This window comes from Equus caballus, chromosome 22 (assembly GCF_041296265.1).
Source record: "Equus caballus isolate H_3958 breed thoroughbred chromosome 22, TB-T2T, whole genome shotgun sequence".
In the NCBI taxonomy this organism is placed as follows: domain Eukaryota; kingdom Metazoa; phylum Chordata; class Mammalia; order Perissodactyla; family Equidae; genus Equus; species Equus caballus.
The window spans coordinates 40,202,864-40,467,064 of record NC_091705.1 but is presented as its reverse complement, the minus strand read 5'-3'; the positions used below and the strand labels follow the sequence as shown (position 1 = coordinate 40,467,064).

General features: G+C 52.2%; 1 protein-coding gene and 1 long non-coding RNA gene across 8 annotated transcripts; one reads left to right on the top strand and one right to left on the bottom strand.

Moving 5' to 3' along the window:
• Window positions 1-24,524: 24,524 nt before the first annotated feature.
• On the top strand, window positions 24,525-181,424 carry NFATC2 (nuclear factor of activated T cells 2). 7 transcript variants are annotated; one of them, XM_070247049.1, is made up of 11 exons: window positions 24,535-24,844; window positions 59,364-59,861; window positions 64,142-64,313; window positions 104,935-105,137; window positions 106,108-106,280; window positions 120,687-120,827; window positions 136,806-136,861; window positions 137,242-137,368; window positions 138,436-139,125; window positions 171,162-171,249; window positions 178,434-181,424. In XM_070247049.1, exons 2-10 carry the CDS (start codon window positions 59,377-59,379, stop codon window positions 171,203-171,205), a joined length of 2,091 nt encoding a protein of 696 aa, XP_070103150.1. In that variant the 5' UTR covers window positions 24,535-24,844; window positions 59,364-59,376; the 3' UTR covers window positions 171,206-171,249; window positions 178,434-181,424. The 7 variants fall into 7 exon arrangements, with proteins under 7 accessions (XP_005604843.1, XP_070103150.1, XP_005604840.1 ...); XM_023626754.2 differs by lacking the exon at window positions 24,535-24,844 and adding an exon at window positions 40,436-40,790 and having other exon boundaries at window positions 58,850-59,861; XM_005604786.4 differs by lacking the exon at window positions 171,162-171,249 and having other exon boundaries at window positions 24,525-24,844.
• On the bottom strand, window positions 156,818-158,237 carry LOC138920056 (uncharacterized). Its single transcript, XR_011430694.1, has 2 exons — window positions 158,005-158,237; window positions 156,818-157,716 (listed from the first exon to the last, which is right to left on the bottom strand). It is a non-coding gene; the product is annotated as an uncharacterized lncRNA (long non-coding RNA).
• Window positions 181,425-264,201: the final 82,777 nt, after the last annotated feature.

The following is a 264,201-nucleotide window of genomic DNA, read 5'->3' as shown; positions in this document are numbered from 1 at the left end:
AAGCCAGCCCGTGGAGGAAGTTTCTCCTTGCTTTTCCAGCAAATGCTACCAAGGGTCTCTGTTCTACTGGGGGCGCAGCTGGCGGAGGGGACAGTTCCTTCTCGAGTCCTGGAAAGCAGGCCACCTAAGAATTGGGAGGTGAGTGTCGAGGGAGAGCAGGTGGAGAAAAAGTAACTGGGTTGCTTCTTCAAAGCTGCCGCATTTCCAGAACAGGCCCACGCGGGTCAGGTTTGAAGACGGAGCCTTCTGCAGTCCTGAACTGCAGGAGCCCAGGCTGCGTTCAGATTCCTCCCAGAGAGAGAAGTAGTAACAAGAACAGGCTGTGCGAAAGAATGTGGTTAGTGTCTTAAAGATGGGCAAATACTCATTCTCATTTGTCCTCTTATGCGAAACAGATTTTTTAAAAGGCAATTGGAGCAGCTAATGACATCCAGGGCCCTGTTGATTCCAGCGGGGCTGGGGGGCGGGGTTCAATTGGCTCAAACGATTAATCAGCCTAAAGAGAGAGGTGAGTTGATTACCCTGGAAATTGCACAGGAATTCTTCAAAGACGAGGCCAATAATTAGAGTATAAGATGCCGCTCTCTATGCACATAACTTAGCATAATTTTATTAGGCAGCTCATCACCACCAGAATTAGAGAAAATCAGGCCTGAGAAAACCCGCTCGCCAGGCAGACTTATGCCGACGTGGGCACTTTTGCTCTAAAATGGCCTCATGCTCGAGGAAGACACCAAGAAAAAGCACGACCATCCTAGGCCCCAATGGGGGGTGGGAGTAGAAATGTATGCAATATCATTTTAAGGAACGTTCTGGAATTTGGGGAGGGGGCTGGCATGGGGCAACATGCCATGGACTCAGCTGGAGTCGAAACAGACTTGCTTTGACCGAGCCCATATTTACTGATATGGGGCTGATTCCTTAAGTTCTCTGAGATTCGGTTCCTTGCGTGTCATCAGGCTGAGAACGCCACTTGTGAGGATCGGCACTGGTGACGGTGCAGAGGCAAAGATGGCAGCTGTTGTCATCACTCGAGACCTCTGAGCAGAGGGCAGGGTGCAGAAGGAGGGGGCATCATCTCCCCCTAGCTCAAAAAGATCTTTGTAGGGGCTGGCCTGGTGGTGCAGCGGTTAAGTTTGCAGGTTCTGCTTCACCGCCTGAGGTTCTCGGGTTCAGATCCCGCGTGTGGACGTATACACTGCTTGTTAAGCCATGCTGTGGCAGCATCCCACATACAAAGTAGAGGAAGATGGGCACAGATGTTAGCTCAGGGCCAGTCTTCCTCAGCAAAAAAGAGGAGGATTGGAAGCAGATGTTAGCTAAGCGCTAATCTTCCTAAAAAAAAAAAAAGTCCTTCGTAAAAATGGGTTCATGTGCGTGTTTTCTCCAAACACTGATGTCACCCATCTGGATAGAGTTCTTAGAAGATTTCAAAGTTTGGGGGCAGAGGTGGTACCCCACCTTGAATCTTTCTACACGCCTACAAGTTCTATTTGTTCTCTTGCAAAAAATTAATAGAATAGAAGGCCAAATTTGCTTGAGTTTAGAGAAATAAGCCATGAGGTGTGAGAGAAGTGGTGGGGCAGAGGTGGCGGGCGCCAGCGTGGGCAGTGCTCTTATAGGATCTGGAGGCAGCTTGGGAGGAACTGACCTCTGGCTTTGTCCTTAGCCAGTCCAAGGCCTGGCCCGTGGTTGGGGCTCAGTAAACCTTTGTGACTTCAAGGGGCTTTTTTCATTGTGGTAAAATATACATAACATAAAATTTACCATTTTAACCATTTTTAAGTGTCCCGTTCAAAGGCATTAAGTCACTGAGGTTTAAGAGTGGATTCTGGAAGATTCAGGAACCTCATGGAAAAAAGTGGGCCCTGCCTTGTTGTGGCATTTTACAGCTGCAAAGTGCTTTTCCACGTGCTCCTCCTAATGCTGTGAGGAGGTGTTATTAGCCCCATTCTGCAGATGAGAAAAGCATCGCTGAGAGAGGCCGAGGTTGACCAGGCCCACACAGCAACACAAGTGTTCACAGCAGCACCATTCATAGTAGCCAAAAAAGTGGAAACAACTCAAGTGTCCATCAACTGAGGAGTGGGTAAACAAAATGTGGTATATCCATACAGGGAGTAGTATTCACCCACGAAAAGGAATAGAGTCCTGATACATGTTATGACATGGATGGACCTTGAAAACGTTATGCTAAGTGAAAGAAGCCAGGTGCTATAGACCACATATAGAATGACTCCATTTATAGGAAATGTCCCGAACAGACGAATCTATAGAAGCACAAAGCAGATTCATGGTTGCCCAGGGCTGGGGAAGAGAGGGGTAATAAGGGATGATTGCTAATGGGTCCAGGGTTTTTTGGGGGGGAGTGATGAAAATGTTCTAAAATTACATCATGAAATGGTTACTAAACCTGTAGATACACTAAACTGTAGATACACTAAAAACCATTTAATTTTTATACTTTAAATGGGCGAATGTTACAGTATGTAACTTATGTCTCACTAACACTTAAAAAAAACCTGTAGCTGTACCAGTTTTTCATTCCACAGCAGCAACGCATGAGAGTTCCAGTTGTTCCACATCCTCGTCAGCATTTGGCATTGTCAGTACTTTTCTTCTAGGCTTTCCTAACGGATGTGTGGTATTAACTCTTTATGATTTTAATTGTAAGTTCCTAGTGGCTGATGACATCGAACGTCTTGTTGTTGCTCATTTGCCGCCCACATATGTTCTTTGGGGAGGTGTTCATGTCTTTTTCCCATTATCTTTTTTATTAGATTGTTTTCCTATTGTTGAATTCTGAGAGTTCTTTATATATGCTGGATATAAGTATATTGTTGAATTTGCAACAATTCTGTGATTTGCAGAATTTTTTCCCCCACCTGTAGCTTGTTGTTTCATTACCTTTATTGTCAATATTTCTAATTCTAGCCACTCTGGTGGGTGCGTTGTGGTATCTCATTGTGGTTTTAATTTGCATCAAATCATTTCTTAGTCTGGTTTGTGGGGTCTCGGTTCAGCAGCAGCTCTGGCTCTATGCAAAGTGCTTTCCATACAGGCTCGTTTTGAAGGGAGGGAGACTTGTTATTTTTCCTACAGGCAGGGCTTTAGGAGCTGCAGGGACTGGCTCAAGGTCACCCAGCTCCTAGGTGAGAGGTGGGGCCGGGGTTGGAACTCAGATCTGATGTCTTAGAAGCAGCTGCCTCTGCTGAGTTCTAATCCGCTTCCACCTTCCCCTTCAAGGCTCTGGTAAAAGCAGCAGCCTGACTTCTCTCCAGCGATCTGCATTCCTTTATGGCCTGTCACGAGGGGTTGAGAAACGCCAAGGAAGATGACAAATGAATGCTCCATTTGTCCGGCTCCCAGGGACCCTCCTCACCTCCCTCCCTGACACAGCACTTCCCAGGGAACAGCCACATTCTCTAGCTGCTGTCATTGTGGCTGTCCCCACCTTCTAATTATGAGCAGAGTCAGCCTGGGATGGGGTAGAGGCCTCGAGCCATGAGTCATCGTGGGGCTGTCGTCACCCGAGGGGAAGAGAGCCCTTCGGCTGTCTGGAGGCACCATTCAACATCCACGAGCACCCACGGGGTGCCAGGCTGCTTCTAGGCCCCGTGGATGTGACATTCCTGGCCGCTGCTCCCTGACGGAGGAGAAACAAACGAGCATCATGTAGGTCTCCGTCCGATGTCCCTCCTCGGGCCTTCCCTGACTGCCCCGTCGAACGGGACAGCCTGTCACTCCCTAGCCCCTTACCCTGCTGTGTGGGTCCTCAGCCACTTAGCACTATGAGAGCATTATTTTCAGTATCGTCCACTAAACTGTGTGCTCTTTGACTTATTGGCTATTCTGGGTACCTAGAAAAAGGTGGCACGTAGTGGGTGTTCAATAAATGTGGAACCAATAAATGAAGTGAACAGATAAGGCAACAGCATTTCACGGTGATAAATACCATGATGAAACTACATCAGGATGCCATTAGGGACACTGACCGGAGTAGGGTGGGGGTGAGGGGGGGTGTGGCTATTTTAGACTTGGTGGTCAGGGAGGATGTCCTTGAATAGGTGGATTTTGAGCTTAAATCTGAAAGTTGAAAGGAGCCAGCATTTATACATGTGAGAAAAGAGTGTTCCAGGCAGTGGAAATAGCACGTGCAAATGCCCTGTGGCAGGAAGCATTCAGTGTATTGAGGAACAGAAAGGAGAGCAATGGTGGCCAGCCCTGATGAGTGGCAGGAAGTGAGTACTATCGTCTAGCAGGAAGGCATCTCTTTACCCTCCCTGAGCCTGCCTTCATGCCAGAGCTTCCTGCTCTCTGACCTTTTGAGGTCAGCTTAGAGAGTGGACCCATTGTGTGTCACGTTGAGAGACTCCAGATCCCAGGATCATGGATTCCCACAGCCAAGGATGTGGCTCATACCCCAGGCCACATTCCCTTTCCCGAGTATGCCTGATTTCTTTCTCCACGTCCAGGGCTGTGGCTTTTGGTAGCTGCACCGACCCATGAGAAAGCTCTCTTAATTCTTGAGAGAATTTCCCTTGGGCCCAGGAAATGCCTCTCAAAAAGGAGACTGCAGAGAGGCTTCCAAATGGGAGTGTGTGTGCTGGGTCTTAGGCACTTCCACTCGTGTTATCTCGTTGAGTCCTCGCTGTAACCGTGTGGGTTCAGTGGAAATAAACTCATCTAACAGATGAGGAGAGCAAGAGACAAATTTCAGACCTGGCAGCTGATTAACTGTGAAATGCTGGGCACATCCTGTACTCTGGGCCTGAGATTTTTCATCTGTGAAGTGGGTGTGTGAGCGTAGATGTGCCCAGCCCCTAATTGATAATGCTTGTTGGGAGAAATAAATGTGGCGATGTTTGGGAAGGGCCTGGCGTGGGGCATGAACAGGTAAAGTCATTCTGTATCAGTTACAGCGCCGTGTTTCCACACAACCGAAATCAGCCCTGGCCAAGTTAAGCCAAGAAACGGGGAGGGGAATTTATTGCCGGGATGCAGAGCGGCTCAGAGACGGGAACATCAGCTTGGAGTGGACGACAACCGGGATACCCTGGGGATGCAGGGCGCAGGAGCGACTCCGCCTCCGGTCAGGTCCCTGCAGCTTTTCTAATCACGTCCAGCTGGTTTGTCCCCCACGCGCCCACCCCCACCTGGCGCCCTGAGAGTCGAAGTCCTAGTGGGAGACTCTCATGAGTCCAGCCTGGGTCACAGGGCAGGGTATTTTGATTGACACTTCCTCCAGACTGCCTGCCTCGCGGAAGAGGTGATTCTCCAAAGGGACTGTTTCCGGTTTCCCAAGAAGAAAGGGCAAGTGCATGCTTGGGGGCCAGAGAATAACCCGCGTCCACTACAGTAATTGATGTTAGCTTTGCCGCTGAACTCCCTGCTCAAGACGACACGTCTCCAGGCTTCAGTTCCTACTGTCAAGTGAAGGCACTGAGTGCCACACCAGGGTGACTCAGGGTCTCTGGTGGCGCTTTAGAGAAGCAAGGACGTGCTCTTCTAGACTGTCGCTTCTGATGAGCTTTGAAAACTTCTGAAAGTCCCTCTTACGTCTCATTGGCTAGTGTTGGGATACACACCCACCCCTAAGCCAATCACTGGCGAGATGGCAATGGATACGACCCATCAGATTTGACCCCTGTTCTTCCTGAAGCCGGGGAGAGGGGGTGGCAGTCCGCTGACCCCAGAGCGGTCTGCCAGGATTTCTCTCTCCCAAGGATCGTGGGTTCTGTCGGACAGACTTCTCTGAGCCAGTAAAGCTTGAAAACGGGGGTCAGGGTGTCCTTTTCGGTCCAGAAGGTGTCTATGAAATTGGTTCATATGAAGATGCTCCATGCAGCATCTCAGAGGGAGGCCGCCTGTCTCTTGCCGGGTAGCTCGGCCACCCCAGGTATCAAACCTGCCTAAAACGTGCCAGAGCCAGCGCCGAACCTGGGGAGGAGAGAAACACCAGGGGTAGCGTCCAATAAATAAGGATTGTGGCTGAATTGAAGAAAAAAAAAATCGTCTTGCCAGGCACGTTGACTTAAAGTGGGTTTTAATTACAGTGCCAGGTAAACCCAGCTCTGCGTGTTGGGGGCTGTCCCCAGCTCAGCTGTCAACACCGCTCACCTTCCAGAGAGCTGACAATTACGTGGGGGCACTTTTCCACTCTCGTGTGACCTAAGACAGCCACTCTTCTCAAAAGTTGGTAACTAAATTTGAGGTGCTGAAAGAAATATTGCGATTGAAATAATGCTTTAGGGGACGTTTATACGCCTTGGAGTGAATTAATGTCTCGAAAAAAAAAGCTCCTTCTCTAAGCACAAATATATACTTTTCACATTCCTTTTTAGGCACCAACAATTTTAACGGCAGTGTAAATCAGATTTTACAGGCCACATTATTTCAAGTATGGAGTTCGTTAAATGTGTGAAATTTGACATTTGTTTCAGGGCGTGGCAAGGGTCTGCAGTAAAGACTCGCAAGTTGGGTTGGGTTTCTGATCAAGTTCAAGGCTAATACCCCTGAGGAGTTGCACAAGGAGACAATTTCTCTTCAAGCCTTCCCAAACGTGGTTCTGCCCGGAACCCTCCCGTAACGGACCAGGTGCTAATAGGAGCTGTGGCCCACCACCTTAATTCAGGCTGAGAAACATGGCAGGCGTATTCTCTTCATTGATTTCTGAGTGACGTCAGTGCATTTATTAACTCAGGGGCCGTCTACTGACCCCAGCTGTGTGCCAGCCTCCCTGTTGGCCCTGGGAATGCAGTGGTCAAGGAGACGATGTCTCACCTGGTGGAGTTTGCTGTTCTGGGGGGAGACGGACACAGAATCATATCTTTCACCAGCAATTAGGAATCGCCAGCTAAAAGAAGTGCTATGAAGGAAAAGCCTGCGGTGTTATGAGGCCCAGGGGAGACTCCCGTCTTCTTCTAATGGGGAGACCTAATTTTTTCTGGGAGTGTTAGGAAAGGTCTTTCTGGGAGTCATAGTTAAGCTGAGACTTGAAGGATGGGGAGATCTTAGCTAGATTAAGAGCTGGGGTTGTGGGGTGGAGGGAGAGGGGATAGTGACAAGGCAGAGAGCATGCCCTGCTCTCAGTTAATCAATGACTAAATATTTATGGACCACTTGTGCTCTGGGTTAGGCATTACGATGGAGAGAAGGACTTGCAACTTGTATCAGCTGAGACTCACGGTTGCAAGTGACAGAAGCCTGATTAATTGGGAATTTATCAGCTCATGTACCTAAAAAGTACAGAGAAGGGTCAGCTTCAGGCATGGCTGGATCTAGGATGAATGATGATATCAGGCATCTGCCTCTGTCTCTTGGCTCTGTGTTGCTTTACGTTTGCTTCTTTCTCAGGCAGAACCTTTCCACCTGGTGGCCCCAGCAGCCCAGGCTCACGTCCCAATAGTTTTCCAGTCCCAGCCAACAGAGCATCTCCTCATCAGCTCCAGAGGAAGTTCTGGGTTTGGATCTCAGTGGTTGGTCATGTGTCCAACCCTGAGACAATCACTGAGGCTGGGAGTGTGAGATGCCCTGGTGGCCAGCTCCGGGTCACATGCCATTATTGGGGCCAGAGAGAGGTGAGGTGAGCTCTGCCTCAGCCGTGAGAATGAGAATGGAGACAGAACGGCTCCCCAAAGGAAAACTGTGGAACTGGTATGAAAAGATAGGGTAACGGATGTGGGGCAGGCAGAGCATCTGTCGCAAAATCAAGGCTTCAGGTGAGCGCGTCTTGCGATGCTTTGCCAGGTGGCCACGAGCACAGCGATGCTCTGCTGAGTTCTGTTCTGGGTTGTGCATGGAGCTCAGGCTGCTGAGCGAGGACGTCGCCTGTCGCCTGAGGCCCCGTGTCTGAGAAGGGACAGGGGGTGCACGAATGAGCAGACTTCGAGGAGGAGAGGTGAGTTCTCTGAGAACTCTAGAGGGACGGAGAGCGCAGGAAAGACAGCTCTGGTTCTCACGGAGGGGAGGCTTGCTTGAGAAGCACCTCAAAGGGCAGTTAGCGTTTCGGCAGGCAGAGGTGTGGGGGGCGTTCGGGTCGAAGGAACAGCAGGACTGTACACAGGGGGCAGCTATCTCTTTGAGTCAGTGTGTTCCTGTTCTTTGGATAAATGCCCACAAGTGGGCTAGCTGGACCACATGGTATTTTTAATTCTATTTATTTCTATTTTTAGTTTTTTGAGGAACCTCTATACTGTTTTCCATAGTGGCTGCACCAGTTTGCATTCCCACCGGCAGTGTATGAGGCTTCCCCTTTCTCCACAGCCTCTCCAACACTTGTTATGTCTTGTCTTTCTGATAATAGCCATTCCGATGGGTGTGAGGTGGCGTCTCACTATGGTTTTGACTTGCGTTTCCTATTAGTGATGTCGCACATCTTTTCATGTTTAAAGATATTTTAAAGACCGCTTCCTTCCTGATCTCACAGCTCTGTTTTCCCCTGAGTTGGCTCTCCCCTTGGGTTGGCAAGATGACCCTCAGCAGCTCCTGGTTTGCGTCTTTTCAGCCTGGCAACCCCAACACAGAGAGAGAGAGAGAGTCCTTCTTTCTTACTGGCTCCAGCCGGACACCTGGGGTTGACTGTAGTTGGCCTGACCTGGCTCACGTGGCCAACCCGGAACCAACTCCTGTGTTCAGGGAAATGTAGGCTATTCCAGCCTGGGTCACACAACCCCCTCCTGGATCTGGGACTGAGGGCAGCCTCTGAACCTCAGGGACTCCAAGTGGGGGATGTGTGGCTCCTCCCTCTTCCCCAGAGAAAACCGAGAGTGGAGCTACCAAAAGAAGAGAAAAGAAGTGCTGGAAAACCAAACAGCAGATGTCTATCACAGGAGGGTTTAACACCATAACAAGGAAGCTGGTATTTATTTCAAGAGGCAATGGGGAGCCATAGAAGGTTCTTGAGCAGGGGAGTGATATTATCATCCAAGCTGCTCTTTGGGAAGGTATCTTTGGCATTGGTGGTGGGAGAGGGGTCAGTTGGAGTGGAAGGAGAAGAGGCTTGGCGATGGGAGAAGAGGCTTTTGTGATGGGTCAGGAGAAACAAGATGTAAGTCTGAGATAAGGAAGGCAGTGGCTGCCCGAGTGGAAAAGAGAGCCCCGAGTGGGAGGGAAGTTGATGGGCTGGGATTGCCGATGTCCTGGGTGTCGGGCAGGGAGTTCCAGGAGCCTGCTGGAAACCGTCAGGGCTGGGAGTCGGGAGCCACGCCCCTGGAGGTGGTGGCGATTTTGGAAGGACGTGACCCCAGGCGGGCGAAGACAGGCCTTTGGTAGGAGAACAGAGGGGCCTGTGTCTGTCCTCTGAGAGCATTTGGGGGCCAGTTGCAAATCCCATGGGCATTTGCGTTCCGACTCCAGGGAGGGTGGGTCCTCAGAGCGAGATGCCATTTTCCACAAAGCTTTCCAGATGTTTGCTTTGTCGGCTGGCGTTATTTATTTATTTTTTGAAGTGGCAACAACAGAGGGAGAAAAGGAAGCAAAATTGAGGTTGAGTAAGGAGCCCTCGAGGAGAGAGGCCTGGGGAGGGCTGGAATTCGCAGGCCGGGCCCTCGCCCCCGTGGCTTCCTTGGCTCCCAGGGCCGTCTGGGGACGCCTCGTTCCACGTCCCTCCCCTTTCCCTGTGCCCAGGCCCTTGCAGTCCCTCGGGGAAGGAGCCCGCTGGGTTTTCTGCTGGTCCCGGCCAGCCGCAGTGACTCAAGCGTCCTGCGGCCACCCAGAGGGCGGCCACACGGCTTCCTCCGCGGGGTCCTCGGGGGCAGCTGCCTCCCTGGTCCCTCCGCTCGGAAGTGTAATTCCTAGAGCCCGGGCTTAGGAAACCCGGCTCCGCCCTCATCAGCTGTGGGACGCCGTGTGAGTCCCAAACCTCTGAGCCTCAGTTGCCGCCTTTACAAACGAGGCCTGTAGGTGCCTCTCTCCTGGAATGGCACCCCGGGGAGCAAGCAAGAGGATGCCCGGCAAGCCCCGGCTGCACGGCAGGCATTTCCAGACGGGAGCGTGGGCAGCGGCTCTGCTTCCACAGGTGGCGTCCTCGCGAACAGGAGAAACCACAGTCCGCAGGAGGGCGCCGGGCTGACCGTGCACGTTGCTGATGTGGGGCCCCGGGGCTGGTCTGTGGAGGCAGGCAGGGCCTGCGGGTACCCGCGCCCTTGTCGAAGGGTATGGGGCAGGCCATCAGTTAAGACGCTCTTGGGTTCAAGTAATCCCAAACCTGGCCCCGACGGGTAAGGTTGTCAGATAAAACACAGGATGCCCAGTTAAATTTGAATTTCAGATAGAGAACAAGTAATTTTCTTAGCATAAGTACGTCCCAAATATTGCATAGGACATATATTCTAAAAAATTATTTGTTGTTTATCTGAAATTCAAATTTAACCCATGGCCTGTGCAACCTTACAAACTGATCTAAGTAGAAAGAAGGAGTTTATTATTGAAAAGTCCAGGGGTGGACTGCAGGCTCCGTTGGATTCAGGGGTTCAAACAGTGTGACTACGACTGGGTTTCCTCACTTAGTGGCACTGCTTTCACCACGCTGACTCGACTGTAGCTTGCCCTTCCTGTTGCCACGAGGGCCACATCCTCCTGGCTTCATCTCCAGCAGGAAAGAGGGAACATTCAGACCCCAGCTGGAGGCGCCTTGTATGACACTGGCCCTGACTCTGTCACGTGCTCATCCCTGAACCAATCACTGCAGCCGGGGATCTCCCTGTGCTGATTGGCTTAGGCCTCAGTCACGTGACACCTCTTCCCTCCTTCCTCCCTCCTTCCTTCCTCCCTCTTTCCTCCCTCCCTTCCTCTTTCCCTTCCTCCCTCCCTCCCCTCCCTCCTTCCTTCCTCCCTCCTTTCTCCCTCCCTCCTCCCCTTCCTCCTTCCTTCCTTCCTCTCTCTCCCTCTCTCATTTGTATCATTATTTCACTATATAACAGGGTCATGACTACAGCAGATGGAATTTTTTCAAATGGCTCATGAAAACCAGGACAACATTCCTCTTGGATTCCCAAGAACCTCAATATCATCTGTGTTCTGGAGAATCCAGTTTCTGACGCCGTCTGTGATCCTGTCCCAAGACCGCAGGGTGCTTAGTAGGAAAGAGTGCTCGGCTGAGTTCCTCCATCCCGGGGCCCTGCTAGCAGTGCTCACTTGTTTTCTGATCGGGATTTCCCAGCGCTCCTGGGCTTCCTCATCGTTGTGACAGGACCTGGCGAGCGAGGCCCTGGTGGGGGATAGGTTTTGAGTGTTGCATGGACCGTCCAAGAAGGGTGGGTAGCGTCCTAGCGTCCTGCCAGCAGATGCCAGACAAAGCAAGCTCTACTTTGCGATCACGTGGTCTGGAAGAGAAGAATATGCAGATTTATGACAAACACAATATAAGGCTCCATTTGGGATTGGAAATAAATGTTTCAAGATCGTTCTCTTCGGGGCCGGCCCCGTGGCCAAGTGGTTAAGTTTACGCGCTCCGCTGCGGCGGCCCAGGGTTTTGCTGGTTCAGATCCTCAGTGCAGACATGGCACCGCTCGTCAGGCCACGATGAGGCGGCGTCCCACATCCCACAACTAGAAGGACCCACAACTAGAACATACAACTATGTATGGGGGGCTTTGGGAGAAAAAGGAAAAAATAAAATCTTTAAAAAAAAAAAGATCATTCTCTTGGATTTCACCCATTTTACTGCTGCTCCGCCATGGTGAATCAAGATGCGCATCAGGTGGTTTGAAGAAAAAGGTTTTGAAGAGCAGTGCTTTTAGGCACATGCCAGTTTTCATGCCTTGACAGCAACTCCCTGCGAGCCGCCATCTTGTCTCCACATGACCCACTTTATACTGGGGATGGAGCCCTCCCGGGTGTGTAGACTGAGGGTGGGGAGGGGCGGGTGCCGGAGAGAGATCTGCAGGGCTGTTTTGTCAGGAGGAGGGTGACCGTGGGTCTGGGGAGCTCCCAGCTCTGCTTGCGTCCTGGCCACCCCTAGAGAGTCACTGTTGATTCCATCTGAGGGACCAGTGACCACTGCACGTGGAGGGTCCCATGCTACCTGGCAGCGCTCAGTGATGACATGGCCCCCCTGCCCTGCACGGGGTTTGCTGTGAGGACGGGGGAGGAAGCAAGTCAGAGAAGCGAAGGGAACCATCTGCCTGGAGCCTTCGCCCAGCTGGTCTCTATTCCTCACAGCCCGTCTGAGGTAGTGTGATCATCTCTGTGTTACATAAGAAAACTGAATGTGTCACTTGGGACACTTTTGGCCACAAGTATTGCAAAATCTGACTCAAACTGCCTTAAACCTTAAGGAAGTGTATCACCTCATTATCAGGAGCCTCAGTGGTAAGGTGGGTTTCAGGAACTGCGAGATCAAAGCTCCAGCTCCATTTTTCTGCATTTCCCTTGGTTTGCCCTTGTCTTTCTTCATGGTAGTGAGGTGGCTTCTGTCAGCAACTGGGGTGGCATTTCCAGATTTCAAATTCCTGTGGATGAAATAGGAGATGTTGCCAGGGGTAGAAAATCCAATTCAAACTGGCTTAACTGAAAAAGAAATGTTTTCATATATGTGAGAAGCTATGTGGAGTTTCTGCTGGCTTCAGGTATGGCTGGATTCAGGAGCTCAGGTGCTGTCAGTAGTGCTTAATCTCTTTCAATCTCTCGGCCTTCCTCTGTGTTGCTTACATTCTCTGACAACTTGCTCTATAGAGTACAATGCACCAAGGTGGCTGACAGCAATTGTGGGCTTACATCCTTATGCCACAGGAGAGAGAGAAAATGTATGTGGGAGTAAGATTCTCTTCTCTAACTGTTCAAACTAACATCCTAGGGCTGATTCTCATCGGCCTGAGTCATTCCCTCTGGATGCTGATTAGCTGGACCCGGGTCACATGCCTGTCCCCAAACTGGGATATCTCAGCCCCTTCTGACCCACATGAACTGAGAGTCAGAAAGGTCTGATCCCAAAAGAAGGACTGGGGCACTGTTTCCAGAAGATAGGGAAGGGATGTTAGGGGCCGGGGCGAAGCCAATGGATAAGTACGGAGCCCTCCCTCGGGGCATCCCTCCCAGCAGGCCATGGTGGAAGGTCCCTCCAGCCCCCAGGTCCCTCCTCCCCAGTTGGGGTTTGCATTCTGTCAGGGTTGGGACCTTGAGACTGTCTGTCACCTGCGTCCCAGGCTCTGACTTTTCAGGTTTGGGGAGAGAGGCCAGTGGCAGGCTGTGCCCTCCCGGCAGCCTTTCATTCATAACTCGCATTCTGGTTTTTAATGAGTAAGGCTCTTCAAGCTAATTACAGTGCAGCCCGCCCGACTGCAGGCTGAGTCAGCGCCAGGAAGGAGCATCTCTCCGAGAGAATCTGCCACACAGCCTGTCCAGTGGGCTGGCCGGTCTCTGCAGAGGGAAGGGAGGAAGGGAGGGAGGGAGGGGGGAAGGAGGGAAGGAAAGGAGGAGGAGGAAGAGACAGAGGGAGGGAGGAAGAATGTAGATCAACACAATTCATGGAACGTAAACTCTCCCTGGGAAGGGCTGGCCCTGCCCCCTGCTCCCTGGGCCGGGTTCTGTTCGAGGACCTCTTCTTGGTTCCCCAGCGCAGGCACGGTGACACGGAAGGGTGGGCTGCAGAAGGGACTTCTAAAGAAACATCGCATGGTTCCCAAGTGGGGCAAATGGCAGGACCTTCTGGAGGACCCGGACCCTCCATGTCTGCCCGCCTCTGGGAGAAGTTGCCAGGCACACACGCGAGCTGGGGCTGTGCAGTTTTTGGGTTAAAAGATTGAGAAGTTGGATCCGCTTGGCCCTGGAAACAGGTGCCTCTAAGGCAGTCTGAGGCTCCTCGTTTTCCCCTAGAGCTGGAGTCGGCAACCTTTGTAAAAGGCCGGAGGGTAAACATTTTCAGCTTTGCAGGCCGCGTGGTCTCTGTGGCAACTGAGTTGTCCCACTCGGCCATGTTTTCATGAAGACAGCCACAGGCAATCCACAAACCAGTGTGCGTGGCTGCGTTCCAATAAAACTTTATTTATAAAACAGACAATGGGCCAGGTTTGATAGCAGTTTGTCAATCCCCGACCTACACCAAGAGATCATAGCAATGGTTAGTACCCTGAGTCAGGAAGCTGGCATTTTTAAGTCAGCTTTACTAAACTATAGTTTGTATACAATCAAATGCTCATTTTGTGTGTACGGTTCAGTCAGTTTGACCCCCACCCCAGTCAAAGCACAGGACATCCCCGCTGCCTGTTGAGCCCCGTCTCTGCCCAGCCGTCTGTTGGTCTGTCTGCACCCCTGCAGGCTCATCTGCACTGTTCCAGCATTTCACACACGCGGGCTCCTGAGCGTGGGCTCCTTCCGTCTGGGGACGCTGGCGCTGGAGGCCCTTCTGGGCTGTTCAGGGAGTCTGTTTGCTCAGGGTTGTGATTTCATTCCAGATCTCTGACATGCTGCCCTTCAAAAGGCGCAGGTGGGGCCTAGTTCCTTTGCCCTTGAATGTGGGCTGGCCTTAGTGACTGGCGTCAAAGAACAGGATGTGGTGGGAGTGACAGAAGTGACAGAAGTGTCTTCCGAGGTGGGTCCCAGCCTCTTGCCTGGTTGTCCTGCTCCTTACTCGGTCTGAGGGGAGCCAGCCGCCATGCCACGAGGATGCTCAAGCAGCCTGAGGAGGGGCCCACGAGGGGAGGGAGCGAGGCCTCCCACCAGCAGCAGCTGCACCCATGGGCCGGCCAGGGGAGGCAGCTGCCTTGGAGGCGCCCCCTCCAGCCCTAGTCAAGCCTTCAGATGACGCAGCCCCAGCCGAAGTCTTGACTTCAGCCCAGTGAAAGACCCTGACCCCAACCAAGCTGTTCTCAAATTTCTGACTCACTGAAACTCCGCGAGATGAGAAATGTGAATTTTTGTTTTAAGGCACTAAGTTTTGGGGTGTTTCATGGTGCAGCATAGATTACAAATACGGTCACTGACACACTCACTCCATCTATCCATCCACTTATTCATTCATTCTGCGAATACTGGTTTCCTTAACAATTATCTAACAGCTAAAACTTCCGCACTGTGTGGTGTTCTCTTCTAAGCACGTTCCTTGTATTAACTTCCATCAGTGTCCCTATTTTGCAGGTGAGAAAGCTGATTCCTTGAGAGGTTGAGTCATTTGCCCAGGTCCCACGGTCAGTAAGTGGTGGAGCCGAATTGGAACCCAGGGCCCACATCTTCACCACTGCGCTGTACCCGCCCCTCTCCCCTCTGCCCTTGCATGGCCCCAGGGAGACATCAAGCACGGCACCGGGGGTCCACCTGCTTCCGCATTCGTTGCCCTGTAAGGACTGTGCTCCTCCAGGCTAGAGGCTGTGTCTTTTCTGTCCCAGAGTAGGACCTCAACCAATGTGTGTTGACTGACTGACTGACTGACTGACTGGAGAGATGGATGGATGCAGCATGCCTCACCCTAGGAGAGCCCTGGGGGTCCTGAACGGCAGGGGCACTGCCTTCTGCTCCAGTGTGAGGCTGCCCTCCCCGGGCTCAGGACGCAGAGAGCCCCAGGACAAGAACCCCCGCTGCCCTGCGTGCGGCCCAGAGCGCTGCCTGGGGTCCGGGCCGAGCCGTGTTTACCTTGGAAGGCCCGGCCTCTTTTGTAACACTCACTCATTGTTGCCAGGAGCCCAAAAATACTTTTATTAATGGAAAAACAGGGATGGCTCCACAAAGAAATATTTTGACGAGCCCGGAGGAGCCAGCGGGAAGGCTCGGCGCACATCAGGAAGCTTGGGCGTCTTATCTCCCAGGGAGCCGAGCCCGCGCAGCCCACCTCTCCGGGCAGGGCGCCCGCTGGCTTCCGCAGGGCTCCTGGGGGGGCCGGCTTCCGAGGCTGGCTCTCTGCAGGTGGCCAGGCTGTCCCGCCCCGCTATCAGCTCGGGGGACCCGGTGGCCTTCTTCCAGGTACTGCCCATCCAGGCTTTCTCCCTCATGGCCCGTTTCCTCCCACTGCAAATGAAGGCTGGGAGCTGCCCCAGACACCTTCTGGGCTCCCAGGCACCTGCTGGCACCCACCGGGAGAGGGAGGGCCCCCAGCTGTCCTTCAGGACCAGAGGGCCCAGGCAACGGGCATCCTCCTGCAGCTGCCCTCGCAGAGCCGAGGGCTCCCTAATGTGTGTCAAGGGCTATTGTAAGCCCCCTGGCGTGTGCCAGCTCCTCACACCAGCTCCCCGACTGGGTCATATTACCCCATTTTGCAGATGAAGAAACTGAGGTACAGAGAGGTTAAGAAACTTGCCTAAGGTCACAAAGTTAGGGAAAGGTACAGCTGGGGTTTGCACCCAGGCCACCTGGCTCTGCATGCTGACTCTTAACCCCGCCTCTGGCCATCATTCTGAAGTGCATATCTGCTGGTGTCACTCGATGTCTCTGTACTTGATGTCTTTGTACTCTTAAAATCCATATTGGTTAGGGCACATGGTTAGCTGTTGTACTGAAGACCCCCAAATAGCAATGGCTTAAACAAGTTAGATTGTTCTTTTTCTCTCGCAAAAGAACCTTGGTGGGAGATCCAAGGTTGATATGGAGGCTCCATGATCCTTAGAGATGTAAGCTCCTTCTGTCTGGCAGCTTTGTCTTCATTAATAGAGTTTCTACTTCATGGCCCAAAATAGCTGCTTGAGTTCCTACCATCAAGTCCCCATTTTAGCAAGAAGGGGAAAAGGAGAAGTGGGAGAGTATGTCCTGTCTCTTTAAGAGTTTGATTCCAGGCTCTTCCACCATGTGACCTAGGCCAAGTCATTTAACCTCTTCTATCACCTTTGAAAAGGGAAAGTCTTCTAACTTCTTTCAAAGGTTATGAGGATTAGATGAGTTAACACATGTCAAACACTTGGAATAGGCCAAAGTGCAGAGTAGACACTCAATAAATTTTAGTGACTATTATTATTGATGCTGGGTAGATGGCACTGTTCCTAAAGGCCTCCCCACCCCCCCTTGATTGGGTTATGTGCCCTCTGGTGTGTTTTGTGCTCCTCCAGCCTCCCCCATTGCAGCACTAGAACCCTGCCTTGTAATGTCTGTTGACCTCTCTTGCCTTCATTGGGTGGAGAGCTCCCTGAAGACATGCACTGTCTGTCTGGTTTTCCCACTGTATCCCCCACAGCAAGTTCAGGGCCACATAGCAGGTGCCCAGGAAACTCCCAAGTGCATGCAGGAATGAATATTTCCAGTGACAACAGGCTCACTACCATAGAGGATTCTTCCTCGGGGCCTTTGCACATGCTGTTCTGTTTCAATGCTTTTCCCTAGCTACCTGCATAGCCAGTTCTCCTACTTCATTCAGTTCTGCTCAGTGTCACCTCTTCCGTGAAGCCTTCCCTGACTATGCTGGCTACAACTGACTCCTTTCCCCATGCCTATCTATCTTCTTGCTCCCCTTTGTGTTTATTTCTTGGCACATATCGCCACTCATCGGTGTCGCCTGTGTTCGCATGTTCACTCTCGCTCTTCCCACTGGACGGTAAGCACGATAAGGGCAGCATCTCCCTCTGTCTGCTCACAGTTGCATCCCCAGTGCCCAGAATATTGCAGGGACGTGACAAGGTTTGTGGAATGAATAAACAAAGCGATGAGACAGCCCGTTTGATTTTTGAAATATGAGGAGAAAAATTCTAGTCCTCTGCACATCAGTCCTCCTTTTAACACAAGAAAGGCCTGGACGTGTCCGGTGCAGCTCTCAGAAGAACGCACATGCGATAAACCTCTCCTGGTCCTTTCTTCTCCTTCTGCCCGCAGGAGAAAGGCAAGCCAAGCCCATCGCAGCCTCGAGAGCCAAAGGCAGTTCCCTCTCGCTCCACGTCAGCTCTCCAGCTTCTAGGAAAATCTTCCCCGGCTCCGAGGGCCCGGGGCATTCCGAGGGCTGCCGCTGGCCCCGGTCACCTCCCGGTCCAGCAGTCCCGGGGCCTCGGAGGGAGCCCCGCGGAGGGGCAGGCTTTCCCTGGAAACTGGCTGTCAGCGGCCCGATGAGCTGGCGGGCTCGCTCCCAGGGCCTCGGAAACCTCCCTGTTGGGTCCCATTCGGGCCGGGGGGACCCTGCGATCCCCAGCCAGCGGCTTATTGGGAGGTAGCAGGATTCAGCACTTCTGAGTTGGAAAAAGCGGTGCCGAGTCTTATTTTGGGAACAGTCAGTCATGAGGAGCTCCGAGCGCGATCGGGGAGGCTATTAAAAGAAAGACAATGTGTTTTGAGCTGAGCCAGGTCGGGGAGACACCTCGCTCCCCGCAGCCGCGGAACGGGGCGTTCTTTCCGCATGAGGCGAACCTTTCCGTCGCCTGGAAACGGGGAAAGCCTCTGCCGCTGCCCAGCCACCGCCCGGTTCCTGCTCCGCTGCCAGCCCCAGCTGAGCATCCCGGCCACCTCCTCGGCCACGTGGTGGGGTGAGGGTCCTCGTCAGCAGCCGAGGAGGTGGCCGCACAGTCCCGCCTGCCTGCCATTCGTTCCACCGACGTTGAGAGGACCTCGGAGCCTGGCTCTGGGGCCAGGCTGCCACTATTCGAGTTCACGCTCTGCCTGTCACTTCCTGGTTGGTCACTTTGGGTCTCTGTGCCTCAGTTTCCCACCTGCAAATGGGGGTAATTGTAGGCTTCCTCCTGTAGAGCGGTGAGGACCAAATGAGTTAGGACCCAGGGAGGGCTCGAGAGAGAGGCTGTCACAGTCATCACTGGGCAGACATTCGTTAGGACTCTTTACTGACCCAGCAGTTGCAGACATCATTCCAAGCGCCAAGGAAGACAGGCAGGCCCCTATTTTCCTAGCCTAGCGGGGAGATGAGTCACCACCAAGTAAACAAACAGATGAGACAATTTCATATTCTGTTATTCAGTCAACAAACCTTTTTGAGGTCCAACCATACACCAGGCATCCTTCTGGGTGCTAAGGAGACAGCACTGAATAGAACCAAGTTCCTGCCCTCGTAGAGTCTGTGTTTTAGTTGGCAGGTGGAGGAGACACATATACACACGTGAATATATGATTTAGTTGTGGTAAGCGGGAAACGCTATACAGAAATACAACAGGGTTTGTGACTGAGATTGGCGGGGCGGGCTCGAGCGCTAGGGCAGAGGGACCTGTTTCAGAGACGAGGGCCGTGGAAGAACGGTTTCACAGGATGACATCTGAACTGAGCCCAAGAGGATGAAAGAAGCCGCAATGAGAGATGGTGGGACCAAGGGGTCGGGGCACAGGGGTGAGGAAGCACAGAGGTGGGACCCGGACAGGGAAGGGCAGTGAGGCTAGAGCAGGAGAGCCCCTGGGAGAGGGAGGGAGGGAGGGAGGTGAGACGGAAGGGTGGGTATGGCCGGGTCTTGGAGGCCGCTGTATTACTTGTCTGTCATCCCCCCGGCTCGGCGGCTGCCGGGAACAGTGTGTATTCTCTCACTGTTTCTGTGGGTCGGGAGCAGCTTAGCTGGCAAAGCGGCTGCAGGCATCTGAGGACTCGGCTGCTGGCGGGAGGCCTGAGCTCCTCCCCTCGTGGACCTCTCCCCAGGCTGCTTGAGTGTCCTGGCAACATGGCGGCCGGCTGCCCCCAGGGTGAGCGATCGAAGGAGGAAGGCAGAAATCACATCTTCCATGGCCGAGCCACAGAAGCTGCACACTGCCCTTCCAGCAATATCCTGGTGCTGCCCAGGGTGGGAGGGGCGACACAAGACCAGAGGCCCGGGCGGGCCCCACGGGGCTTCTGGGAGCTGGCTATGATGGCCAGGGTGAGCATCGGGATTTTGTCCTGAGAGGGACGGGAACCTTCTGAAATGGTGTCTTTGGTTGATCCGGGTACTTGCCTAACTGCTGTACGTAGCAGCAAGATGATCGGAATCTTAGCACCATTATTGAGTGCTTACTGTATACCAGGCATGGACTTAGTGCTTCATTAGACTCGGTGTCATCAGATCCTCGTTTCTCCCTAAGAGGTGGGTATAGCTCCATTTTACAGACGAGGAAGCCGAGACTTCCCGGAAGAAGTGTTACCCAAGCGAGATGAAGAGGCCAGTGGGATTACAAGCAACAAGAGAAGAGTGGGGCTGGGAAGAGAGTGAAAGCAGAGAGGGAGGACACGGAGAATTGGACTCTGGGCATTCCTGGAGGGCAGGGACCCGGGGTTGAAGGGTGGAAGAGGGGAGTGATGAGGCTGGAAGGGGTGGGCTGGATTTTATCTTTGTAGGCCACATTTGGGATTCTGGACCTTATCCAGAAGGGAATTATAATCCAGTGGAGGGTTTTAAGCAGGATCAGATGGGCCTTTAGATTCTAAAGTTCCAGAAAGACCATGCAGCACAGAGTGGACAGAGCAGCCAGGAAACCATGGGAGGCCCCAGGAGGGAGACGTGGGGGGCCTCGGCAAGACTGGTAATGTGACGAGGAGGAGAGGGGGCTGGATTCAAGAGGTTTTTAGGAGGGAAGTGTGGCAGTGGGAGGAGAGGCCAGGGTGGGGATGTGCCCGCCGGGTCCCTGGCTGAGGCAGCTGGGGGATGGAGGCCCTGGCCACAGCCCACCAGGCCACACTGGTTACGGTCTCCTCGGACAGACCCGGCTGCTGCTGTCATTCACTGCCACTCCCTCAGCCTTGTGGTGGCCTTGTCAACCAAGGAGAAGGCCAGGCCCGTGTCTTCCAGCTGTGTCCCCCTCCACTCCCACCGCCCAGCCAGAGACAGGTCCATGGCATAAGCCGGTAAGTGAACAGATATTTGATGGGGGAGCTTCTCAGCGCAGTTGAGATGGCCCAGGAGAGCCTGGTGGGTGAGAACCTGGACTCTAGAGCCCAGTGGTTGGAGTTCAAATCCCACCTCTACCACTTACTGGCTGTGCCACCTGAGGCAAGCCACATAACCTCTCTGTACGGCAGTTCCCTCCTCTGGAAAATGATAACCACAGGGTTGTGAGGATTCAGTGAGTTCATGCCTGCCAGGCAGCAAGTGCTCAATACATGTTCACTGTGATGGGGAGATCGGTCAACCTCCCAATCTGGTGCTCCGACACCTGTGTCCATCCCACTTCCCGTGTTTGAGGCCGTGGAAGTCCAGACCGAGCTCAACCGCCAGCTACCTTTCAGCCAGGAAAGGGTCATCGGTCAAGGTGACCGACAGGTGGAGATGACACTTGGGCTGTAAATGCAGCGAGAGGACCAGCGTGGCGCCCTCCTCGAAGCTGCCCAGGTCCTTTTAAATATTTCTGGGGTTGAATCAGTTGCTTGGGCAGCTCCCGTAAGTGGTGCCTCAGCAGAAGTACCTGCGTGTCTTATTTATGAGGCTGTCAGAGGGATGGGAGGCTAATAAAAGGCTTCCCCGTGCGTCCAGGCCTCCACCAGCCCCGACGTCTTGCAGCCTCCCCGGGCCCTTCTCCCCACGGCCACCTGGATGCCTCCTCTTCGCTTGATTCAGCTTCTCTTTCTCTTTTTCCTCATGCGCTGGCGCGTTCCCACCCCAGCTGAGTCTCTATTTTTGGGAGTTTTCATGGAGAATTCAGTGGGCGGAAGCTCCCCACCCACCCCGCTCGGAGCATCCCTTAAAAAAAGGGAGAGTGCTCGAGAGAAGTGAAAAACAGTGGGTGGTTCAGTTCAAAAGGACAAAATATTTCTTGCCCTGGCACCGGGAGAGGAAAGAAATTGTCTGAGGAACCGAAGAACAGCTAAACTAAGAAGCCGAGAGCTGTGGCCCAGAAGGGCAAATTAGGTGACTCAGCTGCGACTCCCCGGGCTCCAGGCCTCGTAGTATTAATGTGCTTTAAAAGGGAAAAATGCTTAACTGTGACAAAGAGTGGGTTCTATAAAAATGTGCCTAATGCTGTTCCACGGACTTCCAAGAGGCGTCCCCCTCTCAGCAGCGCTGAGCACCTGCGGCAATGTGGACTCACCCCCGAGGCCCCAGCCTGGGTGGGACGGAGTCTAAAATTATCCCCGATAATGAGTCTGGCAGAGGAGGGCCCAGCGTGCTCGTTTCCTGCCTCGCTTCTGGCCTCAAAGACCTCGGCTCCCGGGGGGCCTCCGGGAGGCAGGGGCGGTGGTGCTGAGAGCATGGGCTTCGTTGCCAAACAGAGCTGGGTTCAAATCGGGGCTGGCTGTGTGAGCATCAGCCCACGGCCCTCAGTCTGCTCGTCTGTAAGCAGGGCTCGCGGCGTCAAGTTCAGTGGGGAGGTGACGCGGACTAGATTTTGCAGAGAGCCTGCTTCACGCCCTGGCCGTGGCTTTTGCTCAGTAAAGGCAGGCCTGGAGGTGAAGGGCATGGACTGGAGGGTGGAACAGCCTGGATTCTGCCTTATCACTACTCACTCTGGGAGTGTGGGAACGTGGTTTTTAAACAATAAATACATTTTAAGCATTTATTACATGCCTTACTGTTCTTAGCATCACGTCGTTGCATCAGCTCTAAGGAAGGCATTAATAGTGTCCCCATTTCACAGAGCGGGTGAGTGACTCCGTGGGAGAGCCGAGAATCTGATTCTAGAAGCTGCACTTTATCCTGCCTCTCAGGTTGTCTAACCCAGTGCTGCCCAAGAGAACTTTCTGCAATGATGGAAACGTTCTATTCTGCCCTGGTAGCCACCAGCCACGCGTAGCTTTTGAGCACTTGAAATGTGGCTCATGGAACCAAAGAGCTGACTTTCAGGTTTTATTGAATTGTTAATTAGTTTACATTTTAATAACCCCCTGTGGCTAGTGGCCAGCGTGTGGCGGCTCACCCCTCCCAGTGTCAGAGAGGCACTCTGCAGAGAGGGCAGAGCAGTTTGTAGATGACTCGAGTCCAGGGCCTGGCACAGGGCAGGGGCCGGGTTCGAGGTTGCTGTCACAGGTCACTAAGTAGACTGACGGTCTGCAGAAGCCAGTGGTTCGAGGCTTGCCTGCGGTGTGGACGGCAGCAACAGGAAGTTGACTGCCAACCTTCACTCATGCTGAGGATGACCAACTGGTCCCAGCTTGCCCAAGACCTTCCTAGTTCTAAAACTGAAAGTCCCACATCCCGGGAACCTCCTCCATCCCGGGCAAACCAGAATGGTTGCTCATCCCGTCCTTGCGTCAGAGGATGGGCTGCAGCGTCCTCAGGGAATGTGGCTGCCTCAGCACCTCACTGAAAAGAATGTCCTCCACGGCCTCGCAGGCTGCACGCCATCGTTTGCCGAGCAAAGCCACGGGCACGCCATCTGCCCTGGATGTGCCTCAGTTTCCCTTTTGGAAAGGGGGGGAGAAGGATCCCCTGATTGCAGGGTGGCTGCAAAGGATTCAAGGTAAGGTAGCGCAAGGGTCAGCGGCCCCCCTGGTTGGGGCAGGCTTCCGGGCAAGGTGGGCGGGCAAGGCCTGGGTGGGGCTGGGGGCTTTTCCCAGCTACTCTCTCTGGGACAGACAGCATCTCCAGCAGTAGTGGTCACGTCTGGGAGCCCAGTGAGGCCCAGGGAGGCCGAGGCGGAGACTCCAGAGTCCCACGGATGCAGCCAGCTCCTCTCAATGCCTCTTAAAGTTCAAGTCCGTCTGTAAGAAAGTGGGGAGGGCCTGATCAGTCACAATCTTGGCGCTGCCCAGGGTTTTATCAGAGCCTATAACAGTATCGGAAATGGCCATTTTCAAAGCTGGCTTCACCTGTGGGCCACCAATTTCCCACCCTGCATGCAGGCGAACAGGCAAATCCAGGCCAAGTTCGGAAAGAGCGTTTTGACAGCTGCCCCTCTCCCCTCCCCACCAGCCTTCCGGGGCCTGTGGCCTATTGACGGGAGCCACGCGTGGCATCCCACGGCCTTCTTCTGGAGACTGCAAAGTTCATGACATCCCTTCCCTTTATTTTCCTGTTTATTCAGAGCATGTGTAAACACATGGGTTGCCTGGTTTCGGCGTCTCTTTGGCCGTTTCATTATTGCTGGAGCCTCTGAGCATCACTGGAAACCTTGGGTTTTCTAAATGAATCTAAAAATAAACTCTTTGAAAAAAAAAAAATCTTGGAGTTGGAGAGTTGACACAAGGCACCGTTATTTATTTCTTTTCCCTCCTCCTCCCCCGCCCCTCCTCCCCCCGCCCCTCCTTCTCCTCTTCCTCCTCTTCACCATCCCTGGATGCAAAAAATCTGGGTAGCAGAGGCCCTGAGGGACTGGGGAGGGCCCCTGGGGCAGCGTCCAGGGGCCCCGACCCCCTGGGGTGTGGGTCTGAGTGCCGGGCAGCTTTCTCTGAGGGGCACCCGCTTGGAAAATGAGGGCCTTGGGGCTTTGGGGCATGATTTATGAAAGCTGCACGGGCCGGGGCAGCGCTTGCAAACAGCCGCCTGGAGCTCCTGCAAGGCCGACTTGGACGTCGCACGCCCCCACCCCCTTCTCCCCGCCGTCGCCCGCATGGCTCCCTCTCCCTGACTTTCCTCCCGAACAATCAGGGACTTGTGCTGGCGGCCGAGGGAGCCACGGAGCTGGCTGGCCGCGGAGGAGGCGACGTCATGGATTCCTGAGTGTGAAGTTTGCAGGAAAGCCCTTAGTTTTGGAGATGGACGGGATCCAGTGGTTTCCATGGCGCTGGATAAACAGGAGGAAACAGTGAGGGAATCCCGTTATTTTACTGCATTGAAAGCCTATAAACACGGAGCGCGGGGAAGGAAGTCGCGTTCCCTCTCGAGTAAGCCCGAGCGCCGAGCCGCGCCGACTCCGCCGCGCCGGGAGCCGGGAGCCGGGAGGCGGGAGGCGCGCAGCTCCCGGGCCGCTCGCGGGCTCCTCGGCCAGGGCAGCCCCGCGAGCATGCTTTAGAGAGGACGGCGCCCCCTTGGCTGCTGGTCTACAAAAACAGACCCTCTCCCAGCGCGCGCCAAGCCCCATCCCCTCCAGATGCAGAGAGAGGCTGCGTTCCGACTGGGGCACTGCCATCCCCTCCGCATCATGGGGTCTGTGGACCAAGGTAACGGACTCGCCCTCTATTCCGGCCGCTTCCTCCTCCCGCCTCCCAGCCTTTCCCTTCTGCTCTTTTCCCGGGCAGCGCTTTCAGCTCCTGGCCGCGGGCGCGGGGAGGCCCGGGGACTCCGGTTTCCCAGGGCGCACAGGTAGCGTGGCCAGGAGGAGAGGCGCCCTCGCCCTGGCCAAGGAGGGGAGATGGGGGCTCCGACTTTGGACGACTTTGCACGGGGGCCGTGAAGTGTCCCGAGGCGGGATTCCCTAGCCGAATCCGTCATGAGGATTTTCCCGTCCGTGGGACGCGGGAGGGCTTCTCGCTACTAACCGCTGGCTGCTTAACCATTTCCGCGCTCGGCTTTTGACAGCAGATGTCGTTCAGCTGTGTTATCATTATATCATTATATTATTATTATTATTATATAATTACTTACCTTTTTTTTTTGGTAGGAGAACAGGCTTGATTTTTTACCGTGTAGTAAATATGGTAATAAAGATTTTGCTTTTTAACAGTTACAGCAGCAGATGCTCTGGGACATTTAAACAATTTTTCCCCCCTTTTTTGATGTGCCTGATGGATGCAGTCCCCCGGCTGCCCCTTTAAAGTGCAATGTACCATCAGTTTGTTTGGCGATCTGATTACACTCTACTTTCTGTGTTTCTGCCTCTTTTTCCCTCTTCTTGGAGCTAGCCATGGAATCATACCACTTAGACCTTACGGGAGGGGCTTAACGTATACGAATATTCTATGAAAATATCCCATCTGGTTGGGATTGTGGAGGGGTTTAGGCTGTACTCAAATGAATCCATCTTTAAAAGTGGAAACCGGGCAATGGGATGTGTTTTTCGGAGCCCAGCCCGGCGGATAGCAGGGGGGCGCTGCCCAGAGGGCAGGGCTGCAAGAGTTAAGTGAAATAAATATGCGTAGGAGGAGTTAGCCTCGTGTCATAAAATCAGAGTTGAATGTAGGTTTTGTGCTCTGCGTGGCTGATTAAAGTTCTGGGGGGGAAGAAATGACAATTTCAGTAAATAAACCTGAGGGGCTTTTTTTTTTTTTTTTGAAAACCAGACTGAGGCCAAATGCCTTGGGTTAGGTAAATGGTGTGCTTTACCACGGCGGACCTCAGCGACACATATTTTTAGCTGAGTTGCACTTTTGAAAGCAAGACCCTGCCAACACTTTGAACGTCTTAACTGGGACCAGTTTATCCTGTCTTCTGCCAGTGGTCAAGCCTATGACATAGTGGCCAAAAACATTACTAATATCTCATCATCTGTAAAAGCCATGCTCTCGGACAGGCGACAGATACACTAAGGACGCGAATCGGTTTTTACTGTAATACAGACCGAAACAGAGTGTTTGATGTTGTGATGATGGGGGCGGGGGACAGGCTAATGCCAAGTTTAGCTCTATTTGGGAAGAGAGAAAGAGAGGCTGGGAGAGGAATCCGGCTTCTGCTTTGCTCCGTGGTCTGACACAAGCGTCCCCTTTTATTGGGGCTCCTCCAGGGTTTAGGAACTTGCTCCTCTCACAGTTTCGAAGTTGTGTATTCTGTGTGTGCACGTGCATCGCCAACCCTCCCCAGCCCGTGCTTGGGTGTACAGGGATTGTGAATACGTGCGTGCCAGTGTGCGTGTGCACATGTGGGAGACAGGGCACCACATTGTTCCTGGCAAACCACACTTGGCATGCCAAGGCGACTGGGCACACGGAATGCAATTGCAGGCACCAAAGACAGCTGGCACGGGAGATGCTTCCACTGTGCCCTGCATAGGGGTCTCCCGAGGGAAAACCAAATGCCCCTTTAAACTCAACACCACCGTGGTCCTAGGGACAGACCTGAAGTGTGCCTGCAGATGGGTGGGGCCATTAAATAGCGAATAGAAATATTGGCATGGTAAGAAAATCCTGAACTTGCTGTGCAGCATTGGGTCGAGGCCCTGGGAAAATCTGAAGATCTGAAAGAGGTGTGTTCAGTTTTATCTGAAGTGGGATGATGGAAAGTATTTCAGGAATAAACAAACCCAGGGTGAGCTCTGCTCACTCCCAGACCCAAACTCTCTGCTTTCTACTTGGATTAGAATTTCTGCTTGACCACATTGCAACTGTGTGGTCTTGGACAAGTGACTTAACCTCTCTGTGCGTAGGTTTCCACATCTGTAAAATGGGCCAATAATAAGGTCTCCCTTAAAGGCGGTTGTGAGATTCCGGGAGGTAACCCACATAAAGCATCTAAACAGTGTCATGGTCATAGTCGACCCTTGGTAAATATTAGCTGCAAATCCTGTTATATTAAAGACACAAAACGTAACTTATGTGGACATAGAAACTGCGTTTCACGGCCAGAATTCTTTGAAGAGATGCAGTACTTTAGGCCTCTCGAGGTACTTTTTAACATATTGGAGCTTCACAGGGACACAGGTTGGGCGAAGATCATGGCTTATGGAGCCTCGATTTACTCATCTGCAAAAGGGAGGAATGACGGTGCATATAGAAGCATTGTCTCCTTCAGGACAGAAAGGAGTGAGGCTCAGAGAGGTGCAGCGACTGGCGAACTGTTATCCAGCAGGAAGTGGTGGCACCCAGCCTCTCACCATATACCCTGCTGTCTCGGAGACTCCCTAACGTGGTCATAATTTTCTATACCATTTGACAGATAAGGAAACTGAGGTGGACCAGACCTTGGTGCTGGGCTCTATTCCCAACACCACGTGGTTCCTTGATGTGTCCTGGAGGGGGTAAGAGAGAAGTCGGGGGGGATGTGGGAGGTATGAGCATCCTTGTTAAAGATGGGGAAACTGAGGCAGCAGCTGGTTTGTCCCAAGTGTAGGCTGAATCAGGGAGGGCTCCTTGTCTTGTCTTGCCTCAGGGGAATGAAAGCACAGTGTTTCCCTTCCCACTAGAGGAGGAAAAGTGCCCAGACAGCGGGGGCTCTTAAGCCACACATTCTGTGCACACTGGCGGAGACCCTCCAGGGCCCCTCCTCCTGGCCACGCCCCTCCCGGGCAGCCAGAGGGCCCCTCCTCCAGCAGGCCCCCCCAGTCTCTTATTTTTCCTTCTCTTCCCAGAACTTCAGAGAGAATCGCTTGTTTTCACAGGTGTTCCTCCAACTACCTTTATTAAAAACTTTCCTTAGTTGGGTGGTAAGCCCCCTGAGGACAGGGGCCAGGGCTCCTATTTCTGTGAGTCTCCGATGGGTCCCAGGTGACATTTCTAGACCTAAGAAGTCAACAGCTTGAGATCTGAGTGAGAGGTTCCGGTCCTGGATCGGCCACTTGCTGGCTGCATGACCTTGTGCAAGTAACTTCACTTTCCTGTGCCTCAGTTTCCCCATGTGTAAAAGAATGATAATAATGTTATCTGGAGTAATAGTTAATATCTTTAACAACTGAGTATCAACCCATAACAGCAGGACCAGGGTCCCAAGAGAGGGCCCTGCTGGGCCAGGCTTTAACCCTTTATTTGCTGAATTCTGGGGAGGGTCCCAGGGCAGCAGAGGCCCTCGGAGGAGGGGACAACAGCAGTTATTTACGAATCTATGGAGAGTTTCAATCTTTTAATAAATAGTGTGACCCTCAAAGTACCCACTTAATAAGTAATTGTTGTCATTATTATTGGATAACTCATTAATTCAACATTTACCGCCACCCCCCAACAATTCCTGAGCGCTTTCTCGTGCATTTTCCCGTTGGATCGCTCACACTTACTACATAAATGAGCGAGGATTTCTCACCTTACCTGGAAGGAGCCAGGCAGCTTCCTCTTTCTGTTCCCTTGGCTGGAACAGAAATGGGAGACTCTCTGGCTGTGGCCTGGGGGCCTCCTCTGGGCTCACCGGCTGCCCCTCCCATGCTGCCGCATCCTGTGTGGACCACACGGGGGCAGCTGTCCTGCTTTGTCCGTGTCCTCCTCCAGATGTGGGCTCCGGGTAGCAGAAACCACAGCTGCCTTGTTCACCCCTGTGGCCCCAGGGCCTAGGACACTGCCTGGCACTTAGGTAGGTGCTCAGGACATTTTTTCTTAAATGGATGGCCCACTGAGTGTGTGAATGAATGAATGATGCTCAATAGGAGTGACTTGTTAAGGTCACAGCATTAAGACACAAACTCTGACGTATCGTGCCATCTTTTCGACAATGACAGTGGCCTTTGACTTCCATGTTTTCCCATCTGGGGCTAGTGACCTAAGCAGGATTCCTCCTGGGTCGTCCGACAGACACACACATCCATGCTGTTGTCTGGAATGAACCCGCCCCCAATAACAACAGTAAACAACAAACGAACCACAACAGTGATGATGATGACAGCAGCCACCACTCACTGAGCGCCACCTATGTGCCAGGCACCATCCTAAAGGAGTGCCAGGTGCCACCTGGGTAATCTTCACGCCACCCTGATAGTTATTACCGCCCTCTAGCACAGCGACGGCTAGTCATGCCCCCAGGGTCGCATGGCTAGCTCGCTGAGCTTGGACTCAAACCCACTCCACCGTGTTGCTCCCCGCTGGGCTGAATAGTCCCAACCATCAGGTGGTCTGTCTTCCCTAAGTGGACACATATGATTTGGCCATGCACTTTACAGATAGTATCTCAGGGGGTTCTCCAGTATAACCTGAGAGGTTGGTATTTATCATGACGCCCCTTTTAGAGAGGAGAAAACTAAGACCGAGCGTGGTCAAGGCCTTTCAAGGGCAGAACCAGACCCTGCCAGTGCCCAAAGCTCGGTGTTTAAGGGTCCCCGCTTCTGTCTCTCCTGCTTCCTGCAGCAGGACTCCCAGCCGGACAGGGAGCTGGAGAGGAGGGCTGCAGCCCCCAGAGGAGCCAGCCCACCATCACGGTTGTGGCGGCGGGGGGGGGGCGGGGAGCGTCTCCTCTCCTCCACCTTGCCTTTCTGGGCCACCCAGCAACTTCTGGCAGCCATTCCCTCCCTTCCTGGTTCTCTCCAGCACCGTGGACCTGCACAGGGCCCCGTTTCTTCAAAGCCTCTCTCGGTGGCCAGGGCCCAGCTGGGCGCTTCTCTGGCCTGACCCTCCAGGGCTTCCTTCCCAGCACAGTCGCTCCTTTCGGAGCTGGTCTACACTGGCTCCACTCCCTTGTTTGTCTTTCCCCATCTTCCCACCTGAGGTTCCTTCCCCTTTTTCACATCTTTCTTCAAGGCCCAGCTCATTCCCATCTCTTAGAAGCCCTCTGGACCACTTATTTTGTTTTCGTCAACATTTTTGCAGCATCTACTATGTGCTAGTTACCATCCCAGATGCTGGGGACAGGGTAACAAGACGGACAGTCTGTCTTCGCGAGGCAAACACGGGGCAGGTGGCCCAGGAAGGCACACCCGAGATGATTGCAAGTGCTGGTGAACGCTGGAGACCAAAAGAGGAGTGTAGAGCTGCGAATGACTCTGTACATGCGTGTGTAGTGTGTGGGCGTGTTAGTTTCCTGTGGCCGCCATCACAAATTACCACAAACCGGGTGCTTTCAAACAACAGAAATCTACTCTCTCACAGTTCTGAGACTGAAAGTCTGAAGTCAAGGTGTCAGCAGGCCAGGCTCTCTCCGAGGACTCTAGGCCTCCCTAGGGCCGTCCTGGTCTCTTCCAGCTTCTGGGGGCTCCTGCAATCCTTGGCTTGTAGGCGCTTCCCTCCTCTGCCTCTGTCTTCACTCGGCCTGCTTCCCTGTGTGTTTGTGTGTTCTCTCCTCTTCTTATAAGGACTCCAGTCATTGGATCAGAGCCCTTAGCTCCAACATGGCCTCGTCTTAACTTGACGACATCTGCAAAGACCCTATTTCTAAATAAGGTCACAGTCGCGGGTACCTGGGGTTAGGACTTGAATGTAATTTTGGAGGAGAGACACAATTCGATCCACAGCAGTAGGGATTGCTCGTTCAGGCCAGATGGTCTCCTTCCTGTCTAAGAGAGATCTTGTCCATGGACCTCTGAATGGCGCGGGGTCTGCCTGTGAACTGTCTGGGGGAGGAGCTCACAGGCCGAAGGAGCAGTGAGGGCAAAGGCCTGGAGGAGAGACGGGTGTCCCGGATGCTGGATGTGCAGACGGTTGCCGGGGACGCTGGATGCATAGACGGGTGCCCGGGAGGCTCAATGAGCAGCAAGAAGACCAGTGTGGCTGGAACAGAAAGTACAGGACAAGTGTGATAGGAGGCAAGATCACGGAGGCGAGCCAGGGAGGATCTCCTGAGCAGTTTGAAGTTCATTCTTAGGATAATAGGGAGGCACTGGGGAAGTTTTAAGCAGCAAAGGGTGTGGCCTCATTAATCTTTTCAGAGGATCATATTGACCATTAAGGGGAGAACAGCCTCTAGCCAGGTAACAGTGGATGCTCCAGTGCAGATGGGAGGCTGCGATGGTGGCCTGGGTGGGAGATGGTGGGGGTTGGGACCAGTGCAGGGCAGGGAGGTGGGGATAAGTGGCACCTCCCAGTCCACAGAGCCTTCTCCTTTGTGATTCTCAAACCGTGTTCCCTTGAGCCCTGGGGTTCTGCAGGGATGGTCCCTGTCTTTGGCACCTGAGGGGAGAGGCCATTAATTTTGTGAATAGTATGAGCCACTTCAGACGTGTCTTCCTCCCGGCGCAGCCTGGATTCCCCACGCCAGCTCCTCCTTCAGCCTCTGCTATCACTGGGAGTCATAAGACTTTTTTCAGTGTTTCATCTTGGTCCAAAAAACGTCCCTTAGCAAATCCACCCTTAGCTAATAGCCCAGGCACGGCGTGACTCAGTAATGAGCATCAGACCGTGTGGGACGGGACCATTGCCGTGGTGGCACGTGTGACTGTAAAAGTCACATCACAGCCTACTCCATGCCTTCGTTTCTTTAGCTGAAAAGTGGGGGTCATACTAATCCTCACCCATGGGGGCGGTGCTCGGGGTTCAAAGATCGTGGCTGTGATGCTCTCGGCATATGTAAAGTGGTCAGTGCATGTTAGCTGCCACTTTTGCTATTATTTTACTATTTTAAATTCAAGTTATTACTTTCCTTCAGCCTAATAGCCTTCAAGAGTCCTTCCTGAAGGGATAAATCCTTTTTTTTTTTTTAACCAAATCTGGGGACTTTTCAGTGGGTTCTGGAAGACCTGCTTCAGTCACTCAGTGACTCCAGAGGCGTGTGTGGCGGATCTAGACGCAAGGCACCGGCTGGGTGGCATGCAGAAAATCCAGGATGGATGAGACGCACTCGTTTGCATTTGAAAGTCAGCTAAAGGTTTTTTTTTTTTCTTTTGTAAAGTAGACACAATCCTCTGTGAAGCCATTTACGTGCTAAGGAAGGAAAAGTTTAGGTGAAGGCTGGTGATTGTGTTGACAGGAATGAAAGAGAGAGAGGGCAGGGGCAGGTGCATGTGCTTTTTAGGGGGATGTGCTCCGGGGTGTGCTTGTGCTGAAGGGGCCACTGATGGACGGTGGCTTTGAAGTCCCTGAAGTCAGCTTGCTTGTCTTCATCACCCCCTGACTTCAAAGATTATGAATCGACACAGGTGTTGGAGTCTTCAGACTACGGCACGGGAGAGAATGGAGGTGGGAAACACGACCTGAGGGGTGTGGATGTCAAGGAACACAGCCTGGGTGACAGAAGGGTGACAGTGGCGAGAGGGGAAGAGGTGGATGGTTGAGAAAGAGTTGGGGGGGGGGTGGGCAAAGACTAAGCCGCGCTCCCTCCTCTCACCATACAATCCTCTGCCGCCGCCCTCAAGGCTCTGATTCAGTAGACGATGACACTTCTCTGAAAAGAGGGGCGGTGGCATCTCCTGCTTAATTAAAGGCAAGGACAGTCATTTAAGGGGAGGCCGAGTTTGCTGACCATGCTCCCCTGTTAAATATCAGTTCCATCAGAGAGGAATGTGCTACAAAGCCAGGAGAGAAGTGGAGAAACAAAGCAGGCCAAAGTAGGTGAGCGGGGAGCAGGTGGAAGGTGTCGGGAGCCTGGAGACCAGGGTCCCAGCCCACGTGCTCACAGGGGACGACGCGGGCAGCTGGGTGGGGGCTGTGGGGACCTGAGAGCAACAGAGTCCTCCGAAGGGGCTGGCCTCCACGCAGCCCCAGCTGACTGGTCCCTCTGGGAATATGGAGCCACTGTGGCCAGATCCTCCCATTTTTTAGGAGATATTGGAAATCTGGATATTTAGATGACATTTTCCAATTAAAAAATGTTGGTTCAGATTTAAAAGAAATTACTAGGCAGGCCAAACATAATATGTTTAGAGCCACTGCAAACCTGGGACTTCTGCTGCTGTCACACGGGCGTCTTCTTACACTCCACATCTTGATTTGGAGTCAGCTGAAACCAGTTTGGTAGAACTGGTTCTCCTAGAAGGTTCACGGTCGATGCCTGCCCACGGGGCGGCTGATTTCAACGAACTGCCTTTTGCCACAATCTCGTCTTGGAGAATCATCTTCTCACAGCAGAGAAGTCCTGTTCAGGCTTTGAAAGATGATGTAGATGGTAGATTGGAGTGAAAGTTAGGTTTGAAACTGCCTTGTTGTTCCCCCAATTCATAGGAGCTCGTTCCTGAAAATGGCTTTGGGGGGAGGCAAAATGTAAGGGCGCCCAAAAATCAGTAATCAAGATGAATAATATGTTAATGTAGTATTTTAAAAATCAAAATGAACCCAAAAAGTCCATGATGAACCAAAGATAAAAATAAAAATTTTAACTAAAGACAGGATCAGTATTACTCATTTTTCCTTTGGCTTCGGGCTCTGATCTAGTCTTTATGAGGATTGTAAGAGTTTGCTCACCATGGATTTTTTTTTGCATTCATTTTGATTTTTAAAGACATTTCATGAAAATATAATTTATTTATTACTGAGTTTGTTGGTGCCCTCTTGAATTTTGCTCCCTGTGCCTCACTTGAGTTCCAGCCTTCGGGAGTCAAATGTGTCCACGTATAAATTATAATATTATAATAATCTATAAATTGTCACATCGAGGGTGAGAATCCCAGGATGTGCTTAAATTGAAGGGCGATTGTTTCTGGAATCTGGTAAAGGATGTTCCTGCTTTTCGGATTAGACTTAAAACCGTTTCAGTGCCTCTATTTTATAGTCAGTGTTGTATGACAATGGGGGTCGTCCAGCTGTGGGGCTGGTGATGAGAATTTCTGACCTTCGTTGTGTGCTGCCATCAGGACTGCCCACATCACGTGCAGGGCCGGGTGCAAAATGAAAATGTGCAGCCCCTTGTTCCAAGATTACTAAGAATTTTAAGACAGTGACAGCAGAGCATTCAAACAGATGCAGGGTCCTTCTGAGCGCAGGGCCCTGTGTGACTGCACAGGTCGTACCCCCAGAAAGATGGCCCTGGCTGCCACTCAGGGGAGCGTCTAAGAATCCTGAATATTAGAGCTGGAATGGGGACTCAGGTATTAGCCAATTCACTCTCCCCATTTTACAGATGGAGAAACTGAGGTACAGAGAGACCCGTTGATTTGCTTAAAGATCAGAGTGAGTTAGAAGAAGACCTCAGATTGCATCCAGGGCCTCCTGATTCTGTGGTGTTCTTTCTTGTACCACAAGGTCACCCCAACCTTGGGCAACATCTGTGTTTTCATGCCTATGGGTGCCACTGACCCTCAGGAGGTCAGCTTGGAAGGGGGTGTGATTGGGTTCACGTCCACCAGTCTTGTTAGAATGGTCCCAAGAACATATCTTCTGTACCAGGATATATTTTCTAGAACAGTCTTTTTTTTCTCTTCCTTAAAAAAAAACCATGTACAGGCAGAATTTCCCTGAAGCCACTGAGTCAGAAGAAATGTTGTTTATATAAAAATGATTACAGGTATTATAACCACGCTAGAGGTTGGGCTGCCAATTGTGCAAAACACTGACTTTCCGGATGTCCCTGACGAGTCCCATTAAACCGAGGAGACAGGGACTCAGGTCCTCTCCATGCGACCTGACGTGCTGATGGATGTCTGGGGCGGGCACTCTGTGGGTGCGGTCCTGTCGTTCCTCGCTCTCTTTTAGTGAGTGTCTACCATGTGCTAGGTTTATTCTAGGACGTGGGGATACAGCCAGCGATGCCAGATAAAAATACAGGATGCCCAGTTAACTTCAAATTTCAGACAAACAATGAATAATTCTTTAGTTTAAATATGTCCCATGCAATATTTAGGACATCTTTGTACTAAAAAAGCATTCACTGTTTTTTCCGAAGTTCAAGTTTAACTGGCTGTCCTGTATTTTTATTTGCTAACTCTGACAACCGTAGATACACCAGTGAACAAGGCAGACAAATGTCCTTGCCCCTGTGGGGCTCACATGCAAGTGAGGGGAACAGGCAAGAAACAGATGAACAAATATAGAGATGAATAGAATATACCACAGAGGTAAGGGCTATGAAGAACAGAAAGCAGGGTGCAAGGACAGAGAATGCCAGGGGATGCTGTTTTTATTGGGATGGTCATGGAAGGGCTCTCTGAGGAGGTGATGTGTGAGCTGAGGCATGAACAAAGCGAAGGAGTGGCCAGGCAAATATCAGTGGGAACAGTAGGTGCAAAGGCCCTGAGGTTGGGTTGTGCTTGGCATTTTCAAGGAACAGGTGGATGATTAGGGTGGCAGAAGGGAGTGAGAGAAGAGGAGAATGGCAAGAGATGATATCGAAAGAAAGCTGGAGTGGAAGCAACCTATCTAGGGCCTTGTAGGGCAAGGTGTTTGTATTTAATTCTAAACTTAATGGGAAGTCACAGGAGGCCTTAAGAGATGTATATTTTGAAAGGACCCCTCTGGCTGCTTTGTGTAAGGGCAAAAGTGGGCGTGGTGCCACGAGGAAGGAGGAACTATGGTCCTCCAGGTGAGAGATGATGCGGGCCGGGATCACTGGGGTGGGAGGAAGGGCGTGAAGTTGGTGAGAAATGATTGAATTGGGGTTGCATCTTGAAGATGGAGCTGCCTGGACTTGCTGAGGGTTTGCATGGGGCCAGGGGACGAGCAGAGGAATCAGGACTCCTCCTTGGCTTGCGGTCGGAGAACTGTGACTGTGATGGCTGCGTATCCGAGCTGGGAAGACTGGGAGACGAGCCATTGGGAGGATGACAGGGCGTGGTTTGGACTTGTTCACTCTGAGATGCCTGCTGGACACCCAGATGAGGGAGACGTTGGGTGGATGGGGGGTTATACGAACCCAGATTTCAGGGGAGAGGTCCAAGCTGCAGATGAAAACGAGCTTTATACCAGAAGGGGGAAAGGAGGGCAGAGCTGTGGGTGATGGGTCCCTCCAGGGCCAACTTGAAGGGGCCTCAGGGCTCAGAGCCACCCGGGGGGTTAAGGAGGCCCAGGGGTCAGTGTTTCTCAGATATTTGTACTCAAGTTGAGCCAAGTTATTCTGTGTTTTAAGAGGTAGCTAGAAGAGAAAAAGAGAGAGCTCAAGGATGGCCCGAAGGGTGAGAGTATGGATCTTTCATATGCTTCCATTTTTTTCCATCTCCACTACCATCACCGTAGCCCTGTTATCTCTTGCCTGGTTCACTGCCAGAACCTCCTGATTGGTCTTCTTGCTTCAACCCTTGCCCCCTGCAGTTTCTTCTCCACACAGAACCCACAGCAATTGTTTAAAAACTCAAATATGATCTTGTCACGCACTGCCTGATACTCTTCAGTTGTTTCCTGTTGCTCCTAGATCCAAAATTCTTCCCATGGTCTCCCAGGCCCCACTTACCCCCAGCCTTACCTCACACCATCTTCTTGTCCATTCCCGAGCACCTGCTACTCCAGTCTTCCTTCAGTTCCTCCAATACTTTACACTTCCTACTGCCACAGGGCCTTTGCACATACATTCCCATCTAGTTGTTAGCTCTTTTTCTCGCTATTTCCTGGCTAACTTCTACTCAACCTTCTGGTCTCAGCTTAGACATCACCTTCCCAGTGAGGGCTTCTCTGAATTCCCTATCTACGTCAGGTTCCCTTGACACGAGCTCTGTAGCCTCTTCCCCTTTGCTTTTACGGCCTGTATCTCAGTTGGTAATTATGCACTGGGGTAAATGCTTGTTGAAGCGAGCTGAATTTCTGGGCCAGGGTCAGATGGCACCGAGGTGTGCTAGAAGTCTCAAACTCTCAGTGGCTTCTCTAGCTTCCCATTGCACTTTGTTGGAGAGGCTGGAGAAAAACAGAAAGGCCCAGGCCTCCACGAGGAGGTCGGCTGCAGGACAGAGAGAAGGTTGACAGAGCTGCACCATGCAGGCCTGCATCCACCCCCCACCACCCCCCCCCCCCCCCCCGGGCGGCCTCTGAATGCGTAAAGGTCATGCATTCTGCTCCTAGCCCTTGCTCCTAGGAGCGCAAATTATTTATTTTGGAAATGAAAATATGCCTCCCCCACCCCCGCCAAGCACACCTCCACCCTTCATGGTGGCCCTTAGAGAAGAAAACCCTCTCACTTCCCACTGTTCCAGCCGAAACCCTGTTACGGGTCAGGGCCGAGTGAGAACCCCTTCCCTTTAAGAGCCTGATTGCTTTGGTGCAGATTCCAAATCCTAGAAGCTTTAAAAATACACCCACTGTTCAGAGGAACAACAACTTAGGTGGTTAGAATCTTATTTAGAATTTCCTCAACTATTCTTCCTAAGGCTGAAGTTTTTGTAGCACTTGCTCAGTTGTAAAGTGATCTTCCCTTGATTATCTTATCTTATTATTGGATATCTCAAGAGGATGTCAGTTGGGGCTAAGAATTATGTTCTTGCCCTAACAATTGGGCAGCTAGAGTAAGCCCGAGGGAGGAGGGCCCTTAAAGAAAAATGTAAGGATCTTATATACGTAAAGAGAGTCAAATTCTTTTATCCATCCATTCATCCACCATTCATCCATCCAAACATCTACTCTTCATCCATCCACCCAAATATCCCCTTTTGCATCCATCTATCCATCCATCCAACCATTTATCTATCTATCCATCTACCCAAACATCCACTCTTCATCCATCCATCCATCCATCCATCAAAACATCCACTCTCCCATCCATCCATCCAAATATCCCCTCTTGCATCCTTCTCTCCATCCATCCAACCATTTATCTGTCTATCCATCCATCTAAACATCCACTCATCCATCCATCCATCCATCCATCCATCCATCCATCCATTTATCCATCCATATATCCACATGTCCACTGTACATAAAGCTGTGGATGAGGCAATCATGACCCCTGCCTTAGGGGATCTCATAGGCTAGTGGAGATAAAATTCTCTGATTGGCCAAGCCTGGGTCATTTGTTCACTTCATTGCCAGGAGAGGGGGGAACAACTGGGTTGATAATTCTGCTAAGATTGTATCAAGGGCAGTTTTCCAAAGGAACACACTGGGGTGCTGTTATCAGAAGAACCAGGGAAAGATTCCGGGTAGGAAAAATCAACAGATGTCCACTAGATTAGAGGCATTTAATCATTATGGGTGGGGGGATGCGAAAGGACGTGTGAGGGTGACGCCAGCCTTTCTCCTTTTCTACAGCACCAGGGCAGGCTGGTTCCTTTGTTTATCCCTCACCAAATGTCAGGGTCTGGACTTTGGGTCCCATCATAAGAACCCAAGAGCGCCCATCTCCTTCTAGACACTTGGCTATATGTGTCCTAGCCTGGGTCATCTCCCCTCTTTCATCAAAATTTGCCAGCCATCCCCTAAGATGCTTATTGGATATACCCCTATAGCTGTGCTTAAGGTTAGGAAACAAAGAAGAGGATTCCTGTATGCTCCAACAACCAGAAAGTGCTTCCCAAGGCTCTGAAAGTTGGTGAGTCCTGAGCCAGGCCCAGGACCCTAGAATGGAGCTTGAGTAGAAATCAGTGGTTCTCAATCTTGGCTAGACATTGGAAGCATCGAGGGGGCTTCTGCAAAATACTGACGCCCAGGCCCCACCCTCAATCATTCTGATTATGACTGGTCTCCAGTGGGGCCCAGCCCCTTGAAGTTTTTACCAGCTCTAGGTGAGTCTAATGCATAGCCTGGGTTAAGAACCTCTGGTCGAAGTGCAATTTGGAAAACCCTTCTCATGCTGTGCCTCTTTGCTTTCAGGATATAAGCACGATGAGAGTAGAGACCATGTCCTGTTGATGGCTGCATCCCCAAGATCTGTAGCAGTGCCAGGTACCTGGCAGGCGCTCAGTAAATATTTGTGGAATGAATGATGATTGATAGCTTTGCACAAATCCCTGAATGGAGCTGAGATGGCTGCCCCTGAGGAGTGTACCTTCTCCGTACTTCCGGCACATGGGGAAGGATTCGGGCCAGTCCCCACTGAGTCAAGCTGTGCCGCTCCCACCTACTCTTCTGACCCGGTGCTTCTCAACACTGGCTGCATTTTAGATGATCTGAGGTCGTTAAAAAAAATAGCTTTGGATGTTCTGGTCCAGTGGTTTGGACTGAAGGTGAGATTGAAGCCTGGGCATAGGCATTTAAAAATGCGTCCCAGGTGGTTCTGAGGGGCTGGAAGGGTTGAAGATCACTGTTCTCATCTCCTTTCCTCCCTCTGTGAGTCTGCTTTCTGACTTCAGCTAACTTGGTCCAAGACATCTGGGAGTGTGGGCGGCAGTACTGGGTTCTTAGGTGGTGTTCTCCAAATGTACCTGTTCGTAACATGCACGTTGGCTGCTGGCTTAAGAGTACACTTTGCTGGGCCTCTACTCCAGATCTGTGGAATCAGAAGCGTCAGCGAGGGGCCTGGGAATCTGTGTTTTTAACAAGCATCCAGGTGTGCTTGTTGCCTGCCAGCCGCTCCACCTGACCTGCTCGCCTTGCTCTGCCTCCGGCACACTGAGCTCCCTCTGGCTTTTGCTGTCTTCTGGTTCCCACTGCCCGAACAGTCTTCCCTCACACCAATCAGATTCCTCCAAATGTCAGCTTCCCAGAGAGGCCCTACCTGACCGTGGAGGGGACTGGAGCTTCCCCAGCCCCCAGCCCTTACCCCCTGCCTGCGGAGAGTTCTCTCCTGACACCCTCCAGGGATGATCTTTGTTCCCTTATCTGCTTCATGCTTCCCCCGGCCCAGGGTCTGAGCTCCCAGGGCAGAAGTGTCTGGTTCACGCTGGGTCCCCAGCACCTGGCAGGTGACAGGATGGGTGGCCAAGGAGTTTAGATGTCAGGGTGGGACTTGTGCTTTCAGAGTATCTGTGATTCCTTCCCAGGTCCTGGGAAACTGAGTCCAGGCATAGGCAGGTGACTGAACTGTAGGTGACAAAAATGCCACAGCTGTGGGCACAGAGAGGCACCTGCAGACACAGGTCTGCAATAGAAGGGAGTGGGTGCGCCCCCTCTCCCCTTAGAGACAAAGCAGGAAAGGCTGGCATCAGCAGCCACGCAGGGCAAAACTCCCAGTGGCAGCAGCTGTCCTGTCTAGATCCTGGGTCCCGCGGGGCGACAGCGCTCACGGTGGGGAGGGTGGCAGGCAGCGCCTGGCGGTGGCCCCGGCCGGTTGCTAAGCGCGGTGGCCGGCCAGTGCGGCCAGGGCCGGCGGGCGGCCTCTTTCCTCCCGGGCGCCGGCCAGCCCCGGCCGCCCGCCCTCCCCCAGGTCCCCGGGTGGCGGCCCCGCCCCCGCCGGCCTGGCCGCCCTGTCCCCGCCTCCCCTCTCCGCGCTGCAACAGGTGCCTCCCGGAGCAGGAAGCTCGCGCCGCCGCAGCCGCCGCCGCTCAGCTCCCCGGGCGCGTCCAGGACCCGCTGCGCCAGGCGCGCCATCCCCGGACCCGGCGTGCGTCCCCACGAGGACGGTGACCCCGCCGCTCGACCCACCTCTCCGCCCCGCTCCCTGCCGCCGTGGCCGCCCCCGGCGAGGGGCCCGGAGAAAGCCGAGCCCGCCCTCGCCCCCGGCCCCGCAGCCCTCCCGCCGCTCTGCGCGCCATGGACGCCCCGGAGCCGCAGCCCGAGCCCGACGGCGGGGACGCCCCAGGCCACGAGCCCGGGGGCAGCCCCCAAGACGAGTTCGACTTCTCCATGCTCTTCGATTATGTCTATTTGAATCCCATTGAAGGTCGGTGGAGGGTCCCCCCGGGCCTGGCCCCCGAGCCTGGGCTGGGGCTTGGGCCTGGGGAGTGGGCGCGGGGCGCCTCTTTGCTGCAGAGGTCGCGCTTCCTGGGGGGCCTGGCGGGGGATGCCTCTCCCCAGGTGAGAGGGAGGCATAAGGCGTCAGGGACTGCTGCCACCCTTAGGGGGCGGTAGCTCACTCTTGCCCCATGGGGCGTCAGTTTCCAGTTACGTGTGACTTCTCCCTGAGGGTCGCCGGGAGCAAAGCCGAAGGTGCGGGGGCTCAGCTGGCCTCTTGACTGCTGCTGGGTCGTCAGAGGGCAACGGAAGTGATTGATGTGACTTTGGAGGGAGGAGATGAGGAGGCCAAAGAAGGGAGTTCAGTGGGGACGGGGCTGGTGCAAAAAGAGGTTGCTCTGAACCTCATTATCGTGGCAGGAAGCCGGTCCTCCTCCCCTGGGCACCACTGCGTGTGGCTGCGTTTGTTGGGGACTTGGTGTTGAAACTAAGGAAGAGGTTGTCTGCCTCTCACGCTGGAGCGTGGTTTGATTTCACCGTTAGGAGGCCGGCCCATTTCCTCCCTGGGTTCTGCTGCTGCGTGTGCAAAAGCACACCAAATGGATCCGTCTGAGCTTTCTTAGGTGATCTGGTACCCGGCAGTCCTAATGGATGTGAGGGGTTGGGGAGCAGCAACTGGGGGTGGACTCAGAAAGAAGCGGGCTGTTCCCGCGTAAATGACCTGTCAGCCTGTGCCTTCAAGCGCCCTCTGCCCCTGGGGGCTGGGGACCTGGGACTTCCCCAGACTGGGCTGTCCCTTCACGTGTGTAACGTCACAAGGAGGAGGAGGAGGAGGTCATACACTCAACCTCACTGTATTTTTCTGGTTAGCAGGCTGTCTTGGAAAAAAAACAAAAAACCCAACCAGGCTTCCTGATTTTGACAGCCCAGCCTAGCCAATGCTTGCTGAGGCCCCAGGGACAGGCCTGGTGGTAACTTCCAGATGCACTGGGGCTTGGCTGCGTCGCAGGGCAGGAAGGGGCTGTGCTCGCTGGTCTGCGTAGGAGGCCTTTTCACAGATGCTCAGATCCCCCGGGGGCTCGCCCATTGCCAGAGATGCTGTGTTAGGCAGGTGAATGAGACGTTCTAACTTTCCTTCGGTCTACGTCTTCTCTGGCCGCCCTCGGTGAGGGCCTTGTCTTGACTTTGGGGACCCGGTCCACTTGCATACAAAGGGAAGATGGTAATTAGTCATTATTCTGTACTTTGGCTGGAGATGGAAATAATTAGCCAGCCAAAGACACCAGGCTTCTCGAGTTGCAATCTGGAGGCCATCCTTTGCTTTGAAAAGATACAATTAAGAATCTGCAAACGGTCCATCTAGCATCAGTGGTCTTTCTGTTCGTTCAGATTAAAGTCATGTTTTGCGGAGAACGAATGCACCCCTCCCAGAGTCACAGTCAGCTCACTTTTTTTTTTTCCGCAGGGGGGAGATTTCCGGGGAAATAGTTTCCAAGCCAAATCTGATGGGAGGTGCTTTTTATAGTTTTTCTTGGCATGTGGTGCTTGGTGGCTACCAGATGAGTGTCTAAAGGACCACAGTGAAAGCCCGGGAATCTGTTTTTTTCTTCTTTTTTTTTAAATAAACTTTATTTTTTGCAACAGTTTTAGATTTACAGAAAAGTTGTAGAGACAATACAGATTTCCCATATACCCGCGCCCAGTTCCCCATATTATAACATCTTACAGTAGTGTGGTACGTTCGTTATAATGAATGAACCCGTATTGATACATTATTGTGAACTGAAGTCCATGCTTTCTTACGATTCAGGCTGTCTTCGTTTTTTATGACCCTGGTAGTTTTGAGGAGCGCTGGTAGGTACATTGTCGGATGTCCCTCAATTAGGGTCTTTCGATGTTTTTCTCGTGGATAGATGGGGCTGTGGGTTTTTGGCGAGGAAGAGCACAGAGGTCAAGTGGCCATTTCCGTCTCATCGTGTCAAGGGTACATCCCGTGAACAGGACTTTTCACTGTGGATGTTGACGTGAGCACCTGGCGGAGGTGGTGCTGGTCAGGGTTCTCACCGCGAGGTCACCTCTTTCTAAACTGTGCTCCTTGGAAAGACGTGACCATGTGCAGCCACCCTGAAGAGCTGTGCTCTGGAATCTGCCAAATAATGACTCTTTGCTGGGAAGTCGGCAGCACAGAAATGTCACGGCTCAGGAAGAGAGGGGACATCATGAGCCCTGAGCGGCTAAAGCGAGCTGTTCCAGATGTGGGCCTGGCTCTGGCTTACCCAGATGCTACTAGTGGTCCCTTCTCTCTGCGTCCGCGTGGTGGAACTCCCCAGCGGTCGACACCAGCCCTGATCTTGCTGTTGGGCTTTGTCCCAGGTGACAGGCTGTTGATGGTGCTTGTGAGGCATTCTCCTTGGCTCTGGGCATGAGCTTGGTAAAAAGCGAGGAAGGAAAAGGACTGCCGACGGGACAGCCTTTGTCAGAACTTGGGGACAGTAGTTAGGGGCTTTGGGGGAAGTCAGATGCTCGTTTTGTGGAGCTTCAGCATGTAGCAGACATTGCTTAGCTTGTGTGCTACCCCTCTAACCCTAGCAGTGGGCACTTGTTCTACAGAGGAGGCCGCTTAGGCACAGAGAGGTGAAGGATTTTTCCCAAGAAAGCAGAGCTGGTAAATGGCAGAGCTGAAATGTGAAGCTGACAGCCCTGCTTCAGAGCCTGCATTCTAACTGCTGTGTGAGGGTCCCTCGTCCCCTCATGTCATGAGAGACACATGTGATGTTTGTTAGGTGCCTGGCACCATGGTGAGGTCAGAATTTAAAACGTGTACCGACAGAGTGACCTTGGGCAGGTTATGTAACCTCTCTGGACCTCTGTTTGTTCCTCTGTCAAATGGCTCAAATAATAGAACTTAACCTCAGGGGCCGGCCCGGTGGCTCAGCGGTTAAGTGCACACATTCCACTTTGGCGGCCCTGGGTTCGCTGGTTCAGATCCTGGGTGCAGACGTGGCACCGCTTGGCAAGCCATGCTGTGGTAGGCGTCCCACATATAAAGTAGAGGAAGATGGGCACAGATGTTAGCTCAAGGCCAGTCTTCCTCAGCAAAAAGAGGAGGATTGGCAGCAGTTAGCTCAGGGCTAATCTTCCTCAAAAAAAAAAAAAAAAGAGCTTAACCCCAGAGGACTGCTTGCCTTGAATGGGATAATCCATTTAAATCAATTAACACAGGGTGTGATTCATTACCGGCGTTCTATTAACCTCTTGATTTTGTTAATAGAGGTGCTCCATGAGTGTGAGCCATTATTCATTTACTCATCCAGCTAACTATCGAGCGCCTGTTGTGTTAGATCCTGGATATAATAGGAAATAAGACTCAGCCCCTGCCCTCGCTAACTTGGGGCCTCTAACTGTGCCTCTGCTTTCTCTTGTCTGATGGCATTGACTGGTACCTCCAGTAGCATGTGACACAGTCGTGGGCATGGTGGGCATCCTTGCCTCGTTCCTGACCCCAGCAGGAGCACCTCTGGTATTACCTTTAGGATTGGCATGCACGTATCTAATTATGTTAAGGCGGTATCCATCCATTCCTGTTTTCTTGAGAGTTTTGATTAGAAATGGGAGTTGAGTTACATCATAGACTTTTTAGCATCTCTGGGAAAATAGGATTTTATTCCTCTTAGATCTATTAATATGTTGACTCATGTTAACGGGTTCCCTAATATTGAAGCATACACGGTATAGACCCCACTTGGTCACTGTGTATTGTTTTCTTATGGTGGCATCTGTTTGACAATTTTATTTAGGATTTCTTTTAGCAGTGTCATGAGTGCTATTTGTCTCTCGCATCCCTTTTGTGTGCTGTTAGGGTTAGGTTTCTTTCCTTTTCTATGTTCTGGAACAGTTTACGTGTTGTTGGGACTATCTGGTTTCTAAAGTTGTGATAAAGTTCCCCTGTGAAGCCATCTGGACCTGGTGCCTTTTTATGGGTTTGTTCTTGATGGCTTTCTCTATTGTGTCCATGGGAATCCGTCTGTGTACACTTTCTATTTCTCCTGGAGTCAGTTTTTGTAAACTATATCTTTCTAAGAAATTATCCATTTTATCTGTCTAGATATTCAAATTTATTTGCTTATAGCATGCAAAGTAGACTCTAATTTTCTTCTAGTGAGAGAGAAGCTAAGTCCACAGTAACAGAAGGAGTGAGGGCAGGCTGTGGGCATCCTGACCAGGGTTACCGACCCCACCTTGGAGGGTAGAGGGGTGCTGGCTGCCAGCAGGCGGTTCAGAAGTTTAATGCCTTTGTGCAGGCTTGTGACTTCAATGAATTTTTACTTCTCCCAACTTGTAATACATTGGGAGAGGTGGGTGGGAACTGGGAATCCCTGGTGACCTCTGGAGGTGCCCGATCTCCTGTGGGCTGTGTTGGGGACTGACGTGTTGGGATGTGCACTTCTGGTCTCTGCAGGAGGGTTGGCACATTCCTCCTTCAGCTCCTCGGAAGCTCACGCATGTGGCGCCAACTCTGAACTTTGAGAAAGGGAAACAGGCTCCTAGTCATTGCTTGTAGAGTCTGTTCTGGTGATCCTTAAACTTTTGGGGTCACAGCCCTTTGAAAAGCTGATGAAAGCCACAGATCCCATACGGACACACACTACAGGAGCACATGTGCACGCATGAGCACACTGCATGTGTGTATCCACCCACTCACTCCCCATCCCGTCATGCACCCCCCAGGGCCCCCACGTGCCTTTTATACCGTTTTTCAGGTGGAGTCTCAGACCCTGCTGTGGCCATTCCCTAATGCCACCTGCACTTCAGCTCAGGAACACCTGCTCTAACCCATTCATAGGGTCCATTAAAGCCTCATTCTTTCAGCAAACGCTCCCTGAATGCTGGTTTTGTGCCAGGCTCTGTGGGGGTATAGAGATGAATTCGATGTGGTCCTGCCCCTGCCTGATCCCCAGGCCAATATGGGACACAGCCTGGTTAACAAATAGGGGACAAACGAGGTGCTGGGGTATAGTATCATGGGGTTTTTTTTTTTTGGTGCTTACTAAAAATAGAGTTCTACCCTAAGCAAGCAGGTTCACTGAACACATGTGACATTCAGAGACACTGCCGTCTGTGTCGAGTTAAGGACAGGCCTTAATAAGCCGGCTTTGCACAAATAGTGTCTCCAGGTGCAGCTGGAAGGGTGAAATGAGGGCTGGAACTGAGCGGTGGCCTTGTCGGGGAGGCCAAGAAAATAAGGAGAAAGATGCCTTAATTATTCCTCGCTATTGAACATGTCATCCCAGCGTAAAGGCCCCCTGGTCTTTGGTGGCCTTAGGCTTTGATCGAGGGGAAGGCTCTTAAAACCCGAAAGTGGTGTTGTTTGGCTTGGCTCCCAAGGATCTGCAGCCCTCTGAGGTGATGGGGTTGAATGAATTTTGATTCAGCGTCTGTAGCCGGTAGTTTTCAGTCGTGGATGCACGTAAGAATCTTCCAGCTGCACCCCGGCCCCACGAAGTCAGGCTCTTCAGGGGTCAGTTAACTCTGCCGAGAGCCTTGCAGGGCGGGCTTTGAGCCCAGGCAGCTGGGGTCCCGAGGCCCCGCCTCCAGTGCCACAACTTACAGCCAGAATATCGCCAGCCAGAGCAGCAGGACCCCAGATGGAGCTGCTGAGCCCAGCGTTGATGGGTCCCGGGTGTGGTAGCGTGGGGGGCATTCATCCCTTATATTTGATATTTATGTGATTATCAATTGTGTGTTTACTACCATCCAAATGGGATGATACTCGTAATAAACATGCAGCAAGAATAAAAAATAGAAAAGGACAGGACATAAATGGGAGTTCTGCTCTTTTTATATTTCCTCCTACATCGCAGTGGATTGTCGTGCGTGCCTCCTGGGGCACACGTTCCTCCAGCTCTGGAGGCCATTGGCTCGGCAGTGAGAGAGCGCCAGGTCTGAAATCAGAGAGTCATGGCTTGAAATTCTGACCAGTGGCCTCCTACCTGTGTGACCAGAGCCAAACAAAGGTACCGGGCACCAGCAGGCACACAATAAATAATAGCCAAATAAATGGATGAAAAGTTGCATAATTCTTTACACGTGGGTTGCCTAAGGGCACGTGATTTTATTCTCTGGGCTTGTGTTTTCTCGTCGGTGCGTGGAGATGGGGATGCCAGTGCTCACCTGCTCAGGCTGATGTGAGGTTTCCAGGAGGCACTGTGTCTAGAGTGCAAGCAGCCGCTGTGTGTGAATGTTGGGTGGCAGTGGCGGTGGCTGTGGCGGTGGGCTCTCAGAAATCTGGCTCTCCTGACTTCTGGAGAGCATTAGCTCCTTAGAGGAGAGGGTCTTTGCTTTGGCCTTTGATGAATCCTGAGCCTTAAGAGAAGATGGGCCAGGACTGAAGAGTCTGGTCCTTGGAAAGGAGCCACCAGCTGTTGGGCTGCAGTCGGCGCTGTGGCAAGTTATCTAACTTACACACGTTCCGTTCTGACTTTAAAAACCCATCTGGCCGCTGCCTCAGCCCCAGAGCGTGGCTGGCTGCAGAAGCTTTCTCGGTTGTGCAATCTCCAGGGCTGGGAGGCTCCCCTGTGGCTGCCTCTCTTGGGAACGTGGGGCCTCCCCAAGTGTCCTGTCCCAGCCCCATGGGACCCCCTGAACCAGGGCCAGGAAGGAGTAGCCGTGGAAAGTGCAGTGTGATGGATGCCCTGTGGCTTCCCCCACAAAGGGACTTCCTCCTCCCTCCCTCCCCAGCACCGGAAATAGCTGCGGCCTCCACAGAGCTCTGGCCAAACTTGGCGTCCCTGGGCTGGTGTGAGGTTCGGTTTTTGCTGATTGCTCCCAAACTGAGCTCAGAGGGGAAGGCAAGGCGCTGGGGCTCCTCCTGGGACGGGGCTGCGGCTGTCTGCTTCCTCACCCGGAGCAGAGCCCAACAATCTTCCCCCAAAGCAAGAGGAACTGCCTTTGTCTTTCTCCTGAACTTTTATCGTGAACTTTTTCCAAAATATGGAAATGTAGACATAATGGTATAATTAACTCCCACGTTCCCATCACCCAGCTTCACCAGTTATCAACATAAGGCCAGTCTTGTGTCATCCTTCCCCCAGCATCGTCTCGACATCCCCACCCCTGATTACTTTGATTCGAGTTCCAGATGGCATAATATTTTATTAATAAATAGATTATATATAGCTCCCAAAGATAAGGACTCTTATTTTCTTGAGAAAAATCAAATACCATGATCAAACCTAAACAAACCCCCAATCATTACTTAATTTCAAATCTCCAGTGTCCAGATTCTCTGCTTGTCTCCCAAGTGTCCTTTTACAGTTATTTGTTTGAACCAAGATCCAGAGAAGATCCTCCCATTGTATTTGGTTGACACGGCCATTACCTCTCTTTATTCTGTGAAAGCCCTGGTCAGTCTGTGTGCTTGCCACTTATTTGTCGAAGAAACACGGTCATTTTTCCTGTGCGAGCCTTCACATTCTGGATTTTGCCAGCTGCATCCTTGTGGTGTCTTTTAACATGTTCCTCTGTCCACCGTATTTCCTGTAAACTTGCATTTACATCTAAAGCCCCGTGCCTCGGACTTTTAATGCTTTATTTCCCTGCAAAAGAAATACATCAAAGACAGATTGTAAGCTACAAGCAGAGACTGCTTTTCCTGAATTGTCGTGTGGGACCCTCCCTTCCTCCTAATCTGAGGTTTGGGGAAAGAGCATTTTCTCAGCTAGGCTTGTTTTGATTAATAACATGCATTTCTAAAAGCTAGCCCTCCCCATGGGAATTTTAATTGAGCCATGCCCAGGTGAGCTTTCTGAAGGGAAGAAAGTGGCTGCAGAGCTCAGGGTTTATAAAGGTTCTTATCAAAACAGACCTGCTTGAGCATGCCTGAGAAAGGAGGAATGTGAAACGAAGAGAAAAAAACCTTTTAGTCTGAAGCGCCTGCAAAGGTTATTGTAAAGACTACAGAAAGCGGCTGCTTACCTCTGTGATCCTAGGAAGGTGGGCTGCAGGTCTGAAATCCACAGCAGGTGACATCACCTCTGTTGCCATGGAGAAAGGAGGAATGTCATTAATGACCGGGGTTGGCAGGGGACGTTGATTAAGTGTGCCCGCCCCCGGGAACGTGGCACCGAAATGAAACTCCTGGGGAAAAGTGTAAATAAAGAACCCGTCAGTCAGTAAGGTATTCATTCTAAATCTCTGCCCCCAGCCGAGGGTTACACGGGCCCCACTGTCTTCAAGGCGAAGTTTCCACTTGGATTTCAACTTGGCTGAAAGGAAGGTGGGCATCAGCTTTTTTTTTTTTTTTTTTTCCTTTTTCTCCCCAAAGCCCCCCAGTACATAGTTGTATATTCTTCGTTGTGGGTCCTTCTAGTTGTGGTATGCGGGACGCTGCCTCAGTGTGGTCCGACGAGCAGTGCCATGTCCGCGCCCAGGATTCGAACTGACGAAACACTGGGCCGCTTGCAGCGGAGCGCGCGAACTTAACCACTCGGCCACGGGGCCAGCCCCAGGTGGGCATCAGCTTTAAAGGCTGCCCCGGCTTGTGGGCCTCGAGAAGGGCGCAGCCCTTTGAGGTGCTGGCGTGAGGGTGAGGGGTCTGCTAATTCGGTTAGAGGACGTGAAAAGGGAAGCTGACTGTGCCCCAACCCGTGTCCCCTTGTGGGGGCCTTTGACAGACAGATGGGTTTAGCCATGGGGAGCCCTGTTTCTGAGGGTGGGTTATCTGAAGTCTATTTCTGGTTAATTCTTCCGACCAGATCTTTCCTTCTCCTTTTGGTGAGGAAGCTGCCCAAATCCTGTTCTGTGGCAGGCATGGTAGGGCAAGCGTGGAGGAGCTCTCTTCCGGTAGAAATGGACCTCTGGGAATGACAAGTTTAATCTCAAATGACCATCTTTTTTAAAATGGAGGCAGTACAGCAAGGCGATTGTAATCATACAATGGAATACTACACAGGGATGAAAAAGAAACTGGCTGCGTACGACATGGATGAAGCTCAGGCTTAATGTTGAGCGAAAGACGTGACACGTGCATTCTGTATGCTTTTATTTATATGGTGTTCAAAAGCAGGCGAGCCCAGTCTGTGGTGAGAGAAGCCAGGCTAGTGGGTCCCCTGAGTGAGAGTTACTGGCTGGATGGGGCCCAAGGGGACCCTCTGGCGGGGTGGAAATGTTCTTTATCTGGAGTGGTGGACACATGGATGCAAACATATGTAAAAAGGCATGGGATATACGTTTAATGTTTGTGCATTTTACTGCATTTCAGTGATGCCTCAATTTGAGTCCCAGCCCTGCCCCTGACTGTTTTTCTGACATTGGGTGCATCCCTGCACCCCCGAGCCTCAGTTTCCCCATCTGTAACACAGAGGTGTTGATGGCACCTATCTCGCAGGTTGTTGTAAGCTGCAGAGAGGCAGACAGTAGGTGGGAAGGCTTGTACACGAACATGAGCTGCTCGAATGAATAAAAGTAGGGAGGTCTCTGGATTTCTCAGTGGCTAGGGGCCCGCTTGGAATGGCTTGAAGCCAGAAAGAGGTGGTTCCTTCCATCCCAATTTGAGGATGGAGAGGAGGCCTCACGTCTGCCAGATGCCTGGGCCCTGCCGCCCCATTTCGAAAAGCTGAACTCGATGCATGCCCGTTGTAGATTCCATCCATTTCTCTACCCCTCTCCAAAAGGAGGACGTGTCAGCGTGTGGGTGCATGTGTTTTTGCAAACAGCCATGCCAGCAGCCAGTCTGTGAGGCTTATTGCTTCCAAATTGTCCCCAGTCCTGTGTCCCGGGCACCTGGCCCCGTGGCAGGCTGCCTGGGAAGCAGGAGCGAGCCCTTCTTTCGGCCCGTCTGGTGAAGGCAGACAGCTGTCTTCGTGAGGGCGAGGTCAGCACAGAGCATAGCGTTCAAGGTGGCTTTTTCCAGTGGTTCCACATGGACGAGACGGGGTGGGAAACTGCCTCCCGTCCCCTTCTGGCATTTCTGGACCTGACTTATCTGGATGGAATTTCTCACCTTTCAGCCTTGTGTCTGCGTGTGTCATCTCTGGGTGACGGGTGCGACAACCTGATTCTCTGTCGTTATTAATACACACAATTGATTGATCGGGAGTCTGGTTACTGTTCTGCGTGCGTGCGTGGGGGTGCAGTAGGGACACGGGGGCGCTTTGGAAAGTTTTCTGAGTGTTTATTGCTTGAAGGCAACTGTAGCTTTTCAGAGGAGCTCTTTCCTAGACGGTGCAGGCCGCCAGATGAAAAATCCATCCGCCTTCTTGCTCCTCTTGGCGATTTCTTGCAGCCCCCAACGCGCAGGAAGTTACGAGAGAGGTCGTGCCGGGGGAGGCAGGCTTTGCTCCCTCCATGTTCTCCCCTCTCCTTCAGCTGCACATGTGCAGTGCCAGGCTGTGGCATCCTTAGCGTTGCCATGGCAACAGACTGTGATGTCTCAAACCTGGGGCCTGGGACTCGCAGCACCTCGGGGTGTGAGCTCATCCAGTGATGGGTCTGTCACCTCCGACGGGGATGGCCCGCAGCTCTGGGGCCCTGCTGCCAGCCTGAGGGGCTTCTGGCCTCGGGGCCACGCCCCAGCTCCTCTCCCCCAAGTTTTTTAAGCCTGAGAGCCCCGGTTCGTGTTGTCCCCGCCTTCTCCCCCAAAAGGACAGACGCCTCCTGTGGGTTCCCTAGCTGGGTTTCTATTTCGGTCATTCTATTCTGCTTCCTGAAAATTCCACCCGCCCGTAGTTCTAGGCGGAGAAGATGTTCTCTTGCTGTTCCTTTTTTCAAAAGCGATCTGTTGGCTGGCGGATTGGCACTGAACGGCTGCCTCAGACTTGGCTGTGTGTCCCTGAGGGTGAGCAACAGGCCCACAAGAGGCTCCAGGCGGAGAGGCGCTGGCAGAGACCACCGTGTGGCCTGACTGTGATTTTTAAAATAATCATTGACTCAATCCTGGGGCAAATGGAGGGACTGTGAATATTCCAGAAGAAAGGAATCAGTGTCTTTAGTTGTCAGGGGCAACCTGCCTCCTGGTGGGGACCCCAGAGAAGTTCCTATTCTGGGGACACTTCATTTCCCTGTGTTGCGGGTTAAGGTGCCACCATCCAGGATATAGCCCCTTTCATGAGAAGCAGGGTAGAGTAATGGTTACCGGGGTACAGGAGCTAGACTGCCTGAGGCCGAATCCCGGCCCTGCCACTTAGAAGCTGTGTGACCTTGGGCAAATGAGTCAGCCTCTCTGAGCCTCATTTTCCCCAATTGTAAAATGAGGAAACTGTGTCACTTGCTTCATGGGGTTCTTGTGAGACAAACATGAATATATGTTAGATGCACACACAGTGGCTCTCGGTATAAAGTAAACGGTATAGACATGTTAGCTATTGTCATTTTTGTTATGGCAAGTAGCTTGATGAGTCACTAACACTTTAGTAAGATTTAGTTGATCAGCTAAATCCCCAGGTAACCCAGGGGAGAGAGTCCAAAGCATGGAATGGAGGGGGCATTGGAGGCGTTCTTTACCTCCTCCCCATATTTTCTGAAGGCTGGCAGAAGAAGAGAAATCCCCAATCGCTGACCAGTCTATTTTATTTTTATAAAAGTTTCTTCCCTGTTTCCTTGTTTAATGCTGTCGAAGGCCCTGGGGACTAGAGTGCGTCACGCTTTCAGGTTGCTGTGAGATAAAGCGGTGAGAGCAGAGAAGGGAACAACTCTCACTTAAAGGGTCGTTCTTGCCGTAACGACAGAACACTGACAGGCCCGTTTGTTGAGCGATTATTCCATGTGTCTTGGGCTTCATGGGCATTGGGGGGACTGTCAGGCTGGTGCTGTCACCCACCTCCTCACGGTGTTATATGCGAGCCCTCGGAGGTCCCCTAGGGCACACGGCAGTGGAGCTGGGGTCCCCTAACACTGAGTGTTGACCGGGACCAGGATCCCAGGGCAGACGCCTTGCTGACGTGGGGCTGGAGCAGCCTCCGCGGGACTCTTGTCCCGTAGTTTCTGAGGTGGCCAGAGATGTCCCCAAACACTCACGGGCCGGGATGTCGGGTGAGCCCTGGGGACTTTGAAAGGGAGGCTCGTGATCATTAGGACTCTCAGGTGTCTCTGGCAGAAACGCTCCCCACGGGGCTGGCGGAGTGACGTCCCCTTCCAAATCGTTTGAGGGCTGGGCGTGACTTGCACCCGGATGCTTCCAGCGCTCTCGGGGCCTCGGCGCTGCAGGCCGGGTGCGGGGCGTGGAGCCCGACCCCCACAGCAGGGCATCTCGGCCGGGCGCAATGCTGCGGCGACGCCTGGAGGCACTTTTGGTTGTCACGGCCGGGAGAGGGGCTGAGGTGCTCCTGGCATCCAGTGGGTAGAGGCCAGGGATGCTGCTAAACACCCAGCAGCCCCCACAACGAAGGACCATCTCGGCCCAGTGTTAGTAGTCCTGAAGTTGAGAGTCCCTGGCCTCGGGTTGGTGGTGCTCTCAGGTCCGGTGGGTTCAAGCCACGGGACCTCGGGCAAGTTAATTCACCTCTTTGTGTCTCCGTTTCTCATCTGTTAAAGTGAAATAAACAGTGCCCACCTCGTCGGTTGTCGTGAAGATTAAATAATTTACTACATGTCACATGCTTGCAACAGCCTTGGCTTGCAAGTTCTCAGTAATCGTTAGCTGCTTTTGCTGTTTTTATCACTATGATTATTAGTGGCTTATGATCCCTCGCTGCCTTTCAGAAAGCTCACAGTCTAGTGGGGAGACGGACACGTGAATCTGTAAGTGACAGACTTTATGACATGGCTCTGTAAGTTCTGAGAACACAGAAGAAGAGCTGCCTGATCCAGCCTAGGGAATCAAGGAGGGCCTCCAGGAGGAGGTGGCCCAAGTGAAATCCTGATGGACAAATAGTGGCTTGCTAGAAGCGAGGACGGGGATACAGCAGGGAGTTCTGGGCAAGGGGAAGAGCATGTGCAGGGGCACAGAGGCCCTAGAGTATCAACCTCCGAATCCCCCATCCCTGCTTCCCCCTTCTTCCTCTCCTTGACCACGGACGCCTTGAGTGTGGGCCACACACCTCCCACGGCAGCTGAGATGGTTTTATGTGGCCCTCCGATGAGTACATTGTGGATAGTGAGCACCATCTCCTTCTCAGGGCGACTTCTCTTTGAACTAGTCCGAAGGGGTGAGTCTCCGTGAGGTGCTAACGTGTCTGTAACGCCTTTCCGTCTGCCACTTACCACCCCCAGCCCACCGCGGCCTCCAGCCTTAAAAAAGGTAGACTTTCTGGGGTTGTGGAAATGTTCAACACCTTGATGGTGGTGGTCGTTACAAGGATGTATAGCATTTGGCAAAACTCATCAAACTCGACACTGACAATCTGTGTATATAAGTTATACCTTAAGAAAAGAAATACCTTAATAAAAAAAAGGGCATTGAGAGAGATGCAAGAGGAGGCCTCGGGCTCAGAGCCGTGGGCCTGCCAGAGTGTCTGACTTGAATTCAGTAACTTTTATTTTTATTGTATTTTTACCCTACCTTCTATTTGTGGAGGTGACACCGATTTTCCATTTGCAGCCGTGGTATAAAGTTTCCTTTTAAAATAAAAAACTATTAAAGTAATATGTGACTGAAATATTAAGTAAATAATATTTACTGGTGGTACATGGATATAGCAAAGATCATGCAAGTGGTAAAAGAAGCAAGATTTTTGGAAACGCTTCTGAGAAGATTTGGCGGTTCTGAGATGGAACCAGCCTTGCCCGGTGCTGTGTGGGCCTGGCGATGACGGCAGAGGGGCTGTCTGTGCGGGTGGCCCGTTGTGTAAGGAGAACCAGCAAAGAACCTCGCGACGTAAGGAAACGTTCTCCTGACGAGCCGTTTGTCTGTGAGATTTGCTGTCAAACCACCAGAGGACTGAGAATTGGATAATTAGAAATCACCTTCATATTCCCTGCTTGCTATTAAACTTTCTGAATCTTGGGGAGGAAAAGAAGAAGAGAAACTCGGCTGCAAGGATTAATTAAAACCAGTGTAAATGCTTTAAATGCTTTTGCTGAGCATACTGGACTTTTTGCTTTTAAATGCTGCCAGGGAGTGTGAGCGATGTGTGTTTTCACAATTTCACATGGTTTCTGTGACTCTTCACGTCAGCCCTGAGGGGGTGTTTCTGATAAGATGTAACGCAGTTTTTCTGATAAGGCCGGAATTTTTGCTAAGAGACTTCTTGTGTCTTGTTTTGCTGGTTGGCCGGGCTGTGGGTTATCAGAACGTTGTCGGACATGGATTTGACATTGAGTTCTTCCTAGATTAAAAATCTATGCTCTCTTACCTGCCTTAGGAAGGAGTGTGTAATATGTGTGTGTGTGTGTTTGCACACACAAATATAAGCTTGTGTTGAACTGCAATTTTGCAAGAACTCGGATCCCACAGACTCTGGCTGGAAAAATCAAAGGCGTTCACAGCCAGAAGTGACTGAGCAGAGCGATCTGGTTTAACCCCGTCCCTTGTAAACGAGAAAGCCGAGACCTAGAGTGGGTGGGGACTTTTCTAAGGTCACACCTAGGTGGTGGCAGAGTGGGACTAGATCTCAATTTCCTGCTTCCGAAACCAGGGTGTCATTATTATATATGATGTTATGTCACCCCCCCCGCAACACCTTTAAAATAAAATTTAAAAATGTTTCTTTTGAGAATTAGGTTTCTTTTCTGAATGTAATACAGAAAGCAGGGTCTGCTTTCTGCTATGCCCCTGCCCCCTAATTACTTAGCTCCCCTCCCTGGAACGAGTCACCGTTACCTGTAACTTCCAGAGAAAGCCTCTGCGCCGTCAGCTGTGTGTGTGTGCATTCTCTCACCCTCCGTTTTCATACTGTGCATACTGTATGCATCTTGCTTTTTTCCTTAAACACTATGTCTTGTGGCTGTTCCACACCAACGCTGAAAGAACTTTTTCAACTCTGTTTATAGCTGCATTGTATCTCACGGTATGAATGAACTAGAATTTAACCCATCCCCAATTGATGGACATTCGATTGCTTTCAGTCTTTTGAGATTACGAACACAGCAGTACTAACTAATCTTATGCACACCTCATTTTGCACATATGAGAGTAAATCTGCAGGATAAATTTCTAAGAGCGACATTGCTTGGGTCCAAGGGTATGTGTGTCTGGAATTCTATAGGTGTTACCCAATGACCCTCTCTTGAGCTCACATCTTTGTACCTTTTGGTTTGGATGTTAGCATCTTTGAGTAGTAATTTAAATATTTCACATAGACTGTTCTGAACTCGCTTTATTTATCCATTCAGTCAGCCAACAGTTATTTCTCTCTGAGGGCCTGCTTTGTGGCAGGTCCTGTCCAGGTGCTAGGAACACAGTGGGGAGTGACAGTGTCCTCATGGAAATTTGCGATTGGTAGGGGTGGGCCTGGCAGCTGGGGGAGAGGCAGACAATGAACAGATAACTTCAAAGTACTTGATTGGAATAGTGAGAAGTGCACGGAGTAGAGCAGAGGAGTGTGAGTGGGGTCTGACCTAGTCAAGGAGGTCAGGAACCTTTCCTGAGCACAGGACACTTTTGCTGGATAGATTAAGTGGCTTTAGTTATGTAGAGAAGGGGCCCAGGTCTGGGTAGGGGGAGGAGCTGTTGAGGAAGAGGAAACAGTAAGTGCAAAGGTCCTGAGGCAGAAAGGAGCTAGGTGCTTTCTAAGAACAGAAAGACAGCCAGTTTGGCTGGAGTCCAGAGAGAGAGATGCGAGAGTGGAGAGGCGAAGCTGGAGGGGCAGGTGGGGCCCAGCCAGGCCGGCCTAGTTGTGGTTATCTTTATCCTAAGAGCTGTGGGAAGCTGTTTCTGGGCTCTCACCTGGTCTGGGGCACCACCTGGACCCTATGAGAACGGCTCAGTTAAACCGGACAGCACTTACTCCAGGATGGTGCAGAAAGGGCACCAAGGGGCTGGGGATTACCACACAGCCACCTGGGCTCCCCAGGCCAGGGGCCGGTCACACGACTTTAGGAAGAGTTTCCATTTCTGGCTGGCAGGCCCTTGGACATGATTGTTTCCCATTTACTTGTTTGCTTAGTCACTCAACAAATGTTTATGGACGGACTTCAAGTACCTGTGCTGGGTGCTTGGCAAATAATGCCGAGCCACAGTAGACGTGGTTCCAACCCTGGTGGGGTGGAGCCTGGTGCGGGGGTCGCAAACTCCTATAAAGGGCCAGAGAGGAAATATTCTAGGCCTTGTGGGCCCTACGGTCTCTGTTGGAACTACTGACTCTGCTGTTCTAATGCAAAAGCAATCCACCGCCCAGATGTAATCAAACAGGAGTGGCTGTGTTCCAATAAACCTTTATTTACAAACGCAATCCGTGGGCCGCATCTGGCCGTGGGCTGTAGTTTGCCTGCCCCTGATCCAGTGGGATATGAGATCCCCTAAGTAGATGATATCTGATGCGATGTGAGCTGGTAACAGGTGTCGATGGAGAGAAGATGGCAGGGACAAGGGCGGAGAGTGACACTGGGGTGAGGATGGGGACCATCTTTTTGATGGGCCAGGCTGAGGAGCTGTCTGCTCGTCAGCACCTCGAGGGACTCAGGGAAGCAGCCGTGAGCATCTCCGGGGTAGGGTTTCCAGGCAGAGAGAACAACACACTCAAGAACTCGGAGGGAGGAGCGGCTCGAAGAACAGCAGAGATGTCAGGGTGCTGCTGCCAAGTCAGGCTGGGGAGAAGCGGGCGCAGGTGGGAGTGGCGAGGTGGGCCAGGGCCGGGGGCAAGGGTTAAGGACTTGAGAGCACATCTGGGAAGCCTTTAAAGTGAGTTCCACAGACGGACATTTCAAAAGGCTGCTGCGAGGAGAGCAGACCGTGGGGGTGAGAGTAGAAAGGGGGAGACCAGGGAGGAGGCGACTGCACCAGTCCAGGTGGGAGAGGACGGCAGCTGGGACCAGGCTGGTCGTCGCGGGGAGGGAGCCACGTGTGAATGTGGTTTAGTTGTGACGGTAAAGCCGTCAGGACTGGCTGATGGATTGGGCGTCAGAGATGACAGAGAGGAGTCAAGATGGACCCAAGTAACGACAGAGCGGGTGGAGGGGCCTCTTGAGCTGGGGGGCTTGAAGGAGTGGGGGCGGGGGTCGGGAAAGACTAGCCGGGTCCTTTCAAGGCGGCCGCAGAAGCCCGAGTTAGAGGGCCACCATTAATGAGAAAATCAGGTCCTTCTGCGTCCACTGCTTTCATGGTTTGGCAGACTCTGTGTAGCCATGGCACTGCCTTTTGGGGGCCAAGTATCTCATCTGCGGGATTCCTAATCCTGCTCATTATGAGTCTTTGGGTGAGGCTCGTCCCCTCCATCGACCTCAGTTTCCTCATCTGTAAAATGGCACAAGATGAGACATGACTCAGAATTCCTGGTTCTAAATGAAGCCACTTCTTACACTTGGGGGTGAACATCTGGGGTTTGAACCTAGAGCTCCGCGGACGCCAGGGCAGCCGTCCCCCTCTGCATCGGGGCTGTATCACACGCGTACAGTGATGGGAGGGGCCTAGGTCAGTGTTTTTCAAACTCTGGGTCACGACCCACTGGTGGAACAGGAAATCTGTTTAATGAGTTGTGACCAGCTTTTAAACAAAACAACCCCAGAGGGGAGGGAATGTAAGAGTGGGGCATAGGTGGCAGGGGTGGGTATTGTTCTGTGAGGCTTTTGTTTCAGAGGCAAGTGAAAATGATGGTGTGAACTAGGTGGTGAGATGAATGCCTTTCTTCGAAGGGTTCCATTGAAACCAGAGTTTGGAAGCCGTTCGCCCAGCTCGGCGCCCGGGCCTGCGCCAGTGCCGCGCGGCTGGCCGAGCTGCGCTCAGGGCACCTGCACTAGGATCCGCTCGCTTTGATCTCTCTCTCCAAGGAATCTGGGCTGACACGGCCCCTTTCCTTCTAGTGAGGGAACGAGGTTTCAGTTTGGGGTTTGGCGAGGTGGGGATTTAAAAAAAAAAAATAAACGACAAGAGACAAGACCCAAGCTGGGATTGCTCTGCATGGAGACTTCTGTTTTAGAGGCTTAAAAAGACCCCCCCCTCCCCCCTTCTCTTTCCAGAAGAACCGAATGCACATAAAGTCGCCAGCCCACCCTCCGGACTCGCATACCCCGATGATGTCCTGGACTATGGCCTCAAGCCATACAGCCCCCTCGCCAGTCTCTCTGGCGAGCCCCCCGGCCGATTCGGAGAGCCGGATAGGGGAGGGCCCCAGAACTTTCTGAGCCCGGCCAAGCCAGCGGGGGCCTCGGGCCTGAGCCCTCGGATCGAGATCACTCCGTCCCATGAACTGATGCAGGCAGGGGGGCCCCTCCGCGGGAGAGACACTGGCCTGCTGGTGGAGCAGCCGCCCCTGCCGGGGGTGGCCGCCAGCCCGAGGGTCACCCTGCCCGTGCCTGGCTTCGAGGGCTACCGCGAGCCCCTCTGCTTGAGCCCCGCTAGCAGCGGCTCCTCTGCCAGCTTCATTTCCGACACCTTCTCCCCCTACACCTCGCCCTGCGTCTCGCCCAATAACGGCGGGCCCGACGACCTGTGTCCGCAGTTTCAAAACATCCCTGCTCATTATTCCCCCAGAACCTCGCCAATAATGTCACCTCGAACCAGCCTCGCTGAGGACAGCTGCCTGGGCCGCCACTCGCCCGTGCCCCGTCCAGCCTCCCGCTCCTCGTCGCCTGGTGCCAAGCGGAGGCATTCGTGCGCCGGGCCCTTGGTTGCCCCACTGCCCGGAGCCTCACCCCAGCGCTCCCGGAGCCCCTCGCCGCAGCCCCGGGACGACGGCGCCCCCGCTGGGTACCCCCCCACGGCTGGCTCTGCCGTCCTCATGGATGCCCTGAACAGCCTCGCCGCGGACTCGCCTTGTGGGATCCCCCCCAAGATGTGGAAGACCAGCCCCGACCCGTCGCCGGTGTCTGCCGCCCCCTCCAAGGCCGGCCTGGCCCGCCACATCTACCCGGCCGTGGAGTTCCTGGGGCCGTGCGAGCAGGAGGAGAGGAGGAACTCGGCGCCCGAGTCCATCTTGCTGGTGCCTCCGACTTGGCCCAAGCAGCTGGTGCCCGCTCTTCCCATCTGCAGGTGAGTCGGACTTTGAAAGCGGTTTATCCGGCGGTTTAGTTTAAGAGAAGCTTTGCTGCTGATGAGCATGGGGTTTAGAGTTGGCCAGACCGGAGTTAAATCCTGGCTCGCCGTTTACTGGCTGTGGGAGCTTGAGAGGGAAGTGACTTCTCTGAGCTGCAGTTTCCCCATCTGTAAAATGGGTTTACGTGTGCCCAGCTTCCTGGGCGGCTGTGATGAGGATGCAGTCAGAGAGGGCAGGCGATGGCTCATCTGGCACCTGCCTCATTCATCCATTCAACAAGTATTTACCAAACACCTACTATGTGCCAGGCCCTGTTATAGGTGCTGGGAGACAGTGGTGAACAAAATGGGCAAAAATATCTGCCTTCCTAGAGCTGATGCTCTAGTTAGCACAAAGCAAGCCTGAACACGTGGAATGTTCTCTCTTACTATAAGAGGAAGTGATGTGTGTTGGCCTCTGCCGTGTGCCTCAGTGCTGCAATCAGTGATACGGAGGCCCTAAAAAATAACTGTGTGAGCCGTGATCCTCAAGGAGATTAAAATCTTGGCAATCTGAAGAGCAGCCTGTGATAGCTGTGTGTAGGCTTTGGGGTTTCTTAGGACTGGATTCAGGTCCTGGCTCTGCCACTCACTGGCTGTGTGATCGTGGGCCTCTCTGGTGCTGCCATCAGGCTGTGCCCTTAACAGACATCACTAATCAACTGGGGCCTGCTTTCTCACTGATGCCTTGCCCAGGGCAGACATTGCTAATCAATCAGGACTCTCTTTCTCACTGAGCAGCTTACTGGGCCTTGGTTCATTTCTGTGAGATGAGGATAGTGATAGTATCTACCTCATGGTGTTTTTTTCCAGGATTAGGTGAGATGATATAGATCAAATTCTTGGCATAGAACCTGCACAGAATAAGAGCGCAAAAAAAGGGGCAGCTGTTATTATTATAGGGGAATCTTTTTGTTATTATAGAGGAAGCACTTTAGAAGGCGCTTCTTCATTGACAAGCCTTGTGCTAGGAGACTGAGCTCCCAACAGCTGTTAGAGTAATGATAGTGGCGGTAATTGTCACCAGCGTTTAAGGACGCTTGTTGTGTGCCAGGGACCATTCTAAGTACTCTGCATGTATTATTTCATTTAATTCTCACATAAACCTGGTTTGGTATTATTTTTATCTTCATTTTGATGGTAAGAAAGATGAGGCACACGGAGGTTAGGAGCGGATGGTATTCCGTCGTTCTTGATGAAGACTGAAGCCTCCTGCTAGTCCTATTATCCTATGGTGTTCAAAGCAGTGTTTGTTTTTAGCAAGTGGAAGCCTCTTTTTTTCAAATAAAATGTTGAATTGTATCCCAAAATAGGTAACAGCAAGGCTGACTGATTGATGTGGGGGAGAGGATGGCCAAGGATGCTGTCCACTGGGCCTCGCTTACCCCCACCTGGACCAAAAGGGACCGTAGAAAGCTTCCGGTCTTATTCATCCTCACAGCAGGTTCTGAGAGCACCCGCGCCGACGTAGGCCAGTCGGTGATCCTTAAAAAGGGAGTCTGGGTTTAACAGAGTTAAATCGATGCCTTTGTGCAGGGGCCGCTCCCAGCTGTGGACAGAATGTACAGTGATTTCAAAGGCCATTTGGCCACACAGTTCCGAGTTCTGTGCCTAAACACAGAGCCACCTTGGGAAACGCTGATCAAGACCAGCCCCTGGTGCAGGTTGAGAGCCCTGGGCTCAGAGAGGTGAGGTGACGTGCCTGTGAGCACCCAGCTATGAATGACTGAGCTGGCTGCCAGAATCCAGGATTCTTGACTCCTCATTCTTTCTGCTACAGCTAAATCTCCAAAATGTGATTTATTTAATGATTGAGGTTGGGGAGGAATATTAATATAAAATATGATCGTGATGCATTTATCTGAGACTTCAGTGTTTATAAAATCCTTCTGTCTCCATTCTGTGGCTTGGCGGGAAAGGTTCTGAATGTGTTAGAGCACTTTCGTCCCTAGCAAGTGCCAGTTCCCGCCAGCCAATGAGATATTTGCAAGAATGTTCTATAAGATTGAGAGGCTGGGGTATTCAGAGAAGTCTCATGATAGTATTTATCTCAGGGTGTGGAGTGGTGGGCTGGAATTCAAATGCAGAACTTCCGACTGGCTCTGGTGGTCGAATTCTTAAGACTGGATTTTAGTGGTCAAAGACTTATTCTGGAACCAAACAAAATTGGAAGTTGATACTTAGGGATATTGCATTGAATCATGTACTCACTAAAATTTTTGATACTTCCAAAGATATTGATACAGAGGAGAAGTGAGTTTTTTATGAGTCTTATTTTGCAAACTTAGAAATTTTAACTTGCATATATCAGGGGAATAAGGGTATTTAACACATGTGGCACCTTGGCTGCAGGCACAAGCTTGAAGGCATGTGGGTACTAAGTAACTAAGTAACTGGTGACTAAGGTAGAAATAAAGGCATCATGGACACCCTGAGACTTCAGGAGGCAGTCTGATCGGAAAGAGGAGATGCAGATTAGCTTGCATAGTCAGGATATAGTTTTAAGGTGGATTGTATGTTCCAGTTTGACTCTGGCATCGGTGGAGGCTGTGGGGGCGCTGCCCCCCTCCACTCTCCCCTTGGTACTGCTGTGATAGAGAAGGGATGGAACTGGCTTCATTGCCAATGCTTAACTAAATCCAGTTGATAATGTCAGCTTCTGGCAGCTCTGGGCTTAGTGGGAAAGAATATCCTGATTGGATGAATGATTTCTGCTGTGTGTGAAAAATCAGGGCATAGTGACACAAATCCATGCATTTGCAACTTCAAAGCTACTTTGAATATAAAGGGATTCTTTGGAATAAAGCTACTCATTCATTCATTCATTTATTCGTCCATCTACCCACCCATTGAACATTCACTGAGAACCTGTTAAATGTCAGACATTGCTCTAGAGTCGTTCCATCAGTGAGATATTTTCTTGGAGCTATTTTAAATAAATTAGTGAGATAAGAGACAGTGTGGAGAGGTGCGTGGAGCACTGAGTGGGGCTGTGAGTCGAGACGTAAGTTGGAGGCTTGGCTGTGTCTTGCTATGTGATCTTGGGAAAATGTCTTTATGTTCTCTGAGGCTCTGAAGGAATGGTCTAGATGGATGATCAAGACCTCAGTCAACTCATAAATAACTTAATTCTAACCATGTATCAAGTGCCTATTGTGTGTGCTGGGTAGGATTGAGACTGTAAATAAAATGAAACTGAGTGGCATGCCCTCAAAGATCTTACAACTTCAGACATAAAGGCATGTGTGTCCAATACCGCTAAGGTCAGATTGTCTATTTAGTACCTGTTTATTTGAAGTATATAGTATATTACAGGAAAAAAATAATTAGACCTAATATTTATTGAGCACTTATTGTGCTAAGCTCTTTCTATGATCTCAGTATCCTCATTTCACAGTTGAGGAAACTAAGGCTGAGGGAGATGGAGGCATCTGCTCAAAGACACCCAGGTAGTCAGAGATGCAGCTGGGACTTGAAGTTGGGTGTGTAACTCCAGTCACGCTCTTGACCTTTACTCTTCATTTAATTTTCGGGAGTCTGAGTGGTCTGGCTCATCCATACCAAAACCAGACACATTTCTGTGATTAGATGTTCTACACTTGACCCAAGAAGTTATGATTGTGACTGGAAATGGCCTCTCCCTCAAGTTGTCTTTTAATTGAGATCATCACACAGAGAAATAAGAGCTGAAACAACTCTCAGATGCCGTCTAGTCCACTTGCTATGTGTTTATAGGAGACTGAGGATCAGAAAGATGAGCTTGCTTGACTAAAGTCACATGGCAAGTTAGTAACCCATGTGGGACCCCTGATTTCCAGTTCACTGTTCCTTCTCCCACACTCACTCCTCTGGAAAAGGAAGACGTCCTGGCATAGGGATGTTTTTTAGAGATGGGAGGTGGTGGTCTTCAAAATTCCCAGAGGAAAAGAAGTCACAGCAGTTAGAAAGATGCTAGAACTAACATATAATGAAATTAGCTTCATAAATTGAGATGTCAGTCTTACTGTCTTCATCAAAGTGCAAGAGAAAGCAAAGCAGAAGAAAGAGAAAGAAAAAGATCTTTACTTTGTGAAGAGGCCCGTCTATCATGTCTGAGAAATAGGTGCCTTCCAACAGCCAGCCATTTATTTGTAGGCCCACTGGACATGATTTTCAGAAAAGGGGCCATTTACATTTATTGTACAGGTTGACTGGTTCTGATTTATTGTACACATGACTGATTCTGTTTCCTCCTTCAGCATCCCAGTGACCGCATCCCTTCCTCCACTTGAGTGGCCACTCTCCCACCAGTCAGGCTCCTATGAGCTTCGGATTGAAGTGCAGCCCAAGCCACACCACCGGGCCCACTACGAGACGGAAGGCAGCCGAGGGGCCGTCAAAGCTCCAACTGGCGGCCACCCTGTGGTTCAGGTATGCACTTGAATTCTCTTCCTCTGGTGTGCCTCATCTGTGGCTGGGTGATTCACTTCTGCTTAAGCCACTGCCTATTGCTTATTAGGTTGACGTATGTGTCTCAGCCTCCCACTCCTGTGAGGGATGGGAAATTTGGGATTGAGTGAGTATCAGAAGCTAAGCCAGCTACTCAGAACCCAGCCTGCCTGAGCTGGATAAGAACAGAGATGATATTCACGCTCAGGCTACTTCTTCCCTTCTCTTTCTGGTTGAGAAACTGCTAGAGTTTTGTCGAGGTTTGTGCATGATAGGTTTCTGAAGCCATTGTGTTGTGTTTAAATTTCAGATGAGAGTCCATTGAGGAAAATAAAAAAAATATGGAAAAGCAGGAAAAACTTAAAAGTATATATAGTCAAATTACCTAAAAGAACTATTCTTAGCATTTTGGTATATTTCCTATTGCCTTTTTTCTATTCACAAACACGGCAGTATCTGTTGCTGTACATTTATATACTTGATGTTATAGTAGTTTATACTTAGATTTTTATTCTTTTTACTTTACATTATGCCAAGAGTATTTTCTCCTGTTTTTTTCTTAATCGTTGTCTTTTATGTCTGTAGCTTTTGATTTAACCTTTAATAAGTAGGGAAGTGTTCTTTTTTCTCCAAAATAATTAGAGTTGAAATATTCTTTGTTTTTTTAAATGTGGTAACATTGGTTTATAACATTATATAAATTACAGGTGTACATCATATATTTCAATTCCTGTGTAGATTACATCATGTTCACCCCCTAAAGTCTAGTTACAATCCATCACCACACATGTGCCTAATCACCCCTTTGGCCTTCCGCCCTCCCCCCTTCCCCTCTGGTAACCACCAATCCAATCTCTGTCTCTACGTGTTTGTTTGTCCTTGTTTTTATCTTCTACTTATGAGTGAGATCATACAGTATTTGACTTTCTCCCTCTAACTTATTTCGCTTAGCATAATACCCTCAAGGTCCATTCATGTTGTCACAAATGGCTGGATTTCATGATTTCTTATGGATGAGTAGTACTCCATTGTGTATATATACCACATCTTCTTTATCCATTCGTCCCCTGATGGGCATCTAGGTTACTTCCAAGTCTGAATATTGTGAATGATGCTGCAATGAACATAGTGGGTGCATGTATCTTTACACATTCATGTTTTCATGTTCTTTGGATAAATACCCAGCAGTGGAATAGCTGGATCATAGGGTAAATCTATTCTTAATTTTCTGAGGAATCTCCATAGTGTTTTCCATAGGGGCTGCACCAGTTTGCACTCCCACCAGCAGTGTATGAGGGTTCCCTTCTCCCCACATCCTCTCCAACACGTGTTATTTCCTGTTGTTAATTATAGCCATTCTGACTGTAGTGAGGTGATATCTCATTGTAGTTTTGATCTGCATTTCCCTGATAGTTAATGATGTTGAGCATCTTTTCATGTGCCTGTAGGACATCTGTATATCTTCTTTGGAGAAATGCCTGTTCAGATCTTTTGCCCATTTTTTAATTGGTTGTTAGTTTTTTTGTTGTTGAAATGTGTGGGTTCTTTATATATTTTGGATATTAACCCCTTGCGAGGTATATGGTTTGCAAATATCTTCTCCCAATTGTTAGAGTCCCTTTTCGTTTTATTGATGGTTTCCTTTGCTGTGCAGAAGCTTTTTAGTTTGATATAGTCCCATTTGTTTATTTTTTCTATTGTTTCCCTTGCCCAGTCAGACATGGTACTTGAAAATATGCTGCTCAGACTGATGTCAAAGAGCCTACTGCCTATGTCTTCTTCTAGAAGTTTCATGGTTTCAGGTCTCACATTCAAGTCTTTAATCCATTTTGAGTTGATTTTTGTGTGTAGTGTAAGATAACATTCTAGTTTCATTCTTTTGCATGTGGCTGTCCAGTTTTCCCAACACCATTTATTGAAGAGACTCTCCTTTCTCCATCGTATGGTCTTGGCTCCCTTGTCAAAAATTAGCTGTCCATGGATGGGTGGGTTTATCTCTGGGCTGTCGATTCTGTTCCATTGATCTATGTGTCTGGTTTTTGGCCAGTACCATGCTGTTATGGTTACTATGGCTTTGTAGGATATTTTGAAATTGGGGAGTGTGATACCTCCAGCTTTGTTCTTTTTTTCTCAGGGATCCTTTGGCTATTCGGGGTCTTTCATTGTTCCATATAAATTTTAGGATTCTTTGTTCTATTTCTGTGAAAAATGTTGGAACTTTGAGAGGGATTGTGTTGAATTTGTAGATTGCTTTAGGAAATATGGACATTTTAACAATGTTAATTCTTCCAATCCAAGAGCACAGAATATCTTTCCATTTCTTTGTGTCTTCTTCGATTTCTTTCAATAATGTTTTATAGTTTTCAGTGTACAGATCTTTCACTTCTTTGGTTAAGTTTATTCCTTGGTATTTTATTCTTTTTGTTGCAATTGTAAATGGGATTATATTCTTAATTTCTCTTTCTGTTACTTTGTTGTTAGTATATAGAAACGCAACCGATTTTTGTATGTTGATTTTGTATTCTGTGACTTGACTGTATACATTTATTGTTTCTATAATTTTTTTGGTGGATTATTTAGGGTTTTCTATATATAAAATCATGTCATCTGCAAATACTGACAGTTTCACTTCTTCCTTTCCAATGTGGATCCCTTTTATTTCTTTTTCTTGCCTGATTGCTCTGGCTAGGACTTCCAATACTATGTTAAATAAGAGTGGTGACAGTGGGCGTCCTTGTCTGGTTCCTGTTCTTGGAGGGATAGCTTTCAGTTTTTCTCCATTGAGAATAATATTAGCTGTGGGTTTGTAATATATGACCTTTATTATGTTGAGGTTCTTTCCTTCTTTACCCATTTTATTCAGAGTTTTTATCATGAATAGATACTGTATCTTGTCAAATGCTTTCTCTGTATTTATTGAGATGATCATGCGATTTTTATTCCTCATTTTGTTAATGTGGTGTATCACGTCAGTTGATTTGTCCATGTTGAAGCATCCCTGCATCCCTGGAATGAAACCCACTTGATTGTGATGTATGATCTTTTTCATGTATTGTTGTATTTGATTTGCTAGTATTTTGTTGAGGATTTTTGCATCAATGTTCATCAGTGATACTGGCCTGTAATTTTCTTTTTTTTGTGTTGTCCTTGTCTGGCTTTGGTATCAGGATAATGTTGGCTTCGTAGAAGGAGTTAGGAAGCTTCCTCTCCTTTTCAATTTTTTGGAAGAGTTTGAGAAGGATAGGTATTAAGTCTTCTTTGAATGTTTGGTAGAATTCACCAGGGAAGCCAGCTGGTCCTGGACTTTGGTTTTGGGAGGTTATGGATTACTGTTTTGATCTCCTTACTGGTGATTGGTCTATTCAAATTCTCTACTTCTTCTTGAATCAGTTTTGGAATGTTGTACAAGTCTAAGAATTTATCTATTTCTTCTAGATTATCCAATTTGTTGGCGTATAGCTTTCATAGTATTGTCTTATAATCTTTTGTATTTCTGAAGTGTCCATTGTAATTTCTCCTCTTTCATTTCTGATTTTATTTATTTGAGCTTTCTCTCTTTTTTTCTCAGTGAGTCTAGCTAAAGTTTTGTCAGTTTTGTTTATCTTTTTAAAGAACCAGCTCTTGCTTTCATTGATTTTTTTCTATTGTCTTTTTAGTCTCTATTTCATTTACTTCTGTTCTAATTTTTATTATTTCCTTCCTTCTACTGATTTGGGGCTTTGTTTGTTCTTCTTTTTCCAGATCTTTTAGGTGCAGTGTTAGATTTTTTATTTAAGATTTTTCTTGTTTGTTGAGGTAGGCCTTTATTGCTATAAACTTCCCTCTTAGAACCGCTTTTGCTGTATCCTATAAACTTTGGCATGTCATATTTTCATTTTCATTTGTCTCCGGTTATTTTTTGATTTCTCCTTTGATTTCATTGACCCAGTCATTGTTCAGTAGCAACATATGTCCTTAAGTGTATAGTCTGGCTAACCAGGCACTGCTGACTGGTGCCCACCAACCAACTGAATTAACTAGACCTTCAGTACATTTGAATTAAATTTTTTTTCTTGTATTTGCCTTAGAGTGGAAGCATTCTATGATGAGAATTCTATGATAACAATCTGATGCAGCGGGCATCAGAACGCTCTATAGTAGTTGTTAAAATGCAGGTTCTTGAGCATCTCCTGAAAGTACTTGATTACAACCTATATGACATGAGTAGAGTTCAGAGAGAAAACAAACCAACCACAAACCCCCAAATCTCCACAGGTGCTTTGGGCATGTACATCTGGTTCAGGACTTTGATGCTAAAACTACAAACTTATAAATCCTGGCAGTTGCTTTTTCTAAATCTGACATCACAGCCATCTTGGGATCTGTTTCTATTCATTGCTTCTTTTCATCAACCACGAGACATTTTCCTCTTTCTTTGCCTGTCTAGGAATTGTTGACTGTCTTCTGACATTGTGATGATAAGATGTTCTGGACATTGTAGAGACTCTGGATTTTGTTATCTTCCTCTAAATGCCGTTCAGTTCCTGGCCGATCACTTTGAACTTGAGTAGGTTGGATTTTACACTTTGTTGGGTGGACCTGCGGTCCAAGGTGTGTTCCATGCCCTCCAGCTCCTTCCTGTGTAGATCTAGTTCAGGCTTGTCTGAGACCCTGTCAGGGCACACCCAGCGCAGCCCTCACTCAGGCATGCCCTTATTCCTGAGGCATAGCCTTGTTAAATGTTCGGTGGGGAGGTCGCTCCTCTTTGATGAGCTGGAGTTCCAATATGCCAGCCCTGCTCAACCTCTCATCTCTCTGTTCCCTTCTCGACCCCATAGCAGTGTTTCTCTCTGATAAATCCTGCACATTCTCTCTCTGTACTTACACAGCCCAGCCTTTGGCGCAGGACTTGAGGGCTCCCCCAGCACGCTCTTTCTCTCTGATGCCTTCCCACAGATTCCAGCTGCTTCTGCAGCCCAGGACAATGAACTCTGCCCTCTCAGCTCAGCAGGACCACTGCCCCTGCTGTGGTGGGAAGCTGTCCCCAGGCAGAGAGCTGGGGTGAATGGGGCTCACCTCCTCTGCTTCCTTTCCTTCAGGGACCACGGTCTTATGCTTCCTGCTGTCTGCTGCCCAAGAGCAATGGACTCACATACTTTCGTCCTGTTTTATAGTCGTTTGTGGCGGGAGGGCTGGTCTGGTACCATTTACTCTGTCATGCCATGAGTTGAGTTTTGGAGACGAAAGTCCTCATATCATCATTGATCTGGGCTTATCTATTGGACGCGAACCTCCTGGCTTGGAGGGTGGTGTTAGTGTGTGTTGGAATCAAAGTCGTTTGTAATAATAGAGAAATTCCTTCAAGGAGGATTAGGAAGAGGGGGTTGTATGAGGAGGCTACTGGGGTATTGCACAAACCCAGGCTAGAAGATTCCACCAAGAAGAACCGGGACTCAGGGAGTCGTGGCCCAAGGTTTATTCCTTTGCTCCGTCAATCCGTTCAACAAGTGGACTCGTTCTGCAACTATTTGTTGAGTACCTACTTTTTGCCCTAAAGTGTGCTTAATGCTGAAATATGATGACGAATAAAAGAGAAGTTATGGTCTCCTTCTTCATGGAGCTCATAGTCTAGGGTAGATAGTCATTGACTAAATAATCAGGCAAATGATAAAATTACTAATTGTGGCACGTGGCATGAAGGAACAGTGCATGGGGCTCTAGGCATGTCAAACAGAGGAGCCAGTGGAGATGGGGGAAGAACATGTGCTATTTCCCTGAGGAAGAGACTGGGGCTGAGGATGCATGGGGGGACCAGCATGTGCAAATGCCCGGAGGCAGAAGGAGGCAGACCGTGTCAGAGGAACTTAAGGAGCGTGAAGGGCCAGAGGGAGAGGAGAGAGAGGGAGGAAGGGGCCAGGGCATACAGGGCCTGGGTGGCTGTGGGAGAGGGTTTGGCTTTTGTCTTGAGATGGGAAAAGCAGGACAGAAACATGGTCTGATTCAGGCTTTGATAAGACCCCACTCTGATTGCTCATGGGGGATTGGAGTCGAGATAAGGAGGAGAGTCAGGAGGCTCTGACCTTGGTCTCTGTCCTTTTCAGGCTGTGGGCATCTTCATTCTCTGGTCATTCAACACCCGTCTGTTGAGCACTTAACACGTACCAGACACGGTTCTAGAGTCTGGGATGTGGTATGAACAAAACAGCCAGAAATCCTCGCCCCCGTGAGCTTCCGGTTTAGCAAGATGATGATAGTAACAGTTAACCCTGAGCGAGCAGTAACGCTAAGTGAGCGTGTCCGATCTGTTCCAAGTGCCGTATGTGCTAACTTACCTAATCCTCACGAGTCTCATGAAGCAGGTTGCAAGTAGGTCAAGGGGATGTCAAGGGACCTGTTCAAGGTCATAGCGATTGGGCGATGGGCCTCAGATTTGGATCCAGGTGTCTGGCTCTGCCTGCTGCACAGCTTTCCTGGTCCTCCACGGCCCTCTGCAGAGCAGCTCTCCCCGCCTCTTCCCTCTCACTGGGCACAGAAAACCCGGTGGGAAGATGCCCACAGCTCTATCTAGCCGTTTTATACGCCATCCCAATTCTGGGCCCCTCACCCGCTCATGGAGCCATATCCTGACTTGCTAGGCTGTGCTCACTCATTCCTCAGGGGCTGGGGCCACGGAAAGTTCCAGAGAAGGGCATGGGCTGGATGTGCGGAACGAAAGACACCCACTGTCCTGCACTTGACGTTCACGCTGCTCCTTCCCACAGCCCTCACAGAGCTGTCCCCGTTCCTGCTCGTCGCTTTGAAAACCCCATGTATGACTTAAAACGTGCGGCCGCATCCTTAAAAGACACAAAGTGAAGTATTTTTTTAAAAATCATTTGAATAAATTGCGTTCTCTTCAAAATGAAATGTGCTAACCCCTGATTTTTAGCATAGGAAGTCAGTTGTTTTTTTAACTTCTTTGAGAAATGAAGAAAAAAGGAGACTTTAAGAAAACTGGCGTTCTTAACCTTTCAGTAGGTGCGAAAACCCCTTTCGAAATCTGGAGGTTGCCCTTTCGTTCCCAGAAGAGCCACGGAGCCCTGTTTGGTACCTCGCCTGGTGCTTCTGCCGGTTTCTCTCTTGATCTCTGTCCCTCTCTTTATCTCCACATCTGTTTCTATTTCTGGGCTGTACCACGGCTTCTTTTTCCTGTCTCCATTCTTGGTCCCCACCCTTCTCTTTTTTATTCGCCACACTATAAAACTTCATTTTTTTTTGCATGCCTAGTGGTTTTATGCTTCTCTTTATATGAAAATAAAATGAGTACAAGACCATTTCATTCTTTCTTTAGAAATAAAATTAAAAACTTAGGCATATGCCATGTTCAGCTGTTTTATTTTTCCTCTTGAATGTCACTTGGTCTTGGGAGAAAGTTCGTTCCAAACCCTTAAATGCTTCTCGGATCTCATGACTCTTTCTTTCGGTGAGTATTTTCTTGAGGACTTGCTGTGGGCCTGGCAATGTGCTAGGCGCCGACAATATAAATGGGTGACGTGGACACAGTTCCTGCCCTGACGGAGTGCAGGGGGCACCAGAGGTGTAAACTAGACCAGGACGGTTTTGGAGTGACCGTTGTTGAGATGTGATGGGTTGGGGAAGCCAGACGAGGGTGATCTGGAATGACACCTGGACTCTGGGGCAGGAAGTGTCGGCTGATTCTGAGCTCATCTGTCAGATTCACAACTTGGGGGTAATTTTCAACAACACAAACCTGGCCAAGAGAAGGTACTCAGAAGACCTACTTTAGAGGGAGGGCCTCGCTGAGGAGGTGACTTACCAACTGGGACCTGGAGCAGGTGACAGAGCCAGCAAAGAGAGGAAAGGTGCACTTCTTCTGTGTCTCTGTGTCTCTTTTGGTGGTGGTGGGAGAATGTTCTGTGCCAAGACATAGCACATGCAAAGGTCCTGAGGCAGGGAAGAATTTGGTGTGTCTGAGGAGCTGATGGAGGGCCAGTGTCACTTGAGTTTAGCATGGAGGGTGACGGGTGGGCAGGGCCAGGCTGTGCAAGACTCATAAGCCAAGGTGAGGAGCTAGGATTTTATTCCAGGGCAAGGGGAAGGGGGTGATGAGTTTTGAGTAGGGGAGGAAGGTGATTCTGATTTAACCTTTTTAGGATCACTGGGGCTTCTCTCTAGGGAGTGGGTTAGAAGGGGTCAGAGAGGCAGCAGGAGATGAATTTGCTAGGCTGTGGCAGAGCTAGGTGAGCAATGGAGATGGTGAGGACTGGGAGGTGGCTGTGGGGGCGGGGGGTTCTGTGATACCATCTTCAGGACTTGGTGCTGGCTTCGATGTGGGAGGTGAAGGAGCACGTGGGTGGAGGACGGTGTCCTGTGCCATGTGGGAAGACTTGGGGCAGAAGTCACTTTCTTAGGGGAAGACTGTGGGTTCAGTTGGGGTGTAGGAAGGTTTCTGAGATGTCCGAGCAAAGATGGCAGGTAGGCAGTTGCATATATGAGCCTGGAGCTCCGCAGCAAAGTCCTGGACCTTCTACCCTTCAGGCCTGTGGAATGGCACAGGACTACACGCACCATTACCAGAGGGCCTAGTGCGTATCTGTGTGTAAGGATTTATTTCCACACCCTCAACAGTGCTCTGCATCTCTCCAGAAGTGATGGACTCAGGAGAGAACCAAAGAGGAGACTGGAGAAACAGGATCACAAACTGACAAGCTTGTGGGGGCCAGGCAATGAATTGGCCAAACGTCAGGGACAATAGGGAGTGGTGGGGAGTAGGGCATAGCAGAGTGTGTACCTCGTCTCAAGGAGGCCATCACTAGTGCTTCAGACCCCATTAGTTGTGCCACGTGGGAGTATGGATCCAATGTTGCCAGGTTTTACAGATTTTTTCAAGAGGAGCTAGGAATCTGAATTTTTAGGGGAAATTTCTGAGTTTTAAGTTTTGGCTACTATACCAAACCTTGGGTTAGATTTGGCTCAAGGCAAGTATCCTCAAGTTCATATCCTCTGGGGGTAAATAAGGACTGCGCTACTTCAAGGTTCATCAAATAAAAAGGGAGATAAAGAGAGAGGCTGTATTTATGTGATTTCTAAGAATTGTCGGTTATGGAAGGCACAGTTAGCAGCCAGGCCCAGACAGTTTCTCCTGTAAAGCTCTAAATCCCCTTGAAACAGAACGAGTTGATGGTTCTTTCTGAGGAACCAGGGCATCTTAATTCTTCGGCCTGACTTTGACTTGTAGGGATCAGATGAGAAAGGGAACCACCGGATTCACCTCGAAAGAGCCACACGCCTTTTGGCGGAAGCCTGCCGTCGTTTCCTCGTTCTGTTTCAGATCGGGGTGCGGTGGGCCTTTGATGGTTCCATCCACAGGCAGCTTCGCAAGGTTGAGCTTCAAGCGTTTCCGTAGTTCTTCAGCTCACAGGGTCTGGCAGTGCCCGGCTGAGAGCGGCCTGCATAATGCCATTGTCCTTTCATCCTGTACCGCTCTGACCCTTGACCATCTTTCCGCATAGAAATTCCCCGTAGAGGACGCTTCGTTATCTTCCTTATCCATCCTTGTGCTGCGGCTCTCCCAAAAAATGTTATTCTTCCCACTCTCTGGGGCGTGTTTTCAACTGAAAGAATGATTGGAAAGCCATCCTTTTAGTTAGAAAGTCATCAGAATCTGAGAATGTCTCACCATAGCACACACCTCCAAAGACAATACTCCTGATTCTTTCCACCAGATGTTCAGACATATGGGAAAAACATGGGTCGTTCCTTTAAGAGAAATTCCTTACAGATGCAGAAACCTGATCTCTGTTTCAGCCTGGGTAATGGTAATGAACTTCACAGGGCGGAGAGGGAGGGGCCAGCGGCGCACCTGTCCAGGTCACCCCCCCCCCGCCCCCCCCTCCCCATCCAGGGGAGGCCGGTTAAGTTGCCGAGCTTTCATCCCATAAAACGGATTACGGGATAGTGATTTTCATCCCATTGGATTTCAGCTTTTAAACTATCTGCAACTCACTTTGAATTATATCGTGGAAAGGGAAGAAAGAAGCCAGCCGGGGTTTTCTCCTTACCAGGTGGAGCTGCAGCCGTGACAGTGAGCCGCGTTCCTGGGGCAGTTGGCTGGGCATGTTGGCTTGTATTTGGCTAATAAAATTTTGTGCTCCGTGAGGCACCCCCCTGCCCCGCTCTTAAGACGTGAAACAGGAGGCAGGTCTTGCTGATGCTAATTTTTCTTGATGGGGGCTGCTGTATTTGCTTCTACAGAAAATTCAATCAGACCCTCCGGAGAGGGAAAGGAAAGGAGAGTGACATGGTGATCGGTGGCCCCAGCTCCAAGGAGGAGCGTGTGCTCTGAGATCATTGGGGGTCCCTCTGCTCGTTCATTCATTTGTGCGAAATATTTACCAAGCACCTTCCATGTGCCCGGTGCTGTTCCAGGTGCTAGGAGGACTGCCGTGAACAAAACAGACAAAAATTCCTGCCCCGTGGGGCTGACGTTCTGAGCAGGGGGAGATAAACGATAAATCTAATAAATAGGAAAATTAAATAGTCTGTTGGAAGGCGATAAGTACTGTGGGAGAACTCCCAGGGCGAGGGGTCACGAGTGGTCAGATGGGCCTTCCTGAGAGGGGACAGCTGAGCAGAGAAGCAGGTGAGGGGTGAAAGGGGCACGGACCTGGGACCAGAGCTCCCGGCCCAGGGGACAGCCAGGGCCAGGCCAGGCGTGGTCTAGGAACAGAGGAGGCCCTCCGGGGAAGAGCAGGTCAGAAGAGGAGGAGACGGGGCCGGAGGAAAGAGGATGGGCAGATTGGGGGTTGGGCCACCGAGGACTTTGACCGGCAGGGAGCGGGGAGCCAGGAGCCGCAGGCCCTGGTGTGGGTTCCGGAGGGTGCCTCTGGCTGCCTGCTGATGAGGACAGACCGCAGGGGCTGGGGAAGCTGCAGGAGCCTGTGAGGAGCTGTTGCCGTGGTCCAGGCCCGAGAGGATGGTGGCTGGCCCTGGATAGGGGTGGAGAAAGTGGCTGGATTCTGGGTAGATTGTGAAAGTCAGGCTAACCGGGATTTTGAGCGATTGGCTGTGGACAAGGGGTGCGGGTGTGGCTGCAGCCTTGGCAAAGGCTGGAGTCTCCCGGGTTGAGCACTTTGCCTGTCCCCACGACGACTCCTCCTGTTTTCAGAGGGAAGACCCCTCCTAGGGGTGGCCTTTTCATTTATAGACAGGGATGGGGTGGGAGGGAGTGATGGGGACCACTTTAGGAGGAGCCGTCCTTACCACTCTGTCCTGTCTATACCAGTCTCTTGATTATAACACTGGCCATTCCTTTAAAAGCTTTTAAGAGTACAATCGGAACACCAAGTGCATGGTGGCCGCGTGTGGCCCCCTGGGTGTGACTGTGGCTGAGGCTGGAGTGGTCAGGGGCCGTGTGAAAGAATCGAGACGGGGCCTGGCCTCCAAGGCTGAGCCAGGTGGAGGAGAGAGGAGAGGGCGTCCAGGGCGGGGGCCAGAGCAGGCCAAGGCGTGGAGCGATGAGCTGGGGTGGGGCTGGATGTTTCCACGTGCCGACACGTCTTCAAGCGGCGGGCACGCCCAGCTTTAGCAAGAGGTGCTTTCAGTTCACATGAGAAGATAAATTATCATGAACGAGCATCAGCAAAACATTGCACCCAAATGGAGGCAGAAAACAGAGGGCTCCCAGAATCTTGAAGAAACGATGGTTCCAAAAAGAGAGATTAAGTCTGAGGCTTGCAATATGTCTGCCAACGAGTGGAAACACAGAGGAAACTTCATCTGTTCCACAAGCAGTTTTGGGGGCCCCTGCTACCGGCTGGGCATTGTGGCGGAACGATGAGAGCCAGGCTTACAGAGCATTCGCTGTGTGCTTCCCTGAGAGTGACCTGCTTCCCCTGGGCAGCCATGTCCTGGAGCGCAGGTGGGAGGCCAGCTGCTCTGAGTGTACAGACAAGGAGCCTGGGACACAGGAGGTTGAGCAACTTGCCTGATGTCACCCAGGGGTGGCGCTGATTGGAATATAAGAGGTCTGCAGCCAGAGCCCACTCGGAGCCCTGGGTCTGTGCTGCCTCCTGCAAGCTTTCAGAAAGAGCAGGTGGTCTGCAGCGAGGCCGTCCTGGCGCTCATTAGCCCGGGGACTCTGGGTGACTGGCTGGGCTGCAGTTTCTTCAGTGACAAAGTAAGGAAGGCCCACAGCTGTCAGATGATTTGTTTCGTTGTGTCAGGAGTCATTAGGGTTCTAAACAGAGCGCCCAGCGTGGGCCGTGGCACAGGCAGGCCTTCAGTCCCGTGTTGCTCTTATGTAAAGAGCGTGATGGACGAGGGTCTGAGCTCTCTGGGGCGCTGCTGGGCTGCGACGAGGTCCTGGTGCCCGGTCAGGACTTCTCTGAGTTCCCCAAATCTGAGACTAATCTAGGACATCGCGGGCATTCAGGGTGTATATTTACACATTGTTTGTGTTACGTAGATGATCTTACTTGGTCCTTGTGACCCCACAGGCAGTTGGGGCCGTTCCCATCGTGCAGGTGGGTAGAGAGGCACGGGGCAAGCTAACGTCACCAGCTAAAGGCAGACGGCTAGTGGGCAGGGAGCCCTGACCTGGCTCTCAGCCGCATCTCTCTCTTACCCTTTCTTCTGTCCGTCCCTGCCCGGCTGGCTCTGCGGCAGCCCCGGCATGGAGCGCTCGGTGTGGCTGCCGGGAGGGTGCAAGGCCGCGGGGCTCAGGGAAGGCTCCTCCGTGGCAGCTTTGGGGACTGGAGCGCTGGACCCACGCTGGGCATTCGGGTCCCTTCCTCGCCTCCACTTTCTCCGCTGAGGGACCGTGGGTGAGGCACAGACTTCCTCTGGTCCTGTGAGACAGGAGCCAACTGCTGGAGGGGGATTTTCAAGCACCTGGTAGCTCCAGCTCCAGGAGCAAGGGGACCATGACCACACCTGAAACCCCTCTGGAGGCCCCGAGCCACCTCGTTCTGGCCTGTCTGCAGACCGAGGCTGGTGTCCATGAGGAGGAGCGTCCGTGTCCCCGGCCGCCCCCTCTGCCGGGTGCCCCGTGGGTTTGGCGGGTGGGTGCCAAGACACCTTTATGGAACCTTCAGCGTTCTCTAGTTCGGTTCCGTGAGTGAGGCTTGGACCCCCCCCTCCAGAGGCGGCAGCTCCACTGACAGCAGAATCAGTCCCCGGACCAGGACAGGGCCGGGAAGGGAGACGGAGGGTGATGGCTTCTCGGGGGCCCGCGCCCTCTGCCAGGGCTTAGAGCCACACCCTGGACCCTGGGAGACAGCACGGAGCCTCCTGGAGGGCTGCCGGCCGACTCTGCCCAGGAGCACCTCTGTTTATACAAGCACGTCCCATGGAGCAGCCCATGCTCTGCCTGCTCTGTGGATGGGGAAACTGAGGCTCAGAGGCGTTGAATGCCATGCCCAAGGAGCACAGGGTCACAGTCAAAAACAGGCTGACCCTGGCTGCGCTTTACCTGTGTGCCAGCTGCAGGAGATGGAGCTGTTATTAACCCCACTTACATATAAGGAATCTGAGGCTCAAGGTCGCCCAGCGCAATGGAGGCGATGATACGAATGCCACCTCCTAGGGTCCTTGCAGAGTCAGCGACTTAATGCGTCGAGAGTGTCGAATAGGGCCCAGCATGCAGCAAGCGCTCACTGTGTGCTCGTGGTTATCGTTTCTCCTTCTTGTCGATTTTCCTCTGCGCCCTCCTGTTAGGAGCAAAAAGGGACCATTTGTTCTCACGTGGGAGTTTTGATGTCGTGCCGTGACCCCGCAGCCGGGCTGGACGTGAGGTAGATGGATGACACGGATGACATGAGCGCCCATCAGGTCCTGAGCACGTGCGCTGTGCCGGGTCAGAGGACTTGCTCGGGTCATCCGGCCCGGACGGGCGGAGCTGCGTTTAGAAGCACATCTGCCACCCCCTCGGCCCGCCCTTTTCCGCCGCTCTGTGTGTCCTCAGGCCCCCGCGCAGGGGCGGCTGATTCCGGGCGTCCTGACACTGCTTTCAAAAGGTTCGTGTGTGTGTGCGTATAATGCACACAGACACACGTGTCTAAGTTATATCTCTGTTTGTATGTAATGATACACGCATGTGTGTATATAGAGATACTATATAATCTGCGCCCCCTGAATTTTTATTCAATTTTTAAAAATTTTTTCTTGTTTTAATATGTACTTATTGTTTAAAAAATATAGGATAATATTAAAAAAGAAACGGAGCAGCACCCTTTGTCCCCTGGAGAGAACTGGGGTTAGTGCTTTGGCGTCTTTCCTTCCAGTCTTTCTTCCCGTGCCTTGCAGACTCACTCCTCACCTAGTCAAGTCTGTATCAGGTGATTTTGATGACACCAGGGGTAAAATAGCATTTACCAAGATCTGAATAAGATTGGGAATTGTTTTAAGTGCTTTCCATGGGTAAATGGATATAATGCTGCTGTTATTTCTAGGCAGCACTTGGAGACACAGAGAGGTTAAGTAACTTGCCTGAGGTCACACAGGAAGTGGATGAGCCACGAACTGAACCCAGATATTCTAGCTCCAAAGCCTACCCTCTTAACTAGTTAGGCCACAAAGAAGAAAGAGAATTCTTTAATGATCCTGAGATAATCTTCCAGGTTCTTCTGAGGGCCTTTTATTGTTTCTTACGTTCCAGTTTGGTTGAGCATCCAGTCAGATTTTTCCCTTGTCCTGTCGCTCAGGCTCGTGCTGTCCATCTGTGGCCCCCGCCTCCCCGCCCCCGCCTTCCTGCTGGCCCAGGGTTTGGCCACAGCAGCCAGAATGCCCCTCCCAGGTGCAGAACAATAGCCGGCTGGCGGGCGGAGCAGCCTCGCTGGGGCGGCTGTGGCCTGTGGCTTCTGCGGACACTCCCAAGTGGGTCGAGTGTGTCCAGTGTGTCTGTGTGAGGCCCCGAGCCCCCAAGGAGAGCCCGGGAGGCGGGGAGCCTGCGCTTGGCCCTGAGACGGCGGCTCCGGGGGGTCAGCTCCCACGTGCGAACCGTAACAGGCAGAGTTGTTCTCACCAAACTAGTGGTGTGACCGTGAACCAGGGTCATCTGCCCTCCCGGGCCCTCAGTTTCCCCAGCGGCAAATCGGACAGAATGTTCCTTCTCTTCCAGGATCTCTGTAGGAGATGAGAACGTGTGTCAGGCGGTGCAGCTCTCAGTGGAGACCGCTCTGGTTTCTTGTCTGAATTAATTGTTGGGGAGGAAATGGGCTCACGTGGTGCGGAACTTGAAAGGTTCAAGAGATGGCAAGACCTCCCCCCCACCCCGTACCCCATACCCCGCCTCCCCCTCTCCCTGAGGCCCCACGGCACCCACTCCCAGAGGGGTCTGTGTGTGTCCTTGCGGTGACATTCACTGTTGTCATCGCCATCAGGAGCAGCGTTATAATTTATACAGGACTTGGCAGCATGCCCCGTACATTTAAAATTCCCCTCTAACGATCAAGGCAGTCTTTACTTTTGAAATTAAAAAGCCATCACATTTCGATTTTCCAGATAGGAAGTGCAGCTGAGATGCTCTCCTTGGCATCGTTGAGTTGACCAACTAGACTTTCCCTGAGAAGCTTAGGTCTCTGTTAAGGGAATGCCATCTTCCGAATTTGACATTTACTATAAAATTGTAAATGCCGCTCTGATAAATACAGTTTTTTGGAACCTGTGCAGGCACCTGTTTGCTAAGCCTTGCGTTTCCCCGAGCCCGGGTTGAGTGACACAGGGTAATCCGTCAGCAGACGCCGGCTGTGGGGCGAGCCTGTTCAGGAGGCTTGCTCTCTCCACCGGGAAATGATCCGTTGAAGATAAAAGCAATGGATTGTTCCAGCAAGGGCAGGACGCCATGGGTAAAAAGTAGCAAGAAAAGTGTTGAGTAGGATTCCGAGTGGTTTTTCTGGTCGTCTCCTATTTATTCATCAGATACCGAGGGCATCCACCAATGCCGGGCACTGGGCTGGGTGCTCCCCCCTCGGTTTGGTGCGTGGACCAGCAGCACAGACATCCCCTGGGAGCTTGTTAAAAATGGGAGGGTCTCAGGCCCCCTGCAGCCTGTGGGGTCAGAATCGGCCTCTTACAAGATCCCACGTGACTCGTGTGCACAGTAGAGTCTGAGGCACGTTATTCTAGGTCAGGGGTCTTCAAACTGTCAATCAAATCCAGCCTACCACCCGCTTTTCTAATAAAGTTTTATTGGAACACTGCCCTGCCGATTTATCTACATATCGTCTCTGGCTGCCTTGGTGTCACAGCAGCAGAGGTGGGTCCTTGCAGTAGACTGTGTGGCCTGCAGGACCTGAAACGTCTGCTACCTCGTCCTTTATGGAAAGAGTTTGCTGAGTGGAGGTGAGAAAGAGTAGCAATCCGAACAGACAAACCTGGCCGCTGTCAACAGAGCTGGTGTTCTGGTGGAGGGGGACATGCAACAAACAAATGTAGATACAGCTGGTTGGCTGGTGAAAAAGCAAGAAGAAGAAAAATAAGGCAGGAGGTGTGGGATGGAAGATGATTGGGAGGTGGTGAGGATGCTGTTTAGGGCAGAACTTTCTGAAGAGGTGACACTCTAACAGAATTTTGACTGCAGTGAGAGAATAAGCCGTGTCACGATCTTGGGGAAGATTCCTCTAGGACACGGAACAGCCAGTGCAAAGGCTCTGAGGCAGGAGGTTTCTTGGCGTCCATCTGGGGCATCAGTCCGGAGGTGGGAGCTAGCTGGGTCTGATTTAGGAATTAAGTATTGAGTGTGGTTTTTTGTGTCCACATGACCTTTGCTGTGGCATTTCAGTGCCTTTTATAAGACCATGGAATGTAGACAGAGGTCCCCAACTCGCAGCCCAGGGAAGTCTTCTGGGCATCATGGAGTAGAGTTGCACAGGCTGTGCACTGCACAAGGGCATTGCATATCATGAGATCACCATTCACATTTGCATATTTATCAAGACAGTGTTTTGACAGAGGCCTGCTAAGGGTGCAGAGGAAGAGGTATGTTTTGCTGCTCTGCACACAAATGTCAGACAATTTAGCAGTGGCCCTGATGGTATAATTCTTAAAAAGAGAAAAAAGTCTGAGTGTGACTGTCTTTAGGTTGGTCCTGGCCCCTGGGTGCTGGGCTCCTTTACGTGACCTGTGTGGCCCCTGAAGGCGTTTCACTTTATCTTGATAGTATGAAAGGCATTTCTGCTGGTCTCGAAGACACCCCACTCTACGACTTCCCTTTCTCACAGGTGAGGTTTTCCTCGCTTTCTCCTTCCCACCTTGGGCCAACCAGACTACCTGGAGCTGCGGGGCAGCCTCTCAGCTTCCACCTCCGCCTGTGTCTCGCTGTGCAACCTCAGCCCACACGCTTCTCTTCTCTGAGCTGTGGGAACCTCTGCTCCAAGATGAGGGGGTGGTGCTCCACGAGCTCCCTCCTGCCTCTGAGCAACATGATTCTATGACTCAGAGTGATAGGTGTCACCTGAGGAGAAGCGCCTGCGTTCAGTTCTGTTCACTTTGAGGTGGGAGTTCCAGCTCCTCGTCACCTTGGCTTGCCTTAACTTGCATGGTTTCCTAGCTCCAAGGTTGACTCATTCAGAGACTTGAAGCTGGTTTTTTTAGAGTTTGGGGATGATTGAGCTGGAAGGATACTTAGAAATCATCTAGTTTGTATGACTATTGTGTCTGATTCAGCTACCATTTTACTGAGGGCCTCAGCTACCATTTTACTGAGGGCTTCCTATGTGCCCTATTGGCTAAGCTGAAGTTGTCTCAGTCAATCTTACACTGAGCGTTTGAGGTAAATACCGTCATCATCATTTACGAATGACCAGATCGAGGCTCAGAGAGATGAGGTGAATTATAAAGATTACCCAGTGACTAAATTGGCAGAGCCCTGACTCACACTGTTGAGAGCAGAGGTTGGGAATATATTGTTTACTGAGCACGTACAATATGCTAGACTTTATCTAGGCACCAGCTTCATTACCCACAGTGACCCTGTGAAGTGGGTCCTGGAATCTTACAGCTGAGAGCACGGAGCTTCAAGGAGAGGGGGCACCTGCTCAGGGCACGGCACGTGCCGTGAGCAGCAGACCCACCTCAGCTTTCTGGTCTTTCTCCTGCTCGCGCCCTTCTCTTTGCTTTGTGAACTCTGACGTGCGTCCTGTTTACCTGTCGGCGTCCGTCACAGGTCTGTGTGTCTTTGCCAGGAGGGAGATGCTGGTACTTTGCTGGCCACCTGCTCAGCCATTTCTTACCACCTTCCTCTGCTTCCCGGGGCCAAGCCGGCATCATCCCTCATCTGGGTGGCAGCTACAGCCTCCTAACTGAGTTCCCTGTCTCCTCTGTGCCCCTCGTCCAGTCTGCTCCCCACACAGCAGCCGGGGGAATCTGTTTGAAGTGTAAAGTGGTCCATGTCACTCCCCTGTTCTGAATGCTCTTGTGTCTCCCCTCTCACTCAATACGCACAAATCCCTCACCATGGACTCTGAGGCCCTATGCCATCTGGTCCCTGTCTACCTCTCGACTCTTTCCACTCCCTCCACTCCTGCTCTGCTGGCCTCTTGCTATTCCTCAAACCCTCCAAGTGGGCTCCTGCCTCAGGGCCTTTGCACTTGCTCTTCACTTCTCCCAGATTTCCACCTGACTCTCTTCTCTGCTTCACTCAGGTCTCGCTTCAATTGTCACCTCCTCAAAGAAGACTTCCCTGATTACTCTGTCGAAACAGCTATGCCTTCCCCTGGCATCCTCTGCTCAGGTTGTTTCTTCACAGCCTCGTATGCCCTTCCATCCTCCCCCTCTCCGCTCCCTCTCTCCCACTTATCCACCCACCATCATGGCTCCATCCTCAGTCCCACGCACAACGCCTGTCACAGAGTCAGCACTTAATCTGTCGCATGACAATTGAGTAAGTGTGCCTGCTGTTCCTCTGGGCCCCGCTGAGCCCGTTTGCCTCGGCCCCTCGGCCTCGCGGCCCCGGAGTCCGGGCAACGGCTGTGCTGACACAGGCGGCTCCTCAGTGGCTTTCCTGTGCTAGAGGAAGCGGAGGAAGGAAGTCACAACAATCAAGAAGGACCAATTCAGTTCCCTGGGACGTGCCCAGGCTTCCTCTGCCCCTTGTCTCCTTGCCCAGTGTGATTTGGGCTCGCCGGAGGCAGAAGTCGTGACTTGATGGAAGGGGCACAAGTTAGTTTTATAATGATGAAGAAGAAGAAAAAAACCCCTTATTTTTCACTTTCCTTTTTAATCAAGAAGCATGCCGTGGGTGTTCCCTTGCGGTTAGTCAAAGGGAGGCTTGTTGTTCAGCACCGAGCTCCCCTGGGGGCTGCAGCTTCGCGTGTCTCTAACTTTAACTTGGAGCTGGTGCTTTGAGGGCTGGAGGCCGGGGGTCCCTCTCTGAACAAGGCCACTGGCTTGTTGATTGTGTCCCAAGCGCCCTCTGCACAGAGCCGCCTCCCAGGGTGTCCCCGCTTCTTCCTGTTCCCAGGGACCCCTGCACGGCCGGCTGGCCGGGCTGCCCCTGGAGCCCAGGGGAGGGACCGAGGCGGGAGGTGGGAGCCGCAGACTGGCCTCGGAGAGACCATCCCCGAGGAGAGGAGCACCGAGGGGGCTCCCGGGTGGGCATGAAGCTGGAGGTGGTGTAGCTCAGCCAGGGTCTCCACCACGTGCGGTCGGAAGAGGGAAAATGCAGAAAGGGTCGCACAGAACGGGACCACGTTAAGGTCAGACGTGAGCGCAGAGGGACTCTGTGCGTGTGCATCCAGAGTCTGGGCCCGGGTTCCCTGTCTCACACCTGTGGGCCCTGCTCCTGGCCTTCTTTCTTCCCATGTTCATTTTCCGGTGGATTTGTTATTTTTCCTGCCAGGGGAGCAGGAGGATGGGCTCCTTGACTCTGGACCCCGGCTTGTCGCCGTCTCCTCGGGCAGAGGCACGGCCTTGGAAGGTGCATGGCCAGTGGGAGGCGGGCTCTGGGAACCTGTGGCTTGTTGGGGAGCTGGGTGCGAGTCCTGCCCTGTGGCAGCCTCCCACCCCTCCCAGGGACAGGAGGGGAGCGCCACTGCTCAGTGAGAGGCTCTTTATCCCCTCTTGGGCCCGTCTGCCGAACCCCAGCTGAGCTGCTGGGCACAGCCTGCACCCCGGAGGGAGTGCCCCAGGATGGCACCCTCACTGCCCGCCCCCATCCCTGGGACCTTCCAGGGGTGTCCAGGAGGTCAGGTTGAGCAGCACCGTTCATTCAGTCCACAAATATTTCCCGAGTGTCAGCTGCACACCCTGGATGGAGGGAGAAATGAGACCAGTCCCTGCCTCCAGGGAGCACTTGGTCTCACGGGAGAGGTGGACACAGGAGTAACTGGGGTCACAAGGGTGGCAGTTTAACAAAGAGGTTACTAGCAGGGGGATGGAGCCTGAGGACCTGGGTTTGGATCCTGACTCTGCCACTTACTGGCTGTGTGACATTGGGCAAGTTACTTAACCTCTCTGTGGCTGTAAAGTGGGATGATGATAGTACTCAAAAAAGAGATAGTGGTCATAAAGCATCAGCAGAGGGTTGGCAGAATGAGTCCAATAAATGTTAGTTATTTTTTTGCTGACTAAGGGCTAAAATAGATAAGGGATGTCAGAGAGGGAGTGGGTGGTGAGAGTCTGGGCTGACCTGCTCAGTCTGCCTCAGGGAATCTGGGACAGCTTCCTGGAGGAGGTGACGTTTGAGTGGGGTGTTGAAGGATGTGAAGGAAAGGCTTGCAGGCTTCAGGAGCAGCCTGATGAGTGTGCGGAGGTGAGAACACCGTGTGTGAGAGCCAAGGCCTGCGCCTGCCCACAGGTGGGTGTTAGCAGTCGATACCAGTGCCAACAGCCCACTGTCCACGTGCTGATGGCGGGCAGAAGCTGGGCGGCGCCCCCCCTTGAGACCAGAGCTGGGCTCCCAGCTCCCCCCAGTTCTAACCAGGCCCAGTTCGAGTCCCTCACTTGGGTCTCCTGGGCATCTCGCTGGGGACCCTGGAACCTGCTCTGGGAAATGCTTAGAAAAGTGAAGCCGCTTCTCCCTGGCTTTAGCGTCTAAGCATTTACGCAAAGGTGTTTAAAAAAAACGTAAATGTAGGAGACAGACTTTCAGCTATAAAGTTGGCCTTCCCTTCTCACATTATTGTCCTCCTTTTAAGAAGAAGGTGGGGCGTCCACTGTGATCCACAGATTTCCCACAGGGACAAAGGAGGGATAACGGAGGCCCGAGTTAACTTCCTCCTCGCTGACGCGCAGGCCTCGACCTGGCTGGCACAGCTCACTCCAGCTCCCTCCGTACCCGGGATGGGGGACGGGCTGCATTTACTGTCGGCTTCAAGCTCAGAAGGTCACGGAATTGGACCCCACAAATTTAGAAGAGGGAGCAAGTCGGTTTTCCTTGGTCCCTCCAGATCCCCTCCTTGCTAAAAACAAGCGCTGTGGAATCCACTTGCTTTCTGCCAGACGGGCAAGGAAATCCCAGCTCAGCACTGGGTCAGGCAGAACCCGGCGCGGGATGCGCACACCATACATGTATCCTTACACGGAGCCTCATCCTGGGCGTTTACGCTGTGGTTTCTCTGTTCTCTGCCCCCTTAAATTCTGGAGAAGCCGCGTTCCCTCAGAGCTGAACTTTCTGGTCACTCAAATGCCTGTAGGAAAGGCCGCTTTGGGGCTCACTGGGATTCTGGCCCCACAGAGGTGGGTTGGTCTTGTCCTGCCCATCTGGAGGTCATCGCCTACAACCCGATGCCTGTCCAGTGTCTGGGTGTCCACTGAGGTCCTGCACGGGCCTCGTTGCCGAGCGAGGATGACTCCCAGGGGGCGGGCCACCATCCACAGTCACGTTTGGTACAGCTGGCGGTCGTCTTCCTCAGCTAACAGAGGACTCCCGAGTTTGGCCACCCCGGCCTCACTAATCCTGACGGAGTTCGAGTGAGCTTTTCCTTCTTACAACAAACTTCATTTCCTTTGCCTTCCCAAAGTTCTTCTTGGCACACGGTGGCCTCTCAGCCTGTCACCTCCCCGCCACGGGATGTGAGACGCTCACCCTCGCTGTGGGAGGACCAGTGGGGGCTCCTTTCTGGCAGCCACTTTCCAGCCCCTCCATCCTCGCAGGCCCCCAGGTCTCAGGACTCGGATGGAGCCGTGTTAAGCTCTTGGCTGACTGAGTGAACGCAGATCTGAAAACGGCAGCAGAGGAGAAGGGCTTTGGGGCCTGAGATCCGCGGGGCCGTGCCTCTTGCGGGGAGTGTGAGCGAATCGCTGATGTGTGCTGCATTTCCACTTGAAAGTAAAAGGGAGGTTTTTCAACAAAGAGGAAGCAGGAGCAGGTGCAGCAGGGAAGCAACTGGCTGGACTGCCTTTTGCTTTCTGGTCCAACCTTCCGAGCTGGGTGCCTTAGGCAGCATACTTAGCCTCTCTGAGCTAACGTGTGGAGGTGCAGTGCCTGGTGCGGGGCTTGGCATGGGGGGCAGCGTGGGCCCCATCCTTCCTCTGTGCCCCATATTCTAAGAAGGACTAATGAAGCAAATAAACTAATGACGACGTGGAGCTGCCTTAGAGAAAGGTGTGAAATTGTGATGACAGTGGTGGTGGTGAGGATGGTATGTGCTGACATTTATTGACACTTAGCAGGTACCAGGCACCTCTGTAAGTTCTTCATGTGTATTATATCATTTAATCCTTCCACAGCCCGTGAGGTGGGCATGGTTATCCCCCTTGTACAGCGGGGGGCCAGGGTCCTAAAGTCCTGACAAATCTTACATCTGAGACGCAGATGGGGCCGGAGAAAGCAGGTGGTCACAGCCACAACGTCCTGGCCAGGCTCTTTGCTGGGTGTGTCCACCCATCCCCGTGGGAGAGCATCCCGCTCGGGGACCTGGTGCTGATGTTGGCATGGATGAGGGAAGCGTGCACGGACAGAGGCGCCCTGGATGCCCTGGACTCTGTCCCCGTCTCGGTGCACCCGGCCACTCGGGGAGTCGGCACGGCCAGCTCGTCCTGCAGCCCTGGGCTGGGTTCCTGCTGCTTCAGAGCCGCCACAGTGCAGGAGCTGGCTTGTGTCCAGGGCCTGGCGAGTGACAGTCACACCCGGGGTGGAAAGATGCTCAGGTAACTCGAGGTTCTCTCACCCCAAGAGGACAGTGGATTCCCTGGGTCTGTCTGGGACATTCACCCCGTGAGTGGAAAGCGTGTGGAACTGCCTGTAAGACCAAAACCATTTCTCTGGCACGTCGTTGATTTCACATCATACGAACGTGACATGATGCCACCGAACCTCCTTCCGTGTCCCCAACAGCCCCCTGAGAACGTAGAATGAATCCTAACAACTGAGATGATGGAGAGCGCTCGGGGAGCAGGTGTCACACGTGCCGGCAGTGCTCTAGGAGCCAGTGTGACAGCTCCTTCCATCCTCTAGCGCCACGCGGGGACACGTGTGTATCAGTTTACGCACGTGGGAGCGTTTCGAGGGTCTGAGTGACTTACCCAAGGCCAACAGCCAGCGGGGCCGACAGTGGGGACGTGAGCTTGGGGCCGCCCGCTCCCACGCCCCCGTGTCTACACTCTGGGTTCTGCTTTAAAGTCGCTTCTTCTGCTTTCCTGGCAAAACCAGGGCCCGGATGGCCAAGCGGATGGTTTTGGTGACTTTGCAAACGCCACATGGCTCAGCAGAGGCGCAGGGTCGGAGCACGTGACCTCAGCCCCTCGGAGGCGCTGGCCCCAGCTGCGGCCTCCGGCGCCGATGATGCCGGGTTCCGTGCGCGCGCGGAGGCTCCGCTGCCGGGGGACGGATGGGGCGACATGAAAGGAGCCCGCTCGGCCTTGCCGGCCCCGCCCGGCGCTCGCTTGGAGGCGCTTGAAAGGAAAGCTCCGATAAGGCGCTGCTGCATCTCGGCCTCGACAGCCGCGCTTCCTCCCGCGTTGCGTGAGCCGTCGCCCGCCCGGGGCCTGGCGCGGAGCCGGGCGCGCCCTCCAGCGCGGGGCGGGCGGGTGCCGCCCTCTGAAAGGAGCCCCTTGGCCCGGGGTGGCTCTGGGCCGGAAAAGGGAAGCGCGGAGAGGAAGGGCTTTCTCCTGCGCCTTTGTGTGTGGTTCGCATTAAGCGAGGCCGACCGGGGTTTTGTTGTTTGTTTTCCCACTTTTCAGCGAAAGGATGACGGATGCCTCGGCGCGGCCAGCGCCCGGTTCTCTGGGGCGGCGCCCGCGCCCCCGCCGCGAGCAGAGGCGCCTCGGGGCTGAGCCTGGTGCGCGCGGGGTCCCCCACCAGCCCCGCGCTGCTCTGCCCCGAGCGCGATGCAGGGGCGCGGCGGTGCCAGGGCGAGCAGGGCTGTGTGTGCGCTCACGCCGGGGCCCTGGCAGCCTGTGGCCTTGTCTAGACAGGAAGATGTGTGTGACTGGATTGACAGGCCGCTCGAGGTCCTGCTGGGGCGAGAAGGAGCCGAGCCTCGGGGCCAGCTTCCCCGCCCGAGGGAGCCGGGGCTGGGTGCACGCAGGGGTGTCGGTGGCGCTGCCGAGGGCGCAGAGGCCGGGTGGAGCAGCAGTGATGGGCGTGGAGAGAGACCGGAGAGCAGGACTTTACAGCCTTTCATGGGAGCGGGGCTGGGGGCAAGGAGAGACTCTGTGTGTGTGTGTGTGTGTCCCCAGGGCTGTGTCCCAGCCGGCTTGTACCGGCTCTGGGAGCCGACTGTTGAATTGTCAGGCCTACTCCTGCGTCTCACTGTCATCTCTGTCCCTGAGGTGAGGGACACCCATCGTCTCCGGCCGGCAGAAGCAGTGTGTGTGGTGTGCCACCGCACGTCTTCTCCCCGATCCAGTGACACCACGTTGGCGGCTCAAAGTCAGCCCCGGCGGGTGTATTGACACCACGGAAACCGGCCAGCACCGCAGGCCAGGCTTTTCGCTTGGTCGATTGATCGTTAGCCGTTTCCCCCACCGCTGCATACCCCACAGGACGGAGGACAGACGGACGGGCAGTGGCTGCCCAAACAAATGCCACTTTTGGTTTCAGGAAAATACATGAAACTTTTCTACGTAGGTCGATTTCCCTTTTCCACCCCCTGCTCCGCACACGGGACCCTTCCCCAGCACCGGGGCGGGTGGGGGGCCATGTTCTTCTCGAACTTAGGTCTTTGGTGGAGCTTCCTGGTCCTTGAGCAAAGGGGTGCTGGCGCCTCCTGTGTCCGGGCACCGACCCACGTCGCTTCCTGACAGTCCCCTGATCCCCGGTGCCGGTCCCCGACCCCCGACCTCAGGGGTCGTCTGCCCCAGCGCCTCCTGTGCTGTTTTCTTGTGTATTTATTTTGGTTTTCTGTATATTTTGTTGTGTTTTTATGTGTACCTTTGATTTCCGACTGGTGATCCCCCCTTTCCTGTTTATGGTAGTGACATACAGTTTATTTTAAAATAAATTTCTGTAAGTAATAATATGAGTTAAATTTTAAAGAGAAAGATACAGTAACTAGTAGTCCACGAAAAGCTCAGGAACGTGGCTGGAGAAAGGGTGAGGTGTGGGGACCGCCACGGGTGTGCTCTCTCCCGCTTCCAGCACAACAGGAGCAGAATCTCATGCAGTGTCAACAGAATGGGCCTTGGAGCTGGACCTGCCCAGCTTGGAACCCTGGCCTCTCCCTTCCTGGCTGTGTGACCTTGAACAAATTGCCTAACCTCTCTGTGCCTCAGTTCCCTCTTGTATAAAATAATAGTCCGCGCCTCACGGGGTTGCCTTGAAGACTGAGTGGGTCGATGGACACCAGCACTTAGAACAATGCCCGCTATTTAGCGAGCACTCCACACATTCTTAACTGCCACTGTCGTTGTCGTGTTGTGGTTAATTATAGCACCCTCCTGTTAAACAGACTTTCCCCAGCATGGCGTTTTTGAGAATAGGCGGTGCTCCACAAATATTTGTTGACTTGACTTGAATCTCAAATTTTTAGAAAGCTGCCAGGCAGGCCTGGCACCTCTCAACCGGGAAAAAGCAATTCGGGAACCAGACAGAAAGTAAGCAGCAGTTTTATTTCGAGTGAGCCCCGTCGTCACTGTGCATGTGTCAGCGGCCGTCCCTTCCCCGTTTCCCCTCCCGTCTCCGGAAGACCTTTCTAGACGCTCCTTCAGCTGGTGCGGGAGCCGCGCGGACTGACGTGGGGTCGTGCCCGCCGGGCTTCTGAGCACTTGTGTGGATGGTCTCTCTGGACGTGGCAGGTTCTTTCGGGTCCACGTCCAGCGCTGGCTCTTTAGAGAAGTCACTTTCGATGAAGCCTTTTGTAAAGCAGACTTTGGCACTGATCTGTCTGCTGTTTGCATCTTGAGTTTTGTTGTGGTTTCTTTAATGGAGGTTTACCTGGGCGTGGTCGTCTCACTCCCATTGAAATGCAGTGGAGGGGACCCGAAGGCATGCAGGGACGATGTTCTCGTGCTGGGGTGCGATGTCTTTCAATTAGGCTAGGGTTTACTTGCATCTAACAGAAACCCAAAATAACAGTTGCTTAAACACTCAAAAATTTATTCTCTTACGTGGAAAGTCTAGAGATGAGCCGGCCAACGTACTACGAAGTCACCAGGAATCCAGGCTCCTTCTGTCTTCCTGTTCCACTCAAGGTCACCGCATGGTCCAAAATGACTGCTGGAGCTGCTGCCCTCACATCCGTATTCCAAGCAGTGGAATTCCAAGGAAGAAGGAAGACAGGGCCAAAGGGGCCCGCTTCCCAGCTGGGTTAGCTTCCCCTCAGGAATCTTTCTGCAAGTCCTCCCCACACTTTTGCTTCCATCTCATCGACTCAGACCTAGTAGGGTGGCCACATTCCTCTGCACACGAGGCTGGGCAGTGTAGATTCTTAGCTGGGCTCATTGCCACTTGAGATGATCATTGAGATCATTGGAGTCCTGTTACCGAGGAAGAGAAAATGGATAAAGGAGAGAGCGCAGTGGTCTCTGCCCCCACGGGTGACCTTGAAGAAAGACACTGCCACACCGTTTGTGGAGTACAGTTCAGAGTTCTGAGCCATGGTCCTCCATCTGCTACCCGCTGCTGGAGCCCGTGGTCCGGAGGGGAGAATACTGGACTCGTTGATGTGACAGGGCTTTGGGAAGGGTCCCTGGAGGACGCCACCAGATGGGAGGGCAGGGAAGGTGTCCTAGGATGACTGTCCCCGGGGACCTTTGAGAGTCTCTTTTGAGAGCCGGTGCCCACAACTTACACAGCCGCCTCTCTCGCCCGCCCTGCCCGTCCTGTCAGTGCAGAACTGCGCGTGGCCCGGCGCAGGCGCCTGACCTGCCGCTGGGAGGAGCATAGGTGAGTCGAGCCTGGTTCCCTCGTCTGTGCGACCCGGCAGAGCGCCCCCACAGGCAGAGCGCTCCCGGGAGCCGCGGGGGCAGCAGGTGCCGGGGCCTCCAGAGGTCAGCTCGAAAAATGCTGGGCAGGGCGCGGCCACTGTTACTTTTTATTAAGTTTTTTTCTTGTAACAAGGGTAATATACGCTCATTGTAGAGTGTTTAGAATATACAGATTACTCACTTATTAATGACCTATCAGGCACCTACTGTGTGCCAGGCTCTGTGTCCGTTTGAAGGAGAAAAGTGAGGTGTTCATTCCAAAGAGGAAACAGACATCGATCAGGCTAAACCATAAGTAGGGTCGTTTCAATTGTGATGAAGTGTTTTAAGCGGAAAAGGAAGGTGTTAGGAGAGACTGTCTGGGGAGGAAGTTTATTTTATATTGGGGTAGCCAGGGGATTCCTCTCCAGGGATGGGTTCATTTCAGTGGATATTTGAATGACAATAAGGACTGCGGCAGGCGAGAATCAGGGAAAGAACATTCCAGATAGAGGGAACAGTATGTGCAAAGGCCCTGGGGCAGGAGCCTGGGTGTTTCAGGAAGTACAAGGAGGCCTGTGGGGCTGTCTGCAGTGGACGAGGGAAGAGCAGCAGGAGAGAAAGCTGGAGACGGAAGAAGGAATTGCCTAGGCTGGACTTCGCAGGGCTTGGGATTCGAGCTGGATTTTTTACGCACCAGGAAGCCACCGGGGGATTTTGAGGAGAGGGGTGATGCGATGTGGTCTGACTTAGAAAGTTCCCTCCGGCTGCTTATGGAGAACCTATTTAGGATGGGGGCAAGAGAAAAGCAGGGAGCCTGTCCAGGGGGTGGGCGCAGCAATCTGGTGGGAGAGGGGGCGGTGGCCCCTGGGGTCGGGGGTGGGAGAATGGCTGAGATGGGAGGACAGGGGCTTTGAGGTTCTGCCAGAAACACTCTCTGAGGGAGGAGGGACAGGTTTCCAACCCAGATTTTCCTCAGAAAAAGCCCCTCCCCACTAAAGTCAACTTCATTGAAGAGTGGGCTGATTTTGTCCCTCAGGGGACATCTGACAACGTCCAGAGGCATTTTGGTCATCACAACTGGGTTAGGGGGGCGGGTTACTGGCACCCAGTGGGTGGAGACCAGAGACATTGCTCAACACCCTACGATGCACAGGGCGGCCCCACAACACAGAATTATCTGGCCCCCAAATCAGTGGTCACCGTGCGGTCAGTAGTGCTGAGGCTGAGATCCGAATTCACTCGTTTTTCACCCCATGTCTGAAGAAACTGCGGGGTAACAATGATCTCGCATGCTCCCATCCATCAGAGGGGTCCCCGATCCTCCTGCAGAGGGGCTGTGGCCCTCATGTGAGGGGCAGCTTCCCGCGCAGGCCCTTTCTCCGGAGGCCTCTGCTGAGTGCGGGAGCGAGCGAACGACTGAGTGATCGCAGGGCCGGCCTCCGCGGGAGGTGAGTCAGTGGATCGGCCCACACCCCCCATCGCGTCCTGGCCCCAGAGCCCGCGCGGCTCCCGCAAGAACGGGCTCCTTGTTCCCGAGTGATGCGTTCTGTTGCTCTGCCGCAGAGGCGGCTCAAGCCATGTGCAGGGGACAGGGCTGTGCAGAGAAACCCACCCTTTGAAGCGAAAGAAACTGGATCTTAAAATCCCAAAATAGAGTGCGGAAAGGTACACATCACGTCTGCCTTCTCCTTTTTCCCCCTTGTGGCAAAAGTGACTCAGAATTCTTGGTCTGGATCCAGCGAGACCTGCGCGGCCCTTGGGGTGGGGACGGGGGTGTGAGTCGACTGGGAATAACGCACCTCTTAATGCCCCGGCTGCCTCGGGGGCTCGCTCCCCTGTCCCCAGTCCTGCTTTTTCCCAGCCCACCATCTCGGGCTCCTTTCAGCTTTTGGCCGCAGTGAGAGGGGGCGTCAGAACTTACGCCTCGCCCCGTTGTCCCGTCTTGGCGAACCTTTCGGGGAAGCTGAATTGCACATTCTTTGGGATGTTTTCTCCCAGTGCTTGGAGGGGGCTGCCGTGGGCTGGGACTGTGGGATGCTCGCCCCAGCATCCTTGGGGCGTTCACACGCTGCTGTGTTGGGTACCACTGGTCAGGGTCACACAGCTGCAGGACCTGCCTCCAGTCCTCAGTTGGCCCCCCCCGGCGGGACTCAGTCCTCCCTTCCTTGCCTGCTTCTCCCAGAGCCCAGGTCCCCGTGGACGGTCGGCACTTTATTGCTCAATATCAGACCAGGATCTGGAGCAAGAGGCTCCTGGAGGAATGTCTGGACCCCTGTTCCCCCTTGCTGTCTTCGCTGACCATACGGGCGGCAGGGAGTGTTGTCCCTGCCTCGCTCTTCCCTCGCCATCTCCACAAGGCTGCCAAGTCGCTGCACTTTCGCCCCAGTCTCTCCCTGCCTGGAGGAGAGATTGTAAACTTCATTTTTCCAGCCTGAGTTGTCTCCCCTTTGGCTCCAGTGGAGGTGGCCTGGTATAATGTGTCTCTTTCACAGTGAGACGCATTCCTGCAGGGTGGCCCGAGCGGCAGTGCATTAGGCAGACTCCAAACTCGGGGATTCTCTTCCAGACACGAACAGGGCTCCTTTCTCAGGGCACTAGAGGGGTGAGTCACCTGGCAGTATGCTGGACCTGAGAACCAATCTGGTCACTTATTCACTCAGCAAATATTTATCGAACATCTGCTCTGTGCCAGCGACTGTTCGAGGTGCCGGGGCTCAGTGAGGAACAAGCCTGTGTTCTAGTGTGAGGGACACACAGCGAGCAGAAGCAGGAGATAACACTGGTCACCATCAGGAAGGAAATCAACAGGAAGCAGTGATGGAGTGATGGGCGGGGGGAGAGGCTTGACCTGAGCTGCTCAGAGAGGCCCTGAATTTAGACTGAGACCCCAAGAATCAGGAGGAACCGGCCGTGGGAAGACCTAGGGGAATAGTGTTCTAGGCTGAGGGAACAGCAAGTGCAAAGGCCCTGAAGTAGGAACAAACATCCTGTTAAGCAATAGGAAGGAGGCCCGGTGGCTGGACCAGAGCTGGGGAGATGAAGTTGGTGACGTGGGCAAGGGCCGCGTCACGCAGGGTTTCCTGGGCTGTGAACTGTGATGAGGAGTTTGCGTTTCATTCTAAACGTGCCTGAGGATGGTGACATTTTAGAGCTGAGACAGCCTTCGAGGTGACGTCTTCCAGCAGCTGAGACCAGGCAAGAGGAATTTGCGAAGTCACCCAGCCGTAGTACAAGAATATCAATAAGACTTCACATCTGTCGAGTGCTCGCTACACGCTGTGTCTCTAACCCAGCCCAGAGCAGGGTACAGTGTCATGAGCCCCATTTACCGATGGAGAAACTGAGGCCCAGAGAGGGGAACTAACTTCCCCGCCACGGCAGAGTGCGTCCGTGCCAGGATGTCACCCCGGTCCTGAAAGCTCTCAGTGATACACTGGCTCTCCCCCAGGAGGAGGGACAGAGAGAAGATGTGGAAAGCACTTGTTTGGCTGCTTAAAGAAACAAAACAACAACACTCCCTCCAAAGGTCGCCTGAGCAGGCCCGCATCCTTTCATCCAGGACTTCCAGACTCCGCTCCTATATGACTCAGTCGCTCCTTGGCCCGGAGAGGCGGTGGGTCAGCATGGGGATGCTGGTGGGGAGCCATGGCTGAGCTGGCATTTCTGCAGACTGGACCAGAAGCTGAGAGCGCAGAGGGCTGGGTGGGGGCCGAGAAGGGAGAGCGGTGTCTCCGGCCCCTGAGAGGAGAGGAAGGGGGCAAATGAGCCAGTTTCTTTGTTCGAAGACCCCCGGAGTCGGGGGTCCATGGGGAGAGGGGATGGGGGTGCAGCCCCGGGTCCTGAATCCCATTAGGCTAATGTGCCTCGCCTCTGATCTGCCCGCACGGTTTCCTCGGGGTCTCAAATGTGGACATGGTAATTGGAAACAAATTTAGCGTGTTTCAGGCCACGAAGCCTCTCCCGGCAGCGTGCTCGCTGTGCGGTAGATGTGTCTGGTTTTAATTTCCAGTGATGTGAGAAATATAGAATGACTTGATTCTTAATTTAGAATACTGAGGGAGACTGCCGCGTTTTGTTTGCGAGCCTGTGCAAAACGTCGAATGGTCTGTTGATGGCTCACGGCGCGATTGCAAAACGCGGCGGGCTCGGCGGGCACCGTGCACCGCTGGCCACACGGGTCCCCGGCCAGGCCGAGGCCGGGTGCAGCCGGGGCCCCCAGCTCGGGTCAGAGGGCCGCGTGGGGCGCCCTGCTCAGCACACCTGGCGATGGCGCCCGCTCTGCCTGGAAGGGGGCGGTCCAGGGAGCGGCCTTCGGACCGGCGAGTCCTGCCCACGCGGAGCGGGAGGCCCCGGGCGCGGCCGGCGGGGCATTGTCTGCGCTGGAGCAGCCGGCGTGGGCCGCACAGCAGCGCTTTGTGCCGGGGGAGGGGCGGGTCCGGAGCAGCTGCGGCCACGCCGGCCCCTCCTCCTGGCTCCGCTCCCTCCGGGCTTGCTCACGCTCACGCCGGCGGCCTGGGCTCCGCGGATGCCTCGGTGAACCGGGCAGAGAGGCTGCGGATGTTCTCGCGGGGGCGGCGGGAGGACATAAATCCGTTGCGCAATGTCAGGTGGTGATAAACGGCTGATGCAACAGAAAGCCGGGTGGGCGGATGGAGAGTGAGCTGGGGTGAGGAGCCATGTTGGGGCGGGGTGGGATGGGGTAGTGGGGGGAGAAGGCCTCCCCGTCAGGACTCGAATGAGGAGAGGTCTGGAGAAGAGGGGGGAGCCCCGTGTATGAGGGGAAGAGCATTCCAGCAGAGGGAAGGAGAAGAGTTGAGACGCTGAGGCAGGAGCGTGGCTGGCATGTGCCTGGCTCGCTCGAGGACAACAGGCCCGTGTGGCTGCTGTGGAGGGAGCGGAGGGGGCGCTGGAGATGGAGAAGAGGCCGCCGGATCATGTCTACTGCAAGAGTCTCCTGCAGCCGTCCAGGCAGGAGGTGGGCCCGGTGGAGAGTCTCCTGCAGCCGTCCAGGCAGGAGGTGGGCCTGGTGGAGAGTCTCCTGCAGCCGTCCAGGCAGGAGGTGGGCCCGGTGGAGAGTCTACTGTACTAGTCCAGGCAGGAGGTGGGCCCGGTGGAGAGTCTACTGCGCTAGTCCAGGCAGGAGGTGGGCCCAGACAAGAGTCTCCTCCAGCCGTCCTGGGAAGATGGCAGCAGCTCAGACCAGAGTGGTGGTAGGAGGGCTGAGGAGGGGCAGTTTAGATTTGGGATCGATTTTGAACGTTGAGCCACCGAGACTGCTACTCGACTGGATGTGGTGTGTGGTTTGCTTCCCCCTTGGTGCAGGCCCCGTGCTCTGAACTCACAGGGAGGCTGCTGGAGCACCGCCGGGCTCCTCCTCCGTGGGGGCCTCCACCTTGGGCTCCCGCCCTGGATGCTCTGTGGGTGGGTGCTGGGTCCTGACTTTCCTATAGGATGGGGCGGGATGTTCCCATGCGTTTGGACTTTCATCACTTTGGTTTTCTTCCTTGTGGGTTTAAAAGACATGTCAGGATTCGCAGAGGAAGCAGAGGGCTTCCTTCTCTTTCTCTGAATGAATGTTTTGATGCTATTTTTTACATTATACATTCAGAAAATAGTTTTTGTGTTGAATTGTAACCATTCAAATAGGTTCAGGGGAGCTGCACCATGGGCTCCTGGGACAACACAACTCCTCCCTGGGAAGGATCAAAATCCAGTGGATGTTCTTAGTAGGGCCTGATTTTTTTCTACTTTTATTTTTAATTTTATTTTGCATAGACACACACGCAGACATACACACCTTAAAAACACAGATATATTCTCACTTTTATGATATATTTTGGAGATTATTCTCTGTCAGTATATAGTAAAGCTTCCTTATGGTGCCCATATCGTTGTTCAGGTTGTGCACTGCACAACTCCAGGGGGTGCCATTCATGTTATCTGTCATGCTGGTCCCCGGCATACTCATTCTTTTTTATAACAGCTTTATATTCCATAATACACCACTGCTGACTTAACCAGTACTCTTGACGGGCTTTGGGTTGTTTCCAATCTTTTCCTATTTTAAAGAGTGCTGGATGGAATAACCTTGTCCTTAGTTTTTCCCGCACATCTGCAGGGACGCGCACAGGATAAGCCAGGCACGGGAAGTGGAATTACCACGTCAAAGAGGGTGTGCGTTTGCAGTTCTGAAAGATAACTGCAAGGTTGTCTGCTACAGATTTGTGGGCCCCCAGTTTCTGCAGACTCTGCTCGCAGGTGCCCATGTTCCCTCCAGGTCGCGTTTCGCCGGAGCAGCACCCTGTTCCGTCTTTCGAGTCAGTCCCACAAGAGCAGAGGGAAGCCGTGTTCCTCCTGCAGGCAGCCCTGGGTTCGAATCCCGGCACTGCCTCGTACTCAGCTCTGCGCCTCGTTTTCCACTTCTGTCAAAGGGCGGCGAATAGCTCTTTACGAGGACGGAAAGGGGCCGATGTGCAGTGAATAATTGGGCAACTGCAATTATGACAAATACAACAGAGGACACTATTATTGGGAGGCCCCGCCGCGTCCGGGGAGCATGGAAAGACTTCTTGGGAATAATATTTGAGCCACACGCTGTAGCCCACTAAGAATTAACTTGGACAAAGGTTGGGGCGGGGTGGAGGGGGCATCGTTCCTAAAGATCCGACGCAGGGAAGACGCGGTCAGGGGTGGGGGCGCCGAGTGGGCGGGGCCGGGTCACGCATGCGCGTGGGAGCCAGTGGGCGCCGGGGGAATGACGACCGCGTGGAGTTTGTGGAAGGTCCTTCTGGCCCCGGGGGGGAAGCTGGGTGGGGCCTGGAGGGGGCGCAGGGAGACTCCTTAGGAGAGAAATGGTGGGGGCTGGACTAGGGCGGAGTGATGGAGCGGGGAGCGTGGTGGATTTGGGTGCGCTTCAGAAAACAGAATCGACGGGACTGTGAGGTGCATCCAATATGGGGTGAGGCGGAGGGAGGCATCAAGAAGTAGGACTTTCCATGAGGTTATTACGCGTGCTCGTTGGATGGCTGTGTGATGCTTTCGGATGACTGAGATGGTACAGTTGCGGACTGGTGTCCCTGGCGCGTGTGTGTGATGGGCGTGGGGTTGGGGTGGCGGGCACGTTCTGTGACTTTGACATCCCAGGTTAAAGGCGGGATTTGGGCTCCCCGCGCATCGGTCCTGCCTTCTCCCCGCGCCCCATGTGCCGTTGGGAACGGCAAGAGAACACCCCGTGGCCTTTCCCTTCTTTCAGAGTGAATTCTTTGAGGATGATACCAATTTCCTAATATTCCAAATTCAACAACAAAAAATGCTACTTAACATTGTTAAAGTTTGATTTTAGTAAAATTCAAAACAGTTTCTTTGGCCCGCTGCCATGTGGAAAATCAGTCCCACATTTTGGGTTTGCTGGCAGCTTCGTCCAGCTAAGCGGATTTAAAAAGCTCTGCGCAGAGTTGATAGAAAAATCATTTAAAAGGAAGTGTCGTTTTCGAGTTCTCCTTGCAGTCTTTATATGGGGGGACGGTTTGAACGACCTCAGTGCCCAGCCATAGGGGTTAACGCTGTGGTTCCTACAGAGGTCGGTCGCTCCAGGGCTGGGACAGGGCGAGGCCAGGGAGGGGGCAGGATTTAAGGCAGCAGTGGCGCTCAGGTGCCCACCTGGCATTGGCACAACCCTGAGTGCCCGTGCCTCCTTAAAGCGTTTGCTCCGGCCGTTCACGGCGCTGGGCTGGTGCACGCTCTGCTGTCGCTTGAGGGGGTCTCATTAAAGAAGATTTGAAGTCCAGAGGGACGTACAGCAAAATGCTTCCTTATTTTGTGGGAGTATTTTCTTTATAATTTATGTTTTTTATATTGTCGATTTTTTATATTGTTGATTTATGTTTTTTATATTGTCGATGATCCTGCGGTGAAGGAACCCTTATGACTCTTATAACCAGGCAGAGGAAGAGTGAGTATCCGCAGGTGGCGAGGCTCTTTGTGCATCAGGACGGTTAACTGGCCGCTGAGCGTGGGCAGAGCCTGACTGGGGTGGGGGTGGGTCTGAGGAGCTTTCTGGGTGACACTGTGGGTCCCTGACATGTGGAGCCCCTCTGGGTCCCTTTGTGGAGCCGGGGGATGGACTGGCCTGTTCTAAAACGCACGATCCGGATAATTCTGCTCTGGGAGAGCTGGCCTTTCCCTGAGTCAGGAGTCAGCTGTGACACTGAGGAAGTGAGTCTGGCCGTATCCCTGGGGTTCACCCCGATGGCTTTTGAGCTGTGGGGTCAGGAGCAAGTCACTTAATCCCGCCGGATGAGCCTCCGCTTTCTCATCCAAAAAAGGGCTGGCCCGCCTTCCCGGGAGCGACGTGTGCTGGCTGAGCCAGCTGCCACGCTCCCTGCTCGGCATCAGCCCTCACTATGTGCCCAGTGCACTAGAAGCACCCCTTCTTCCTGGAGCCTTGTTGACTGCCTGGGAAGTTACTAGAAGCAGCAGACTGCCGCTCTCGTCTCGGCTGCAGGGAGCAGGGCCTCGTTCGCTTTGGACGCTGGCTGACCTGGAGCCTCAAGCGTCTGCTCTGGCTGGAAGGCCGCCCTGCTCGCCAGGCCCCGGAGAAGGCCGCACTTTTGCAGAAGGCTGGAGCGAGGCCCCGAGACTGAAGTCTCCCTCGAATGGGGATGACAGGGTGTTTGGGACCTCGAGGCCAGATCGTGCCATCCCAAGACATCAAGCTCTATTTGCAAGACCCAAATCACTCAGTTTTTGGAGAAGCAAGTAAAGGGCTATATGCTGTTTTACCAAACCTTCGGAGAGATGGCGAGGCCCCCCTGAAGGAGCCTGCTCAGCCCTCAGGGCGCTGGTCACCTCCCTGCTCCCCATGGGGAAGGGCAGGGTGTGGATCAGAGAATCTTCTTCTCCTGTGGGGTGGCCAGGTCCTCTGCCCGGCCCTCCACCGCCCGGCGCTCCGTGTCAGGGGCCGGGCAGCCACAGAGAGGCTTGGGTGAGTGCCTGCGCTCCACCCCGGAGGCTGTTGGGGTGTTCTCACTCCGTGGGTCTTCCACATTCGTTCTCCGCCGTTCCCTTCAGTCCTGTCCTATCACCGCCGTGTTTTGATGTGTGTTATCCTCTGATGACAAGGAAAATTCTCATTTCACGGTCACCTGCTGTGTGCCGTGCTTTGGGGCCGTGCAAAGGTCGTCTTGTTTAGCCTTCAAAAGAGGCCTGGGGAGTGGGAGGTGATGTCCCTGTTTTATGTCAGCAGATAGAAACTCAGAGGGCTGCAGTCACGGCTCCAGAGTCACACAGCTAGTGAGAAGCAGAGCCAGGGTTGAGACTCAGGTGTGTCTGACCAAAGTGAGGTCCTTTCTTCTCTCTGCGATACCACGCCCCTCTCTGGTGTTTGCTGGGGAGGGACACTCGCCAAGGTGAGGTGGGTTCCATCTGCGCTCATTGGATCAGCTGGTCCAGCTCAGCCAGGGCGCCGCTCCAGGATGTAGACACTGGGTTTCTCTCTCAAGGAGCAGAGTTACTTGTTTGTGCTGATTTCTGTTGTCTGTTTCTCTCTTTCCCTCTGCCTCCCTTCCTCTCCCCCATCCCCTGTCTCTCTCGTTTGTCAGGAAGAACATGCTTAGTCTTATAATTTAGGACTTACTTGTGTTTCATGATCCTCACTTTTTGACCTCCAGTCATAGATCATAGGGCAGCTGAGAATCCGCTAGACGCCAAGGGTGCGGAGAGGGTGTCAGTTCAGGGGGTGACTGGGAGCCCGACAGCCCAGGGTTCTCATCCTGGCTCTGCCCTGTACTGACGGTGTTGGCTGGGGCACATTGCCCGACCTCTGCAGGTCCCGGTTTCCTCATCTGTGAAATGGGCCCGTCTTACATAGAGTTGCTGTGATGCCTGTGAAAGTGGATGCCGTGCTCGGCCTGAGGGAAGCGCACGCTGTGCTGCTGCCTTCTTGTTGATGGTGACCGTTCGTTCAACACGCTTATGCGTCACACAGAACAAAATAGACAAGGTCCCTGCTCCCCTGGACCTCGTGTTCAGGTGGGAGAGAGAGGTGCCAAGAAACAACTAACGAAAAAAGAAAATTTCAGATGGTAGTGCAATAATTATTCCAGCAGTGTGCCAGTGGATGTTTAATATCTGATTCTGCAAAAAACAGCCCCTATTTGTAGCATTTGCCAATTTTTGTAGTGTAAATATTCCTGCTGTGGCTGATTTCAAGCTACCAAAGTGACATCCGCTGGCTTTTAAAATCCTTGAACATTTAACAGTGGTCAGGCTGAAAGCTGGCTGGCTCCAGCGCTGGGTGTGTGTCAGTAATGTGGTTCAGGGAAGACCTGGAGATCCAAGATTAAATGTACTGGTGGAAGAGTATTCCAGGCAGGGAAGATGGCTGTGCAAAGGCCCTGAGGTTGGAAAGAGTTTCCTTTGCTCAGGGAACAGAAGGATGGCTGGTTTTGGCAGAAGCCTGATGGTATAGAGGGAGAAGAAGGCAGAGGCTGGGCTGTCACAAGCCTCAAGACCGTGGCACCATGTTTGGATTTTCTTCTAAGGCCACAGGAAGTCTTTGGAGGGTTGTAAGCATGGGCGTGTCTGGGTCTGATATGCACTTTTTAAAGATCATTGGGCTGTTCTGTGAAAGACCAGCAAGAGGCCAGTTAGGGGGAAGTGGTGGTCACTCCAGGGAGAGGCAGTGGTGGCTTGCCCGAGTGTGCCGTCGGGGGAGGGGACACAAGTGGCCGGATCCAGGTGGGGCCGTGGGGACGTGACACAGTTCATCTGCAGGTGTTCCCTGGCTGTTTCCCATGGTGCCCTCCGCCTGCAGTTTCCCCTCTGCCATCGGGAGGAGGGAGGCAGCTCAGACCATCGGGCTCGCTATCTCTTCCACCTGCTGTTCTTCGCAATCCCCTGCGATCCTGTGTTTACCACTTCCTGATAAATCCAGGATGTGAGAGGAGGAAATATATTTATCTCGAGTCCGAGTGTAAAGCAACAACAACAAAAAAACAAAATCTCTTCTCCACACTGCCCTCCTTCCTGTAATTTTTATCACTGAGAACAGTGCCCTGTTCTTTGGTTTGCGTGGGGGAGAAAGATAAGAGCTGCGCCTTCGATTTCCATTTTGCTTGCCCTCGGCCGCCTCTCAGGTGTGTGTCAGACACGTATGTAAATGTCGTGGGCGTCGGCCAGGCGGATTATGAAAAAGCTTGGCATCTGACTCTGCTTCATCCCAGCCTTTCTCTTTGTGTAGTTTTTAGAAGGGCTTGAGGGAGCTCCCTCTTCTGGACCAGCATTATCCAGTAGAACTTTTCTCGAAGATGGAAATGCTCTGTATCTTTGCCATCTATTATGGTGGCCACCGGCCATTAGGGGCCACTGAGCGCTTCAAATGTGGCTGGTGCGACAGAGAAACTGAATTTTCAATATTACTTAATTTCTGTGTTATTTACTGTATTGGCGAGCACAGTTCTAGAGCACGTGTAAGCATCCATGGCCCTGGGGCCTTTGCTTTGTGGCAGTAGACTGGAGATCCTACTGGAATTTGTAGAACTTCATGGAAGGGTGGGATCTTAGTGAGCTGTCACCTGTCGTACCTCCCGTCGATTTGCAGAGAAAGGAATACGCACAGAAGGGCAGAAGGAGTAAATGATGTGCCCGGCGTTTCTCAGCAGCAAGACAGGAACCCATCTTCAGTCTCTCCACTCAACATCCAGTGTTAATTTCACAAGTTTCAAAGCATCTGTTCTTCCTATGACACTGTGAAGAAAGTCCGGGTCCTCTTGGACCACCTTCCCAACCTTGGTCTCCTCCCCCATCCCTAGAAGAGATCATGGTGTGGTTGGTTTGGAGTGCATCCTTTCACACCTTTCCCCGTTGCATTTACATGTGTATAAATGGAGGGATCAAAAACATTCTGCATTTTAAAAATAAGTTGTATCACACTATCTGTATTTTTCTGCAAATTGTTTTTCTCTTTCAACAGTGTGTCTTAGATCTGGGTCAGTTCATAGATCTCTATGTTACCTTTTCTGAACTGCTGCAGTCTTTGATAGCCTGGACATGTCAGACTACTCAGAAGCCTATTGATGAAACCAATTGTTCATTATTCCGTTTGTTGTAGTAAACATTTTTGCACGTCTCCTGGCTGCACAATATTTCTTCTGGGGCACATACTGAGAAATGGAACTGCTGGGTCATAGGGAATATGTGTTTTTAATTTCAATAGCTGCGACTCCAAAATTCTTTAAAATAGTTACACCAATTTATGTTTCTCTCAGCTGCATGGGAGTGCTTGTGTCCCCACGGTCCCCAAACCTGTGGATACTCTCAAATATCTACATGCGTGCCCGTCTCACGGGTGAAAAATGGTTATCTCCTGGTCGTTTAATTTGCATTTTCCTGTTTATGAGTCAAATTGAACATCTTTTCTGTGCTAATGGCTATTTGTTTTTCTGTGAATTGCCTGTTCAAATCTCTTGCCCATCTTTCTGTTGGATACTTTTACTAATTCATTCAGCAAATCTGTACTAGAATGCCTACCACGTGCCAAGCATTGTTCTGGGTGCTTGGGGTTTTGTGGCGAGTTGGAATAACCAGACATCACTGCTCTCAAGGAGGTGATGTTCTAGTTGTAGGAGAAAGCCCTAAGCAAAAAGAATTGAGAAAATATATGGTGTTAGATGGGATAAAAAGAAGGAAAAGGAGATAGGGAGAGCTCCTAGGGGTGGGAGTCAGTTTTAAATAGGATGGCCCAGAATCCTGCTTTTATTCTCTTGTAGACATTCTTTATATATTCTAGGTACTAATCCTTTGCCTCTTCTATGTTTCACATATTTTCTTCCAGTCACTAATTTCCTTTTGACTTAGATGATGGTATTTTTTGCCTTGCTCTTCCCTTTTTTAAATTACAGAATCTAACACAGTCATGTAAAAAGTGAAAGTTCATTCTTCTGATCTTCCCAGGCCACCATTGTCAAGAGGTCTGGTTTCTCTTTTCAGGCTGTTTTCTATCCTCACTACCATGCGACACTTCCCCCCAGCTTCCACCCACCAATGAATCATAATTTCTGGCTGTTTCTCCATAATTGCAATTCTGATCTACCAAATTTTTTCCCACGGCTGCTTAGTATTCCATTTTAGAGAAGATCCATGTAATTTATCCAAGAAGTCCCCTCTGGCTGGACATCAAGGTTGCTTCTGGTTCTCCATTCCTCCAGGCAATGCAGTGATCCTGTGCTCTTTCTATGCCCACGAGCTCCTCTGATCTTTTTTGTTTGTTGGTCTACAGCCACCATACCCTGCATGTTCAGGCTGCCATAATAATTTGATTTGTTTTCTGTCCCCCCAGCTCCATGGCTACATGGAAAACAAGCCCCTGGGACTTCAGATCTTCATTGGGACGGCCGATGAGAGGATCCTTAAGCCCCATGCCTTCTACCAGGTGCACCGGATCACGGGAAAAACTGTCACTACCACCAGCTACGAGAAGATCGTGGGCAACACCAAAGTGCTGGAGATCCCTCTGGAACCAAAAAACAACATGAGGGCGACGTAAGGGCGGGGGCTGAGGGTGGGGGCTCCTTATGGGGAGGAGAGTAGGGCCAAGTGGCAGATTTGGGACAGGGGACCTTATGGGGTTGAAGGAAGCAGCTGTGGATGGTGGTTCCCAATCTGTGATGGACCCATAGAGATTTCTGTTTTAAAAGTTCTATACCTAAATATTTTTCATGTGTATTAGAGAGAAGAGTCCTCATGCATCTTTGGATTATGTTGTTTGGGATACGGTTAAATTTATTGACATTTAAAAAATTTATTTGACCTAAAGAAACTCACAAAGCTAATCTGCGTATGGCTAAAATTTTGGAAACATGGCACCCATTATTGGAGTTTAAAAAGCTTTTTATTAGAAAATGATCTCAAACTTACAGAAAACCTGCAAGAACCATACAAAGAACTCCTGTGTCCTGTTTACTCAGATTTACCAGTTGTTCACATTTTCTACCTTTACTTTCTCGCTCTCTTTCTCACCCTCTCTCCGTTTTCTCCTGAACCATTGGAGGGTTAGTTGCAGACGTCATGGCTCGTACTTTTAAGTACTTCATCGTGCATTTCCTAAGAATAAGATTGCTCTCGTGCATGACCACCGTGTGTTTATCAAATTCAAGATGTTTAGTATTGATACCCTACTCTTATCTATTGAGTAATCCATAGGCAATTTCTGCCAGCTGTGTATTTGAGTTTTTCAGATACTTTTAAGAGTAGAAAAGTTGGCTTGAAAAATCTCCCTGGAGAAGCAGTGTCCGCTGGGGAATGTCTCCACTGTGTGCTTTACCCCCATCTTGGTATAAATTCCCGGCTGAAATATTATCACTTATTGCCACCCCCCCCCCCCCCCCCCCCCCCCCCCCCCCCGTGGCTGGCGGCAGAATTATTTTGTTTAATGCCTAGGGTGGTCTCGTGGATGGTCTTTCCTGCTCACTCAGGTGGTCAGTTGTAAGTGAAGCTTTCAACCTTCTGGCAGCATCGACTGTGCCGGGATCCTGAAGCTGAGAAATGCCGACATTGAGCTGCGGAAAGGCGAGACGGACATCGGCCGGAAGAACACGCGGGTGAGGCTGGTGTTCCGGGTGCACATTCCAGAGTCCAGTGGAAGGATCGTCTCCTTGCAGACAGCGTCCAACCCCATCGAGTGCTGTGAGTTGGCCTCTGGGTTGGGTGGGTCTTTGGAAAGTGTGCTGTCCGTGACCTTGCACCCCGGGCGGTGTCCCCTGGGCGAAGCGCCCAGCAGGAGTGCACAGGACCCATGGGGATCCACACGGGGCCCAGGATGACCAGAGGGGCAGAGACAAGCACGCTGAAGGGCTTCGCTTTACTTCTGTTTACTTGTGGAGGGTTTTGTGGCCTCACAAGAGGTTAAAAAATATTATGGCTAATGAGGAACCTCCAGCTTTGTGTAGAAGATTCGACGTGTATAAATGTTCTGGTCTTAAAAAAGGTGGATGCAGTTGGGGTGAGTTCATCGTCCGTAGTGTCCTTTTTTTCTTTTCCTCCTCCTCTTTCAGTAACAATAACATCACAGTGGCCCTCGCTTGTTGAGTGTGACTCCGTCGGTCAGTGCTCAGCATGCCACGGCTCATTGAGTATTCACAGCAGTCCTTGAGAATAGCTGGTGTCATGATGCCCGTTTTACGGAAGGGGAAGGAGAGAGATGAGGGTTTGGGTACCTTTTCCATACAACCCACAGTGTCAGGGCTGGGACTGGAGCAGGAGGTTTGCCGTGCAAGAACCCCGCTCCCCAATCACCCTCAGCCCATTCCTGAGTGTTTACTGAGAATCTGCTAGGTGTCCGGTGCGGTGCCAGGGATCTGCAGATGAGCAAGACTTTTTCTCTGTCCTCAATGAGCTTATAGTCTGGTGGAGATAAAAACACCCAAAGACGCAGAAGATTTTTGGAATCCAGACACAGGGGCTGAGATCTGCCGTTTGAAAGGATCCTGAGCAGAGACCCGTCTCAATTCTAGCAGGGTTCGAAAGAAGCAGCTGCTTTGAGCCCATCCTCAGGAACTTTTTTGCAAGTTTTGTTGTTGGTTTTTGCCATTAGACATGACAAAGCTTATTGTCTCTTCAGTTTTTGAGAGTTTAGATGTCATTTTTAAAAGCATAAAGAAGAAAAAAGTAAACATTGTTCCAGAAACAAGAACTGTTTATGTTATTTTTTAGTGTCTTTGTTCTAAGAATATTTTCGTGTTACAGTCATGTTTCATATTCAGTTATGTTTTAGGATTTTTTTTTTTCTTTTTACCAGACATTTTACCATAACTAGGTTGTCACGAAATCAATTGCCTGCAGAGTCCAGGGACGTAGGGGAAACAAGTGAAGTGGGTCGAGTGGGCAGCAATAGGGAGTGGTGGAGACTGGGGCCAGGATGGCACATTTCCCACCTGAATTGGCTGCTGTTCCTCAACTCCAGCTAGCATTTCCATGTGGGAATGTAGACTCAGTGTGGTCAAATCTTCTGATTTTTTAAGATAAACCAAAAATCTCCTGATTTTCAAAAAGCAGCGGCAAATTCAACATACTCTGTGGATCAGACGAAATCTGCACGTGGCTTCAATTAATCAGAGGTAGTCTTAATCAGACACTAATGAGTAAAGGGAAAGCATGAATATTTTATGCAGAAAGGGTTGAGGGAGACTGATCTTCAGGGATTCCGGCTGGCAGGGAGAGAGAGAGCGGGTGGACCTTGTTTGGGAGAGAAGCCAGAACTTGGTCTTGGGTCTTTGGAAATGGATGAAGGAGCCGTCTGATTTCTTCCAGCCTGTGAGTCAAGATGCAGACCGGGCTGAACTCGGTGCTGAGTTTCTACTCTGCTTTTGGAGAGAAAGACCCAACAGCAGACAATAAGGGAAAATAAGTGTTGAAAAGCATATCATCACAGATGCATTGGAATTCCCCTCCTCTACCCAGCAGACCCCACCCCTGTCCCCCGAGGGCTCGTCATGGCCGCTGCCCCACCCTGGCCTTGGTTTTGAACTTCTCGAGAGGTTTTAGGAAGAAAACTCTTCCTCAGTGATTTGGGGGATTTTGAGAAGATAAGGTCTCCACTTTCTGGGAAATGACTCACTCTCCAGGATGGGGCTGTGGTTTGTCACAAGTGGGGAACAGAAGGCCTCGAGAGGGACCGTGCACAGGAGCCATGTCCCTCCCCGTCTTTGGGTCCCTCAAGTCAACTTATGTTGGTCTAAGACTTTGAGGCTCATCCTTGAACCACATGCGCCTCCAGCAAGATGTTCAGGGCATTGTGAGGTTGTTTGCATCTCCAGCACAGGGTTTTTCTTTTCTTCTGAAATAGCGTCTGGCTGATTGGACTACCTTGTTTTGACAGATAAGGAAACTGAGACTTCTTGGTAAAGTGATTCACTCGTTTTTACTGGGTAGCTACCAGAGCCAGAGTCTCCAGCTTCCTGGTTCTGTGAAATACCTTCTCCCTTTGGCTTCCGTGACGTCGCCCTTTCTGCGATACCAGACTGAGCTGCCACTTGGCCTCCCTCCCTCTCCCCCAGAATCTTCTGTCGTTTTTATTTCCTTCTTTGTTCTGTTTTCCTAGACCGGCGTGTGGTAGTTCCATAAATATTTATGGATGAATTGACTGACTGCTTGATCCTTAGGGAGATAGTCAGTAAATATTTATTGACAATCAGTCCATAACATGTGTTGACACGGTGTGCGTACAATAAATATTTATTGCCTAATTGACTTAGTTCATACCCTTTGGGGAGGGTGAGTTGGTAAGCAAAGCACTCCGTGGGCTGGTACTTATTTGCAGGGCGAACTTATTTCCTTTGGAGGTGCCTTTTATGTGACGTTTTAGGGATCAAGGATAAGTTCTCAGATTCTAGTAGAAAAAACTTGAATAGGCCACTCTTTGGAAAGGGGACTTATTTGCTAGAAATGCAGATTCCTTATGCTCGTTTAGAGGCCAGCGTGTCGGCGTGTCAGCCGTATCTCGCCTTGCGCAGACGGGGGCCCCGGGTGTCTCCGCTCTTCTGTCTGCCCTAGGTCTTCGCTGTTGCCCAGGAGGTGCTTTTGGCTCCCTCCCTTATTCTCAGCAGAGCTGCTGCAGGCCTTTTCCAGTCCTCTAAGCCCTGGGTGCCGCCCCTAATCCCTTCCCACTCCAGGCAGATAACTGCCTCCTACATCTCAAGAGGGAGACGGGAGAGGCCGGACGCAGCGCCCTCGTCCTCCCCAGCAACAGGCCTACTCACGGCTACCGCTGGGGCCTTTCCTCATCCGGGCCCTTTGCAATGGGACATTCCTTTTCCCGTGGGCCCATCAGTGCTCTCTGCTGCAACTCCAGCTTCCCTCTGGTGGCCGAGCCTTTGCGTCCTCTGGCACGAGTTTCCCAGGGCAGGCATAACCAACTGCCACCGACTGCGAGCCTTGAACGGTGGAAATTCATTCTCTGTCAGATCCCGAGGCCAGAAGCGGGAAATCCAGGTGCCGGCAGGGTTGGTTCCTTCTGGAGGCACCGAGGGGCGTCTGTTCCAGGCCCCTCTCCTAGCTTCTGGTGGGAGCTGGCAAGCCTTGTCCTGTAGACACAGCACTCCAGTCTCTGCCTCTGTCTTCCTGTGGCCGCCGTCTCTGTGTCCTATTCTGTCTCTCATAAGGACACTCTCATTGGATTTAGGGTCCAGCCTAATCCAGGATAATTTCATCCGTCCTTACCTTATTTACATCTTCAAAGGCTATTTCCAAGTGAAGCTCATCTGAGGTTCTGGGTGGATGGGAAATTTTGGCAGCAGCTCGATTCCGCCCACTACCTCCCCTCGGCTGCGTTTCTTGACCCCTCTCTCCTCTCTGCTCCTCATTCCCAAATCCACTGGGATCTTCCTCTGACTTCAAGGCTTTCTCCTACGCTGTCACCTCCGCTGTCACGCTCTCAAACTTGGCTGCACATTGGAATCACTTGGGGAGTTACGAAAAAGAACTATGCGTGAATGCCCCCAGAAACTGGGGGTCAGTTGGTCTGTGGTGCGGTGTGCGAACAGACTGTCAGAGGCCCCGTGATTCTGATATGCAGCAAAGCGTGAGACCCACTGACTGCGCCTCCCTGCCACCCCGTCCTTCAGTCAATCGATTAATTCCTCCTTATCCAAGGCCCCTGTTTAGATGACCGTTTGGGGAGGAAGATTGCCCTGACCCCAAAGGGTACAGAGTCCTCTCGTTGTGCTCTGACCACCCTTTGCTTGTCATTCTCTCTCATGTAAGGGCAGGGACCCCCGGGCTATCAGCCAGGGCCTGGCCCATAGCAACTGTCTCTAGAATGTTTGTTGAAAAAAGATGAACGCGTGAAAACAAGCCTCGCCAGGCTGCCCAGTGGGAGAGAAAGGCCTCGATGAGACGGGATGGAGACGGCCGTAGTTCAGATCCTCGTCCCATGAGAACCTTCCTGTGGATTTTCTCTGGCCCCACAAAAGGGCCTCCCCACCCATCGCCTTTTGGAACATACCTGGAGCAGTTTTCTGGAGATCCCTGCCCACTCAGAGCACGGAACATCAATTCCCTTCGCTCATTTTGCAGGAATCCGGCGGTGGATATGGGGTGTGGCCTAGAAATGCATTTTCTCCCATGCTTTTTCAGTCTCTCCCTTTGTGTGACATAAATCTATTTCACTGAAGTACAATTAAGACACAGTAATCACACAGACTGTAAGTCTTCAGTTCGGTGATTTTTGACAATTGTATGTACCGTGTAAGCACCTCTCAGAACAGGAGACAGAGTTCCCTTCACTCCTGAAAGTTCCCTCAGGAACCGGCCCCTCCAGGCAGCGCCCCGGCCCCAGCCCCACACACGCAGGCAGCCGCTGCTCCCGTCTCTGCCGCCGTGGCTGAGTCCTCCCTCTTCTAGAACTTCGTGCGATGGAATCAGACTGTGTGTCCTTGTGTGTCTGCCTCTTTCTGCTCAGCACGTGTTTTTGCGGTCCGTGGCTGTTCTGCGTGACTCGGTCGTTCATTCCTTCTGATTGCTGAACGATAGTCCATTATATGAATCTAGCAGTTGTTTATTTACCCTTGATGGACATTTGGGTTGTTTCTGGGGTTTGGGTATCTGGATGAGGCTGCTGTGAGCATCCTTGTTCAAGGCCCTTTGTGGACAAATGCTTTCCTTTCTCTTGGGTGCGATCCTGGGAGTGGAGTTGCCGGGTCCTTGGGAAAGTGTAGGTTTCGATTTATGTATTTCGCTCTGTCCAAGAGTGCGTGAGAGTCCCACTCGCCCCACGTCCTCGCCAATATTTGGTTTTGTTAGTTTTTTTAGTTGCAGCCATTCTAGTGAGCATAAAGTGGTACCTCGTTGTGCCTAATTTGCATAATTTGCATTTCCCTATTGACTAATGATGCTGAACCTGATTTGTGTGCTGCTTGTTGACTATCTTTATGACTTTGGTGAAGCATCTGTTCAAAGCTTTTGCCCATATTCTATTGGGTTACTCATATTTTTATGGTTAATATGCAGTAGTTCTTTATTATTCTTATATTATATTATTTTATATATATTGTATTATATAATACATTGTACATAATATATAATATATTATATTATTATATTATATTATTATTATTATTCTCGATTTAAGTCCTTTGTTGGATAAATGTATAACAAATATTTTTCCCAGGCTGTGGCTTGCCTGTTTATTTTCTTAATTGTGTCTTATTGTGAGCCTCAGTGTTTTATTTTGATGAAGTTTAATGTATCATCTTCTTGCCTTATGGGATTAGCGCTCTTTGCATCCCCCCAAGGCGTCTCTCCCTGAAGGTAGGGAAGATGTTCTCCTATGTTTTCTCCTAGAAGCTTTTTGACCCTGGCTTTTACGTTTAGAGATACGCTCCGTCTCAGGGGAATTTTTGTGTGTGGTGTGAGGTAAGGTCGAGGTCCATCATTTTCGGTATGGAAATTCACTTGTTTCATATGCTTTTTTCTGAAAGCAAGAGCTTAGAAAACCTTAAAACTGTGCTCCCCCCGCCACCTTCCCTGTATTCCTCCAGGTGGCTCTCCTGGGCCAGCTTGGGACACAGGCCATCACGCAGCATAGCTTTTTGAAAATCCTTAGAATTAGTGGGACCACACTGCATATTGACTGGGCTTTACTTCATAAATCAGAGATGCTCCTGTTGTCCATCTGCTCCCACTGGAGCCAACATGACCCACGTAATTCTCGTGGGCTTCTTAACATTCGTTCTTACAATTAAAAATATATTTGAAGCGGCTGGCCCTGTGGCCTAGTGGTTAAGTTCAGCATGCTCCTCTTTGGTGGCCTGGATTTGGTTCCTGGGTGTGGACCTACACAAGTTGTTGGTGGCCATGCTGCGATGGCATCCCACTTACAAAATAGAGGAAGATTAGCACAGATGTTAGCTCAGGGCGAATCTTCCTCAGCAAAAAAAAAATAATAATTTTATATATATGTAAAATATAATATACATATTTGGAGTGCGTTAGATACTATTTTTGGCCCTGGGGATATAGCAGTGAACAAAACAAAGTGCTGGCCCTCATGGGGGTCACATTCTAGTCGGGGAAAACCCACAATAAGCAAGCAAGCCAAGATATCATTTCAAACGGAGCTTAGTGTCATGATGAAAATAACGAGGACCACGTGTTGGTGACTTGGGGGTGAGGGAGCAGCAACTTAGTCGTGCTGATCAGGGAAGACTCCTCTTCCTTAACATGATGGCATGTTAACCTGGGCCTGAGTGATGGGGGAGTGTGGCCTAGCTGGAGGACAGAGCAAGTGCAAAGGCCCTGAGGCAGGGATGGGGTCTTCAGGGAACAGAAAGGCAGCCAGGAAGGCTGCATGGAGTGAAGAGGGGTAGGAGGTGAGGTCTGAGAGGAAACTGGAGACTTTGGATTTAATACTAAGTGAAATGGGAAGCCTTGAGTACTAAGAAGGTACTAACATGATGTGATTTATATTTTAAAACTCACTTAGCACAGTGCCTGGCACATAGTAGATCCTAATAAACACTCAGAGACCGAACGAAGGAAGAAAGGAGAATAGAGAGACAAAACAGGGAAGAGGCAAAGGAAAATGACCCGTTAGCCATCACCCACGGTGCGTCAAGCACTTTCGCTGCTGGATCACCATAAGAACATCATGACTCCGTGTCTGCTCCCATTTCACAGATGGGGAAACTGAAGCACAGAGAAGTTAAATAAATTGCCTGTGGTCACACAGCTACGAAGGGGCCAAGCCAGTTGTGACATCCACGTCCTGCTCGATCTCAGGACACCAAGGTTGAGCTACGTCATGAGTGACAGATTAATTTGGGCTGGAACCCCAAAGGGTGATGTCATCTCATATAAACCAGGGACCAGCTCAGTGACTCCCAGAGGGCCGTGGGTGCCCTCCCACCACCCGGCAATAGATTGCCTCCCCCGGGATGATCCTGCAGCAGTAAACCCAGGTGCAATTCCGGCACTGGGCAGAGGGCAGGCAGCCCAGGCCTTTGTCAGCCCCTGCTCTCCAAGGCGGCTTTTGAGCAATGACCAAGAGGCCACCTTTCAGAAACAGAAACCTAGACGATGGGGAGAAGCCGTTTAGGGTGGTGGCCAGGGGTGCGGGCGTGGGTTCAAATCCTACCTCTGCCACTTGCTCCCTGTTTTGTCCTGGGAAGTTACTTAACACTCTGTGCCTCAGTTTCCTCATCTGTAGAATGGGCATAGTCACGGTCCCTATCTCATCACAGAAGAATAACCCCCATAGCCTGTCTTGTGGTGCATCTCTTCCTTTCTTGCTCGCTGCCCTCCCCATGCTCTGCAGAGCGGACTTTCCAGACCTCTGGCTGCCACTCTGTCACATCGGCAGCCACAGCCCGGGGCGGCATGTGTGGGAGGGAGTTCAGCAAACACTAACCTGTCAGGTGAGCCGGCAGCCAGCCGCACAGCCGCCTGCAAGGAGCGAACCCAGATGGTTCTCTGGCTGGTGCAGCGCGTCAGCTGGGTAGCGACTGCGGGAAAGTTGGGTTATAGGGGGAGCCCAGGGTTGGGGTGCCTTCCCCGCTGATTGATACGGTTACCTGAGTGTGCAGTTACAGCCCTTTGCTGAGCTGATTATGCAGGACGGGAAGGCAGAGCCGCCCTGTTGAGCATCTCTGGTGCGCCCCCGGCTATGACATGCGTTAACTCACTTCCATCCTCGTCGCAGCCTCACAAGCCTTGAGGCTGCCCTGCAGAGCTTGTGTTCTGGGGGCTCGGGGTTCGGAAGGGCTTGGGGGGTAGCTTCAGTCACACTGGGCAAGGGGAGGGCAGAGCTGGAGGTTGAAGCCCGCGTCTTCTCCTCTGTCAGGGCTGCCTGGGTCCCCCCGTGGCCAGCGAGCCCATCAGTGGAGTGGGGAGCCGTGGAGCCCTCAGGAAGGGTCTTGTGGGATGGGTGGGAGGTTTCTGGAGGGGCTGCCTGTTTGCACCTTGGGAGGGTGTGGTCACTGTCTGGTTACTGTACGGGAGGGGCAGTGAGAGAGAGCTCCTCCTCTGCGCCTGTGTGTGCAGATCAGACGGACCAGGTGAGATGAGAGGCACAGTCTGGCAGGGTGGCTGTTCTGCTCCGTTTTCCATAAGAGGAAGCTGAGGTCCCACGAGGTCCAGAGCACGAGGTGGCCTCATGCAGCACAGACCCCGTGCGTTTGCAGCACACGGCACCCCACACCCGTGGTGTGAGTGTTGACGGGCCCCTCACAGACGTGAACCGCACACCCAGGGGGAATTGGAGTCCTCTGTTCCACCCTCCTACTTCCCAAGGAAGACACAGGAACAGCCAGGGCGGGGGTAAGGGGCCTAAGGGGCCGGACTCTGGTCCTGCTCACGGCCCCTCCCCGGCGAGGCCTGAGTCAGCACCCTGTTCTGGGCCAAGCCAGGCTCACAGCCAAGGACGGGGGCCTGATGCAGAGACAGCAGCTGGGATGCTCAGCCAGGCCAGGACGAGAGCGATGGGAGCACCTCCTTGCCTGGGCTGCCCGGCGGCTTCCCCTCTGGGTCCTTCTCCATTTTACTGAAGAGGGGCGCCTTGGGCTAGTGGGATCCCACAGTCTGGTTTCACATTCGGCCTGTCCACCGACTTAGCCGTGAGCTCCCAGGTGAACCCCGTCTCTGAGAGGCCCAGTGCCCTCAGCTCCAAAGTGGGAGTAATTCCCGCTCTGTGGTCTCATGAAGTTTAGCAGTAAAAATAAAGACGACTGACATTCACTGAGGCCTGCCGAGGCGCCCCACACTTCCCATCACTAGCTCATTTAATCTGCCAGCAGCCCAGTGAAGTTGATATTATGATTATTCCCATTTTATAGATGAGAAAACAGAGACCCAGAGAGGTTAAGTGACTGAGCCAAGGTCCCAAAGCTAGGATGTCACTGAGCTGGGCTTTAAACTCGGGCGGTTACACGGCACATCCTGACTTTTACCCGTGATCCTAAATTGCCTCATCATGTGTGTGTTTTAGAAAACAAACAGAAAAGTCTTATGAAGTGCCTGGAATCCAAGGCCCTCTCTGTGGCAGCTGTAATTATTTGCTGTGATTAACAGAACCCACCCAGTCTGCACAAACGGATCACCCTGAGCAGCCTCTCCCGCCTCTCCCCTCAGGTCCTGGGTAGATGGTAATTCTTGGCCAGGCACCCGGATGACAGGGTGAATTGCAGACAGTCAGGCAGTCATGTCCCATTTCTAGGCCAACCTGGAGGACCCCGCGCCGGTGTGACTCTCCGTCATCGAGCCTTCAGCCGCCATGGCTCTGCTCCCCGGCAGCCACGGTTGCCAGTGAGAGTAAACAGCGACCTGGTTAAACCAACAGTACCCTGTGGATTCAGAGCTCATAAGACACAGGAGCCCCACGCCGCTGCATGACGTGCCAGCATCCGGGGGCAGGAGGAAAGCCTGGGGAGATCACTGCGAGGGCCACCTCAAAGCCGAGGCTGGACCAGAGGGACTAGCCTTCACCCGCAGCCCAGGCCCTCAGGACACTGCCAGATGGCAGCCCTGGTTGGGTCAGAACCCTGCAGGGCGTGCGGTTTGGATGGTTGAATGGTTGAAAGGCTGAATGGGTATCCGTGGGGGCTGACGGGGGGCGATGGCGCGGGCCTGGCAGTCCCAGGGGGCTTCCGCAGAGCAGTCTCATAGGTGCAGGACGTGTCACCCCAATTAGCAGCCGGAGGTGTTGGAGGCTGCGTCGGAGAGAGAGGAGGAAGTGGACCCGGGAGGGTGATTTGGTTGCTGTTTGACTCTCCTCAGTTCCTCTTTCAGAGGCTAATTGGATTCCTTTGCTCTGCTTCCGGGCTCTCTGAGGAGGCTGGGCCTCGCGTGGAGGAGGTCCCCTCGTCCTCAGGTGGCCTCTGAAGTGTGGAACTTGACTCTCAAACAGATGTGTGCAGCAAGTCACCTGGAAAGATTGTTAAAATGCAAATGTCGAGCCTCCGTCCAGGAGACGCGGGCGCCTGGGTCCCGGGTGAGGCCTGGGCATCTGCGTTTGTATTAAGCGCCGCTCCCAACCCCTGCTTCTGCTGCAGGTGGCCTGGGAACTGCACTTTGAGAAACGCTGGCGATCGAGATCACACCGAGAACAACAGTAACGAGAGCGGTAGGACGTGTAAACATGTGGACATGGTCACGCGTCTGATATCTGAGATGACAACTCGTGGCCGGCGCCCAGCACATGGAAACTGCCTAGAAACCACAGCTTTTGGTGTTGTTAGCCTTGCGGGCTGATATTTATCAAGCCGCACACACTTTTTGTGAATTCTCCCTTTTAATCCTCAGGACAGCCTGTAGGGTGGGTGTGTTCACAGCCCCATTTTTCAGATGGGGAAACTGAAGTTTAGAGCTGGGAAGCCCTGTGCGAGGACCGCCTGGGGCGGGCTTGAGTTGGAGCCGAGGTCTGTCCACACGGCGGCCTTTGCCCAGGCAGCTGCCCCTCGGCAAAGCCAAGGTCTGAGCATCCGGTTTTCCATCTGTGAAACGGCCCTGACAGTGTCCTGCTTGATGACCCGGCAGGGCTGTAGTCTAAAGGTTTAAGAAGATCACAAATGACAAAACATTTTGAAAATGGCTAAGCAAGCAAGAAAGAGCGGCGTTTTGAAAATTAACGACAGTAATGGCCAGTTTCTTGACTGGTTACTGTGCTGGGCACCGGCTGAATGTTTTTGTGTTAGATATACACATAAAATTTACCATTTTAACCACTTGAAGGTGTACAGTTCAGGGACGTTAAGCATGTTCACAGTGTTGTGCAACCCCCACCCCTATCTAGTTCCAGAACTTTTTCACCACCCCAAAAACAAAACCCATCCCCGTTAGCAGTCACTCCCCAGGCCCCGACACCCACCGTCTGTCCCTGTGGACTTGCCTGTCATACCAACGGGGTCACACAGTCTGTGGCCTGCTGTGTCTGCCTCCTTTCACTCAGCGTGGTTTCAAGGTTCGTCATGTTGTCGTGTGTGTCAGTGCTTTGTTCCTTTTTATGGTTGAATGATACTTCTATGTGGATATGTAATATTTTGTTTATCTGTTCATCCATTGTAGGACATTTGGTTGTTGATATTAGATGTTTTACCCAGTAGATACTGACCACGTGCACGCATTTACACGCAGTATCTCTTGCCGTCCCATGAGGCAGGTACTGTTAGGATTTTACAGAGGAGGCTTGTGTGGCTCAGAGAGGTGAAGTGACTTCCCCAGGGTCACACAGCAGGGAGGTGGCCGAGGCAGGACTTGAAACCACCACTTTCTCACCCCAGAGCCCAAGCGGTAGTAAACCAGGGATCTCCTGTGGCCCCCAGGTTCCTGCCCCGTCCTTCGTGATGGTACCACGGATCAGATCTGGTGTGGCTTGTTGGAATTATTAAGGATTGTTTTAAAAAAATATATCTATGCTGGGATCCTCCCCCCAGACCTCTGAAGTCAGAATATCTAGAATAGTGGTTCTCAATTAGGGATGCTTCTGGCTGTCCCCTTCCCAGGGGACATCCAGCTGTGTCCACAGGCATTTTGCGTTGTCATGCTGGGGGAGGGGTCACTCCTGGAATCTGGCAGGTGGGGGCCAGGGATGCTGCTGAGCATCCTGTGATGCCCTGACGGCCCCACCACAGAGAATGACCCGGCCCAAATGGTAGTGGTGCTGAGGCTGACAACCCTGCTGTGGCATGCGGGCCTGGGCGTCATGGTCTTTTAAACTCTCCAGCTGTTTCTGACGCGCACCCGGGGCTGCGCGGGGCTCCTCAGCTTGCTGGTACGTAAGACTCCCCGGATTCCTTGTTAGGCTGCAGCTGTGGGTCCAAGAGGTCTGGGTGTGGGGCCCGAGTTCTGAGTTTCTAACAGGCTCCTCTGTGATGCTCCCGGCCGCACTTTGAGCTGTGAGACTGGAGTCCGTCTGGACAAAAGCTTTCAGGCAGCTAGACTGGACTCTTGTTGTCTCTCTTAAATTTTCATTGAAAAGGCTAGTTTTCCTTGAGGTAAGGAGAAGGGGTGGGACCTGGAGATTTGGCAAAGGGAGGATCAGTGGTTGCCTGAAGCTGCGAGGCTGCGAAGGGAGAAGCAACGAGGCTGCTTCGGGAGGGAGGCGGGTTGTGTTCCCCGCGATGCACAGTGATCCACGGGGCGGCCATCCCCGGCCTGGCTGCCGCGAGCCCTTGGCCGGCTTCCCCAGTAGCGATGACTCAAGCTTTCCACCTGCAAAATGGGAGGGGTGGCTCTTGCCACCTCCCCACCCATCCCGAAGTCCCCAGTTGCCCCCCGAACTCCTCAAAGGCAGATCTTAAACGCGGGGACCTGCTTTTCCAGGCAACGCGGCTGCTGTTTTCACTGCTAATAAATCTCGGTTTGTGGCAGCTCAATTAGGAAGTCGCACAAAAGTCCTATATTGAAAGAAAGGATTAATAGCGCAGCCCATGTGGGAGACATTAGCAGCTTCTGCAGAGGGCCCTTTGTGATACATTCTCGCAGCTGGCAGCCGCTGGAGCCGTGCTGCCTGGCCCCTGGGAACAGAGCCTGGGCAGAGTCTAGGATGGGGAGACCCCGGCATGGGGGTCGTTGGGAGTTCTTGGGGTGACCTTCAGGGTGAAGTGTCTGAGAGCGTCCGGCGGGTCCACAACAGCCTTCTCCAATGCCGCCGAGCGTGCGTGGTGGCTCCTGAAGGAGCCGGTCTCAGCGTGGCTCCGGGGCAGATGGCGGGGATGCTCGGCCACCTGGAGGCCCAGGCTGGCCGGGAGGGAAGGGTTAGGCTTGGACCTCGGGCCTCACGCAGTTGCTGCCTCGGCTCCCGGATGGGGAGGTCCACAGGCCCCTGGCACGGAGAGGGCTGGCCCTCCGCCCGGTTCTCCGTCTCTGGGAGGAACGCCAGGGGCTCAGGCTGACTCACCGAGGGGAGGGCCGGCCTCTGCGGCCCACGCTGCCAAGGCCAGGCCTGCGCAGATCGGTCCCTTGTGCTGGCAGGGCCTCTTTTCTCCCCCGGCCCTGGGACGGCAGCTGGAGAGGGTCTCATGCTTTCCTGCGGGAAGGAATCCGTGGCTGGCGGGGTGGCTCAGAGATGGGTCTCTGGAGCGGGACGGAGTGGCTTTGGAGGCTCAGATCTTAGCCTCACACGTACCCTCGGCCGAGTGGTGGCCTGCCTTCTCTTAGCTTCAGTTTTCTTCCCAGTCAGATGTGAACGATTTGAATACTTCCTTCCTCAAAAGGTTGCTGTGAGCATCAGGTACATGGCTGCGCTGGCCCGGCCTGGCCTCTTCCTCCGTCTTTCATTCGTTCTAGACGTGGATGAGGATGTGGATCCGGATAATATAGAGATAATGAGACACGGTTACGTGTATCAAGATATATTGGGGTATATCCACATCTGTCCCTGTCCATCCATCCGTCCATCTGTCCGTCCATCCACCTCAAGCACCTCCCACTCAGTCCTGGGTGCTGTTCCTGGCCATGGGCTTACACAGCGCACGGAACAGCGCACGGAACAGCACCCCGCTCCTGGGGCTTACAGCCCAGTGCAGGGGGAGAGACAAAGCCAGAGACACCCATGAGGCTCCCTGCAGTGCATCTGAAAGAGGAAAGGTCTTTGAGAAAAGCAAAGCGGGGTGAAGTAAAGAGAGGGGGAGAGATATACAGACAGACGGACAGATAGACGGACAGATGGACAGGGGTTGGGTACCGCTGTTTTAACTGCAGAGGGGGCATGTGGAAGGGTCGGGGAGGAAGCCTCTTTCTGAGATGACGTCTGAGGACCTGCAAGGATGGAGGAAGGGGAGCCATGCAGATAATCGGGGAAGAACCTTCCAGAACAAGGGCCTGGAAAGTGCAAACGCTCAAAGAGAGGAGTGTGCTGAGTGTGTGAGAGACAGCGAGAATGTTCTGGAAGTATGGCTGGATCGAGCGAGCCAGGGGGAGTCTAGAAAATGAAGTCTGCAGAGGTGGTGGGGCGGGTCAGGGTTGTGTTGAAGAGCACGTGCAGGATTTCGAATTAATTCCCAAACGCATCCATCTGAGGTATCTGTTTGCCACGAGATCAGAAGCCCGCTTCGCGCGGACAGCTCCGGTCCTCACGGTGACTCCTTTCTCTCTTGCCCTCAGCCCAGCGATCCGCCCACGAGCTGCCCATGGTGGAGAGGCAGGACATCGACAGCTGCCTGGTCTACGGGGGCCAGCAGATGATCCTCACCGGACAGAACTTCACGGCCGAGTCCAAGGTCCTGTTCACCGAGAAGACCACAGGTCAGGGCTCCCAGCTCGTTTGTGCTCACCGGCGCCTCGCGAAAGCAACTGTCTTTTTCTTCTAAACAGCGCTGGTCTGGGGGGTAGATCCCGAGAGTTATATTCTGCTCTTCTTACTCATGAGAGAAGCTTCCGCGTCTCCAGTGATTGTGACGTCGACACAGTCACCCCTGTAGGAAGCTGCCATCTTGTGTGTCCCATTGGATGTTAGGTTGTCCCCATACCCAGCTCTTCTTTTTAAAGTATTTTGTCACGTAGAGAGGCAAACTTTTTCAGCTTTTACTATTTTCGGGAAGGGAGGCTGAACAGTCCAGTGACGGGGCACACCTGCTCTGGCCCTGGATTTCCTGGGTTCAGATCCTGGCTTTGCTACTTGCTTGCTCTGTGATCTTAGGCAAATTACCTAACCTGTCTGTGCCTCCATTTCCTTATGTATAGAATGATAATAACAAGAGTTGTTGCCCCAGAGGGTTGGCGCAAAGGTTCCGTGAGTTGATAATGTCGAGTGATTATAACGGCACCGGGCAGGTTGTAAGCCGATGGACATGGGCCACTTGCATTTCTATTATTGATGGTGCTGCAGTTAATCTCCTTCTGCTTTTCACATTAATTAATTAGTCTTATGCATGAATTGCTCTGTGTATCGTTGTGATTAGTTTTGGGTTATTCCTGGCGGGGGAACTGTGGATAGTCATTTCCAGGCCTTTAGATACGTATTGCTGAATTCCTTTCAGAAATCTGCAAACTGCGACTTCCCCCAATACGGGGTCAGCAATGGTTTCACCCCATCCCAGAAGGGCCATTTCTTCTAAATGAAAAAGTATTGCTGGCCTGGTCCTTCTCTTTAATCCGCACTTTGCCATGAGAGGGTTAATGTTTTGGTTTATTTGCAGCGTGTATTCTTTCTTCCGTGCACTGAAAGAACTGCTGCTTCACGTAGTGCCAAAGAGAACACAGGAAAGAGAAAATGATCCGGTGTAGGAAAAATATCAGGTTATGCAATTATTTGATAGTTATGGGTGCTGGATCTCGTTTTTTTCCTCTAATGGATGTGATTTCGGTAGGTTAATTCAAAAAGCTGTTGATGTTTGTTTGTTTATTTTTCTTAGGATGATCCAGAGAATATAATGGGCAGGTTCTCCAGTTGTGGGGATTGTGCACTGCACAAGGTCACCTCCTTTGGGGTCTGCCATTCAAACTGGGGACATCAATCTGTGTATTATTGGGATGGGCTGGCCCTGTCACTGGGCCGTGGGAACTGGTTCCTCACACTTTGAAAGCATGATAGAAGGCAGTATTGATTTTAAAGAATTTTGATGAAGTTATTGCAAAAAAAAAAAAAAAAAGCCTTAAGTAAGGCCATGGCAGTGGGGGCTGGAGGTGAATGGGTGGGTTTGGGAGCGGTCTGGAAGGCATGTTGTCGGTCGCTGTGGGTTTGGGGGGCTGTCGTGGTGCAATGAGGGGTTAGAAACGCAGACATTTAAACGGATGCATTGCATTCTGTCCTCTGGTTGTCCAGTATGTTATTTAACCGGTCCCCTTTTATTGGACGTTAGGCTGCTTCCAACTTTGTGCTCTCATAAGTAGCTCAGTGATGAACATCTTCTGCATGCCTTTGTCAGCTGTGTAAGGACCCATGCTCTCAAGCCAGTCTGCTTGTGTTAAAAACCCAGCTCCCCTACTTTGTAGCTGTGTGACATTGGGAAAGTTACTTAACCTCTCTGGGCAACAGTTTGCTTGTCTGTATAATGAGGATGATGACAGGCCTCCCTCCTAGTGTAGTCATAAGATTGAGGGTTCATACATGTTAAGTACTTATAAAATGCCTGGTGTAGAGTAAGTGCTCAGTATGTGTTAGCTAATGCTATTTGTTATTGTTGTTCCATGGGGTTAAGGCCTGTGTGTGGGGTAGTGGATTCAAGGGGTGTGCGTGTGTTAAGAATCTTGATACATTTTGGGGGAGGCTCATTTCTCAGGTAGTGGGACAGAGTAAAAGACTGCCTCTGGCAAGAGTTTTCTAGGCTCTCATGAGTCAGAGAGCAAACTGACGTGGCTGGAGCAGAGGCTGGTCAACAGCAGGGAGTGTTTTGATGAGCAGGCAGAGAGCGGAACAGAGAGGTCTCCCAGTGCCAGGTAGAGACGTGGCCTTGGTTTGCTCTGCACACTGGTAGGGTACTAGGGAGGCACGGTGGGTCCTTGAGCAGGAGAGTGGCATGAAATGTACATGACCAAGTAAAATTAGCCTCTCCAGCTTAGATGCGTCTGTACAGGAAACCGTCCTGCTGGCCTTCTGCTGCCTTTCCCAAGAAGCGTGTGGCTTCTAAGCACTTTATTGGCAGAGGGGAAGATGCTAAAAACATACGGACGTCTTGTTATCCGTGTCCAGGTCGGCAGGCTCCCTGGGAGGCGGATGGAACTGCGCAGGGACGGCTCGGAGGCCGGGTCCTGTGAGTTCCTTGTGGAGCGGGGAGCCAGCCGGCTTCCAGTTGTCAAAGGACCTCACATCCTTGTGAAGCTGCTCAAGGGTGCCCATTAAGTATTTCTTGAATGAATAAATGATCGAACGAACGAACAAGTGGCGTTCACTCTGTGGCTCTGTGAAGGTAAAGGAACTTCATTTACCCCTCGAAGGAGGAAAACTGAGCCTGTTGTGGCTTTGACAGCTGCGTGTCCCTGACAGCTCGCTGTGAGGACACGCCGGCCGTGGGTGGGCCCACTGCTGGTGACTTGCCCGAGTTGTCTTGTCTGACCGGACCCCCGGGGGGTGGACGGCCGAGCCAGGGGACTCACGGGCAGATAATGTCAGCACTGTCCTGTTGTTCCATCTCTGGGCCTCAGTTTCCCTCTGTCAAGTGAGCCCGTCCCAGTCCCTCCTGCAGGGTTGCGTGCATGAACGGGCGGGTGCCCTTGGTGCGGGGCGCGTGCTCGGCAACTGCTGGCTGTCATTCTGCGGTCTCTCCAGCGCTGTCCTCGCTCGGGCCGTGTTTATTTGGTTCGCAGCTGGGCCAGCTCTGGGGGCTGAGCGCTGGGCGGGCGCAGGCGCAGGCTCTGAGGTCAGAGGGCCCGGGTTCGAGGCTGGCCCTGCACTGGGGAGCTCTGTCACCCTGGGTGAGTCCCGTCACCTCTCTGAGCCAACGTTTCCTCTTTTGTAAAATGCAGACGATGTCCTTCTCTCGAGAGACGAGAGGAGCAAGTGAGATCGTTCAGATCAGGCTCTGTGCACGGAGCCTGGCACATCGTAGCCGCTCCTTCAACATTAGCATTATGTTTAGGCTGTGGGAGGACAAAAATGAGTAAGATTTTATCTCATGGAACCAAGTAAGTGAGAATAATCAACTACATGGCAGGCCTTTTTCTAAGCACTGGTAACTGATCTGAGACCTCGTGACGGCCCTACAAGATAGCTCCTCTTCTCCCGATGTGACTGATGAGAAACCAGCACAGAGAGGTTAAGTAACCTAGTGAAGATCACACAGCTGGTAAATGGCAGTGCTGGGTTTCCTCCCAGGCAGTCTTGCTCCAGAGTCTGCAAAAAGCTTAGAACCAGGGTAATTTGCCTGAAGACCCTTGAGCTGCTCTGAGCCACTGCCTTGAACCATTTGTGGTGAGATAGACCCTTGAATTCAGCAGTGGGTCACTGGGGTTGAGAGGATCCTTTTCAAGTCTAAGTAGAGAATCCTGGGCGAGTGTGGTTCCTGGATTGATGCCAGCGACATGTAGGGATCTTTGAGACGCCCCTGAACCCCCAGAGCCGCGGTGGGCCTCCCTGGTGGGATGTCCGGCCCCCGGGGGGGCCTGGCGTTTGCAGGGAGCTGCGCCCGTGCTTTTGACCCCGCGGACTCGCCTCCCGGCCCAGGACCGCCTTCTGCAGGGGGAATCCCTGTTGCTCAACTTCGTTTTTCCAAAACGCATCTCCGTTCCCATCTCCATGGACAGCTTGGCCGGCGAGGGCGCCTTGGGGTGGGTGGAGTGGAACAGTTGAAGTTTTCCAAGGACGGGGAACCCCAGCTGGTCCTCGCATTAAGGAAAGGTGACAGCCTCCTGGGCTAATCTTAGCCCCCACATTGGGTCATCGGCACCGCCAGCTCCAGCGTTCTTTTTATAGCCGTCGACTCAAATGGAATTGGCAGTTTCCACTCCAGCGGGATGACAAATTGGAGAACGGTGGAAAAACAGTAGGAGAGGGGCAGCGTGGGGTTTCTTAAGTTAGAAAAGCTCGGTGTTTTGGAAAATGGTACCTTATTTATAGCAGCAGTAATAATAATGATTATTATATTATTTTTATTGCTATTTTTAATCATTTTCATGACTTCCAAGAGCCTGTGTGATCTGGCCTCTGCCCATCTCTCTGATTCCAGCTCTTCTGACTTGTCCCCTGGATCTCTTGGCTGGAGCAGTGCCTGTCTTCCTTCTGTCCTCGGTCACCCCACGCTCGTTGCTGCCTCGGGATCTTTGCTTTCGCTGTTCCCTCTTAGAATCTTCTCCCACCATTTCTTGATAAGGCTGCGTCCTCTTCCTTTGAGTGGCAGCTCAGAGGTGACGTTCTCAGTGAGCCCCTCCTGGACCATCTGCTGGGGTGGTTCATCCTCCCCTGCTTCAGGGTTCGTCCTGTCCCCCTCTGTCCCGTGGCCCTGCTCTGCTCTCTCGGTAGCACTTGGCATGACTGAGGTTGTCTGTCTGTCTGTCTGTCTGCTCAGCTATTGTCTGGTCTCCCGCATGACTCTGAGCTCCCTGAGGGCGGGGACCTGGTGCTGCTCGTGTATCTGCAGCATTTAGGACAGTCCCTGGCACACAGTAGGTGTTCAGACGTGTTGTTGAAAGGATGTGTCATCTCCTTTAGTTGTCACACTGGCCTGAGAGGTGGATGGCATCGTCCCCATCTTACAGATGTGGTCACTGAGGCTCCTAGAGGTCAAGCCCCTGCCCCAAGTCAGCCCACAGCCAGTGACAGAGCTGGGACCCCGAGAAGCATTTATCACCACCCCCAGAGTGATGTCTCTAGCCACGTCCAAGGGGACAGAGAGAAACCAAACAGAACGACCGGGGTCCTTCCCACTGCCAGTGCTCAGTCACTGCTGAAAAGCCTTCGTATGTCCTCTGAAATGCACACAATGCGTCACCTTCCAGGCGAAGTTCATGCCGGGAAGGCCAGGTTGTCCCTGACTTCAGCCGTAACCCTGGCCCCTGGCCACCCGGGCCTCAGGCGGAGTCGGGGGTCCCAGCAAAACATTGCAAAACAGGAAAAAATCTAAGGACACAAAAATAAAAGTGATGTGGCAGCGGAAACGGCGTTGCCATGGCTTCCAGCGACTCGCCGTGCCTGGGCGGGATCCAATGTTTTGGAAGGTTCCTCCACATGACACAGGGTTTTGGAATTTTTCAGCTGGTAAATCTTTCTTAATTCAGGCCCCCGGCCCTGGCCCGGGAGCTCCCTGGCTCTCTGTGTCCCGCGGGGGTGGAGGTTGGAAACTTGCCTGCCTGGGATTACTCAGCTTTGAAACTTCAATTGTTTGAAGAGCATTTGTGTTTTGTTTTGTTGGATGGTTTTCTTGGAACCGTGTGGCAGCCGAGGCTCGCATCACCTGTCGAGAGGGCAAATTGATTTTTGAGAAAGGAGGCGTGGGTGGTGGAATTCCCTCTCCCACTGAGTCATCGCATCCTAGTGTGAGTCATTTTATTACTTGGAGGTTCCCAAAGGTTGTATTTTGAGCTTTGTTTAATAAATATAAATGCATGTGCTTAAAATAATTTTTTTTGCTAAATTAAGTATTTTTCCATGAATTTGTATCCTGGAAAAATTGGACCCGTCTTCGAGAAGGCACCTTCTCCTCCCACCTGCTTTTCTCCGTGGGTTTGGCTCTGCCTGGTGTGGCGTTTTCTGAAACAATAGGCCGGCTGTGGGACTCTCTCTTGCTTGGGCTTCCCTCTGGGAAAGGTCAGACTCGAGGCTGGGCCGGGGCATGACTCAGGCTCTGCAGACCTTTGCCCTCGGTGACTCACGGCCACAGCGTCATCGGCCCCCCTGGGCTGGAGCCCACCGCCTGCACACAGCTTTCCTCCCAAGCCAGAGGCCAGGGCTCCACTCGGAAGTCCCCCCCGGAGACCGAGAAAATGGTCTCATTTTCAGAGAGCCCGAGATAGTTGCCCAAACTTCCGCCTTTGCACATAGTAAGAACAGACTTTTGAGTGAAGAGATCCTGCAGTTCATTCTGTTTGGATGCCTTTGAAAGAGGACACAGAGAAATCAATCTGCTAATGAACTTGGGTCCTAGTGTTTCTGCCATTAGAAATTGCAATTAGGCTGGAATTCCCCCCCGCCCAAGAAAATCATAATATCTTTTATTAATTAACTGTCTGACACCCCTTTCTATTATTTTTCTATATTTTTTGCTTGTGTGCTTTTTTTTTTTTTTTTTTTAATAAAAGTGGTATGGGACCAGAGCGGTGGCGTGGTGGTTAAGTTCACACGTTCCGCTTCTGCAGCCCAGGGTTCGCCAGTTCGGATCCTGGTGCAGACATGGCACCGCTTGCAAAAGCCATGCTGTGGTAGGCGTCCCACATAGAAAGTAGAGGAAGATGGGCATGGATGTTAGCTCAGGGCCAGTCTTCCTCAGCAAAAAGAGGAGGCTTGGCAGCAGCTGTTGGCTCAGGGCTAGTCGGTGCATGGAAGGTGCTCAGAGGATGTCCGCTGACCTTCCACGTGCGCCCGGGGTGCTCACTGACTATGCATCGAGTCAGGAAGGCAGGGCCTGTGGGCTTCTTGTCTGGGAGCAGAGTCCTTCCAGGCACGGTGAGTTCCTCCCGTCCTCTCACCTGTGAGCCATCTGACTTTGCTGTCACAGCCTGAAGGAGCTGGAGGGGCTTGACGACGGCCCAGTCCCGCCCCCGCTCTACAGATGGGCACGCCGACTGGCACAGTGAGGTTGGCAGGCTTCCTGGAGGTGACAGGGCTCGTCAGTGCAGGGCCGGAGCTGAAGCCCCCGTTTCCTGGTTCCCAGTGCGCCTGGCTGTGTGCAGCCCGTGTGGGACACCTGTAGATGACGCTCGTAATTGGGAAGAGGCTGGCCTGGGGTGGGCGAAAGGTGAGCTGGGATCCGGCCTCTGTGTGAAATGAGCAAGCCATGCTCTGCCAGCCTCGCTCTGCTCACTCAGCCAGCGGCTTCCTTCGTCACTCCCCAGGTGTTCGCTGAATACCCACTGTGTGCCGGTGCTGTGCCCGGGACTGGGGACGTGTGACAGATGAGGTCCCTGCCCTCAGGGGGTGGACAGTGTCACACTTGTTTATAAGCAGGCCACTTTGAGATGCAGAAAGTGCTGTGAAGATGGCGAAACCACGTTGTAGGACCGAGAGCTAAGGGTCTGGAGGTAGAGAGAAAAATATAGGACACTTAGTTAAATTCGAATTTCAGACAAACGACAAATTTCTCTAGTGCGAGTATGTCACATGCAGTGGCACAGAGTTTGGGACCTACTTGAGGTCAGTTTCCTGAAATTCAAGTTTAACTCGATGTCCTGTATTTTTATTTGTTAAATCTGCCAAGTCTGGTGAGGGCAGTCAGGGAGGGCTTCCCTGAGGAGGTGACTTTGAGCAGAGCCCTGAAGGAGAGAAAGAGGGAGCCGAGTGGATGGTTGGACCAGTGTCCAGGCAGAAGGACCCGCCCAGGGCCGCGGCCCCAGCCTGGGGATGGGCTTGGGACAGGTGAGGTCTGAAAGCAGGCCCGGGGGGGGGGCTGCTGCAGCTGACCTGGAGAGGTCGCTGGGGAGGGGTCGGAGCGTGCCGGCTCCTGTAGGCGCTGTGAGGAGTTTGGATTTTATTCGAGTAGCTGCTGGAGGCTTCGAAGCAGAGGAGTGACGTGGCCTACTTTACATCTGAAAGATTGTTCTCACAATCGTCATGAAGAGTGGACTTTGCGGGTGGGGGTTGGTGGGAGCTGGGAGGTGAGTGGGCAGACACTGCGGTTGTCGGGGGCGGGGGACGCAGGGGTGAGCCCTGGAGGAGGTGGCGGGGCAGGAGGAGGGGGGAGGCGGGACGGCCTTCCTCCCCACCCTCAGGAGTTCCCCCTGGGCAGCGGTGCCATTCTGGGAGGGTGTACTCCTCAGTGAAGGGGACGCTCCTGACCCCCACCTGCCCGCGAATCCAGGGAGCGCATGTTTTTCTGCTCGTTAGCGGGCGTCCAGCAGACTGGACTGGCTTCAGCCATCTTCGTTGAGCCAGGGCTGGGAAGCCTCAGGCACGGTTTCCTAACGCAGCCTCACACCTTAGCTTCCTCCCCATTTGCGGGAGCCTGAGGCCGGCTTGGAGTTGGAGCAGGGACAGCCCGCTTCCCCTCCTGAGAGCCCGCTCGGCCCTCCTGTGAGCGCTGACCGCTGATCGGCGGCCCCCGGGGACCCAGCCCTGCCGTCTCCTGACCTTGTTCGGTCTGCGAGTTCTAGAGCCCCCTGCGGGAAAGATCCGCTGAATGGCGGCCTCCGCCCGCGACCGTCAACGGGAGATGAAGGCTGTGATGCTCATTGGGCCATGCATGCTCCCCACCCTGGCTTTTTTCTTGCAGAATCTTGCTAAGTCTTCTCTAGACGCAAGCCTTTTGCCCAAAGAAGTTGGCGCTCGTCTCTTCCCCTCTGAGCGACCCTGGAAGGGCTGCCAGTGCCCGTTAATTAAGGAGACCAAGTCCTTGATTTCATCTCCGCCCAGCACAGTGGACGTGTGCTTGTCCCCCTGGGCCCCTTCTGTTCCCGGCAGGCTCTCCCGGAGTCGCAGACCTGGGGTTGGCTGGGGAGCTGGATTATGTAGAACTCAGGCCACGTGGCTGTGGTCGCGTCTGGTTCCTTGTCTGCACCCGTATTCCAGGCTCCTTCCTCATCAGTCAGTTCCCAAAAATGCGTCTTCAGTAAGGGCTCCGCGATTTCTCTTTGTGGCGTCTTTTTGCCGGAGAGGCTGGGGGTCAGACGCTGCCTGAGCTCTGGCTGCGGGCCAGGCACCGGGCATCCTGAGGTCGGTTGGTGTGTTTACTCTGCCGGGGTTTATTGAGCACCTGTGTGTGCCAGACTTGTGGTGCTGGGGACCAAGCAGCGAATAAGACAGGTGCATGATGCTGCCCTCAGGGAGCCTACAGCCTCGCAGGGGAGAGAGAGAGAAACAACAGGGAGGTCAAATGATGTCAGAGAGTGCAAGGTGGGAGTAGAAAAGGACAGAGGATGGGGACAGGTCAGGGGGACCTGCTGAGCCGAACCTGAGGATGGGAGGGAACTGGTCCTGGCGAGGTCTGGAGGAGAGCGAGCGTGGTTGTTGGAGGGACCGAGAAGGTCCGTGTGGCTGGAGCGGAGTCGGGGGAGGGAAGCTGAGGAAGGAGGCAAGTCCTCATCCCGGGGGAGGTGAGGGACCTTGAGTCCGTGTCTGTTTGAGCTGTGGTGGACCGTCAGGCCCTGCTTCCTCGTCTCGGGGCCCTTGAGGGCAGGAATGTGTGCGTGTGGTTTGTATCCCGGTCCAAACAGCCTGCATGGGGCCTGCTGTGCAGTCGGAGCTTAATCAGTGCTGGGGGTCCCTGCCCAGCCTCCGTCTAAGATATCTAAGATCGTGGCCCCAGAAGGCTCCGGGGAGACAGGCAAGTCAACAGGCAGATTCAGGGTCCTTTTGTCTTGAGAGAAAAACTTTATTTTAAAAAATGCACACAAATTTAAGTCATAGTTCTACCGTGTTTCTAGAATCCTGTGACAGAAGACGTGCAGGTCTCACCTGCTCCATCCAGGCCCAGCCCCGGGGGGGAACCCTGGTCCTCGCTTGGGCACAGCTTCCCTGAGTTGAAGCTGACACACTTATAGACTCCCAAAGGGGCGTCGTGCTGCACATGCTGGTCTGCGGCAGTTAAAAAATTTTTTTTAACATAACAGGGACGCATTTCCAGGTCAGAAAATATGATCTTCCTTATTCTAAGAGCTGCCTGGTGTTCCCTTGTCTAAGGTAGCTGGTGTTCATAGCAAGTGCGCGTGGCCCGTAATTAATTCAGCCTGTCCCCTCTCAGTGAACACCTTTTGTGTCCATTTTATTTATTTGCAGTGAGAGACGTCATGCAATGAAATGAAGTGAGAAACTGTGATACCCCCCAGAACACTTGGGGCAGGAGGGCCAGCCACTTCTTTCTCCCTAGAGTCAGACCTATGTGAGACACTGAATTCCAAGATAATAACAATGGCAGCACTCACTGTGGGCTGGGCATTTTGCTAAGCATTTTACGTATAATCTCTATTTGAATTCTTGCCACAACTCTTTGAAGTCAGTGCATTAACTTTATTATTTGCCTGTGAGGAAAGTGAGGCACAGAGAGGGTAAGCTACCGCTCAAGGGCCACACAGCTAGTAAATGGCGACGACAGGACTTGAACGTGGACAGAGTGACGTCAGGCTGAGCGAGCCCTGCCAGCATTGCTGTGAGTTCCGCTGGAGCTCAGTTCAGAGGATGGCATTGGTGCATTCTCTTGGCGAAATCCAAGGAGCTGTGCGCTGGGGGAGGTGGGGTGGGGATGGAGGAGGAGCCCAGGAAAACGGCCTTGAGGCATTTTGCAAACCACACGCTTCCTTAGAGAGCAGCTCTCTGGAGTGTGTCTTCCACGTGCCACGTGAAACTGAGGACAGCGACGTCAGCCTTCACTGCCACTGGGGATTGTCGGTTGAGGACCGAGGGCAGACCTCGCGTGACTGCCACCGGGCTGGCTCCTGAAGCTGCCCTGCGGCTTCAGGTACCCGAGGAGCCACGCGGAAGAAGTGGCCCCCTGGCTTGGGCTCACGGGATAGGTTTTGATTTCTCTTTCCTGTGAGCCCTCTCGCTCTTTTTCAAAAGTTGAGATAATGGTGAAAAGACCCATTTTTGAAAGGAAAGAAAATCAGGCACTGTGCCACCTGTCTCAGATAATGACGTCGTTCCTCGGTAAAGTCCCTCCAGCCTGTGCTTGCAGGCACAAGTATTTATAATTGCAGTCAGAGGAGGTGTATTATTATCTGATTAAAAAAACGCTTGTGGATTTTTTTCATTATCAACCCATTGTGGGATATATGCAAAAAAATGGTAAAGAAGATGATATTTAAATAATGTGTTGCCGTAGCCGTGATAACAGTGCTCACCACTGTCTGTCGAGTGTTTCCACTCTGCCACGTGCCTCTTATCTTGGGGAGAACCTATGAGGTCTGGGTTCTGTGATGATCCCCGTATTTTGGGGATGACGCAAAGAGTGGTAACGTGTCTTATTCATGCTCACAGAGCTAATTGGAGGCAAAACAAGCATTCGAAGCCGGATCTGTCTGCTCCAGAGTTTGGGGTACGCAGGAATACAAGGGGGAGTGCGGTGGTGGCACAGAGTGGGGAGGTCGGTTCTGGCCACAGAACATGCCCGAGTAAGGCTGGGGCTGCAGTAAACGTGTGGCTAAAGGCCTAACAGAGGACACTACAGTGACCAGGCATCCTTCCTAAAGCCACGGGCTTCCTTCCTGACCTGACGTGGGGCTCCAGGAACCAACTTGCGGCAGAGGGCGTCCTGGGGAGGGGCAGCCTGCAGGTCCTGTTTGCTCTGGCTGCAGCCCAGAAGAGAGCAGGCAGGCGGGAGGAAGGGAGAATCTTTAGGTGCGTGGCTGTGTAGGGATGTCCCTTTGCAGCCGTGCTGGAGAGGCCCCTGTGGACACACGGGGCCCTCAAAGGAGGCTGGGCCACGTGGTGGCTGAGGGCTTCCTGGGCACAGGCTTCTGATTCTGAAGAAAAGAGAAGGTCAAGTCCTTGGAGCAAGGGGCCTGTGGTGTAGGAGGAGGGAAATCGAGGTGTTTACCCATCTGGACAGATGGCCGGGGGTCTTTGGTTTCAGGGAGGAAACGTGCAGCAGCAGAGTGGGACACTGACCGACACACCATTGGGTAGTGGCTTTTTCGGGCCAAAATGTCGTGCACTTGTGAGAAAACATCAGGCACATCCCATCGGAGGGGCATTCTGCAGAACCCCGGCCAGTTCTCCACACGGTGTTGTGGGGGCAGCACCTGTCTCTTTCTCTCAAAAGCCCCCAGGGGGGCGTGGAAAGTAAATGGGAGGTGGGGGGGCCAGGGCCGGGGGCTGTGGAGATGTGAGGAGCACGGCGCTGTCAGAAGAGGCTGCCACGGTCAGGTTCTTGTGCAGGTGCCAGAATGGACAGATCATCTGAGTCTGGTTTTTTTTTTTTTTTGAGGAAGATTAGCCCTCAGCTAGCATCTGCCTCCAATTCTCCTCTTTTTGCTGAGGAAGACTGGCCCTGAGCTAACATCCGTGCCCATCTTCCTCTACTTTATATGTGGGACACCTACCACAGCATGGCGTGCCAAGCGGTGCCGTGTCCGTACCCGGGATCCGAACTGGCGAACCCCAGGCTGCCAAAGTGAAACGTGCGAACTTAACCACTGCGCCACCAAGCCAGCCCCTGAATCTATTTTTTTTCAAGAGCAAAATCTACATTTTTAGGTGAAATCTCATTTTGAAATGGCAGCAGCTAATTAAAAAACCGCTAAGCCACTCTTTAGGCCACAAAACAAGCCAGGTCTCTAGCATGAGGCCAATTGGCTTTTAAAAAAATTGTGGTAAAATATGCATGACGTAATAGTGATCATTTTAACCATTATAAGTGCATAATTCAGTGGCATCAGATACATTCACAGTGTTGTGTAGCCATCGCCACTATTTTCAGACGTTTTTACATTTTCTGAAGCAGGCGCTCTGTGCCCGTTAATCACTCCCCACGCCCTTCTCCCCCAGCCCCTGGCAACCTGTACGTTTCTGTCTCTCTGAGTTTGCCTATTCTGTGCCCCTCGGAGAAGTGGGGTCATACAATATTTGTCCTTTTGTGTCTGGCTTGTTTCACTCAGTGTAATGTTTTCAGGGTCCCTCTGTGAGCAGCATATGTGAAAGCCTCCTTCCCCTTTAAGGCTGAATAATGTTCCATTCTGTCTAGACCACACTTCATTTATCTGTTCGTCCAGCGGTGGACGCTTGGGTGGTTTCTGCCCTGTGGACCTTTGCCTTCTTTGAAGGAGCATTCTGCTGCCCAGCAGCCCCTTAGACGGTTGCTGTTACTTCTTGCAGCAATTTTAATTCTGATCGTGTCGCCAAACAGCTGAGCACCCGGTATGGAATGAGGAAGACGTGGCCTCTGAGGACGTCCTAGAGAATGGGGAGGCAGTGAGAGAGGTGGTGGCGGGGATACCCAGGGTGCGATGGGAACCCAGAGGGGACAAACTTGGTCTGAAAAAGGAGATGGCAGTTGAGTTGTGAAGGACAAGGCTCCCACAGTGCCTGCCCACCGCCCTTCATTAACTTGGCGGGAAAGCCACCCGGGCACAAGGATCTGAAACCACATCACGTCAGCGGGATAAGGAGTGCTGGCTCTACAGCCAGCCTGTTCACTCACGTCTGGCTTCCTCACCTACTAGCTGTGTGTCTTAGGCCAGTGCCGTCACCTGTCTGTGCCCGTGTGTCTTCACCTGTCGAATGGGGATGATGATCAGACCCAGGGCCTAGGGTTGTTGTGTGGACAACACAGGTCTGTACCTGCAGGGTCTTTGAGTGATGCTTCGCATGTCGTGAGTGCTCAGACGTGAGAGCTGTTACTCCTACTGGGAGGGGGAGAATGCGCCTGGAGAGGCTGGGCGGAGGGCAGGACCCCGGTCGTACAGGGCCTTCAAGGCCGCTGTGGAGCTTAGACGGAGTTTTGCTTATTCTGTACGCCCGCCAGCGATGGAGAAAAGGGTGAAATTTGGGTGGAGGGCTCCTTCCCATTTCTCTGGGGTCCCTCGACCAGAAGAGACTCTGTGAGAACTGTCCCCGTGGAGACACCCTTTCCACTGCACCGCCATTTTGTATTCTCTGCGGTCCTCTCCCACTGGTTGGCGTGAGTCGAGGGAGAGGACTGGGGTGGAAGCTTTATGGACTCAGCTTTACTGCTGGTCCTTTTTCCAGGTGCTTCTCTCCCTTTCCCCCTAATTACCAGACTTCTGAAAATGGTCCTTTCTTTTCAAAGTGAGGGAAGCTCATACAGGGTAACGAGCCAAACCGAAAGAACCGTGGTACCCTGGTGGCAGAGCTCAATTCAGCCAATGAGAGCTGAGGAGGCGGGTCCCCCACACCAGACAGCAACACATTATTGTTCATTTCCTCGATTAATTTATTCCTCCATCTTCTGACTTAGAGCTCGCGTTGCAGCTAGTGAATGAGAAAGCGCTTTTTAATGAGGGCCCGTGCCTGGCTCCTACGCCACCTGAGAGGGGAACAGCTGTCTCAGTTGGAGGACCTTTGATCTGTCTGTGACAGAGACATGAGGATTTTCTCTGACTAGTTCTGTCCGGAGCTTTGCACACTGGAGGTACCCTGTCTTGATGACTAACCTCAAGCTCCTTGATGTCCATCCATCTTTTCTTGCTTCCTTCTGAGCGGTGGGTGATGTGAGTGTCTGGCTTTGTCTTGGCCCCATCAGTGGCCTTTGGAGCTGCCGACACTTTTGAGAGCTCAGACATGAGCTGTTTATTAGGTCCGTGCAGTATGTCGGGTGTCGGGGAGACGGTGATGAGTATAACCTGGTGCCTCCCGCAGGGAGCTCACACTGTAGCGAGAGCCAGTGCACTGACCCCCTTTTCCTCTTCCCTTTTGACGTAAACTGTATCTTCTTTAGTCATTTCAGACATGGCGCCCCAGAGAACTGTGCGGCCGAGACGTGCAGACTTACTTGTCACAGAGGGCTCTTACTGGCTCGTGGCTTGTTTGTTGTTAGGATCATCTAGATTGCATCAGGCTTGGTAGCAATCACAAGACTTTTTATTAATTATTATTTGGGGAAATATGTTCTATACCAGGAAGTTCAAATAATACGTGGAAACTAGATTTCTGTGGGTGAGCGTTAAGAGCCAAGACGAGATCTGACCTGTCACAGAAGATGCTAATAGTGGTGCTTAAAAAAGTGGGGAGGAATTCTTTGGCCAAATTTTGGACATGCTCCATACTCCAGCCCACAGTGGAGAGTCACGCTGCACGTGAGCAGATTCAAGGCTCTGAGAAGTCCTGCAGTAAAGAAACCCATTTGACTTTGACTCAGCATTCTCCAAATGCTTCTTAGCTTGTAAAATGTTTCCCTTTCTCATAAACCCATTTAACATTCTTCAGAGCCAGTGTTCCACAAAATACCCTGGAAACACTTGTGGAAATGATTTGTTTCAGCCGAAAACTGCCCAACGGCCAATGGAGGTGGACAGCAAAAGAAAGCTATTATTTGTAAATGCGGAGTTTTGTTTGGCCCAACTTGTTGGCCCCAAACTGGGGAACGAGTGCTGTGCTCCAGGAGAGCGCGTTTGCAGCGGAGCGAAGCCTCGCGTTGATGGTTGCAGCGAGCCGAGCCGTGTGGATTGGCTGTCTGCTCCCTGGGAGCTGGGGCGCCGGCGCCCGTGTTTGCTCCTCTCCAGTGGCCTCTTAGGACAGAGTGTGGAAGCCACCTGTGTTCTCAGACAGCCACGAAGGCACGTCTGGAGCACCCAGTGATCCATGATGGGCCTCCTGTGACAGTCTTGGCGTGAGCACGACATTTTGGAAATAGTCTTTGGTTGAGCAAAGCGTATAATAAAGTATAATGAATAACGAGACTACTTTTTTTGTTTGTTTTTAGGAAGAAAACTCTGTAGGCATTCAGATGTAGAGAAAAAAAGATAATGATGACGGGATGATGGGCAATTTCTGTTTTTTTCCTTATTTTCTATTGCTGCCCAGTTTTCCATCGTCAACCTGCATTCCCTTTGCAAAAATAAATATACATGTATGTAAATAAAAATACCGATATGTCCACATATACGTACGTAACACAAACACACACACACACCTTACTGAAGTGGTATCATAGGGAAGCCAAGACAAATATAAGCTGGTGAGCTTTTGTCTTCAGTCTTTGGTTTCTAATAGTTCCTTCAAAGTCTGTCATTTTTTAATTTTTCCAGATGGGCAGCAAATTTGGGAGATGGAAGCCACGGTGGATAAAGACAAGAGCCAGCCCGTAAGCACCCGGCCAAGATGACAGAACGGCCTGTCGTGTTTCCCTCCCACCTCCCTCGTGCTTTCTTTCCTCCTCTTTTTTCTTCCTTCATCAAAGTCCCAGTGCTTTGGACCTAAGAGGCAATCAGTAGGTATTGAATTGACGAATGAATTAAACACTTATTGAGCGCCAGGCCCTCTCATTCGTAACTGTGGCATTTTAATACACATCGATAGAGTAAGTGGCAATTCTTTCTTTGCTGGAAAGTCAATTCCTCTTTACTAGAATTTTGCCTGTAAGCATAGCGAACACGCCAGGACTCCCTTAAGATGGGCTGGCTCAGTGGGCCTTGCAGCGGAATGTGGACACGGTTGCTGTTAATGACAACTCCTTCCTTCTAGAACATGCTTTTTGTTGAGATTCCTGAGTATCGGAACAAGCATATCCGCACCTCCGTGAAGGTGAACTTCTATGTCATCAATGGGAAAAGGAAACGAAGCCAGCCTCAGCACTTTACCTACCACCCAGGTAAGGCGCTCTCTCTGCAGGCCCCGGTTGTGGAGAGGCAGACAGGCACGCGAGCAAGGACCGGTGAGGTCTGCTGCCAGCTGGGCCACCCTGGGCAGGTGACTCAACCTCTCTGAGCCTGTTTCCTCATTTGTCAAGTGGCGCCTTCCCTGTGAGAGTTACAGAAATCAAACGCACACGCAGCGCTTAGCACAGCACACGGTGAGCTGGTGTGAACATACGAGCTGTTATTGCTGTTACGTTTTCCTCTGGGAGGGTGGACTCACACAGGCGTCTGGAGACTCAGTCGGTCAACAGCAGGTTGCAAAGCTGATGACTCGTGTCCCCGTCTCAGATTTGATCGTGGTAGGGGTAGAAGGTGAGTACGCCCTGAAGCGGGCTGACCCCGCACACGGCGGGCCGTCCCCCTGTGGCCACATGGAGTTCCTGGGTGGACAGCCAGGCCAGGAGCTCTCATCGCTGCAAAGGACCACTGTGCCGAGACGGGCAGCTGAGCCAGTTTCCATTCATTCATTCGTCCAGATAATGGCTGAGTGTCAGGCACCGTTGTCCGCCACGGGGACCCAGCGTTGAGCAAAACGGACACAAAAATCCTCCCTTTGGGGAGCTGGCATTCTAGAAGGGGGGCGTTCAGATAACAAGTGAGCACGTGAAATGCACCGACTGTCTCAGATGGTGGGACGTGTTGTGGAGGACACAGCAGGAAAGGGGGACAGGAGCTGCTGGGGGGGGGAGGGGCGGGCGTAATCTTGAATCAGGCTTTCTTCTCTGAGCTCCCCTTTTGTGGAAAAGGGCTGCAGAGTTCCAGGGCAGAGACAGAACTACCAGCCACCCCTTTCCACTCTTGGAAAGACCCGGGGTTCAAGATGGTCGCCCGGGGTAAAGTGTCTGACCTCTGACCGTCGCACGGGGATCCTCTTGCCCGAGGCTGATAAATGACTGAACTCAGCTGTTTGACCCACCCGTTCGTACCCCAAGGCTGTGTTCCCAGCCCCTGTCTGCCAGTCCTCTGGGCACAGCTGCCTCGCACTAAGAGGGGTTGCCCACTGTGCTTTTCTCTCCCGTAGTCCCAGCCATCAAGACGGAGCCCACCGATGAATACAACCCCACTTTGGTGTGTAGCCCCGGCCACGGGGGCCTGGGGAGCCAGCCTTACTACCCCCAGCACCCGATGGTGGCCGAGTCCCCCTCCTGCCTCGTGGCCACCATGGCTCCCTGCCAGCAGTTCCGCTCGGGGCTCTCGTCCCCTGACGCCCGCTACCAGCAGCAGAACCCCGCGGCCGTCCTCTACCAGCGGAGCAAGAGCCTGAGCCCCAGCCTGCTGGGCTACCAGCAGCCGGCCCTCATGGCCGCCCCGCTGGCCCTGGCGGACGCCCACCGCTCGGTGCTGGTGCACGCTGGCTCCCAGGGCCAGGGCTCGGCCGCGCTCCACCCATCTCCGGCCGGCCAGCAGGCCTCACCCGTGATCCACTACCCGCCCGCCGGTCCCCAGCTGCGCTGCGGAGGCCGCCAGGAGTTCCAGCACATCATGTACTGCGAGAACTTCGCACCCGGCAGCGCCAGGCCCGGCCCGCCACCCGCCGGTCAGGGCCAGAGGCTGAGCCCCGGGGCCTACCCCACGGTCATTCAGCAGCAGAATGCCCCCAGCCAAAGAGCCGCCAAAAACGGACCCCCGGTCAGTGACCAAAAGGAAGTGTTACCCACGGGAGTGATAATTAAACAGGAGCAGAACCTGGACCAGACCTACTTGGATGATGGTAAGAGGCTTGTTTTTCTCAGTGCCCGTGAGGACGGCCCCGAAACATTCCCCCCAGCAGGTTCACTGAGTGGCCTGGGGTCATCTTCACCCCTTCCGGCCTCCGCATCCCCCTCTTTAAGGAGCTTGAATAAGATAAGCCTTAAGACCTCCCCAGCTCCGTGCACGGATCATTTCCCGCAGTTCTGGGGTGCGCAGTAAGGCTTTCAGTGGTGGCCCTGCAGCCATCGCCACAGAGAGAGCAAGCGAGGGCAGTTCTGGCCCTAGGAGTGTCCCCTGGGTCATGAACTGGGTCCGCGTAACTGCTTCCACTCTCTTTCCGTTTGCCAAATTTAGACGAAGGATAGGAAAGCAGAAAGGAAGGAAAGCTAACCTTTTATTCCTGTAGAGAAAAAAAATCCTACTTTATAGCCCTCTTTTGTGTATTTGGGGAGGGGTGGAGAGAAGGGAGGAGAAAGCGCATGGAAAAGTGGCTCTGTGGGCACGGGGCATGAATGGGGGCTTGCAGGCTCTGCCGTGTGCTGGGGGAACAGAGAGGCGCATTGATGGGAGGGAAACAGTGGGCTTCCGTTGTAGTGAGCCCAGCTGACGGGGCGGCCGGGCAAGAGGACGACGCAGAGGCCGCTCTGTGAGTCTGTGGGGGGCCCAGCGGGTGGGTCGTCTTGTTGGGGTGCAATGCACGTGACATTAGTCTGTGATCTCAGGGAGGAAGGGCCAGCTGAGTGGGCAGGACTCACCTGGGATTAGCCAGGTGCAGCTGACGGGCAGAGAGGGCCGGGCGGGCACGGCAGCCCTACCCTGGGGGCGCCAGAAAAAGAAGATGGGTGGTTTGAGTTTCTTAATGGGAGAAGGGAAACCTACACCCTTGGCTGCCGTCTGCAGCTCCAGCCTCGCATTTTACAGGCAGTAGCATCTGATATACCCTGCAACCTCAATTATGTAGGAAAATTTGCTCTCAGGAACCCAGCCAAGGAGTAGGACATAAGGCAAAAAGCTTTAAAATGGCCACAGTAGTTACAATAAAGACCAGGTGCCAGGTGTCAGACGCTGGAGTGGCAGGAATCCTGTGGTGCCGACTCAGGGACTGTGGACTTTTACTTTGCACAAAGTTTTGATGATCTGGGCTGTCTGTGGCTTCTAGTAGTTTCCATGTCTTTGATTTAGTAAAACTACTGATGAAAAACTTCCCGTAAATGCATCCAGCAAGGATCTCCAGGACCACTTAGGGCGGGGTCACACCGCCCCACAGCCTTACAAGGCCGACCTCTGGGTGTCACTGCATTAATAATTCTTCTGTCTGATCCTGAAGAATCAAACACAGGCTGAGTTAGGGTCACTGTGGTTTTTAAAACAATTTACAATTGTTCAATGTACAATTGCTCTGTTGCACAATTGTGCATTTCATTCTTGAACAATTTATACCCCAAATGGTTAAGATGAAGTTCGGGTGCGTGTTTGAAAGGGGATCCTCGTGTAGGGAATTCAGCTCACACGGAATGCCTGGTGTGAGTGTTAGGTGAGACGCAGCCGTCACCGGACCCCTCTCCACATGCTGCCCAGGGCCGGACGGGTCAGGGCTGAGGTGCTCGATAAATAAACCATGCCTGCGCTGGGCAGGTAACTGCACAGCTGCCTCTGTGTCTGGGTGGGTTTAATCCCCTCAGTGAGAGAGGTGCTGGCCCTCCTGTCCTGTCGGTCATCCCCGGTCAGAGACGGAAGGTGTGGGTCTCAGAGACAGGAGTCAGTCCGCGCCCTGGCTGCCAGTCAGTACCCAGGTGTCATGAGTGACCGGCCAGGGTCACTTGTAGCCCCAGACCCACAGAGGCTTTCCTGGTTTCACAGAAGCCTCCTGTTATGCAGAGAGCAGCTGAGAATGGAGACCCTGTGGGGCCCCCTGAGTGTCTTTCTGAACACAGGCAGGTTCAAGGCCCGGGTGAGAGTGAGCTCCCCGCGGGGCAGAAACGTGAGGCGGCTGAGGATGTCTCGGAGAACCGAGTGTGGGCAAATGACTTCTCCTGATGGAGCCTTTTCTTAAGTACGTTCTGCACAAGCCCAGTTCCATGGGATCTGAGGAGGTATTCTCTGAAGGGGGGGTTCCCTGGCTTAAAAAGGTGAAAAAATTCGATAAAACCAAGTTTCTAAAAAACTTGTTTACTGCAGGACTTCTCAGAGCCTCTACTGTGCTAGTGGACGTTATAAATCTCTAAAATGAGGGAAATGACGCCATCACAGACGGGAGGGCACACAACTCCAGGGGCTGCTGCTCCTGTTGTATTTTATTGTACTCCACGCGAAGGGGGTCCCCAGAGTTCTGCAACATGGCAGGTCTGGAACCCCTCTCCCCCAGCATTTGGGAGACAGAACATGAAGGAATCTGAGTTCGAGTCTAGCACTGCCCCATCCCATATGCCACACTCAGGCTTCTCAGTTCTTGGGCTTCACATTCCTGGGGCCACAGCATGACAGGGCAGTAGAAAAATTTCTACCTGTGTGGCCCCGAGAGGCGGCAGTGTGGCTGCTGTTTAGATGTCCACTGCTTGACTGGCATTGTCCCCAAAGTTCTGCCCAGCCCACCCGGGACCCTCTGACAGGGAGATGCCCACGTGGCCTGCTGTGCCCGGTTGTCAGCCCCAGACTGCACCACGGCTGCAGCCGCGGGAAGAGAGGTGCGTAGTCTCGTCTCCTAATCGCTGGGAGTTCAGCTTCCTCCTTTGGGCCCTGCACCTGTGGAATGTTCTCAGAGTCCACCGTTGGCTTTACAGATGTGGGATTCAGACCTCTCAGTTTGGTGTTTTGTGTTTATTTCTGACAGGTAAACTGAAAATCCCTGGGTTGCATCTCTAGTCTGGGTGGGAGACACCCTAGCTTTTTAAGATCTTTTTCTGTCTCTTTCATTGATTCCTCAAAGGGGTGTCCTCCACAAAATATGTATCTGGTTTCACAAACTCCAGCAGAACATGCTCCCAGTGTGCGGGTGTCTCTCAGGTGCCATTCATTGGCCTTGGGATTTGGGCCGAGTGGACTTGCCTTGGAAACCTCGTGAGAGCTGGGCTTAAGCATTTTGAGCGAGGGTCAGAGAAGTTTGTGCAGTTGGGAGAGGAAGGGGTCGCCAGCGGACTCGGGTCCGAGAGCAGACAAATCATCTTTGAAGTTGCCCACGCCCCTCGACCGGGACCCCGGGAGTCCCGTGTTCGGTTTCCCTTCCTGGCCCTTCGCCACGGATCCAGATCCGGTGTCCTGCCCGGGCGTCCCACCTGGCTCCATCACGTGGCTTCTGCTTTTCCTCTCCCCTCTTCCCAAACTGCATTCCTGCACACAGATGCTGTCTGTCTTGGCCCCAGTTTTTTCTTGGAACTCCAAAGTGCACCTTCTACTTTCTCCACTCCAAGGACTTGAGACATTTTCAAAAAGTCTCTTTTTGAACTAGCAAAATAAGTGATATTCCAGGACAGAAATGCATCCTTGCTCCCCTCGTTGGGCCCTCCACCCTCCCCAGCTCAGGCCCTTTTTCGTAGTTCTCCTGAAATGTGTGCTCTGCCTACACTCTCACGCGTTTTCTCTCTGCTCCCTCGTCCCCTTCGGGAACTAGTTTCTTATTCTAAAGCCCCAGGTGGTACCTGGGAAATGCCACCGGCCCTGCAGTGGTGGATCCTGTGAAGGAATTCCGCGCTCCCTGCCTTCCTGCCCCCACCTCCTCCTCCCCCCCATCCTGGCTCTCCTTCCCTCCCTCCGCAGCCGCCTCCCCCTCACCCACAGGTGGGTGCTGGTTGCCTCCTCTATGCCGGCCTCTGTTCTGGGATTGGGGGATACACTGTGACCAAGTCAGAGTCCTTGCTCTCCTCGGGTGTCGTTTTGGTAAAGGAAATAGACATCAGCACAAAAGGCAAAAATAAGCAGGTTTCACATGTTGATAAAAAGCCACGAGGGCAATGACACAAGGTTGGGAGGCAGAGTGTGGTTGGACGGGTGGTGTTGGCTCTCAGACCACGTGCACAGAGAGGCCGCTCTCAGGAGGCGGGCTGTGGGCAGGTCCGACGGAAGGGTGTTCCCAGGAGAGGGAGCAGCAGGTGTCAGAGGCGTGGGCTGGCCTTGGCGGGTGTTTGGCAGCAGTGCCGTGCGATTTAATTTACCTTTTGAAAAGATCGCTCTGGCTGCGTTGGGAAGATGGACTATCGGGAGTCAAGAGTTGGGAAACCATGGGTTTATCTCATTTTAGACAAACCTGGAGACGGAGAACGTGACTACCACGGCAGGAACATGACGGAGGGGTGGCACAGTTTACAAGAGACTGGCTGATGCGCCCTGTCGTTGGCGCGATTGTTTAAAATGTAACTGGGATTGTCAAAGTGTGATTAGTTCTCGAGTAGTCCTTACCGCTTCTGTTGACTAGAGTGAAGGGCGCCGCACCTTCACGTCCAGGGCACCTTGATGGAGCAGGTGGTGGGTGTTGGTGCCCCGAGGGCCCAGGCCAGCGGGAGAGATGCAGACGGGACTCTGGCCAGGGGCTCTTGGTGACACCTCTGCAGAGCGGGGGCGTCTCAGGTCACAGCATCTCACAGCAGGCTCTGGGGGGCAGTGCGTCTTCACCAGCAGCCTCGAGATTCAGCCTGACTAGAGGCCCGAGGGACGGGGGGAGGCCAGAGACTCCAAGGAGATCCTCCATCCTGTTCTGGAACTGTCTTGGGAGAAAGGACCTGGTCTTAGGGACGGCCGGAGCTTCTGCCAGTGGCTTGTAAGGACAGCACATGGGGGGGGGGGGTGTTTATACACGTAAGAAGAGCACACACCAGTCTACTCATTTTTGAATCTGCTTCTCTATTCTTCATATGAACTCCTTAAGATCAATTTGTTGAAATACATTGAATACATTTGAATATTTCTTGAAATATATTTAAATATTGAAATATATGCACATTCAGAAATCAATCATGTACTCAATTTCTCCAGGTGGACCACCCATGTAATTACCACCTGGACCACGCATGACATAGAATCTTGTTGGCACCCCGGAAGCCCTCCTATATGTCCCCTTTGGTCACCACCACAGAGGTGGCCACTACCCTGCTTTCTAACCCCAGAGATTCGTTTTGCCTGTTTGTGCAGACAGAAGTCGTGTAGCGGTGCTCCTTTGTGTCCGGCTTCTTTCCATCAGCCACAAGCTTGTGAGCTCCGGAGACACGGTTGGGTGTAGCTGAGGTCCCTTCGTTTGGTTGTCCTGGATGATTCCGTTGAAGGAATATCCTACAATCTCTGCACGCGTGCTCCTGTTGATGGGCGTTTGGGTTGCTTCCACTTTTGTGAATAAAACCTCTGTGGACATTCCTGAATCTTCTTTGGGTGCCCACCCGTAAGGTCGGGAGTGGAGCCCTTGCTAGGTAGTGTTCTGAAGTGGTTGCACGGTTTGGACGCCCCTGCAGTGCACGGGGGTCGTATGAAGTCCTTGTAAGTGTAGACCGTTTGTTATCTTCTGCCTTCGGGACCTCCCTCCCTTCCCATGGGCGTGCCTGGTTCTGAGGGATCCGGGCTGCACGCTCAAGGGCAGCAGGCTGTTTGGGTGCCAGCTGCTCTGCCCCTGCTCGGGCCAGCTGCTGAAAGTCTCTGGGCCTTGATTTCTCACCCAGGAAAACTGTATCTCCCGCTCAGACAAACCGCCAAAGATGCATTAAGAACTGAACTTGGGGCTGCCAGCAAGAGACGTGAGGATCCTAAAATGTGTGCAACAGTTACTATGTATTCCATTAATAATGATCATGATGCTCATAACAGCCCTGCTTCCCTTCAGGTTTCTTGTGCTGCCTTCTCCAGACTTACCTTTATTTTAGCCACTTAAAGACTTTGGCCTTTGCTGTTTGACAAGAATGCTCCCCGTGAGAGACAAGTAGGAAAAAGCCCCAGAGAGAGAACTGATCTGTGACTCACAGGGACTGGTTTTCAGGCACCAAAGAAGCAGTGGAGCCGTTCTTGTCACCTGGGGGCCAAAGGCATCCTCAGTTTCTTTTCCCTGGTGGCCAGCTCTCTTTCCGCCCCGTGAAGAAACAGGGCAGGTCCCAGTGGACACTGCTGAACTCGCCCACCAAGCTCGGTGGCAGCGAGTGGCTTTCTCTCTACCCTTGGAAGAGCCACTCGGGCGCACTGGGAAGAGCTGACCGCACCACGTGGAAGTCTGCACGGAGGTGGTGGCCCTGGGCCGCAAGGCAGCTCTGGCCAGAGGCTCAGCGCCCCGTGGAGGCCGTGTGCAGCCCGGCGCTGCCTCGTGCTGTCTCTTTTCGCCGTTTGCTCTCGTTTGAATCTTCCTAGATCTCAGATTTACTCACCATGTCTCTGTGAGACCCGAGACTCCATCTCTTCCTGGTGACCTTGAGCGGGTTACCAGCCTCGCTGTGCCTCCGTTTCCCCATCTGGAGAGTGGAGAGGATCCTGGCTCCTCCCTCTGGGGACTGTGGTGAGCACGGAATGTTATTCCATGTTGAAGCTTTAGAATAGGGCTTGGCACAGAGTAATCCTTGATCCATGTTAGCTGCTATTTTTATTTGTGAGTTTAATTGGCTTGACTTCTTATAAGACATGGTTCAAATCTTTAAAACTATATTTGTCTAGGAAAATAAAAAACTGGCTGTCTTGGTCTTTGGAGATGGGGCCCACTCCCCCTTGTGTCCTGTCTCTTCCATGTTGGCAAAGCTCCAGGGCACGGGCTCAAGGTCCCCTTCCCAAGCTGCCCTTGGGGACCTTGGGATGTTCACCTGTACAAGCGAGATGATGCCCTCAGCACAGGGACAGCTGGGAAGTCCGGTTAGCGTGTCCCCTGCTGGGCTCCCTGGCAGAGTGTGGCCCAGTGGCCCAGGATTTGCTGGTTGTGCCATTGGGAGAGGGGCAAGGCGTCCTTTGAAAAGGCTCTGTACCCTGTGGCGGGATGAGCCAGTGCATGAGAAACAGGCCACGGAAGGATGGACAGAGGGACATACCCAACAAGGTGCAGAAAGCAGGAAAGGACCAAGAATGGAAGAATGTTCTGTGACCGGCACGGCTTTGTCCTGTAGGTCAGGAATCTTTAATGGGGCCGCCCGGCACCCACAGCACGCCTGCGACAAGGCAGTCCTGTCGGGTGAGGTGTGCGAAGCCCACAGATGGCCTGGCTGTGGCTAACAGAGGCACGTGTGCCTGGCTGCTGGGTTGGCCCCACAAGGCCTGGGCCTCCTGACAACCTCCCTGGGGACAGTGGCGCCGAGAGAGGGTGACACACAGGGCTTCTCTGTTCTGATGATAACAAGCAAAATGGCTGTGTGACAGAGCAGCCCCGCGGGCACCTGAGAGCCCTACCCAACCCGGGTGTCGTGTGTGGGGCTATGGGGCACCTGAAACCACCAAGGCCAAGAGTAATTCCCACAGCTGCCCGTGTGGGCACGAGCAGAGCCCAGACCCCCTGAGGGCTTCAGTCAGGATTCTGTTTGTAAAGTTCGTGTAAAAATATTTACATTTTATATAGGTAATATGTTCACATGCTCGAAATACAAAACTATAAAAAGATATCCAGCAAAAGGTACGCCCCCATTTCTGCCCTGCTCTCTGATAGTCGTTTTTCTCGAGACTTCCGGAGCAGTATTTCTCCATTGTTTTTTCTATTATTGCCACCCTTTCCACTCAGGCTCCTTTTTAGATGGTTTTTTCCTGATCACCAACCCCAGGAAACATCAGTACCACAGATACACTATGTATCTGTTTGTGGACTGTCGCCCTTTGCCCAGCCTCAAGCTTTATCCTGTGTAAGATTTTTTTCATCCCCTAAGAACCAATTCCGCCCCCTACCCTGGGGGTAGCATCATGCCACGTGGGAATGCATGATGTCGAGTTTCTTTATGTAATCCTGAGCAGATGCAAATATGTGTTCTTATTTTCCCCCTTCATTCTATAAAATGTAGCAAAATATACACACAGGTCCCCCGTGGATGGGGACTTGGTGTCTCTTGTTCATCTGTTGCTAGACGACTGGGCGGGTCTATCAGGGGCCGTTCCTCAGGGATGGGATGGCTGGTCGGAGGGTCCAGCCTGGATTTGGGGCCTATTGGGTGGAGAGTTTCTGGGGTCATCCCGCCGGCTTTCAGTCTGGCCTCGCCACTCTTCTGTGACATTGGACAAATCTCTGTGGTGATGGCCCCCAACTCTGAGGGTTGTTGTGATGGAAACGGGAGCATCCTTTGAGGAAGGGACTTGGACCAGTACTGGGCACGTGTGAGAAGTGCTTGGTACTTATGCTCTTCCTCCACTGCCCTTGATGTCATCATTGTCGTCAGTCCTGGGCCATTTCTATGGTCTGAATGTTTGTGTCCCCCGCCCTGAATTCGTATGTTGGAACCTCGCCCCCGGTGTGACGGTATCAGGAGGTGGGGCCTTCGGGAGATGCTTAGGTCCTGAGGGTGGAGCCCTCATGAACGGGATTGTTCCCTTATGAAAGAGACCCCACAGAGCTCCCTAGGTCCCTTCCTCTGTGTGACATTGTAGTGAGAAGACAGCCGTCTATGAGGAAGTGACCACACCTGCTGGCACCTTGATTTTGGATGTCTCAGCCTCCAAGAAGTGTGAGAAATAGTGTTTGTCATTTATAAGCTGCCTGGTGGCCATTTTGTTATAGGAGCCCAAACAGCCTAAGACGGCCATTTGGGGAGTCGGGGCAGAGCTGGGCTTTGAGGAGCCCAGAGGCCAACTCCACCTGTGTCCTTATTACCCGGCTCAGCTGCTTCTTGTGAATTCAGCAAAGGATAGTTAGAGTCTCACTGGAAAATTCCAAAGGCAAGACAGCTGCTTGCTTAGAGATGAGCCCACAAAATTTGCAAGAGCTGCTGTTTGAAGCTCACTTAACTGAGCTAGGAGCAGGTCCGAGTGCCTCTCCCGGGGGAGCAAACGTCATGTGGGCATCTGTCCCTGGGGGCATCTTTACTTGCCTCTCTTGATGTTTCCCTGCCTTTTAAGAACCTCACATTTCGAGCTGTGTCATTTAGCTGTCCGTTCAACCCAGATGATGTGTACTTTGCATCGCTGGCTGATGTAAATATAGGGAGCCACCTTGCAGCCACTCCAGACCCAGAAGTGCTCAGCCATCTTTGTGAAATTCTGCAAAGCAGATGTTTCCAAAGGAATGTGCCCTTGTCTTTCGAGGTCAAAAGCTACCAAAACCACAAGAAAGTCTATTCTCAGACTTGCTGTCCACTCAGCATGCATTCCAGAGCAGCGTCTGACCCACAAGAGCAGACAGGACCCAAGAAAGAGGACCAAGAGAGACATCATTTGGCGTCCTCCGAGGGCCCCCGTTATCCACCAACACCGGCACTTTTAACTCTTCTGAGTCATTTATGCTGCATTTAATTTCCACCTCCAAACGAGGTTATTCTCATGTGGTAACAAGTGAATATCTTTGCAAAGGAATCAGGTGATCAGTTAGGCAAGATTTCTGGCAGATCAGCATCCAGACCTTTTTTTAAAGGTCCTTCTCTACTTTCATTCTTACGCACACAGCGTGCAGAGAGCTGCGCTCACTTCCTCCCTCAGCGAGCGCGCTGGATGCGCCCCAGGCCTTGCTCATTTCAGGGCAATGCAGCAGCTTGGGGGGGGGGGGGTGCGGTTATTGGGGGAAGTTCCTGGAGGACCATAGTTAATAGCTCTCTGCTCATCCCAGGCCGTAACTTAAGACAGTGGAGAATTTTTATGTTAAAAATGCCTCACTTCCCAGTGTCAGCATGAGCTGCCGTTGGTTTGTCTCTAGAAAAGTAGAACTTGAAAGGCAATTTAGTCACTTGAGGCCATGAGTTAGGTGGGGGGCAGTTCACCAAATCTTATTTTAATGCTACATTTTCCTCTGTACACCCTACCTCCTCCCCCATCAATAAATACATTTCAGATAAATAGGAAAGCTTTATTTTTCCAGAAAAAAGGCCTTCTTTTATGAAATAGTCCTGGTTTGACTCCATCCCACAGAATTGAGAATTGGGTGTGTTTTGTCTGTTGCGGCCTTCGAGTGTAGTTCTGGAGTCTTTTTGTGCCCTGGGCTGATTCAACTTTGTTTTAGTACCGATTTTCTTTTACTTTTCACTCTTTCAAAAAAAAAAAAAAGAGGGGCTTTGTTCTTGTGGGATGATGAAACCATTTCTCTGGCTCTCTCTCCTCCACTGCATTCTTGACACCTCTTTAGTTGGTTATTGACCTGGAGATCTGGTTAGGCTGAGACGGTGTCTGGAAAGGTGGGGCTGGGGCCTGCTTTGCCCATCGAGGATGTCAGGAGTCTTCATCCGGGTGAAGCCAAAGGCAGACTGGAGCTAGGTTTGGAGAAGGAGTCCATTTGGGTGCTCAGCAGCCAGTCCCACCCCTACCAGGGTTCCAGAGGACATCTGCCTCATCCCTCGAAACTGCCATGAAATCAGATCTCTGGCCAGGCGACCGAAGTGGAGAGCTCCCTGGTTGTTTTACGGTGAGCATGGAGCACCCCAACTTCATTTTATGATGGGATTGTCTGTTGGAAGCAGTTTCGACTGAAGGCTCAGGCATTCTGCAAACCAGCAAATGGGTTTCATCTGAAGCCTATTAGTTCCACCATCCCGGGAAAGTCGAAAGGACACTCCCAGTTGTTGGTTTCCAAAACTCTGGACAGAGTGGAGGTTCTGTTGCATAAGCTGACGACGTGGAGAAGGCCTTTGAAATGTTCTGCAGCCGGTTCTTATAGATTTCTGGAAGTTGATGGTGTCTTTTGAATTCTCAGCTTTATTGGATGCCTGAAAAAGAATTGACCCAAAGTTGATTAATGCACCCTTTCACTTCTTACAGATGGGTTGAGTTGTGGCCTGCTTCAGTGCTTGGAACACGGCTGGCCAGCTGGTGTTCCACGGGCTGCAGTTAGCCTGCAGATATTTTGTTTGGCCCACACGGTATTTAAAAAAATATTTGGATTAGATGCCAACGTTTAAAAACCAGGAGATTGCATATAAAAATACAGATTTCCAGCTTTCCTTGGAAAATCTGAGGATCTGGCCACCCTGGGCTCCACATTCTGCATGGCGGCTACCTGGAGTCAGTCAAGGCTGGCCCAGCGTGGAGACCGCCTCCTTTAGACCGAGCACGCACTTGCCGTTGTCCATAGCCCCCATCGCTCACTCTTGTCTCCTGAAGGTGGACGGTGTGTCCATTGTTTGTTACAGCCGTGCTTGTGTTGCTGTCCTCTTGCCACGCCAGCTTCTCTCATCAAGGCTTCTCCCTGGGTCTGTGTGGCATTTGAGTCTGGGCCTCCTCTTCCGAAAGTGCCGCTCACGTCCGTGGCTGCCTAACCCGGCACTTGGAGCCCAGTGGGGCCTTGCAAGTCTTAGCTCCCGCTGTCTTTCTCCTGCCCCTTCCTTGTGGCGAGAAGTAAGACTTCTAAGAACTTCTTATTATGAAATGTTTGAATATATGTAAATATCAAGGCGCACACTGCCTTCACTTAGCCGTCTCTCAGCTTCACCTGTCACCAGCTCGCGGCCAGTCTGATTTCTTTTCCACCTCTGTCGTCCACCACCTCCACTTCCTCGTAATATTTTGAAGCGAATCCTAGACATCAAAAATCCTGGATAAAATCTTATCATTTCTTGTGTAAATATTGAGTATGTATGTCTACAAGAAAAGGATTCAGAAAGTACTCGTAATACTGTTAGTGTGCATGAAACTTAACAAAAATTCCCTAGTATCGTGAAGTGTGTAGTATTTAAACTTCCAGTGGTCGCATATACATCATAAGGGTTTTTTTCTTCTTTGGTTTGTTTTTATTATTTTATAGTTTGTTTGAGTCAGGATTCAGACCAGGCCCACGCGTTGCAAGTGGCTGCCTGGTTTCTAAGTCTGGAACCTTTTTTTGGTTTTATTATTATTTTGTAACTTATTTATTGGAAAACCAGGTTGTTTATCCTGTAAAACGTCTCACCGTCTGGCTTTTGCCAGGGAGCTCCCCATGGTGAGGGCGAGCATGTTCCTCCATCCTCTCTGTTTCCTGTAAGTTGGCTGTCGATTCTAGAGGCTTCCTTGATTCAGGTTCAATCCTTTGGGGCAAGTCTGCTTCATCGGTGGTGGTGGATCCTTCTTTCAGGAAGCTCACGATGTCAGGTCGCTTCTCTTTGGGTGACGTTAGTAGTTGTTAATAGTCAGGGCCTATTGATGGAGACCAGCTCCATTAATTCAATGGTGTATTAATTGCAAAATGGTGATATTCTATTCTAATTCTGTCTCCCCTTCCTCTTCTGTTAGCTGGAAAACTTCTATAAAGGGAAACTTCCCTTCATCAACAATGGTAGAATTCATATAGGAAAAGCAGGATGAATGCTTGATTCTTCCCATTTATTTACCAGTTTTTAAAATAATGGGTTGCTTCATTAACATCCTCCCCTGGTGATCAATTAGGGGTTTTTCTTTGGTACCATTATGAACTCATACATTTCAGCATAATTGATGTTTTAAGATTTTAATGGGCTTTTTGTGGTAGTTCCTTTTGTCATTATCATTTGATGGATCTAAATAATGTGACTTCCTCTCCTTTCTTTCTGTGGCTTAGCAATAGACTCGTACAGGCTGAGGTGTCAGGGAGGAAAGGATCCTACGTATAGGCTAAGGGTTGTACCGCCTACATGTGTGAAGGGGAATCAGAAAATAGTCTTGCATGCCAGCTGGCTGGGATATTCCTCGCACCGCTAAGGAGTCCTTAACATGACCTCAGAGCAGCTACGGTTAGCGGGGGAGGGAGAGTTTTGTGCTGATTAGGATGTGGACGGCTCTGTTGTTACTGATCCCGGCTCATTTGCCCACTGCACAGTGACCCAATCACCAAGACCCTGAGTTTGCAGCACAGAAAGTGTGTATTCACAAGGCAGCCAAGCGAGGAGATGAGAGAACAAGTCTCAAATCTGCCGCCCTGAAAATGGGGATCAGGGGTGTTTACGGGATGTGGGGGCGGGGTGGTCTGAAGTGTGGGGATAGGTGATTGGAGGTATGGAGAAGTGAGGGAGCGTAGTCAAGCCTCGTGGCTCTTCCTAGGGTGCGTGTTCACAAAATGGCGGCATTAGCATGAGCCGAGGGTGGAGTTTTCAGCCCCACTAATGGCAAAGGGTCACCTGTTGGACACTTGCGCAGGCCCAGTTGATGGGTCGGTGGTCTCAACCGTCCTGAATTGGACAAGGAGTCGACTCTCAGTTCCTGAAAAACAACTGAAGCAGCCGGTACCATGGTGACCCAAGTGTCAACGATGTTATCGTTAAGGAACCTGGTGGGAGTCTGATAATATACTGCTTATCTACGTGACTTTTTAAGAATAATCATTCATGGCTATCTGGCCACCAGTTTCACTGTAACCAAAACCCAGAGTAACAGTGGCTTAAACAAGATAGATGATTTCTTTCCCGTGTGACAGCACAGCAGTCTCATGCATACGTGGTCCACGCGGTCCAGGGTGGTATGCTGGCCTGGTGGTGCCAGGACTAGGCTCTTTTTGCCTTACTCCTCCACCACTCTTAGGATGGTACCCTCATCTGTGCTATCCAGGATGGCTCCTGGGTGGGAGGAGGGGGTGGGGGAAAGGAGGAAGGAGAGCGAGCCCCTTCCCTTTAAGGGCATAACCCGGAAATTGCATCTGTCCCTTGACTGATACCTGGTTGGCTAGAGCCTGGTCATATGACCACACAGAGCTGCAAAGCAGGCTGGGGAATGTAGTTTTTAATATTTACGTTTCCCAACCAGGTGCAGAACTCAAATCTGTTTCTGGGGAAGACGAGGAGGATGGATTTGGGGTCTGCACAGGACGCGTGATCATAATGGGAAAATAGCTCCAAAAGGAGGTTGTATATTTTGTATTGTTCAATATTCTTAGGAGTTTCTTCATCTATTCCACAAATATTGATTGAAGGCCTCCCATGTGCGAAGGGCAATTTGTAGGTCCTGAGGACACAGCGGTCCCTGCACTAGATGGAGTCCTTGCCTTTCTGGAGCTCACCTCCTAGTTGGGGAACCAGACAAACTAATAAATATGTATTATAATGTCAGATGGTAATAGCACTATGAAGAAATCTGAAACAGAATGAGGGGTGATTCTCCCCAAATTCAGAGAGCTCTTCTCCTCAGAGTCAGTCCAGGAGCCCCAGATATTTTCTTACTGCCTTTTTGCCTGAAACGGGTTTCTCAGCCTTGGCCCTGTTGACCCTGGGGTAGGATCATTCTCTATTGTGGGGCTGTCCTGCACACTGTAGGATGTTTAGCAGCATCCCTGGCCTCCACCCACTAGATTCCAGAAGCCCACTCTCCCTACCCCCCACCCCGGTTGTGACAACCAAAATGTCTCTAGATACTGCAAAATGTCCCATGGGGGGAGGAACTGCCACCCATTAAGAACCACCAGTCGGAAGGATTTAGTGCCCCGTTCTGGTGGAGACGACAGCTTTATAGTGTTGAGCGTTGACCAAACAGCGTGTTTTCGGGGGGAGAGGGGAGGGTATCCACTCTAGAAAGAGGCCTGCCGTCTGGAGACTGGAGAGTTCTCAGAGCTCTCTGGGTGGGTGAAGCCCCCAGGAACCGGTTTCTTGCTGTGCACGGTGAGTGCCCAGGACAGGGGCTCCTGTGTCAGAGGATGGCGATGACTAGTTGTTGCCAAAGGAAGCGTGACTTGGAGCCCCACTTCGCCTCTTCCTCGCCTGTGGCCTTGGGTGAGGCATGTGTGAAAAGCCATTTGTAGACTGTCAGGGCCCCACAGGACGGGGAGGCTGATGGCCGTGTGGACGCAGGCTCCTCCTACACTGGTTTGCTCCGGCTGCATCAGGAAACTGCCAGGAGGCGTCTTGTTGGGGCATCTGCCCTCTCGATTTCTTCCCATCAACTGGTGCCTGTTTATTCATTCTTTGAAGGGATGTTTGCTGAGCACCTACTGTGTGCTGGGCTTTGTGCCAGGCACCGGGACACAGCCGTGAATCCAGTGGACGAGGCGGTTGCCCTGACAAAGCTCTCTAGGAAGCCAACCGATAAATAATGAGAACTTCAGATGGGGCGAAGAGCTCCGAGTAAAATAAACACGGTGATGATAGGAGAGGGAGTGACTTCAGAGGGGGCAGGCAGGGACGGAGGAGGTGGCCTGAGACCTGAAGGAGAGCAGATGGGGGAAGGGCATTCCAGGCAGAGGCACAGCCTGTGCAAAGGGCCTGAGGTGGCCAGAAGCCTGGTTTGGTGGAGGACAGACGAGGTCTGGGGTGGCTGAGAGCCCTGACCCAGAGGTTTTGAGGGCTGGCCAGGCCACATGGGGCCTCCCGGGCCGCAGAAGGGAGCTGATTCAATTCCAGGAGAGGAGGGAAGGGAAGCCGCGGGCAGGTGGAAAGTTGCAGTTTGGGGTGTGTTTACCAGACTGACAAGGAGAGGAAGTAATTATAACAATGTCCCTCCTACTTAACGAGCACCCTCGGAAGGCAGAGCCTGGTTGCGTCCCCAAGTCACAGCTGGGAAACCCGGCAGCAGAGAGAGGAAGCGATTTCTCCCAAAGCTGGAGGCGCAGAGGGTGAGCTTTTAAAGTCACGTGTGGGACAGAACCCTCTAGATTCGATTTGTGAACAGAGTAGGGCATTTCTCTTGAGCCCTTTCCCTCCCTCTCTCTCTGATGAGACTCCAGAAAATGGCCTTTCGCGCCAGACCTGCCTGTCTGCAGCCTCCTGGACACCTGCACGGAGTCTCAGGCTCAGCGGGGACACAGTCAGCTGGTACCCCACCCTGCTTTGTTCCCCCTGCACCATCTGTACGGCGGCCTAAGAAATTCAGAGGTGTGGCCTTAGGCAAGAGATTTAATGTGTGTGACTCAATGTCCCCATCTATAAAATGGGGATAATAGCAGTGCTGCAGGTTTGAATGAAATGATGTATGGAAAGTGCACGTAATAGGGTCAGCCGTGCAGGAAGCGCTCCGGGGAGAGTAACTGTCAGCTTTGTTGTCCTCGTCACCATCTCACCTGTCCAGGCTGGTGGAAGCATGTCAGTTTCTGCATCTGAGACGTGCCAACCCTTCTCTAGTGTCTTCCGCCAGCTCCAGGTTGAGGCCCTCTGCTCGGGCACCACTGTGAGTCTCGTGGTCGGGGACCCAGCCCGCTCCATTGGGACCCCCTGCCGACTGTGGGATGTGGGACGTTGATTGCAGTCTTGCTCATACTAGCAGACGACCAGAGCCACCTGTTTATTGATGAGCTACAGCCACACAAGGGAGTGTGGAGCAGCTGGGGCCAGGAGCAGAGGGGACCTTCTCCTGTGTGTGTTTCTGTACTTTTGGGTTTTCTTTTCTTCTTTTTCAATCCATGTATTACATGAAAGAAAAAGAAAAGGGACACATTTCAGGTCCTAGAAATGAGCCTAGAGGCTAATATAAAAAATGGGGATTTTGAGGGGCCAGCCCTGTGGCATAGTGGTTAAGTTCGGTGTGCTCCACTTCAGTGGCCCAGGTTTGGATCCCGGGCACGATGGACCTACACCACTCATCAGCCATGCTGTGGAGGCATCCCACATGTAAGGTGGAGGAATATTGGCACAGTTGTTAGCTCAGGGCTAATCTTCCTCAGCAAAAAAAAAAAGGAGGGGGGACTTTAGAGTAGAAAGCTTTTAGTTCTGCTTAGGGGTGTGTCTCCCACCATTCGAATGCATGCTCACCCCTCCTGTGCACCCATCTTGGCTCTGAGTGGAGGTTGACGTGGCTGTGCTGAGGTTTTCTTACTTCTGAACCTTTGTCCACACCATAACCTCTGCCTGGAAAGCCATCCTCTCCCTTTGCCCCTATTGAAATCTGGCCAGCGGACATTTCAAGGCTCTGACAAGGTCTCTTCTCTCTGCAGCAGAGGTTTTTCTCCTCCTCTGAGTCCTGGCGACACCTGGTCCTTTGTGGGTGCTATGTGTCACATACACCTTTCAGGGGTTTCTATATATTTTTTCCTCCCCCCCTCAAGTGCACGTCTGTGGGTGGTAAGGACTGATGTTTGACTCGCCTGTACCCCCTGCTGCCCCTCAACTTGACAACATTTGTTAATGTCCCCTTTGCTCAGAGCCTTGCCCAGCTCCCTGTGTGTAAGATGTCACCAGATATTTGTGGAATTGAATGACTATCCAAGAATGAAATAGAAATCTTACACTGCCTGGGTTTTAAATGATTTAAAACTATTCATCATGAAACCACAATGATAATACTTATTTTAATGATGATGATAGGAGCTAATTCATACATGGCACTTACTGTATCTCAGTTCTTGTCTAAGACTTTACTGTATCAACGCGTTTAATCCTCACCACAGCCCCACGAGGTGAGTTTTATTATTCCCATTTTATAGATGAAGAAACTACAACCTAGAGAGGTTAAGTAACTGGCCCAGGATCACACAGCCAGTGAGTAAATTTGTGGGTGTTTTTTATCTAGATTTTGTTGAGGAAAGATGCCAGGCATTTCTTTGCGCGTTCAGGAATGCAATTGACAAACCCTAGAGTGTCTGCTAACAAGGTTTGATAGCATGTGAAACCTGGGGAGACAGCCTGTGCCCCTGTCCTCGAATCGGGCCTCAGTAGACAGCTTAGGAATCCTGGACTGCAAGCTTCTTAAAAGGCCTGAAAAAGAGTTTGAGAGACGCAGCGTAGAGGGTGGGGGTAGAGGAATAAGCTTGTAAATGGAAGAAGAAAACTGCAAAATTGAGGTGATTGGTTTTAATGAAATGCCCGTCAACATGTCAGCCAGTCCCCTTTGACCTTTGTAGCGACATTTAAATTGTATTTATTGTGAGCAAGGGAGCATTTTAGTTGCTTGGCATGATACGGCCTAGAGTTTCCAAAAACAGAAGTGCTGGGGGCCTTGAATGTCCCATTGGGACTTTGCAGGGTCGCTGTGTAGGGCCGCATCCCCGTCTGAGCCTTGCAGAGGGGTCCAGCTGGTCCCCGGGCTCCCCCTCAATGGCCCCCCAGGCCTCGGAGTGCCCCGTGGACCTGGACCTGACTAGGGCAGAGTCTGCAGACCGGGCCGGGCTGGACCCTCCAAAATGTGCTGGCTGCTGCGCACTAGGAAATCGATTTCCCGCCTGCAGCCCGCAGCACTGCCCAGCGCCTGGCCATCCTGAAGCTGTTGTGACAGCAACACCAAGCGCCATGGAAACGATTGTGCAACCCTGGGAGCCGGCTGCCGGGAGCGCGGGGCGGCTGCCTCCACTCGGTGTGCTGGGCCTCGCTTCCATGTGCCTCTCCTCCATTCCTCTCGTGCTGTTGTGCTTGGCCTGGGCTCGCTTTGGGCTCAGAAGTGCCCCTTTTGCAGGGAGACCGGCGAGCTCGCTCCCCCTTTCCGTGCCAGGAGGCCAGCCCAGCTGGCACACGCGCCCCCTGTTCCTTCTCCTGCCTTCCAGCTGCCAGTTTCTCCCAAAGACAGCATCCTCTGGACCCCTCTGGCAGAGGCCTGAGGTGCCTGGGGACGCCTGGGAGTGGGCATCGGAGCTGGCCCGGCTTCCCTCTTGTCGACAGCACAGGGTTTGCATCCGCGGCTTGGCCAAGGCTCTCCCGGCCGGCCGGCTGGTGGGGCCTCCCTCCCACTGTGGTTCCAGGCGTTTCTGGGGCGGAAAACAGAAACCAGCCCTGTGTTTCCCAGGCTGCCAGGCTTCTGAGAAATTCATGCCTCGGCCCAGGGACTGGAACTCCCTCTCCTGCCCACCCTGGCCCTTTTCGGAGAAGGAGGTCCCCTCTGCCCCCAGGCTGGCTCCCTGTTCTGTTCTGATTAAAGAGAAGTTTCTGAGGATGGTCTTCCGCCCATCTGCACTTGCCACCCCTTTGGTCACCAGCTCTGTCCCAGCCCTGTCCTCCAGCTGTCTGATGCCAGAGTGTGGGTCCCGGGGGCTCACCCCACGATGGCCTCTTGGTGTGTGACTGTGTTCAGGCCTGCCCTGGAGAGAGTTTCCCGAATTCAGACTCTGGATCACAGCGCCCACGTGGGGCCTTGCTGCTCTCAGGAGCTCTCACCCGTTCAGAGTCCCCTCTGTGCGGCTGGTGTTGGCCGAGGGGCAGGAAGGAGAGCAATCTGTTTAAGGTAATTCCTGCTAGAGTGGGAGTGACTGATGCGATTAGGGCCCCTCCTGCAGGTACTTCCGGTTTCAGAGAAGGCCTCATTCATGCCAAGGCCAGTGGGTCTCTGAGGGAGAAACGGGGAGGGGGGGGATGTTTTCACGGCAAGGTTGGCACCTCTAGGTTCTTTTTGGAAGGTTTGGTATCTTGGCCCAAATTTCTTGCACTTTAGTTAGTTCCACTCAACACATTTGCTAAGTGCCTACTATGTGCCAGGCAGAAAATAAGTCGAAGAGCATCGATTTAGTAACTTGCATTGTGGTTTGTCACATGGGGACATGTAGTTGACTCTGTGTGTGTGTGTGTGTATGTGTTTGTGTGTGTGCGTGCGTGTGTGTACAAGTGTGCATGCAGAGGAGCAGCCCAGGAGCTGGTGTGGGCAGGAGAAATAGGTTGGCTCAGTCAGGTCCTCCTTGGACTTCAATGGTTAACTCTGATCATTTGAGGTCTGAACAAAAGGCTTCTGTCTTTACCATTAAACTGCCGTTTATTGGCGAGGCAGCAGCGCAGGGCAGAGCGGCTTCGAGTGTGCTCCTGCATTTAGATCCCAGCTCGGCCACCTGCTGGCTGTGTAACTCTGAGCAAGTCCCTTCAGCTCAGAGCCTTGGTTCACTGAACTGCAAAATGGGAATAATAATAAGAACAACGTCTACCCCAGGGGCCTTGTGAACACTGTGTGGTTAATGCGTGTAGATTTTGTAGGCCAGGACCCGGCACAGAGCAAGTGCTCGGTACGTGCCAGCCACCAGCATCGTGATCAACACCTGCGACCAGCCGGGTAGCTGTGGGTGAAGGCAGGGAGGGCCCTGCCCCATGGATCTTCCAGGGGCTGGGGAAAAGGGAGAGTGAACACCGCAAAGAAATGCATTTCAGATGGCGAGACGTGCTAGGAAGGAAGGAAACAGGTGCTGCGAGAGAGAACATTAGACAGGTTCCCCAGGGAAGGCCTCTCAGAGGAGGTGGCCCTCTCCTGCCCCAAGCGTGCTAGACTGTTCCTTCCTTTACTCCCAGAAGGGTGAGCTCCTTGCTGCTCTTCCCCATGAGAGTTCTGGATAGTGATTGTCTCATTTTGTCTTCCTTCCTCCTCGTCTCCGTTCCTTTCCCCACCTCCTTCCTTTTCTCTCTCCCACCCCCTCCCTCCCTTTCTGCCCTTCTGCCTTTCTCTCTTCCTTTTCTCTTTCCTTCCTTTCTTTACATACCAAATTGCTCTTATTAAATATATGTAGGATATAAAAAATAACAATACAAATGAATACCGTGCACCCGCCGTCGAGTTTACAGAGAAAGAACATAGCCATTCCTCTGAGCTCCTCTGCCTTTAAAAGGATTTATCTGGAAACCTTTCAGTTATGTTTCTTTACAAGAAGACTTTTAAGATACTTTCCTTTGATACTATCATCACAGCTAAAAATGAATAATTCTTTATTATCATCAACCTCCGTGTTCCGATTTTCAACTGCCTCATTAATGCCCTAATTTTTCTCTTCACGGTTTGTGTGACTGGATCCAGGGCAGGCCCACACGCTGTTGGTGTCAGGATGTGTTTCCTGTTTCTTTCATCTGTCCGTGCCCCCTGCATCTTTGTCCTCAGGCCGTCTTTACTTGAAGAAGCCAGGCAGTTTGCAAAGTCTGGGTTTTGCTGATTGCAGCCCCGTGGTGTCATCTAAACGTGTTGCTCTGCCCCAGTATTTCCTGTAAGTCGATAGTGAGATAGAAGCTGGATCAGATTCATTTAGGTGTTTTTGGCAAGACCACCTCCGTAGGTGGTGGTATGTTCCTCCGTGAGGAGGCGCAAGGGGCCTGCTGGTCGCTTTTCTGCGTTGTTCTCAGCATGATGCTGGATGCCTGGATCGAGCGTGTAATTTTGAATGCATTCTCTTTGCTCCCACCTTAGAGTGATGTCCTGAATTTTGTGTTTGTCACTTCCTTTTCTATATAGTTTTACCACGTTTTTGAGTTTGCATGCTTCTGTACTCTACGTAAATAGAATCATGCTGTAAGAAGTTTCCTGTAACTTGCTTTTTCCTTCTCCATTCTGTTCTTGAGATTCATTTCTTGTCTTTGCTGTAGCTGTATCTTTTCCTTTTTTCTCCTCTGTAGTATTCCATTCTGCAGCTCATTTATCCATTCTGCTGATGGTGGACATTTGCTTGTTGCCAGGTTTTCCCCTTTGCTGTTATAGACAGTAGTTTCTGGAATGGTCTTTCTCTATTTCTGCTGTATGCGCACAGAGGAGTTTCTGTAGGGTGATCCTGCAAGTGGAATTGCTTGGTCACTGGGCATACTCGTCTGCCGCTTTGGTAGACAGCACTAAATTATCCTCCAGGGCAACAGTACCGTTTATAGTCCTCAGCACATGGAAGGAATTGCACGGCTCGACGTCCTCCCAATGTTTGATACTGTAAGACTTCTAAACTGTTTTGCGTAGCTCACGTGTATAAAATGGTATCTTTTGACGAACAGAAACTTTTAATTGTAGTTAAATTTATTTTCTGAAAGGTTTGAGCTTTTTGAGTCTGGATTGGGATGGTGCTACCCAAAATGTGTCATCGGACTGGCAGCCACGGTGTCACTCGGGAGCTTGTTAGCAACACAAATTCTTGGGCGCTGCCTCAGCCCTGCTGACTCAGACACTAGGAGTGGGCCCGGCAATCTGTTTCATAAGCCCTCCACGCGATTGTGATGCTGCTCCAGTCTGGAGTTCTGGTTTTGGAAATCTTTTCCTACCCTAATGTCATACAGAGCTTCTCCCATATTGTCTTCCAAATGTGTTATAGTCTTACCTTTCACCATAAGTTTGTGATCCACCTGGAATTGATTTTTGTGTCCCGTTGGAGGTAAGGTTCCAATTTCAGTATTTTCCATATGGATTACTAGTTATCCTGGACCGTCTATTGAGAAGTCCATCTTTCTCCACTGTCATCAGTCCATCGCAGTCATAAATACCACTTCCATGCCTCTTGCTGGTCTGTCTTGTCCCCTAGGTCAGTGTGCCCCCCCACAGCAGTTAATTACAGCGGCTCCGTAGATATTACTGATTTCTGCTAGGTGCGTTCACCAGCTTGTTATTCCCCAGAAGTGGCTTGCCTTTTCCTGGCTTTTTGCTTTTCTGTGGACACATTAGAGTCAGCTTATCAGGCTCCACAGAAGGGCACTGCATCTTTAGATCAACTTCAGATCACTGCACCTCTACCTCAAATGGAGGAAAACGGACATGGTACAATATTGAGTTTTGTGGAGTTTTTCTAGAACCTGTTCAAGGTCACCTTTCGTAACAGAAGAAAAGGTCGAGCCACCTCTCACGGGGGCTTGCCATTGTGCCCAGCCACCGACCCTGCCACATGGCCTGGGATGCGCCTCACGAGCTCGCGATGGCCCCACCACCCACGTCCCTCCTCGGAGTTTGGGGGCCTCAGGGGCTGGAGCCCAGGGTTGAGGGGTTGGAGCGCTTGGGTCGGAAAGGCTGACTCTCCCGTCTCTGAGCGTTCTGGTTTCCGGAGGATCTACTGCTCTGAGAACCTGCCTCCCACAGGTCCTTTCACGGGCAGTTTCCAGCCAGGGCCCAGTGGGCGTATGACATGGGCTCAGAATAGAGATGTTCACAAATGGAGAAACGATTTATCCCCCTTTAAGTTGGACTGAGTGGAAAATGAAGGTTTAGGGCTCCAGATTCCATCGTGCTTGTCCCAACCCCCTTCGCTGTGTGGTTCCATACACCCGCTGCGGGTCACGCTTGGTGCCAGGCGCCCTGGGGGGCCTGGACCTCGTGGGCCATCTGAGCCAGGATTCCACTAGTCAGAGAAGGAGACAGGCAGGTGACAATGTGACCAAAAGCTCAGAGACGCTGGCTTCTCCCTTCTGACAGCAAAGTACCATCTCTCGCTGTTTCTTTCGGGGTCTGCTCTACAGAGACAAGCATCACAGTACTCCGTGTTTGCCACAATGAAGTCAGCGCTGGTTTGCCCCTTCTCGGAACCAGGGTTTGTTCACTCATTTGTCCCTTCTTTCCTTTAGTCATTCATTCATCCAGTAGCTATTTGTTGCTCTCTGCTAGGGACACCGCAGTCAGCAGAAAGGCTTGGGGTCCCTGCCTTCATCGAGCTCACAGTCTAAGCCCAAGTGATAAACTGGGTGGAGCCAAGCGCTCTGAGAAAAAGCAAAACAGAGCGGAAGGGAGAGAGAGTGGTGGGTGGCATGAAGGCTTGCTGTTCCAGGAAGGGAAGCATCCTAGAGGGGGTGACATTTGAGCAGGGATCTCAATGAGAGAGCTTTGCAGACATCTAGGGAAAGAGCATTGTAGGTAGAGAGAACAGCAAGTGCGAAGGCCCTGGGGTGTGAGTGTGCTTGCTGTGTTGAGAGAGTAGGTGGAAGGCTGGGGAACTAGAGGAGAGTGAGGAAGAGAAGTGCATGATCTTCGATCTTAAAGGAGTGGCCTTTCCTGAGGCCAAGTGGGATCCCTGGGTGCCAGCAGCAGGTGGGTGCTGGCTGGTGGTTCGGGAAAGTCCATCAAAACAGACTTCTCACTAGGAGGCCAGCAGGTGTCCGTGGCACCCAGGCTTCTGCTGTGGATGGTTGTGGTCTGGCAGCCACTCACCCGTCACCCTCTGGGATAACTTGGATTTCCCCATCAGACAGGCTCCTGACAGTGGAGGCTAAGAGAGTTATATTTCCTTTGAAGGGAGGGTGCTTTGTGTGCCCTGCAGATGGCCGCCAGAGCCCCAGGCCAGAATCAGACTGACACACGGAAGGCTTGGATTCCCTTAGGTCTAGAAACACGGGCTGTGATGGTTTTATGGGGAGTGAGTTGAAGTGTTCCTCTCCTGCTGGAGAATATTGCCAACAGGAGCCAGCAGGGAGCGTCCAGTCACACCTGGGGAAGCCGCCGCCTCTCCCTGAACGCCAGGCAGTGGCTCTGTCTTCAGTCTTGGATACCCTGGCCTCACCTCACCTTTTAGATCTCTACCCCGGGCTTGGCACAGTGGTCCCGAGGGGGCCAAGCCACTCTGCTGCTTCTTCTCATCCTCCCTGGTGAACTAGAGTGAGCAGCATCGATGTTAGCTCACCCCCTTTTTTCTTGGCTTACTGTACGGGTGATTTCTACCCTGATGAAAGCCAGTGTCTCCCGAGGACCAGCCTTTGTTCAGAGCTGCCTTCAGAGAAGCAGGTTCTGGTTGCCAGATGTCAATTGCAAAAGAATTTCCATCTTCAAGTTGCTCGAGCCGGACTGTGTAGGTTTGAATCCAGGCTCTGCTACTTAGTAGCTGAATAACCTGGCTATGTTACCTCGTCTCTCTGTGCCTCAGTTTTGTCATCTGGAGAATAGGGACAGTCACTATCCTACTTCGTGGGGTTACTGTGAAGATTAAATAAATATATGCAGTGTGCTTTTCTGTTCTCCTAACTCTATAGCCTCAAGGCCCCAGGAACAGGACAGGCCAAGAGACTCGCTGAGGGTACAGGGGGGTGCACGTGGCTGGCACTCGCTTGTTTGTGTTGCTGATGACGCAGGGCTCCCATTCTGCCCTGTCCTCTCTGGTCCAACTACCGTCAGCTTGGCCAACAACTTCCCACTAGGGTCTCAGACCAGCTCCTGGAGACCATTAAAAGCCAGACCTCACTGGGCAAATTCTGGTTAAATCCAGTCAGTTAGGGGTTTGTGTTTCATTCGTTCGCTCAGCCATTCCTCCATGAAATTTTGGCTGAGCACGGGCCGTGCACTCTGTCCTGGGTGCTGGGGATGTGGCAGTGAGCGAGAGATGAGGTCCCTGCCCTCGAAGGGCTGTTACAACCCCCGGAGGGGTTGACGTTACAATGTGGTGGGCTTCAAGATACAGTGTCCTTGTAGCCTGAGCCATGCTACTCCCTCCCCAAAACAAGATCCATCACCACGGCAACCATTTGCCACTGAAAGGCTGTGTCCATGCTCACGTACCTGCGGGGTCCACCCTGATCATCTGATGCTAAGCTGCTGTGAAAGCTGGCGCATGCCACTGGATCTGTTGATGCGCCGTAAATGTGAAGGCATGGGGCCTCGTAGAAAGTGTCCACCAAATGTTGTGCATCGGGCTGGACACACATGTCCTTTAGGAACTGTGGAGATGAACTGGGCCACCTGCCTCCCGTCTTTCCAAGAGGCATCCCGTGTCCAGGCCTGGAGGAGCAGCCCTCCGCCTCTGCCCTCAGGCCCTGCCCCTGGCCCCTGGGGAATCCTGCTGCGTGTGGATTTGGATTTCTGAGTCATGAAGTCTAATGGTGGAGGGGGATGGGAGGAGGATGCTGGGATTAAGGCCTAGAAAGCTGAGTTTGGGGACATGACATATTGTGTGTTGCTTGACCAGCATAGGGTGGGTGTGTCTCCCTGGAGGCTAGCTCAGGACCTCCTCCGCCTCCTCAGGGCTTGGCACCTTCTTGGCTGCAGGCTGCTCTGCCCTCCCCATCTGCCAACGACATGCCCTCCTCCCAGTTAGCACCTTGGCTTCTTACTCGAAACCAGAGTCTCAGAACTGCCATGTTTACTCATCCCGAGAGCTGGGGACAGTTTGGGACACCATGAGGCATTTTTCTCGTAAACTCCGAGGTCTTGCTGGTAAGATGTCTGGGTGGCTGGGGCTGTACAGGCCTGCTGCCTGGGCTGGCTTCCGGGGGCCTCTGGTTTGCAGAGTGCTGGTGACTCAGAGGCCTGCTCTGCACATCGCCGGCCCAGTGCAGCCAGCACACGGTGCGGGGACCTGGGAGGGGCCCCCTCTCTGCAAGATGTGAAAATGCATCTCTGAGAGCAGGCCGACCTCAGACCCACCCACTCCACAATGCAGAAATAGCTTCAAGGTGAAAGTGCTCTGGTGAGGGGGTTAGCTCCTGTCCGGTCCATTCAGTCTGTTAACCGGATGTCCTGTGTGGTGGGCTAGTACCTAGTAACAACAGTAATAGAACAGCCGCGAACACTGTTAGCTTGGCGTGGTGCCAGCTGTCTCCACTGCACATCTTTCTGGAGACACATTATTAGTCCCATTTTACAGAGGGGGAAACTGAGGCTCAAGAAGCTGAACGATTGGCTCACATTCCTTCCATGACTGTGAAGTGCTTACCATGTGCCACCCACTGTCAGAAGCCCCAGCCCTGTGTTGACTCACTGATTCCCTCTGAAATGAACATTCCCTCTAAAACTGTTGGCATCATTATTGCCCACATTTATAGGGGAGGTGCAGAGCGGGCCGGAGTTCCCCTCCAGTCCTCGGAGGACGCGGCGGGCTGGGATCCCGATCTGAGCAGTCTGGCTCCCTGCGCCTCTGCCCCCGGCTGTGAGCCGCTCACCCGATCCCCAGCTCCTGCACCCAGCGGTCCGTGGCCCCCGCCCTCAGACACATGCAACCTCCCCCGACACAGAGAGGCTGCGTGTGAGCTCGGCGGAGGGTGGGGAAGGAGAGGGGCTGTTGGGGGAGGAGCCCAGGCTGCGCTGGAGGCTGGATGCGGACAGAGACAGGATTCAGGTGCAGAGCAGAGAGCAGGGCCTTCCCGGCACGAAGCCAGACCATCTGAGGGTGTGGCGGGGACGTGGGGCCATAGGAGCCACGGCTGCTCCTTGTTCAAACCCTGGGACCCCCACAGACCAGCTGTAGGACCTTGGGCTGGTCACTTCCCCTGGGCTGCTTCGTTGGCAGATGCTGGAGGGGAATGTGCTCTGGCTGAATGGTGCTTAGGGGGCTGTCTTAGCTCAGGCTTCCATGTCAGACTTCCATGGATGGGGGGGCTTAAACCACAGAAATCGGTGTCCTCACTGCTCTCGGGGGGCCGGAAGTGCAAGATGAGGGGGCCAGCGTGGTCGGCTTCTGGTGAGGGCCTGCCGCAGAGGGACGCCTCTTGCCATGTGGCAGAGCGAGCGAGCAAACCAGCTCCAGGGTCTCTTCTCTATGGGCACTGACCCAGCATGAGGACCCCACCTCGTGGCTCATCTAACCCCAATTGCCTCCTGAAGGCCCCTTCTCCAAATACCATCCAGCCGAAGGTTAGGGCCTCAAACAGAGCAGTTTTGGGGACATCGTTCCATCCACAGCAGGGGCTGTGCAGGTGGAAATTCTGATCAAGGGGCCGAGAGTGGGGTTAGGGCTCTGTCTGCACATCCTGGGAGAGTTAACGTCCTTTAGGGATACCCAGGGTCGTGTCACACACGCATGCACACTCACAGCCTTTGAGTTGAGAGCGCAGCGCCATGGCAGGGCCTGAGTCACTTGGAGGAATTTAGGGCTGGGTCTGATCCCTGCTCGGACCCGGTGGAATTTCTTTCCAGGCAGCTAGTGGTTTCTCTTGCCTGTGAGCCTGGAAGCGGGGCTGGGTGGCCTGGGGGGTCCTGGCTTATTTTGCTGTCACTCACCCCACCCCACAAGCCCTTGGCTGAGCCTGGAAGGTGGAGGGTGGAAGGTGAAGGTGGAGGGTGGCTAGCCGGCACTTGCCTCCCCCTCCTCAGGCTGGTGTTGGGGGGGTGGCTTGCCCAGGGCTGGGCCCCATGGCCAGGGCTTGCCAAGTGCACGTGGGGACAGGCCTACACTTCTGGGGAGTCAGTCTGCAGGCCAGTCAGTTCTCACGACGAACGGGGCTCAGGGACTCAGGAGGGAGGCGGACGTGTTGAAACCTTCTTGGGGAGGGGAATTTCAAGACAGAGGGGACGGTGTCGTGGGAGGGGTCGTGAAGGGCCAGGGGGCCTCCTTACAGGACGTGGGCTTTGGAAATGTGTGTGGGGGGTGTGGTTGTCTTTTTTGGGGGGCGGGGGTTGTGCTGTGAGCTGGTCGTGACATCTTGTGGGAAGGCATCGAATGACCCAGAAAGTGAATCTATGGGAAGGTGAGGTGGAGGCCGGGCTGGATGATTCAGTGACCACCCAGTGAATCCTCTCCGGGAGCAGGGCCTTGCTGGTTGTTGAAGGAAATGTCTCGTGAGGTGGGCAGGGGGGTCGGGAGCTCCTCCGAGAGGCCACGAGGAAGTTCTGTGTGGTTCTGTGACTTGAGGAGGTGGCTGAGGAGGGGAACGCTTCCTGCTGCTCCAGGCTTCCACCTGCTGCTGCCCTGGAGGGTCTGACCCCTGCCCCCAGCCTCCGTGCCATCTCTCACAGATAAACAAGGATAAATAAACTCAATGCTGTAACGTAAATGTTTGGTTTGTTCCTCCAACCCCCAAAGAGAAAGATGGCTTCCCAAACAGTGAGGTATTTATTTTATCATCTCATTTGCGGTCACGGGCTGACTTGTGGGTTTGGATCACTGTTTCTTTCCCGAATGTCAACTCGGGGGAGTAACAAGTGCTTTTTCTTTTTCTTTTGCTTCTGTTTTGTTTAAAAAAGAAAAAGCAACTTATTTTGCCGTGCTGGCTTTGTGGCTGATGCCTCTCTGCATCAGAGGTTTGGGGTCGAGGCCGCGATGAAACGGCGGAAGGACCAGGAAGCAAGCCGCGGTTTGCTCAGAGCACGCTCCTGCCTGTGGTCGCTACCGGAGGAGCTGTGGTTGCTTGACAGGAGAGGTGCAGCTCAGCTGCCTGGAGTCAGAAGAAGTGCTGCCGAACGGGAGGGGAGGACAAGGAAGAGGGGTCAGCTCGGCTGAGGGGACAGTAGGCTAGTGCTGCCTTGTAGGACAGCTTAGCTTGGAGAACGTGGACCAAGTGGAGAATAGAGAAGGGAGCGTGCTCTGCAGTGGCTGGAGGGACAGCAGTACTTTCACTGTAGACCCATCACACGGAACATACCTTAGACCATGCTCATTCCCATCAGCTCCATGACACAGATGCACACAGGCCTTCCCGTCTAGTTCCATCTCTTTTAAAGACGCTTGCCTGTGCCCTCAGAAGGCTGGAAGCTGGTTCTATTAATTTGTCAAGGTGACAGATTCTTGGGTCTGTGTTTTTTTCTGTATTTTATCTGTTGACACCTGTGCTTTCACGTCAATGATCAATGTCAATTAATCAGTGAACCACTTCCACTCCATAACCTAAATTATCATCTAATGCACAGACTAGTGGGGCGATCCATGGATTTATGCCTAGGGTTGTAAAAACGCAACATCGCTGTGTATGTCTTCAGCTCTAGCCTCCTAAAAGACAACAAAATGGGGCAGTGATTCTAGGACCCTGTCTTAGGGAGGGTTGTAGGTGTTACCTGGGTAGCATACGGTAACTCTTGATGTCCACCTCCATGTCACTAACAACTGACCAGAACAGTTACACGGATCAGTGGAACTCGCTTCCTGTTTAAATGCGGAGGGAAATAGAATTGTGGTCTTGGTTACAGGAGAGGACTGTCTCGGACTTGTCTTGGACTCCTTCCTCATCTTTTTCTCTTGCTCTTCCATCTTTCTTCTTTAAGGGACCATGTTGCAGAGTTAATAAACACCTGCCAACAAGCCAGCTGTATCATCTCATTTGATTCTCACAGAAACCATGCCAAGGAGATGTTCTTATCTCCATTTTGTGTGGAAACTGAGGCTCAGTGAGAGGCTGTGAGGCTTACACAGATGTACTGACAGAGCTTTTGTTCCAAGTGTTTCTGATGCGAATCTGCATTTTAACCCAGTTCCAGGGCAGCCTGAAGATCTTCCGAATGTGGGAGGCCCTGGCCTGGGGCCGCATCTTGGCTCTGCCCAGTGCCAGGGGGCTGCTCCTGCACAAGTCACTCCGTCTTTCTCTGCCTCAGTAGGTTGACCTGAGAAATGGACATCACGCCACCAACCCCCCGAGACAGCTGTGAGGATTGAACAGGACATGTGAACAGTCGCCTGCAGAGGAGGATGGTTGGTGGGGGCTGGGTCTCGAGTTGCATTTGGGGTCTTAGTTGAATTAAAACAGGCCTTTCCTCTGCCTCTTTTGCCTCTCTCTTCAACCAAGAAACAGACAATGAAGGAGTGAAACTTCATGACTAAACAGGAAGCTGCACCTACAAGGCCGCAGACAAACCCATCAGCTTGGCGCTTCATGAATTCTCTGAACTCTTGATGAGGGGCGGGGCATGGAGGCAGAGCCGGGCTTGGCCACTTGAGTTCCGGCCTTTTGGGTCCACTGAGACCCATTGTCCAAGGCCCCGTGTCCTGGCCAGCTGGTCCCTGGGGTTCCACCTCACTTTGGATCGCTGCTCCAAGGATGTGACCTTGGGGCTGTGCGTGCCTCCTGATACCTACTAAAGGCTCCTTGAGTGAGTAGATGCGGATAAAGTGAAAACATCTTGGCCATCACAGCACCTTGGAGCTGTCTTTTCTAGGAGTAACCACTGAGCCAAATGGCCTACCTTAATTTCCGACAGGACCACCTGCTGTTTGGGGGGGCCACCTGGGGCCCCAGCACAGAGGCAGGGAGCTGGAGGGGGCCCGGGCAGCGATGTAGACAGGAGGTGGTAGAGGCTGTTAGTTTCCGGATATATTTTGAGGGTAGATCCAGGAGCATTTGCATATGGAGGGGATGTGGGCTGTGACCAAGATTGACCTGGACAAGCGGAAGAAGGGAGTGTGTTTCCTGTGACGGGAACTGCAGGCACAGGGCTGGGTGGTGGCAGTGAGGACCAGGACATTGGTTCTGGCCATTTAAGTTTGAGACGCCCAGTGGGCAGTTAGATAGCTAAGTCTGAATTTCAGGAGGTGGGCTGGATGGAAGACATTCATTTGGGCCGTTGTCGGGGTACAGGCGCTATTTTAAGGCCCTGAGTGAGTGATCTGACAGTGCCTTCTGCTCGTGGGTTTGCAACAAGTCAATGTATAGAAGAGACAGGCCAGGCCTTAGAGCCGCGGGCACCTGGAATTTTGGGGAGTGGACCTTTTTGCTTCAGGAGATGGCCTGAAACACGGGTCCAGACTGTGTTTACAGCCGCTCCTGAGGCCGAGAGGGGAGGTGCTTATTTCGTCCTAGGCTGCAGCAGCCTGTGACAGACCCCACCCAAGCCCAACCAAAACAGCCCTGCTGGAGCCCAGCCTTTGGGAGTTCAGGTCTGTAAGTGCGGAAGCGCTGGAAAGATCTCATTAATGCGCATTCTCTGCTTTGGAGCTGAGGTTTCAGAGAGCTCACATCTTTTCCTGAAAGAGCATCCTGGTTTACTTACTGAGGCTAATAAAGCTACGTGGAGTGAAAACTGGGTCACTGCCTGCTGGAAATTGAGCCCAGAAGATGTTTCTATGTCGGGCTCTCAAAACAGACTCCAGCCTTGTGATTTGCCCATTCAAAGGAGATGGAGAGAAGAAGTGTCTGGAACGCTGTGGGGCTGACACAGCCATAGAGGGGAGTTCACTGTTACTTAAAGTCGAAGAGAAGGTGTGGTATCACAGAATGGCTTGTGGAGAGACCGCTCATGTCTCCTTCTTAAACGCCTTCCCTGCTCTGATTGGTCAGGGGTTGTAAAAAATAGTAAGATTTTTCGTTCTTGACCAAAAAACCAAGGAGACATGTGCAGTCTTGATCTGCGTGCCCGCTGAGGCTGCGCGTCTAGTAGGAAGGAAGGAGGCGGTCAAGTTGAGCGTTTGTAAAAGCCTGAGCGAGGATCCCATTTGAGTGGATCCTGACTGTCTTTGGCTGCAGCGGAAGCCAGCGTTTTTATTTTCTCTTTTTGCGTGGCCATGATTTGAAAGTCCATGACATACCAGCAGTGGGGCAAGCTTGTTTTGTCCAGCTTAGAAAAACCAGAAATCCCACTAGAATTTCGCCAATGCGCTTTCACCTCAGGTCCCCACCTCTTTGCACAGAGCCCCTCATCTCAGTGATGATTACTCTGGTTTTGGGTTAATTCTGGCGCAAATGTTATGATGATACAGAATTTGGGCTTAAACTACAGCCAGAGGGTTAAGATCTGCCCTGGGTTCCGAGTGGCCCGGGGTTAAGAGAGATTTCATTAAAGGGATGGTGTTAGCATGAGTTGGAAGCATAATAGAGGTCGAAGGTGATTTTTCTTCTCAAAAATGGTTTTGCAAATCTTTTTCAGAGCTGATAGACACACACCTTAGCTGGATACAAAACATATTATGAAACAGAATGACTGTGATCTTTGATCCGAGAAATCAGAGTGAAAGGTAATTGAGATCTTCTGCCTCTCCTGTTGTTTTCCAGCTGTGTGTTTCCTTAACTTGACATTTTTTTTTCGTATAAGAAAACTTTACAACCTGGAGGCCCTCTTTCCTCGTTTTCTAACCATCCTCACAGACACCATTTCCTGCTCTTAAGGGCTGGGCCCCACCACTTCTGAAGTGGACACCCTTGGGGGACCCTCCCGAGAGTCTCTGTGAGGCCGGAGCTCAAGGTGGGGGCGGGGAGAAGGGGGGTGAGGCTCTGGGAATTTGCATGCCCTCCCAGGGCCCCATCCGTGCGTCTCAGGAAGAACGCAGCAATGCCACGTCCACCCCATTTAAGTTCTGCTCCTGCGCTGTACCAGCTCCTTCTTGGTTTTGCAGACTTTGATTGGCGTATCCCGCTAAGGCAGGTTCTCTGTCAATGGTGGGGGGTTCCGCCTTGGGGAATGAGAGAGAGCAGGCAGATCAGAAAACCCGAGGAGCGCCCTGTGCTTGGGTGATTTCTGGTTTTGATCTCCTTGCCTCGAAGCTCCAGCTCTTCCCAGGGGCTCTCCTGTGCACTTGGGAAAGCCTGAACCCGCTGCCTGGTTTCTGGCTGTGAAACCAGCCGCTGGAACTGGGGTGGAGCCGCGGTTTTTCCGCTGAGCTCAGCGGAGCCCCTCCCCTGACTTCAGGCAGCCGATCCACCTTAACTGACTTGGATTCTGGGCCAGCGCAGGTGTCGGGGGCTCTGGGTATAGACTCCACGTGGGACAGTGTGCATGTCACTTGACCTTCCTGTGCCTCAGCTGTTATTTAATCCTCGGCACGCTCTGATTGGACTAAATGCCCACCAGCCAGCCTCAGGACTGCTGGGTTGCCTGCCTCCTGCCGTCTGCCCAGCTCGCTGGGCTGTGGCTTTTGAATGGTCCTTAGTGAAAGTGGGCTCATTACATCACACTGATGGCGCACTCTGAAAACCCAGTGAAAATAACCAGCAGAAGCCACGCGCATTAGCACACACAGCAGAGCTGACATCCTAGAAGCCTGTTTCCAGTGGGCGGGGCCTGCCGACACCTCCCAGCATCAGCGGGAGCCTTCTAGGGGAGGGTTTCTCTAGCACATTCTCCAACAGGGACTCTCAACACTGTCAGCAATCAAAGGCAACAGTAATACCAGCGAACATTTGCTGGACGCCCAGCAGGTGCGAGACTCCCTCCCGAGGGCTTCACTTCCCAGGAATCAAGACAACAAAAATGCGACTGAAATCTCAGTGCCCAGAGTCTAAGCCGCTCAGAGAAGTGGTCAAAGGCCTTTTTCAGTTGCTTCCTTCCTCCCTGATGTAAGAACTTGGCGGTGCTCCTGACCTTGCGGGGCCTGGGAACTTGGGGGAGCTGGCTCAGGCCCTCAGGGCGCCCATCAGGGGCTCTTCAGCCCACCCACGGCTTTGGGCTACAGGCCTATCGGAGGGATTTTTGTCCTTTTCACTGAGCTTTTGAAGTCTGGCCCCTCTGGAAAGCTCCTCTCCAGGGTTCTCAGGCACCCCCCGCCCCCAGGCATGCGGGACGGCTGGGAGAGGATGAGAGGCTGGGAAGATCCTTAGCTGGGGACAAGCAGAGCCCTGATACCAAAGTCATAGGGGACGGCCCCGGGCCTGTGCCCACCTTCCCTTCCCAGCCCCTTCCACTCCTCATGGGGAAAACAGGCCTCTTGCTCTGAGATCAGCTTCGGCCTGGAGTCCACTCCTGGCCGTCAGAGCAGCTGGGCTGGAAGTGCCCCCAGAGCAGCTCGTGTGCTCTCCGCTTCAGCCGTCCTGGGGTCCAGCCGTCACCTCCTGCCCTACGCGTGGGTCTCGGCAGTGGATTGAGCGAGGTGTGCACGCAGGAGGGTGGCGGGTGGGCCCTACGCCCCCTGTGGTCTCAGGCTCTGAGCTGGCCTAGAGCGCACAGCCTCCCCGAATCCGGTCCAAGCCTGAGGAGTGGCCTCTGAGGCTGGCCCCAGGCCCTCAGGCCCCAGTGGGCACGCACGCACATGGTCTAACCGAATTCTAGAAAACATGCTTGAGGTTTGGGAGGGAAGCGGGGAGGGGGCCCATCCTCTCCTTCCTGTTGCTTCTTTCTCATCTCAGAGGATTAAGCTCCCAAGTCAGCCTTTAAGGGGAAAAGCCCTACAGTCAAAATCATCCTTGAAAGTCTCTTAAATTGAACCTAAAGTTTGTCCGTGTGTTTTGCTGTGTGTAACCCTGAGCAGCCATCCTCCTGCAAGCTGAAGCTGGAGAACCTCTCAGCTGGGCTGGAAGGGAGGTGGCCTGCAGGTGTCTGAGCCTTCAAGTGAACCAGAAAATTCCTGGGGCAGAGTGGGATGCTAACAGCCATCAATTCAGTTTTTAGAAATTTAACACTAAGTCAACCCAGAATGGTTTGGTGAACAATGCTAGTAAGAGGTGTTGGCTTCGCCAGATGGCCACCCCCAAAAAGTAGCTGAAGAAAACACTCTGCTTTCCTTTCCGTTTTTGCCATTGATCAGCAAACGACATCACTCAGGCCAACTCTGGCCCCTGGCCTGTTTTGGTTAATAAAGTTTTATTGGTACACAACCATGCCCATTTGCTCATATGTTGTTTATGGCTGCTTTCTTGCTAAAAAACACAGAGCTGAGGAGTTGAGTAATAGGCCATATAGCCCACAAAACTGAAAATATTTTTATCTGGCCCCTTACAGAAAAAGTTTGTTGAATCTGAAAAGAAGATTCTCTGCTTTTTATGACTGCAGCCATTTTTATTAGAAGAATTATATTTTTTCTTGTTCATTTGTAACACCTCTTTGTATATGAATGACCCTTTGTCATATATTCTGGAAATATTATGTCACAGATTTCTTTTTTAAAGTTTTAAAGAGAAACAATTTGAAATCTGTCCATCTTTTCCTTTCTGGTTTCAGCCTTAGTTGTCAGGCTTAGAAATCACCCTGAGGCTGTAAACAAGTTCATCAGTGTTTTCATCACAGTGCCTCCCTCTAAGGGTAATAAAAGGTCAGAGGTGCGTGTGGCAGACCCAACACCACTGGCCCCAATTCTGTTGTGAGAAAGTGATGCTCAGTGACCACCTTAACCACCAGGCACCCGGCTGCCTCCGCTGTTGACGTAGCAGAGGCTGCCCTTGCCTTCTCCTGGCTCACACCGAGAGACACCGAGGATCTCAGGGCCCCGGAACTTCACAGCACAGTCTCTCTACCACTTGTGCAGCCACACGGTGTCAGTGGCTACACGGGTTAGTGAAATGGCCCCGGGCTCAAATCCTGACGCCTTCCCTTCACCTGCTGTGGAAAGTGACTGCCTGTCTCCATCTCCCATCTGTAACACGAGGTTTGGTGTGAGAAGTAACTTCGTGCTGAGTCCAGTGTCTGGCGCTTAGTTAGCGCTCAATAAATATGAATGGCGTATATTCCTGTGTGGAGAAAGGTGACCAACAACCCATTTGTCAGTTGGATGAAAGAGGAAAATCAGCTTCCCTAAACCAAGAGGTCGAGGCTGGTGGGGTGGGGTCCTTGTGGTGGACTGAGATGCATGCGTTGGGCACCTGCTGTGTGCATGGTACGGTAGGGCTATGGGTGACTCAAACAATCTGGCGCAGGAGGGGCAAGCAAAGCATTCTGCGAATTCAGTACTTGCTTCTGGAGGGAGTGGAGGCCCCATGGTAGGAATGACATGGCGTCCAAAGAAGGTGGTGTTCGGGGAGGGGCTATTTTGAGAACTGCATGTAGCCCAATTTGGGAAGAGGTGGGAGGAAAGGTGCAGAAGCTGGTGTAGGATAGATGCTCAAAAGATCTGTGGAATGAATAAAATGTTGGTGGTAATAATGCAGAATGGTCGTTCAGTACTCAGACCTCGGAGCAGACCCGGGGGCAGATCCCAGTGCTGGCAGTCACCTGAAGCTCCTGAACTCCTTTCCGAGCTTCTGTTTTCCCATCCATTCATACGTGTTAGTGAGTACTTCCCACGTACGACAGCGCTGTTTAAGCGCTGAGGATACAGCGGGGAGACAAGAGCACAGATGGAGCACCAGCCATTGAATTGCCCGGAGCTGGTAAGGGGAGGAGATTGCCAGAGCAGCACAGCTGTGTTGGGAAGGGGACCTGCAGGTTGCAGCCAAGGCAGGCTTCCCAGAGGAGGAGACTGTGTATGAGCAGAGCCTTGAATGAAGTGAGGGAGGAAGGAGAGCAGCCAGGGCAGAGGCTGTGAGGCGCGAGCTGGGCATGGCCAAGCGCAGAACGGAAGCCATTGTGGTTGGCATGCAGTGAGAGAGGGGGAGGGTGGCAAGAGGCGAGGTCACCGCAGGGGCAGGACCAGATCGCCAGGGCTCTACGGAGGCAGGTCAAGGATGGGCCCAGAGCGGAGTGTTTGGATAAGGGGGGTCTTAGGCATGCAGAGGGGCAGAGCGAGCTGGAGAGACTGAAAATGTGAGAATGAGGTGGCGACAGGGCTGAGTGGGCAGACCCTCCTCCTAAAGGACCAAAGATGGGGAAGGACCAAGGGAGAGGTTGCATGGTGGACGTCATGGAAGTGATCGGCCCGTTTTCAGGCAGCGGTGGCTGCACTGGAGTTGCTACCACCCAGCTGGCGTTTCTGAACTGGAACTTTCTCCTCCTTCACAACCAGGGGAGCAAGCTGTGAGGTTTCAGAAAGAGAAGCTTCCTCTACCCAGAGAGGTTTCACTGGGGACCGAGTGGGCCTCCCTGCACAGCCGCCTGCCCGCCCCGGCCTCGTGAGGTCTGAGTGCTTAGCACTCGCTGCGTTTTCCAGATGCCTCTATTTGCTTCTGCCCGAAAGCAGCTTTAGGGAACCAGGACTGTTTTCATGCACAGGGAGGGGAAAGCAGGCTCTGTGGGCTTGACAGGTCGCCCGGCGTCCGTGTCCCCACCCCGCCCCCGCCGCAGCACTGAGCAAGCGCAGAGAAGGGAAACGACCCTTCCGTGAGGGCTGCACTGCCAGCATCTCTGCCCACCGGCTATTTTTAGAAGCCGAGGCTGTGGAAAGTTTCCACTGAGGATCGACTCCTCTCGTTTCCCAGGTCGAGAAAACAGGAAGCCTTTCCGAATCCGGGCTTTGAAAAGCTCCGCGTGAAGCTGTGCTGACCGCCCCCACCGCACCCCCTCTGCTTTCACTGGGCCTCCCCCCTCACACAGGGCCTGGCAGGGGGCGCAGGGGGTCGGTCGGGGGCGGAGAGGGGCTGGGGGCTGCCATTCTTCCTTGCTTCCTGGTTTAGGGCCCCTGGGAGTCAGCTGGTGCCTGGTACACAGTAAGTGCCCAGTTAATGCTGGTTAGCTGAATATGGGAACTCATCCTGAGTTCTTATTTACGGATCCATTCCCACTCTTCGGAAGTGTTTTTTATTCTAACATAGGTTCTCATACATTCACATACATGTATCATATTCTAATACATACTTCTCCATGAGCCCACACCCGCTGTACGCTGGGCACTGTGACCACTTGTCACTTGTATCATCTCATCCTAGCTCCTCAGCAACCCTAGAAGGAGGGTGATAGTTTTATACACAATTTACAGACGGGGAAACTGAGGCACAGAGCAGTTATATCACTAAGGCAGCGTTCAAGCGAGGAAACGGCAGAGGTGGGATCCTAACCCTGGCCATCTGGCTCCAGAACCCGAGCTCTGGCCTAGCACACGCCTTCAGCCTGCAACTGAGGAACAGAGCGCTGTCTTACTGGCTTCTGACACAAAACACAGCCCTGAGTTCAGAGCGTGGGGGTGTCACTGACCATTGCAGCTGACGCCGGTGAACACCATTCACCAGGTGCATGCTGGGAGCCTGTGTGGACATCGACGCCTGACAGCCTCACAACAGCCCTAGAGGCCACACACTATTGGGATTCCCTCTTCACAGACGAGGAAACTGAGGCACAGAGGGGCCAAGTCATACCGCCAGTGTCGGGAGGGAGCCGAGTGGCACCTGGCTTATCCAGCTCGGGCGCAGCTGTGCTCTCTCTCTGCTATTCTGGGGGTGGCCGGGGTTTTCCAGGAAAAAGCACCCCAGACCCAGGAGGGCCCCGCTGGAACGGGGAGAGACTTGGGGCAGAGCTCAGCAGCTAACCCTCACCGCGGAGGGTCCGTCTCTAACCTTAGGGTGAGGCTGAGAGGAGAAAACCACGGATGAGGAGGCTGTGGGAAGAATTCAGCCTCAGAACCAGGACAGGGAGATTAGTCCACAGTTGCTGGGGCCCCAGGGCCTCTGCCCCTCTCCTCCTGCACCTCGGGGGCCAGTGAACACAGTCCACCTGCAAAACCAAAGGTGTCCACACCCCACCCCCATCCCACCCCCCCGCCTCGGGCTGGGCTGCCAGTGATGGCGACTTCTTCCCAAGACTGTTGGAAGGAAGCCTTTTGCAAGAGCTCCTATTCTAAGGTCTTATTGCCTTGATGGCAGGAATCAGTGCCCTAGAGAGGTAGCCCGAATGGGAGAGGCTAGCTCGCTTCTTGACGCCAGTGGCTGGGATTGCCATCTTGGTTCCCTGCTAGGAAGTCCACTGGGGTCAGGGGTCTTTTTGGGGTCGAGGGTGACTGAATTTGCCCCACTGAGGACACTTTCTCCTTTGGAAGACTCACAACGTGATCCCTCACCTGTGGCGGCGGGGGGGGGGGGGGGGGGGGGGGGGGCGGGGAGGGGTCCTGGCTGTGCTGAGAGACTGTGTTTGCATGGATGGCTAGTCTGTGCCTGCGGCAGCCCCCCACACTCTCTTTTAAAGGCCCCTCTTTAGAGAGCTCTACATCTGTGGGTCAAGAAAGTGTGTGTTCGTCCTGTAGTCGGTATTTCTGGATGTCATCATGATGGAAGGAGTTAAGTCTACAGTAGAGAGCGTGCAGCGCGTTAAAAAAAAAGATAGGGTGTTACTTAAAACATGCCCCAGGGCCCAACTCCATTTCTGCCGCAATTTTTTAAAGTTACCATTTGGGCGATTTTTGCTAACAAATCCATAGCCGAAGATTTTATCGTCCAGGAAACAAAAAATAGTCACAACATAGGAAGGCACTTCTGGTGTTAAAAATTGTCAAATGTATTATCTTAGGGAATGAAAACCTGTTTTAAGAAGTAGCCCGATTGTTTTGGGTTCTAGAAAGCTAACCTGATCCGTGTTTGTGGAGCCCCCTCACTGCCCCCGACTCTCTCTTCTTTCTCTTTTCTTTTGTAGTTAATGAAATTATCAGGAAGGAGTTTTCAGGACCTCCCGCCAGAAATCAGACGTAGAAGAAGCCATTAGCAAGACACCTTCTGTAGCTGACCCCTCGGAGCCTTCCACTGCCCCCACCTCTGTTCCCTTTACTGTACGTCTCCTGGCCTGGAGCCCACACGCGGGACATGTTCTGGCAGGAAGCTGACTCTCAATTCAGGAGCTCGCCACCTCCCTCTGTAAACACCAGAGAGAACACTCTGCCTTTTGATTTTTGATTTAAATCCCAAAGAGCATCTCGGTTGACCTTAAGGGTGTCCCATCCACACCTTAAGTGCCTGCTGATCAAACACACATTCTGAACAAGACAGCACGCTGGACCACGCCAAGATGGAGTGACCGGAGCCCCGGGGGCCCGGGCTGGGGTGGGGCAGAAGAGGTGGGCACTGTGATTAAACGGCAGCCCTGCATTCCTTTTTCCAGGTCCCAGATACAGCCCCTGGACCTTTTGAAGGACAGGCATTCTCAAAGAGAGCACCCACCCACCCAAAGAACTGGGCCCAAGAGTCTGGCTCCCAGGCTGAAGAAACGCAGAGAAGCCGGACCGGCATCCTTGGGCATCGCCTATACTCGGCCACAGCTAAAGCTTTATTTTTCACTTTTCTCCTTCGGAAGCAAAACTGGCCTGTACGAGATCCCCTGTTAAAACTTCTCGGCGTTAAGTTATGACATGTGTACACAATTGTTGTATTTCTCTCTGCTTCCAAAAGCTGGCCAGCTGCTCTTCCCCCGCAGCGCGCACGGACTGGAGCAGGTACCCGGGCGGCAGGGCGCGCTGGCCGCCGCAGCGCTGCAACCTAACAGCTTTGTGATGTTCCCGCTTTCTTTCTTCCTAACAGCCAGATTGCTTTTCCCATAAAGTAGTTGAGAATCTCAAGCATGTGCATTGAATTTTGAGAAGGAATGGCAGAAAGGCTAAAGCAACCAAAAAAAAAAAAAATGGTGTTTTTGTTAAGTGAAACGGTGTGCGATGAGGTGGTTGGCAGGCTTCGGTGTTTCTGAGCGATTCCCTGGTGATAGAGGAAAAGGGCTGAGTTTCCTCTCTGGCCTAGGCTCAAAGTGGGACACTCAAGCTCAGGATTTGGCCCCAAAGTCATTGGTGGTTTTTCCCTGAACCCATTTAAAGCTCCCCTCGGCCGCATGACCTGTCTGCGTTCGCTGCCTCGTCCAGCACAGGAGTCGTCTGGGTAGATGCAGACGCGCTCCCGCGCATCCCTTAGTTTGAATGAGCTCTGCTCAGACCAGCTGTACGGTATTCGTGATTTCTACCCCAGTTGTTTCTCCCCACTGGGCACCCCCAGAGTCCTCCAGAGTCTTTCCCTTTGGATGCAAGCAAATAAAACCTCAAAGTTCTTGGCAGGTGAGTTTTTATCACACAGACGTGTGTCTGTTGCATTTGTTGACACCCCAGGACAAGCCGGAGACTCTTTTTCAGCGGTTCAGCTGCTTCTCCAGTAATCGGCACAGAGCGTGGGTATCCCTCGCGCTCTTCCCGGGCCGACCTCAGAGTGATGTCTCAGTCACACCTGCTGGGCAGAAGGCCTGAGAAGAGCATCGTGGCCGTTAAGGGCCCACTGGGGGTTTTCTAAGTCCTGGCTTTCTCATCAAGGTGACCCAGAGTAGAACCTCCCTGAGAGCTGGGCCAGGAGCACAGGTCTTGGTGGCCATGGCCTGGCGTGTTTGGTGCTCCCGAGAGAGGACAGGATGCCCTGGTGGGGCCGTTGCACCCTCCTGTATATAACCTTTTGGTCGAGACCTAGCATTTATTTCCCCCCAACAGCAGGGGACCTCTCTTCCACCCACCCCAAGCACAGAGTTTAGCAAAGTTCTTTTAAACAAACGGAATGCCAGTAAGAAGTTGAGCGCTCCTGCAAAGCTTCTGGGATGGCAAAATTCTTCCTAATAAAAAGTTTGCTGTACAAGCGGCTTTACCTAAAGGACTTTCTCTCCAGCCACGTTGGCTTCACCCGGGAAGAGCTAGTGTCTGGTGAGCGATTCGTTCTCGCTTGACCTGGCTGGGAACCATCTTTTGCACATGAGAGAATTTGGCTTTTCCTCAGTTATCTGAATGTTTTACCCAAATGCCTTCCTGCTATTGTAGCAAAGTCGCTCAGCTTCATTGTGCATGGGGTGAAAAAGGACTAACTCATTTTCATCAATCTTCTAACCAGGTTAGTGAAACGGGCCTCCTGGTAGTTCAAACTCTGTACATATATGTGTACGTGTGTATGTGTACAATACACACACAAACGCTCTTCTTCTAAGACATCCTAGCTGGATATTATAGGAAGCACTTTCATAAACAACTATACCAAATAGCAAAGGAAAGAGAAACAGAAGCATTAGTTTTGAGACATAAACAGGCAAGAGAAAGTGTACTAGGAACCGACAGCTATCAAGAAAGTTTTGTCAGTAACAGATGCCAGGAGGAAATGTTGCCAAGAGTAACTGCTTGTGAAATATTTTCAGTATGGGAAGAGGCAATAAGATCCTCTAAGAGAAGGAGAAAGTACCGATGTCTAAATGGTAAGGCTGTGTGTGTTACACGTGGTAGAAGGATCTCAGGTTGAGGTTTGCACTTGCTACATCGAGGAGATGTAAATACGTCGCACTTCCAGCAGAAATCTACCATGTCGCTGAATGTAGTGTATTTCCAAAGTTTGCAAGCCTTCCTGTATTGTACAAAAATACTGCTGCTTGATAATATATAATAGCCATCCAAATTAATTAGTATGTTATTAAATTTTATTTTCTTATCTGTATTTTTATGCTTTTTATCTGTCCTCAAGATATTGCACCCCTGTTGGAATTAGAAAATATTTATAAATGGTCAGAAATCTTTTTTAAGTGTCTCTTTTTACATATATGTTGATGATTTTTTCCCCCTCGAGAAATGATGTATTCTTGAAAATTTGTTAATCATTCCAGGAAAAAAAAAAAAAAAACCCCCACCTCAGCACCTGTTAGTCACCAATCTCCCAGGAGAACGCATCTCCGGAGAAAGGAGGGGGCTGGCTTTGTGGAAGAAGGAACCACCCGTTTCATGGGAATGTTCCTCATTTTCTTCAGCTCTGAGCCTGGATCTTGTCACTTAGGACAGTTGTGTTGTAAAGTGCTGAGAGCCCCCAAATACGAGCTCTAGAAGGTGATTTTGAATTTTAACACACCATCTGTGTTGTAATGTGATTCTAGAAGAGTTCCTGTTCACAGAACCCCGAGTTCAGGCTAGTGATAACAGAGCTGACTGAATCCAGGTGGCTCCCAGCTGTATGCGTTATCCAGGGGACGTCCAGAGTTTTCCAGCATAGACACAGCCCAGGATGAATCGAGTTGGTTCCTTCTAAGAACTGGGAAGCCTTTCTTGTTTACGTCTAGTAGCCAAGACCTCCTTCTCAGGAAGCCAGCCTCAGCCAAGGTGGGAGCTGTCACATTTCGACAGATGAGAAGCCAATGTGTTCTAATTGTCACTCTGGACTAAAGGGAGGCTGAATTTATTTTCATGTCAAAAAACACTTTCCAAGTGCTTTCTGTGGTTCGGAATTGAAAGAACGTCAAGGGTTCAGTTCACACTTTTGTTCACGTTTACAAGAGGCATGGGGTTGTGACATTCTTGACAAGCTGGGGGAGACGTCCCTGAACTCATTGTCTGGAGGGACAGCCTTTCAGCAGGTGCCCAACACATCTTAACCTCAGGTCTCCCAAGCTTGGGACTTGGGCATTAATCTCCTGGAGCCCAAGCAGCCAGTGCAGGTGTCTTTGCGTGCCGACTGCATGCTTAAGCAAAGAGCGTCCCGTGAAACTGATTGCAGACATCAGTTTCCCTCAGCTTTCATGAGTGCCTTGAGTTACAGCCAACACCACCGTCTTAACTCAGTTTGTTTAAAAACAAACTTTTCTGGTGATTGGTAAGGCACAAGCAAGTCCCTCCGACAGTGAGATGGGGTGTTGGGTGCTGGAAGTAAGGCTCTGCCCTTTGCCTTGATGCGTCTGTTGGCAGATGAGAATAAACTCCACCTGCCCAGTTCAGGGTCTGGATGAATTGGTTGCTAATGATGTTTCCACTAGAGTGAGTGCTTCCAGCATTCTGATTGGCTGAGCAGGAGGAGGCTGTAGTTGGGAGAACCTCAGCATCCTGAGCATCTTGTCAAGAACCTCACTTACCCACGTCGCCTCTACAGCCCTCCAGGGGACGAAATGTTGAGAATGTCCTAATTATTCTCCAACAAATAGAAAGAAGTCTCTCCAATGGGGCGGTGCTTGAGGGCTTAGGTTTTGGAGTCTGAATACATCACATTCCTATGCAAAACATTTTTAATCTCCAGTTTAATGTAGTTTATTTTTGCTATATGTAAAGTATTTTTATACGGCTTGTATCCTGATAGTTTAGCAATAAAACCATTGAAAGCACCGGCTCCTCTGCTGTGTCTTTTCTTCTCTAGAGAGCTGCTCACACCCCGGGCACATTTACTCCTCATCTCAGCCCTGTGATGTCGGTACTCTCCATTTTACGTCTAACACTAGGGCTCAGAAGCCACCTGCCCAAGGTGACAGAGCCACAAGATCACCCTGACGTCTCCACTGCAAGCTCTGCTGTCATCTACGTCTCTGTAACTCTTTAGAAGTAGCATCTGTGGAAAGGAGATTTGTAATGTCCACCTTGGGCTGGCTCACAGAGGGTCCCAAGCTTTTACAGCCAGCTGGGCTGAGCTGGGCACCTAGAAAGCAACCACATCCTCTGTGCGGACATCTTACAAAATTCCAAAGTTAAAAAAAAACCAACAAAAAAACAGAAGTATCTTACCATCAAACCCACAAACAGAATTAGCTATTGTAAATACCAGAACTTTCCAGCTGGCTTCCTCTTTACAACAGCTTTTATCCCTTAGAGCTAGAGCACCTAAGAGATTTGGAAGTGATTGCTGTTTAAATCTTAGTGTTGTTCAAACTTCTTCCCACTCTTCGGGGCTACCCTTCACCCAAGGGAAGCGGGACCCCTGACCCTGGCCCCGTGCTCAGGGACCACTCCACCCCCCGCCATGACCCTGCGCTTGGAGTGCCCTCGTGGGGATTTTCCGGGCCCCTGTCCGTCCGGTGCCTGGAACCAGCAGCACCATGTGGTTGGGGTGTCCCCAGCACATGCAGGTCCTGCATGGGTTCTGGCTGCTGGAAGCATCTGTGGAGATGCCCGCAGTCCCCCTCTGGTGTCTGGGACCAGCTAGTTCTCCTTTCCCGTCCGGGCACAAGGTCAGCCAGATGCCCGAAAGAGCTCCAGAGCCCACACCTATGGCGTCCAAGCTGGTTTTCCAAAGAGGGTCCTTGTGAGCAGGTCGCCCCCAGGACCAGTGCGGGATTTTTATTTTTTGTGGGATCATGTGAGACTGCGCCACCATATTGGTGCTGAAATGTTGATTTGAGGAGGACTCAGATTGCTGATGTAGACAACAGCCCCACAAAAATACTTGCCCAGCCTACACACCCCAGCAGCGAGTCTGCCCCCTCTGGTTTTTGCTGTAGCTGTGTGCACCTGGTTTTCTTATTAACTCAATTTCTGAAAACTTTATGCCGCTTTTCCTGAATAGAAACCCAGAACCATCGTAAGCAGAAAACAAGGATAAAACGATACAGTCATTTAAAAAATGTCTGTGTTTTACATTTGTATGTGAGGCACACTTGGTAAACACAGTCAGACTCAGGCTGTGCCTCAGTTTCCCCAGATGTAAAATGAGGATAAGAATGTTCTGTCCCTCACAGATATTGAATGCTTGATAGTAAACGTTAGCTATTGATACAATATCCCACCATTTAGGAGACAGATTTAAGATTCACCCAAGGCTGGACCACACTTTCCCAATATCTGGAAAGAAACATTCAGAGCTCTGACAATAGGTCTTGAGTTTTTCTAACTAGGTCGTTAAAGCTGAAAACTTGAGCTTATTCAATTTCCAAATCCTGAAACGAAAGGGGAACTCACACCAGGGCATCCAACCCCTCCGGCTGGGGCGACATTGCAAATCTGTGACTGTCCCTAGCTACAAGCAACAGACGGTGTCATTTTGGGCTAAGGAGTAGAAATAAAACGCTGGTGTAGTCACAAGTGGGAATTGAAGAAATTTCCAGAAAGGGCATCCCACTCTGAACTGTCTCTTGCTTTGTCTTCCTGGTGAAATCCAGAAGTCGAGCTTGGTGAATGGCCCAACACGAGTCATCACCAGAGATGGAAACCCCTGCCCCATCTCAGGATTTCCGGGAATTCTTGGTTTACTAGAAATGTCAAACTCAGGGACTCTGCACTGAGCTCCAGACATGAAGGACAATGACAGTGTGAATAGTTGTTTTTTTTTTACGGGGGAGGGAGGAGATCACAGCCTCCTATGAGCTACTGATGAAACTCGCCAAGAAACACCCCCCAAACACTGGGGTTGCTGCTGGTTTCTGCTGGTCCTCAAAGTCTCAGAGGACGGCTCCAGAGAGCTGATGGAGGGCCCTCTGCAATTAATGCCATCAGGACAGCTCTGGAGGAAAAGCATTCACAGGACAATCTGGGCACTAGATTTTACAGGCACCGTCACCTTTGCAAACTCCAGACTCACACGCAGCTGCCCGTGGGACTTCACGTCCCCATCTTCCTATTTCCCAGCCACCTCTCCCCACCCCCAGCCCTCCAGGCCACCCTGTCTCCTCATCCGTTTATGGCGACACCATCTAAGCAGTTGTGTACTCAAAAACCTGGAGCGACCCTGGATCCCTCGCTGTCCCCAGGCCTCACACATCTGCAGGTCTTGGTGGGACCATCTCTGAAGTCACACCTCTTTGCTCCATCCGTTGGGCCACCTTTATCTTCCGCCTGGATGACAGAGCGCCCCTTCACGGCCCCGGCACCCTCCTGACCTCACTGCCCACACGGCAGCCTGCCGGAGCTTAAAGAAAACGCAAATCACATCACACTCACGCTGAGAGCCTTCCGGTGGCTCCCCGTTGCCTTTATTCTTTTTCCAGCTTCGTGGAGATATGATTGACACATCAAAAATGTGTATATTATAGCATACAATGTGGTATCTTGATACATATAAAAATCGTGAAATGATTACCCAAATCAAGCTATTTAACACATGCATCACCTCACATGGCTACGTTTTTTTGTGTGGTGAGGGCACTTGAGATCTACTCTCTTAGCAAGCTTCCAATATGGAATACATTATTATTAACTCTAGTCACCAGGATGTACGTTCGTTTCTAGAAATTTTGGATCTCTTAACTGAAAGTTTGGACCCTTTGAACGACATCTCCCTGTTTCCTGCACCCCCAGCCCTGGTAACCATTCTTCTCTGTTAGTGTGAGTTCGACATTTTTAGACTCCATGGATAAGTGGGGTCATGCAGTATTTATCCCAGTTAGCATAATGTCCTCCACTTTCGTCCATGTCATAGCAAATGGCAGGATGCCTTTTTATGGCTGCATAATATTCCACTATATGTATATATACCCTAAATTTTCCCTATCCGTTCATCCGTTGACAGACACTTAGCTTGTTTCTTCACCTTGGCTGCTGTGAGAAATGCTGCAATGAATGCGGGAGTGCAGCTGTCTCTTCAAGATCCTGTTCATTTCCTTTGGATGTAGACCCAGAAATGGGATGGCTGGATCAGACGGTAGTTCTGTCTTTAATATTTTGAGGAACCTCACACTGTTTGCCATAATGGCTGCACCAATTTACATTCCCCCCAACAGTGTGTAAGGGTTCCCTTTTCTCCAGGCCCTCACCAACATTCACTATCTTTGCCGTTTTGGTAACAGCCGTCCTAACAGGTATGAGGTGACATCTCAGTGTGGTTTTGATTTGCATTTCCCTGATGATTTGTGATAGTGACCATTTGTCATATACCTGTTGGCCACCTGTGTGTCTTTGGAAAACTGTCTGTTCAGGTCTTTTGCCCACTTTTTAAATTGGATTGTTTGTCTGCTATCAGGTTGCATGAGTTCCTCTTATATCTTGGATATTAACCCCCTAACAGATATATGGTTGCAAATATTTTCTCTCACACCACAGGTTGCCTTCTCATTTTGGTGATGGTTTCCTTTGCTGCGCAGAAGCTTCTGAGTTTGATGTGGTCCCACTTGTTGATTTTTGCTTTTGTTGCCTGTGCTTTTAGTATTAAATCCAAAAACGTCATTGCCAAGACTTATGTCAAGGAGGTTTCCCCCTATGTTTTCTTCTAGGAGTTTCCTGGTTTCAAGTCTTACACTCAAGTCTTTAATCCATTTTGAGTTGGTTTTGTGTATGGTGTGAGATAAAGGTCCATTTTCATTCTTTTGCATGTGACTATCCATTTTTCCCAGTGCCATCTATTAAAGAGACAGTCCTTTTCCCATCATGCATTCTTGGTGCATTTGTTGAAGATTAGTGTACTCTAAATGCTTGGCTTTGTTCTGGGTTCTCTATTCTGTTCCATTGATCTGTGTGTCTGTTTCTTTTTATGCCAGTACCATACTGTTTTGATTACTATAGCTTTGTAATATAATTTGAAATCAGGAAGCGTGATGCCTCCCACTTTGTTCTTCTTACTCAAGATTGCTTTGGCTATCCGGGGTCTTTTGTAGCTCCACACTTTTAGGGTAGCTTTTTTCTACTTCTGTGAAAAATGCCGATGAAATTTTGATAGAGTTTACATTGACTCTGTAGGTCACTTTACATAGTATGGACATTTTAACAATATTAATTCTTCCAGTCCGGGAGCCAGGAGATCTTTCCGTTTATTTGTGTCTTCTTTAGTCTTTCTCATTAATGTTTTTATGGTTTCAGTGTACAGTTCTTTAACCTTCTTGGTTTAGTTTATTCCTAAGTATTTTATTCTTTTTGATGCTATTGTAAGTGGGGTTGTTTTCTTAACTTGTTTTGCAGATAGTTCATTGTTAGGGTATAGAAACAACTGAGTCTTGTTAATCTTGTATCCTGCAACTTTACTGAATTCATTTATTCTAACAGGTTTTTTAGTGGTCTTTCGAGTTTTCTATACGTGAGACCATGTCATCTGCAAACCGACAATTTTACGTCTTCCTTTCTGATTTGGATGCCTTGAATTTCTCTCTCTTGCCAAATTGCTCTGGCGAGGAACTCCAGTCCTGTGTTGAACAGAAGTGGTGAGAGTGGGCATCCTTGTTCCTAATTTAAGAGGAAAAGCCTTCAGCTTTCATTGTTGAGTATGATGTTAGCGATAGGCTTGTCACATATGGCCTTTAACGCGTAGAGGTGCCTTCCTTCTATACGTAATGTGTTGAGAGTTTTTATCATGAAAGGATGTTGAATTTTGTCAAAAACTTTCTGTGCATCTACTGAGATGATCCTGTGATTTTTCTCCTTCATTTTGTTAATGTGGTGTCTCACAGCAATGATTTGTTGAAACATCGTTGCATCCCAGAGAGAAATCCCACTTGATCATGGTTTATAATCCTTTTATTATGCTGTTGAATTCAGTTTGCTAGTATTTTGCTGAGGATTTTTCCATCTATGTCCATCAGGCATATCGGTCTGTAATTTCCTTCTCTTGTAGTGCCCTAGTCTGGCTTTTGTATCAGGGTAATGTCAGCCTCATAAAATGAGTTTGGAAATATTCCCTGCTCTGTAATTTTTTGGAAGAGCTTGACAAGGATTGGCATTAATTCTTCCTTAAATGTTTGGTAGAATTCACCAGTGAAACCATCTGGTCCTGGGCTTTTCTTTGTTGGGAATTTTTTTTTTTTTTTTGGTGAGGAAGATTCGCCCTGAGCTAATATCTGTGCCAATCTTCCTTATTTTTTTGTATGTGGGATGCTTCCACAGCATGGATGATGAACGGAGTAGGTCCACACCCGGGATCCGAACCTGCAAACCCAGGCCGCTGAAGTGAAGCTCATGGAACCTTCACCCCTCGGCACGGGGCCAGCCCCTTTTTGGGAAACTTTGATTACTGATTCAATCTCCTTATTAGTAATTGGTCCTTTCAGGTTTTCTTTTTCTTCATGATTCAGTCTTGGTAGGTTGTATGTTTCTAGGAATTTATCCATTTCTTCTAGGTCATCAAATATGTTGGTGTATAATTGTTCACAGTAGTCCCTTATAATCCTTTGTGTTACTGTGATATCAGTTGTAATCCCCCTCTATTTGCAGATGATATGATAGTACATATAGAAAACCCTAAGATTCCACACAAAAAAATTGTTGGAATTACCAAATTCAGTAAAAGTTGCAGGGTACGAAAATCAATATACAAAAAACATTTGCATGTCTATTCACTAACAAACCCTCCAAAAGAGAAATTAATCCTTTTTACAATATATCAAAAAGAATACCTAGGAATAAATATAACCAAGGAGATAAAAGATCTGTATACTGAAAACTATAAGTCTTTGATGAAAGAAATTGAAGACACAAATAAATGGAAAGATATCCCAAATTCTACCCAAATCAATCTACAGAGTCAACACAAAAATTTCTTTGGCATTTTTCACTGAAATAGAAAAGAAATTATAAAAGTTGTATGTAACCACAAAAGACCCCGGACAGCCAAAGCAATCTCGAGCAAGAACAAATCTGGAGGCATCGCACCTCCTGATTTCAAATTCCATTACAAAGCTATAGTCATCAAAACAGAGGGAACTAGCATAAAAACAGATGCATAGATCAATGGCACAGAACAGAGATCCCAGAAATAAACCCACACATACATCGTCAATTAATTTATGACAAAGGAGCCAAGAATATACAGTGGGGGCAGGACAGTCTCTTCAACAAATGGTGTTAGGAAAACTGGACAGCCACATGCAAAATAATGAAACTGGACCCCTATCTTACACTGTACACAAAAATCAATTCGAAATGGATTAAAGACTTGAACATAAGACTTAAAACCATGAAACTCCTAGAAAAAAACATAGGGGATAAACTCCTTAACATTAGTCTTGGTGATGTTTTTTTGGATTTGGCACCAAAAGCACAGGTAACAAAAGCAAAAAATCAACAAGTGGGACTTTACCTCAAACTAAAACGCTTCTGCACAGCAAAGAAACCATCAACGAAATGAAAAGGCAACTACAGAAGGGGAGAAAGCATTTGAAAATCTGATAAGGGGTTAATATCTGAAATATATAAAGAACTCATAATTCAATAGCAAAATCAAACAATTCGATTGAAAAATGAGCAGAGGAACTGAATAGACATTTTTCCAAAAAAGACACAAATGGTGAACAGGTACATGAAAAAGTGCTCAACATCACTAATCATCAGGGAAATGCAAATCAAAACCACAATGGGATACCACCTCACACATGTTAGGATTGCTGTTACCAAAAAGACAAGGGGGGCCGGCCCAGTGGCACAGCGGTTAAGTGCGCACGTTCCGCTTCTTGGCGGCCCGGGATTCGCTGGTTCTGATCTCAGGTGCAGACATGGCAACACTTGGTAAGCGTCCCACATATAAAGTAGAGGAGGATGGGCACGGATGTTAGCTCAGGGCCAGTCTTCCTCAGCAAAAAGAGGAGGATTGGCAGCAGATGTTAGCTCAGAGCTAATCTTCCTCAAAAAAAAAAGACAAGAGATAAATATTGGCAAGGATGTGGAAAAAAGGGAACCTTTATCAACTGTTGGTGGGAATGTCAATTGGTACAGCCGCTATTGAAAACAGTATGGAGGTTCCTCAAAAAATTAAAGATAAAAATACCATATGATCCAGCAATCCCACTGCTGGGTCTTTATCCAAAGAACATGAAAACAGGATCTCAAGGTGACACCTGCACTTTAATGTTCCTTGCAGCATTGTTAACAGTAACCAAATACAGAAACAACGTAAGTTTCTGCCAGTGGCTTCGTGGATAAAGAAGATGTGATATATATTTACAATGGAATATTATTCAGCCATGAGAAAGGAGGAAATCCTGCTGTGTGTGACAACATGGATAGACTGTGTGACAATATGCTAAGTGAAATAAGTCGGGCAAAGAAAGACAAATACTGCATGATTTCACGTGTGTGTGGAATCTAAGAAAAAAATAAAAAGTCAAACTCATAGAAAAGTGGTTACCAGCAGTGGGGAGTGGAGAAAATAGGGAGAGGTTGCTAAAGGGTACAAACTTTCAGCTGTAAGACAAATAAGGTCTGAGGATCTAACACAAAACGTGGTGACTACAGTTGATCACACTGTCACATAATTGAAATTTGCTAAGAGTGCAACTGACACGTTCTTTCACACACACACACAGAACATCAACATGGAGGTAATGGATGTGTAATCAACCAGGTGGGGGAATCCTTTCACGGTTTATACCTGTATCAACTCAGCGCGATGGCACTTTAAATATCTTACCATTTGTCAATGATACTGCAACAAAGCTGAAAAAAATTAATTTCTGTGGGAGAATGACAGTAGAAAACTCCTGTTCTGCCATCTTGCTGACGTCACTCTTTTTTTTTTTTTTTTTTAAGTTTCAAACCTGGAGCAGGCCGCTCAGCCACTCAGGTCTGAGACAGTGCAAGGGCCTCAGTGTCCTGCTGGTCACAGGACCGAGGTCTGCCCTTTGCATGTAGAATGATCCGGATTCCAGGCAAGACTATAGCTCTCTTCCCAGCTGACCACTTCTCCAGACTCACCTCTGGCCACACCTGGCCTCTCTTTCCCACCTCTGTTTCTGTCCTAGCACCTCAGATGCTCTGACCCAGAGGTTTGTGGACCTGTCTCTCCCTCTTTCTTCAGGTCTCATCCTCAGAGAACCTTCCCGACTCCAGACGTAATGTGGGATCCACCCTCCCCCGCCCCCACACACACTCATCACGACATATTTGATTCTCCTTCTGCTCTTACACCTGTAAATCGCGTGAGGGCAAAGACAGTATTTGCCTTTGCTCCATGCTGTACGCCCAGGGCCAGCGCACAGTAGGCCCTCCGGAACTGTGTGTTGAATGAACAAACGTGTCTGTTCCATATATGCAACTGACATTGAGAACCATGGATTCATCCGGAATGCACAGAAAATTAATCATTTCCTGACATTTAACACATTTTTTAAAACCAATCATCTGACTCAAGGGAGACCTTTCTTCTGTCACGTATGGCTCAGTTTATTCACTTCTAATTACACATCAGGGTCTTGCGGCCTGTCTTCTAGAAAAAGCCAGTCCCCTTTGCTGCACAAAGCAATAAAGACCATTACTCCCCAGAATCCTGGAGCCTGCCGGGCTGTTATCTGCCTTCTGGCATCCTGCAGTCACCTGGGGCCCCCCTGCCCGTAAAATGCTCGTTGCCGTGGCCCAACAGCTCCTTGGGGACAGGTAAGAGAAGGGCAGCCAGCCAGCTGCCGTTTAAAAGCCAAATGTGAAACACGACGTCTCCTGGGAGTCTGTCTGACAAGGTGAGTAATGCAAACATCTGCAGCCGGGGAGACGCGCCGGAGCCCCTGCTCGCGACGTTATACGGTGCTAACACGCCTTGGCGGCGGCTCCCTCCATCTGGTCTTCCCCAGATCCACCTGCAGCCGAGCGGCTCCTGAACCCACATTCTCAATTATCCTCCATATGGTGCACAGGAGCTGGCGCACCCTCTGGGCACTGCTGTGCCTTCCAGGCAGACCCTGCAGAAGGTCCTTCTGAAATCTACCCCACAGACACGTCCCCCTGGCCCCAGCAGGGACCAATACTGCCCAAAGTAGGGCCAGGCTGCCTCTGAGAGTCATGCAGTGGGGGTCCAGACCCCACGCCTTCCCATCCCCCAATGCCCACGGGCGAATCTATTTGGTCTTTATCCCTGTTCCTGTCAGACTGTCAAGCCACCCCTCGTCTCCCACTCGCTGGCCCCCATGAGGCTCTGCAAACCCTCCTTCCTGCCTCCCCCAGCTCCTAGAACACTGCTTTTTCTTCTTTGCCCTCTATGTCTCACAGGCCACTGAAGACAGCATCCCTACACCCTCGGTGCTCCCGTCCGAGCAGGCCTGGCGTGTTAGCTCTGACTGAAACCCACCGCATTCCCGAGCCTCTGCTTCCCTCGCAGACCCCGGTGACAAACGATCACAAATGGAGTGACAACGCAAATTTATCACCTGACAGGCAGAGGTCAGAAATCCAGAATGGCCTCCCCGGGCTAAAATCAAGGTGTCCGCAGGGCCTGTGCCTTCTGGAGCCTGTGGGGGAGCATCCATCGCCTGGAGAAGGTGACTCCAAAAGCCTCCCCTGCAGGATGGCTTCAAAGCCATCGCACGGCCCCTCCTGTCTGACGTCAGCCTCCCTCTTATAAAGGCTCTGTGGTTACACTGGCCACCTGGGTGATCCAGCTACTCTCCCAGCGCCAGGTTAGTAACCACACCTGAGCAGCATGAACTACCGGCCGTGCAGGGGGACATCCCCGCAGGTGCTGGGGATCCGGCCTGGACATCTTTTGGGAACCGTTGTCCACCTGGTCGGCCCCCTCAGAAGGTGGCCGCCTGCCTCCCACAGCCCCTCGATCCCTGGGCTCGGGGGCAGGTGTTTCCTTACTCCTTTTGCCACTTCTAGACTGTTCTGCCCCGCACACCAGTGTCCTCATTTCTTGGTGATTTTAGCTCCTGGGTCAGGGCGCTTTCCTCAGCTCTACTCCTGTCTGAATTCTCAGCAATTTCATTGTCTGTTAGAAGCTCCTTTCCCCATCCTGACTTCTCAGTTCCTTAAATTCTCATCCCTTGCTTTTTGCCCTTCAGCCATCACACCCAACGCAGTGGTTCTCAGGTCTTAGCGTGTATCGGAACACCCTGGCGGCTTGTGAAAACAGACTGCTGGCCCCACCCCCCAAGATCCTGATTCAGTAGGTCGGGGCGGGGCCTGGGAATCTGCATTTCTGACAAGGGCCCAGGTGATGCCCAGGCCCCTGGTCCTGGGGCAGCATGCAGAACCGTTGCCCTAGACCTTGAAATTACTAATAACTACAGCCCCTCCATCGCCTCAGCTTCAAGCTCCCCACTCCTCGACTGTCTTCTGCCTCTCCAGCGCCCAACTCCAAGAACCCTATGTCCCCCCGGACTACAGTCCTCTGCCCTGCAACCTCCTCATGGCTCCCTTTCCCTCGGGGTGCTCCCTTTTCCCCTTTCCCAGCTTAAATCGAGGACGAAGCATTATCATCGGCCCTCAGCTGGTTAAACCCCACGCTCTGTGTCCTCTGCGCCTGCAGCCACGCAGCTGAATATGGCGACAGGAAAAAAACGCACAAACGCACAGGACCTACACCACCACGTACCATGCGGGGGCTTCTATCACCACCTGGAAACCAGAGGCCATTTCTCCCTGTCGGCCACTCTTCTGGAGCAATCTTTTACGCCTTCTCTCTCCTTAAACTCCCAGCACCTCCTCCCACCATCCTCCCTCTCTTCTGATGGACTCACTTCCTCTTTCTCAGGGGAAGGTGGAAGCAGCTGGAAGGAACTGCTGGGAGCTCATACCCACCACATCTGCCCTGCCGGCCTTGGGGCGCGTGCGCCTCCCCATGCTCTCCGTAACCGTCCTGCTACTTTTCTGAGGCCACCTCGCCTCCCTTCCCTCTCACCTTCTCGAGACAGCACCCCAGCGTTCTCCCTCTTTCTTCGGCCCCATCAGCGTTTCCTTCTATACTAGATAATTCAACCAGCATACAAACATGCAACTATGTCTCCTGCCTTCAGAACAATTCTTGATCCTAAACCCCCTTCAGCAGGTGCCGTATAACTCTGTCTCCTTTACAGTAACACTCCTCAAAATGCTGTGTGTATCCACTTTCTCCCGAGCCTCTCCCCTCCGGTTCTTTCTCGAACTCACTCCCGTCAGCTTCCACACCCCCGACAATACCTTGTCAAAGTCACCAGTGACCCCCCAGGTCATTGTTACGTCCGGCGTCAGTTGTCTTTCATCATTGGCTTGGCTGGATGGTGAGTAGTGGCCCGCTGAGCCCTCCTGCTGGATGCGCTTCCTTCCCGCGGCTCCACTGGCCCCCGCCTCCAGTTCTTCTTCCACTGGTCTCTCCCCACCCCCTGCTGCTGCTCCCCCCTCGTGTCCCCAGCACCGGAGCGCCCCAGGCTCAGCCCTGGACCTCTTTTCTAACTGCACTCATCTCCTTGGTGATCTCATCCAGTCTCTTGGTTTTAAATACCATCTATTTGCATAGGATTCTCAAATTTATCATCACCTGCCTGCATCTCCCCCTGAATTCCAGGCTCCGTTATCCACCTGCCCGCTCGACAAACTCCGTTTGGGACTCACGGCGGCTTCTGGCCTCAGACGGGGAGGAACGGAGGCTCTGACAACAGCCCACGAGGAACTGAATCCTGCCGACAGCCGCTGCTTCTGCCTGGAAGTGGCTCCTGCCCCAGGAGAGCCACGAGAGGACTTTGGTCCCGGCTGACACCTTGGTCACAGCCCCGTGAGGAGCTCTGAGCAGAGGACCAGTTATGCCGCTCCTGGATTCCCACTTCACAGAAACAGTGAGATAATAAACATGTGGTGTTTAAAGCTGCTAAGTTTTGAGGTAATTTGTTACACAGCAATGAATAACTAATACACACAGAGAGGTCAAGTAATCAGCCCAACGTCCCACAGCCTGTTGGGAGTCAGGATCCAAGCCAATCTGTCCCCGAGAGCTTGTGCTTTTTAATCTCAAAACAGACCACCTCTCAGAATAGTCCGCATCCGGTGTGATGATGGCATTTCCACCAGCCTCTCCACAAAGCAGACGGATGCTTGGTAAACCCGCTCCTAACAGGCTGACGGGCCTGCACACCTCCCTCAGAACTGGTCTCCACACCTCCTCTAGCCGTTCACTCATCCACCAGACGCTGGTCCTGACGCTCAGATCTGACCCCATGACTCTCGGATGTCAAGCCCTTTGATGGCCGTGGCTCACAGGGCTGCCATGACGGGCCCTGCCCAGCCCCGCACTGCCCAGAGCTGGTGTCCCGTGTCTGCTGCACACAGGCCCGGCTGGAGGATTCACCCGCCTGCTCCAAGCCCCCAGACTTCCTCCAGGCATGGCCGTCCCCCATCTAAGGATTCTGGAGAAATCACCTCCTGCCTAATTGGGCACCTTCGCCGACCTCTCCCCTGTCTTCACTCTCCCTCTCTCCTGGCTCCCGACCATCGGCATTTAACCATGCTGGGTGTCCCCTGTCTAAACAGACCAGAAACAGAAAACGCTGTCAAACCCGGGTCTCTCCGCTTCTCCAGCCAAGGGTCTGCAAAGAGTCGCTGACGTGTGGAGTCCTCGCTGCCCCTCCTCCTGCTCTCGCCTCGGCCACTGCCAAGTGGCTTCTGCCCCCACCACCTGCCGACCCCCAGGCCGCCAGTGCCCTTCTCAAGCTGAACCAAACAGATTCTTCTGGAGTTTTCTCTTCCTGCACTTCTCTGCAGCGTTTGGCACTGTTGAGTGTCCCCCCGCCACGTGAGCCTGTCCCCTCCCTCTTGGTTTTCAGGAACCCCACACTACCCGTTTCCCCTGCTTCAGCCTGACGGCTCCTCTTCCTCCCCAGGCTCAGCCCCAAGTCCTCTTGTCTTCTCATCCTCGGGCCCCCGACAGCTTTGACTCCCATCCTGAGACGAATTACGCCCGTGTTCATTTGGTCCGGCTGACAGCTTCCCCTGCCCACTGACTCCCCACGTGGCTGTATCTCGAGGTCCTCACGCTGTCACACCCAGAACGGACCTCATCATCCCCCCCTGCCTGTTAAATGCTGTTCCCCTCCTGTGAACCCCTCTCAGAAAATGACATCGCCATCCACCCCCTTGCCAAATGTCCAACCCCAGGATTCCACCCCCTCCCCAGCCCAGGATGGCTAACGGGTCACTCTCTGTCACCCTCCATCTCCATTTATGGTCTGTCCCCGACTGTCTTTCTGCCCCATGAAGTCAGCTCCCGGAGGGCAGGCTCCAGGGCCCGGTCTGTCCAGTCTGCAGCTGTGCCCACAGCGTCTGGAGGGGCCGGCAGGCGGTAGCCACGCTGATATTTGAAGAGTGAGTGGATACACTTTGTAATCACTTTTCTCTGGAATTCTCGGCTGCAGCCTGTCTTCTGAGAAGCCGCTCTGCCGTCCCCTGCGTGGTCTGGGGTGATGGGCATGTTTGGAGAGACACAGGCTTTCTCCTGCACTTGCCTCAACCAGAACCCCAATTAGAACCGGATCACTCCTTTGGCATCCAGGCTGGAGCGAAAGAGAGAGACGCCCCACCCTGCAGCAGGAGGCATGCAGAAAGGAGGCCTCCGAAGAGTGTGGGCCCCAAAGCTGCCCACGTCCTCGTCCTTGTCCTCGGAACTGTGAATAGTCACCTTACGTGGCAAAAGGGACTTTGCCGCTGTGATGAGGTTAAGAACCTGGAGAGTGGGAGATCACTTTGGATCATCTGAGTGGACCCCACGCCATCACAAAGGTTCTGGTAGGAGGGAGTCAGAGAAGGAGACGTGACGACGGAGTAGAGGTCAGAGTGATGGGAGCCAAGCTTCTAGAAGCTGGAAAAGGCACAGAACAGATTCTCGCCCCCAGCCTCCGGAAGGATCCAGCTCTGCTGGTTTTAGGACTACTGACCTCCAGAATGTACAATAATAAATCTGTGTGTTTGAAGCCATTAAGTCGGTGGTGACTTATTATGGCAACAATAGGAAACTAAGACAACTATTCCCAAAGTACCTACCAGGTGGGTGCCAGCCACCCAAACGGGCCATTGTCATGGGTGAAAATTCCTATGTTAAAATCCTAACCCCCAAGGCGATGGTGTCAGGAGGTGTGCCCTTGTGGGGTGATTAGGTCGTGAGGGTGGGGTCCTCTGAATGGGATTAGCGCCCTTAGGAAAGAGGCTGGGAGAGCCCCTCACCTGCCATGTGAGGACGCCGTGGTGGGAAGTCAGCCATCTGGCACCCAGAAGAGAGCTCTCCCGGGACCCAAGCGCGCTGGCCCTGACCTCCGCCTGCCAGCCTCCAGAACCACGAGGAAGAAACTCCTTGTGGTTTCCAAGCCCCCCCGCCAGTGGTCCTTTGTCACAGCAGCCCCCGTGGACTAAGACGGCCGTTCATGGTATTCTGCAAAGCAGGGGCTGGCGTGACCCCTGTGTTAGGAGGAGACAGAGGCTCTGAGAGGTGACGTGACTTCCCCAGGGTCGTGCCACCCGTCGCCACCGAGCCAGGCTGCAAGCCAGGTCTCCTTGATCTCACACCTACCTTCTTCCCAGGGGGCTGCGTTGCTTCTCCTGGGCACTTGCGTCTCTGGGTTTCCGTTTCTCCACTTGGCACCCGAGTTGATCTGAGTAGCTCAGCCCTTCGCGAGCTGTCAGCAGGCGTTATGGGGAAAGCCAGGGGAGTAGGTTTACGGTACAATATCTTAGGAAGTGCTGAGTCCAAGTTAGAAAGCCGTTTTCGCTTTTTGCTTCGGGCCTTCTCAGAGCCTCTAAGACTAAAGAGTGCTGTGACTGTTGACAAGGTGGACAGCACAGACACTGGCCCTGGGGCCATTTCGAGCAGGAGGTCGCCCAGGACTAATTGTGGGGACATCTCACTCTGAAATCTGAATGCGATGAGCTTGCAGGTCTCTTCTCACAAAAGGCCAGGGTTCTGTGAGTTTTAACCCACTGCGAGCAGGTCTGAGACGGATCCTCAAGTTGCCGGATTCTGCTCTTGCGAGGGAGGCCCACGCCCAGCGCTGCCCCGTAACACAGGCCCCCTGTGCGTCTCCTAAAGCTGCTGAAACAAATCGCCACAAACCTGCGGCTTCAAACAGAGTTCTCGTCTTACAGTCTTGGAGGTCAGAAGTCCCTGTGGACTACAGTCGAGGTGCTGGCAGGGCCGTGTTCCTCTGGAGGCGCTGGGATTTTCCTGCCTTTGCAGCTTCTGGAGCCCCCCGCATTCCTTGGCACATGGCTCCTTCCTCTGTCTTCAAAGCCAGCGTCTCTCAGCCGAGCCTTCCTTGCCGCCTCCCTCCCACACTGACTCCCCCACCTGCCTCCTCCATTGTTGGGGGCCCTGTGGCTACACTGAATCCAGCTGGATGCCCCAGGCCAGTCTCCCTATCACGAGGTCAGCTGATTAGCAACGCTAATTCCCCATGGCCACATAACATAAACTCACTTTATATTCTGGGGATAAGGGTGTGTACGTCTTTGGGGGGTTGTTATTCCGTTTACCTCAACTCTGAACTCAACACCGTAGTGGCTCCCAGGTACTGTGCTGGCGACGCTCTCACTCTGGCTCTCGGAGGGAGGGACTGTCATCACCCCCCTTTACAGAAAACAGAGGCTCGGGGTGTGAATTCACCTGCCAGAGGCCGCTCGGCGGGTAAGCTGCCAAGCTGGGACTCCTGCCCGTGTCCATGGGGGTCTGTCACCCACATGGGCCGCCTCTCCCCATGGAGACTCACAGCCCCTGGCCGTTTCATGCAGAGGAAGAGCTGAGACAGTCCTGGGCTCGAGGCTGCCACATACACAGGCAAGTGACTCCACGTCTCCGAGCCTCAGGGTCCTCCTCCCTTCCTGGGCTTCTACCGCCTGGCATCCGGAAGGATCTGACGTGACAGCGCCTGGGGCAGAGGGCCCGTGCAGGCCTCCTGGGCTTCTTCTGTGTAAATGGGTGACTGGTGGCCCATAGCTCTGAGCTGCACCCGGGGGCTGGGTGGTGGGCTGGCGACTCCCCCGACTGCATGATAAAGCCACAGACATTTGATGCCTGACCCAGGAAGAGAATTTGCATGTGCTGAGTGCCGGGCCAGGCGCTCTCATGCAGCCTTGCTCACGTCATCAGTCCAAAGCAGTCTTCAAGACTTCTGATACCATTATCCTAAGGCAGAGCTGGGAAAGCAAGGCCAGGAAACTGATGAGAGCCCCCGTTTCACTCATTCCCGCCCCCAGCAAATACGTGCTGCTGCTGACTCTGTGCCTAGAGCGGGGTGTTCTGGATACGGCGGAGGAGCTCACGTTCCAGCAGGAGAGACAGACTGTAAACAGGAAGAGATGGGGATAAGGGACACGCGTGGAGGAAAGGAGAAGTTGGTCAGGGTAGAGGGAGTGGAGAGGCGGGGCTGGTGGGAGCCGGGTTGCGGGGCAGGGTGGAGTGGGGGCTGGCAGTGTTAGGGAGAGTGTTTACGATGCACCTGGCACCCTGCTGAGCCTGGAATCATGTCGCTGGAATCCTGCACAGGAATCGCAGCCACCCTGCAAGGCAAGTCTCTGGGTCTTTATCGGGCAAGGAAGGGGGCTCAAGGAGGACCCCCGCCGATGACTACACAGCACGAAGTGGCAAAGTTAGGGTCTGAACCCAGGTTGGTGGCGCCCAAGGTAGATGTGCTTGTTCCCCCGCCTCGACCCCAGGGACCATGGGGCCAAGGGGTGCTGCCCATGGGTCTCAGATCTTCGGGGTCACAGCGCTACACTAAAACACACCCAGGGTCCATCCTCGTGTGCCAAGCAAGAGCGAGGAAGAGGAACAGGTCCTCCCTAGGAGGGGTGGGGGCAAACCGGTCAAGGAGATTCATTTTTAGGGTCTAAAAACCTGAATCTGACTGTCAACACCGATGTGGACATGCACGTCTTCTCCACGTGAATGTTACAAGCCTCAGGGATCCAGCTTCCCCCACCGTCCCCCCGGGCCGGGCTGCTGGGAGATGGACTTCTGTGTTGGCTGGAACCCCAAAGGGCCCCCTCAGCGGGTACCACCGCCCAGCTTCCGTTTTTAGAAACGTTCAAGTATTACCATGACACTAAAGACTTTCCCTCCGAATGAGCATCTCCCCACAACATCTGAATGTGAAAAGATATGTCCTCTGGGCCCAGCCAGGGCAAAGTCTGCAGAAACTTCTCTTCATGCTGAACCCCGAACCCCGAGGCACGTTTTGGGGCCAGGAGCGTTTCCAGGCCTCTGGGATCCTGAGACAGACTCTCGGTGGAGCCCTACTGCCCCCTAGAGGGACGGATCCCGAGGCCCAGGCGGGGACGCTCAGACCCGGGCCCCTGCAGGAGCAGCTCCCTCCAGCTTTTCTGCCCCTCGGCTGGTTCTCCACCCAGGACAGCCTGTAGCCTGACCTCAGTCCATCTGCTGAGGCAGCAAGATGTGGGCGACCCCAAGCCCCACTGGCCAAGTCAGGTCCTCGGACCGTGGGCTGAAGCCCAAGGATTCAGCTTGCTCTGCCCACAATGGTGGCCATGCTCCAGGGGTACTCCTGCCAGGTTTCCCCCAAGACTTGTGAGTCCCAAACCCAGAAGAGCAGAGGATGCCCCGTGCCCCCAGCCTCATTCAAACAACCCACGTTAAGCCATAAAATAAGACTAAGGAAGTCCAAGACGTTTCAGAGGTTTGCATGATGACTACTTTGACATCACAAAACAAAAAAGTTTTTTAAAATAAATATCCCTCAAGCTATTAAAAAATGTTATTTTGGTGCCTTGCTCTGCTCGTGTGCTAATAATGTTGTTAATATTTAAACGTTCTTTTATGAGGATTAGCTATTCCTTATTGAATAAATAGTGAGATTTCTGCAGTTCTGAGGGCTCCCCATGGGTTCAGTCCTCAGGATGGCTCCATGAGGTGGTGGTGTTGTGGCCATCATCATTTTACATACGAGGAAACCAAAGCACAGAGAGATTAAGCAACTTGCTCAAGATCACATAGCTAAGAAGTAAGAGGGATGTTCCCACCTGGTACTTCTCAGCATCTAGAGCCCAGTTGTGTGTCAGCTCTTTGGGGAAGCCTTCCCTGACCTCCCTGGTGAGAACTGGCCCACCCCCATGCCCCCGACCCTACAGTCTTGCCCCTCCCCTGTTTCCTTTGCGGCTCCACCTGCAACGCGCAATTGTGTTTCTGTTTTTGTTGGGTCCACCTCCCCCACCGCAAAGTCAGCACCGTGAGGGCAGGAAGTGGATCTGTTGGGACAGTTTCGGGATCCCCATGGCTCGGTGGTGTATCTGGAACATGGTAGGTGTTCCCTCAATATTTGTGGAACGAATGAATGAAGATGGACAGTTTCTATTCTTGAGGAGCTCCCACTGCGTGGGGGAAGTAGACATTATTGACTGTCACAGGTTTGAAAGGTGCCCCTAACCCCCAAAACATGTCCACCAGAACCCTGCGACATTTACCTTATTTGGAAAAACGGTCTTTGGGGGATAGAATTAAACCGATGATCCCACGATGAGATCATCCTGGATTATCTGGATGGGCCTAAATCCAATGGCAAGTGTCCTCATAAGAAGAGGAGAAGCCAGACCCAGAGGAGAGGCCGTGCGAAGATGGAGGTAGAGACTGGAGCTCTGCTGCTGCAGCCGAGGACGCCTGGACCCGCAGAAGCCGGGAAAAGCAAGGAAGGATTGCTCCCTGGGACCTTGGAGGGAGGTGGCCCCGCCAGCACCTTGATTTCAGGCTTCTGGCCTCCAGATCTGCAAAAGCTTTTCAATTTCTGTTGTCTCAGACCACTCAGTTTGTGGCAATTTGTGACAACAGCCCCAAGAAACTAAGACATTGACCAACCGCAGATGGTTGATGCACGCTCAAACATCCAGCAAAGGGCTCCCAAGACGCAGGCACTAGGGGGTGCCATCCAACGAGCTGCTCTTGCAGGGGGAGAGGCCAGCCCAGCCCCCCATGCCGTTCTGGGGCACGTACCATCCACCCAGTCAGAGATAAGGGATGCCCCCTCTCTTCCAGCATCATCAATCAGACCTTCTCATCTGTTGCAACCTACCTTTCGGCTTTCCTAGAATTCCCTTTCCCTCCCTCACATGCCTGCCAAGTGGAGCAACTTCCTCACGCACAGGTGTGCAACTCACCCAGCCACACAGGCACCCCCCTCCTCTGTGTGCAGTCCTCGCCTCCCACCCTTCCTGACTCCAAGCCGCCTTCCGCCACCACCCGTCTGACCCGCCGGTTGGCAGGGATTTCTCCCTCTCGGGGTCTCCTAGCCTCGACTCCCTCAGTGGCCTGTGCTCTCCTGGGAAGGAAGACTTCTCGCCTCACCTGTCTCCGCACGCCATCTGGCACATGGTCCAAGTATAGCAAATGGTGAAAACAGAGCCACGTCCTTGGTCAGCCACAGCTTTCTGCTGCCCCGACCCCTGAGCAGCCAACTGCCCACCTCCTGCTCCCCTTTCCTGTCAACACTGACCTCTGACCCCACTCATGCCTGTTCACCTCTGACCTCCCTCACCAGGTTCACAGCTTCTACCCCAGCCGACCAGCATTTGCCTTGGGGCTTCCTCCTCCTATGAGATCGCTGACTTTGCCCACTAGAGCGTCCTGACCAAGTGGGTCACAGGCACTGACCTTGCGCCCTGACCCTCCCACCTCCTGAGCAGTGCCGGCAGCGCCACTCAGACCTCCAGCCCCAGTGGTACCTGCCTGACAGGGTGCTGTGAGCATGAGATGAGGGCTCTCTTAGAAACCATATGGGCTGTGTAGGTACTCAAGGACATTAGCTAGTGTCGTGGATGATGGTGTCACCCATGACAGTCACCATCATCACTCCCAGATGCTCCAGGTTGATACGTGTCTCTGGGGGTGTGACAGAGATGGCATCCTAACTCTGGTTCAGGCCAGCAGCACCCATGAGGGCGCTGGGAAGGCCCCGGTCCCGAGCGGAGCCGGGAGCGCACACGCCCAGTCCTGGCCCTCGTCCATTCAGTGTCCTTTCTCATTCCGACTCGGTTTCTGTGGTGCTGGAAGATGTTTTGAAAATGATGCGAGCATATTTCTGAGGTCAACTTCTAATCAAAAACGACTCCCAGACGGAGCCCTGGTTTAAAAAGAAAGAAAGAAGAAATGGAGTGAGTCATCACCCAAACCATTTGAATGAAACAAAGACACAACAAACTCTGCTTTCCTCTTGCGCCAGAACAGATTACCTCAGTCCTGCAGAGACGCAGTTGGAGGGAATGAGGGGGGATCTCTGGTTCCCCGAGATAGCGAAGGTGGCACAGCCGACCCGCCATGACTCACGGCGAGAGCCACAGAGATGCGGCCGGTCCAAGCAGACTCTGAAGGGGGCTCTGGGAATCCACACCAGTGGGTGGGGGAGCCAGGGACCTAGGGAGTTGTCAGGGAGGGAGCATGAAGAGGCCCCAAAGTTGGAGCGATTCCACCCCCAGGGTATCTTCCGGGGACCTGGAGGACCTGCCGGATCTAGATAGGGTTTGATGAATGTCCCAAATGCCCCCACTGGTGATGCCATCTGCAATGTCAGTCACCCCTCCTCCGGGTCCTCCTGCGGCCCCACCACCCAGCACTGTTGCCCTCAGGGAAGGGCGAACACAGCCCTTTCTCAGGGGACCTCGGGGCTCCCTTGTGAATGTTGGGTCTGCCAAGGTTCTGCACTGGGAAGACAGTGGGAGGGAAGCTGGACCGGACAGAACTGCCGGGTCAGGCTGAGCAGGATGCTGGAGGTGGGCTGCCGACCCCACCACAGCTATTAGTCCAAAATGCGGAACTTCCGCTCCGGACTGCCAAGATGACTCACTTCATTTAGAGATTTGATTGTTTTGAGAATTGAACTAGTTTCTAAAATGAAAGCAATAATATACGCACATGATAAAATTCGGTGATGAAGCATAAACACAAAAAGCCTTCTCTCATGGAAGTAGCCACGAACCCACTCCCCCAGTGGTGTCAATTCTTGGTTTGGGCTTTTCTAGTTTCTCTGATGATAAAGTTTACCTTTAATAAAATGTCTACTTCTACTTCTTAATTTATCAGCTGTAGATGGTGGTGAACAATTCTTCCTGTTGAAAGATAAGAAAATTAGTGTAGTTACTCTGACTTCTGTTTTCCCCTTCCCTCCCGTGCACGTTAGTTTTATTTTTACTCTATGGACCCTGAGGTCAGCGTGTCTGAATTCAAACACGCCTCTGCCTCTTATCGCTGTATAACTTTGGACGGTTACTGAACCTCTCTGTGCTCCAGTTTCCTCGTTGGTAAAGTGTGGATGATGATCGTTTCTGCTCCACAAAGTTGTCATGACGATTAAATGTGTTAATTCATACAAGTGTTTAGAACTGTGCCCGCTATATAATGTTTCAGTAAATGTTAACTATTATTTCTCATTATCCTGCTCTAAATTTAGAACTGAATCTTCTTTGAACTATCAATAGGCTGACTCTAAAAATTGCAAATCAATAGACAACACTTACAGCATGACCAAGTAACTAGCAGGTCACTGAGTGTGGATGGACCCATGGAGAAGGAGACGTGATCCCGGGTCACAGAAGCTTTCTCGCTCAAAGGAGAATCTTCAAGTGTCAGGTCTAATACGTACTGTTTGAGTTTCTTTCTAGTACTCTTTGCCTCTTCTGTATAATTGTCAACTGCCACTTTTAAAAAATGTCTATGCCATCCTCTTAGATTCTTGTTCAGGAGACGGACATAGATCCTTGGGTAGTTTTTCATACAGAATCCGTGGATTGTGGATTTTTGAACTCTTGAATGTATAGGAATATTTTTATTTTGCTCATCCATATGAAGAACTAGATTGAGAATCTTTTACCCTCAGAACATAGAAGACAATATCTTCATCATCTTCTGGCATCTGAGTAGATGACAAATCTGGTGTTAATCTGATTCTCAATCTTTCGTAGTTTATCACTTTAAAAATTGTTATTTCCAAAAGCCTGTGGGACAGCCTTCTTATTCTTAAAGTTTTAAAATTTACCCTGATGTCTGGAGGTACGCATAGTAAATGTGACCAGGTGGAGCATGTAATCTGAAGACTCAAGTCGTTCCTGGAGTGCAGCAGAAGATTCTTCTCGTTTCTTTTATCATTTCCTCCCCTCCATCCTCTCTCTTCTCTCTTTTGGAAATTCCCGTTTTATAGAGGTTGGAACTCCTGGATTTATCCTCCTTCTCTCAACTTTTCTCTTATATTTTCCAGCTTTGTCTCTTTACAATCCGGGAGATTTCTTCAATTCTGTACTCCAGATTACTGACTTTATCATCAGCCATGTCTATTTTCTTTTTCAGCCCACTCATTGACATTCTCAAGTGAATCATATTTCTCATCTTCAAGAATGATTCCTTCTTCTCTGACTAGGCCATTTTCACAACCACCTACCTTGTTGATGCAGTAGTCTCAAATCCCCCTGAAGATACAAACTATAATGAGAACAATTTTTCTTCTTCTTCCTGACTTCTCTCTGCGTTTTCCAGGGTGACGTATTCAGTTTATCCACTTCTGTGATGTTTGTTTTCTCCAAATGTCTTGAGACCCTTTGAATGTTGTTTTACATTTACACATAAAGGATCTAGTAGGCTGAGGTCTGTAAGGGGCACGGGTTTCCTCTGCCACTCCATATGGTTTCCTTCTCCTTGGACTAGTGGGACGAGCCATGGGCTGTGCACCCACGGGCAGGTCACACCTACCAGCAAGCCTCCCTATAAGGGACAAGGGCAGAGAGCAAACAGGAAGGCCAGGGAGACCCCAAATTGCAAAACAAAGAAGATTAAACAGACAAGGGGTCCACTTTTCTCCAGTAGAAGGAGATCTGAGGGTAGCTGGCCCCAGATGGCAGGGTGGCTCAGTGACATCATCAAGGACCCAGCTCCTCCTAGATGCCCACTTCTCACGTTTGACAGATGATGCTACACCTTCGCTCCTGAGCTTCTGGGAGGAAGAGGAAAACCATGGAAGCAAGAAGGGAAGGCATTTATATCAGGAAACTAAAGCTTTTCCAGAAACCCCCAGCAGGTTTCTGCACACATTCACGGTCTCGAGGGAGACTGGGAGATTGAACTTGTGAGCCCATGACTCTGTGATCTTGAACAAACCAGGGTTCCTCTTAGGAAGGAAGCAGGAAAATGGAACTTGGGTAAGCTGCCAACTGTGTGTGCGGTGGGTGTTTCTATGTCCACCCCCCCCCCCCCGGGACGGGCTGCTCCTTCACCCCAGTCCCACATCTGGGACAGAGGTCGTGATTTCTCTCCTCTCTCATCTCTCCTGTGGCAGAGATGGCTATTTGTCCCCTAATATTGATTCTTTCCCTTTTTCCAGTACTGGAACTCCCATTTTTTACTGGGCACAGTGACAGCTGCAATAATCACATTTCCCAGGCTTCCTGGCACCTAGGGTACCAGCGCCGTCACCTTCTGGCCAATGGGATGGTGGCCGAAGTGAAGGGTCCAACTTTTGGGGCTGTCTGTAAAGGGAAGGGGGGTGTGCTCTCTCCTGTCCCCTTTCCCACTGGCCAGGCTGCAGATGTGGTGGAGAATTATCTGGAACACCCCTGGGGATAATAGCGCTTCAGGGTGAAGGGAGCGGGGACCTGATGTCATGGACACCACCCGAGCTCTGGTGACATTGTGAAGCAGAGCAGCCACTTCAGCCCTGTCTGGAGAGAGAGGAGAGGAAGAGAGAGAGAGAGGAGGAGGGGGAAAAGAGAGAGAGAGAGAGATCTTGTTTTAGCCACTGTTATTTGGGCTTTTGTTGTACGCCTTAAAAAATGACAGTCCAAACAGCCACTCTAAAGATGTCTTCTCAGGCCCATTTGAAAAACAACAAATCCCCGTCACTGGCCCCCCAAAGACGCCCACGTTCTAACCCCCGGAACCTGGAATATGTTCCCTTACGTGGCAAAAGAGGTTTTGCAGAAGTGATTAAGTTAAGGGTTTTGAGATGGGAAGATGCCCTGGGTTATCTGGGTCAGCCCCATGTCATCATAAGGGTCTTTCTAAGAGGGAGACAGGAGGGTCAGCGTCAGAGAAGGACACGTGGAGACAGAAGCTGAGGTCAGAGGAGAGAGAGATGCAGATGCTGCTAGCTTTTAAGATGGAGGAAGGGGTCAGGAGCCAAGGAGTGCAGGCTGCCTCTGAAATCTGGAAAAGCAAGAGAGGGGATTCTCCCTCAGAGCTTCTAGAAGAAACTCGGCCTTTCTGACCCCTTGACTTTAGGATTTCTGGATTCTAGAACTCAGAAATTTGTGTTGTTTTAAGCCATTAAGTTTGTGGCAACTTGCTACAGCAGCAATGAGAAACTAATACACTTGATAAGGGTGTTCTCCAAAAGAAAGCAAAAGTGGCCATCTGAAGAGCGTTTCGTCCGTCACTCATAATGCAAATTCCTAATGCAAGTGAGATATTTTGTTATCTTACTTAATTCTCACAACCCAGCTGGGGACCTACTCCTGTCACCCCCTGTTACAGATGAGGAAGTTGAGGCTCAGAGAGGTTATGTGAATCATCCAAGGTCACACAGCTAGTAAGTGGCAGAGCCTGGATATGCTCCTACATGTTGCTCTTCTGCCTTCGTCTTCAAACAACTTTCAAGGTTCAGAAGGGAACAGTGTAGGGTGAAGCCCACACCCTTCGAGTCAACCTGGGAAGTAATGCCTTATTCTTTCCGACTTGCCAGGATATCCTTCGAAGCCCCTAAACTCCCTTCTCCTGGTTACAAATGGCCTTTGCTCGGCTGTGGTTTGCTGGCGCAGAGACCCCCTCACTTGCAGCTGCCCGTAAGCACACCGCAGGCCTCCCTGCTTTGTTAGGAGAATGCTCTCCTGTGACGACAGAGGCAGGAGGCAGGGTGCTGGAACCTGGGGGAGGGGACCCCAAGAGCAGCCGACTCAGGAAACCGCGGGGTGAGCCCTCCACCCCCTCTCAACACGCCCTCAGGGCCCTTTGGGTATCTCTCCCGTCAGGGCCGCTTAGAAAGGAGCTGGAGGGAGTGGTGACACCGGAGTGAGCAAGTGAATCCCTGGGTCCCTCGCATGTTTCCTGTTTCTGCTTCTCTACCTGCAGTGACACGTCATCCGAGGCCCGAGGCTGCCACCACCTGGGTCTGCGCAGGGGCGGCCCGTCCCCTCCATCCCGCCTCAGCCTCGTCTCTGAGGTGGTGGGTGGAGGACGGGAATGCAGAGGTCCCTGTGGCCTCCTGCTGGCCCCAGGGACCCAGAGGTTCTCACTGACCCCAGGCAAAGCGCGTCTAGGTCCGTACTTAATGTCATAAACCCTTGTACTTTCTTCTTTAAAGGGACCCACCCTGTAGGATTGTTCGAGGCTGTGACTAGATGATGAGGGAATGGACCGAGCACAGTCCGGGCATAGACAGTTCACAACGGATGATTGAGTTTTTAATTATTATTACTGTTCTACATTGATCCCCTCGAACAAAACTGGCTTATTTCTTGCCCCGTCCTCCCAGCTCAGCTTTCCAAATCTCAGGCAGAGGCTGTAAACGAGTGGTCCCACAGGTTGTGCCCAGCCTGCAGATGTGTTTTGTTTGGCACACTAGGTGTCAGCCCACACATTTGTTTTAAAGTTTGAGATAATTGCCAAAGGAATTAGAGAGGGTGCGGCTCCCGCAGCTGACCTGGAGACCCCAAATGGTAGCAGCTTAAAGAAGAGATGGTTTTCTCTCCCTCTCCCGGAACAGCTCAAGGATAAGCAGGTGGACGTGGAGGCTCCGTGGGCCGGGGACCCAGGTTCCCTCCCTCTTGCTGCTCTGCCTCCTTTCCAGGGTGTTACTTCCACGCGGTGCACAGAGGCTCACCAGCACGTCCCCTGGGTCTGCATTCAGCCAGCAGCAGAAGCCAGGGAGGGCTGGCCCTTCTTTTGAGGGCACGGCCTGGCAGTTGCCCACCTATTTCTGCTCACAGGCCATTGGCCTGAGCTCCGTCATTGGCCACATGTAGCTGCTGGAGCTGGAGCTTTTTCGGGACGGCCCTGAGCCCAGATAAAATCCAGAGGTGCTATTATCAAAGAAGAAGGAGAAAATCAATTTGGGGGATGAAGAGCAGTCTCGGACACACCGGCATCTAAAATTGGGGAAATTTTGGATTCTAGTGCCCGGGGATCAAGTGGAGCTAACATGCATCGAGCAGCTCTGTGCGCCCTCCTTGCATCAGCCATATGAGGAAGGTGCGCCCGAGACTGAGCTGGCATTCAAACTCACCCCCGAGTGAGGGCAAAGCCAACCCCCCTCCCCTACCCCATCCTGCCTGCGTGCTGGAAGGCCGTGCTAGAGGAAGCCGTGGAACGGCCCCGTGAGGAAACCCACAAGCTCTCCTCCCAGTTCCTTCCCTCCTGACCATGGAGCCCCCAGCCCCCAGCCCTCCCTCCAGAGCATGCTTCCTCTCATCTGTCCTCAGGGCGTGGACCATGGAAGGGGCCCCAGGGTTCCGCTGGCACCGTCCCTCACTCAGGCCCTGGCTCCCCACCCCTGCCAGCCCCAGAAGCCGAGGAGCCCTTCAGAGAAGCTAAGCTGGTGATGGTGAGGCTGTCCTATGGGAGGGTGCTGGGCTACCCCAGGGCCACCGGTGGCGGAGTCCTCCACTCCACAGCTCCCGGCGGCTCCAACAGGAAAACCAGCCATGTGTGCCTTTGGCCTCCCAGCGGGTCGTAAATATCACTCCGGAGATTAGCGGGCCCACACTCCCCCCGAGGCCTCTCCAAGGGGCACGAGGAAGGACTGAGTCACGGCCCCCGGCCCCTTCTAAATTGGACTTAAAGCGAAAAAATAAATAAAAGAGGGAAAGGGGCTGATTGTTTTTAAGAGGAGAAGAATGAGCTTTCTTTGTGCTCACACGCCTCCAGAAGGACCCTGGGGAGTGAGCTCAGAGCAGCCGCTCCTGCACCGAACTTTACCTTCAACGTGTGGCCAGCAGCCAAAGAAAATATTGCGATAAAGTCTCAGTTACTGCCGATGCCTGCCCGGCCACTGGCTAACTGAGCTGAGCGCAAACCCCTCTCCCAGCTCCTTCCTCCGCAGATTTGGGGTGGGGGAGCTGGGGAGGTGGGGATGCAGGCAGGGGAGGCTGGGCTCAGAGCCAACCCCTCGCCAAACCCCACTCCGTGCCCACTCGTTCTTCTCTTGTTTCCTTCTGCAAACACGGGCCTCGCTACACAAGCTGCAGGGCCACGGTGGAATGAAAATGCGGGACCCCTGTTCCAAAAGCAGGAAAAACAGTGCCAAGGAGGACACTAAACCTCTTAAAATATAAAGTCTTTTTCCTTTCTTCTGTGGTCTCTCACTTGACTTGTTGTGGTGTTTCTTATTTGCTGTTTAATGTTATTCTCAGCATAGACAAATGTAAAATTTTAAATCATTAACATGAAATTTTGCTTTCCATCTTTATATTGCACAATCTCAATTCCAAATGTAAATATAAGAGCATTTAACCCATAAGAAGAGTCATCACAATTACACAACTTGTAGCTCGTGGTTTGAGCAGGCGTCTGTGTTCTGTCCTCACCAGCGCCATGGAAACACCGCACAAAACGCACTCAACTGTTTCTGCTTCACCTGCTGATACGCGCACCTTCTGCCAACGCTCTCTGTCGCCGCTTCCCCGTGAGGAAGGAAGACTGAGGTGTTCTGGCTTCTGCAATCGTGGGGAACAGCAAACACCATACGGAACAGTGGACGTGCCTACTGTGTGCATCTCTCTGTTTGCGCATCTGCTTCCTCATCCCATCTCACTTCATGTACAACATACAAGTTCAAAGGTATAATTATGAGGAATTTTAAGACCACGGAAGTGCCAAGTGTGGGGCCTTTCTGAGCACGAGGTCTGGTGCAACAGCACAAGTTGCACAGCTACGAAGAGGATCCTGATAATACATTTTTAAGTTTCTTACTCATAATGTATATATAGCATAGAAAACAAAAAGCACAGTCAAGCAAAATCTGAACGTGACAATTACTGCCTAACGATAACTACGATTAACATCGGCTGTGCAACTTTCCGGATGTTTCTCTAGGCCTATGTCACAAGATAACTTATCAAAAGGCTCCACTGAATCTTCCAATGGCCTCCCATCCTGCCTAGACCCTGAACGCCTGCCCTGCCCGGCCCTTCTCCGCGTCCCGCTCGCTCTGCCCTAGGCACTGGGGCCTCTGTCTAGAACGAGCCTTTCCCCTTTGGCGCCTGCAGTTGCCCGTGCCTGGAATCCCCATCACAGCTCCTCTGCGACGGCCTCCTCAGCCTTCAGGTCCCGGATCCAATGTCACCTCCTCCGAGAGCCCTGCTCGGACCGTAAAGTGCCTCGAAGGTCTGACCAGTGACCCTGACGAGGACCATGCTTGGAGCAGACAGGCATCAGACAGGGTTTCTGGACAATCTTGGGTGGGGTTAGAGTCTCATGATTGGCTCAGGCCGGGGGTGGGCAGCTGCCGCCCGCTGGCCACGTCTGGCCGCCTGCCTGGTTTCGTGAGTAAAGTTTTCTGGGCGCACGGCCACTCTCATTGTTTGTGTGTCGTTACACTGCTCTCCCGCTACAGCAGCAGCGTCACTTAGTTGTGATAAACACCGTGAGGCGGCAAAGCTTTTAATATCATCTGGCCCTTTACAGAAGGTGTTTGCCGAGCCCTGGGTGAGATTAGTCAGAATTTACCCCTGGATCTGGGGGCACGGTCAGCCTCTCCTGAGCCTCATGGCTGCCCTGGAAAGGGGTGTCCCTAAACAAAGTGGGGGCGCTGAAAGGGAGGAGGAGGGGTGAAGGCTGAATGACCCGCCCACAGTCACAGTAAACGCTAGTGTAAACCCAAGTGTGTCCCCTTTACGGGGGCTGTGGTTTGCTCCGTGAATCTTCTAAGAAGTGACGTCTAGATTGCTTCTAGACTTTTGCCATCACAGATGCCACTGTCATGGACATCGCACAGGCACGTTGCTGGACCCTGACTGCTTTTTCTCACCTGGATGGGTGGCTGCAGTCACGGGCCTGAGCTGTTCTCCCAGGGCCCAGACCTCTGTCGTTTTCCAGGGTAGGAGGGGAGACACCAAGACCAGTGAGAAGGCCGCTGTGGAGACCAGCCCCGGGGGGACCGATGCTAACAGGGGGGCCCGTGCTGGTCACTGCAGCCTCACACTGCACTTGCAAGGCTGGCTTCATTGCTGCCCTTTCACGCGGAAGAAACGGAGGCTCAGAGAGGCCCAGTCTCTTGCCCAAGGTCACAGAGCCTGTCAGTGGTGAGCAGGGAGTCTGCACAGCACCGTCTCGCTGGGGAGCTGGGGAGGGGTACTCCACGTCGCATTGCTGAACCTGGCTGTGAGGCTCCAGGGTGATTTTAGAGGCTTAAAGACAGCCCAACACGAAACTGCTCTTGCACCTGCTGGAGGGTTCTGTGGCCTTTTCACCAAGAATCGAGTGTTTCCTCCTACACTCACTGGGAGAGAAGACATTGAGTGTGCCTCTCCCGGGAGAAGCCACATGCCCGCTGAAATTGCTGAGGTACAAAGAACGGGACAGAGATGTTCTCTTTGGGGGCCGGCCCAGATGGGGCGGCTGAGGCGAGGACCTGGGGGTGTGTCCAAAGGGCCTGGGATGGGAGAGAGGCAGCCGGGCCCCACAGACAGACCATGCCCCTTCCCGGGGCAGCCGGCCCGGCCCCCAGGCAGCTGAAGGATTCTTTTCTGGCACCTTCCACTGGGACACCTTTTAATGAATGGCCGTGGCAAAACTGCTTCAACCATCGCCTCAATTTGCCCCTCTTGCAAGTCTGCTTAAAGGTGTGGGGGCCCTGCCGTAGCACCCACAGGTCCGCGCTCAGGATGCAGCCCAGAGGATTGCCAAATTCAAGTCATGCCGGGCTGCCCTCGGGATCGGGCCACATCTGAACACCAGTCCCATTATAAATACATATATCTATGTTTACGTATATCTATGGAAATTGACTCATTTTTTCACTTACATAAATGTACTTTAAAGGAAACTCAAAATCATTACTATCAATAATAAATTAGCATCATTCATCATATAAAGAAGGCGATCTTAAGAATACATAACTGTTATATTAAACATGTCCATTCATGCAATCCTTAAGCTATGAGGACCCGGAGATTAAACCACCCCCCATCTCCCAAATGCTCAGCAGTGTCCTCGGCTCCCCCAGGTGCCCCACCCACCAGCAAGCCCGAGATGTAGATTTTATGTGGGTTTTCTCCCAGCCCCTAGAGTAAGTTTCTCCAGAAATTAAGCCGCCGTAATTAGCAGCGTGTGGTAGGAATTAGGAGGAGCTGAGCCATCTGCTAGCCTCCTTTCTAACCCTACCCCATTACCTGCAGGTGGAAACCCTTCCCTCTCTGTTCCAGAACATTCTCCAGCAGCCTCCCTGCAGCTTGCTGGCCCACACACACTCCCCTCAGGGGTTCTTCCTCAAGAGCTGGCGTTCGATGCTATCTCTTCCTGGCTTTCAGCACTCCCACGGCACCACACCGCAAATCAGGCCCCAAACTCAGCCAGAAATCTAGGGAACTTTAAGCCTGACTCTGATCTATCTTTCCAGAAACTTCTTTCACTACTATGCACCCAAAGGAAGGTTGCTGGGGGATTTGAGGGGAAGGATAGGCCCTGGCCAGTGAATAGGAACGAGTGCCCTTTCTGAAGAAATGTTTCTGGAACGTTCCTTCCTCGGGTAGGAGGAGTGACGTGCAGTTGGTGGTAGAGAGGAAAATAGCTGAGCATTTGTCGGGACGCCCCTCCACCCCATCCCCCTCCCTCTCTGTCCCCTGTGAGGGTGCCGCGGTGGCCGGTTCTGCTATGCCTGGGTGGGACACCGAAATTCAGTGGGGGCAGCAGAAAGAAGCTTCACTGTGGCCCCAGATCTGAGCTGTGTTCTCCAGCACAGAATCATGAATCTGTTGCCGTTGTTCCTCCTGTGTTGGACGGTCTACAGGTGAACCTCAGGATGCATTCTCCTCCTCTGCCATAATAACTGAATGTTTTCACCGTGTGTGGCTGCCCAGAAGAAAGACTACATTTCCCATCCACCCTTGCGTCTGGTGTGGTCATGTGACTAATTCCCTCTTGCTGTGAATTGAGGAACACTCCCAATTTCCTGATGGTAACTTGCAGTGGGAAGGGGCGCGCCTTCCCTCCAGCCTGCTTTGCCAGAACGAGACTGTTTTTTCAGCCCTAACTGCCTTTGTGTCTGTATCTCACCTGGCTCAGAGCTTGGAGGAAGTGTTTCAAATCACGACAACTAATACTATCATCTTCCACTGTGCTTAGCTACCACCTGGTGAAGCTAGCAGTCTGCACTCAGCTAAAAATATTAACATCAACGTCATCAATTGATAGTACTTATTGCCATGCCCTTCAGTGCTGGGCAGAGTGCTTCCCATGCATGATTTTGTTTAATCCTGAGAGGTTGGTCTTATTAACTCCATTTTGCTAATGAGGAAACTAAGGCTCAGAGAGGTTAAGTAACTTGGCCAGAGTCACACAGCTAGCAGGGCTCAACTCAAATTATCTGTGGCCAATGCTCTTAACAACACTATTTTGCCTACCCCAAATAGCAACTTTTATCATTTTTTGAGTGCTCGCTTTATGCCAAGGACTCAATACGGCTCTTTTCAAACATTAACTCATAATCTTCCCAGCATAACTATAAGACACATATTCTTCACCCCCGCCTCCCCCTTACAGATGAGGACATAAACTTGGAGAAGTGAGTTGATGGTGTCTACTTCTCTAAGAAGAGTTGTGCGTCTCCCAAGGGGCAGCTCTTACCTGCTCAGGAACCTTCCAGCAAGCTGACCTCTGAATCCAACTGGTGCCCCTCTTCTTTATCCCCAAGGCACGGCTTACTCATGACACCATGGAGGAATGACCACAGTTCTCTATTTTCTGAACCCGCAGGCCCACCCCCAGGAACGGAGGCTATTGTCTCCAGAAAGAGTGGTCAAGCTAGGTCAGGGGACAGCTCCATATTTTCCAGCTTGGCAGCGGCATTTGGGATGGCCTGCTGGGCCTCACCCTCTCTTGTTGCATCCCAAATTCCGTGACAAACCAGGGTCTGGGCCCTGAGGCTGTTTATTGAGTTCAGGTGTCTGCAAACTACTGCCCGGGGCCAAGTCTGGCCTATCGCCTCTTGTACCGCACATGAGCTAAGCATGGTTTTCACGTTTGTAAGTGGTTGAAAAAAATTAGAGAAGAGTAATAGTTTATGACAGGAAAATCAGATGAATTTATGACTGCCTCTAACAATAGAATGGGGCAGAAGTAACACAGAGTGACTTCTGAGGCCACACAGCTTCTGTAGGTTTATGTAAGAAATACGGTACCCTAAAGCCACCACGCTGGACATCCCATGAAAAGAGATCACTCAGACACAGAGAGAACTGCCCAAGGAACCCCAGTTGTTTGAGCCAACAGCCAGCAGCAGCAGCAGCTTGTGCATCTGCATCTGCATCAGCGTCAGCATCTGCGTGGGCATGAGCATCACCATCTGCATTGGCATGAACATCACCATCTGCATTGGCATCAGCATCACCATCTGCATGGGCCTCAGCATCAGCATCTACATTGGCATCAGCATCACCATCTGCATGGGCATCAGCATCACCATCTGCATGGGCATCAGCATCACCATCTACATTGGCATCAGCATCACCATCTGCATGGGCATCAGCATCACTATCTGCATGGGCATCAGCATCCGCATCTGTATCAGCTTCTGCACGGGCACCAGCATCTGTATCAGCTTCTCCATGGACATCAGCATTAGGACTAGCATCCACTTCTGCATCTTCATCAGCATCAGCATCAACTGTGAGTAAATGAGCCTTTGGGGATTCCAGATGTCAGCTTTTCTGAAAGCCACCCTAGCTGACACCACATAGAGCAGAGACCAGCTGTCCCTGCCAAGCCCTGCCCAGATTGCAGATTTCTGAGATGAATAAGTAATAGCTGTTTTTTGAGCCCCAAAGGTTAAGTGACGTGTTCAAGGTCACGAACTCATAAGTGGCAGAATCCCACCTCTGTTCTGCTCCAGAATCTCCGCCCTTCGCAGTGTGAGGATGAAAGGAGATGACGTGTGAATGCGGCTTAACCGCCCCGGCAAGTGCTGCGTGCTCAATGAGTGGGGGCTGCTGTCACTGCTGTGGTCATTGTTATTGTTGTCACCACCATAAGTTGCCCAAGGCCCCCCAACAATTTAGAGATGGCTGGGGCTTCCGCCTAGGTCCACTGCTCCCTAGCCCAGTGCTCTTCCCTCCACTCCACCTCCGAGGAGATGAGACGAGATGTTTGCAGAGCACTTAGGGTAGGGGCTGTGTGAAATAACAGAAAAAACACATAAATTGGTCTCTTCCCCCAGTTCCTGAAACAGCTCCTCAAACCCTTGTCAACAGGGGTGCTGGGAGAATCTTTTGTTCCAATATTTGGTCTTTGACCCCGGTTCCCGACACCGAGCTCCTAAGTCCCTTGGAGCTTCTTGGGCAATAGGAGCATCTTTTGTTCTGATGAGGTGACTCTTGGTGGCCTCCTGGGTGGGTCACTAGAAAGACGACGCCATAATTAGAAGCTTGGAACTTTGGTCCCCCCACCCCCCACCCCCGGGAGACGAGAGGGACTGGAAAACAAGTTGCTAATGGATCCTGCCTGCGTGATGAAGCCTCCGTGAAACTCCCCAAAGGACGGGGTCTGGAGAGCTTCTGGGTTGGTGAACGCACCTGCGTGCCGGGAGGGTGGCGCACCCCACCCCACGGGGAGAGGAGCCCCTGCCTGTGGGGCCCCCTGGACCTCACCCCATGGATCTCTTATACCGCTGTTCATCTGCGTCCTTTAAACCGTCTTTTGATAAATCAGCAGTAGTAAGTAAAGTGTTTTCCTGGGTCTGTGAGCTGCTCCAGCAAATTATCAAAGCTGGGGAGGGGGTTGTGGGAACCCCCCTTTGTTGCCAATTGGTCAGAAGCACAGGTGACAACCTGGACTTGCGACTGGCGTTGAAGCGGGGGGCAGTCTTGTGGAACTAAGCCCTGAACCTGTGGGGTCCGCACTGACTCCAGTTAGTGTCAGAATTGAATTGAATTGTAGAACACGCAGCTGGTGTTGCAGAATTGCTTGAGGTGTGAAAAACCCACACATCCAGTGTCAGAAGCGCTGGAAGTAGTATGTGAGAAGAAACAGGGAGCAGAGGTTTTTCCTGTTTCGTCTGGCTTAGGAGGCTGCTCCAGCAATCACAGCTGCCTTTATTGTTCGGACAAGCTGAAACAGCGATGAGACACAGCACCTGCCTCCTGACCCTCGGGCTTTGGCGTCTCCCTGGCCTCATCTCTGCTTGCCAATGAGATCTATACTCACGGGTGGATCCATTGTCTACTGGTCACCCCAACCTGGGACAGCCAAGACCCTTGAGATTCCAAATCTTTATCAGCCCAGGGTCCTCCCAGGAAGCTGACCTCTCCCCAGCGAGGTCGGCTCACAGGACAAGATGCCTCCTGACCTTGGCAGAAGCAGCTGACACTGGCCAAGGAGACATTCTCAGGACAGAAACGTCCTGGGTCTCTCGGAGGCTGGAAGTTCTGCCATCAGGAACCAGGCACTGGGGCTTTGTGCCTCATTGTTTGCCCAAGGTCAAGCATCCTTTTGAAGATCAACTATGCCTAGGGCTCCAGAAGCCACGCCCTTCATCAGTCAAGCTTGCAAATATACCTCCTGGCCACCAGGTCCTTGCCTTCATCCCAAAGCCTGGCTTTTATCTGAGCTTCCCCCAAGTGTACTCAGTGCTTTCATTGTCCTGAGATGTTTGGTCCTAATCTTTGCAGATGCCGGACCTCATCCCTTCTCCACCCAAGGATGCTCTTGGGGCCATGGGTTAGTCACAAGGCACCTGGATTGACATTATCCTGGGGCTGGCACCAAAGTGGGCGTCATGCCCGGAGATTCCTTCCTGGCTCAAGCTATTGTCAAGTAAGTCAGACAGAGACATGCACAGAAACACCCTGTGTGTATCTGAACTACTGCCCCAGAGAACACGGCTTCGGAGCAGGGCCGAAAGCCGGATGTGAGTCCAAGCTCTGGACCCTCAAGTTGCAGAAGCAATGTGCTGATCACAAAACCTCTGAGTCCTGGCAGGCGGGGGCCTCCCGGCCACTGGCCTGTACTCTGTACCATTCCTGGAGCAACCGGGATGACGGTGTTTGACAAGGTGTGCACCCCTCCAGGCCACTCCCATCGGAATCACACGGGCATCTTGTTGAAAGTGCAGATTGCCGCATCCTAATCCAGCCTGGTGAATCAGTCTCAGGACCAGCATTTTCAAGAAGTGGCCCGGGTGGGCCGTCAGCACAGGGAGGGTTCAGCCACGTCCGTCTAGGATGCTGGAGGGAACACACAGTCACCAAGCACCCGCCGAGTGCCTTCAGGGAACATCTACCAGGGGCCTGCTGTGGGCCAGGCATGGCTCAGACCCCTGCGGATTCATTAAAAAAACCAATGCATACAAAGTAAAAAAAAGAAACAAAAGATGTAATGAAATAAGAATAGAGAAAGCCCTTATTCTCATGAAAATTTCAGTTTAGGCCTTTCTGGGGGGTGGGGGCCCTGGGACCAAGACCCGAGCCATAAGGCAGGTGAGGAAGAGCTGGGGAGAAGGTTCCGGCTGAGATAGCAAGGGTCAGGCGTGCTGGGCATCTCACGTACATCACCTCTGACCCTCACAGCATCCCTGCCCAGGATTTACAAGGGTCCTGCCCTCTACCCGCTTTTACACAAACCTCCTCCTTCTGGAGCCTCCATCTCAATTTGCGGCAACTCCATCTTTCCAGGTTGCATGAGTTTCCTGTGGCTGCTGAGACAAGGTAGCCCAACTTAAGCAGCTTAAAACAGCAGACATCTATCCTCTCACGGCTCTGGAGGCTGGGAGGCTGAGATCAAGGCGTCGGCAGGGTTGGTTTCTTCGTGGGCTCTGAGGGAGAATCCACTGCATGCCGTCCCCGGAACTTCTGGTGGATGCCGGCCGTCCTTGGCGCTCCTTGACTTGGAGACGTGTCACTCCAGTCTCTGCCTCCGTCTTCACACACCCTTCTCCTCTGTGTCTCTGCATCCTCTCCTTCTCTTAGAAGGGCACCTGTCCTTGGATTTAGGGCCTACCCGAAGTCCAGGATGATCTCATCTTGAAATCCTTAACTTCATTACATCTGCAAAGATCATTTTGCGGGGGTGGGAGTTGGCATATCTTTTGGGGGGCGACAATTTAACCCACAACACGGTTTCTCAGGACAAAATTTTTGGTGTCACCCTTGATGGTGGCTCTCTCTCTTACAGCCTCTCTCCGATCCATCAGCAAATCCTACTGGTCCCAGCTTCAAAATATACCCCGAAGATCTTCCTGTTCCACCAGGTCTCTGATCCCACCCTCCCAGCCCCACCCGGCCTCCCGCGGTCTCCTCCTCCGCTCTCTCTGCCTCCTCCCTGGTACTCACAGTCCATTCTCAACACAACAGCAGAGAGACTCTCCTAAATCCGGCAATCATGTCCCTTCCATGTGCAAGCTTTTCAGCAGCTTCTCCTCTCAGTAGGAGCAGAACTTTGGTCCTGATGACGTTCTACCAGGCCCAGAGGGACCCGCCCATCTCCCTTCCCTCCTCTTCCATCTCCTCGTCCTGCTCCAGCCGCGCCGGCTCCCTGGCTGCTCCCGAATCCACCAGACGTGCTTCTGCTCAGAGCTGTCGCTCTGGCTGCGCCCTCCGCCCAGATCGCTCTTTCTGGAAGCACTGAAGCAATTCCTTCTCTCATCTCCTTCAAGTCTCCACTCCTTTTCCGTGAGACCAAAAACCACAAGAAATCTGGCCAAGGAAAAGCACGGTCCAAATCGCAAACAATCTGAAGTGGCGCCTGTTGTGAGCACCAGTGGAGGATGAGAGGACAGGGGCCGGCCGGCTGTTCTGACCCTCTGCATCCAGTTGGCCGGTTGTTCTGACCGTTCTCCTTCCAACAGCTCCGGGTCAGCGGCATGGACGGCACGGCCTTCTCCCCGGGGCAGCCTCCCTTCTTGCTTCGGCCAGGATTTAGTATTTGCGTAATCATGTTAGTTTTCTGTGTCTTGCTTTTCGACTTTAGAATCAACCTTTGATTTCCTTTCAGCTGCGGGACAGGATGTAAACGCTATAACCCTCCGCGTGGGAATCCCACTGCGTGTGTGTGTGTCTCTCTTGCTCCATCCCACTCTGCAAACTTGGGAGAGCCGTGGATGCTGCAGACTGTACAATGGGCATTCGGGGGGATGGTCTCACTCAACCTGCAGGAAACCCCAGAGGAAGATGCGAATACTGCAGGTGCACAGACAGGCTGGAGAGGCCGGGAGACCTGCCTGAAGTCACAAAGTCATGACGTTGCCACGTGGCAGAGCTGGATTTGGACCCAAGCCTTCGGACCTCAGTACATGCTCTTCACTGTTAAGTGACATCATCTCTGACCCCTCTAGGCCAGAGCATCTCAGCTTCAGTCCACGTTTGGGGCCAGAGAATACCTTGTTGTGGGGTCTGTGCTCCACTCTGTCGGAGGTGTAGCACCATCCAGGCTTCGACCACTCGATGCCAGTAACACCCCCACCCCAGCGGTGCCAACCCCGGATGTCTCCAGACACTGTCAGCTTTCCCATGGGTGGCCAAGGAACCCTGGCTGAGAACCCTGCTTCACCCCACGTCCTGTCCTCAGTCCTGTGAGCACTTCTTTCCTACAGTTTGTTAGGAAACAGCTGCTGGTCAACTCCACTGTGCACCCGTCCACCTTGGCCGTCCACTGGGCTCCTGTTGAAGGAGACCCCCCCTTCCCCTGAGCCACCCTACCCTATGGCCAACATCTAGGATCCTAGGAAGAGCTGATGGGAGATGTAGAATAAGATGAGAGGGGCCGGCCCGGTGGTGTAGTGGTTAAGTTCGTGTGTTCCACTTTGGCAGCCTGGAGTTTGTGGGTTCAGATCCTGGGCATGGACCTACACGCCACTCATCAAGCCATGCTGTGGTGGCATCTCATATACAAAATAGAGGAAGACTGGCACAGATGTCAGCTCAGTGACAATCTTCCTCACCAAAACAAAAACAAAACCCAAGAACAAATGAGATGAGAGAAGGAAAGCAAAGTGGATGACAGAAGAGCCAATATGTCAGCAATGACACCGTGGGGGGATGAAGAAACCCAACGCAGAGCCTTGAAATGCTTTTCTGTTGGGTGGGTGGGGTGGAGGGGAGCAGAGGGTAAATGCAGGGGACAGGTTCTCAGCTGTAGAGCCGGCCCGGCAGCAGCTGGGCGCAGCGTGGGGATCTACTCCTGATCACAAGGTGATTGCCCCTTGGGTTTTGCTGAGCCAAATTTTCCTAAAACCAGCAAGTCTCTTCTATCCCCAGATCACAGCCCTTCTGGAAGAAGGGAGTTTGTCCCAAGTAATGAAGACCCAGGGTCAGTGAATGATGGAAGAAGCACCAGGGGACTCCTTGGTCCCCAGGTCAGAACTCCAGTTCGTCTGGGCTGATCTAGTCACGCCACATCTCATGGTGACAGAGACTGCTGATTGTCAGCCAATGTCCAAAGACCACATTTCCCAGCATCCCTTGTAAGCAGATATGACAACGTGACTATGATTTGGCCCACGAGATGTAAAAGGAACTTTGGTGGGTTATTGCCAGGAAGGCTCTGTAAGAGGGAGGGTGTGAGGGCCTTTTGGCTCCTCAGTTTCTTCTAGCTGCTGGCCTAGAAGGTGGATATGATGGCTGGAGTTGCAGCAGCCACCTTGAATTATGAGATGACCTTGAAGGTGGAGGTCACATGCTGAGGATGGCAGAACAGAAAGATAGTCATCTGGATCTCTAACTTTTTACGAGGGGATAATAAACTTTGATCTTATTTAAGGCATAATATATTTGGTTTTTTTTTTTTCTGTTATATTTAGTGAAACCTAACCCTAACGGATATAATTGGTTATAAATGGAAATCTGAAGTGGGACTCTTCCTCTGAAATTTTCACAAATGCAGCCCTACACATTTGGGATGTTTAGAGCTCACCGAAAATGAAAGCTCTCTGTTTCAACAGCACAGCTCGGGAGAGAGAGCAAGAAAGGGAACAGGCCTGGTATTGCTGTGTAGACAATACTTATTACAGCCATTGTGAGTGACACAGAAAAGTGGTTTCTTGGCTGGGGTGGGAGTGGGGGTTCGAGTCGGGGAGGGGGGGGTGACCTGGAAACGTCTGGGGCCGGGATGGGGTGCGGGCTAATGTGGTTAGCAGAATTAGCAGCGGGTCAGCGGCTACAGCTGGAGTTGGTAAATAGCCTTTTGACATTTGCACATTTTTTCTGGTTTGATCAAAATGAAACATCATTAAAAACAGCTCCATGGCCCACTGTGGTCTCTGCCAGGGCCCTGGGCGGCGCCCCCGTGTCACGTCAGGCTGGATGTAATTGGCTTTGAAGTCTCTGTATGTGAAGTGCCTCTGGGGATGGCAGACTAACAGAACTTTGGCGGAGAAAGAAGCTTCAAGAGAGTCCGTTTACCGACCTGGGCTCTCAGCCGTTAACTACAGAAACGTCGAGCAGCCCTTGCTGGACCAACCTGAACACGGGTGCAGGTGGGGTTGTCTCTCTCGCAGTAATTCGGGAAGAGTGATGTCATCTTAAGACGCGATGGCTGGGACCCAGGTGGACCCAGGCCCACCGGCCAGCGGTCAGGGACCAGACTCCGGAGTTAGAGCAGCTGGCTTCAAACCGCTCCTCTCATTGGCTAGCCGTGGCACCCTAGCCGTGCTTCCCCTCTGTGCCTCAGTGTTCTCGTCTGTAACCTGGGCCACTATTCGTGTCTGGCTCACACCGATAGGGCTCAGCACAGGGCCTGGTTCCCAGGGAACACGCAGTATGGATGAGCAGCTCTTACCGCCACTACCGTGATTATTATGGCAAGGTTTCTATTTGAGTTAATCCTCCTGAAATGAGTTGCTTTTATTGCAAGATGTTTAGTTTGTGTGTTTTTATTATATTTATTCCATTAAAAATTGAATAAGGAGAAACAGAGTCATTTCCACCTCCTGTTCTTATTTTAAAGCAGATAACATTGGAAGAAGTTTAAAAACAGCTAATAAAGTGGATTTAAGCTTTTTAAACAACTCAACAAAATAGTCTCAGGCGTGTCCAAACCTCTCACTTAAAAAAGAAAGAGCTCGTGGGGAGTCAGGATTCCTCCTGAGGATGCTTTATCATCAAACTGGTTTCAGAATTTGCTTCAAATTTAGGCGAGTTTAGTGTGGAGAAAGGGGATCCATGGGACTTTTTCTCTGTGCAAAGGTAGGCCATTCCAGGGATGAGATGAAGGGTGGGGGGTATCTGTGGTCAATATCTAGGAAGCACTTGGCACTGGGGAGATTGCTGGGCATGGCTGGATGCTACCCTTCCTGAAGCCTTCTCTCTTTTACAGGGAGGCCCCTTGTGCAAGAGCCTACCATACTGAAGTGAGCTCGCCACAAAGGAAGCCGGCTCTGATGGCATCAACCCAACAGTTGGTTAAGTTGGAAAGAGTTGGGGACTTTGGCCCTTGGGTTTTATGCTCAGAGATGGTCTGGAGGCCGTCTGTTGTTTGGGTTGTTACCTTCTGTAACTGTGTCCTGATTTTTTGAGGGTGGGCAGCCCTCCAACTCTCCATCTAGGTTATTTGGGTGGAGTCGCCCCTATTCCAGTCCAGACAGCAGGCACATGCCCCAGACCTGGCCAATCAAAACATTGCATACCCTGGGCTATAGTGATTGGTTCAGGAACGGACATGTGACTCAAGGTGGGGCAATCAGAGTTGACCCCAGGATTTTTGCTGGAACTATTAGGAAAGATACTCTCAGCTGAGGTTCCCAAGCTTGTGGACTGTGAGTCCAGCCTTGTGGTGGGGCTGGGCCCAGGTGATCTAGCCCGTGCTTAGGAAGAACTTACCTGAGAATGTAGCCAAGGGAGAGGAGGCCAGGGTGTCACACGGAGAGAGACTCCTAGAAACATTGCACCCCGAAGCCTGCGCTGCCATGACTTTTCTGTCACATGAGCTGATGCATTTCCTCTTTTGGCTTAAGTCGGTTTCAGGTGATTTTCTCCCCATGTGACCAAAAGGCCTTGACTCACCCAGGTGGAGAACTGAGACCTTAGACCCTTGGGAACGGGCCACACATAGGAAGAACAAGTTGGCAGCAGAAGAAAAGGAAACCCCAGTAAAGGTCAGAAGCCAGCTGGGGGCCTGTATAAGCTGCCAAGGTGCCTGGACATGAAACATGGCACCACTCAGTTTCGTCCTGGTGACCCTGGAGGGCCATCTGTAGACGCAGAGCTGCATTTGTGCCCTCCCAGGCGGGAGCATGGACTACTGGAAATCACGCCCATCTTCTCTCCAAGTCCTTTTGTCACTGTCCTGCTTATACCTTCTGGAAGGTCTCTGACACTGTGCTAGGCACTTGTAACCCACCAGAGCTGACAAAGGTGAAGGGCAGAGATGGAACCACAGAGTCAGAGCAAGGACCGTTTCTGTGGACTCATGTGGAATGAATGAATGAATGAATGAATGAATGTCACTAACATTTATTGAGCACTCGCTATGGGCCAGGTATGTTCCAAGTGCTCTATACATGTCTTCTCATTTGATCCCCACAACTCTACAAAGCAGGTCCTGGGATAACCCCCGTTTTACATATGAAGAAACTGAGGCACAGAGATATGACCTTGCCCAAGGGCACAGGGTTGGCCGGCAGCAAAGTTAGTACTCTTAACCACAGCCAGGTCGGTGACCACTTGCTGAGCCCCACCCCATGCCACCCGTGCCAGGCACGAGGGGAGCAACCGTGCGTGCAGGCACACGTGGGCCCCGTTCTCACAGCGGTTCCATCATCTGAAATATTTTAGGAAATACAGTTATCTGTCCACTGGTTTCTCATCTGCCTCATTCTCCACCAGGATGTTAGGTCCACAAGGGGAGGAACCTCGCTGGCCTGGTTCGGCCTGACCTTCAGAGCTGCATGGGGCGTGGCATGCAGTAGGTGCTCGAATTTGTTCAGTAAACAAGTAAACCTAGAGTGATTTGTCCACCTCGTTACTGTTGACACATGGGGCTGGACCCTCCTCTGCGGTGGCCCGTCCTGTGCACTGCAGAGTGTTTGCAGCATCCCTGGTCTCCACCTGCTAGGCGACAATAGCACCCTGCCCCGCTCCATCCCCCACAGTTTTGACAGCGAAAAACATCCCTGGACATTGCCAAATGTCCCTTGGGGGACAAAATGGTTCCCAGCTGAGAACCACTGATCTAGAGAGTTAGAACGACCCCACGGATAACTTACGTCGTCACCTGAGACTCAGGACCTTGAGAACATCCGAGGGACTGACGTCACACTGATCTGACACATGGCATAGCTAAGACCTTTGTCAAGATCCTGAAATACCCATTATGTGAACAAGCACGATCGGGCCTGAAAGCTAAGAAATGACTCGAGCCCACAAGTATGTTGCAATTCCCCGTCAGCACTCGAAACCCTGAAATCTATACATCTACAGTGGCGAGACAGGACACCAGGCCCTGAGTGATGTCAAGAGGCAAGCGGGCCCGAACTGAATCATTCCAAGACGCGTCCTATTTCAGAGGCCCCGCTGGTTTGAGCAGAGGCCATCTCCCAGGAGGGTGCCATTTGCAGATGGCAGCAAAAACATAATGTAATTTGCCTTTGCCACAACTGGCAAAAGTAAGTTTCCATCGAGAGGGTTCTTATTTCCTTTGAGTGGCTTGTTTCTTCTCAGCGATAGAGCTGGCGAGAGACAGTCTGAAAGTGAACATTTCTCCTGGTGCCTCCACAGCACCCCAAACGCCTCCTTCTCCAGGGTTGTAATAGAATATGATAAATTCTGATAAATAAATAAATAAATATGATAAAAATCATATATGTAAATCATACATTACATATAAATCGCCTGTGCATGTGTGTCTGTGTGCAAATCTTGTTTTTTCTTGTTCCAGGTATCTTTATCTGTTATCTCATTTAATTTTTACAATAGCCCGGCTAGGTGGGTTTTCCTAACTCTACTGATGACTACAACCGAGGCACCGAGAGGCTCGGTGACCTGCCCAAGGTCATGGCCCCGATATTTTCTATTATGAAAAGCAGCACCATCACCCACTTGGTCACTCCAGCCTCCGTTGTAGGCGTCCCTCGATTTCCGCATTTCTCTGGGCCCACACATCCAATCCACAGGCAGGTCCCACGGGCTCTCCTGCCAAACGATGCCCCGGGCCTGGCCACATGTCTCCCCGTCCTGATGGCCAGGCTGGTCGAGGCCCTCGCTGACCTGGAGGATGGCATGAGCCTCCTTCTCTGCTGGGGCTTCTCGTCTCTGGCTCTTCGGCTCAGGACCTTCTTGCTGGGCAGCCAGTCACCAGCCGAAAGGTGAGCAGAGGCTCCCGTGGCCTCAAGGACCAGTCCAGGCCCCCTGAGGAGGCCTGTGGGCCTTGGCTACCTGCCTTGAGCTCTCCTCTCAAGACTCCCCGTTGCCATTCCCCAGCCACACCTCCCACACACATTTATTGGCCGCCTACTGTGTGCCCACCCTTCCAGTCCAGGCCCTGGGAATAGGGCAGTCAGTAAATGGGTACACTCCTGCCCTGGGGGAGTAGACATCTGCAGCCTAACCCAACCACCGTTCTCTCCTCCTTCTGGGCCCCACAGAGCTGGACCCCAGGCCCAGGAAGGCTTCCTCACCCTCTCTCTCTCTTCCTCACGCACGGCTAATCCCTACCCTTCTGCATTGGGTATCCGTGCCCCCTGACAAATTTCCCCAAAACGGGGAGCCTTAAAACAACGACATTTCTCAGTTCCTGGTTTCTGTGGGTCACGGTTTCTACGGGTTAGATGCTGCCGAGCTGGTCCTCGGCTCCGGGCTCTCACGGTAGCAGCCACCCCAAAGCTTGATCAAGACATCCCCTAGCTCGCTTGTGCGGCTGTGGGCAGGCCTCAGGTCCTCCTGGGCCGTTGGCCAGAGTCTTCCTTACTTTCTCTCCACTGCGCACGTAACGACACGGCGGCTGGCAGAGCGAGCAGGCAAGAGGGCAGAAGGAGTGCCAGCCAGACAGCAGTCACAGCATTTTTGAACCTAATTCTGGAAGTGACATGCCATCATTTTGCCATATTTTCTTCTTTGGAAGTAAGCAGCCTGATTCAGCCCACACATGAGGGGAGGGGGTGACACAAGGATGTGAATACACAAGGCAGGCAGGGATGGTTAGGGGCCATGGCAGACCCTGCCACATCTTCTTTCAGCCTTAAATGCCAATGCCTCCTCCTCCAGGAAGCCTTCCCTGACTTCAGGGTTAGCAGCCCCTTCTTTGAGCTCACACAACCTGGGGATCCCCTCACAACACTTATCACACTACTGCGTGTGCCCTGGTGGTGAGCTGCCTAACCTCACCAGATGCGGGTGGTGGGGGGGGCCCTGAGGGACAGGAGCTTTGTCTTATCAGTTTATTCTCCATTGTATTCCCAGCCCCTGCCAGCCTGGGGCAGCAGCTGGGTTCAGAGTTTTTTTAAACGGACTGTTTCTTCACTAGCTGAAAAGTAGTGACATATATTAATTCCATATTCATTATTCCATAGATACGTATAAGACTAGACTGCACAGAATTTAAAACAAGGGCAATCCTTACAGACCACGTAACAGCGAGTAACTAATTTATTTTATTTTAGAAACGGAATCCTGCCTGAATTCAAATCCCCCACGCCAGCTGCAGACGCTTGGACCCATTCATCCGAGTTTCCCCGTCTGTGTAACAGGGACAGTAGCTGAGGTTTGCTGAGCACCCACTATGCGCCAGGCAGCATTATTAGCACGTTATGTGCACGATCCCATTTAATCCTCTGAACAAACTGAGGCAGATGCTACTGCTGCTATTCCCATTTTAGAAATAGGGAAAAGGAGGCACAGAGGATGCAGATCCTTGCCTAAGTTGAAAGAGGCAAGGATTCAAACCCAGGCTGGGTCCAGGGGCCACCTAACTCATCAAGTTACTGTGAGGGCTAAACGAGCTTGTGTACACAGTTCTGAGCTCAGTGACCAGCGTATGGTAAACGCTCCATAAACATTGCTATATATGTTTAACTTCAACTGAATATAACAGAAACCCAAATACAGCTTAAAAATTTGTGGGGCTCGATTTCCTTTTGTGTAGAAGAGAGTACAGCTCTGGCATGGCAGTGCTACGAGGCCGTTAATATCCCAGCCTCCTGTTCAACCATCCTCAGCACACAGCTTCCATGTTCAACGACAAATCATGCTCCAAGATGGCTGCCAGAGCTCCAGCCATTACACTGGAGTTCCAAGCAAGGAGGAGGAGGAAGGAAAAGAAGAAGGAGGCAAAGGGAAGAAGGATCAGAAGGGCTCACCTTTCAGTGAGTGAGTGAACTCTTTATTAAGAGCCATTTTAAAAGCCCCATGTAGTACTTCAGCTTATATCTCACTGGCTACCTCCAGCCACAAGCAGGGCTGAGGGTGGAGTATTTTAGCTGGATACAAGTTTCTCCTTGTTTATTTATACTATTAACCAGCAACCTCATATACGAGAATGGGTTGAAGTCGGAAGGGGTGGGTGCCCTGGGCTCCCTCCACGCCCCTCACCGTGACCTTGAATTAACCCGAGAGGCCCCTAGCAGCGCCACACCACACGGCGTGAAAAGTCCCGCTTAACCTTGGTCAAGCTGTTCAACCTCTCCGTGCCTCCGTTTCAGCACTTGGAAAGTGGGAAGCATGAAAGCACCCCCATAAGCTGGTGATGAGGGCTAAGTGTGACAGAAGAGCGTATGCAGTGGCACAGGACCTGGCCCTCAGGCCGCACTCAGTAAGTGTCACCGACTGTTGTTGTTGTCATAACCGGGACAGAGAACGCAGCATCACCGAGCCTCGGGGCCTCGGACTTCTCCAGAAGTGCTCCGCTAGCTTCTTTTAAACCAATCTTCCGACTCCCACTTGGTTGGCCGGCGGCCACGGGCAAATCTGAGGCCGCACGGCACACGGCAGAGGCCGGGGTGGACCCCTCCGCCCGTTTTCCACAGCCTCTGCCTGCTGGCCCGGCTCTCGGCGGGAGCTGTGGTCCCCGCGGGACGGCGTGTCCTGGGAGGACCGCAAGGGGCTGCCCCACCGTGACTCATGCATGTCTGTGGGGAGCCGGGACCAGGGCTGCACACTCTCTGCCCAGCAGGCCTGGCCAGTCCTGCTCCCCCGGGAATGGAGACCCCCAGGGCCCTTTGCTGAGCCTCAGAACCTCGAACGCATCCCGAGCTCCACCCCCCTGGGTCGCCTCTGGCCTGCGCGTGATCCAGGGCCCGACAGATGCGCACCCGCCTCCTGTAACACGGGTTCACGGGCCCCGAGTCAGACAAGAGCATCACGGAGCATCACGACTCCTCGGGAAACAGACAGAGCCCCCTATTCTGCCCTCCCCACCCAAACGCTGGCTGGGTATTAAGACCATGGCTTTGAGGACCTCAGACCTGGGTTTGAATCCTGACTCTGCTACGTCCTGACTGTGTGGCCTCAAGTAAGTAACATAACCTCTGTGGGCCTCAGTTTCCTCATCTGGCAAACGGGGATAGTCATAGTATCAACCCCATTTGGTGAGGATTGAAGGAGGTGAGGCATGGGAAGGGCCACCCCCAGCACCGAGACACGCCCAGGATCACAAGCCACTGTGATCCTCATCTCATCATCGACTCTCCGTGCCTCATAGTCGGGCTCCTTATCATCTCTCTGACCTCATCTTGAGCCATCTTCCCCCTTTCACCTGGTCCAGCCACGTTGACCTTTTTGCTGACCCTCTGACACACTCAAGCTCCTGCCTCAGGGCCTTTGCACCTGCTGATCACGCTGCCTGGGAGACTCTTCCACACAGTTCACTCCCTTATCTCCTTTCAGTCTGTGATCAACTGTCACCTTCTTGGTGAGGCCTTCTCTGACCGCCTTACTTAAAACTGCAATTCTCTCCACCTCACCAGCCCCCTGCTCTGCTCTATTTTTCTCTGTGGAACTTATCCTTCTTCTGGCACCCTTCAGGGCACTGTCTGTCTTTCTTCAGGTATTAGTTATCTATTGCTGCGTAATGAATTACTCCCAAACTTAAAGGCTGCAAACGATAAGCACTGATTATCTTACAGTTTCTGTGGGCCGGGAATCTGGTGGTAGCTGAGCTGGGTGGTTCTGCTCAGGGGCTCTCGTGAGGCTGCAGTCAAGACGTCAGCGGGGGCTGCAGTCTCATCTGAAGGCTGTACCAGTCTGGAGGGTCTGTTTCCAAGATGGCGCTCTCGCTTGGCTGTGGGCAGGAGGCCTTTGTTCTTCACCGTGCGGACCTTGCCACGGGGCTGCTTGAGCGCCCTCACACGTGGCAGCCGCATCCCCTCAGAGTGACGGATTGGAGAGAGAGCGTGAGGACGGCACGGTGTCTTTACAACCTCGCTTCAGGAGTCACCTCCATCATTCCTTTCCATGTATGGTAGACCCCTTATCCACGGGGGGTACGTTCCGAGACCCCCAGTGTTTGCCTGAAACCAGGGATAGTACTGAACCCTGTACAGACTAGCTTTTTCCCTAGACATACGCACCTATGAAGAAGTTTAATTTGTAAGTTAGGCACCATGAGAGAACAACAACCATAACCAAGAGTAGAGTCGGCTTTGGCGCCATTGTTAAATAAACGAGGGTGACTTGAACACAAGCACTGCAATACCAGCACAGTCCATCTGACGGCCGAGACGGCTGCTCGGTGACTAACGGGCGGGAGCATCTACAGCGCAGATCTGTGTGGGACAAAGGGATGGCTCACGTCCTGGGAGGGACAGAGAGGGAAAGCGCGAGATTTCGTCCTGCTGCTCAGAAGGGCGCACAATTTAAAAACGATGAGTTGTTTATTTCTGGAATTTTCCATGTAGTATTTTCGGGCTGCAGTTGACGAGGGTAACCAAGACTGCGGAAAGTGAAACCAAAGATAAGGGGAACTACTGTATATATACATTGTGTGTGACATAAGTCCTCCCTATTCAGCGTGGAGGGGGCCACGAGGGTGCGTGTACAAGGAGGCAAGGGTCACTGGGGCCATCTTGGAGGCAGGCGACCACAGCTACCAGAACGTAAATAGCGGGAGAGCAGGACCACGTCTGCTTTGGTCACTGCTGTGTCTTCAATTTCCAGATTAACGTTTGGCACGTACTAGACTCTTAATCCATTTTGTGGGATGACTGACTGACTGAGTGAACGACCAGGACCAGATGGAACTTGGCCCAAGCGGGACATGCAGGCTCCCCGCGGAGGGCGGGGCGCGGCCTCTCCAGCCAGGCTCTCTCCCGGCAGCCTGCGGAGGACTCGACCACGCACCGCAGCTTCAGAATAGTGACAGAAGAAAAGGAAGAGCGGCAGCTTCTGAGCACAAAGCCGCTTCCTCATGGTCTCCCGGAATGTTCCGATGCGCGGGGGAGATGTGAGGCTGTGTCGTCAAGGGCACTGGGTCAGATGTCGAAGGTCAGGCGTCTGGTCCTGGCTAGGCTGGTTCATTGATTAAATCATTAAACTACTAAAGTTTAGATTGCTACGTTTAAACGGGTGTGACTACGCCCACTCTGCCCAGCACCCGGGGATACAGTTCGTTTATTCACTCACGTTGGCCGTTTAGTCCTAATCCATGACTTGGTGGATTCCAGTTCAGTGGCAGACACAGATGGACCGGAACGTTCTGAAAACAGCACCACACAGTACGAGACACTGTTGCCGCGTGCCTGGATGAATTGCCGCTTTGTGTGCCGGCTGGATACAGCTGCCGTGCTAAATCTTGCGGATAGTATCTCTACGCAGTAGGCATTTTTAATCTCAATGTTACAAGTGAAGCAAGGCAGTCTCAGAGAAGTTGGTAACTTGTCCTAGGTCACACAGCTAGCAACTTGAATCTAGATTTTCTGATCCCTAAGCCTTCCTACCACACCAGAACTTTTTCTTACGTGTGTTTTATACATCTACATGTAAACTGACAGTTGGGAGCAACATTTCTAATAAAAGCCCAAATCAATTCACTTTCTGACATTTACTTTTTTTTTTTTTTTTCTGATGAGGGAGATTGGCTCTGAGCTAACATCTGTGCCAATCTTCCTCTATTTTATATGTGGGATGCCACCACAGCATAGCTTGATGAGCAGTGTGTAGGTCTGTGCCTGAATCCGAACCTGGGAACCCCGGGCTGCCAAAGTGGAGTGCGCGAACTTAACCACTATCTCACCAGGCCAGCCAAACATCTACTTTTTAATGTAATAATTGTAGTGGGTTTGGATTGTGTCAACTCAGCTAAGTCAGAATTCCCAGATTTCCTGTGCCTGCATAACTTCTGGTTAGCACGGGCCACAAGAGACCTTTTAGGCAAGATTTGGAAGGTAGAAGGGAAGGAGATACATTCTTTTTACGCTTGGAAGGTGGGCCCGGGGTGGGGGGCTGTGGCCACTCCCGGACATCAACGCCCTCCTGCGGGGCACTGGGTTGGCGTGGGGCAGCACGAGGCCTGCGGGTTCCAGCTCCGGGGGCTCCTCTTTCCGCTCCTCCAAATCCGGGGCAGGTGTCTGTCTGGTTCTGTGAGGAAGGACGCCACCTCCTCCTGCAGGTCAGCTGGGTGGGGCTTCCAGCCTGCCCCGTGGGTTCCGGCTGGTCCCTGTGGCTCCAGGCCGTCCTCACTCTCTCCCGCTTCTCCTCCATCCTTCTCTTGTGGAGGCCGCCCCGCTGACTTCAGCCTCCAGCGTCAGATTCAGAGGAACAGGCTCACGGCTGCCGTCGAAGGGCTCCCACGCTCGCACAAGGTCGGGTCCCGTGACAAGTCCCTCCAGTGGCTCTTCCTTCTCTGGTCAGACTTCTACACAATAACAAGGTGAATTCTCATTCCATGTACTTTCAAATAGAATAATCAAGACTGTTTTCACGGCTCCTCTGATTTCAAATGCCTACACAAAATATCTGTGAGCATCTAAGGCGTCCCCACGTGTGCCACGTCACGGTTAGAAGCTCGGCTTGAAGTCCTTAAACGACACACTCAAGATGAAGGGCAGGTCTGTCTGAGAGGAGCAGTGGGGCTGGGGGAGAGAACCCCTCTGCCTTTGACCTCCACTCCTCCTTGGTTCTCACAGTTCACCAGGCGGTTTTTTTCTCCCCAGACCTGCCCCCGAGGCCCTGGACTTGGCTGTGGCTTCGAGGCAGGAACACCTCCAAGCTGGCTGCTGGAGAACGCAGACTGTCTAGTGGAAAATCCTGATGCCAGCTTGAGCCGGTCTTGTAAGCATGTGGCTAGACGGGAGGGCAGTGCCCACACACGCGGAAGTGATGTGTCTTCTTGGACAATGCCAGCGGACACTTCTGGATCTTCGTAAACTTTTCCAGACTCTCAGAGCAGAAGATGAGCAACTTCATTTTCACAACCACAAATAGTACATTCCTGAGCTTGTACGTGTGCGTATATGTATATACGCATTGAGATGACTGAATCGAGGATAATTCACAAAAGATGAAAAAGAGCAAGGAGCAAACCCATGGCTGACAGTCCATGAGCCTAAAGGAGGAAATAGTAATTAATAAATAACTCCCCATTTATACAGAGAAAAAAGTAGCAATCAGAAAATCTGTTGAGGAGCCTCCATTTACCCAAAGGAGGAAAGAATATTTTACAAAAATGTAAGTACTGTATTTCATGAAGTCGGAAAGACCGACCTCAACTGCTATACCGGGGGTCAGCAAACTCCGACCCCTGGCTGGGGGCTGTTTTTGTAAATAACCCTGATTGGAACACAGCCGTGCTCACTCTCTTACTCGTTGTCTGTGGCTGCTCTCGTGTTCCAGGAGCAGAGTTCATTAGTTGGGACAGAGTCAGGACATATGACCTGAAAGCCTAAAATATTGATTCTGTGGTCCTTTAATAAAAGCTCGCTGACCCCTGGTTCATCCCATAATCTTTACGACCAGTGAGGCAGCCAGGCACCTCCCTACTGCTTTCACGTTTTCAATAATTGAGGCTCGTTTGCCGGAAGTCTGACACCTCCTTTTGAGCCTCTTCTCTCCAATCCCCTTGTCCAAGATCTCTGGCATTTCCTTGGTCCCAAGGGGGCCAGTCCTGCTTCCAAACAGCAGAACTGGGCGAGTCCCAGACATGCACGATGTCCACCGGTTCTCCGGGCCGCTAGGGCCATGGTTGACCGTGGGCTGCACACGCTCCACCGACCTCTCCAAGTTCACCATCAGTCATCCATCCCAGACCCACCTGCACTGGGATCGCGGGGGCCGGAAGGGGCTCCAGCTCATCTGCCCGTCAGAAGCTGACCTCCTCGGAGCTCACATGGGCTCGTGAACTTGGGCCAGCTGGTCCCCATCTTGTCAATTTTCCCTGTGGGTTTCTTGTCCTTCCCAGCCAGTGGGGGTTGGGTGGGAGTTTCCACTCTGAGGGGTTTCCCTGACTTCAAATCTGGAGGATGGATGGTCGGATATCTGGGTCCCTTCCTTTCCTAGAGATTTTGGCTCCACATGCGACGTGATCCCGCCCCCCCACCCCAGCGACCAGGTCTTTGTGGACAGGCCTGCCTTTGTCAGGTCACAGAACTTCCTTTATAGCCATCCTCAAGCAATGGGTGTCTACCTGTCCCCTGTTTACACGAACTAAGAGAGACTAATTCCTTCCGGAACAAAAAGGGTTTATTGCGAGGTGATTCGAGGAGAGATGTGGGCAGGTTCAGGGATCTTACTGCGATCCACAGGTCGTGACCTTGAGCCCACTCAGCTAAGCCTTCGCTCGCCCTCACAGGTTTTACCTGTTGTCGGGAGCTCCTGAGACGCCCCAGCGATCTCCACTTTCCGGCCTGCGTGTCCTGGTGTAGTCCCCTCCCTTTGAGGGAGTACCTTGTGTCTAATGGGCAGGATACCTGGATGCTGGAGGGACGTCACAACCGTGAGTAGATGACAGAAGGTTCTGACTTCCATCTTGTTGGCAGACTCTCCCTCGCTGGCTGTGATGAAGCAACCTGCCAGCTGGGGAGGCCTGTGTGGCCAGGACCCGAGAGAGGGCTCCGCCCGGCAGCTGTGAGAACCGAGGCTCTCAGTCCCACAGCCCTCCAGGCCCTGAGTCCTGCCAACAACCACGTGAGCAAGCGTGGAGGTAAGTCCGTCCCTAGTGGAGCCTCAGATGAACCCCCAGCCCTGGCTCACGCTTGACTGCAGCCTCGTGAGATGCTGAAGCGCTGGACCCGGCCGAGCCGTGCCTGGACTCCCGACCCACAGAAACCGTGAGACGGTTTAACTGCGTATTGTTTGAAGCCACTAAGATTGTGGCCATCAATTACACAGCAATAATTAATACACCTGTCCCCAGACCACATGGGCACCAAACATATGAAACGCTGTTGGGTTTTACAACTGCATCGACCTTTTAAGAGTTCTACGTTTTTCAGTAGAGGGGGGCATGCAAAGAAAAACACTTCTCAGAAAAATGAAAAGTATGACCTGAACAGGCGAAAGTTCTGAGATTGCCTGTGCGAGTCCAAGGAGAGTAACACGGCTCCCTCCTCTCGTAGGTCCCGCCGGCGACTGGAGCTGTGGACTGAAGGTTTACGGCCCTCTGAATCGTGTGTCGAAGTCCTAACCCCACACTGTGATGGTGCAGGAGGTGGGCCTGTGGAGGTCCTGAGGCCATGAGGGGGGAGCCCTCGAGAGTGCGATTAGTGCCCTTGTACAAGAGGCCCGGGGAGCTCTCTTCGCCTTCTGCCGTGCAAAGACACGAGAAGACAGCTTTCTGCGAAGCGGGACGCGGGCCCTCAGCAGACATCAGCTCTGCCAGCCCCTCGACCGTGGACTTCCCAGCCTCTGGAACTGTGAGAAGGGAATTTCTGCTGCCAATCAGCCACTCAGTCGATGCTATTCTGTTACAGCAGCCTGAACAGACTAAGACAGTCCCTCCTACAACAGAGTCCTTTTAAAGCTAACATTTATTGCAGGTAAACTGCACGCCAGGCATGGGGCTAAGTGCATTAGCTGTATCATCTCACTTGACCCACCCCAAATCTCTTGTAAAGCGGCGACTGTTCTTAACTCCAGCTTTCAGATGTGGAAGCAGACTCAGAGAGGCTGTCTGACTTGCTCAGGATCACACAGCAGGGGAGGAGTAAGGCTGGAATTTAAACCCAAGCGCTCAGATTCTAAAACCCTTGCTCTTCATGCGCCTCTTCTCCCATAGACAAGTTTCATAAAATAGCAGCTCCCCCCGGGGCAACACAACCCTTCCAGGTTCTCCATGAGGCCGCCCCGCGTGGCATAGCGTCATCTGCACCCCGGTCCGCTTTCTAACCCGGATCCCACAGCCCACCCAGAGCTCCGTGAGCTGTTCTCTGATCGTGCATTGCCTGTTTGACACTCATTCACATACTTGCCCTCTCTCTATGGAGCATCCACTCTGCCAGGCCCTGTTCTAGGCACAAGGACACAGGAGCGGACAAGACAGGCAGAAATCCCTGCCTTCATGGAGCTGACATTTCAGTTGGGAGAAGAGAGACAATCAGTAAATCATCAAATAGATGGCATCACGCCAGGTGATTACAAAGGCTGTGGGAACAACCGAGGGTGAGAGGGAGAGAAAGAAGTGATGGGGATAGTATTTTAGACAAAGTGAGCATGGAGGGCTTCCCCGAGGAGGTGACAACTGGGTCCAGACCCCAGACCAACATTTCAGGAAGAGGGCACAGCCAGTGCAAACACCCTGAGGTCAGATCGTGGGAGGGAGCCTGGGGTATCGCTTTTGAGGCTGAAGCGTCCAGCAGGTGGCCGGGGGGAGCGCTGGGCAGGGCCCACACTGTATGGGGCCTCGTGGGATTGTGGGTTATGTTCTCTTTGTGAAGGGAGGCCCGTTTTTATGCAATGAGAGCTCCTTGTCTGAGAGGGTCGCATGAGTCTACCCACACCTGGCCAGCAGGAAGGACACGGGTCCCCTAAACCCGGCTGGGGCTCTGCCTTTGCCCCGAGGGCAGGCCCTGCTCTCACTCCACAGAACAACCACAGTGTGAGAGAGCAGACTTGGACGGGAGACAGGGAGCAGTGGAAAAAGTGACTCATGGCTAGCCCTGGCAGGGGACCTCCGATTGCCATATCTGCTTTCTCTGTGAGTGTGGAAAACCCACACTCCTCAAGGGACCTAGGCCTTCCCACAGCCACATACGTCTCCTGTTTCCCTTCCCCACCAGCTCAGAGTCTGGTACGGCCAGGCCCCTTTCCCCCGGGGCCGTTCCCTGGTGCTGTGTGCATTCAACACAGCACCTAAGTCGCCAGACGGCTTCCACGGCAGGTCTCACGCCCAGCCCCTCCTGGCTGCCACCACCGGAGTCCGGGTGCTTCAGGCTCCACAAATGTTTATTTTGCATCTGCCAGTTCGCAAGGCAATTATTGGTAACCGAATCCCCAGCCCAGGAAATCTGACTTCATGAGGACACTGAAGCCCAGGACAGTGCTGGGCCCTGGGCTGACCACAGACACCACCGAGGGGAGTTCTGCACCGTGGCATCGGTGACATCACTGCGGCTTGTGTCCGAGACATGACGTGAGGGCAACCCCAGAGGAGGCCGGACCCACGTGTCTGTGGGAGGTCCCCCTCCATCTGCCCACCCAAACCCCGGGCGCTTCTATTTCTGGCCCCACGCAAAGATGGCCTTGGTGGTTGTGGAAAGAAATGACCTGTTAATGGACTTGCCGTAAACAAAGATCAATTTCCAGTTCTACGGATTTTTGAGTGGAGGGGGTTAAAGATGAAAGATTTATAAATTTATAAAATCCTGCTGCTAAAATGATTTGTCAGAGCCTGTCCAGCACCCTAGAAAAACATGTAACTGAGGACATGCCGGAAAATTTCCACACCCTCTGAGCAAACAGTATCTCAGCTCTGTTCTTTAAACACATACACAGCCAGGCCCCCTGAAAACTTTCTAAAACGATAGAGTTTTCAGCAGGGGCACCGAAGCTGAGGCACAGAGCTCAAACCTTGAAGCCTTAAAGTTTATTTCCTGGGTATTTCCATTTCCTGAGATATGAAATGAATTAGCAAGGATTTCAGTTTCGTAAGTGGCCCAAACTTGTGACAACAGTGACTAAAAGCCGTTTAGAATGGAAGGCAGTACTGTGCAGTGGGTAAGCACCTGGTTAGGGAATCGGAGACCTGAGTTCGAATTCTGCCTGTGCCCCTTTCTTTCTTTACCCTTGGGTAAAGCTGGGCAGATTTCCTTTTATTTCCTTCTGGAAAGTGGAGAAAACGCTATGTAGCCTTTCACATGTGTTTCTGGAAGCACCGAATGATGCAATTTGTGTAGACGGTCTCAGTAAAGCATAGCAGTTAGGGACATCACACACTGGCTGATTCGCAGAAAATCTTCAGTGTGCTCCTACCTCCCCCAGCCCCTGGGTGCTCAGAGCTCGTTGTCCCAATTTCCAGACCCCGGAGACTCTGGGCCCCAGAGGTGGTGTCTGCAGGGATGGCTCTGAAACGCGGGATCTCAGGCCTGAGTTTGAGTTTCTTATTAGTGACGTGACCGGCACGTGGCCTGGCGTCTCTGAGCCCCGGTCTGCCGTCAGTCACGCGGCGGCGGATGCTGCTCACCCCGCGAGGGACTGCGACTGCTGTGAGAGTTAGTGAGGCCAAGCCTGTGCCTCTCTTTGGTAACTACAAGGTGCTGGGCCAAAGTGAGGTGACGATGCCTTTTCCTGGTTCTCTTTCCCCTTCAGACCTCCGGTCTTCCACTAAGACTGTGTTCTCTAATACACTATTTCTCACTAAAGTGTGAAATCAGTAATCAAGTGGGTAAGAAAGCCAATGACAGACTGTGTCCAGATGTGCCCTTGGAAGGCTCCAGGTTAGCCCCCAAGACCAATGCTGACCCCGTGGCAGACAGGCTGGGCGGCGAGAGGCCGGCCTCTTCCTCGCGGCCTCACACGGATGGCGGGCCTGGTACCTACAGCAGCGTTGGGCAGGGGTTTCTCTGCAGAGAGACCATCCTTTAGAAGATGTTTCCAGTCCACGACAGCCCATTTGCACACCCGGGATGGGATGTCAGCTTTTCCGAGTGGCTTATTCTCTCCCTCTCTCTAGAAGGCCTCAACCTCAGCACTACTGATGTTTAGACCAGATCATTTCTTTTTCTTTGAGGTCACGTTGGGTTATAAGACTGTGTACATTTCAGGTGTACATAATATTTCAGCTTCTGCATAGACTGCATTGTGTTCACCACCAAAAGTCTAGCTTCCAGGGGTCACCATACACGTGTGCCCTTTAACCCTTTCCCCCTGCCCCTACCCCTTCCCCTCTGGGAACCCCCAATCTGTTCTCCTTCTCTATGTATTTATCTTCCACATATGAGTGAAATCTTACGGTATTGGTCTTTCTCTGTCTGGCAGATCATTCTTTGCTGTGGGGGGTCCTGTGCACAGAGGATGTTTAACTGCACCCCTGGCCTCCAGCCACCAGGTGCCAGTAGAACCTCCTGAAGTGTAACAATCACGGTATCTCCAGATTTTGCCAAATGACCTCCGGGGCGACAAAATAAACCGCGGACGACCACTGCCTGCAGCTCCTCGTTATTTTCCCTCCTGACGAGTTCAGGGAACAGAACTGCATCCTCATGCTGCTGAACCGTCATCTGTCTGCCGGTCAACACTCTCCCCATCCATCAAATCTGGCAGGATGGTGTGTGAGTGTGAGTGTGTGTGTGTGTGTGTGTGAGTGTGTGTGTGACTATGCTCAGCCTGTGCCACTTCCATCAGAAGGAAGGAAGTGCCAGGGGTGGGGGTAGGTGTGCGAGGAAGGAATCTGCTTCCTGGACAGGCCGCCTTGCTGGCTGCGCTGTCATCACGTACTGTGCTGGGTGCAAAGGCCTGGAGCTTTGCCTCCGTGAGCGTGTGTGCGTGCCTGCAGTGGGGGACCTCACCACAGAGCTGAGAGGCTGGCATGATCCTCCCCCTTTGACAGGTGAAGAAACTGAGGCTCAGGGGCTGGCCCAATGGTGAAGTAGTTAAGTTCACCTGCTCTGCTTCTGCGGCCTGGGGTTCGCCGGTTCGAATCCTGGGCACGGACCTATGCACTGTTCATCAGCCATGCTGTGGCAGCGTCCCATAGAAGAAATAGAGGAAGACTGGCACAGATGTTAGCTCAGGGATAATCATCCTCAAGCAAAAAGAGGAAGATTGGCAACAAATGTTAGCTCAGGGCCAGTCTTCCTCACAAAAAAAGAAAAGAAAAGAAAAGAAAGAAAGAAACTAAGGCTCAGAGAGGTAATGTGAGGAGCTCCAGGTGGCAGATCGATCTTATTCCAAATTCTATGTCTGTTACAGACCTGCCTTCATAAAGCAACTGGGCGGGCAGCCACCCAGCCAGGCAGCCGTGAAAAGAAAGCCTTCGTCATCTCAATTTGCAGCCAGGTCACTGACAAGCATTTATAGGCTCATAGAATTTCATTATTAAGTATTGCAAGCCTACAAAAAGGAAAAGAAAATAATAGACCAGAAAGGCCTGGATCTACTACCCAGCTCAGATCAAATCTGCTTCATGACTTAAGTTGTTTAGCACATTTTTATTGAAAAATCACAAATGTGCAGAAAAACGCACATATTGTATCTGATCAGCTTGATGAGTTTTCACAAAGTGAAGCCAGCATCCAGATTAAGAAATCTATCACCAGCACCCCCGAGACCGCGCATGTGCCCATGGTCCATTTTTTAAGAAAGCAGAACAGGTAAAGCTAAAGCCCGTGAAGGAACTCCCATCTCCTCGTCCCAGGACCAGAATCCTGAGCTCACGGCCTGTCATTCCCGTATCTGCCTTCATATTTATAGAACATACGTGTTATTGTTCTTCATGCTTAAAACTTTATGTAAATAAAATACTGTGCTTTTCTCATTCTAAAATATTTTGAGATTTGTCCACGTTAATAAACGTAGCTGTCATGTATTTTCACAGCAAATATATTGTAAGGCATTTCTCCATCCTCCTGTTGATGGACACTTGATAGTGTCCCGCGTTTCTGTATTACACACATTTACACATGAAGCTGCGATGAATATGCTGGAGCATGCTTCCTGGACCCTAGAGCGACAGTTCTTCTGGGACGTACATACGTGGGCAGGGTACCGGTGTATCATAGGATATGTGTGCATGCAATTTTGCTCTCCATGAGGATGCTATTAGAGTCATAGAAATTTTAAACTGAGGACAGTGTCACTGGCCTTCTCTCCAAAAGCCACAAACTGTCAGCCCCTGGAGCTGAAAAATCGGCCTAAGATTAGAATAGTTAGTGCTAATATTCACAAACTGAAAATTTCTCACAAAATCTAGACTTGTAGCTTTTCGTGGAAAATTGAAAAGTTGGGCAATCTGAGCCCAGATGGCTGCAGAGGTGTCTCTTGAGGCAGAAAAGGAGGGGGAAAGATACCCGGCCTCCCACTGGCCAAACCCAGCTGCTACGGGAGCCGGCAGGGGTCAGCCCTCCCGGGATAAACTTGTCCTCTTTCTGGCCTCTTCAGCACTGCATGGTGGTCTCCTCTACTTGATTTCAAGCTCCTTGAGGGTGGGCAGACATTATGGGTCGTCTCTGTGCCTGTATGGCCAGGCCAACAGCCTGGTCACAACAGGAGTTAGAGTAACTTGGTAACGGATGAGACATTAAGTTAGTGGAAGGGACCCTGACAGTGACCAGCCACTCACACATTCTAGGCACTTCACGAAAATGCTGAATGGCAGAGGTACGAAGAGTAACATATGTTCTCCATCACAACTAGTCAACTCCGCATAGAGGAAAGCAGCCGCATACAATAAGTAAACGAATGGGTGCAGCTGTGTTGCAATAAAACTTTATTTACAAAAACAGGCAGGGGGCCGGATTCGGTCCATGGGCTGTAGTTTGCAGATGCCGGATGTAGACCAGGAGGAAACTGGTGCCACCCGGCGTCATGTTTACACAGCTCTTTGTGCACAAAAGCTGAGGTTTGTACAGCAATCTTCTCTTTGAAGAGCTGAAAGTCAGGCCAGCAAAAGAGTGTCGAAATGCTCTGTGCTAAAGGAAAGAGGAATCTGGAAGAAAGGGAAAGTTGCAAAGAGAGGGGAGGGGAGGAGAGAGGGAAGATGAGCCGGGCAGCGCAGCTGGAGACTGGAGCCAGGAAACAACTGGGAGCCTCTTTAAGATGAGGTATGTCCAGCATTAAATTGTAAGTTGTCTTTGGTTACTGAGATGTGAGTCCCTCTACTGATCAAACCCTCGCTCTGGACCCAAATGCCTTTTAGCATGGTTTGTGTGTATGCGTGAAATTTAACAGAAAGTTCGGTATTCCTCACATGAGTTGATTCAACCTGGACAGGGGGCAGCTTGAGCAGGGAGGCGAGATGACCCCCGGGCAGAGCGATTTCAGTGGGAGCAAGAGTGGGGCATAGAGGGGCCCCGAAGATCATAACCTTGGGGGGTCATCAGATCTTGGGGCCGGCTGGGGACTCCCCACAAGCTGGGGGGCGGGGTTGGAACCTGTGAAGGGTGCCGTTGAGCTGCGTGAATCTGATTAAATCTTGTCCCTGTTTGTGACAATCGCTCGCTTCTCCCTCACTCCCTAAAAAGGACTTTCAGGACTGCGCTGTTTCCTCAGACCCTCTTTCCAGCCAGTCACCCCCAACCAGGGGCCGTGGTTCCAACCCCTCCCATACTTCACGCCCTGCCCCAGCATGAGCTCTTCTCCCGACTCTGACCGAGTCCCGCGGTCTCGGGGGTCAGCAGAGAACCCTGCTCTGCCGCTGGCCATCAACAAGGCCGTGCACCATCTGAGCTAGCGTGTGCCTCGGTCCCTGCCAAGGGGGCACCTGTCACCCACATCACAGAGTTGCTGCCAGGAGGAGATGGCGTACAGTGACTGCTCACCAGGCGCCGGTCCCCTGGCTGGGGTCAGTGCACTAGTGGTCACTCCCAGGACACCGTCTTGAGCCACGGGCAGTGGCATCAGCAGTCCAGCCCTATTTCCCCCGCCCCTGCGCTGGTCTGTCTAAAAAGCCCGCTGCCTTGTTTCCCACACCTCCCCACACCCTGAGGTGGGACTGGCACCCTCCCCTCTCTGTGTCCCTAGTGCCAGGCAGACCCTCAGCACTCATGGGGCTCCCTCCATATCGGCTGAATGAACCCCACTTTCTCTTACGGCTGCCTGGGGCGGGGGCAGTTACCAACTCGACTTGAAAGTGAAGAATCCCCCCAAAGTCACACAGCCCCAAAGTGGCCAAAATAGAAAGCAAAGCCAAGCCCACACTCCTCCCATTACCGCCCAAACAGGTGGAAATCCAAAAGCACTTCTTCCGTTTCTGGAAGGAGCCCTGGAGCATCATTTGAACGGGAGCCGGGTGCTCAGGATCAACCTCATCAGCGCCGAGGCCGCAGGGTCAAGAATTCAACTAGGGGAGGTGAGAGGCGTCCTCATCCTCCTTCTGGCTCCCTCTCGAGTCCCCCCTCACCCGACGCCCCCCTGCCCAGAAGAACTCGCTGCTCTGAAGTGGACGTGGCCTTGATTCTCCAGCCTCTCCAGGGACGGGAAAGATGGCGGATGCTCCGTTATCTCTGCTCAAACCCAGCACCTGGGTGGGTGGGTACAGTTCAGCCACTTGGTGCCTGAGTAGAGGCGGGAGAGGCGCAGGAGGGCGGTTTGGCCTCAGCCATTTATTCCCAGAATCCTCCAATTCAGACTTTTGACATTATAAAAGCACTCGGATGAATAATCATTGCACTCTGCGTGAAAAGCATTACTTTATTAAACACAAATACTTAAAATCTAACCACAACCTTCACATCCCCTTTCGGCTTAAAAAACTGTTTTTTACTTCAAATACACAGGTGCTTTGACCTTCCTTACCCTCTAGAGGCCCTGATTAGGTGTCAAAATCAAGACGTTTCCGCAGCTCGGCGAAAGCCGGTTTATGCAAAATCTAAGATCATCACAAGTCAAGGAGGGCTCAGGCCAGCTTTGGTGACAAACATCCTCTGATGAGTTCCGTCCCGGCCCCCTCCAGAAGGCTGTGAAGGAATAAACGTGACACCAAAATAAGACGAAACAGAGGCTCTTTGACTGACTGGGTCCCAGCCCCTTGCCCACCTGACGGCTGCTCTGGGCCTTTGTCCCGGGGAATGTGCAGACATGCGACAGATTTCGTATCTGGGTCCAGGGATTTCCAAACTCCATCCGTGGACCCCTTAAGTCTCCACGTTAAGAAGCCTCGGTAGAGGTTTTTCTAGTAAGCAAGTTAAAAATAATAAAGAAATGTAATTCATGATCAATGCCCTTGTCCCCCGGCTGTAAGACTTACGAGCGTATTCTACAGTCCACAGATCCACTGGCTGGGACCCAGCCTCTGTGTGAGACCCACGCGGGTGCAGTTCCTGACCCTGTGCCATCGGGCGGACGACCCCATCATTAAGATGGAGACAGAATGGGACTCACCTCGCAGAGCCATCAAGAGGAGGGAGTGAGTGTTTGTGAGGGTCCCTGGCGCACCGTAAGTGCCCAGTACGTGGGAGCTCTTCCTGGTGCCCAGCATCGTGGGCGCCCTCCCGTTTCCAGGCTCCGGGAGGGAGGGACGCCCAGACCTCTGCCTCCGGGCGGGGCGGACACAGGGCTCCCCCGCGCGGCCACTAGAGGGGGCGCGTGCCTTTCCCGACACGAGGCGGTGGTCCAGCCGGCAGCCGCGAGGTCAGGCGCCTGGGACCCCCCGCCCTACAACAGCGGGGACGGGGATGGGGGCCAGTGGACAGCCTGTGACCGCCAGTGGAGCCCCGCGCCCGAGATGTCTTCGTCTCCAGGGCCAGGGCTGCCCCTCGCCTCCTTCTCCCTTGGAGGTCCGGCCCGGGGGGAAGTGGGACGGCCCGCGGCCCCTCCCTCGGGGATGCTCCGTCCCCCGGCCTCCCTCACGGCTGCCCTCGTGCGTGCAGGGGGCCTCGCTGGGGCTCCTGGAAAAGGCTCCACAGCCGCAGCCGGCCCCCTCCCAGCCCTGTCCTCCTGCCCTGGAGGCTCTGGTGGCCATCTCGAGACTGGGAGGTGACCAGCCACCAAGGAGACGTCGGGGCAGAAAGACAGCCTGGACCCCCGCCCCCCATCCCTGCTTCCTGTCCCTCCTGGGAATGGTCTAACCCTCACGGCCCCTTCTGACTCTCCAGTGCTGCCTGTTGCCCTGAGGAGACAATCCAGACTGAGGTCCCTAAGGCTGTCCCCACCCTGGTCTCCTCTGTTCCCTCCATCCTGCCACTCCAGCCTCCTTTCTGTTGCTCCACCAGGCAGAGTCCATTCCTGCCTCAGGGCATTTGCACTTGCTACTCCCTTTGTCTGGAAAGTTCTTAACTCAAATTTGCCACCATTGGCTCTCATCATTCTCGCCTCGGCTGCGATGCTCCCGCCTCAGAGGTGCTTTCTCCATGACATTCTCCACCACTCCCACCCCATCACAGGCCGTCTGTCTCTCTTGTGCCGTCTCTCCCTAGCAAGTGGCACTGTCTGCAACTGCCTTGTTTAAGTATTTGGTGCTGGTTTACTGACCTTCCTCCCTGTGAGAATCTGAGTTTCAGGAGGGCCCGGAGCAGGTACGCAGTGATATTTGCTAAGTGAATGAATGCATTTTCCCTTCTGCTGGACCTCCTTCGAGTAGGCTCCTGTTCGTTGCAATTGTAAAATTCTCAACCAAGATAATAGGACAGAAAAATTAACAAAAAACAAACCACCACAACAAATTCTGCTCTGGATGCTGCCAGCTGAGGCCTCACCTCTCTCCCCTTCCCGCCCTCGTCCCCTCCTTCTGACACACACGCCACCCCCGGCCCAGGAGGCATCGTCGCCCATCCACACGCGGGTGTCCCTCCCGCGTTAACGCTCCCCTCCTGGGAAGAGAGAGTGGCAGCATCGCCCGCTTGGTGATCATCGACAAAGCCGGTGAAAGCAAGGCTGCCCACAGCGTCCACTTAGCTCACCAGCGAGCCTCGGTTTCCCCACCCGATGGCTTCTGGAAAAGTACATCCACAGCGGGCTTCAGCAGAGCCGTGTGCTGAAGTGCATCAACATTTCCACGTGAGTCCCGGCTCCCATCTCGCAGTTTTACCAATTCAGGATCTGTTCTGTGGGGTCTCCGTGAAAACTCCTGCTGGCCGCCACCTTCACAACCTCCCTCCCCACACCTGGGCTGAGAGCCTGGCCCTGCGGGCGCTCTGACCTGGTCTGAGAACCGGTACAATCGTGATTAGCTGGCTGACACCTGGCCAATTGCTTAACCTCTCAGTGTCTCAGTTTCCTCTCTGTAAGTGGGCATAACAATGAGCTCCCTGATGGCCTCCTGGAGAAGACGATGACATTGCTTATGCCATGCGGGCGCATCTTGAGTGCGATCCTGTCCTCTTTTAGGGGGTCAGGAAGAGGACAGACGGTCAGAGGAGCAGCCGGTGTGGCTGTGTGGAGACGCTCCATCAGTCACCACCTGGGACCTGGGCTCCTGGACACCTGAGTTCCTCTCTCCAAGCTCAGCGATTCACTGGGCTGCTCCTCTGCCCTCAGACTCTACTCATGTATGCAGTCAACAAACATTTACTGAGCACCCTCCATGGGGGAGACACAGTTCTGGCAAGTTCAGTGCAGCGTGGTGGTGACAAGCTCAGAGCCTGGAGCGATGCTCCGTTACTCACAAGCTGTGTGACGTTCGGAAGATATCTACCCTCTCTGTGCCTCTGTTTCTTCACTTTTAAAAGGGTGATAATAATAGTATCTCCCTCATAGGGTTGTTGTAAGGATTAAATGAGTTACTGTATCCACAGGACCCAGAACAATGCTTGGGACGTGGTGAGTGCCACCCAAGCACCAGGTATAAAGGGCTGAAGTACACCCGGCCTTCTTATGCTGCCTCTGAAGACGCCCACGTTCCCTGAGAACTGGAGCAGCCCCGGTTGACATCTGCTCTGCACCTTTTCCGTGCCCACCCGCTTTACGTCAAAGGTTGATCAACTTTTTCTTAAAGGTCTGGATAGTAAATAATCAGGCTTTGCAGCCAGAGGCAAGATTGAGGCTAGGATGAAGGCTGTTACATAACCGCTTGACATGTACCCGTTTAGAAATGAGGGTGAAGAAAACATTCTTAGCTCGGGGGCCTCAGAAACAGCTGCAGCAGCCAGCCAAACAGCAGGCTGAGGTTTGTCCATCCCTGCTCCTACTCATTCGATCCTTAAAACAACACAAGGTGAGCAATTACTGTTAGGACCCCCACTTGAAGATGTGGAAACACTGTCTCAGAGAGGCTGAGTGACTTTTCCAAGGCCGCACAGCTGGTAGGGGCAGAGGCAAGACTGGAACCCACGCTGTCTGACTGCAGAGCCCCCGGTTAACGGCTCTGCCTCTCGTGCTGTGTCACCAACACCGCCACCTGCCTGCCTCCCTCATCCAGCCCCTCCCCCTGGGAACTGCTCGCTTCCTCCCCATCTGCATCCCTGGAGACATAGAGCCATCTTATTACTGCCCGAGAGCAGTGGCTCCGGTGAGCACGGAAGTACCAAAGTGAGTCATGCAGTGTGGACGGGTCACAGCGTTTTTATCCATTCACCAGTTGATGGAATTTGGGGCTACGGGCTGGTTGTCAGTTTATTGCTTCTCAGCATGGAATCTGCTCTTCTTGGTCCTGCTTTGTGGCCCCGGAGCTACCCCTGGAAACATTTCTCCCTTGCAAGCTGGCTCGATGTTAGACTCCGTCAGGAGAGGGCGCTGGAGGATGCTCATGGCAGTCCACAGCGAGAAGGGACTGCTTTTCGCTTCAGGCCCGAGGTTTCGTGGCACGGATGCGGATGCGGGTAGATGGGTGAGCAGGTCGGTTGCTCTGACCCAGCAGCCCTCAGGGACCGGCCTGCGCACACGTGCCCCACGACGAGTTTCTTGGCCGTCGGTGGAGCAGGCTGGTCCTCCAGACTGTCTCACCTGCCGGGGGCCACACCCTCTCCCCGGGGGTCTGACTGTGGGGCTGGAGGGGGCGGCCTGGGCCTCTGCTGTTGTCCTGCTGCTTTCCCTGCTCGCTCTCCTCAGCCCCACCCGCGGCTTTCAGAATTTGCCGTTTCTATATCTTTTAGAGCCCTGTTCACCCCTTCAACAGTTAACTGTGTTTTCTGGTTAGTGTCCAGGTTTCTGGTGAAGCTTCTGTTCACTGAGTGGACCCTGACAGTACGGGTCGTTTCCATCCGGGGTCTTACTAGGAACAAGGCTGCTACGAACACTCGTGCACAAGTCTTCGTTTGGATGTTTATTTTCATTCCTTTGGGGTAAACGCCAAGGAATGGAATTGGTGGGGCCCAGAGTGTGTGTTTTAGTTTCCTGAGAAACTGCCAAAAAGCTTTTCAGAGCACTTGTGCCATTTTGCACTCCCTGGAAAAGCATATCTGAGTTCCGATCGCTCCGTGTCCTCACCGACACTGGGTGACGTTGCTCTTCCCTCGAATGAAACACTGCTTAGGGATGGGAAGGCGGGAAACGATGATTTAAGCCCAAACAGTTGTGAATCTTACAAACACGCGGAGCCGAAGAAGCCCAGCGGAGAAGAGGACGTCCTGTTATGACGCCGTTTATACCCAGTTCTAGGATGGGCGGGATTAGACAGTGACAGAGATCAGAGGAGTGGTTGTTTCAGGTGGGGCAGGGGCCGCAGGTTGACTGCAAAGGGACGTGAGGGAAGTTTTTGATGATGGGAATATTTTTATTTTGATTGGGGGTGGTGGTTATATTTTTCAAAATTAAACTGCATGCTACAGGTGTGCATTTTATTTTATGTTAAATTATATTTCAATAAAATCGATTTTTTAAGAAGGATGTCATGTTCAGCGTGGATGTGGGCGGTGGGCTGGGCTCACCCGCTCAGGGGGGGCGGTCGCAGGTGCCAGCCTCACAGTTGTTATTCAAATCTGTACTTCAGACGGGTGACGACGGTCGGACTCCTCAGGGCTGGACAGCAGGTGAGTCCCACGTGTCTGACGCGTGCAGGGGACGTATGACAGTTCTTTGGGTATGAAGAGACTGACACTAGAAAAAGGGGCTCCTAAGAAGATTATACTTAAAACTTGGATCTAAATTTCGTAGTAACAACGACAACAACAAATGTTATGCTTTATTTTGAAACTTGTGATACAAAATTAAGGAAACAGTTTAAAAACCTTTAAAAAATTCAAGTTATAATTAAAATTATGTGCTAAATTCTTGAAGCGAACAACAGAATGAATGGATTGAGTATTTTCTTTTGGAGTCATTTTCCCTATAAAATTTTTGATAGCACAACGCAGACAACATCCTTTACTTAAGATTTTATTTATTTATTTACTTTTTGAGGAAGATTGGCCCTGAGCTAACATCTGCTGCTAATCCTCCTCTTTTTGCTGAGGAAGACTGGCCTTGAGCTGACATCGTGCCCATCTTCCTCTATTTTATATGTGGGATGCTGCCACAATATGGCTTGATGAGGTGTGTAGGTCCGCGCCTGGGATCAGAACCAGCAAACCTTAGGCTGCCGAAGCAGAGCATGTGAACTTAACTGCTGTGCCACCGGGCTGGCCCCCAACATTTGATTTTTAAATCGTGTTATGAAAAAAGTCATTTCAAGGCTGGATCAACTTCCCCAAAGGACCCTCTTGACCTTTGGCAGTTCTTGTTCGAAGCAGTTACTCCTGTCATTACCAATTTTTCTCTCCTCTGATTTTTAAATGGACCAACTCCACCAGATCCTGGCTTGTTAAAGTCTTTGAATAGAAACTGAGTAGTTTTTCAGCATCACTTTTATCAATTTCATGGAATCCTACATTTTTGGCAATATTTCCATTTTTACTTTGTCATCGATATAATATTATCTGGTGTTTGCAACATCCAACATTCAGGAAAACTTGACTAACAAACTTGAGTAGAGATAGACAGTTGGTATGAAACAGGGAAGAAGGGTTCATTAAGAGCTAATTTATAAATGCTCGTTCCATTTGTGAATATATTTGTGTTATGGTAACTTCTGCTTCCCTATGCAAACTCGTTACCGTGAGGGACTTAGATAATGGGTATGCAGTTTACAGGGACCCTGTGTAGGAGCACAGAGGAACATATATGTGATGGCTGGATCTTCAGCAGTCATTTTGGAGCATGAGGAAAAGGGCCACATTCTAGGGCTGTTAAGCAGAAAGTTGGAAGGGATCTGAATTCCTGAAGACTGCGGAACTGCTGCGCCACCAGACAACCTGCGTCTAGACTTCTGTGAGCGAGAAGCACATTTCTCTCTCATTTAGACCAACAGCCTGATGAAATCCTAACTGACCCCACGCTCAGGCCAAACCCAGCTCCAGGACTCGGGGACCATAGTGAAAAGTTCTGGTTGTCCCCAGTGAGAAGTGTCACCAGGCTACTCGTGGGACAATTTTGGGCCTGGATGCAGCTTCCTTTAGACTCTGTCACTACTCAAGCACAAGCCCTCCAGACAGAAGAGGCTTCCCAGGGCCACACGGGCCCGCCCGCGGCTGCCGTTTGCCCAACACGGTGTTAAACGAGAGTCAAACTTCAAGGCCGCCAGGTGCGGTGTGTTCTCTTCAACAGACTGCAGGCTGGTCCCCTCTGCTCCTCATGGGTCCTGCCCCCGCGCCCGAGACTGTTGAGTCTGGGACCACCTGCATTCCCATCCAGCCTCTGAGCACAGGGACCGTGTGTGCCTGCCTCCCTGTGGGCCCCCGTTCCCTGGAAGGGCTCCTGGCAGGTGTGGGGCCTCAGCGGATCTTTACTAGGCGCCCGGATGAAGGAATGGGGCTGTGGGGGATGCAGGCACCTGGCTTTCCAGATGGCGTCTGGTTAGAAAGAAGGGGTGACGGGAGGACGAATGCACAGACGTCCAGAGGAGAGAGGTCTCGGGGAAACAAGAGGACGCTCTTCAGGCTGTAATACAAGCAAAGAGCCCACACCGTCCCCACTGGTCTCTCCATGAGGCCAAGATAAGCCTCTCCTGAGGGGAATAGCACCAGCTGACTGCTGAGGTCTTTGAAATAGCTCTAAACGCTAGTATTCCACGTATTTCATCGACTCCTACTGTGCACCGCATTGCATGAGCTTGTGCAGAGGTTCTGTCAGGGGCCTGTGGCATCTCTTCTTCCCTTCTAACAACAATGAGCTGGAAAGCCACATAGAGCTGACTGTGCAAAGGCCCAGAGAGCCACACAGAGGAAGCACTGCGTGACCTGCATCAGCCTCCCAGACACGCCTGGCCTCAGGGCCTTTGCACTTGCTGTTCCCTTTACCTGGAGCAGGAGAACGCACATTTTTTCTGTAAAAGGCCACAGAGTATACGTTTCAAGCTTTGTAGGACTTATGGTCTGTCACAACTACTCAACTCTGCTGTTATGGCGTAAAAGCAGCCGTAGACAACACACAGAATGGGCGAGGCTGTTGCCAATAAAACTTTATTTACAAAAACAGGTGTTAGGCTGGACTTGGCCCCTGGGCCATAGTTGGCCAACTCCTGCCCTAGAACATTCTCCCCCCCGAAAGCAGCGTGGCTCCTTCCTCTGCTTCTTTCAGCCTCTGCTCAGAGGCCCGCCCGACCTAAGCAGCTCCACGTCTGCCGTCCTCTGTGCTTTAAACTTCCTTCAGTTTCCCACGTGACATCACATTATACCTTAATTTGTCTACTGGTTCCTCATCTGGCTCCCCCTTTTCGAAATGTAAGGCCCACGAGGGCAAAGCCATAGCTCCCAGAAGTGTTTGGTTTACGGGAGACACACGAGAAGTATTTGTCGAATGAATGAATCTTAAAGGACAAGAATAGTAAATAGAGACAACTTGTGCTTTCTGCACACGTATGTTCCAGACACTCTAATACACGTGTGCGAATCATCCTGTGATCTCTCCAGAGCCCTAGAGCCAGGGATCTATTGTCACACCCCTTTGACACATGGGAAACTGGGGCTCAGAGAGGTCAGGGGACTTGCCCACATGGCGAAGTTTGCTGTCACGGTGCAACATCGAGGACTGTCAGAGCTGGGGGCACCTGGACGATGGATCCCACCTGGCCCCTGGCATCATGAAAACGCGGTGCCTGGGTGTGGAAAGAGGAAGCCACCCGCCCAAGGTCACACGGCAGGAAAGGGACAAAGTGGAACGAGGTCCCAAGTCCCTGTCTTCCTTGCCACAAGGTCACACCGCCTCCAGTGTGTCCTCCAGGAGCAGGCGGGCAGTGCTGCCCCCTGGGTGATCTGCCACTGGATGAGCTGTGACCTGCTGGTGGCCGGGGGACCACGGGACCAACTTCCTCTGGATGGATCACGTCAGAGACAAACCACACAGCTGGGCCACCTCCCTGAATTATAAAATGAAGCCAGGTCATCGGAAGACGGCTTCTCCCCCAGGATGCTGAGACGTGAAGCCTCTACAAAGGGGGGAACAGCCACAGGGAAGCCAGCCCCGGGATACTGACGTGGATCTCTGTCCTCCTGGCACTCGTGGGGTCCCCACGAGCTCTGGAGGAGGGGGAGGGTGTCTGTTTCTCATTGAAACCGGCAAACAGCCATTGATGATTAAGTAGCTGGGAACTAAAGTTTTTCCCTTTTTGCCATTACTGATTGTAGCTTTGAGCTGTTTAACCCACCCATGGTTAACTGGGCTGCTGAGGCAAAATGCCACCTGACTCCACTAGGCTCCTAAGATAACGTCTCCCTGGAACCTGGGTCCCCATGGTCATGGGCATGTGAGCTGTTTTTCAGGAATTAGAACTCCTTGTCCACTTCAGGCCGGTTGAGACCACCAACTCATCAACCGGCCCATACAGATGTCCATAAAAATCCCTGAGTGCCTATTTTCAGCGAAGCAAATTTGAGGCTCATGCTCTCGCTTCCTCGCATGGCTGCCTTGTGAGTAAACTCTCCCTCTGCTGCAGTCTCGTCGTCTCAGGGTTTGGCTTTCTGGTTGGCGGGCAAAAACGAACCTAGTTTAGTAACATCCTGAGCACCCTTGTCAATGCGTTTCCTGTGGCAAGAACACTAGAGGCCATGTCCCCTTTCCTGGGTTAATCCCACTGCTTGTGTCCCAAAGAGCATCCAGGCCCGAAGGCCAGAGCCCGCACGGGGCGGCAGGGCTGCAGGGGGCTGGGCCGTGTGCACGGCTGGGGTTTCCTGCCCAGAGAGCAGGGCGTGGAGTGTCTGCCAGGACAGCCCTGACAGGGGACCGGACACCGGGAGGTTAAACAGACATGTTTTTGTCACAGCTCGAGAGGCTCGGAGTCCAAGGTCAAGGCACTCCTAGGGTCGTTCCTTCTGAGGCCTCTCCCCTCGGCTCGTCGATGGCGTCTTCTCCCTGTGTCGTCGCGTGGTCTTTCCCCGGTGTGTGTCTGTGTCCTCAGCTCCTCTTCTCATAAGGACACCAGTCAGCCTGGATCAGGGCCCACCCTAACGACCTCTTTCAACTTCGTCACCTCTTTAAAGGCCCTGTCTGCAAATGCGGTCACGCGCCGAGGCCATGGAGCGTCCCAGCCCCACTGAATGCGTGTGGCACTCCTCCGCACTTCCCTGTGCCTCCCTGGGGGTGAACCACCCCTGAGCGGGACCGCCCCGTGGGCAAAGCGCAACTCCAACACTGGAACCAGCTTCAAATCCCACACAGCCTCTTCTCAGCCGTGTGGCCCTGAGCGAGCTTGCATCTCCCTACCCCCGGCCACCCTGGTGTAAACCAGGACCCGCGCCGCCCGTGGGGCTGTTACAGTGATCACGTCATATGACATGGCATTTCCCAAAAGGCAGTGACGGATGGAAGACAACGTGACATCGGGCGGTGTGCAGTGCTGCCTTTCCCCTGATCCGTGTGCACTGCCATGTGTCAGAAAATGCCATTAACCTACGTGAGGGATTCTCTGCGACATGAATCTTCCCTCTAAAGTTAGGGTGGCCAGTGAGCAGACGGAACGCAGCAGTGCAAGCACAATGAGGACACAAGAACGACCAACGAGGGGAAACACGGAAACACTACTGGTCAACCATTGGCGCCGGGCTCGGCTCCGCGTAAACACTTGGCACATAGCAGCGGTACTGTTTCCAGTCCCAGCAGGAAATCAAGAGCATCCTCAGGGGCCGGCCCCGCAGCCGAGTGGTTAAGTTCGCATGCTCCACTTCGGCGGCCCCGGGTTTCGCTGGTTCAGATCCTGGGTGCGGACGTGGCACCGCTCATCAGGCCATGCTGAGGTATCATCCCACGTGCCACAACTTTCTAAAGGACCCACAACTAAAAATACACAACTATGTACTGGGGGGATTTGGGGAGGAAAAAAAAAAAACAGCATCCTCAAACTGAGCGACTTGAAGAGATTTAACGAAAGGAGTATCAGGCATGATCCTTGCAAGGGGCACCTGGTCGCACCTCCCCATCACCTGCTCCTCCGGGCCACCCAGGCTGCAGAGACCTGTCCCTGCTGATGCCCAGCCGCCTCCCTCACCCCCGACCGACCTCCCTCGCCCATCACCTACGCTCCAGCCGCGCGAGTCTGTGCATTCCTCCCACAAGCTGTGCCCTCTTGTCCCTGGGTGTTTGGTGTCGAATCCTAATTCCAGCAGGGTGGTGTCCAGGTCTGTCAATCTCGTGGCACGTGCGCGAGCCCTGGGGAAGCAATGCCCCCTCCACGCCAGGAATAAGTCACAGACATGCCCGGAGAGCTCACAGCGCGGGGGGCCTTACACTAAGGGATGTGCGTGTGTCTTAGTCTTCAGTCTTCCCTCCCGTGTCCCCATTTTGTCGATGAGGAAGCTGGGCCTGGGGGAGGGGAGCTGCCCTTCCCAACCCTGCCCATGGCCTGGCCTGCACAGGGCTGCTGACCCTAACCCACCGCACACAGGACAGCTTCCTCTCCTGCCCCGGCCAGAAGCTTTGCTCCCAAAGCCTCTGGGAAGATGAGTTGAGGCTGCCAAACATAAAATCAACCCCGGTCCATCAATGCCTTACGCTCACCATTGCAGTACATATAAGTGGTAGCTGCAATTTCCCTTTCTGGGGGAAAAAAATCCCCCTTTTTACTCACAACCCACACTGCACAGAGGGCCCCACAAACGGCTGCAGCCTAAACCACAGGCCAGGGGAGACCACTGTTGAGGGGCAGGGGATCTCAGAGGCAATGCTGGCCCTTCTTCCATCTCTGGCTCCATCCCACACACATTGATTCGGAGCCCCTCTGGGCCTGGTCTGGGTACGTGCCATGGGAAATCCCATCTACTCATCAGAGCCCTGTCTTCCAGGCACGGTGGCTGCCAGGTGGTCATTTAGGGGTGTAAAGCTCTCCTTCCGAGAAGGTTTGTGCCACCAGCAGTGAGGGCTGAGCACCTGCATGGAGTCACGTTTTTTAAATAGTGGTCCCCACCCTGGGGCAGCTGGGCATTCTGGGTTCATGGCCTCTGAGCAGGGACAACAGAGGAGAGAACAGGAAAAATGGGAAAGGAGTCAACATCTGGCTCTAAAAAAATCATTTATTTTTTATTTACTTTGCTTTTATTGCAGTAAAATACATACAAAACTTACCACTAGTGACATTTAGGACATTCAAAATGTTGTGCGACCATCATTACCACTATCTAGTTCGAGAATATTTTCCTCACCCCAAAAGGAAACCCCATACCCATTAGCAGACACTCCCCACATCCCCGTCTACCGGCCTCCGACAACCGCTACTCTACCTTCTGTCTCTACAGATTTGCCTGTCCTAGACACTTCACAGACACGGAACCACACAATAAGTGGTCTTTGGTGACTGACTTATTTCACTCAGCATGATGTTTTCAAGGTTGATCTACATTGTAGCGTTTGTCAGGACTTCCTTCCTTTTTGATGGCTGACTAATATTCCACTCTGTGGACATACCACTATTTGTTTATCCATTCATCCATTGATGGGCATTTCTACCTTTTGGATCTTATAAAGAATGCTACTATGAATATTCATGTTCAACATTTCATTTGAACACTGGTTTTCAATTGTTTGGAGTATATACCCAGGACTGGCATTGCTGGAACATATGGTAACTCAATGTTTAACTTATTAAGGAATCGATTCCTGGATTTTAAGTTTCAAATAGTTACGGTCTCTAGAAAGAGGAAAGGTCTTCAGGCAGAATCAGCACATTTGGGAGAACACTGACGGCTCCCTGGGGCCCAAGAGAGAAGGCATTCCCTGGGCTGGGATGAGGGGGGAGAGCGATGGAGGGTGACGAGCAGGACGCGTGAGCGGGGCCTGCGTGCATGTGGGGCTGGAGCAGGCCGGACCAGGTGGACAGGAGCACAGTGCACCTGTGCACCACGCCGGCACCTGCGGACTGTGCCGCCTCCACTCCACGGAGCACGTGCCACCCAGGAGCCTGGTCAGCTGCATCTGCGTCAGTGCAGCAGGCACACGTCCCACCAGGAGTGACCCCGTCAGCACCCTGATCCTGGACACTCATGAACGTTTAGCGTGGAAGACGGGTGGGGCCACGTGCTTACGTGCGCTCATGCAGAATGGAACCCAACTGGTGAAAATCTCCCTCGGGGCTGGACAATCACACAGGACCCTGTGACAATTTGTCCACAAATTGGCTTAAATCCAATGTGTGGCTTAAATCACTGGCGCATTCCTCACAGTTCTAGAGGCTGGGAGTCCAAGATCAAGGCGGGCAGCAAGGCGGGTTTCATGCTGCAGCCTCTTCTCTTGGGTTGGAGGCGGCTGCCATCTTGCTGTGTGCTCACTCACAGGATCTCTTTTGTGTGCGTGGAGAGAGAGAGAGAGCTGTTATCTCTTCTTATAGGGCACTAATCCCACTATGAGGGCCCCACCTTCATGACCTCATCTAAAACTAATCCCATCGGGGGTTAGGGCTTCAATACATGGATTTTGGGGGGCGGGGACACAAACATTCAGTCAAGCTTTGGAGGCAAAATAATCACCATCATAAAAATCCACTGGGGTATTCCAAAATCAAAATCCACATAGAGCAGAGGTCAGCAAACTGTAGCCAGAGGGCCAAATCCGGCCTGACATCTGTAAATAAATTTTTTTGTAAATAAAGTTTTATCAGAACACAGTCACACCCATTTCCTCTTCTTCTTCTTCTTTTTTTTTTTTTGGTGAGGGAGATTGGCCCTGAGCTAACATCTGTTGCCAATATTCCCCTTTTTGCTTGAGGAAGATTGTCACTGAGCTAACATGCGTGCCAATCTTCCTCTATTTTTTTGGATGTGGGATGCTGCCACAGCACGGCTTGTTAAACAGCGTGTATGTCCACGCCCAGGATTGAACCTGCAAACCCCAGGGTTCCAAAGTGGAGCGTGTGAACCTAACCACTCCACTACCGGCCGGCTGCCCCATTTCTTTACATGTTGTCTGTGGCTGCATTCTCACTACACCAGCAGAGCTGAGCAGCTGTGACAGAGACCACACAGCCTGCAAAGCCTAGAATATTTACTATCTTGCCCTTCACGAAAAAAGTTTGCTGACCCCTGACGTAGAGGAACTTTTATTCATCCCAAAATAATAACTCAGCTAAATAAACTTCTGGGCTCCATGACACACAAACACGAAATACAGATAAATTAATGATTTAAACAACAATCTAAAACCATGAAAGCATGAGAGGAAAACTTTGGAGGGTAATTTTCTAATCGTACGTAGGAGAGGCCTTCCTAAGCAGAACGTGTAGAGAGGAATATATTGAGAAGGATTATTTTCTGTGCTTTACAGGCTTGACAACCTAAAATTTTAAATATTTGTACACCAAAAGATACTATAAACAACATTAAAAGACAAATGATAGTCTAAGAGAAAAGAGTTAACAAATATGATGACACAAAGTTTCTATCCTTAATCTACAAGGAGTTACCACAAAGCATTAAGAAAATTCCAATCAACTCAAAATAAAAATGAGCAATGGCTATGAACAGGCAACTGACAGGAGAAATACAGCCAAAAATATGCAAAAGCACATTCACAATTCAAAAGTACCAATTCAGACATTGTTACCATTTTTAAAAAAAACTTAACAAATTGGCTAAAACTTAAATGATGGATCATATTTGGTGTTTGTCATGAAATTGGGAAATGACCACAGATAGTCTGCTGGTGGAAGTACAAAGTGGCCCAGCCTTTTTGGAGAGTGATTTGACAGAATCAATATAAATGTGAAATATCCAAAGCTCCTTTTATCCCCAGATTTCACTGCTAGGCATCCAGGCCTGAGTGAGTAGAGACTGAGGTTGGAGAATGTTCATGTACGTCATGTACAGTGGTATGTGTTGTGCACGCACAGGTTTGCACACGCAGAGAAACAACCTAAATGTCCATCAGTAGGGGTGTGGGTTAAATAAATTCTGGAACCAAAAGAAAACTGGAAAAGCATAAAACCATTAAATGAATGACGTAGAGCTCATCGGAAGACTCAAGTGAGAAAAGCAAATTTTAGGGCAGTATTATGACAGGATTCCTTCTAATTTTTTTGGTAAACTGTATGCGGCACGTTTATAAATCGTCTGAACTGACGTCATCCAGGCTCTGAGATGTGCCCTTCGTCGTGGGGGCAGAGGTGGTGTCATCACCACACAGAAGAGCATGGGGCTTTCCGGCCTCCCGACGGGGAGGGGTGGGTGTGGGGCGGGGGAGCTGAGCCCCGAATAACCACAGGAACTCTTGAAACAACGCTGCGTCCCTTCACAGCCCTAGAGTCAAACTAGACTCCAAACCTCGCTGAGTCCCCCGAGGGCGATGGGGGCGGGGAGCCGCTCCCCCACCAGGACATCCATTTGACTGCATGCGGCTTGGCTTCTAGGGTCTCAGGGGCCCACGCGGCCACCCCGGGGACCCTCTCCTCGTGTCCTTTTTCTGTCTCAGGGGCTTGAACTTTCTCCTCCGGGCCTCGCCTCCCCCCTCCCCGGCCGGCACTGCAGGCTGTGGTCGACGCCCTGCTCTCTGCTGGGACGGGGGAGCTTCAGATTGGGAAGGTGGAGGAGAGAAAGGAAGGAAAGCTCGATGGTCAGGGCTGAGGATGGAAGAGTCTAAGAAGCAACTGGATCTCTTAAAGGAGGTGGGTTAATCCTTTGTGAGAAATGGGAATAACCCCCTAGGAGGCCCCAAACGCTCTTAATCCATTCTCTTCCCGCCTTGAGCTTCATCATAAAACAAAGCTCCGCTCCGTTACTGGGAGACCCCAGACTCCAGGAATGGGGAGAGGCGAGTGGGGAAGAGGACAGACGTGATGTCAGTCCCATAACGCGAGCTGATGTTGGGAGGTCGCAGGGGCAGCACGCAGTGACACCGGAGGGCGGGGCGGGATTGGGGTGGGAGGCACTAGGAGGTGGGATCGAGGTGGGAGGCCCTGGGGGGCGGGAATGGGGGCCGGAATGGGGGCGGGGGGGGGAGAACGGGAGGGCGAGGGGGAACGGGGGGCGTGATGGGGTGGGAGGCACTGGGGGCGGGATCGAGGTGGGAGGGGATGGGGGCGAGGGGCGAGGGGCGGGGAGCGTGGTACGCTTTTCTCTCGAACGTCTCACTTCCCTAAGCTTTTGAAAGCTCATTTTCTAAACGACTCTTCTCCTTTGGCTCTTTTTACGCCTCTTTTTTACTGACAGTTCTGCGTGTGTGTTTAAGTTGCTACAGATCCTAAGGAAGAGCGTGAAACAGAGAATCTGGCGAGGCCAGAAGGCGGTTCCGGTGCTGTGCTGTGAGGCCCGAGCCTCAGACTCTTGAGCGGGTCGGGGAGCCGAGTGGTCCAACAAAGAGCCCGATAGTTGATATTTTAGGTTCTGAGGGCCAAGAGGCAAAATTGAAGATATTATAATAGGATAAAAAATAAATCACACATTTTTCATTGATGAAATTCAAAATATAATAATTGAGTGCAGTTTAAAAAATATATACAGGTTTACTAATGAGAAGAATGGAATGCGGTGGAAGGATAGTATTTTGCTTAACTGGGGTTCAAAGTTAGCATTCCCTATCACTGGAATCAGTTACAGATGCCTGATTTCTTTTAAACCATGTGAAAATGTAAAAACTTTTCCCGGCTTTCGGGTCATACAAAAACGAGCGGGGCGCTGGAGCTGGTGGGTGGGCTGTCCTCTGCTGACCCCCAGGGTGGATCACCCCAGGCCCTCAGGCACTGTCCCTGGAGACCTGTCCCCTTCTCTAGATGGCCCAGGCGGCCTCCTGAGAACACGGCCACCTGCACTGTCACACAGAGAAAAGCAACTCTTCCAGGTACTTTCTGTTGACAAAAAATAAAATACAAAGCAAATGGAATGCATGGCTCTGCTTTGGCTTAAAGAAAGAGCCTCACACTTGAGCCTTGAATCGACTATGAGCTGCCCAGTCAGAGTCACAAGACCACCACTCGGGTTGGAAGCCTGGTCAACACTTGGACGAGGGCAATGGACACTGCAGCCAGTGTCCAGACACCCACCGGGAGACTGTTAACATGAAGGTTCCAGGGCCGTCCCCTGAGAATCTGACTCCAGGGGTCAGAGACAGGCCCAGGGGTCTGAATTCTAACAGGCACCACCTCCCTCACCCCAGGAATTCTGTGGCCGGTGGCCCAGGGTTCCTGCTGGGAGAAACACGGGGCGGAGGGATGGGGTGACGAGGTGGGGCAGGGGTGCTAAAGTCCTGCATGATTAACAACAGTGGCCATGGTTGCAGGTCGCTATTATGGGGCACCCCGGCCTGCCTTCCTGGCACTGTCCTGTCTCAGGGGATCCTTCCACTCCAGCAGCCCTGAGCTAGGAAATGTCGCCCCACCCACTTACGGCTGGGGCACGGGTGGTGCTGGGGGTGAAGCAGCTTGCCAAAGTCACCCAGCTGGTAAACGGTGCAGCTGGCGTGGGAGCAAGACAGCCTCACTCCAGAGCCTGCTCACTTCAAGTCTAAAGCTTATTACCAAGCGGCTTCTGGTGACTCAGAGAGTCACAAAGCCATTCTCCAAGCTTAACAGTTTGGCAATACTTGGAGAGGAAAGAAAAAAGGAAATTAAGGTACTGAGGACCTACTGCCTATCAAGGTGTCATGTGCCATCTCTGAATTCTCACACTAGCCCTGCGAGGCGGGACGTACCCATTTGTCACACGAGGACACCCCAGATGCACAGAGGTTAAGGAACACAGCTGAAGTTGCAAAGTGATAGGTACAGGATCCTACCAGGGTCAAGCCAAGTTTGGTCTGGCCCCAGCTCTGCCTTTATCTCCATGCCGCTGATGCTCTTGCTACCAGTTTTCCTGACCCTCAGAAAGCCCTTTGTCTCTGTCAGCTTTTGCTGTGTAACAAGCCGTCCCAGAACTCAGTGCCATGCAATAAGCCTTTGTTCTCCCACTCAAAGGAGTGTGGGAAACCTGAGATGGCTTTTCTCTGCGTGTGTTCATTCTGGGGTCCGGGGGAAAGGACAGCGACTTGCCAGAAGTCCGTTATGCTCCCAGGTACAACCAGGAGCAACTGGGACAAGTGGAAATCCGCGATCGCTCTTTAGGTCTAGCTCAGTACTGGCTCATTGTCACTCTCAGCCACGTTCTGTCGACTGAACAAATCACAGGGTCAAGGCCAACGTCAGAGGGGCTGGGAAGACACTCCTTCCACGGAGGCTTGGGGAAGGAGGAAGAAACTGAAAAATTGCTGAACGAGAATCTAAGGGCTGATCCGGGGGCTCTGAGAGCTAATGACCCCCCTCCCCTGTCTTGTTTTCAGATACTCTGATACTAGGATACAAAAAGTTTAGCCTAATGTGGGAGGAGAGAGACATTAATTCTGCAAAAGCAAGGAAGGTAACATAAACGAGTAATGCAGACAGGATGTAAAGCATCAGGGAGTGGTGGGGCCTGTGGCAAACTGGAGAGCACAGAGCCTGCAGGCGGCTGCTGCTCCCCGCTCCTCAGACTGTGGGTGGAAGAGCTGCCTCGTCACTGACTCCCGCCATCCTTGCCGGCTGGCCCCGTCTCCCAAGCACATAACCCTCTCTCATGGGGAAGGTGAGTCTCCCAGGGGCGACCTTCTAGAAGAAGCTTGCTGCCCTTCTTGCTGTACTGCACAGAGACATTCTCGGCCCTGCTGGCTGTCTGCCCCGAGCCCCTCACGCCTTGCCAGGCTCCTTCCCCAGGAATCAGGAACGGTCCCTCACGCTGCTCTCCTCCCGAGGGCGCTTCACGGTGGGGAGGGACGGGGCGCACAAATCCTTCCATTAGTGCAGAAATAGACAGGTTTGATCAAAAGAGGTTTGAGTTATAACTAATTGGCCTGGAAGTTCAGCAAGATTGCTTGGAGGAGGAGGCGGAGGAGGCGAGAGAAAAGCACCCACGGATTAAACAGCTGCGAACAGTGTATGCGACTGCAGGGAGTCGGGGCTGGAAAAGGACCCCAGTGCCAGCTGCCTGTGAGAACTGCACCAACCAGGGCGTCAGGAGGCATGCCGGGGGGCCCAAGTCTGGCTCTGCCCAGCCTGCTCTGCCATCACCGGAGCCGCGCACAGGCCTCTGGGTCAGGCACTGCCCCCTGCAGGCGGATCTGTCCCTTTGCGTGTTTAACACCCAGGCCTCTCTCTAGAATGGGAACATTAGCACCCTAATATTTTGGGGGTGCTGTCCCTTCCCAACGGTCACTGTAGGTGACCAGGTGTGGCTGGTTCCGCTCAGCTCTGGGGCCAGCAGGGGCTCAGGCCTGCTCTGCTGAGTTCACGAGAACCCAGTCCGCAGCTGCTGTCTGCATCTCTCAGAGGAGGACACACGCCTGCGGCTGCTGGGGTCCCTCTGCCACCGGCAAGGGGGAGCCTGAGGCCAGCACAGGGCCATCACGGCCTGTGCTGAGCCATTCTGGAGTCTGAGCAAGAGGAAAAAATCAGTCAGAATGATTCTGTTTTTGTTTAAGAATTTGATATTCTGCCTCATGAATACTGGCCATGGGGTTTTTTTGGCATGGATTTCAATTTCTCTAAGTATCGCATTCAAATATAATTTACGCCAACTTGAGCTTTCTGGCGCCCCTTCCATTTTGTGCCGCAGAGAGCGCCTTACCCGCCTCGTCCTGCTCCGGGCCCTGGGATCTGTGGCCTGATGGCCTGGGTTCCAGTCCCGGCTCTGCTAATGGCGCTCTGTCACTGAGCAAACCGCCGGACCCTCTGAACCCCAGTGAACTCACTTGTAGACCAGGGCGCCAGTCCCGCCGGGTGGGTGAAATGAGATGATGGATGTGCATCCTCCCGGAAGCGGGGTCCCCTGAGTATCAGGGACTCTTCTGGCCGGACAGGAAGCTCCTCCCCTCCCAACAGCCAGTAGGAGAGTTCACGTCGGGTTCTGGGTGGAACTCCTAAAAACTCAAATTAGAGTATTCTACTCTCTCATTGAAAAACCCTCCAAGGACTGCCTGCTGCCCCCAGGCCCCCTCGAACTCTTGCTATCGTCTCTCCCTGCTGGCCTCTCCAGGGTCACCCTCTGATGCTCACGTTCCGTCATATTCCACTCTCTAGGGTCATGACATTGGGCTTATCTCCTGCTCCCACGATGCCTCTGAGCATCTGCCACTGCTATTCTCTGGTCCAACTCCTGCTCAGACCTCAAGACTCAGCTCGGTGGTCACCTCCTCCAGGAAGCCTTCCCTGAATCCCACCTATCAGTCAGACTCCTCTCCTTCTGGGCTCCGGGAGCTGCTTGTACTTGTGGCTTATGTCCATCTTATCATCAACTCTACCACACGGAAATAATCCATTTATATAACTCTCTCTCTAAAACTTGAGCCACGCCCCTCCTCCCTCGCACGTGCGTGCGTGCACACACACACACGAACTAGGATATTATCGTCCCTCGAATAGTAATGCTGGCAAATGCTTATCGGTGGCTCATTATGTGCCAGACTCAGGCCGACTATTGAGGCCCCCTCACGATCCTGTGCAGCAGGTGACACTGTCACTCCTGTTCCGCAGATCAGGACTTGGAAGCTCTGAGAGATGACAGACCCTGCCCAACGCGACACAGTTACTAAGGGACCGAGGTGGAGGCCCCAGACCCA

What these genes read in the sequence shown, in the direction of transcription:
- NFATC2 (XM_014735285.3), top strand. Translation starts at nt 40,661, where the DNA reads ATGGACGCCCCGGAGCCGCAGCCCGAGCCCGACGGCGGGGACGCCCCA. An exon ending in GCGGCCACCCTGTGGTTCAG is followed by an intron (nt 64,314 to 104,934) that starts GTATGCACTTGA and finishes CTGTCCCCCCAG; the next exon opens with CTCCATGGCTACATGGAAAA. An exon ending in ATAAAGACAAGAGCCAGCCC is followed by an intron (nt 136,862 to 137,241) that starts GTAAGCACCCGG and finishes CCTTCCTTCTAG; the next exon opens with AACATGCTTTTTGTTGAGAT.